Raw genomic sequence first — 283146 nt, forward strand, 5'->3', positions numbered from 1 at the left:
GGGACAGGAGGGCGTGTGAGGGGACAAGAGGGCGTGTGAGGGGACAGGAGGGCGTGTGAGGGGACAGGAGGGTGTGTGAGGGGACAAGAGGGCGTTTGTGAGGGGACAGGAGGGCGTGTGAGGGGACAGGAGGGTGTGTGAGGGGACAGGAGGGTGTGTGAGAGGACAGGAGGGCGTGTGAGGGGACAGGAGGGTGTGTGAGGGGACAGGAGAGTGTGTGAGGGGACAAGAGTGCATGTGAGGGGACAGGAGGGCATGTGAGGGGACAGGAGGGTGTGTGAGGGGACAAGAGGGCGTGTGAGGGGACAGGAGGGTGTGTGAGGGGACAAGAGGGCGTTTGTGAGGGGACAGGAGGGCGTGTGGAGTGGGAGGGTGTGTGAGGGGACAGGAGGGCGTGTGAGGGGACAGGAGGGTGTGTGAGGGGACAGGAGGGTGTGTGAGGGGACAGGAGGGTGTGTGAGGGGACAGGAGGGCGTGTGAGGGGACAGGAGGGTGTGAGGGACAAGAGGGCGTGTGAGGGGACAGGAGGGTGTGTGAGGGGACAGGAGGGTGTGTGAGGGGACAAGAGGGCGTTTGTGAGGGGACAGGAGGGCGTGTGGAGTGGGAGGGTGTGTGAGGGGACAGGAGGGCGTGTGAGGGGACAGGAGGGCGTGTGAGGGGACAGGAGGGTGTGTGAGGGGACAGGAGGGTGTGTGAGGGGACAAGAGGGCGTGTGAGGGGACAGGAGGGCGTGTGAGGGGACAGGAGGGTGTGAGGGACAAGAGGGCGTGTGAGGGGACAGGAGGGTGTGTGAGGGGACAAGAGGGCGTTTGTGAGGGGACAGGAGGGCGTGTGGAGTGGGAGGGTGTGTGAGGGGACAGGAAGGTGTGTGAGGGTACAGGAGGGTGTGTGAGGGGACAGGAGGGTGTGTGAGGGGACAGGAGGGCGTGTGAGGGGACAGGAGGGTGTGTGAGGGGACAGGAGGGTGTGTGAGGGGACAGGAGGTGATGTGAGGGACAGGAGGGCGTGTGTGAGGGGTGGGAGGGTGTTAGGGCTGAGGGGAACAGGCCAGCGACAGATACTGTCCCAGCGCCCCCAGGGCGCCCGCCGGCCGCTGTGGGCTGCGGACAGAGCACTGGCAGGGAGGTGCCGGGGTGAGCAGCCTGTGGCCTGTCGCCAGGCGGGTGCTGTGGGCAGGACCGCTCGGTCTCCCTGTCCCTCCCGTGCGTGGCCTCTCCTGGGGCAGCCTCACGCGCTGGGGAAGGCGTCCTGCTTCTCGGCCTGCTCCCACCTTGTCGTGACTTTCTTTTGCTATTGCTCCACCTCTCAGAGCAGTCGTGGCGCGTCCGTCTGGGAGTCCGGCCCGAGTCTGACGGTTCTGTGCCCGCCGGGGCGGGGCTGGCGGTGCCGCCCTCCGCCCCGCTCCACCTCCCCGCTCTGCCCGTCCTGACCACTCTCTGTGCTTTGGCGTTAAGAATCAGCAGTCTGGGGTTTCCCCGTGCGTCACGGAGAGCCTGTCTGGACGAGGCCCTCGCCCGCGTGCGGAGTCTGGTGACCCGTCCACGGCAGCCTCCTCCCGAGTGCAGGCAGAACCTCAGTTGCCGTCTTTACGATCTCTCACACCAAGAGGCTTCTCGGCTTAATCTCCTCCAGCTTAACGTTTCTGCGTACTCAGAAGTTTGCACCATTTTTAGACTCGGAGACTTGGCTATGGACCGATTCCTCCAGATAATTTATAAATCTTTAACAGCAGATCTGAGAGCTGTTTACCGTTATCCCATAATTCCTTTTAAAGTCCACTGTAAAACCATGATCACTTGGTGACTCAATTAATGAATTTTAATGGCATTTGAATGCCAAAAGTGTCCCAGTCTGAGTAGAATACAAGTGTTGGTTATTTCTCAGGTTGTTCCGTAGCGCTGGTTCTTTTAAAGAAGCCACATTCACTTTCACATACGATAAGATGATATCACTGTGTATTTTCAATGCTGCAACCCTTATTTTAGATTCCAAGAGTCGCTGTGAAATGGAAATGAGATACGGAGAGCTTTCTGGGTTCCCTCCAGGTCCTCTGACAAACGGTCGTCACATTGGAACATCACCGGCTGCCGTGGACACAGAGCCTGCACACTCCGGAAAGCAATCCACACTTGCACACCTTAAAAATGGATAAGCCTGGGGCTGGAGCGATAGTCCAGCGGGTAAGGCACTTGCCTTGCACACGGCCGACCTGGGTTCGATCCCTGGCACTCCACAGGGCTCCTGAGTGCAGAGCCAGGAATGATCCCTGAGTCCCACTGGGTGTGGCCCTGACACTTTTTTTTTTTAACTATAAGCCTATACTTTAAACAACCAGGTAAGTTATTTGCATTTTTATTTGGTACCGGATTAGATGGTTTTGCTTTTGTATTAGTTAGGAATTTCAAAACATCAACTTCTCAGGCAATCGGAAGCGAGATGCTCTTTAAATGTCTCCCCAAGGGAGACCGAGGTAATAACTCTGTCTTTACTCCCAACTTCTTTTCTTCCGCAGTGCTCAGTCCCGTTGCTTTATTTGGTGCTGCTAGTCACGGGTTCAGCAGCGCCTGCTGGAACTCTCGCCTCCGCCCGTGTGAGGCCGTGAGTGAGAGTCGCACGAAAGGGGGGTCCCGGGCCCCGCCTCCCACCCAGGGCCTCTCTCCACGCCCGTCAGGAGGCAGCCTGGGGTTCTCACAGTGGACCTACGTGTGGACAGAATTGGGCCGTGGTTCCCCTCACCCGAGACTCCCGGCCACTCCACAGGCCTGACCAGCCCTCGGCTCTGCGGGACGTGCGGCTGCACCCGGCCCGAGCACTCTCGCAGGAGGCTCGTCGCCCCGAGCTGCTTCCCGGGGAGGCTTTCGGGGCCAGGCCGGTCGCCCAGAGGCCCAGGGCAGCGCGCCTGCAAGGCTGCGGGGAGTGACCGGCACACGTGGCCAGCACTGAGACTCCCCGTGGACACCCAGCAGGGTCCTGAGGAAGGCCCGGCACAAAGGCCGGTGAGTGAGGAGAAGGCCGGGCGGGGCGGGCGGGGGGCGGGCAGGGGGCAGGCCGGGCTGTGCGGCCCCACACTGCTCGCTGCTTGAGGTCGCTGTTCTTCATGGTAATTTTGGGGGAAAGTGGATGTGAATTTAAATTTCCAGAAGCTACAATAAGTCGACACGGGCGGGGGGGGGGGGCGGTGGGGGGCGGACAAAGGGCGCTGGTGAGGGGTGAGAGGGGGGAGCCGGCTCAGCGGGAAAGCCCCTGAGGGCGGGCTGCACGGCCCTGGAGACTGAGCCTGTCTGGACTGGGGGCGGGACTTCAGCACCCAAAAGCGCCTGTCCTACAGGAAGGCGCAGTGACCACAGGTTCTTCCTCCCTCCTCCTCCCCCTCCCGGCCTCCTCCCTCCCTCCTTCCTCCCCCTCCCTCCTTCCTCTCCCTCCTCTCTTCCCTCCCCCTCCCTCCCTCCCTCCCTCCCTCCTTCTCTCCCCCCTCCATCCTCCCCCTTCCCTTCCTCCTTCCCTCCTTCCTCCCTCCCTCCCTTACTCCTTTCATCCTCCTTCCCCTTTCTCCCTCCTCTCTTACTTCCTCTCTCCCTCCTCCCTTCCTTCCCCTTCCTTCCTCTTTCTGTCTTCCCATCCTCTACCCCCCTCATTTCCCTCTTCCTTCTCCCTTCCTCCTCTCTTCCTCATCCCCCTTACTTCCTCTTTTCCTCCTCTCTTCTTCCTTTCCCCTCTCTTCCTCTTTCTCTCCTCCCTCCTTCCCTCCTTGGGGGCAGGGCTCCCTGCAGTGCTCTGGGGCCGACAGGACCACAGCTGACGGTGCTGGGGGCGGGGGCAGGACCCCCAGCCCGAGCCCTGCTCGCAACACCAAGTGTTCTGAGAGACGCGTCTCCACGTTGGCCCAGTGTCTCTCACTTTCCATGAGCGCTTTCGCCGGCACGCCCGTGTTCGTTCTCCTCACCCGCCGCGTTCATAGGGAAAGCGGAGGCTGAGGCAGGGCCTTGCATGCAGACGGCGCAGGTTCCCCCTGGCACTGCTGGGGTCGGCCCGAGTGCAGGCCCGGAGTAGCCCTCGAGCACAGCAGCTGCGGCCCCTGAACCAACCCCCCACACAAACGCAGAAGCCATGAGGCCTAGGGAAAGTGGGCACAGCAGGCTAACAGGCCGCTGGCAGAGCAGCTGCCGTGGCTGAGGAGGGAGCCGCAAGCCAGAGTGACTGCCGTTCCCGCCCAACGCTTTCCCAGGCTGCAGCGGCCAGTCTCCCGGCCCTCGCCTGGACACCGGAAGCTGGAGTCATCGGCCGCCTGCAGAGCCGTCGAGGTACTGAAGGACTCGAGTTACTTCCATTTTCTTTGCTTTTTCCCCTTTTTGGGGAGACGGTGGGGCTCCAGCCGCGCCAGTGTCCCTGAGCCGGCCAGGTGGGGTCCACGCCCCGGACTGGCCCTGCGCCTCCTGGTGCTGCTGGAGAGGCCTGGGGCTCCGGGGAGTCTCAGGCCGAGGGTCCTGTGCCAGAGACCCCCGGGAGGTGCTGGGTGCTGGGTGCCCCCACACGCGCCCAGTGACGCGGGCTGGAACCTCCCCTCTGCATCGAGACTCCTCAGCCGTGGGGCGTGACCCAGCGGGGTGACCTCCAGGAGGGGGTCGTGAAGGCTTCTAATGTGCCAAGGCTGCAGCTGACTCGGAGTCAGCCTGAGCATCCAGGGTGCGAGCCGCCAGCCCCGGGCCAGGGCTCGTGTCCCCGGGAAGAGAGAGGCTGGACCGGGAGACGCCCTCCGCGCCCGGCCCGGGAACAGACCTGTGTTTTCCTTTCAGGAAAAGTCGTGAGTTCTTCACTCTGCTTCAGGAGAGAGTTGGCCACGTCTCTGCTCTCACCCACGGGATGAGACGAGTGTTTGCGGGTAAGAAACAGAGGCGGGGTCTTTCCTAAAACCTAGCCGTGCGGTACATACCCCCGTGATTACCTGCTGACTTGGTTTCACTTCTGAGAATTTAGATTTATTACCACACAGTAAAGCAGAAGTGTACAGACTTATTACCGGCCTCAATTTTTGTTGTTGTTCTATATATCTACCTAATGACGAGCGTAAACTACTTTAGCACACACCTTTCTAGCCTGTTTCTCCCCGCTGCTCCCATCCTCCACCAGGTCACACATTACTGAGGCACTTCTGGCAGTAATTTAGACTAAAAAGTTCTAGGTTTGTTTTTTTTTTTTTTTAACCCAGTATACATTTGTAATCTCAAAACAAAACTAAAATCTCCAGAAAAAAAACCAACCAGTTACAATTTCACAGACTTTACAAAGTTATCCCCTGGACACTAGGTTAGTAAAGCCTATTTTTGGTATTTAAAGTTCTTAAGACACGAATGTGTCTGAGGCTGTGCTGGGAAGAACTTCTCTGTGGCCGTCGGCGAAAGCTGGGTGGGGAGACCGTGTGCGTACGTCTCCCTCAGCCCAGCAGAGCCGTCCTGTCACCCGGAGGGTCACAGCGCCAGGAACACGCTTCCCCGAGCAGTGAGACAAATACACATGCCTCTCGCAAGTCGCATCCTGCCTTACAGAAATACTCTCTCCAGCACACCGCGGCCCGCCTGCTCCGCTCGGCCTGCCCTCCCACACAGGCCCTCTCGACGGCTGCCAGGACACTCCGTGGATTTCCCCAGCTCACTGGGCATCGCTCTGTGCCAACTAATCAGCAGTGCTCAATTCAGACCCCTCTGCTCTCTTACCAATGAGCTTCCCGGAGCCAACGGTCGCGGATGCAGGGGCCAGTGCTTGGCACTTCAGCGTCAGCCCGAGGGGCTCAGGCGATGGCCGGGCCCCCCACCCAGGCGCCTGGGGCGGGCTCCTCGCTGCAGAATGGGCCTAGAGCCGCTCATGCCGTCCCAGACCACCGGGGCTCCGGGGAACGTGCTCAGTGCGCGGTCATGTGACTCGGCCCTGCTGCTGGAGGGGCCAGGCTGGGCCCGGGAGCAGCACCTGGGCGGGAGGGGCCGCCTGGCTTCCAGGGTCCTTGGACAGGAGCCACGCCGGGGCCCGCCCACGGTAGGGCCAGTGGGGTCGCCATGTCACACAGCACACGGGCAGGCTTTCTGTCGCACTCACACGAGCAGTCACACTCCGGCACAGACAGATGCCCACAGTCACACAGTCATACACAGATGTACAATCACACACAGTCACATCGACACAGTCACACACAGAGATGCACACAGTCACATAGTCACACACCGATGCACAATCACACACAGTCACATGGACACAGTCACACACAGAGATGCACACAGTCACATAGTCACACACAGATGCACACAGTCACACAGTCACACACAGATGCCCACAGTCACACAGTCACACACACAGATGCCCACAGTCACACAGTCACACACACAGATGCCCACAGTCACACAGTCACACACAGATGCACAATCACACACAGTCACATCGACACAGTCACACACAAAGATGCACACAGTCACATAGTCACACACAGATGCCCACAGTCACACAGTCACACACAGATGCCCACAGTCACACAGTCACACACACAGATGCCCACAGTCACACAGTCACACACAGATGCACACAGTCACACAGTCACACACAGATGCACACAGTCACACAGAGTCACATCGACACAGTCACACACAGAGATGCACACAGTCACATAGTCACACACAGATGCACACAGTCACACAGTCACACACAGACAGATGCCCACAGTCACACAGTCACACACAGATGCCCACAGTCACACAGTCACACACACAGATGCACACAGTCACACAGTCACACACAGATGCACACAGTCACACAGTCACACACAGATGCACACAGTCACACACAGTCACATCGACACAGTCACACACAGAGATGCACACAGTCACATAGTCACACACAGATGCACACAGTCACACAGTCACACACAGACAGATGCCCACAGTCACACAGTCACACACAGATGCCCACAGTCACACAGTCACACACACAGATGCACACAGTCACACAGTCACACACAGATGCACACAGTCACACAGTCACACACAGACAGATGCACACAGTCACACAGTCACACACAGATGCACACAGTCACACAGAGTCACATCGACACAGTCACACACAGAGATGCACACAGTCACATAGTCACACACAGATGCACACAGTCACACAGAGTCACATCGACACAGTCACACACAGAGATGCACACAGTCACATAGTCACACACAGATGCACACAGTCACACACTCACACACAGACAGATGCTCACAGTCACACTGACAGTCACTCACAGACAAATGCACAAAGTCACACAGTCACACAGGTGCCCACAGTCACACCAACAGCCACACACAGACAGATGCCCACAGTCACACAGCCACACACAGTCACACTGACACAGTCACACACAGAGATGCACACCATCACACAGTCACACACAGTCACACTGACACAGTCACACACAGACAGATGCCCACAGTCACACAGTCACACACAGATGCACACAGTCACACAGAGTCACATCGATACAGTCACACACAGAGATGCACACCATCACACAGTCACACACAGTCACACTGACACAGTCACACACAGAGATGCACACAGTCACATAGTCACACACAGACAGATGCACACAGTTACATAGTCACACAGTCACACACAGTCATACTGACACAGTCACACACAGACAGATGCCTACAGTCACACAGTCACACACAGACAGATGCACACAGTCACACACAGAGAGATGCCCACAGTCACAGTCACACAATCACTCAGTCACACACAGATGCCCACAGTCACACACAGACACAGATGCACGTAATCACAACACACAGCCACAGTCCCAGTCCCAGTCCTGACAGTCACAGATACACACAGTCATAATACACTGTCACCAACACAGATACACACAGCCACACAATCTAACATAGCCCCAGACAGAGTCACAGTCACCTAGTCTCCCAGTCACAGACACACAGTCACAGCCGCGGTCACACAGTCGCAGGTGGCAGACACAGGCCTTCTGTCACAGACGGGCTCACACAGTCCCACAACCCAAAGGCACACAGTGTCCTGCAGCCATGGCTGTGCCACAGTCAGTCACACCGTCACAGACACAGCCTTACGTGGTCATCGCCACAATAAGCAGTTTTACGACAGACACAGTCGCAGACACACTCGCACACACACACTGAGGCCTTGGTTGAGGCCTGCAGCCTGTGGGCCTCGACTGGTGCCCAGTGAACGAGAAGGCGGTGAGGACCCCGGGGGGCACTTGGGGGTCTGTGTCTGCGGGTGTGCGGGGCCCCGGAACCCCCGCCTCCCCCCACAGCCTCACCAGAGGCACGGCCGGTTTCCACAGCTGCGCTGCCAGGCCCAGGCTGGCCCCCGCACCCCCCGCTGACCAGCTCAGCTCCAGCCCACGGCCCGAGGGCCCACAGGCCAGCGTGTGTCTGCGGCCCCCGAGCCAGCAGCGGCCCCGACAGCCGAGGACGTCTGTTTCAGGGGAAGTAAGATCAGAGCGGCAGCAAGTGAGCCTGCACAGGCACGTGGGGCGGAGGACAGGTGGGAGAGAGACGGGCCCAGTGACCGCCCTGGGCCAGAGCTGAGTGTGGACGGTAGGGAAGGGACACACGCAATGATGCTGCAGATCTACATCCCAAACCATACGCCCGAAGGTAAAGGGGGGGAGAGAGAGAGAGCGAGCAGGGGAGTGCCCGGCAGGGGCGGGGGCGGGAGGGAAACTGGGGTAACTGGGGGGCGGGTGGGAAATGTGCACTGGTGAAGGGATGGGTGTCGGAACACTGTATGACTGAACCCCGATCATGCACAGCTTGTAACTGTGTTTATCACTGTTTTTTTTTAAAAGGTAGAAAATTAATTCTGCATAGAATACTCATAATTTCAAAATTAAAGAATTTGAAATTAGGTCTGTGTTGTGAGCGGTTCTTCACCGTCTCTCACCGTCTCCGTGCATGTTATTAGCAGAGGCCCTGATAGTGTTTTCTCGGGTTCTCTGGTTTTGGGGGCGGGCGGTGGGGGGGTTGGCCCCCTCCAGGCAGTGCTCAGGGAGCACTCCTGGCTCTGCACGGGGACCGGGTGCAGGGCCAGGATAAAGCTGGGCTGGGCTTGCGTTACCTTGATAGTGTCTTTCACAGAACGAAATGTGATTTTTCATGCAGTCCACCGTGGGTGGCTGTTCTCTTCCGAGTGCAGTATCTTACGTGCGTGTCGAAACCTGCGTCGCCTGACTCCAGATTACCTGCATTATCACTGCGGCTGGAGCGACGGTGCAGCCAGCGCTGCCTTCAGTCCTCGGCTCGACACACGGGCCCCTGGGCTCGCCCAGAAGTGCTCTCTGAAGGTAGAGCCAGGACTAAGCCCTGAGCACTTCCAGGTGTGGCGCCAAAACTAAACCACTACGTGGTGACTTATAGTGTCATCTGGGAATTTGGTGGTTTTGCGTTTTACTTTCTGGTTTGGTTTCTCACAGTGCGGTTAACAGTACGTTTTATTCCTAAAGTTCACGAAACTGAGAAAGTTCCCGTCTATTTATAATTTGCCGAGAGCCTTTTCTGTTTGTTTTTGTTTGGGGGCCACACCTAGCGATGCTCAGGGGTCACTCCTGGCTCTGCACTCAGGAATCACCCCTCGTGGACCCAGGGACCACAAGGCTCAAACCCAGGTGGGGAGTGTGCCCAGCAAACACCAGCCCTGCCGCACTGTTCGAGTGCTTTTTATTTAAATGAATGAATAGGTGATGCGTTTGGCACGATGCTTTGTGTAGGACTGTATAACTTTGACTTCTGTGGGTATGGTTGTGTGATTTCATCTTTACTGAGCTGATGATGTACTGCACTCGTCCATTTAAATCATCCTTGTATGGTTGCATTCAGCTCGCGGGTACTTCTTTTTTGGTAGTGTCTGTTTCAGGATTTAAAATCATCCTGAACTCAGAATGAGTTGGGAAGTACTCCCTGCACGCTGTCTCCCGGGAGTGGGAGCAGGGTAGGGGTCACTTGCTCCTCAGGTGTTCGGCACCATCATCAGTATTCCATCTGGGCCTGATGCTTTCTGCTTAGCGACATGGTTAATCATTCATTCCATCTTTAAAGGGCCATTGGCCACTTAGGTGGTCTTCCTATGTGAACTTTGGAGAATTAGGTTTCATAGGGGCTGGTCCTTTTCATTTAAGAAATAGAATATGTGGGCATGCTCATTCATAATACTCCTATTGTCCCGTACATCCTGTTAGATGTGTGTGCAGTGACTTGGGGGTCCTGCCACCGAGGTCTCGCTCACTTTGGGTGGGGCTCATCATCATCATCATCATCATCATCATCATCATCATCATCACCATCATCATCATCACCATCATCATCATCAGCATCATCATCATCATCACCATCATCATCATCATCATCATCATCATCATCACCATCATCATCACTATCATCATCATCATCATCACCATCATCATCATCATCATCATCACTATCATCATCATCATCATCACCATCATCACTATCATCCATCATCATCATCATCATCACCATCATCATCACCATCATCATCATCACCATCATCATCATTATCATCACCATCATCATCATCACTATCATCATCATCATCATCATCATCACCATCATCATCATCACTATCATCATCATCATCACCATCATCATCATCATCATCACCATCATCATCATCATCATCACTATCATCATCATCATCATCATCATCACTATCATCATCATCATCACTATCATCATCATCATCATCATCATCACCATCATCATCATCATCATCATCATCCTGTTGATCCTCGAGTTTCTCGAGCGGGCCCAGTAACGTCTCCATCCGTCCCAGCCCTGAGATTGTAGCAGCCTCTCTTTACTCGTCCTTCCCTACGGTGCCGCAAGGGAGGTTCTTTCAGGGTCAGGGTGGGGCTCAGGGGTCCGTGTTAGGCGCCAAGGACCAAATCCGTGTTGGCCCCAGGCAAGGCAAGTGCCCTCCGTCTGCCCACTCTCTCCAGCCCCGCGTCCCGCCCTGAGCTGACGATGGCTGTGATCTGCACTCTCGCCCTTTGGGGCGGGGGTGGTGGCCCGGAGTGCAGGTGAGCAAGTGCCTCAACCTCCCGCTATCTCCGGTCCCTGTGTCGTCCTCGTTAGTCTTTATTCTGTCACCGACTAAGAATTGGCGATTTTTACTGATCTTCCCAATGAACTAATTTTGTTGTTGTTGTTTTTTCTTTATTTCCTATTTTCAATTTCTCTGATTTCTGCTCTGATTTGCATTATTTCTCTCTTCTGCTTTGGAGTTAATCTCCTCGTGTTTCTTGTCTCCCGAGTTGCACACTTCCGTTATTGATTTTGCCTCTTCTCTAATTTTGCACTCAGTAGTGAAGACCCCCTCGAGGCTTTCACCCCAAACCCACAAATGTTGGTGGATTTTACCTTTATTTTCATTTCGCTTGAAATACTTTTAAATTCGGGGCTGGGGCAATAGCACAGCGGGTAGGGCGTTTGCCTTGCACGCGGCTGACCCGGGTTCGAATCCCAGCATTCCATATTGTCCCCCGAGCACCGCCAGGAGTAATTCCTGAGTGCATGAGCCAGGAGTAAGCCCTGTGCATAGCCGGGTGTGACCCAAAAACAAAACAAAACGAAAAATACTTTTAAATTCTATGGAAGTTTCTTCCTTGACTTGTTATTTAGAAAAGCATTGTTTAGTTTCCACATAGCTTGGGATTTTTAAGCTCTTGTTAATGATTTATACCTCACTGTGTTCAAGAGTAGAAACATTTTATGAGTTGTGGAAGTGTTTTAGGACCCAGCGTGTGGTTTCTTTTGGTGAATGTTTTTTATGCTTGAAGGAAAGTGTGTTTTGGTGTTGTGAGTGACGTCATCTGTCCACGCCCACTCCGTACAGTGGGTGGTGGGGGTGGTGGGTTCAGATGTCTTCCCTGACTTCCGTCCCGTGGTATCTTTCCATTTCTGAGTCTTCGATTGTGTTTGGGGCTAATCTGTTTCTTCTTGCAGTTCTGCCAGTTTCCACTCCAAAGGATCTCGACGACGTTGTGTTCCTACTGTGCTTTAAGGATCATTGTCTTGGAGCACTGACCCTCACCAATGTGGGAAACATTCTATCCTTTTGCTGTTGTTCTCCAAAGTCTACTTTGTCTGAAATTAATACACCTATTCCCACTATTTTGCTTTTTTTGTTTGTTTGTTTGTTTTTGTTTTGCTTCTTGGTTCACACCCAATGATTCACAGGTGTTACTCCTGGTTCTGAACTCAGGAATTACTCCTGGCGGTGCTCAGGGGACCATATGGGATGCTGGGAATCGAACCCTGATCGATTCTACTACTCAAGAACCACTCGTGTGGGGCTGGAGCAATAGTGCAGCGGCAAGGCAAATGTGCAAGGCAAATGCCCTACCCTCTGTACTATCACTCCAGCCCCTATTCCCACTGTTTTTACTGTGACAGTATGGCATATTCTTATTTTTAATCTATCTTTGACTTTAATTTCAATCTATTTTAATCTATCTTTTTATCTATATTTAAAGTTGGGAAAATGGCTTAGGATGCGGGGATGCAGGACTCTGTTTCTGTATCTGGAAGAGATAACAGCAAATTGATATAAATTTTCCTTTAATGTTTTATAGAGGACTAGGGCGATAGCACAGCAGGTAGGGCGTTTGCCTTGCACGTGGCCAACCCAGGTTCGATTCCTTGTCCCTCTCGGAGAGCCCGGCAAGCTATCGAGAGTATCCCGCCCGCACGGCAGAGCCTGGCAAGCTCCCCGTGGCGTATTCAATATGCCAAAAACAGTAACAACAAGTCTCACAGTGGAGACATTACTGGTGCCCGTTCGAGCAAATCGATGAGCAACAGGATGACAGTGCTACAGTTTTATAGACTTGACAAGTGAACTTACCTGGTTCTCATGTTTAGTCGGCTTCAGGTTAGTGATCATTGACAATTGATCAGTTGATATAGGCCCCCCAGATGGCTTATTCCTTCTGGTGTGAGTTTGGCAGAGTTTATGTTTCACTGGCTGAGAGACATAGGTCACTGTTTCCCAAAGTGGTGGTACTGGCCGCAGGGATGCTGGACACCTGATTGCATCTGAGTCTTGGGTGCAGTTAGGGGCACTTTCTTTTCACCGTTTTTTTTCTTTTGTTGGGGTCACTCTTGTCTGTGCTCAGGAACTAGCTGCACTCAAGAATCACTCTTGTGTGGCTGGAGCAATAGCACAGTGGGTAGGGCGTTTGCCTTGCACGCAGCTGACCCGGGTTCAATTCCCAGCATCCCATATGGTCCCCTGAGCATCGCCAGGTATGACCCAAAAAGAAGAAAATAAGAATCACTCTTGTCAGTGCTTGGGGGACCATATGTGGTGCCAGGGATAGAACCAAGATCTGCCTCACACAAGGCAAGCACCTGAACCACTGCCTGCTTAGAGAAGGGAGATTTCGAGGTAAGGGGGTATCAGTAATTCATTATATGGGAAGGCCATAGGTTAATTAAGTTTGATAAGCTTTGATCTATTTCATGTAATTTGTAGACATAGAATGTCTTTATTTAATTATTGGTTTGGGGTCCACACCCAGAAATGCTCAGGGGTCACTCCTGGTAGTTTTGGAGGGACCCTAAAGGATGCTGGGGATCAAGACCAGGGGCCCTGATACACTGTCACGCCTGCCCGTGTCTTTGCTTTTGTTTTTTGGAGGGGCTCACACACAATGCTGCTCAGGGGTTACTCCTGGCTCTGCTCTCAGGAGTCACTCCTGGCAGTGCTTGAGGGACCATCGGGGACGCCAGGGATTGAACCCAGGCAGGCTGTGTGCAAGGCAACCGCCCTTCCCGCTCTGCTGTGTCTCCCACATGCCTTTGTTTGAAAAGTAGATCTTTGTATACAATCCAGAGGGTCTTAACTGCAATCTGTCCTTTGTTTATATAAGCCCTTGAACTTCAAAGTGATTATTGATTTAATTGTATTAATACGTACTGTATTTGATGGGATAGTATGTACTGAATAGTTTTCATTTGATGTCCTTTTAGTGTTCCTATTTTTGTCTCACACACTTTTTGTATTTTGTGGTTTTAACTGAATGGTATGATTTCATTTTTTTACATGTATTGGTTGTTGTAGAGGTTTTAGTGAATATTTACATATTTCATGCTATGTCCAATACCCAAGCCTCATAAATACAAGGTGTATGTTTTGCTAAGCCACATCCCTGGTGAGGTATTTATAACCAATCCAGGTCCGTTTTCCATGAATACTATACCTCTTACTAGCTAGTCCAATACCTTAAATGTGTATATGTGTATATGAATAACACATGAATAAATATGCATAATAAAATACCTTGCCATTATTATGCAAAAAGTTTTGCCTGTGATCAATTAAGAATAAGAAATAATAGTATTAATTTTACCTTTACTTATTGACAGATCAAAAATTCTTCTTTGATATAGTTCTGGTTTCTAACCTGTACTTCTGAAGAGAATCTCTTCTTTTTCAATTTTGTTGCAAGGCTTTGTTGCACTATGTACTAATTCCCACAATTTTGTTCATGGAAGTTTTTATTTATCCTTAACTTTTCAGAGGAATTTCACAGGACACAGAATTATGAGCGAATGGATTTTATTTTTCTTGTTACTTTAAATATTTCACTACCCTGTCTTCTTGTTGGTGTAGTTTTTGAGGACAACTGAAAGGTCATTCTTTTTTTAATCCCTTTAATTTTGGGCCACACCCGAAGATGCTCCAGGCTGACCCCGGCTCTGAGTTCAGTGGTCTCCTGATGAGCTCCGGGGACCGGGATGAGTCTGCTGCACGCAGGGCAGACGCCTTGCACTACCCACAACACCACTGCGCCTTCTCCCCAGCCCCCGACACGAAATTCTTTCCTTTTGTTCCTCATTGATAGTTTTTTTTTCTAGTTTTCTTAAAGATTTTTCAAAAATCTTCCATAATGATACTCACGTGAAGTTTTTTGGCAGTTACCCTGCTTGATTTTCTCTGAATTTCTGGGGTATGTGAGTTGGTTTGGGGGAAATTCTAGGTCATGATCTCTTCATATCTGATTTTGTTCTTTCCCTTCTTTCTTTATGCCTTTGTAGTTGGTCTCATAGTTCATAGATTTTCTGTTTCATGTTTTTAGTCTCTTTTTGTCTTTGATTTTTCAGTGTTGAAAGTTTCTATTGACATATTCTTCAGCCCAGAGTGTCTTCCCCATTCTGCTGATGAGCCACCGAAGGCATTTGTTATATAATTTTTTTTTTACCTCTAGAAAAAACTTTGGAATTTTGGTCTCTTGATTATATTATCTTTCTTTTCTGGCTACCTACGCTCTCCGATAGACCTTAGCATATTAACCACGGTTTGGTTAAATTTCTGGTTTGAGAATGCCAACATTCCTGCCGTATCTCCCTCTGGTTCTGATTGTGTTCTGTCTCTTCTTTTTTTTTTTTTGTCTTTTTCGTAGGCCTTGTAAAGATTTCTTGACAGCTGTATGAGGTGCAGTGGTGAAGGAACTGGTGAGTGGCTTTGGGAGGTGGGGTGAGCGGTGGAGGAGGGAAACCCCGTAAGCCTCTAACTAGGTCTCAGTCCTTTAGTCTATTCATGCCCAGGACTATGAACTTTAAAATTGTTCCTCAATTCCACTCTCCCTCGCCTCCCGCACCCCACTGATGGGACGGTGGCCGGAGGGAAGCAGTGCGTCCCACTGATGGGACGGTGGCCGGAGGGGAGCAGTGCGTCCCACTGATGGGGCGGTGGCCGGAGGGGAGCAGTGCGCCCCACTGATGGGATGGTGGCCGGAGGGGAGCAGTGCGTCCCACTGATGGGACGGTGGCCGGAGGGGAGCAGTGCGTCCCACTGATGGGGCGGTGGCCGGAGGGGAGCAGTGCGTCCCACTGATGGGACGGTGGCCGGAGGGGAGCAGTGCGTCCCACTGATGGGATGGTGGCCAGAGGGGAGCAGTGCGCCCCACTGATGGGATGGTGGCCGGAGGGGAGCAGTGCGTCCCACTGATGGGACGGTGGCCGGAGGGGAGCAGTGCGTCCCACTGATGGGGCGGTGGCCGGAGGGGAGCAGTGCGTCCCACTGATGGGATGGTGGCCAGAGGGGAGCAGTGCGCCCCACTGATGGGATGGTGGTCGGAGGGGAGCAGTGCGTCCCACTGGTGGGGCGGTGGCCGAGGGGAGCAGTGCGCCCCACTGATGGGGCGGTGGCCGAGGGGAGCAGTGCGCCCCACTGATGGGGCGGTGGCCGAGGGGAGCAGTGCGTCCCACTGATGGGGCGGTGGCCGAGGGGAGCAGTGCGTCCCACTGATGGGGCGGTGGCCGAGGGGAGCAGTGGTTTCCTGGTTCCCTCCTTGGGATGGTAAAGGGACCTGAGGGGACTGTTTCCTTTCCCCGGGGAAGTTAAGCAGCTGGAGCGGGGCACCCCCTTCCCAGGGTGGGCCGGGTTTCGACGTGGCCCAGTGGACCCCAGCGCCACGCCGCTGCTCTGCTCTGTCTCAGGGGCTTCCTTCTCTCTCCCCACTGCAGGAAGCAAAAGAGATTTTCCTCTCCTCGTCCCCGTGAGGACCTGCAGTGCTCCTGGAGATCAAACCCGCAGAAGCCCGGGGCCTCCTCGAGGGAGGGAGGGCCCCTGGAGATCATTTTTTTAAATGTTGAGACTTTATTTTTAGCACAGTTTCAGGTTTAGCAGTTTTAGCATAATCGAGCAGGTGATGCAGAAATTTCCCATCTCCCCTCCGCAGCCCTGCGCCTGCTCCCCCGCGTCACCCAGCGAGTGGGTGCTTGCTCTGAGCCCCCGGCCCCCCCTCATCACCCAGCGGGCGGGTGCTTGCTCTGAGCCCCCGCTCCCCCCCATCACCCAGCGGGCGGGTGCTTGCTCTGAGCCCCCGGCCCCCCCTCATCACCCAGCGGGCGGGTGCTTGCTCTGAGCCCCTGGCCCCCCCATCACCCAGCGGGCGGGTGCTTGCTCTGAGCCCCGCCCCCCCATCACCCAGCGGGCGGGTGCTTGCTCTGAGCCCCGGCCCCCCATCACCCAGCGGGCGGGTGCTTGCTCTGAGCCCCGCCCCCCCTCATCACCCAGCGGGCGGGTGCTTGCTCTGAGCCCCCGCCCCCCCCCCATCACCCAGCGGGCGGGTGCTTGCTGTAGACGAGGAGCTTGTCGTCGGCCCAAGGAAGGTCCCCCTTCAGAGCCCATCATTTACATTCGATGTTGGATTCTTCTGATTCCTGGAATTTTTAAATAAAAAAAGATTTTTTCAATTTTAATGTAGACAAAAGCTACCAATGTTGATGACAATTCTAGAGTTGAAACTGATCAGATAACAAAGCTCCAATATTAAAATCGGTAAGTATAACAAATCAATTTTTATGTGAAAGTTGTTGCATCGTCACGTGTTAAGTTCTTGTCTAAGAACTGGTTGAGCTGCTGCTAGTGGAGCCTCGTGCTGCTGCCTCTGTTTAGCTTCTCTACAGCCGCCCCGTCTAAGAGTGCTCCCCTGGGGGTCAGCACTGCAGGACCAGGAGGTGTCCGGGGCCACGCGGCCCGGAGGCTTCAGGATCTGTGGTTTGGGCCCTTGGTGAAGGTGGGCGTGGGCTGTGGGTTCGGCTTCCGTGGGGCGGGTGCTCGGCCCGCCTGCCTTCTGCGGGCGCCCAGAGTTTCCAGAGCAGGGACCGTGGTGTCCATGCACGGTGGCTGCCTGGCTGGCCCCTGCCGAGATTAGGGTGGGGGGTCCGTCAGCCCGGCCACCGCCGTCTGGTCCCCAAAGGCTTGGGCTGGACCTCCAGCAGCTCCTCGGTTCCAGGTCAGGGTCCCGGGAGGCCTTCTGAGTGGGCGTTTGTCCTGTGACGTCGTGAGTCTCTGTGTCGGCCCGGGGTCTCCACACTGGAGACGTCAGTTTGCCCTGCGACCTCCTTGCTCCGCTCCCATGCTGCTGGGTTTTCTTGCCGGGCTTTCCTCGGTGGGAAGGGCGCCTGATGTGGCCCTCGAGGCCCCAGAGTGCCCCCTGCCCCCTGCAGGCTGACTGCTTTGGGGCTGCATTTCCCTGGTGACAGATGGCATCCAGCACAGCCCGTGTTCTTTCGTGTAGCGGTTACATGCGTTTCTACTGAGGTGGGCTTCACTGAGGACGAGCAGGTGGATTCTTTCAACAGCGGGATTAGCCCCCGTTAATTTTGAAGGCCGGCGACCACGAGGGGCTTTTGTGAGACGCCTTTCTCTCTGGTTTTGATCAGGTTTCCAGGTTGGGCCTATCCTCACATACCATGTGGCGGAAGAAAGGAACAACGCCCAGCTCCTCGCTCGCCGTAATTAATACTCATCTCGGCCAGGCGAGTGGTGATGCCCTGCCATCGGGTCTGGACGCGAGAGGGAGGAGTTTGATATTGGGAGGGTGGGAGGGTATCTACCATCTGTTGTGTGGGCCTTCCCAGCTGCCATTCCTTTGGGACTATGTCCCCATGAGCTCCTGTCCCTCCGAGGAAGCTCAGTCACCCTCTGCTTACCTCCCTACAGCCCCACAGATGAGCCCAGAGCACAGCCCCGGGCACGGCCAATTGCAGAGTCTCAAGCCCGTCTCCGTGGGGCGGGGGAGGGACCTCCCGGCAGCACGCAGAAGACAGAACCGTTCTCGGACCAGAGGTCCAGCCCAGGGTGAGGATGTGAGGCTGGGCCCAGAGGAGAAGGAGCCTCCCACTGGTTCTGAACCCCGCAGTGTATGTCCAACCCGGAAAGAAAGTAAGTTCCGCCAGGTTCTCCTGCCGTCTCTCTTCCACATTTCCATGTACAACTTCTTCAGAGTTCACGTGACCTTTGGGAGAAGTTGGGTCTCCAGGCAAGGGATAAGAGCCAGATGACCAATCTGGCATGATCTGGGCATAGCACAATGATTTCTCAGTGAGCGCACACACCTCTCACACTCAACGCTGCCTTTATGGTGATCTACATTTTTTTGTGGTGAAGATGTTGTTAGGAAGGATGACGCTGAAACATGACCCCAGGGAGTGACTTATTTCCATTCCTTTACCGACCGTAGGAATATTCCATAGTCTACTTCTTTGATTGACCACTAGCTGCTGAAAATACAGATCCCGTCACTTCTGTCGAAACTGGATCAAATGCAATATGACCTTCACTTGTAACACTTGTATCACTTGTCATCCTGTTGATCTTCGATTTGCTCCAGCGGGTGCCAGTAATGTCTCCATTCGTCCCTGTCACGTGCAAGTGTAGCCCAATGATATCTGCTTGCTCCAGGAACAGGAAGAGCCTCAAATTGTTTATTCAGGGTTTTGACAAAGAAGTCTGACCATCTCGTTGGTGGGCAGCCACGGTAGCAGCTCTAGTCCAGCGGTCATCTCTGAATTGCATTACATGTCCGGCTTATCTGATTTTTGATGTCTTGGCAAACAAAACAGCATCCCTGATTCTTGACTGCTGACGGAGGTCGGAACTCCGGATTCCTTCTCTCACTTGAGTGAAACGTGATACTCCAAGCATAGCTCTTTCAATTCTTCTTTGGGATACCTGAATAGTGTTCTCATCCTGTTTTCCTAGGGCCCAGGTCTCTGAGGCATATGTTAGTGCAGGAGAATGATGGAGTTGAAAAGATGTGCCCGGAGCTGGAGGTCCTTCGTCCTCGTAACCACTTCTTTGATGCTCTTAAAGGTGTTCCATGCCACTCTCTTCCTCCTGCGCAGTTCTGGCACCAAGTCGTTCCTCATGTTGAGTTCTCAATCCAGGTACACATAGATGCTGCATTCAGAGATGTTCATTCCATTGAGAGCAAATGGACCGTCAAGGACTAGTTCGTTTTTCATGAACATTGTTTTGCTGAGATTCAGCTGCAGTCTGACCTTTCCACACTTGTGCTTGAAGTTGGCCAGCGTTTGTGCCGCTTGGCTAATGTTTGGTGTTATGAGAACGATGTCATCAGTGAAGTGGAGGTGGTGTAGTTGCTGACCTTCTATCTTCACTCCCATTCCTTCCCATTCCAGTCGTCGCATGACGTTCTCGAGGGTGGCACTGATGAGTTTCGGTGAAATGGTATCACCCTGCTGAACCCCTCTCTTTATGTCAATGATCACTTCCTTGTAGAATGGTGAGATCCTAGTGGTGAATCCATAATACAGCTCACAGAGGATCTTGATGTACTGAGTTTGAACGCCCTGTTTGGCCAGGGCTTCGATGACCATTTCAGTCTCAACAGAATCAAAGGCCTTCTTTAAATCGATGAACGTTAGACAGAGCGGCATCTTGAACACTCTCGAAACTTCAATGAGCTTGGTCACTGTGTGGATATGGTCGATCATGCTGAATCCTTTTCGGATCCCGGTTTGTTCGCCTGGTTGTCCTTCATCTAGTGTTCTGCCTATTCTATTTAGAATGACTCGAGTGAACAACTTGTAGACAATGGATAGCAGGCAGATTGGGCAATAGTTGCCGATGTCGTGGATGTCTCCCTTCTTGTACAATAGAATGGTCCTGCTGGTTTTCCACTGGGATGGAACCTTGCATTCAGACAGGTAGTGTGTGAAGAGCAAAGCCAGCGTATTGATGAGTACTGGCGGCAGATTCCTTAGGTGTTCGGGTTTGACCTTGTCTGGACCGGGTTCTGTATGTGTCTTTACCAATGAAATGTCGTGTCGGATTTCAGAAGGGAGGACGTTGGGAACGACATATCCATCCTACAGAATTTGACATGTGGGCAGGTGGACGTGGCTGTCAAAGAGATCTGAGTAGAAGTCATGAATAATCCTCTCCATTGCCTTTCTGGAAGATGTGATAGATCCATCAGGATGTCGGAGGGCAGTCATCTTGGTCTTGTAGTTGGCGAAGGACAGGTGAGTGTTAGGAATACTTTTCCCAGCTTCTGCCATACCGGCCAACACTGCTGCTCTTCTCTCTTTGAGGTCTTCCTTTATCACATCTCTGCACAGCTTTGTGAGCTCGGAGGTTAGCTTGTGGTTGCCTGAGGCTCGTGCCAAACCATGTTGGCGAATGAGCTTGAGAGTTTCTGAGGACAGATGTCTGTTTGTGGCTTTCTCACTCTCGGCATTTTTCGCACAGTCATGGAGGTGCTGAACCAGTCGATCGTATTCCTCATCGATGTTGTCAGTGATGGCATCTTCCCACGTTGCCGCAATAGTGTCAAAGAGCTCCCAGTTGGTGGTCATTCTGGGAGTTCTCTTCTTAGACTTTGCAGATCTTTCTCCCCACTCTGTGAAGTAGAATTTTGCACGAAGGAGATGGTGGTCCGATCCTATTTGGAATTTTGGGGCAACAGCGACATTGTTCAGGCAAACCCTTTGATTGAATATGATGTCAACACATATGACCTTCAGACCCACTTAAATAAGTCTGTTTTACACTATGGTGAAAACAAAACAAAAGCCACACAATGGTGAAGCCCCAGGAGAAACCAGTGATTTGCAAACAGCAGGTACTGGTGGAGGGAGATAGTAGTCAGGGCACCTGCCTGCCATGCCCCTAGCCGGGGCTCAATTTCCCCACATCAGGAGACTCCCTGGGCATCACTGGGTGTAGCTTTAAAGTGCCTGGGGAATCCTTGGCTCCGAAGGACCCGAAGGACCCGAACAGCGCTGCATCCTTGTTCAGCATCCAGTGCCGGACCAGTGGCTGCTTGGCCAAGAATCACTGGTGGGTCCTGAGCACCCCTTGGAAGCCCCACCCCTGCCCTGCCCAGATACCGGGTACCAGACAGACAAGCGACATGTGAAGAACGGGGCACTCCTTTTCGTTTCCTTGGTGACAGATACAGGCTGTGGGAGTGAATCACAGTCTGAGGCTCTCTCAGGAAGCCGGCTTGCTAATGAGCAGCTAACAAGGGGCTGACATGTCCAGAGAGGAGCACTTACGCTTCTCAGGGCGTGCCTTCATCTTAGCTGGTGAAGAACCTAGAGAGAAAGTTTTGTGATACTGCCTTAAAAAATGGATTAGCAGCCCAGTAATCTTAAATGAGTGTTCTTCGGGGCACGGAGATACCCCAAAGGACTAGAGTACAATGCTTTGGATGAACAAGGCTGGGTTTCACCCCCTGACACCACAAGGTCCCCCAACATTTGAGAACTGCCAGGCATGACCCAGAAAGGAAGGAAGGGAGGGAGGAGTTGGGGGAGGAGGGAGAGGGAGGGAGGAGAGAGAAATGATAGAAATGATCTTCTTATGATTTTAGTTCCTTGATCTTGAACAGATCAGTCTTTTTTCTTTGTATTTTTCTCTTTGTCATTGTCTTCTAAATGCCACTTGTACTCAGATGTAGAACTGAGTGCGTGATAATTATTCAGGTAAAATGTTTAAAATATGGATTCTAGGACTCACTTCTGAATGGCCTCATTTGGTAGGTCTGGTTAGTGCTAGGGATTCCCTTTGATGCCAGGAGGATTTGTTACACAGCCGGGCTTGGAACACTTCCTCACCCCAGGGGTCTAGGCCAGTCCAGAGAGTTAACCGTCTTCTCTCTCGCCTCCACTGAACCGGACTGGATGAGGCTGCTGCGAGCCCCCTGTTGGGATGACTTTGAGAGCGACGGCCTATGTTCTGTGATCCGTTAGCGATGGCTGTGACGGGCCAGATGGAGGGGGAGAAGCCCGGTGCCAAATAGCGGCCAACTGTGATCTACATTGTGACAGTTGGTAGGTGGGTGAGGAGGGAAAAAAAGGAAATTTGAGAATATCAGTTATATTTTGATTATAATTCTCCCGAGACTATGTTAAATATTTTATTCAGCTATATGTAACCCCACAGCTACATTGGAGCCCTAACTGCGGTTCTCGGGAAAGTCCTAGAGATGGACATGCTGGGATAAACGGGGAAGGAGCCAACGGCCCTCGCAGGTGTCCCTGCTCCGGGGGGCGGGGGGGGCTGTGCCAGGCGTCCGGGGGCCCGGGAAGAGCAGCTGCCATAGCCCCATGTTCTCTCTGTTGCAAGAAAAATGTGACACTGTATTTTAGAAATTGGTAAAAATATTTTTAGTATTCCAGAACTTTCAGGGCAAAAGCCAATATACTTGATAGCTGTAAATTGCATGCTTGTTTTTCAGAACTGTTATTAGATTTGACTATTGCATATGTACGTTCTATTTGGAGGAACTTTTCAAGGTGGCCCAGTAAAGAGACATACCGATCGGTGCGGGGTCTGCCCTGATTTATAGTTCATGGAAATGGGTGCAGAGAAGGGCTGGGCCCTCCTGTGGGGTCTCGCCCCCGACAGTGCTGCTCTCAGGGCGAGCCCACGCCGAGGGTCCCCGGGGGCCACGAGAGCTGTGCGCTCTGCTCCTCGCGGTTCCTGAGTCCCTTTGACCACGGGGACTGTCACAGGGAACTGAGAAGAGTGAAGAGTTCTCAGGAACCGCCTTCCACCCTGTGGTGTTTCTGTTCCTTCTGCTGACCCAGAGTCGGGAGGAAAGTTGCCTCAGGTTCCAGACTGCCCGCACCGCCCTCCAGGGTCACCGCCCGAGTTCGGAAGTGTGGACAAAGACGGGTAGCAAATGCGGAGAGAGAAATGTGGTGATTGATTGATGCTCGCTACTATCAGGCTCAACACTGGGAAGCACATTACTAGCATATTTTTCATCTTTGATTCTAATCATATCAGTTACGAGGCGGGTGGGGGGAGATTTTTCTGGCATGAAAAATTTTCATTATCAACACAAAGGCAGGAAAAAGAAAGAATCTGACAAGATGGAGGGCAGGAAGTATCTAGGTAGTGTTTCCACAAAACCCACCGAGGGTTCATAGATCTGCTTAGTACCAGAATAATTGGGAGGAAATGGTCACAGAAACAACTGTTAAATGCATTAAAAAGTAATTGACTTTGAATATATGTGCATTATTTGTCTCTGTTAATAATAATGTTCTGTATCTCAGAATTTATAAGCTATTACTTCTTAGGAAATCAAGCTGGAAAAATACTGTGTTACTTAGCTCTTCATCCGTCAGAGCTGGAAATTGGTAATTACTTTGGTTCATGCTGAAGGCCTGGCATTTTGCTCCAGTTTTACCATTGAATAACCGAGCTTCAGTTTTTCCAAGATAATTATATTTATTGTACCAGCTAACTGGAAAAGTGCTGAATAATTGCCACTGCTTCAGAAGTTAGCTTGTGTGGTGACCTGCTTTTGCTCGCAGTAGCCGGGAGGCTTCGGCGGCCCAGAGGCAGACCTGCCACTCGGGAGAGGGACTTGCCACTGGGACGGAAACGCGACTTCTCCAGAGAAAAGGCCAAGAGGTGATCTGACCCTGTCTTACAGCTCTCCAGACCCAGAGTGGGGGTGAGAGGGGTGGCGGGAAAATCTCAGGGAAGCGGGCTCCTGACAGCATCTGCTCAGCATCTGCTCTCTGCTTGCTATGCCTGGGACTGTCCAGGGAGGGTTCCCCGGCTGGTGGCCCCAGCCCGCCGGAGTGCCCAGGGGAACGTAGCAGCCCTGGCCCCATCCTGTCCCCGCCCAGGGGGCATGACGCCACCAGCAGGACCCATGGATCGGGCGGGGCAGCAGCCTGATGGTGCTTCCCGGTACCCCGAAATCACAGATTCCAACAACGCAGGACCAAGTTTCCCAAGAAAATAAATGGCCGAAACTTAGGTATGTGGGAGCCACCCCACAAACCACTGTCTCAGCTGCCGGCCCTGCCCCAGAGACCCACAGGTAGGTCTCGGGAAAGATCCAAAGCCGCAGCTAACCTTGGACCTGCGCATGGCTGAACAGACCGGGTCGGCCGGAGCCCGGGTGAGCCAGCCTGATGCCGCCCAAGCAGAGCCCACGGCAGCCACTCGCTCCACAATCCAGTCTCTGCCATGCTCCCGGCCGGACTCCACTGTCTCAGGACGGACCCTAACAAGGAATAATCTGCCTGAGACTGGGGTATGCAGGTCTTCTGACTGAAATCTCCAGGCTCTCGGGGTCCGAATGGGCCACCTCCCCCCAGCCCCTGTAGTTCCCGAACTCCCAGCAGTCACATCCACACTCCAAAGCCACCACACAGTTAAAAAAAGCTACTTCAGGTGTGAACACCCTAAGCAAAAATGATTACCTCTTAGTGCTTGTATCGCAAACCATAATGCACAAAAGGGGAGTGAGTGAGAAAGAGAGGGAGAGAGAGAGAGAAAGAGAGAGAGAGAGAAGAAAGAAGAAAGGTGCCTGCCATAGAGGCCTGAGGGTGGTGCTGGTGGGAGGAAGGGGTTGTGAGGGAACCTGGGGACACTGGTGCTGGGAAATGTACCCTGGTGGGGGGATGGGTGTTCGAACACTGTATGACTGAAACCTAATCATGAATAGCTTTGTGATGGTCTATCTTACAGTAATTCAATTTTTTTTAAAAAAATAGAAAAATTGGGAAATACTTAGTTCATTTTGGGACTTCTGTTGTCTAAATAAAAATATATATACTACAAAGAAATAAAAGACTTAGTATATGAAAATTGGAAAAATAATAGTTCCCTGCCAAAACTAGCCAATGAAAGAAACAAACGACAGAGTGAGAAAACATCTATAACATCTATGGAAAATATGACAAACTCACGTTGAGTAACATGAAGTATAGGTCCCTAGAACTACTGTCACTGTATCACTGTCATCCCATTGATTGTTGATTTTCTCGAATGGGCCCAGTAACGCCTCCATTTGTCCTAGTCCTGAGATTTTAGAAGCCTCTCCTTACTCATCCTTCCCAATGGTGTTGAATTGGAGGCTCTCTCGGGGTCAGGGGAATGAGACCCAGCATTGTTACTGGTTTTGGCATGTGAATACGCCACGGGGAGCTTGCCAGGCTCTCCCGTGCAGACGGGAAATTCTCCGTAGCTTGCCAGATTCTCCCAGAGGGAGAACTAGGCTAATTTTCTGGTAAGGAATGTAAATTATTTTTTTCTGCTTCTTGCCTTCAATCAGGTGACCAGGCTATCTGGGGGTCACCAGGCCCAGGATAAATGGAGAGTGAGGGACCGAACAGGTGGCATCTGCAGCAGAGATCTTTATGTTTTGATGCAAAGAACAAAATCCACAAAGATTCCATGCACACAACCTCCAGAACGACGCCTCAGCATCCTCTTATCTCACCGGTTAGGCCCAAGGGTCAGCATTAGACTCCAAACACAGGCCCGGGGGAGCTGTGAGCAGAGAGAGGACAAACCCCCAGCCCTGGCCTGGGAAGCCCCTGCCTGGGACCGGGAATGTCCTGATGGCGGCACCTTCCCACATCAGGTCGCAGCCCCTCGTGGGGGAGACACTGCCAGACGCTCCACCCTCTCCTGGGGACTCAGCAGGCTGGGGTTCTGGCTGCCTGTCAGGGGCAGGAGACCCTCCCCAAGGAGACCCTCCCCACCCAGCCTGAAGGAAGCAGCCATAGAACTCTGTGCACAGTTCTCTCAAATAAGTACTGGAAATAAGACGAAACATTTCGCTTCGTAGAAATGAACTGGAAGTTGACTCCAGGTGTTACTTTGGATGTCGGGAATCGAGGCCCCAGCTGGTGGAAAGCGGCTGTGCAACGGGCTGTCACGGGCATGGCGGGCTCCAGGCCCTCTGGACCCCACACTCAAAATCCCCCAAGAGTCGATATGGTTCTACTTTCTCTTTTCTGAGGGTTAACAAGTTTATTGGGAAATAAAGCGAGGCACGCAGGGGTAAGTGTGCTCAAGAGAGGAGGACGCGGACTTCTCCGAGGGGAGAGAGGGTGCTCATGCCGGCCTTAGGCAGGAGGGCGTGCGCCCCCTCCCCCGAGGGGAGATGTCCCCCTCACGCCTGGACAGAGCAGCAGCGCACCAAGTTTGGAATTATTTTTCAGTGAGTTATTTCCACTGTAGAAATCTTCCTGTGGAAATTGTCCTGGATACAAATTGTCACAATCATGCTGTTAATGAGTTAAAAATGGAAATAATCCAAATATTCATTTTAGGAGGATGTTTATATAATGTAGTGAATCACTGTCTATTCCCCAAACCAGTCAGGCCGCTGGGGAGTTCAGAGACGCTCATTCTTGGCCCCAGCCAGCAGTGCTGTTCCAGAAACTCCCGGGGAAGGTCCAGCTTTCACAAAGCCTTGGAGGTAGCTCTGATTCACACGAAGACTCGAGAGTCACTAGTGACGCACAGTCTGGGCTCATGCCTGTGGTGCTGAGGGGCCACTCCTGGTGGTGCTCAGCCGACGGGGTGGGTGCCGGGGACCACCCCTGGCCTGACCTCCTGCCTGCCCCGCGCCGTGTCTGCTGTGCCTTACCCCCGCCCCAAGAGCCACTGCCTGGTGGGACTGTTCCCAGATACCCAAGGCCTTGTAAGAATGCTTCATGTAACACAGATGCTGTTTGTGATCTAAAATCAGTGAGGAAAGAGAAATAAGATGGATCCATGTTTACTACGCTCCTGGGAACTACGGCTTCCACTCTGCACACACAGACCCGAAAATACTAGCGGAGAAAAGTGCTATCCTCCGGGTGGCGTGAGCCGAGGTTCCCGAGGAGACTGAGCAAGGAAGACTGAGGCCCTGGGCCTTGCTTAGGGGACAGGGCGGTGGGCTGTGAGGAGCGTGCCGACACTGTAGGCGCATTTGGACACTTGGATGGTGCTGAGATGTAGCACCTGGACACGAACACCTACGTCAACAGCTGACCTGCGTTATGGCCGTTATCCGAATGCTATTCTCAATGTATCAGAAGAGGTGACTTTTGAATTACTTTCTTCCCACCCTTATGTATTTTTCTAAATTCTCTTCTGTGACAATATAATTCTTTATTGTCAATAAAAGATTTTGGCCATAGACATTCATATATATGTATATATATATATATATATATATATATATATATATATATATATATGCACTAAAGCACTGCACTGTCATCCCATTGCTCATCAATTTGCTCGAGCGGACACCAGTAATGTCTCCATTGTAAGACTTGTTGTTACTGTTTCTGGCATGTTGAATACGCCCTGGGGAGCTTGCCAGGCTCTGCCGTGTGGGTGGGATGCTCTCGGTAACTTTCCAGGCCCTCTGAGAGGGATGGAAGAATCGAACCTGGGTCAGCCTCATTCAAGGCAAATGCCCTACCCACTATATTTATTCATATACATATCATCTCGAAGTCCCATGCTTCCTGTAATCTTAAGCGTTTGAGCTTTCTTGAGATAATGAAAGCGAGGTCCCCTCTTTAAGTAGCAGACAGTGTTTTGTCATGCAGGAAGCAATAAGATGTGCTGGGTTGGCTCCATGGCTTGGAAACCGGCCTCACATGCTGGGGGAGAAGGCAGCTCAGGTAGAAAAGGGAACACCCAATAAAATGTGGTTGGAGATCCCGTGCGGGAAAGGGAGATGCTTGCTGAAAGTAGACTAGAGACTGAACACAATGGCCACTTAATACCCCTATTGCAAACCAAAACACCCAATTGGAGAGAGAGAACAAAAGGGAATGCCCTGCCACAGAGGTGGGGTGGGGTGGGAGGAGATGTGATTGGGGGGTGGGAGGGATACTGGGTTTATTGGCAGTGGAGAATGGGCACTGGTGGAGGGATGGGTTCTCTAACATTGCATGAGGGAAACACAAGCATGAAAATGTGTAAATCTGTAACTGTACCCTCACTGTGACTCACTAATTAAAAAATATTAATTAATTAATTAATTAAAAGATATGCATTGGCCTGGGCACAGCCGGGGCGGCCCCAGCAGAGGGGTCAGTCTTTGAACAAGGACCCCATCCTCCTCCCACACGCTCTGTTTAAGCCGATGGCGACTCCCAGGATTCTGTCCGTCAAAGTTCACGTCTTGGTGGACTTTCTTTCACCATCAATCCCCATAATCTTACTGCAGAGTGTAGATGTTCAGGGTATAGAAATTCAGGAAGATTTTGCATTAGACATTACAAGTAACAAAATTCACGTATCTAAAATAACTCAAATGGTGGAGTCAAGCCAACAATATAATGAAACACCAGTTACTAATTCTGTGTTAAAAATAACCTGTCCTGTGTTATCTAAAAAAAAAAGCCATCAGAATTAATTTCTTCTCCAGTGACCTTAGTGCACAACCATCTTGATACCTGGAGCTTCCGCTGCTTTCCTCGTGATTGGACAGCCTGGTGGCGCCAACACTGGACGCCAACACTGGACGCCAACACTGGACACTAACACTGGACGCCAACACTGGACGCCAACACTGGACGCCAACACTGATCACTAACATTGGACAGCCCCGTGACGCTAACAAACGCTAGCAGGTTTACAATGGTCTTAAAAGCCCTCGAGAGTCAGAAGCATTTGAAATGTCCTAGAAGATAAACATTGTAGTGTGTGTTTCCTTAGTCTAAGCTACCGAGATCCGGTAACTTCACTTTTCTTGCTGGTGCACTTTAATATAGACAGAGAGGAAGGGTGGGTGTCATCCCTAAGGCTCCCCTGGCGGCTACTCAGGGGCTGACTCAGAAAGGTCACCACGCAGATTGTGTATGATGGTCTACTTTTATTTACAAAATTTCACTGTATCACTGTATCACTGTCATCCCATTGATCATTGATTTGCTTGAGTGGGCGCCAGTAACGTCTCCATTCCTTCCAGCCCTAAGATGTTAGCAGCCTCTCCTTACTCGTCTTTCCCAACAGTTGGAGGCTCTTTCAGGGTCAGGGGAATGAGACCTGCTATTGTACTGTTCTTGGCATACCAAATACACCACGGGGGAGCTTGCCAGGCTCTTCCGTGTGGGCGGGATACTCTCGGTAGTTTGCCGGGCTCTCCGAGAGGGATGGAGAATGTGTATCAGAGAATACAAGCAAGCGTGTTGAAACCAAACACATGTGTGCTGCTGCAGGCACATCAGTGGGCTAGACTATAAGAGGTCACGTGCTTCATGCTTCGAGGCCACACGCTTCTGGCTTGTTGGCCATTGTCTCTGGATGTTGGCCATTGATGGTATTATAGGTCACCGGGGGCAGTTTGTGGGTGTGACTGTCCAGTTACTGGAAAAGAGGGATCTGGGTGGAGGAGGCCCAGTCCGGATCTGAGCAGGCTTGGAGATCTTGGCTCCGGGTCCCGCCCACCTGGGTTCCTCTGCTGGTTCCTTCATGCGTGAGGCTCGTCCAAGCGTGTGGAGGGGGCCCTTGAGCGTGGCTGTGGCTGGGTTCCAGAGGTCTTTGACTGCAGGGGCTCTGCTTGGGGCGGGGAGGGAAACTCGACTTACAAAACTTAATTGGTGAAATTCTTTGGGCCAGAAATATTGTCCCACTCACTAGGTACAAAAATTGCTCGGATTTTGAGGAATGTTCAAGAATCATGAGACAGATGATAAAGGACCAGAGACATAATGCAGTGGGTTAGTCTCTTGCCTTGGACATGGCTGACCCGGGTTCGATTCGTGGCACTGCCCTGAGTAATCCCTGGGTGCAGAGCCAGGAGTAAGTTCTGAGCATCACTGGGTATGGCCCTTGAAACACACACACAAACAGACAAAAAATATAAAGGAACATGACATGTTAAAAGAAATATAAGAGGTAGGAACAGCTCCTTAATTCCTGTTTTCCTAAACGTATGTAGCTACCTCGAAATACCTGTAGGGTTAAGAAGCAGGTATCTATCGGAAGAGGCGGCTTTGAATCGCCTTTCTGCACCCCTGCACATTGGCCAGCGTCCAGGCACGCACACCAGCCCGTCCACCTCTCCCCACCCACAACACCCACCAGCTGCCACTCTTCAGACCCCAGGGGCCACCCCGGGCAGGTCGGTGCTGGCACCCAGACGTGGTGGCCATGCCTTCAGATCCCCCTGCCAGGCGCATGTTTGTGACTTTACAATAACACGCCCTGGTTTGTGTCACTCAGATGTCCTTAGAATATTCAGGCGCGTGGTTTCAACAGAGAAACCACACGCGTGAATATTCTAAGTGATATTCTAAGTGCACATCTACGTGATGTGCACGGAAATGGTGTCGTGTAAATCCTTAGGGGAAGGTGATTTTACTCCTCCCCCTGAGAAAACTAGAGCAAAGGTAAATAAAACACGGATTAGGATGATAAGACCCATTCCAGAATCAGACATTTGAAACACCTGTGTTTTGTCCACAGTGGTTTGGCAGCTGACCCGGAAGAACAGAGGAAGTCAAGCCATGCGGGCCTCCAGAAGGCTCCAGAACACGAGCCCGAGGACCAGGTGGCTCTGTAGCGTTGGTAAACAATAGGCTTACGTAATCCTCCACCGTGCTGCCAGAAGGGCTTTGAGTCAGAGGACAATGCCCAGTTGTACCTGCTGTGCAGGCGCGCTCTCCGCAGGCTGTGGTGACCAGGGAGCCGGGAAGGGGGGACAGTTATCCGTCCCGCTGGACGCAGGTCCTGGTATGAGGGGGTCACTCTCCCCAGGGTCGCAGGATGAGAGTTTTCCTTCTTTGATCTTTAAAGAATTGGAAATAGACCCACGGGTTGACACGCCACCAAATCCCTCTTTTCTGACCCCGAAGTAAGGTTCTGGCCTCCCCCTGCCGTCAAGGAGGTTGCCAACACGTGTGTCCTGGAAGGCGGGAGTGTGGGTATGTGCCCGCGCAGGTGGGGGGCCCGACAGGGCAGACGGCGAGGAGGGAGGGACAGCAGCGGGACGCGCTGGTCTCGGGAACTCGGGGGAAGCTCAGCACAGGCCTGGCTGCTCGGATTTTCAGGAAAAGGAAAATGGAGCTTTAGAGACTCTTAAGACTACACAGATATGTCAGAGGGCAGGGAGAGATCTGCGTGTGCGCGCGCGTGTGTGCGCGTGTGTGCGCATGTGTGTGTCCCAGAGATCTGTGTGTGCATGTTTGTGTGTGTGTGTGCATGTGTGTGCATGTGTGTGTCCCGGAGATCTGTGTGTGCATGTTTGTGCGCGTGTGTGTGCATGTGTGTGTGTGTGTCCCGGAGATCTGTGTGTGCATGTTTGTGTGCGTGTGTGTGCATGTGTGTGCATGTGTGTGTCCCGGAGATCTGTGTGTGCGTGTGTGTGTGCGTGTGTGTCCCAGAGATCTGTGTGTGTGCATGTATGCAATGCATGTATGTGTGCATGTGTGTGTGCATGTGTGTGTGCGTGTATGTGCGCGTGTGTGCGCGTGTGGGTGTGTGCACGTGCACAGCGTGTCCCGGAGCTGGGGGCCCAAGCCCCCTCCTGCCCCCGCCCTCTTCTCTTCGCGCTGCTGGAACGCCCTCAGAAGCGAGCTGACCCCCACTCGGCCTTCCCACTTTACTATTAAGTCCGTTTCCCTCCTTACTTGAATATAAATCACTGATTATTTTTCCACATTAGCAACCAAGTCTGAATGTTCCCTCCTTTGGTTTTGTTTTGGGGCCACACGCAGCAGTGCTCCCGGGTTACTCCTGGCTCTGTGCTCAGGAACCACTCCTGGTGGGATGGGGGCCCCGTGGGGTGCTGGGGCCCAGCCTGGTGTGGGTGCTGGGGCACTCTGCCCTGGAGCACTGTGCGGGGCCTGAGCGAGGCTCCCGTGGGGCCAGCAGCTCGCCTGCTCCAGGGGTCCCGGGCCCCATGGAGACGCTGAACATACGTGTAAAGAAACAGCATGACCTTCCACATACTCCACGGCCAGAGGAACATTTGTCACTCAACACAGTCGTTGCGTGTGCTGTGCGCTGTGCACGCACTTCACGCTGTCTGCGTGGTCTGGGCCAGGGCAGGAAGGACGTCTGTGCACACGGCACACCGCACACTCGCGGCCCAGGGGCCCGGGACCCGCGTGACAGCACGGCCCCAGGCTGGGGCTCGCGTGAGCTCCAGAGACACGCGGGGGCCGCCCGTGGACACCAGCACTCCCGGTGCCGCCTCGAAGCTTCCACGTCCCACTCCAGCCCCCAGAGACAGTGCTCAGGAGGCTGCCTGGGAGACAATGCTCAGGAGACTGCCTGGGAGACAGTGCTCGGGAGACTCCCCAGGAGACAGTGCTTGGGAGACTCCCCAGGAGACAGTGCTCAGGAGGCTGCCCAGGAGACAGTGCCCGGGAGACTCCCCGGGAGACAGTGCTCAGGAGACTCCCTGGGAGACAGTGCTCAGGAGACTCCTGGGAGACAGTGCTCGGGAGGCTGCCCAAGAGACAGTGCTCAGGAGGCTGTCCAGGTGCTTCTCTCATGCGCCTCCTTAGCTCCCAAGGAAGGTGTTTCAACCTGTCAAATTTTCAGGCTGGAGTGATACCACAGCAGGGAGGGCATTTGCCTTGCACGAGGCCGACCCAGGTTCGATTCCCAGCATCCCATATGGTCCCCTGAGCACCGCCAGGAGTGATTCCTGAGTGCAGAGCCAGGAGTGACCCCTGAGCATCACCGGGTGTGACCCAAAAAGCAAAAAAAAAAAAGAAATGTCAAGTTTTCTCCTGAGTTTCTCAGTGTCTGCTCTATATATCCAGAGCCTTGTAAATAGGTGAGTGCGTAGCTGGGTGGGGTTGGAAAAAAAAAAAAAAACAAACACCGACAACAGTGAAACTCCACAAAACCAAAGCTAAACAGGAAAAGGAAGTTTGTTGACTTACATAAAACAGAGTCCTGCCGTCTTGGTTGCGATCATACAGGAATCGTAGAGAATTGCAGTGGAACTCGGGGGAGCTGCAGTTTGATACACTGAATCCTCCTGTCTGTGAACACGGAATACTCTTCCACATAGAGTTTCCCACCAGGATGATGTCATTTTTCTTATACTTTATACATAGTTTTTTTTTCTTTTTGGGTCACACCCGATGATGCACAGGGGTTACTCCTGGCTCTGCACTCAGGAATTACCCCTGGCGGTGCTCAGGGGACCATATGGGATGCTGGGAATTGAATTCGGGTCGGCCGCGTGCAAGGCAAATGCCCTCCCCGCTGTGCTATCGCTCCAGCCCCATACTTTATACACATAGTTTTGATAAAATAATTTTATTTACAAAAATGTAAGAAGAGTCAGAAAAAGTACAACGTGTGCCTATTATGTACATATTTTGTTGGATTTATTTCCCTCTTTTCTAGTGCTAATTTAAGTGATAATCTGTTTTTACTTTTATTTATTTTTTATTTCATTTTTAGGTCACACCCAGTGGTGCTCAGGGCTTAATCCTGGCTCTGTGCTCAGGGGTCACGCCAGGTGGGTTTGGGGGATCAAGCCTGTGTGCAGGGCGGGTGCCCCGCCTGCTGTCCTATTTCTCCCCCCAAAGGGTAGTCTGTTTCCAAGTTTCGGTTCTGTTTACCCAGGACTTGTGTATAAGGAGGCAATTGCCTTTTGCATATTAATCTTGAGTTTGTGACCTCTCTGGAGTCATATATTAGTTCCAGGGGAAAATTTGACAATTCTTTCATATTTTCTACGAAGAAGATTGTATAATCTGTGAACAAGGAAGTTTTATTTCTTAAAATTCTAAAGTCTTTTATTTGTCTTTATTTTGTTACTGCATAACATATAGTATGATGTTGAGCTAGAGTGGTGAGAGACTATTCTTGTTTTTTGGTTTTTTTTCTGTTCTTCGAAAAAGTGCTTCTGGCTCCTTGCTATTTAGTATGATGTCAGCTGGAATTTCCACTGGGAATCCTCCCTGTCAAAGTGAGAATGGTCTCTTTTATGCCTATTTGCTGAGAATTTTCATCACAAATAGTTGAGTGTTTGGCTTTTCTGTACCTATTGATAAATTCATTTCAGTTTTCTTCTGAAATCTGCTGGTAGGATGGAGTATGTCAGCTAGGTTTTGAATGCAAACTGGTTTTGTATTCCTGCTTATTGGAAATTTTCTAACTCCATTTCATTGTTTTCTATATTATTCACTTTGTAAAATATAATCTGCTTTTGGCTAATAGAATCAAGTGATACAAAACTATAGTTCTCTATAAAGTCTGAAACTGCTGAGGCGAAGGAAAGCAAAGCGAAGCTAAGGCCTTTGGTCTCTACGGCTTATCGGGAACATTATCCTCGTTTCTTATCCCAGGTCACGTGGACGGGCGCCGCCTCTCCAGATGACTCCGTGTGATTCTGGCCACCTCACATCCGCCTAGGGGCTCCTCTTAGGCGCGACTTGCCCCGGGTTGGACTCTGAATGTGAAGGACTCTGCTTGCAAAATACTAGCTGCTCTAGGAATGTAAAGATACGGATCTCTATTTTGTTTCTGAGTTGTTAAGTATTTGACACTGGGACAAAGTATTTGCTGAACAGCGGCTTCAGCGTCGGTGTTGATTTAATCTTTCAATTCCACAAACTCCAGACACTCGTCATTCTTATGAACTCAAGTCACTGCTAGGAGCTGCTGATGGCTCTGTCTGGAGCCTCTCTCCCTCTGAACAGCCGTGCTTGTTTCTGGTAAGAGGGAGGAGAAGCATCATTCCTGAAAACGCAGCTCTGCAAACATTCCTCTCTGTGTAGCAGTTCAGGGCCATATTTTGTTCTGTATGAATGTGACATAAAGTATTTTTTATGGTCTCATTTTCTCATTTCTGACTTCCTGTTATTTGCTTTTTCATTCCTTTTGCTCCTTTGAGTTTACTTTGTCTTCATTTTGTGCTTTTTCCTGTTTCCTACCTCAGTTATAGAAACAAATAGAAACCTAGATAAATGCACATGTATAGAAATTACATAAAATGTTATGAGTAAAAGTTAAAGGGGCAAACTTCCTACTGAACAGAACTCAGTGGTTTATGCGTGTGTCTGTGTGCTTTGACAGCTTCTGAATGTATTCTCCGGTCATTACCCATATTTTTAAAAATAGTTCTTTTATTAGCACTGGAGCACTGTCATCTCGTTGTTCATCGCTTTGCTCGAGCGGGCACCAGTAACATCTCCATTGTGAAACTTGTTACTGTTTTTGGCATTTTGAATACAGCACGGGTAGCTTGCCAGGCTCTGCTGTGCGGGCGGGATATTCTCAGTAGCTTGTTGGGCTCTCTGAGAGGGACGGTGGAATCGAACCTGGGCCAGCCGCGTGCAAGGCAAACGCCCTCCCTGCTGTGCTCTCGCTCCAGCCTGGCTCTTTTATTATCACCCTTAAATGATTATACTTTTCATGTTTATTTTTTTTGCCAGGACCATGATTGGTAACATAAGTGATATCGGAATAGTTACAGAAAATGGACTGTCACACGGTATTTGAGATTAGGGTGCTGGTAAATTAATAAATGCAGAAATAACTTTTATAAGAAGAAAAGGAGTCAAAATCTGCGTCACGCGTTTAGTCATCCTTGACCCTGCTGTGGCAGTCCTGGGGGACACAGGGAGCCCGAACAGGGCTGTGGAATGGGATGTTCCTGTGAAGCACGTTGCTTCCTTGCTGCTCTCCCTGCGCCCCTCCTCTCCCTGCGCCTCTCCTCTCCCTGCGCCCCTCCTCTCCCTGCGCCTCTCCTCCCTGCGCCCCTGTCACCGTCTCCACTGTCGGCAGCCGAGCCAGAGGGCGGCAAGTCCAGGCCCAGGCCCGGGGGAGGATACCTGTGGCGGATGTGTGTGTGCGGATGTGTGTGTGTGTGTGTGTGTGTGTGTGTGTGTGTGTCCTCTTCCTCCCTCCTCCTCCCCCTCCCCTTATCTCCTCCTCCTCCTCCTCTCCTTCCCCTCTCCTCCTTCTCCTTCTTTCCTCCCCCTCTCTTCATCCTCCTCCTCTTCTTCTCCACTTCCTCCTCCTTCTCCTTCCCCTCCTCCTCTCCCTCTCCTCCTCCTCCTCCTCTTCCCCCTCCATCTCTTCCTCTTCCTTCTTTCCTCCTCCTCCACCTCCTCCTCCCCATCCCCTCCTCTCCCCTTCTCCTCCTCCTCTTCCTCCTCCTCCACCTCCTCCTCCTCCCCCTCTCCTCCCCTCTCCTCCACCTCTTCCTCCTCCTCTTCCTCTCCTCCTCCTCTTCCTCCTCCACCTCCTCTTCCTCCCCCTCTCCTCTCCCCCTCTTCCTCCTCCTTCTCCTCCTTCTCTCTTCCTCCTCTTCCTCCTCCTCCTCTTCCTCCTCCTCTCTTCTCCTCCTCCTCCTCCCTCTGCAATCGGGGACCACTCCTGGTGTGCTCGGGGACTATAAGTGGGGCAGGATTTGAACCCAGGTTGACCATAAGGCTCCTTCTCTGTTGTACTTTCTCTCCAGCTCTCAGTTTTTCGTTTTTTACTGTCTCCATGGAGGCTGAGCCAGACAATTCCCAGGCTCTGAGGTTCCTCTTACCCCACTGCTCTTTCTGATGTGTGCCGGTTTTCCTGAGGTGCAGATATCTCTTTGCTTTGACTTGCGTATCCCTGTGGTAAAGATGAAAGACCACGTTTCCGCTCATTCACTGGCCCTCTGTACATATTCTTCTCTTCCCACCTTTCGGATGGGGCTCTTTGCTGTTAAGATTTGTGGGTGCTTTGTGTACCTGTGTATGAGCCCTTTGTCAGATGTATAGTAAATGAGTTTCTTTCATCATTCCTTTTACGGTGCAGATGTTTCTTAATCTGACGCCATCTCATTGGTTTTGGTTTTGCTTGTTTGACCAGTGGCACTGAGTTTTTAAAGCTGAGAGGCCACATTTTCTAGCCAGACCCCAGTGACGTTGCTGTGGCTGAGTTGAGCACGCAGGAAGCAGCTAGACGAGATCACGTGGCTGCAGAGACTCACTTCTGTGGCAGCCACAAACACAGTGACAAAGGTGAGGCGTCAGTGCCTCCCTCTGGCCCTCGGGTGTGTGTAGGGCGAGTAGAGGTGACGCATCTGAGAAGGGACGGGGACGTCTGGAGTTGCCCGCCAGCCCCTGTGGGGCAGAGCGGCTCAGGCCAGGCCCTGGTCTGTCTGACGCTAGGATTGCAGTTGGGCGACAATCAAATGCTAAGTTGTTAAGAACAGAAGTAAAATATGCCAGGAGGGGAGGAACAGGGCTAAGAGAAACAGACTTCCAGCATTTGCGTGTAAAACTGAGGCCCTGGAACCTCAACTTCCTCAGTGGTCAGAGGCTACCATTCCTGATGCCCAGCATCCCTCAAAGTGGAACCTCAACTTCCTCAGTGGTCAGAGGCTACCATTCCTGATGCCCAGCATCCCTCAAAGTGGAAGCGTTTCCAGCCTCAGTTTCCTCCCAGCTTGCTACTAGTTTTCTTCCTAGCTCACAATCATCTCCTCGCATCACCTCTAGGCCCTTTGGGGGAGTTTCTGAAATAGTCGGTGTGAGGCGAGAGAGCACTGGAGAGAGAGAAGAGAGAAGACAGGTAGGCTTGGTCTTGTCAGGAAGAGCCCAGGCCTCGGGGGAAAGAGCGGGTGCAGGGGCCTGACCAGGCCAAACTCACTGGCGGAGACGCTCATCTTGCGTTTGGTCTTTGCTGCATTTTCCATTCAGCTGGGCGTGGTGCCAAGGTGACATTACCCAAAGCATTCTGTGGTAAAGACCACTGACAGGAAACTGATCACCTTAACCATTTTTGTTTTGTTTTGTCTTGGGGTCAGTGGGCTGCAGTGATAGCAGTGGGCTGGAGTGATAGTACAGCTGGTAGGGTGTTTGCCTTGCATGCGGCCGACCCGGGTTCGATCCTCTGTCCCTCTTGGAGAGCCCGGCAAGCTACCGAGAGTATCTTGCCCACACAGCAGAGTCTGGCAAGCTACCCGTGGCGTATTCAATATGCCAAAAACAGTAACAACAAGTCTCACAATGGAGACATGACTGGTTCCCGCTCGAGCAAATCGATGAGCAATGGGATGACAGTGATCCAGTGACAGTGATTTATCTTGGGGTCACACCTGGTGGTGCTCAGGCCTTATTCCTGGCACTTAGAGAAAACTTCTGGCTGGCATGGGTAACACGTGCGTGTGGTGCCAGAGATTGATCACGATCAGCTGTAGAGAATGCAAGCAAGCACGCACCATTCCGGCTCATCTTGACAGCTTTAACTGCACAGAAGTGTTGAATGATACACATCACTGTGAAATCTCACAATACTCAAATTTCATCTCCGTTAAACAAGCCCCCTCCTCTCGGCCCGTCCTGATCTCAGCCACCCACTTTATGCTTCTCGGACTCTCAAAAGGGAGGAGTCTGGTTCTGGAGTGTCGTTGGCCCCTGTGGAGACCTGGTGGCAGCCTCGGGAGCCCCTCGTGAGTGAGCCTGGTATGGGGCGCCCGCCCTGTCGGCCCCGACTCCTCGGGCAAGACGGTTCTGCCTTCAGCAGGTGATGAGAACAAAACAACACAGGGTTGGGACACCACCAGCCCTGCCGAGATTTGTGGTGGCTGGCCAAGGCTGAGATGACTCATGCACCCCTGGAATTAAGTGCTTGCTTTCAGCAGGAATCGATGGCTCAGTGAGTACTGGCTGCTCAGTGCTTAATCAATCGTCAATGCCGTCACCAGCACAGTTAGCCATGGGCGAGGGATGTGTTTATTCTTTAATTAAAGCTGTATTGATTGACCTTCGGCCTGCAGCGCTGTGCACATTTCCTGTGGCTTCAGTCCTTTCTGTGTGTGTGTGAGCCCTCTCACACCGCAGACCTCTCCGTCCTTCCCTCCTGCCCATCCCCTTCTCCTGGGGTGACCACTGAATTTTTCTCAGAACCTAGGAGTTATTTTTTATTGTTTTTTAAATTTTAGTTCATTTGCCTTGGTTATTTATACTCCACACGAGTGAAAGCATTTGGTAGTTGGTTTAACTCTCCAGCTGCTATCAATTAGCAAGTGGTTCCAGTTCCACACAGCTGTTGGAAACGACAGGGTCCCATCTTTTAAAACCCCGAGTAGTATCTCATTGAATATATATGCCTCAACTTCTCCATCCATCCGCCTCTCCGTGAACGGGCATTTAGGTTGTTTACATGTTTGGTTATTGCAAATAATTCTGCCATAAGCGTGGAGGCTCCTATGTCTTTTCAAACTAGTGTTTTCATATTTTCAGCTGTAATTCCTAGGGGCCGATATTGCCAGGTCATATGGTTTTTCTGCCTTTGATTTTCTTTTTGGAAGACGCCACACCTGGCAAGGCTCAGGAGTCACTCCTGGCTCTGCACTCAGGGGTCGCTCCTAGCGACCTTATGGGATGCCGCGACTGAGTGGGCTGTGTGCGAGACAAACGCCTCACCCGCGGTGCGGTCGCTCCCGCCCCTGCTTCTGGTTTTTAAAGAAAGTTTTACACAATTTTCCATAGAGTGCAACTGGTTACATTCTCACCCACAGTGATTGCTGGTTCCTTTTCTCCCCATCCTCGTAGACATGCGTTGTTTCCTGTCTTTTAATTCTGCGTTCTCTCCATGAGGTGATACAAAGTATCACTCAACAGAAGGTTTCATTCACAGAAATCTATTGCCTATGAGCGGTCACTGTGGCCGTGGAAGACCGTCTGCTGAGTTCTCCCACCGGAGTGTCAGTTCACCTTGCAAGATGCTTATACGACAGACTGCCGAGGGGCGTGGTGCTGCGTATGGCCATGAAATACTTTTAAGTTGGTGGGAAAAATAATTTTCATACTCGCTTTCCTTCCTTCCTTCCTTCCTTCCTTCCTTCCTTCCTTCCTTCCTTCCTTCCTTCCTTCCTTCCTTCCTTCTTTTTCTTTCTTTCTTTCTTTCTTTCTTTCTTTCTTTCTTTCTTTCTTTCTTTCTTTCTTTCTTTCTTTCTTTCTTTCTTTCGTTCTTTCTCTTTCTTTTCTTTCTTTCTTTCTCTTTCTCTCTTTCTTTCCTTTCTTTTCTTTCTTTTCTTTCTTTCTTTCTTTCTTTCTTTCTTTCTTTCTTTCTTTCTTTCTTTCTTTCTTTCTTTCTCTTTCTCTCTTTCTTTCCTTTCTTTCTTTCTTTCTTTCTTTCTTTCTTTCTTTCTTTCTTTCTTTCTTTCTTTCTCTCTCTCTTTCTCTCTCTCTTTCTTTCTCTCTCTCTTTCTTTCTTTCTTTCTTTCTTTCTTTCTTTCTTTCTTTCTTTCTTTCTTTCTTTCTTTCTCTCTTTCTTTCTTTCTTTCTTTCTCTCTCTTTCTGTCTCTTGTTCCTTTTCCTTTCCTTCTTTTTTACTGTTTTTTTTTTCCACACCTGGTTCCTCCTAGCTCTGTGCTCAGGGGACCATATGGGATCCAGGGAATGAATCCGATCACTCCTGTGTAGGACAGGTACTAACCACTGGACTGTCACTCTCATCCCATCTCTGTTTTCTTCAAGAACTTTTCCCATTACTTATTTTTCCCCTTTGATTTTCTGTAAAGTGAAGGTATTTTTCCTTGGCATAGTTTGTTTTCTATCTTGTTTCATTTATTCTGCTTGAGCTCTCTGGTTCGTGGCTCTCGGGTTTGGTGTCCATCAGTAATTTAAGGGGCTTCTCATTGCTCTTTGGATCATTGTTCTTTCCTCTCTTTCCTCCTGGCAGGCGTACGCGCACCTGTCTCGCCTTCTGTGGCGGTCCCCCAACCTCCATCTCTCTTCCCAGTCCCGATCTCTGTGATCTCAGCTGCCCGGACACGGCTGGCTTATTCGCTGGGTGGGGCCTCCCAGCCCATCAACACCCCGAGGGGTCCACCAGGGGCCCCTCCCGCTCTGGGTTCCGACTTCCATCTCGAACTCTTTTCTCTTAGAATTTCTCTGTTTGTACCCTGTGCCCACTCCTGTATGCCCTGGTCTCTTCTACACGTCCTCCCTGCCCTGCCTCCCTCCCGTCCCTGCCCTGTCTCCCTCCTGACCTGTCCTGTCTCCCTCCTGTCCCTGCCCTGTCTCCCTCCTGTCCCTGCCCTGTCTCCCTCCTGTCCTGTCTCCCTCCTGTCCCTGCCCTGTCTCCCTCCTGACCTGTCTCCCTCCTGTCCTGTCTCCCTCCTGTCCTGCCTCCCTCCTGTCCCTGCCCTGCCGCCCTCCTGTCCCTGCCCTGCCTCCCTCCTGTCCCTGCCCTGTCTCCCTCCTGACCTGTCCTGTCTCCCTCCTGCCCTGTCTCCCTCCTGACCTGTCCTGTCTCCCTCCTGCCCTGTCTCCCTCCTGTCCTGTCTCCCTCCTGTCCCTGCCGTGTCTCCCTCCTGTCCTGTCTCCCTCCTGACCTGTCCCTGCCCTGTTTCCCTCCTGTCCCTGCTCCCTGTCTTCCTTCTGTGCCCATTTCATGTCTTCATGTCTGTCTTCTGTGGCCACTCCATGTCTCTCCTGCTCTGGCCCATACATGACCCCAATAACTTGGTGCTCTCTGATTCTGTTCCACGGATGCTCAGCTAAGCTCCAGGTCCTGAGGAACCTCACCGTACAGTTTCACGCCCCCACGTCTGATTTCTCCTCAGCCCCACTGTATTCTAGGAGAGATTGGCGTAGTGCAGCTGTTTCTGGAAGGCAGCATCTTCCTGTGGGTGCAGTCTTCGGGGGCTCGGACTCTCCACGCAGGCTCCGTGGATGCAGGGGGTCTGCACCCGGGACTGCCCACCCGCTGGGAGCAGGTCAGCAGGAGCTGCTGTTTCCCTGGGCCCAGAGGGAAGCCTAGGCGGGGCCTCGCCGAGGGGGTCTCCACAGCCGGCCCAGCCCACCGCGCTGAGCCTGGGGCCCTCGCTCTCCCTCCGTGGGCTTCTCAGCCCCCGTGTCCCTCTCTCGTGGGCGGGAGCCCGAGCCAAGGACGCGCACTCAGCCTCCGAGCAGAAGCGGCTCGCCGTGCTTTACTGAAGGGGAGGAACTCCCTCTGTCTTAGAGGCCTTAGCTCCGTCTGATGGACAAGCTAGCGCAGGCGTCCACACAGGGCGACGGGAACCGCTGAGCTCTGCGTGTCAGTCTGCGGAGTGAGAGACGCAGAATGGGCGCGTTCTCCGTGGATCCGGGCTGACCTGGGCCTTGTGACACCTGTCAGCGTGAGAACATCTCACTACACCACCAGGCTAAGAACAGATTCTTCTTTTGGAGACCACTTAGACTTGGGTAGTTGAATCTAGTGGCATTTCTAGGACACTAACATTTTCTAATGAAAGGGGAACGGTTTTTCAAGTTACCACACGCTGTGTTTAGGAATAACAGCCATTTAAATTGAGATGGAAAGTAAATTCAGACAGACCAAGATTAAAAATGCATCAAATATATCAATTTCTTCTGACATTAGCATCCCAGAAGTTCAAATCTTCTAATTTGTATTAAAGTCATCCACAAAAAGAACATTGTCAGTATTGCCACGACTGGAAATTGGGGCATTTTGTTGGTGACGGTTTACACGTCTTACCTGATAGACTTCTCATGGGTGCAGGTGACACTTGAGCTGTCAGTTTTGGGTGTGACGTGGTCTTTGAGCTCCTTGATTTTTCTGGATGGTGAGTAACAAATAAATGTAATTTTTCACTTAAATTTGTACTCTTATGTTGGAATCATTAGGCATGAAAATATAGGAGCATTTGAAACAGTTTTTTACTCTTCAAAGTTTTACTGTAATTTTTTTTTAAAGTTTTGGTCTCTGTTAACACAAGGAGTAACACAAGAATCGTGTTTTAAAGAGCTGGCACCACACTGGTTTCGTGGCGACCAAACGATATAGGTTTGTACATGATAATCTGAAAAATGAAAAATCTCATTTTCCCCCGTTTTATTTAAACACCGTGGCTTACAGAGTTGTCCACGATGGTTTGTTACAGGCGTTCAGTACTCCAGGCCCAGTCCCACCACTGTCACCTTCCTCCACCGTCGTCCCCATTTTCCCAACCACCCCTCAAGCCTGTCCCCAGAGGCAAAACCACAATAACTTACTTTATATTGCTTGGCACCACTAAATGGCTAAGAGAACGGCCAAAACAATCTTTCCATAGAAGAAAATTTGTGACAGTTGTTGTTTGTGTCTCACCATGGGGACATGAAATCCCTGTCTGAGGGTTGAGTAGGCAGTTGTTGCAAGAGAAGCCTCTGTTCATGTTTCTGTAGTTGCTGGTCGCTTCTGTGTTACATCCCGCCCACCTGTCTGCTCCCCCTGGATGTCAGTGTTGGAGAGGTCCGACATGTGGCCCCAGAAGTTCCAGATTATTCACCTGGGCAGATTATTCACCTGGGCAGATTATTCACCTGGGCAGATTCTTTACCTGGGCAGACTCTACCTGGGCAGACTCTTTACCTGGGCAGATTCTTTACCTGGGCAGATTATTCACCTGGGCAGATTATTCACCTGGGCAGATTATTCACCCGGGCAGAGTTTAACTGGGCGTGGCTACCCGGGACTTGGGGAAGTACGGGGAGGTGGGTGTGGGGAGAGGGTGCCGACTCCAAGAAAGCCTGGAGTTTTCCACTGAGGAAACCCATATACCTGACATTTTCGGCAGACTAGGACTTCTGTGGAGCGGGGTCTTGAGGTGATGGAGTCTGTCGGAGGCAGGCCGTGACTTTGGGGCGTGACTGCTGGGTCTTCGTAGGGTGGAAGCTGCCCCCACCCCATAACTCCGAAAGTCTTAGCCAGAAATGAGTATCTGAGAAATTTTTGCTGTCAAGAGTTTCATTATTTTTTTAATAAATGCACGGACAAACTATTTTTGGGAAAGCAGAGAATATTGAGCTTTGCTCTGTAGAGCGGCTTCACAGTCTCTTATTTTCCTGCCTGCTGGTATCACTCATTCTTTTCTTATTTCTATCACCCCTAAGTGCTTATTGTTTCTGTCCCTACTGGGTTGAAGCAAGGGGCTGGCATATAAGGATAAAGGAGTAGAAATTATATTTATTTATTTATTTATTTATTCATTTATTTATTTAATCACTGTGAGATACAGTTACAAAGCTTTCACGATTGGGTTTCAGTCATACAATGGTCGAACACCCATCCCTCCTCCAGTGCACATTCTCCACCGCCAGTGTCCCCAGTGTCCCTCCCGCCACCCCCACCCCACCCCACCCCTGCCTCTATGGCAGGCACTTTCCTTTTCACTCTCTTTCTCCGTTGGGGCATCATGGTTCGCAGTACAGACACTGAGAGGCCGTCATGTCGGTCCTTTGTCGTAGAAAGTCTCTGGACTGTGACCTGTGCCCAGGCATCAGGGGACAGAAGGTCTCGTGTCTTGTTCCCGAGGAGGAAGTGGAAACCTTCTCCAGCTCCAAGTCTCAACTTTTCCCATTTTTTACGGACTGCTATCCTGTGCTCTTTCCTCTGTGGTCCCAGCGTGTTCTCCCGAGAACCGTCAGCCCCTCCGTCCTGGACTTTCCTCCCTGCAGGGAGCCTGACGGTGCCACCAGCACCTGCCCTCCCACCCCAGGACTGCCGCTGGGTAAACCAGGACGCTTTCCCAACACTTCCTTCGGAAAATGAGTCGGACAGTCTCCGTGAAGTACATGGAACGCCTCCCCCGGAGAAGGGTCCTTTGGGATGGACGGAGCTCTGGACCTTCCGGCCACCCTAGGATCTTGCCACCCCCGAGCCTGCTGGCCTCATGAGAACACTCCACTTCCTGGTTCTTTGACAATCCTTTGGATCCTGGTTCTGTTTCTTTGACTCCTGGTTCTCTCTGAAGTGGAGGAGGAGGATGGAGTGCAAAGGCTCCTGCTTACAGCACAGTTTTATTCCTTATTGTTGTGAATCTAAACAACATGCTCAGAGGTACTCTACAATCAAAAATATTGCAATTAAAATATTCCTAATGAAGTACCTACAACTCTTCTTAACTTGCTTATTTTTCTTAGGATCCACTTTCTCTGTTACTCCCCCCTGACCATATTTCTTTCAAGTTGCCTGAATAACTGTATTCCCAGGGGACAGTCAGTCGTTCAGACTGTTGGTCTACACTACAGTTCCCCTCATGAGAGCAGTGACAGAAAACAAAGGAAACCAACCATAACTTAAAAAACTGCCTTTTGTTTAAAAAATGTCAAAATAACTTTTCATTGTAAGGCTAGAATGTTAAATATGAGACGTGAAAATAAAATCCTCTTTGGACTGTGCATGTTCAGTATTCTCCCTGTTTCCAACTCAATGTGCATTTAAATATGTATGGAATCACTTATCTTTTCCTTTTCGGTTCAAGGTTATTTTATACTTATTCACCTGCTATTTTCAGTTCAAGGCATGAACAAGATGACACAAATCTCGGGGCTAACGGGATGTCATTTGCATAAGGGTGGTTCCGAGCCTTCCTCGGCCAGACGCCCTATGGGTTAACTTTCCCATTTGCAGTAACAGTGGATTTGGTATGGACTAAAAAGAAATTGTTAGCCTTAACAAACACAGTGGGTAGGGTATTTGCCTTGCACGCGGCTGACCCCGGTTTGGTTCCTCTGTCCCTCCCGGAGAGCCCAGCAAGCTACCCAGAGTATTCCACCAGCACTGCAGAGCTTGGAAAGCTCCCTGTGGCGTATTGGATATGCCAAAAACAGTAACAAGTCTCACAATGGAGACGTTACTGGTGCCCACTCGAGCAAATCAATGAGCAACAGGATATGACAGTGACAGTGACCTAAATATTTATTTATTGAGTATTTAGGGCTGCACCTAGTGGACTCAGAGTGGACTCCTGGCTCTGTGCTCAGGGGGGAAGCTGGGAGCTGAAGTGAAGCTGGCTGTGAACAAAACAAGTGCCTCAGCCCATGTGCTGTCTCTTCATGTCTATCCCTGAAATATCTTAAACCTTCCTTTTATTGAAATATGGCGTGAACTCTCTCCTCTCCTGCCTTCCTCTCTCTCTCCTTCCCTTCTCCCCTTCCTCCCAGCTTCCTCCCTTACTTCCTCCAGTCTTGCCCCATATCTGCCTTCTCCCTTCCTCCACTCTCCTCCCTTACCCCTACCCCTTCCTTTCTTCCTTCCTGTTGGTAAACTTACTTGAAGCCATTGTTTTCATAAATAGATAATATCAAACCAAGATACAGGTATAAAAATGAAAGAATTCATAGGAAGGACATGGCATGATGCATTTCTTTATGTACTTTGAACAAGTCACGCAGAAAATTTGAATTCCATTAAGAATATTGGAAATGGCGAATCTCGGTTTTGTTTTGATCTTAGTAACTTGGTGTCCCTGCCTGCCGGGGGTCTGGCGATGTACCAGCTTCCTACTAGGTCTTCCATCGTGCTCTTTGCTTTCCACCTGGGGAGAATCTAATATTCTCGACGAAGACCCTGGCCCACCAGTCTCTCTCTGAGAACTCTGGTTTCCAGTCCCTTCATCTTGGACCTGTTTCTGGCTGGACAGCCCCTCTGGCATCAGAACTACCCCAGCAGCTTGTAGGACAGGTAGGGACGACTGATGACTCAAGTGACAGAGTTCTCCCTGCTGAGAACTGATCCGCGTGTACATGTGATTCAGATGGTCCTTTTTCCAACAGTCAGGCTGGAGGAAGATCTCGGGGGCATGGAATACCGCCTTGCAAGCGTAAGGTGGATAATTCGGTCCCTGGTGTCTCTGCTCCTGTCCGAGTATGACACTGGCAGCTCAGCGGTCCGTGACCCCCGGCAGTGGGCCAGTGGTTTCTGATGTACTGCACCCAGGAGGGTGTGGACACCACGTCCAAGGGCCGACCGTTGGCCAGCACCGTCATTAACAAGGTGAGTGAGCCCATTGCCAGGAGTGGCAGCCTCGGGAGTGCATGCGTTGAGGGTGAGACCCTCGGGAGCTCTGTGACCCCGGGGGGAGCTCCACGGTGGGAGCCCTGCGAGCGGCATGCTGATGCTGAGGCCTCGGCCGGCGTGTGGAGACTGCTGGCTGCAGGAACAGAGACGGGAGGCCAGGGAGCAGTAACGCGCAGAAGAAAGCGCCGGCAAGTAGTTTTCAAATGACTAATGCTTCAATTTCACGGGGCAGATTAACGTGGTAAACCGAAAACCAAATGATCTATAACTTAAATTTAACAAGGGTCATGATTGGTCCACCCATATTTCTGATCCTAAAAAAGGCCATGTAAGTACAAATGCATTTCTTCTTCTGAAGAAACCTCTGTTTGTAGCTCTTCTTGTTTTATAAACGTGATGTTCTCATACCATCCTGTGCCATAGGCATTTACATACGTGCTAGTGTATGTTTCTCTCAGGTAGGCTTCAGTCATCCAGTTATCAGACACGCTTGAGGATGTGTCTGGGTCTACATTTTCCATTTTCCCACATATGCATAGAATCTTTTATTTGGGGGGTTCCCCAGCATGCTTGGCAGGGTTCGGTAGTAACTTCTGGCAATACTCGGTCAATGGGCCTGAGACGGTGGTCCTGCTGGGCTCTGGTCATCCCAGTACTGCTGCGGAGGTCAAGTGGTGCCAGGCGTGCTCCCCGGAGTCCTGTGCTGCCTACCAGTTCCACAATGCAGTGTGTATGCAGTGCGTATGTGTGTGTGTGTGTGTGTGTGTGTGTGCACGCATGTGTGTGAGAGAGAGAGAGAGGGAGAAAGAGACAGACAGAGAGAGAGAGAGGGAGAGGGAGGGGGAGGGGAAGAAGATAGATTTGGGTTCTTTCTCTATGAGGCCAGGAAACCCCTTCGTGCAGCTTTCCTCGGCATGTGCACAGTGCGTGCCGGGGCTGACTGCTGCACTGCAGGGCGTGTGCACAGTGCGTGCCGGGGCTGACTGCTGCACTGCAGGGTGTGTGCACAGTGCGTGCCGGGGCTGACTGCTGCACTGCAGGGCGTGTGCACAGTGCGTGCCGGGGCCGACTGCTGCACTGCAGGGCGTGTGCACAGTGCGTGCCGGGGCTGACTGCTGCACTGCAGGGCGTGTGCACAGTGCGTGCCGGGGCCGACTGCTGCACTGCAGGGCGTGTGCACGGGCGCGTGCCAGGGCCGACTGCTGCACTGCAGGGCGTGTGCACGGGCGCGTGCCAGGGCCGACTGCTGCACTGCAGGGCGTGTGCACGGGCGCGTGCCAGGGCTGACTGCTGCACTGCAGGGCGTGTGCACGGGCGCGTGCCAGGGCCGACTGCTGCACTGCAGGGCGTGTGCACGGGCGCGTGCCAGGGCCGACTGCTGCACTGCAGGGCGTGTGCACGGGCGCGTGCCAGGGCTGACTGCTGCACTGCAGGGCGTGTGCACAGTGCGTGCCGGGGCTGACTGCTGCACTGCGGGGCGTGTGCACAGTGCGTGCCGGGGCCGACTGCTGCACTGCAGGGCGTGTGCACGGACACGTGCCGGGGCTGACTGCTGCACTGCAGGGCGTGTGCACGGACACGTGCCGGGGCTGACTGCTGCACTGCAGGGCGTGTGCACGGGCGCGTGCCGGGGCTGACTGCTGCACTGCAGGGCGTGTGCACAGTGCGTGCCGGGGCCGACTGCTGCACTGCAGGGCGTGTGCACAGTGCGTGCCGGGGCTGACTGCTGCACTGCAGGGCGTGTGCACAGTGCGTGCCGGGGCCGACTGCTGCACTGCAGGGCGTGTGCACGGGCGCGTGCCGGGGCTGACTGCTGCACTGCAGGGCGTGTGCACGGACACGTGCCGGGGCTGACTGCTGCACTGCAGGGCGTGTGCACAGTGCGTGCCGGGGCCGACTGCTGCACTGCAGGGCGTGTGCACGGGCGCGTGCCAGGGCCGACTGCTGCACTGCAGGGCGTGTGCACGGGCGCGTGCCAGGGCCGACTGCTGCACTGCAGGGCGTGTGCACGGGCGCGTGCCAGGGCTGACTGCTGCACTGCAGGGCGTGTGCACGGGCGCGTGCCAGGGCCGACTGCTGCACTGCAGGGCGTGTGCACGGGCGCGTGCCAGGGCCGACTGCTGCACTGCAGGGCGTGTGCACGGGCGCGTGCCAGGGCCGACTGCTGCACTGCAGGGCGTGTGCACAGTGCGTGCCGGGGCTGACTGCTGCACTGCGGGGCGTGTGCACAGTGCGTGCCGGGGCCGACTGCTGCACTGCAGGGCGTGTGCACGGGCGCGTGCCGGGGCTGACTGCTGCACTGCAGGGCGTGTGCACAGTGCGTGCCGGGGCTGACTGCTGCACTGCGGGGCGTGTGCACAGTGCGTGCCGGGGCCGACTGCTGCACTGCAGGGCGTGTGCACGGACACGTGCCGGGGCTGACTGCTGCACTGCAGGGCGTGTGCACGGACACGTGCCGGGGCTGACTGCTGCACTGCAGGGCGTGTGCACAGTGCGTGCCGGGGCCGACTGCTGCACTGCAGGGCGTGTGCACAGTGCGTGCCGGGGCTGACTGCTGCACTGCGGGGCGTGTGCACAGTGCGTGCCGGGGCCGACTGCTGCACTGCAGGGCGTGTGCACGGGCGCGTGCCAGGGCCGACTGCTGCACTGCAGGGCGTGTGCACGGGCGCGTGCCAGGGCCGACTGCTGCACTGCAGGGCGTGTGCACGGGCGCGTGCCAGGGCTGACTGCTGCACTGCAGGGCGTGTGCACAGTGCGTGCCGGGGCTGACTGCTGCACTGCGGGGCGTGTGCACAGTGCGTGCCGGGGCCGACTGCTGCACTGCAGGGCGTGTGCACGGACACGTGCCGGGGCTGACTGCTGCACTGCAGGGCGTGTGCACGGACACGTGCCGGGGCTGACTGCTGCACTGCAGGGCGTGTGCACGGGCGCGTGCCGGGGCTGACTGCTGCACTGCGGGGCGTGTGCACAGTGCGTGCCGGGGCCGACTGCTGCACTGCAGGGCGTGTGCACGGGCGCGTGCCGGGGCCGACTGCTGCACTGCAGGGCGTGTGCACGAGTGTGTGCCGGGGCTGACTGCTGCACTGCAGGGCGTGTGCATGGACGCGTGCCGGGGCTGACTGCTGCACTGCAGGGCGTGTGCACAGTGCGTGCTGGGGCCGACTGCTGCACTGCAGGGCGTGTGCATGGACGCGTGCCGGGGCCAACTGCTGCACTGCAGGGCACGTGGGGCTTTGGGTCTCCGCTGCTTAGTTTCAGACCAAGATTTTCCCCGCCAGTCTAGGCTGCCGTACTTGTCTGCCGTTCCCGACACGAAGGAAAACTCCTTGGGGCTACCTGGGCCTGGGCTAGGAGTGTGGCGTGAACCCTGTGCTTGGTCACCTGTTTGTGGCAGAACCCCCCCGAAGCACCTCGAGTAAACGCCGTCAGCCCCCGCGAGCTGACCTGGCCCTGTACAGACTCCGTGTCTCGGCTGGAGGGAGGCTCTACTGCGTGGAAACCTCTCGCCCAGCACTCCGAGAGGAGAAAGGATATTTTCCTTTTCTATTGGATAGCAATGAACAGCCAGTTCTTCTCTAGATAATAAATCTTACTAAAGAAATAAAAGCAAGTGCTAAAAATAGATTAAAAACTCCACATTATAGTGATTTTATTATCTGCTCTTAAAAACCTTTGTTTATTTTTATTGCTATTAATAAACTGGATCATAGCTAATTGCTCACACTCTTGGGTCTAAATGTTAATTCCCAACAAAGTTTTGCCTGATATTGTTTATATATAAAAATCAAACAAGGGGGAAAAAGCCACCTGACATGGCTTGCTGGGTGCATCGTAGCAGCAGTGAGCAGGATTAAAAGCATTGACCTTGTTTAGGAAGTTACTGAGTCTTAGATCCATTAGTGCCTGGGAGACAGAAAGAATAAAAATCATTGATTCTCATTCAAAATCATTGCTTTGACATATGTCACTGGACACGCACATGCTGTGTCGCCTCCTTGAGAGCCGGGCCGGGTTTTGGCCCTTGCGGCCCTGTTCATGGTGCCTCGTGCAGGACGAGGCCCCAGCGGTTGGCGAGAGGATGGGGGTGGTGAGTGATGCGTAGTGGGACGTCGGCACGGGATGGGGGGCACGATGCTCAGCAGGACGGCGAGAGGTGCGGGCCCGTCTGCTCCGCACCAGGCCCCGCCTCAAGCCGGGGTTTCAAGTTAGCAGGCAATTGTCCCGATGTCGTATTTCACCCTGAAGAAAATTTGGTAGTGGATGTTTTTATTGATTCAAAATTAGAGAGGCTGTTAATCTGTAATATTTAAAACCCATCTCTCGAAGCAATATTTGCTCATTCAATTAGAAACCTGTAGCAAAATGCCTTTGACGTCTGCGGCGTCATTAGGAGAACGTCTGGGACTTAATTATGATTCTCTTTAAAGCTTTTCCGAGTTTAACGGAGACCATTACCAGCCCCTCGGGTTTTGCTCGCAGTGTGTGCTGGTACGTGACAGATGTTTGGGTAGCTATGACCAAACAGATCGGTCACTTCAGGGTTTGTTTAGACCACACGCAAGAGAAAACATAATGTTGGGACAGAATGCTGAGAAACGCGGCAGCCCGGAAATTAATACAAGTTGTGACCCAGTACAATTGTCTTCAATGAGATGAGATAATTTTACCCGAGTATATTTGCAAATAATAAAGAAATGCTGTTTTATGTGATGTAAAATATGTTTGACAATGCAGATCTGTGGTTTCTGAGGTATTTTCTCCCGTGGCTGCGGTAAAAAAACATCTGAATGCCAAACTCTCCAGGTACAGTGAGGACCGGGGGCCTTACGCAGCTTCTGAGATAAATAGACAAAGGCAAGAGCCAAGTGGCCAGGCTCGACGGAGACTGGGGTCGAGGAGGTGTTCTGGGCAGCGTGACCGAGAACAGTGAGAGCGGACGAGGGAGCGGAGAGGGCCGTGCTGATGAGGCAGGAAGGAGGCCACAGGTGATTTGCTTCACGTCAGTGATAGCTGGCGCTCGCTGGGTCGGCCCAGGAAGGAGAGGCAAGCGAGTGGGCAGTGTCCCGGGGTCTCTGAAGGGACAAGGGAAAGGGAGCCAGAGTCGTGAGGCCTCAGGTGTTTCTTGTGCGAGTGGTTAGATGATTGTGTCCAAAGGGGTGTGGATGTATCGGCATGTGGGGCTCGGTACGTGTGATACACAACCATGTCCCTCCCCACGGCCACCCCCACCAGCCCCGTCCTGCACCACCGTTTCTGGGGGCTATTATTCCACGTGAGCAGGGCGCCATTGCTCTCACCTACTACGAGGCTCTGGCTGTAAGGTTGAATGACTTTATGAGTGGAAGAGGGTTGGGAGGGGCAGGGGGGAGGATGTGGCATGTCCCCAGCTCTCGGGAGTCCAGGTCCTGTGGGATTTGTCCAGGCACAGACCACACGGACGGGCGAGTGCTGTGTGCACAGTACTTCCCGAGTCCCCCTCCCAAGACAGGCACAGAGGTGAGGCCATTAAACCCCGCAGCACGTCTTCTTCCTGCGGGGGGGGGGGGGGGGAAGCTCAGAAAGCTGGAAGCAAAGGGTTCAGAAGGCAAAGGGGGGGGGGTGTGGAGAGAGGACTCGCCTCTCTCCGCCCCTCCTGCGGCTCTGTCCTGCCCCCGAAGGAGCGTGAGCTCGGCCCGTAAGCCCAAGACTCGGCACTCGTCATCCATTCGGAACTTTTTAATTTTTATGGAGGGGGGCTCAGCCCGGCAGTTCCGGGGGCTTCCCCGGCCTGTCTCGGCCCCCGGAGCCATGGGGGTCCGAGGAAGCCTCTCCCCCAGGCTGCGTGGAACCGGAAGCGGGCTCTGGAATACTCGGGGGCCGTGGCCTGTGGGGAGAAGGCCACGAGGTAGTCGGGCGGCCGCCGGCTGTGGAACTGGAGATAGTTTCCCCGTGAGGCACGGCCAGGGATGCTGGGCTAAACTCTCACAGCGTCTCCAGAGGTTTATTCCTCAGGCTGGCGTGTGGGCCGCGCTGGCCGCGGGGACAGTGCCTGCGCCTGCTTCAGCCGCGAGACGCTGTTTGCTTCACAGCCCGCCCCTCGCCATCCGGAGGAGCCAATCTCAGATAACTCACGGCGAGGCCACGGCAGGAAAGCGGTCCCAGGAGCAGCTGCTGGGACGCAGTCAGCGAGGGGAGGTGGGACGGGCTCTGCAGAGTAGATTCTGGAGATGAACGCTCTCCCTGCCTCTGAAAGCTGCTCGTGCCGACTCCCTGTGCAGAGCTGGAAACTTCTTCCAGGGAGGCCTGTGACAGGAGAGAAACACAGGCACAGGCACAGAATTTGAAGATATTTAAAACTGAACAAAGCAGCATTTCGACAATGGGTTTGGAAGGCCCAGTTGTGTCAGTGTGTCTCAGGTTGGCGGCTGAGAGGTGAATAGCCCAGCAGGGGGGCGCTGGGCTCGCCACTGTCCGACTGCTCCCAGCCCCCGACTTCCCGTCCTGGTCCTATTCCCGGCCCTGAGGCCGTACCGGTATGTCTCCTCGGGCCAGGCCTCGCGCTCACCACTCCTCCTTCCTACCGCGATGGCCAGTGGGCAGAGCAAGGCGCTCCCTGGCCATCACACACGCAGGCCGCGTCCCCGCCCTGCTGTTGCTTTTCTAGAACAACAAGCCTGTTCGTCACGTCTTTACTCCATAGTTCCAAGTCCCTCTAAAAAGGCATCTTTACCATTGCCACATGCTCTCGGACTTTCCTGGAATCTCCCTCTCGGGTCCAGGTTCTCATGGTTCCGTGAGGCTGGGTCAGCACCGGTGTCGTGGCTGACTCCCTGCACTCGTCTGCTTTGAAGCTGTATCCCCTCTTCTCCTTTTTATTTGTTAAAAAAACAGACCCCACCCTGGGATGAAAGCGAAGGTGCAGCGGGGAAGGTGCTTCCTTGCTCGCGCCTGACCTGAGTTCCGTCCCGGCACCCACCCGTCCCCGGGCCCCCCGGAGCTGTCCCTGACGCAGAGCCAGGCGTCCCGACGGCCCAAACAGAGCAAAGCTTCGGCTGTATGCAGACCAGGCGTCCGCGTCCTGACCCAGCGGCACCAATGGCCAGTCGGCAGGACCCCCGCCCTCCATCCCTCCATCCCTCCATCCCTCCATCCCTGGCCCGCTCGTCTCTGCTTGGGGAGTCTTGGGGGGTCTCTCCCGGCCCTCAGCAGGTGCAGGGAGCGAGAGTGGAGACAGACACGGGGCCCGGCCCTCTCCCCACTGCGTCACCTTTGCCTGCAGTGCCGTGTGCTCCCCTTGGCTGACATGCGTGTGGAGACGTGCCGCCCCACCCCCTCTCTCCCCGTGCCCTGCCCCGAGTCTCTCATTTGGGGAGGGGGCTCCCAGCAGTGCTCAGGGGGCCCAGGCACCCCTCAGGCTGGTGCTTCCCGGGCCCGGTGGTGCCAAGGCCAGTGCTGGGCTCGTTGCTTTCACTGCGTGTGCAGGGGGAGGGAGGGGGCACCCGTCTGCTCGGGGCCAGCTCCTGGGATCTCTCCTGGCAGTGCTGTGGGACCACGTGCGGTTCCGGGAACTGGACTCGGGCCTGCTGCAGGCACGGCCAGCCCTGCCCCTGGACTGGCTCTCCTCCCCGCCCCACCCCGTCTTTGGACGACTGTGAGCTGCTCAACCTGTGTTCTGACATCGCTCCATGAAGTCTGTTTTGGTGCCGTGTCACTGTGTTTCGGTGCAGTTGTTTGTAGAAACGTCAGCGCAGTTCCCTGCTCCTGTCGCTGGGTCCCCCCCGCCCCCGCCCCGGGACTGTTCGCCGTGAGTGTGCTGGTCCGGCCACTCTCGGTCAGCGTGGCCCCTGCCCCAGGCCAGCGTTTCTCAGCCCTTTCCCTCCCGGCCCCTCCCACTGGCCTCCCTTCCCGGGACCCCCACTGGTGTGAGGCTTGCCAGGAGCCCCTAGAATGTCCCGGGAACCACAGGGCCCAGCGCGGCCCGAGTTGAGAGCCACGGACCTGAACGTGCAGTTCATGTCATCGTCCCGGTTGTAGGACAAGACGAGCCCACGTGGCCGGAGCCACAGCGCAGCGAGGAGGGCGCTGGCCTGGCCTACAGCCACCCTGGGCTAGATCCTCGGCCCCCCAGATGGCCCCCAAGTCCCACCAGAGTGAGCCCTGAGCACAGCCGGGCGTGGACCCAGAGCCAAGATAAGTAAATAAACGAAAACTGAACGCATCAGTGATGGTAGCAACATCCTCATGCTTGTTTTTGGTCCCACCCGGCGATGCTCAGGGGTCACTCCTGGCTCTGCACTCAGGGATCACTCCTGGTGGTGCTCAGGGGACCCTATGGGATGCTGGGACTCAACCGCAGGTCAGCCCCGTGCAGGGCAAACGCCCTCCCCGCTGTGCTACTGCTCTGGCCCCTCTACATTCTTTATAATCACGTTTATCCTTTATTTTCTGATGCCTGGAGCCTTTGGCCTGCCTTTCATGCACTGGCCGCCAGCCCAGGTCCTTGGTCTGGCCTGCTGGCTAGGGAGCCCGTAGGCCGAGTGGACCTTGCTCTCGCCCGGGCGCCTTACCCTGGCCGCTCTGAAGCCACTTGTCCTGGGCAGTTCGTGCCGACACGTCCCTGTGGGCCTCGGGCGCCTTCGGCATCGGGTGCAGCTGAGGGGGACCCTGGCAGGAAACCAGGAGGGGTGAAGCAGGAGCCCCCCTCCCTCCCTCCGTCCTGCGGTTTCTCCTGCGCCCAAATGCGCACTGCAGGGGCGAGGCTGGCCCTGGGGCAGGTCTCCAGAGGGGCTCAGGCGCCCCGTGGGCCACACTCCCGAGCATTGCCGGGTGCAGCGTGCGGGGCTGACGGGGCACCCAGCGGCATGCCCAGGACTCGATGCCCGGGGCTGGCCCGCAGCCTCGTCTCCCCTCGCCTGTGCCTCGGGGGTACAGACCTGAGCAGCGGCCTCGGCTCCAGCTCGGGCTGAGAACCTGGTCTTGGCCCGGTCAGGAACATGCGGTGTCAGTGCGGCCCAATGGGGGGCAGGGCCCCACGGGGATTCCAGCCCGGGAAGCCCCTCCAAACAGGGGTCGCCCCTGCCTCCCCGTGCGGACAGTGCTGGGACATGTGCTGTCTTGCTGTGGAAGTCCCAGGCTCGAGGGCTGCAGGGCTGCAGGGCTGCGGTGCTGAGGCTCAGTTCTCCCCCCGCCCCTGCACAGACACGCCTGCAGCCCGTCATGCCTCGCCTGGGCTGCTCCAGGAGCCGGGCCATGACCCGGAGGCCCTGCTGGCCTGTGTTGCTGGAGAGCCCGTCTCCCCCCTTCCCTCCGTCTCCTCTCTCCTCTCCCCTCCCTCCGCCCTGTCTTTCTCTTCCCTCTCCTCCTCGCCTCCCCCTGCCCCCCTGCTCCCCTTCTCTCCACCTGCCTTCCTTCCCCTTCTCTCCTTCCCTCTCTCGTCACTCCCTCTTTTGAAGGTCAGGAAGTTTTCTCACCAGCCGCATCTCTCTGCCTGGAGGGCTCTGCTCCCGTCCTGCTCCCATCCTGCTCCCGTCCTCCTCCCAGCCGTGAGCCCCCGGCCGCCGCCTTTGCCAGGGCAGTGGCTCTGCCCTTTGCTAGTCACCAGTAACCGCTGGTAACTAGAGGCGCAAGTTATTTTATTGTTAAAAATGACTTTCATCCTCCATAGCAGGAGCTGGAAAACTTTGTTAGACTTATGGAATATGAGATGAAATAGCCAGAAACAGCCTGAACTCTGTACGGCTCGATCGTTACCTCTCCACAGCCTGTTAGCTGTGGGCAGGCCCATCTACTCAGCGGAAATCCAAAACCCCTTATTTTTATTTATTTATTTATTTTGCTTTTTGGGTCACACCCAGCGGTGCCTAGGAGTTACTCCTGGCTCTGCACTCAGGAATTACTCCTGGTGGTGCTTGGGGGACCATATGGGATGCTGGGAATTGAACCCAGGTTGGCCACTTGCAAGGCAAATGCCCTACCTGCTGTGCTATCGCTTTAGCCCCCCAAGCCCCTTATTTTGGTTCTAAAAATCTCACGGAATTCTCAGAAAAGAGACTATGATGGAAACCTCATCTCCACTAGATACTGCCTCGATGTTTCTCTTTGTAATGTTCTTCCAGCATTTTCCTGGCTCTTTGATTTTCATCTTCTTCCTTCACTAGGAGAAAGGAAAGATTTTGGGGGGCCCTAAAAATGCTGGGTACTGTGTGTCTGGGACAGCAGTACAGTGGGTACAGTGCTTGCCTTGCATGTGGCTGACCTAGGTATGATCCCAACACCTGGTAGGGTCCCCTGAGCACTTCCAGGAGAGATCCCTGAGCTCAGAGCCAGGGGCAAGCCCCGGGCACTGCCAGCTGGGCACTGCCCCCCATCACGCCTCCCCCAAAGAAATAGTTACTAATGACATGTTCTAATTTCATATTCTAACTTCTTTGTATGACAATCATTTCTCAATTTAAAGGTTCATATATTCATTTTGCCAGAATTTTCAAAATAATGTTTCTACAAGTAACCAGTTTCGTATTGTTCTCTAAATTCTGTTCGTGCAGGTGTCTTTGCTCCATCTGAAACTGCATTTCCTCAATCCTTCAAGCTCCCGCCGCTCTGGCCGGGGAACACCATGTACATCCCCAGAGGAAAAGTGGCAGGTGACTCGTGACAGTGACCCATTGTGCTACTCGGGACAGAAACGCATGGTCCACCCATGGCCCTCATTTTCCACGTTAGAGACCAGAGAACTCAGGTTTACCTCAGCAGCGGGCACCCGTCCTCCCCCTCCCGCCCCTCCTAAGGAATGTGCGGGTTTAATCTGGAATATGGACCAAGATGCCGTTGGCGGTGTCACACGATACTTCCCCATACTTGCCAACTCTGGGCGAGAGTGCCTTGATCGCCACCTCTAGCTTAAGGCCACGTTGGCTGGTCTTTGCCACAAGCCTTTCACTCTAAAGAGAATCACCGTCCCAGTCACACGATGGGGACAGACAGTCACCCCCATGCCAGCTTCGAGGGGAGGAGAGGATACTACTGACCACTGGCTTTATGTCAGATGCCCCAGAGACGCCCCAGAGACGCCCCAGAGATGCATGGCCCCAGAGACACGTGACCCCCCAGAGATGTGTGACTCCAGGGACGCATGACCCCAGGGATGAGAGATGTGTGACCCCCAGAGATGCATGACCCAGAGATACATGACCCAGAGATGTGTGACCCCAGCAATGCGTGACCCCAGAGGGTTCTGTGCTCATCTGCCCCGTCACGCTCCCGGGCTTGGGTCCATGTGGGTACTCTTGGGACACTTGTTCCCACCCGCTGGCTTCTTCCCGAGTCAGCCTTTTGACACGGTGTTGTGTCTTCCCGCATGTTCAGAGTGGGGGCTCTCCCGTGGTGTGCAGGGGGCTCAGGAGCACCTGCAGGGTCTGTTGCTTGGACCGCCCTGCCCAGCGGTGGTGAAGGCCACAGGTGTCAGGGGGGTGTTGTGCCAGGGGTCAGCCCTGGACCTCCCTCCGAGGGCGACCGCTGTTTCCTGTTTCTGTGCACTTTAGTTTGTTCCGGAGGTGGGTCCAGTGGATGGGCCAGTTCAGGGAGAGGCTGGGGAAGGCGCATCAGTGTAGAGAGAGAGAACCACAGGCCTCTCTTCTTTATAGCAGTTTTCCTTATCTCCTCCAATTCTGACTTTTTCAGTTAATGTACTGTTTTCAGTGGTGCATGTGTGTGTGTGTGCGCGCGCGCGTGTGTGTGTGTGTGTGTGTGTGTGTGTGTGTAGGGGGATTCCCCCATTGTGCTCACAGGTCCATACCGTTATGTGTGTGTGTGTGTGTGTGTGTGTGTGTGTGTGTGTGTAGGGGGATTCCCCCATTGTGCTCACAGGTCCATACCGTGCAGGGGTGGAATCTGGGCCTTGTGCATGCAAGACCCATGTTCTGGGTCTTCGGGCTCTCTCTGGCCCTCTTAGTCCCGTTCTACCAGTTCTAAAATGTCTCACTGTGATTCGTCTCAGGAAAAAGATAACTACATCTATGGGCGATACCAATGCTGGGAGAAAATAGTTTAGACTTCTCGATAAACCAAGTTATGAGATTCATACTGAAACATATTTGTACTCTTTGTCACCATACATCCACGTATGTTATGCATGTCAGATTTGAGAGGATTAAACATTTTTTGTTTACGTTTATTATAACACAGTAATTTACAAAGTTGTTCAACATTCAGGCATTCAATGTTCCAACCCCAATCTCACTACCAGTGTGACCCTCGCTCCAGAGCCCTTGTTCCTCTCCCACCCCCCAGCCTGTTCCCTTGGCAGGCCCGAGCAATTTTGCTCCATATTGCTTGTTACAACAAAATGTCAAATGGAATTATCAAAAATAGCTTAATAAACGTCAATTTGTGAAAGCTGTTACATCTCACAATGATATTCCTGGAGCCGCTGCCTGAGGGTTCACTGAGCTGTTGGGTGACTCTGCTGAGCCCTGTGTGTTGTTGGCTTTGGACCGTGAGCCCTGTGGTCTCCTACACAACCTCCCCATCACATTTGCTGCCTCTGACCGGGTTGTGAGCAATGTGAACTTTGGAGGCGTCGCACTTGGAGTTCTTCTTGAGATAGTCATGGCCCTGGGCCCTTCCTGTGCTGGCGGGCGGCAGGTAGGGCAGAAGCTGTGCTCCCCGGGAGAGAGGGTGTCTGCCCACCCTATCCCGAGGGGCCCCGTCTCTCAGCCCAGGTGGGTCTGCTTGCCTGGAACAATTCAAGGGTGGCCTCTTTCCAAGATTCACAATGGAGTGGGTGTTTCTAGGCAGAGGGTATTGGGTGCGGGTGCTGGTTGCTGGGTTTCTGGCTGGGGTGGGGGTCCAAGAAGGCTCCAGAGTTTTCAGCCCTGGGCTGGTTCAGCGGCTTGGCATTCTTCTTCCAAAATTCTTTTTTTTTTTTTTTTTTTTTTTTTGCTTTTTGGGTCACACCCAGCAATGCTCAGGGGTTACTCCTGGCTTTGCACTCAGGAATACTCCTGGCGGTGCTTGGGGGACCATATGGGATGCCAGGGATCGAACCCAGGTCAGCCGCATGCAAGGCAAACGCCCTACCCGCTATGCTATCGCTCCGGCCCCTCTTCCAAAATTTTTACTCCTAAAGCGTGGTAGTTAGCCTGTTACTCGAGCAGCCCAACTGCTTTTCCCGCTTCACAGCTGTGTGGCGTTTCCCCTCCGCGGCGTCCCGGCTTCCTCTCGGGGTCAGACTCTCCTCCCTGCAGCGTGACCCTCGGCTCCTGGCTGAATTACCAACGGCTCCTTTAGATAGTTTCTTTGGCATGTGTCATCCTCTAAGGATTTACTTTTTCTTCCAACTAGAGAACGGAATTTCGGAATCACATTTTAATAAAAGCCAGTTCTGAGCACTCAGACAGTCTGCTTCTGGGCAGAAGCACGAAGATTAGTGGGTGTTTGCACGCTCTCGAACCCTGCCCTGTCCCGTGTGTGCTTAGGAGACGCAATGCCGGCACCCGGGGCCTGAGTCCCGTCTTCCTCACGTCGTTAGCCCCGTTCAGGGCACGATGACAGGTGATACCAAGGGTTTTGTTTGATTATGATGTTTGCTCTGGGATGAAGGTAACTTTCTCCAGGCCCTGCTCTCTGCGACCCACACATGACGACACAGTGCACCCTTAGCAGAAACAGCACAGATGCCCTCACTTGTTTACAGAACTATGCGCTGAGTTTTTTAAGTTTTAACTAGGTGATACAAATTGAAGGGCAGGGAGACAAGCACCTCCCAGGCTGTCGAGGCGCGGGTGCGGGGAGAGAGGGTGCAGAGGTTGAGAGCAGGGCTGGGCGTGTCTGCCTGTCTGGAGCGTCCAGCTGATTTTCCCTTTCCAGGTCCTCACGATCAGAGTAGAGGCCAGAGGGAGAGCGGCCAGACGAAGGTATAGAAAGCAGACAGTGTTCACTCGCGTGTGAGGCTCGGCCCAGCGTGTGGGAGGCGGCCTGGAGCGTGGCGGCCGTGGGGTCGTGGAGGCAGGCTGCCGGGGCTGGGTCCCTCGGGGCCGCAGGGCTCTCACCCGCCCCCTCTGGGGCACCCCTGGTGCGGGGTCCGGTGGCATGGTTACGGGGGCCTCCTGTTATGCTCCCGTCCGGGAGAAGCAGCCGTGAGCTCTGGAGGGTGGCCCATGAGGAGAACATCTGGCGCAGGCAGGAGGCGGCTTACGGGTGTAGCAGGCTGAGATCTCTGCCCCCAGGTTCCGTTGAGCCCAGAGTCCAAGAAAAAGCAAACTAGAGTATTAAAATGCATTTTAATATTTGAAGCATATTGAGCATATCAAATGTAATAGATGGGGGCTGGAGCGATAGCACAGCAGGGAGGGTATTTGCCTTGCACACAGATGACTGGGTTCGATTCCCAGCATTCCATAGGGTCCCCTGAGCACTGCCAGGAGTAGTTCCTGAGTGCAGATCCAGGAGTAACCCCTGTGCATAGCCAGGTGTGATCCAAAAAGCAAAAATAAAAAGTCAATATTTATGAACTACTGTGTGGAATGTGATAAAGGGCAAGTTATAATAAAAATCACGAAATAGGGGGCCAGAGAGATAGGACAGCATGTAGGGCACTTGCCTTGCACACGGCCAACCTGGGTTTAACCGTGGGCATCCCATATGGCCCCTGAGCATCGCCAGAGGGGGCCCTGAGTGTAGAGCCAGGAGTAGCTGCTGAGCACTGTGGGTATGCCCCCAAGCACCCCCCTCAAGTCACAAAATAGGCACAAGTTTAATGTCGTAATTTAAGTCATAGTCAATTCAAGTGTTTTTTACATAATTGTTTGCTAATTATGAGAAGGAAGACAACATATTTGTGAAAAGGGCAGCAGCGAGTCCAGTGTGTATCATTCATTCAGAGGGTTTCTCTGGAGTCCAGCACTGTTCTCGTCTAAGTGTCCCTGCTGCCTGTCTTTTGCTACCAAGGGTAAGGCTGCTAAGGCTGTTGACTGTTCCAGAGTCCCTGTCTCCTGTTGGACTGAAGCTTGTTTACCTGGCAACGTGAACGCTTAAGTATTGCACTGTATCTCTTAGGTTATATCTCTATTTCTTTCCTTAATTTTTAGTGTGTCTGTTTTTCTTCTTCAGGAAAACAGGATTTTTCAACGATAGATTCTTTGATAGCTGTGATTTTATCCTTTATCTTTGTAATGTCTTCCCGTTCTTGCTTCACGCACTTTCCCTCTGGATTTTGGAGATCTTGCTTGAGTTCCTCCTTCATTATCTTTTGATTTTTGACACGATCTTGTTTTTCGCGGAGTTCGATCATGAATGGCCATTTGCTTTCTACTTACCTGAAATTCTCTTTATGTAGTTTTATCTTTGTATAATACTCATTATGTTTTGCCATGTGTTCCTCAAAAATCTTCTTGGGCTGCTTCTATGTCAAAGTTAGGTCTTCCATTTTCTGTGTGTGAGGCTTTGGGTTGAGTTCCCAAGTTTTCACAGTGAAGTTGGTATCTTCTATGGCAGAGTCTTGCTGATGAATTTTATGTTCTGTTTCTTGAATTTCTGCTGAGACAGAAGCTATTTGTTTTTCAAGCTCATGAAATTTATTCTCGATTCAGGGAGCTTCGAGCCCACCCGGAGTGGGTGGGAGTGGCTCATTTGGTGCCGGGCGCAGGTACACAATATACAAGTGGTGAATTTCGCATCTCTTGGGTTTGGCTATGTGAGCTAGGAAAATACCTCTGTTCTTGGATTTTTTAAGTGGAATTTAGTTTTGTTGCTGGCTTTTCCTAAGACTTACGTGACCATTATTTTTCCTATTTGATTTTGCTGCAGAGAAATAAGCCCACATGTGTTCTAAGAAGAAACTTCCTTTCTCACAAGACACTTTGCTTCCACCACGAGTTGGAACAACCGATACCCTTCTGAAAACTCTCCGAGGATCTATTCTGCACAGAAGCAGACTTTTTATTGGGTCTAAGGAAATTATTTGTCTTGAGAATTGACAAGAGCAGCAGACCTGTGAGCCGAGGCGTGCTGTCTGGTCGGTAATGTTTTGGTTGGTTTTCAGGGACAGGAACTGGGTGACCTGGCCTCGGTGTGTGATGGCCAGACCGCTGCTCTCAAGCTGGGGCTTAGTGTGGAACCTGCCTCCTTGGGGGAAAGTGACAGAGGGTGGAAGCTCAGAGCTGGTCCTGAGGGTTTCTCAGGCAGATTCTGGGTGTTCCTTCTAGTTGTGTTTCCCATAAAGGGTTTGAATCGCTGTGACCTACATGGGGCTGGGCACAGAGATCCTGATTTTACACATCGGATGAGTCGCCTTTGGCCAGCCGGGAGGAATGACTCTTGTGAGGGTGCAAGATTGTCCCCTCTCTTTTCCAGAAGGATCCATTTAGCTTGGTGCTAGGGCAGAATCCACTTCCAGAGGAGGTTTTCCTTTGGGGAGCGGGTAGCTTTCATCAGGCTCTATAGTCTGTGTCTCATGCAAGAGCTGGAATCTTCCAGACAAATATTAATGCTTATTTTCCAATGGTCAGAAGCTCTTCTTTTCTAGAATGTTTTTTAATTCCTAGGAATTTCTTATTGACTCACAGAATGCTTGAGTTTAATGAAACCTTCAGTAGTATTTGACTTAATTCTTCCTACTACAGGTGAACTAATTAAAGTCTGAAGTAATAAAGTAATAAAGGGGAGAGAGAATAATCATCTGTTGTAAACACTTAAAATTTCCTAAGCAGGTTTTCACTGAGAATTATTTTAATGATAAGATGAATTAGCAATACACGCTTGAAGACATCATTTGCAATTTAAGTACGATTAGAAGGCAATTACGAGTCAGACTTTGTCTCTGGGCTTTTTGACCCAGGAGATCACTGGAACCTTCCCTCTGTTCTCAGAGCAAAGTGGTCTCTCAGTGTCGGACGCAGCATACCACGCCGAGTCAAGCCGGCGAGGAGGAAAAGGGAAGCCGTCCCGGTTTTAGTATAAGGACGGGGTAGAGCAGGAGGGTCTCTTGTGTGTGGAGCTTAAGGACACACAGTGAGAGCAACCCAGGGCCAAGGCAGCATAACGGAGCACTCAGCTCCACAACTGAGCTGAGGGTGGGCTGGGAGGGTCGGGGGAGGCAGGCGGGCACACGGGGATGGGTGTGGTGTGGGAATATGTGCAAGAGACTCCCAACACAGCTTTTTCTTTCAAAGAATTTTAAACTAGTATGGAGAGGGGCATTGCCTGGCATCGTCCATTCTTCCTTTAATAATAACAGAGCCCTTCTTTAATTCCAGGAAAAGCACTTCAGGGTGAAGATTCTATTTCTCCGCCCGCCTGTAGGAGTGATATTGAGATGCTGAGAGGTGCGGAGGCTTCCTGGGAGCCCTCCCAGCCCGCACTGCGCTTCCCTATTCAGGCTCCGTCAGACGTCACAGCTGGGGCACCCTGCAGTTTCCTGGAGGCACCGGGGAAAGGGGAAAGTGCCCTCAGCTCTGAGCTCCCCCTGAGCTGGGGGAGGGCGACCCTGTGTTTCAGCCACCGCTGTCAGAATCACCCCACCAGACACATTCCTCAGCTGATGTATAGCTTTCGTTGATTTAGAAGAGCTCGTTTTTAATTTCAGGACTGTTTTACAGCGTATTGTGGTTTCTTGATGTTTGGGGGTCACGGGAAGAATTGGGAAGTACAGGCATAATTCTTGATTCTGCCATACCTATCCCAAGAAAACATCTGTAATTACATGTTTCATTCTTTATATGTTCATGTGGCATTTCATCTGGGCCAAGATCTCATAATTTGAGTGATTTGAAAAGCTTTGAGCTCCACAGAAGTTTTCATGCCATCCCCCAAACTGTTGCTAACGTTTTGGACATTCACTTACTGCTAAATAACATAGAACACGCCATTTGACTCTCAACAGCCGCGTGGAGCAAGTGCTTTAAATATTCCTCTCCAGGATACAGAAAGACTCGCTTGCCGAACGCCACAAATCCTGTCTGTCCCTTAGCTGAGACCTGAACGGGAAGCCTGTCCCAAATGTGGGCTCTGGGTCCCACGACATCCCCCCTGTAAGAGACCACTGAGCTCCAGAGACGCACACAGAGGGACGCTCTCACTGACGCCTGACCCAGGACTCGGGTCACTTAATCTCCGCACGCGCAGTGCCTTCCTCCTAGCCCTGGGACGTTTTCCTACACAGTGCAACGGAGGGCTAAGTCACTTTCCTAGCTGCTGCCATTGCAAGAGTTGTTTTGTTTTGTCCTTGTTGCTTGTTTTGTTTGGGGCCATGCCTGGTGGCGCGGTGAGATCAGAGACCACTCCCGGGTCACGGGCTGCAGGGGATCGAGCCCGGAGAGCCTCTCGCGTGCCAGGCAGGTGCTCCGTGCCCCAGCCACCTCGGGCCCGGCAGTCACAGTGAACGCCATCCACGTCACAAGCAAATCCGCCTCCCCCTGACCTGACTTTGGCCTGAGTTCCCTGCTGCTCCCAGGGCTGACTCCTGGCTCTGCACTTAGAGACGGAGTCCTGGTGGCCTCAGGGGGCCCTGCGAGGTGCCGAGGGTCGAACCCGGTCAGCCGCGAGGAAGGCCAGCACCTCACCTGCTGCTTTGCTGCTCCCGCCCACGTTCCTGACTTTGGGAAGAGGAGCATAGCTCCCGTGGGGCTGGAGAGTCCAGCAGGCTTGGGGCTGGCCTGGCAGCTCGCCGTGAAGTCCAACCCGGCTAGGCCCCAGTACCAAGCACGGTCCCCGCCCGGCCCAGGTGAGCCCGAGCACTGAGCAGGAGCATCGCCAGGTGTGGCCCCCACACTGCCAGGGCTGGAGTCCCCTCTGCCAGGGCCACAGTGCACATTCTCTCAGGGAGTTTCCTGCCCGCACCTTCCTCTCAGTGATCCTACGTCTTCCCAACACATTCAACTGTCACTGTCATCGTCACCCTGTTGCTCATTGATTTGCTCGAGCGGGCACCAGTAACGTCTCCATTGTGAGACTTGTTGTTACTGTTTTGGGCACATCGGATACATCACGGGGAGCTTGCCAGGCTCTGCTGTGCAGGAGAGATACTCTCGGTAGCTTGCCAGGCTCTCTGAGAGGGGCGGAGGAATCGAACCCGGGTCGGCCGTGTGCAAGGCAAACGCCCTACCCGTTTTACTATCGCTCCAGCCCAGCACATTCAAATCTTACATTAGTCCCAGACTTTGGGAAAGTTTTAAGAATTTAGAACAAAAGTCACAGAGGCCTAAGGCAGCTGTCAAGCCTGAACCAGATCCTCCGGCACCCGTTCACCTTAGTCAGGTAAATACCTACCAAATGATTGGCTCCCTGCGTATCATTTCTTCCGAGAATACATAAAAATATCTAATTGACCATAAAATAGTCTCACTGGTTCACAATATTGCACAGCACATTTCTATTTAGAAATACCATTCTATTAGCTCTGATAACTGTGTGAGGTGAAATTTAGTTTTCTGGGGGCATTTCTGCTTGCAAACATTTCTTCTTGATGCATGATCAGAGTCCTTTGATTTATGAGCCACGGAATTTTGTAAACTTAAAATTCTCTCCACATTTTCACTTGCACCACATGTTGTTTATCATTTTTTTTTACAACATAAAATATTCCAAAACAAGGGAAGGAACCCACTTTTAGACATGTGTAGACGCCAGCGCTCGGCTGTTTTCCCCACTCACGGTCAGAGACAGACTCAGCCCTGCTGCGGCCTGTTCCAGGATGACGAGAGAAGCCTCTTCAGGTAGGGCGGCATTATCCCACTGAGTGGCCTCTTTGGGGAATGATTGCGAGTTGCAGAGAAATAGAGAGACATCAGGCTTTGTAAATTTCCTTTAGGCCTCTTTCCGAAGTTGGGAATTTGTTTCATAAACCTCAGTAATGTAGAAATTGGTGACATATTACAGCTATACACGCTGTAATATACACACAAAAATAATGCGTGCTCTCCTTTCCCCCGAGCCCCTCGTTTCGGGCATCCACGTGGGCCAGGCGTGCCTGGGGACGCAGAGCGGGAGGGCGGGAGAGTAGGGGGCTCCCACGCACCCCTGGGGGCCACTTCCTGCTGATGCCGGAACTTTGGAGAGAGTCTAGCCCTTCCTGCTGTCATCAGGGGTCAGGCTGGGCAGCTGGGGATGGTACCACTACAGAGAGAGACACACATCCTGTACCTCCACACCTCCACAGGAATACACACACACACACACAGACACACACACACACACACAACACATATATATAGCAGTTGCAGAATGCATGACATATCTTACCATATGAACCATTCAGTTTTATTTTTGTTTTGGACCAACCGGTGGTGCTTGGGATTCACGCTGGCAGTGCCTGGGTCAGCCTGGTCAGCCCCTCCGAGGCAGGCACCCTTACCTCTGTAATGGCTGTCCAGTCGCTTAACCACTTTTGATTTTTATTCAGTTCGGGGGCACACCTGGCTGTGCTCAGGGCTCACTCCTGGAGGCTCTGGGCACCCTATGGGGTGCCGGGGGTTGAACCCAGGCGAGCTGTGTGCCAGGCAAGCGCCCTCCCTGCTGCTGCACTGTCACTCCGTCCCAGACCCTTGGAGTCTCCAGCGCACACCGGGGGTGGCTGTGCAACGTTCATTCCTTACCAGCCGGCTGTTTGCTCTCACTGGGCCCCGGTCATTGATGCTCATCTTCCCCACCGCGTGGTCGGAGCTGCTGTGATGGCTTCACCCAGGCCAGCCGGGGACTCGTGTCTGGTGCTCACACTCGTGTGCCGAAGGCTGTGCTTCCTGGTGCTGGTACCTATGGTGTTTCAGTTGTAGTGCTTGCTGGGCTCACACTTATAACACACATGCACACGCACGCACACACATGCACACACCTACATATACACACATGTACACACGGGCACATATACACACACGCATGTACACACTCATGTGCTGTGCATGTACATGTACATGTACACATACATGTTTGCACGCACACACATGCACACACGCGCACTCGCCCTCTGGCTGCAGTGTGCACGGGAACAGCTTGTGTGCCAGGGTCGGAGGAGAGCAGAGCGCGGGGCCCCGAGAGTCTCTGCTGTCACGCCAGCTCCTGTGGGCCCGGGTTTGACTGCGTGCCTGTGTGTCCTGTGCTTTGGGGGTGCTGAGCCCCTGCACTTCCTCTTCCCCCCGTGCTCAGTCTATCTCGGGGGTCGGGGCCCCTCCGACAGCTCCTGGCCAGCGGCTGGCAGCTCGGGGCGGGGCCCGGGGGCACTGGTGCCCGGTGCCTGAGCTCGCCCGGCTGTCGGGGCGGGAAGCGGACGCGGTGAGCCGTGCACAGGCGTGTGTTGTGCGTCATTTTAGAGTTGAAACTGGGTGGTTCATAATATATAAACGATGGTTTCTCCTGCACATACTCCAGCACACATCTGTGCCCCTCGCACCACATCCCGCCCCCAGGGACTCCGGCCAGTCCTGCTCTCGCCCCACTCCCCTTGGCCACAGCTCAGTCCCTGTGTTGTGTTGCCTTGGGCCTTTGCTACTGTGTGTCCTCACATGCCAGATGTGAGAGAAATCGTCGTGTCCATCCCTGTCCTTCGAGTGGCTTCACTCACACTGTATCCTCCAGTTCCACCCAAGCTGCGGCAAACTGCACCATCTTGTTCTTTCTCAGGGCTGCGTAGTGTTCCGTTGTGTGCCTAGACCACAGCTTGATCATTGGCTGTAGTTGGGCACTGGGGCTGTTTCCATGCCTCAGCGACTGTGCTGGGTGCTGTGATGGACATAGGTTAATGGTTCTGTGTTTGGGGTCGATGCCGAGAAGTGGTGTCCCTAGACCACGTGGAGTCTAGTCCTGTTTCTTCGGCATCTCCGTACTGTTTTCCGTAGCGGCTGAAGCACTCGACGTTCCCCGTAATGGTGGACAAGGCCCCTCTCTCTACAGTGCCACCCGCCCCGGCTGCTGCCAGCCTTCCCAGTGTGTGCCGCGCTCACGGGCATGAGCTGGCGTCTCGGTGGCGTTTCCATTCACTTTCCCTAACGGAGAGCGTGGGCACGTTTGCCCGTAGCTGCTGGGCGAGGCTGGCTCTGACCCCGGTGCTCTCTACCCACTTATTCACTTTCCTTCCAATCAATCTTTTAGATGTTGGGGGTTTGTGTTTTCTTTTTTTGTCTTTCAAAACTGAAACTGCACACTTACAAAAACTGTCCCTATCACCTTTCCCTCCATCTTCACTGGGGTGACATCTGAAAGGAGTTAAACGGTAAGACCCGCTTCTACACCACACCTGTGGGGAAGGGTGTTTCCATGCCTCAGAGGCTGAGGCCTGGAGACACCCTGTTGCCGGTGAGTACCAGGGAACTGTCTCTCCCAGGGCCGCCAGGGAGGGCACTGAGCTGGTGCCTCTCGGGGGATTCCGTGAACCCATCACAGGTAGAAAGCGTTTCTGTTTGTGAATAAAGCATTGCAGGAAAACGACCAAATATTAATTGAAAAAGACACGTAAGGCGCTGTCCGAGGGCAGCGGAGAGAATAATGCCGACTGATGCCACGTCCCAGGGAGGGGAGGGGGCGGCTCAGGGAAGATGGGAGGTGCAGGACCAGCGTCCTGGGAGGGAGACCAGAGCGCAGGTGCCAGGGGCGCCTCGCAGAGCCGAGGATGACTCAGAGGCAGGAAACGGGGCTGTCTCCGAAGATCAGCGAGACATTTCGTTCTCGGGGGGCAGGGAGCCAAGATTTGATGTATACATATTTGAAACTCCTGAACGTTGGTCGCAGCAGTGCCTGGGTTTTGATTTGGGACGTCTTGAATTAGTGGCCTGTGCTTGACGCAGTGAAGCTTTCCAAGACGCACCGCGGAGTGGGCTGTTCGGGTGACAGACTGTCCCTCGCGCTGGTCCCGCGGCTCTCCTCTGAGGAGCCCTCTCTCCAGGGCGGCTGGTACCCGACGTGCGTGGCGTTCCCGGGCGGCCCCTCCCTTCTCTCCGGGAGCCTGAGGGCTGTGCTCACCCCCGAGCCCTCCCAGCCGGCTCTGCTTCGAGCCACTCATGATGCTCCCACAGGCGGGTCCTGCCACAGGAAACAGCCACGGAGAAGGCTCACTCTCACAGGGCACGGGTTCCAGCCACAGCAGAAGGGGACTGAGCGAGTCAGTGGGCACCGGGTGCTGTCCCAGGCTCTGGGAACGGGCAGGGCAGAGATGGGCTGGAGGTGCCGGCTTCGGCTGGTCCCGGGCGAGCGGGGCGAGCCTCCCCTGTCTGCACCTGGCCGCACCTGAGGAGGGGCTCCTGCTCTGTAGGCATTCTTTTTTTTTTTTTTTTAGAATTTACTGAAAAATATTTTTTATTATTTTACTTTAAAAAGTGTTATTAGATAAAGCATCATAATCAAAGCATGTTTTACAGTACTTCCAATTTATCAGAAGGGTTCTTTTTATGTTATTGGTTTTGTTTTGTTTACCTAATAAACATGTCTTCAGTAATGTAATAGATTTCACAAATCTGTAGGCATTCTTTAGAGTACTTCAGACGGAAGGAATTCCTGGTTGAATTTATTTATTCTGGGGCTGGAGCAGTAGCACAGCGGGTAGGGCGTTTGCCTTGCATGCGGCCGACCCGGGTTCGACTCCCAGTATCCCATATGGTCCCCTGAGCGCCGCCAGGGGTAATTCCTGACTGCAGAGCCAGGAGTAAACCCCTGTGCATCACCAGGTGTGACCCAAAAAGCCAAAAAAAAAAAAAAAAAGAATTTATTTATTCTTATTTTGGTGAGAAATGAATTTTACTCTTCAATATTTTAACTTTTTGTGTGATTCTTTCTTTATTAGAAATGTGTCAAGATTCCTCCCAAATAAACCAAAATGGAGTTTCTCAAATACCCCAAATCATGACCCTCCTTAAGCAAATCAGATCAACCAAGTGCTACTTTTGCACATTTTTTTTTTTTAACCAGGTAAAGCATTTTCCAAAATTGTCTCTAAAAGTGTCCCAGGAGGTCGCCGGCAGGTTGTCGTTGGAGACCCACTACCTGACTAGGAATCAGTTCCCACGTTCAAGCCCTCGTGCCTCTTTCTGGCGGGTGAGGGAACTTCTTGCCCCAAGCGGAGACAGTGAATGTCCCCCGCCTCTGTTGGGAGAGAGTTCTCTGAAGCCTTGCTGAGCGTGCGGCGTCAGAGGTGGCTCACTTCTACAAATTCAGTTTAAGGCACTTTTGAAATCTTGCACTGTAAAAACGATTTCATTTTTCCTCCTCATAAACATGTCACAGGAAGCTAAGGGTTTCTGACAAGAGAACCTCCAGGCTCCAAGTTTTTATTTTAATCCTGTCAAACTTTATGCCAAGTGTTTTAAAGAGATAGTCAGTCATTCTCCAAAGCTTCTTCTCTGGGCCGGGCAGGGGTGTTGCTCCCCAGAGGGCTCGGGGGCCGGGCAAGGCTCACTGTGGTGTCAGTGGGAGTGGGAGAGGCTGGGGGCCTTGTGGTGGCCCACAGTGCTGCTCTCAGCCGGGGACAGGCTGCCCTGCACCCCAGCCCTGCCCCGGAGTCCTAAGGACACTGAGTGTCTGCTCCTCTGGGATCTGGTCGTCTACTGCAGTCTACCCATTCTCAGCACTCCAGCCTTTTTCTCTACATTTCAAAGTAGCATGCTCATATTTTAATTTTATTATTATTATTATTATTTTGGGGTCACACCCAGCGATGCTCAGAGGTTCCTCCTGACTCTGCACTCAGGAATTACCCCTGGCAGTGCTTGGGGGACCAAAAGGGATGCCGGGGATTGAACCCGGGTTGGCCACATGCAAGGTAAACGCCCTACCCGCTATATACTATAGCTCTGGCCTCATATTTTTGTTTTTGACCTATAAAATTTAGATATAGTAACATAAGGTTTCTGTTGTAAGCATGAGCATTATTTTGTATATGCCACCAACACCAAAGATTTAAAATTAATATTAAGTGCTGATATTCTTATGATATCTGCCAGTATTTGCATGATTGATAAATCTATTGACTACTGCTCTTCTTCGTTATTTTTTTATTTTGTCTTGTTTTCTTCTTAAAGTTAAACAATTAAAAATTTAGAAAATATTTAATTTCATCAACTGTAGTATGTAGATTTTGTTAAGTGTTTTGCAGGACATTGGAATGGGAAAGTAAAGAATTATTCTCTCCTTATGAGGAACCCATACCGCAACAGATAAGCATTTAGTTACACAACTGCTATTAAGACACTGGAATATCTTCTTGTGTGTACTGTGGATAATGTTAGAAGCCAAAACTCCTGAAAGAAGAAAGAAACACCTGGTTTGTGGTTAAAGGGAAGTCTTCACATACATGATGCTAATAAACTAGTCACTTTGGAATTTTGGAAAATATATATGGTTTTACACAAAGAGAAAAAGGAAGTTATACTGTGGGGCCTCATGGGCTTCTTTCCTCATTAAATCAGTATATTGGCTATCGTCTTCTCTCTACAGATAACATGGTTTGCAGAAATATGGAAGTTAATAAAGACAGATTACCCTCTACTTGACTCATTCTGTAATACCTTCATAAACTGCGGAATCATTAGCAGTTATCATCTTTATATTAAAAGACAGTGAAAAATGCTAATTATGGCTTTTTCTACAAGAAGAAGTAAGAAATGTAGTGATTTTTCTTCAGGCCAGTGATTCGTTATGTTTATCTGTGTTTCTCCTATGTTCTACATGCTAGCTGTGCAAGCAATATTTTGCAATTGTGAGGAAGCTCGTCCTTCACAGAAAAAAGAAGTGTTATATATCGTCACATCAGTGGAAAAGGTATAGGTTTTTCTCTTATATGACATAGTTATTTGAGTTTAGACAAGTAACTTTACCATTTTTGGATCTAAATTTTCTCGTAAGTGGGAGCAAGAAATGTAAAGTGGAGCAAAGAAAGCCTCTTCAACAAATGGTGCTGGCATAACTGGACAGCCACTTGTTAAAAAAAGGGTTTAGATCCCGACCTATCACCATGCACAAAATTCAGATCAAAATGGATTAAAGACCTCAACATCAGACCAGAATCCATAAGGTACATTGAAAGCAAGGTTGGCAAAACTCTCCACGAGGTTGAAGCTATTGGTATCTTCAAAGATGACATGCCACTGACCAATCAAGTGGAAACAGAGATAAATAAATGGGACTATATTAAACTAAGAAGCTTCTGCACTGCAAAAGATACAGTGACCAAAGTACAAAGACAATCTACAGGATGGGAAAGAATATTCACCCAATACCCATCCGATAAGGGGCTGATATCAAGGATATACAAGGCACTGGTTGGAATCTACAAGAAGAAAACTCCCAACCCCATCAAAAAATGGGGGATGGAAATGAACAGAAACTTTCTCAAGGAAGAAATATGAATGGCAAAAAGGCACTTGGAAAAGTGCTCTTCATCACTAATCATCAGAGAGATGCAGATCAAAGCAACCATGAGATACCACCTCACACCACAGAGACTGGCACACATCCAAAAGAACAAAAGCAACCACTGTTGGCGTGGATGTGGGGATAAAGGGACCCTTCTACACTGCTGGTGGGAATGCTGACTGGCTCAGCCCCTTTGGAAAACAATACGGACGCTTCTCAAAAAATTAGAAATTGAGCTCCCATTTGACCCAGCAATACCACTTCTGGGAATATATCCCGGAAAGGCAAAAAAGTACAGTGGAAATGATATCTGCACTTATATGTTCATTGTGGCACTGTTTACAATAGCTAGAATCTGGAAAAAACTCGAGTACCCGAGAACGGATGACTGGTTAAAGAAACCTTGGTACATCTACACAATGGAATACTATGCAGCTGTTAGGAAAGATGAAGTCATGAAGTTTGCATATAAGTGGATCAGCATGGAAAGTATCATGCTAAGTGAAATGAGTCAGAAAGAGAGAGACAGACATAGAAAGATTGCACTCATCTGTGGAATATAGAATAAAATAACAGAATAGGAGACTAACACCAGAGAATAGTAGAGATAAGTACCAGGAGCTTGGCTCCAAGGCTTGGAAGCTGGCCCCACATGCTGGAGGAAGGGGCAGCTCGAATAGAGAAGGGAAACCAGGTAAAGTGTGGTTTGAGGACCCACACGGGATGGGAGATTCACTCTGAAAATAGAATATAGACCAAACGCGATGCCACTCAGTGACTCTACTGCAAACCACAACACCCAAAAGGAGAGAGAGAGAGAAAAAAAAGGGAATGCCCTGCTACAGAGGTGGGGGTGGGGTGGGAGGGTGGGAGGGATACTGGGAACATTGGTGGAGGGGACTGGGCACTGGTGGAGGGATATAAACAAATGCAAACATGAAAGTTCATAAGTTTGTAACTGTAACTCATGGAGATTCACTAATAAAAAAAATTTTTTTAAATTTTCTCATAAAATGTATCTCCTGTTAACCCAGTACTATTTGAAGAATGAAAAAGGCATGTACTAGAAAATTATAACTACAATAATGGAAACAATTATTACTAGTTACTAAACACTATATATCTACTAATTTTTTATATGTACTTATTGTACATGGAAAGAGTTTCAGAACTGAGTCTCAGCTTCCTTGGAATCACATACCCATCTCAGTAGCAAAGGGACTAGGGCCATAAGAAGTCCTAGAACTGTTGTTTTATGTCCATCATCAAATAGAAAAACTCTTATTTCTTAACACATTACCATCGTATAGCACATTGTTGACAGAAAACTATTGATTGCTGAGAAATGTGTGTAAGGAATCTGGAGTTTTTCATGGAGTTGATGACTATGGCCGTTACGCTCTCAAAGTCCTTGGTAAGGAATCAAGATCAAACTGGCAATCTGTGGAAAATGGATATAATTTTCTCAAATTAACTTTAACAGGAAGAAGACATTTATTTTGTCTTTGTACTGTGGTTTACAAAACTGTTAATGGTAGGGTATCGTGCATAGAGCATCCCAGCACCTTAGTTAGATGGACACACTTGCTTTTGAGTCAGCACCAGCAGCAGGGGAGGGGTGAGGGGTGGGGGTAGGAGGGAGCAGAGAGGGGGAAGCTGAGCTTGTCTTATGCGAATCTTCGTCCCCAGGAGCCTTCTAACCTGTAGGGATTTCAGCCTGTTCAGAGTTGAAGAGCAGAGGGAAGGCTTTTGCTTCCGTATTGTCTGGACTGGCTTCCCTTTGACGACGGAAGGGAATGGAAACTCTGTCTTAGGAAACAAGCCTTTCTTTCTGATCAACTGGAATTCCGAATTCAGGAAGTGAAGGACCTTTATTTTTTTTTTTGAACAGGCAAATGGGAGAACTCACTCTGTTTTAGGTTTTAAATATTTCCACAGAATTTGATGTTTTATGCATATAACAATTGATTTAAAAGTATTTTTCAGGGGCTGAGTGATAGCACAGCGGGGAGGGTGTTTGCCTTGCATGCGGCCGACCCAGGTTCGATTTCAAGCATCCCATATGGTCCCCTGAGCACCGCCAGGAGTAATTCCTGAGTGCAGAGCCAGGAGTAACCCCTGTGCATCGCCGGGTGTGACCCAAAAAGGGAAAAAAAAAAAGGTATTTTTCGTAATTCACCTTGATTCCCTTGGGAGAAAGGTATATAGAAGGCATTTTCTAAAAATATAAGAAGTTTGAGCAGTTCTTTCATTAATTTCATTTTGACATACTATGTGATATTTCTCTTCGAAAAATTGGCGCTGGGAACATAATGTAATACTTAATGCTCTTACCCTGCATCCCTCTGACCAGAGTTCGATTCCTGCCACTCGTAGGTTCCTCGAGCCTGCCAGGACTGATCACTGAACCCAGACCAGGAGTAAGACCTGAGTACCACCAGTTACTGTCCCCAAAACAAAAACAACGACAAAATAATCTACATTTTTTCTTCACCGTGAGTTGTGTTGTTTATAAATGGATGGTTTTAATGTACTTTTTTAAAATTCTGTATATAATTAACATTCAAAGTAAAATTGTGAAATTAGTAATATAAAGTTTAATTCCATTGTGGTAGAAGATTGAATCTTTGTCTACACAATGTTATGAATGTCACACAGTAAGTTACATAGTGCCGACCTCGATCCTGGCAATCAGATACAGTGCTGACCTTAGAATTATTTAATGTTTCAGGAACTCAGAGTGGAGCAATAGCACAGCAGGTAGGGTGTTTGCCTTGTATGCAGCCAACCTGGGTTTGATTCCTCCACCCCTCTCGGAGAGCCCAGCAAGCTACCGAGAGTATCCCGCCCGCACGGGAGAGCCCGGCAAACTACCCGTGGCATATTCGAGATGCCATAAACAGTAACAACAAGTCTCACCATGGAGACATTACTGGTGCCCACTCGAGCAAACAGATGAGCAACGGGATGAGTGACAGTGTTTTCTTCTACACATCTATTATTAACTTACCCCCAGATTCCTATCAGAGAAAGGAAGCTCTTCTGACAATGGGCCAGGTAATGGATTCATTTTGTTTGTTTTCAGAACCTTCTTGGAACCTTCTTTTGTCCTTCTTGGAAACTTCCCCTACCCCAAGTCCTTCTTGCCTTTGGCCTGTGCAACTCTGTGCAAGACCCTCGTCACGGCGAGGGTCTCAGACTCTCTGGGAAACTCTTAGACTTCGTGTCTCATGCAGGTTGACCCCTTGGCAGGGAATACGTCTTGGTAACGTAAGAAATTGGTCGTTGCTGCCAAATTGCTTGAGTCTTTGCACATCTGCAAATGTCTTTATTCTTCCACCGGGTGGCTGGGTGTAAATGTTTAGGTTGGAAATCCTTCCCCGCCAGGTCTGTGAAGTCTAGATTAGTAAAGTGTCCTTTAACTTTCGATGCCGTTGTTGAGGAGTTTATGCTGTTGTTTTTAAAAAATCATTTTGAAATAATTATAGACTTTGAGGAGGCTGCACCAATGCGGCACCCCTGCGTCTTTCCCTTGCTGTTTCCTGACAGGAGTCGGTCCCTGCCACTGGACCTTGGGAGGGGGCTGGCTTGGTGCCCCCTCTGCAGATGGCAAGCTGCTCTGTCCTAAAAGTTTCGTATACATATAATTCTCACCCTTCATATGTTCTAAAATTTTTATTATTATATACTTTTTTCACATTATGATATGAATTTTCTGTCATCACCATTCAGTGTCTGATATTTAGTGGGTCTTTTCTACCTGGAAATTTTTATATAGCTTCTTGTAGTTTTATTTTTCTCCACTTCTATCTTCTCTTTATTACTTTCATTCCATTCTATGCATTAATAAGTTTCCGTATAAAATCTACTTAAATTTTTTTCTCCCTACCTTCCATCATGTTGATTTTATGGTAGCTTTCCTAAATTTTCTGTCCTTCCCATAATCTACGTAATCTTTAATTTTTCTCACGATACTTGAAATTTCTATGAATCTCTTAGAATAATAGCACCTCTTCTTTTTATTAAAATTACAGGATTTTTTTTTAAAAAAAATCTGAATTTACTACGTATATTTCCTTTGAAAATACTCTCGTTGCCCTGCTTTATTTTCTTTGGGTTTTGTCTTCCCTTGAGAGGAGGCTGGGATGGGGCAGGGGACTCTAGCTCTGTACCGCAGAGGTTTCGTGAGACCCGTTTGCCTCCCCTGCTGTCCATCCCCCTTCCTGGCCTCTGGCTCAGGAGCACCGCCTGGCAGCCCGCCCGCGTGGGACGCTGCAGTGGGCTGGAGCCCCGGCACGGGTGGGGCCTCTTGTCCCCCATGTGTAGTCACGGCAGCTCTGAGGGTGCCGTGGCCTTGGCAATTCGTTAAAATAACGTGCGGGGCTCCGGGTGGAAGAGGCACGTGGCCACGTGGCCTTCTCTGCCTTTCCACGGGGAAGGCCGCCGTGCATGAGCCCCAGCTGCGGGAGAGCTGCGGCCTTTCTCCCCAGAGGCCCGCGGGAGGGGAGTGACGAGCACCCACGGGTGATACTCCGCAGTTGCAGCAGGATGGTTGATGACGCGCCTGCGAGGCCAGTGGGCTCGGAAACCACAGAGGAAAGCCGTCCTCCTCCCCTGCTCGCCGCTGTCCAGCACAGAGGGTCCTGCCTCTGCTGGGCGTCCCCGCGGCCCTCCCCACTCCTGACGCTGACCCCGCGGCCCAGAGCTGCAGACGTTCGGGAAACAGCCCGGCCGTCCTGGTGGCAGGCTGTGCTCTCCCCCGGATCAATGGAAATAAATCTGGACTTACAGCCACCCTGGGAAGCATTCAGACAACAAAGACAAAGAAAAATACCATAAAACATTAAGTAAAGAGCCGCACCGCCCGCTACCTGCAGGGCAGCCCAGCGGCGCCCGGCTCCTTCAGAACCAAAGGCAGCAGGCAGTTCTCACGGAGAGTTTGCTCCCCGCCCGGGCCTGACCGGGTGCTGGGCGTGCTGGGCAGTTCTCACGGAGAGTTTGCTCCCCGCCCGGGCCTGACCGGGTGCTGGGCGTGCTGGAAGGCGGAGGCTCGTCTTCCTCAGCCAGCCCACAGGCCCAGCCTGGGGAGAGCAGGGCCGGAGTAGATATTCCCAGTCACTGAAAAGCCTCCCTGCGGCCTCCTCTGAGGGGGGAGGAGCCCAGAGAGGCACTCAGCACTGCCCATGACTCACGGCCGTCACTTCCCGTGGGGGACGCATCCTGACGGCCTCTTTGCATGCCGGGCTCTGGTGGGCAGAAGTTTCAGACTTGATCTTAGAGTGAGAAGTCCTGTCAGTGAGGAGCTGTGACCAGCCTACCCAGGGCCTGGGGGAACATGTCCACTGGAGGGGCCATCACAGTGCAGGAGCCTCCCGGGAGAGAACGGTCACTGCACGTGTCCTGTGAGTCTGCGCTGCCTTCGTGCCTTAGCCACAGGGTGCTGGACACAGTCCATCTCAGCTGACCATGGGTGTGGGACACAGTCCATCTCAGCTGACCATGGGTGCTGGGGCACAGTCCATCTCAGCTCACCATGGGTGTGGGACACAGTCCATCTCAGCTGACCATGGGTGTGGGACACAGTCCATCTCAGCTGACCATGGGTGCTGGGACATAGTCCATCTCAGCTGACCAGCGGTGCTGGGACACAGTCCCTCTCAGCTGACCGTGGGTATGGGACACAGTCCATCTCAGCTGACCAGCGGTGCTGGGACATAGTCCATCTCAGCTGACCATGGGTGTGGGACACAGTCCATCTCAGCTGACCATGGGTGTGGGACACAGTCCATCTCAGCTGACCGTGGGTGTAGGACACAGTCCATCTCAGCTGACCATGAGTGTAAGACACAGTCCATCTCAGCTGACCATGGGTGTGGGACACAGTCCATCTCAGCTGACCATGGGTGTGGGACACAGTCCATCTCAGCTGACCATGGGTGTGGGACACAGTCCATCTCAGCTGACCATGGGTGTGGGACACAGTCCATCTCAGCTGACCGTGGGTGTGGGACACAGTCCATCTCAGCTGACCATGGGTGTGGGACACAGTCCATCTCAGCTGACCATGGGTGTGGGACACAGTCCATCTCAGCTGACCGTGGGTGTGGGACACAGTCCATCTCAGCTGACCATGGGTGCTGGGACATAGTCCATCTCAGCTGACCACGGGTGCTGGGACACAGTCCATCTCAGCTGACCATGGGTGTGGGACACAGTCCATCTCAGCTGACCGTGGGTGTGGGACACAGTCCATCTCAGCTGACCATGGGTGCTGGGACACAGTCCATCTCAGCTGACCGTGGGTGCTGGGACACAGTCCATCTCAGCTGACCAGCGGTGCTGGGACACAGTCCCTCTCAGCTGACCGTGGGTGCTGGGACACAGTCCATCTTAGCTGACCAGCGGTGCTGGGACACAGTCCACTCAGCTGACCGTGGGTGCTGGGACACAGTCCATCTCCCCTGGCCTAACAGGCTCCTCTTCAGTGTTTGACCTCCATGTTTGATCTTTTCGAATGACTTCACCTGTGTGGCCACGTGGGTTGTGCGTCCTTGGGAGCGAGGCTTCTCGGGGGCAGCCTTTCGGTCCCCCCCAGCTCGCCGGGAGGGGCCTAGGTCTGGGACCCCTCCTCCCCGCAGGCCGGTGCACCCCCGTGCTCTGCTCGCTCCTCTGCGGGCACAGCTCTCTCAGTCTCGGGCTCCAGGCCTGAACCGTGCCTGTCGGGGTCACTGTCCGGCCCAGGTTCTCGGGGGGCGGGAGGGGGGTCCCTGCGGGGGCTCGGGCGTGTTGTGATAGTACAGTGGGGAGGGAGTTTCAGTCCCCAGCACCCCATGTGGTTCCCAAGCACACTCAGTAGTGATTCCTGAGTGCAGAGCCAGGAATAACGCCTGATGAGAGAGGGGGAGACAGAGACAGAGATAGAGAGAGTCAGAGAGATGGAGGGAGGGATGGAGGGAGGGAGAGGGAGAGAGAGGGAGAGAGGGAGAGAGGAAGAGAGGGAGAGAGGGGAGAGGGAGGGGGAAGGAGGAAGGGAGGGAGGGAGGGAGGGAGGGAGGGAGGGAGGGAGGGAGGGAGGGAGGGAGGGAGAACAAACTGAGATCTAGCAGTTTAAAGTTCCGGGTCCCCTCGGATAATGGCAGTGGCCTGCTTGGAAGGCACCGGAAATTTCCTGTTGGAACCACGGACAGTGAAAGGAAAGTGAGTTAAATAGCCCAGAAGTTTCTCCTGTGTCGTGGACGTGAAGGAGGCTCAGGCTGCAGTTACACGCTGTCGGGGAGAACCCACCGGACACAGGCAGTTGTTTCCTGAGCCGAGTCTCGCACCTCGGGGGAAACAAGGCCGGAAGCGTGTGGCTGAGCCGTGCTGGCGGGGAGCGCAGGGGTCTCCCTAGGGCCGCCCAGTCTGCCGCCTCCCTTGCCCGACAGCTGGGCCCCGAGAGCCCAGGGGCAGAGCGACTGCCAGGGAACGGCAGGCTGGGCCCCCGATGCCGATGGCCTGAGAGAGCCGGGCCTGGGTGCAGAGGGACTGACCCTCGCTCTGGGCACCAGCTGGGCAGTGTCACCTCAGGCCGGCCCAGCGACACCCGGCCGCCTCGCTGTCTCCCCCTGCCCCCACTCTGCAACCCCCGGCGGGAGTGCTCGGGATGTACCTTTGAAAGTGGTAGCAGCCCCTCCCCTGAGCCCAAAACAGCCAACCACAACCAGCCAACAGGCGAGACGCCCGCGTGTGTCCCAGAGATACCGTGAAGAAGCAGGTATGCAAGCGGTCATGAGATCCAGCATTGTTCCGAGACTCAGAGTATGCGAGAGAAATGCCACAAAGCACACAATCGGAAATAGGGAAATACATCACTCGAAAATGCAGACAAAAAAAAATCCCACCATAAAGCAGGAGTACGAAACATGGAGAAGATTTTGAACCAAACAGATATAATAGGATGCATGGGACAAATCGAAACTCCTTAAATAGGAAACAATTAACATCAGAAATGCTGATTAAAAAATTGCTAGCGGGGAATGAGCAGATGTGACCACACAACAAAGAGATGTAAATAACAAAGATGAAGAAAGCCAGGAAAATGCCTGGTACAGGGACGAGACCTAAAAATGTAAGAGAAATTGCTGGGCATAGGTGTGGAAGAAATATATAAATTAAGACTCGAAAGAAGAGACTAACTCAATGGTGCAGAACCAATATTTCAAAATACAATTCAAGAAGACGGCCTGTCCGAGGCAAGCGGGCCTCTGTGGGCGTGGGCAGCCCTGGGGCTGTCCCGGGGGCTGATGGAGACCAGGTTCCTCGAAGGGCGCCAGGGAGACTGGGCTCCCCCTCAGGGCGGTTCTGAAGAGCGGACAAACAACCACACACGATTATATAAGATGTGCAAGGAAGTACGGATGGGAGACAGTGTTTCGCCAGACTGCCATTCAGGGATCAAGACTGAAGCCAGCCGGTGTTTTCATTTTCATTCATTCATTCATTCATTCGTTCATTTTTTATTGAGTCACTGTGAGAAACAGTTACAAAGCTGACCGTGGTTGGGTTTTGGTCCTCCAGTGTCCCAACTCCGTCCCTCCACTAACGCCCGGCCTTTCAAACACGCCCGCCCCAGGGCAGGTCAGGCTTCTGCGCCCGTCAGGAGCAAACCGCACCGGGCGTCTCTGGAGGCTTGGCAAGAAGCGTGAGTGTTGGGCATGGGCAGAAGCTGTGGCCTAGGACAGTTGTGGCCAAGGTGAAGCGCAGGTGCCCCAGGTGCCGTGATAATGCAGAAACACGTGTATGAGAAGGAGCCAGCGGGGGACGCGCTCCACGGTGCAGGAAAGCATCAGCAGATGCTCAGAATTGAGGGTGGACGTGTCAGATAGCCTGGGAGTCCTGCGGCCCAGAGGCAAACACCGTCTGCACTGTGGGTCAGAGGTGAGGGGGCTGTGGGTGCTGAGGAAGGAGCGGGGGTAGGAAAGGCAGGGGTGGGGCGGGGGGGGGGGGCCTGTTGCCTCAGGCAGGGAAGCAGCGGTTTTATGGGAGTCGGCACTGTGCGGGTTATCAAGTCAGCTCCTCATCGCAACTCTCAGTCGAAGAGAAAAGCTACCACGAAACGTTTAACCTTTAAAAAGAATTTTAGGGGCTGGAGCGATAGCACAGCGGGGAGGGCGTTTGCCTTGCATGTGGCCAACCCGGGTTCAAATCCCAGCATCCCATAGGGTCCCCTGAGCACTGCCAAGGGTAATTCCTGAGTGCAGAGCCAGGAGTAACCCCTGTGCATTGCTGAGTGTGACCCAAAAAGAAAAAAAAAAGAATTTTATTGTTTGTTGTAATATCCGTATTATTTTGAAATTACTCTGCATCTAGTAGAATAATGAACTATATGAATGCCATCACAGAATTAATAGAAAGGGAAAGGCACGAGATGAAAGTGATTAAAATATTAAAGTGAAAAAATGGAAATTTCTCTGAGAATCATCTCAGGGTTTATCGTTCAGAGGCGCATTCTCAGCGTGCAGGTGGGCAGTTCATCCCAGAGTGCCAAGGGCGACCCCGAGCGGTGGGCCTGCAGTGCCCGGCATCCCACCCTCTCAGGGACAGTGGAGCTGACGCAGGGAGTGAGAGGCCCTCAAGGTCTGTCCGGGGAAGCAGGTACGAAGGGATTCGATGCCGTGTGCTGTCTGTAAGCTCGGATACGTCAGTGAGAATTTATCAACCCGTATATATGTTTGATTCATTGCACGAATAAGTTCTAGTGGAGTTTTGTGAAATAGGGGTTGGACTGTAGACCATGACCTTTATTTACCTGCAATTTCCATCTTTCCCGAGATGGCTGAATGGCTTTTGTTGTTGTTGTTTATATAAGAGGAAACACAAATGCTGCAATCATCTCTATTAGCCTAGAATAGATTTTGGAAAATCAACACAATTGCAAGAATGAGAGTTATTTTTAAAGCCACAATAAGTCACAAAGTTAAAGCCTATTTCTCTCTCCCTCTGTCTTCTGTGTCTATGTGTGTGTCTCTGTGTGTGTGTGTGTGTCTGGGCCCGTCCCCTTCACCTACAAGCATCCCCTCCTCCCTCAGCACCCTCAGCACCCATCCTTCACCTACACACACCCCGGCCCAGAGAAGCAGCCCACGGACCTTTGCACGGGACAGGCTCTGGGTGGAAAAGCTCCCGCCCCGGGAACCTGGCGTGGCCAGGGGGCAGTACCCTGAGCCCTCGTCAGCATGCTCGTGTGGAGAGGAGCAGCTTCTTCCTTAAACGTTCCTCCTGAAGCACCCACAAACTTACCCTCACACGCCTGCCCTGTGGAGGCCAGGACGGGCGATCCCGGCCTCTGCCCTGTGGAGGCCAGGACGGGCGATCCCGGCCTCTCCCCTTGACGTGAACGGCCCTGCTGAGCTCTCCTGTTACTTCTCCTCGTCCTGGCTCTACTGTGCCAGTTTCTACTTTTACTAAACAACACCCATGGAATAAACAGCTCCTGCTCTTAGGCCTTTCCTTCTATCAAGGCAGAGCGTAGAGGGCCGGGAAGGGAACGTGACGGAATATTTCCCTGTACGTTGTTGTTCTGCTGGAGAGACACAGTTGCTTGCTCGGGAGAGACGAGGCACCGTATGAAAGGACTGAAGACACGCCGTGACATCAAAGGTGCCCGGATCATGACTGACACAGTGGCCACCGCTCCCAGCCCAGAGCCTGTCGGGGGTATTCGTACAGAGTGCTCGATGTGGTGAGTCATGAAGGTCCATTAACTCAGATGAGTTCAGACAGTAGATTAAACTGTGCTGCGGCCACCACTGACTCAACGATTTTGGGCAGAAATGTCTTTTGGCAATCATCCAGGAGAGGGTAGGAAATATTTTCAAAGTTAGGCAAACATCCTGGGTGGATCTCTCCACATGCCAGCGCGATTGAAGTCAGTGGTTGTATTTCCAGAGACGTTGTGTGCATCCCAGGGCTGGCTGCGGGTCAGGGGCCAGCTGGGAGCGTTGCCGGGGCGGGTAGAGAGGGCTTGGAGGAGACACAGGGTACCCCCGAGTACTGACCAAGTACACGGCAGAGCCTGGCAAGCTCCCTGTGGCGCATTCGATATGCCGAAAACAGTAACGAGTCTCCAATGGAGACCTAACTGGTGCCCGCTCAAGCGAATCGATGAACAACGGGACTACAGTGCTACTGTGCTACTTTCAGTAGTACCTAATCCAGAAGTTGTTCTCTTTCCCCTGAACTCTTGAGGAGTCTCATAATCCTCACTGCCACAGGATGCAGCTCAGATGTGCCAAGTTTACATCAAGGGAGCATCGGCTAAGAGTCGTTCACTGGAATGACCTGTTCAGCGCTTCCCAAACGCTGTTTCTTTAACTCGTCGTGATCAGGCCTGACCTTCAGACTCCTACGTGACAGAGGGCCTGGCCTGCTGGGGCACCATTGGCCCGGCCTGGGCACGCACGCAGGCCAGAGGGAGGAGGACAGAGACGGGCAGAGGAGGGAAAGGGAAAGCTTTCAGTTGGTGCCATGATGCCTATTTTCCAGGTCAGGAAATTGAGGCTCAAAGAGATTAAAATATTTATTCAAAACGTAATGACTCCGACCTTTTCCCTTCTCACTGTCTTCCCTTTAGCTGCTCCTAGCCAGTGTCTCAGGGCTGCCCTAGGATCGGGTTTTATTTACCAATAAAACCATTCTGTAATGCGAGTCATACATATTTTATGGGCACATCTGTCCATATATACGGGTGCGCAGCTCTGTCCTCGAGCTCCGCTGGCAAGCGAGACTGGCTCTGAGTCCCTTTGAGGACACCCGGCCATGTCCGGGCAGGGGCCTTGTCTGAGTGTGTGACGCCTCGGAGACCCTGGGAAAGCTTGTCCAGAGCCGGAGGGCTCCGAGACGTGTATTTCTCCTTTCAGTCACCTGCGTTTCTGTTCACACGTTCTTATTACCGTGAGAGTGAGGAATTATGTGGGGCTTGTGGGGGGGGAGGGCAGTGGCCACCCCAGCGATGCTGGCTCAGGGCTTACTCCTGGCTCTGCACTCAGGGGTCTCTCCAGTGAGGCTCGAGGGAAGGGACAGTGTGTGGTGCTAGGGATTGAACCTGGATTGGCCATGCACAAGTGCCACCCGGCCCCAAAGCATTGTGTGTGTGTGTGTGTGTGTGTGTGTGTGTGTGTGTGTGTTTAAAATAAGAAGTTATTGATACCTTCAGCCACTTTATGTGGAGAGTAAGCAGCTAATGACAGGTCAGGGTTGCAAACATTATTCTTATCACCTCCAGGCTTTTACCTTGAGCAAGGTACTGGCTGTGGATTTGTGGTAAATGGCTTCAACTATGTTGAGGAAAGTTCCTTCAAACCAATTTTATTGAGAGATTTTTTTTTAAATCATAAATGGGTATTGGCTCTTGCCAAATATGTTCTCTGGTGATTTTCTATTTTCCTTTTTATTGATATGGTGAATTATGTTGATTGAGTTGTGCATTAAACCATCCTTGCATCCAGGGGTGAATTCCACTTGGTCATGGTGTATGATCATCATGCATTTTTGGATTTTATTTGCTGGTATCGGGTTGAGGATCTGTTTCACTGGGGATATATCCCTGTAGCTCTGCTTTTTTGGGTGATGTCTCTGTCCACTTTTGACATCAGGATAACATTCGCCTCAAAACAGAAGCTATTTTCAAGGCTTTCAGTTTCTTCAAATTTCTGAAAGAGTTTGAAGAGGACTGGGGAGGAGTCTCTAAGGTTTAGAAGAGCTCACTTGAAAGCCTGGGCTTTTGTGTGGGGAGGCTTTTGCTTATTGTTACTATTTCGATCAAGTAATTTGCCTGTTCAGGAACTCTCTTTCCTCTTGATTCAACCTTGGAAGGCTATAGTATCCATACATTTATCCATTTCTTTCAGATTCTCCAGTTTTGTGGCATAAAGGTTTTCAGAGTAATTCCTGAAGCTCCTTTGATTTTCTGCGCTCACTGTGTGACTTCGTTCATTTCTGATTCAGTATATTCCAGTTCTTCTCTCTGTGAGTCTTGCATTTAGCAACCCATTTAGGGTTGTCAATCTTGTTTGCTATTCTTTTTAAAGAGCCATCTCTTGATTTAATTGATCTTTTGGATTGCTTTTCATGATGTGTGTTTCATTAGTTTCTGCCCTAATTTTATTATTTCTTTTTCTGCTTGCTTTGGGTGATTTTTGTTGGTCCTTCTCCAGCCGCTGAAGCGGAGTGGTTGGGTTATTTATGTGGCCCTTTCCTGCTTCCTAATGAACACTCGTACCTTTTTATCTTCACTGGAACATTCTCTGCTGACTCTCCAACTACCCAGTAAGGGAGCCAGCAAGTCACGAAGAATTTATTTAATGTGCAGGAAGCTGTAAACACAGAATTCTGTGCCCCAGAAACCCTCCTGCACCGTGCCAGTCCCGAGAGCCCGAGACTGCAGGGGAAGGACTCCCTTCCTGGGCAGGTGCTGCCGCAGGGCCCCGCCGGAGTCCTGGAAACCGCCAGGACACAGACGGCCACAGGCCCTGCACCCGGACAGGCCGAGTCCCACTGTGCTCCCGCGCCCGCTCCCATCCTCCCCTCTCCCTGCAGCCTCAGCTGCTGCTTCCTGCCTTCCCCCACACAGGGGCCCTTCCCCTCCCCCTTCCCCATGGACCCCAGCACAGCCACACCAGGCATGGGGGGGTCTCAAGAGGGGGAGGGTTCTACTGGAAAGGAACCGAGAGGTCACAGGCTGAGAGATATCAGAAGGCTTTCCAATGCCTTCCCACTCTCCAGCGGGGCCTGGCTCTCTCCCACCCTCACACAGCGCCTGACTCTCACCCTCACACAATACCTGACTCTCACCCTCACACAGCACCTGTCTCTCACCCTCACACAATACCTGACTCTCACCTCACACAGAGCCTGACTCTCTCCCACCCTCACACAGCGCCTGACTCTCTCTCACCCTCACACAATACCTGACTCTCACCCTCACACAGTGCCTGTCTCTCACCTTCACACAGCGCCTAACTCTCTCCTCACCCTCACACAGCGCCTGACTCTCTCCCACCCTCACACAGCGCCTGACTCTCTCCTCACCCTCACACAGCGCCTGACTCTCTCCCACCCTCACACAGCGCCTGACTCTCTCTCACCCTCACACAGCGCCTGACTCTCTCCCACCCTCACGCAGCACCTGTCTCTCACCCTCACGCAGCACCTGACTCTCACCCTCACACAGCTCCTGACTCTCCTCTCCCTTACACAGCCCCTGACTTTCACGCTCTCACCAACATCTGGCTCTCTCCTCACTCACCCTCACACCATGCCTGACTCTCCTTATTCTCACACCACTAAAGCTTGCATTCCAGAGTTTCCAGCGGCTGAGAGGAGTGTGATCCAGCCTGGCGACTGGAGTCCAACACCCTTTCATTTAGCCCCCTTGGTGAGTTGGTTTTTCTATACCTCAACATCATCATCTGAGAAATGGAAATTATTCATCAGTAATTATCAATGTTAAGTCAATTAAATGAGATGATGCATACAAAATATTGAGCTCTGGGTAAATCACAGGTAAAGGTCATTACAAAGCACTCAAAGGCAATACTCTGAGGAGGTCTTGCGTTCCTCTGCAGTCTCATTCTGGAGTCTAATTTGCTCAATAAAATTCACTTTACATAGATTGTACAAAGATGAACTTCATCTGAGTTTAGATCTCATTTATCAAGACTGAAATATGAGTAAATGAATTATATTAACCTATTGTGGAGTTCTCAGAAGTTAAATCCACATTCAAGTAAAAGCACAGAACATTATTATGATTAAATATAAGAGAATTTTGGTTCCATGTTAGCTTTCCCGTAAAAGTGATTAGCAAGATGTGACTCACTAGACCTCCAACTCAAAGGGAGTTTTCTCAGAAAAATTATTACAAATAGATAATAAGGTTTTCATGGGCCCACCTTTCAAATGCTACATTATTTTTTGACATTTCTATTTTAATAGTTTTTTTAAAATCTCAGTCCATTTGGACTGCACCAATTTAATTTTAAAATTTTGTGTTTCCAGTTTGCTTTAATTTGTTAGTTACAAATATGAATTAAATATGTACTAGAACTTAACCACCTTTGGGACAAATATTTGCATAATTGCTTAGTGACTCTTGTTTTTGTGGCAGTTTCTTCTGGAACATCTCTTCCTGAGATACGGAGGTTCAACCAAGTTGGAAATGATCCCTTTTGCTATACAAATTTAACTTCCATTTTTTGTACCCAATGTGTACCTGGGTCGAGAAATCAACATGAGGAATGACTTGGTGCCAGAACTGCGCAGGAGGAAGAGAGCAGCGTGGAATGCCTTCAAGAGCGTTGAAGAGGTGGTTAAGAGAATGAAGAACCTCCGACTCTGGGCACATCTTTTCAATTCCACCATTATTCCTGCACTAACATATGCCTCAGAGACCTGGGCCTTGTGCAAACAGGATGAGAACGCTATTCGGGTATCCCAAAGAGGAATCGAAAGAGCTATGCTGGGAATATCATGTCTCACTCAAGTGAGAGAAGGAATCCGGAGTTCTGACCTCCGTCGACGGTCAAAAATCAGGGATGCTGTCTTGTTTGCCAAGGCGTCGAAAATCAGATGGGCCGGTCATGTAATTCGATTCAGAGATGACCGCTGGACTAGAGCTGTTACTGACTGGATTCCACGGGACATCAGAAGACCTCGTGGCCGCCCTCCAACTAGATGGTCAGATTTCTTCGTCAAACCCCTGAATGAATGATTTGAGGCTCTTCCTGTTCCTGGAGCGAGCAGGTATCATTGGGTTACACTAGCTCGAGACAGGGACAAATGGAGATGTTACTGGCGCCCACTCGAGCAAATCGAAGATCAGCGGGACTACAAGTGGTACCCTAATGTTCTGTGCTGTTTCCCATTTGGAAACTCATTTTGTTTGTGGGTACTTGAGATGACAGAGACGTTACCAAGAAGTGTCCAATAAACCACAGCACTTCCCCTCGCACTGGGGAAGTGTTCATTTGGACGGCCGGGTGTTCCCCGAGCGTAAAGACGGAGTGTGCTTTGCACACTTTTATCCAGAGTTCCCCACCCTGCTGTCCGGTGAGTCTGGAATTAGGGCTGTGGAGTCTGAAACTCGGGGGTGAGCGTCACTGGACTCAGAAGAACCCTGAGCCACCTCCGTTTCCGCTGTAGCAGAGGAGACGCCCACGGGGAAGGACAGGCCAGGTTCCTTCTGGGGTGAGGGGACACACGAGGCAGCTGGCTGCATGCAGGGCGCGCAGCCCCTCTGCCGGGAGGGAGGGAGCGCCAGCTGAGCACTCTACAAAGAGCATCTCGCCACAGAGATCCCAAGCTGCACTGGAAGTCCTCACTGTTGTCTCCTCTCTGCCCAGGACTTGGAATCAGTTACCAGAAATCTTGTTCCAGCATTTCTGTATAAAACGTCTGTAAAAATTGTGAAGCAAGGACTTAGGGAAGAAGCCCCGGATGGGGTAGTCTCCCTGACCCCGGTCTCCGGAAGGGAGGTCTGTCTCGCTACCTGCTCAAGGCTCCAGAGAATCACAGAACATTTTTTTTAGGTTAAAATAAACTTTTATTTTAAAATCTCATTAAATGTTAAGAGAATTATATATAATTCACAAATTTTTAACAACTCTCCATCCTTATCCAATCGTGATGCTTTCTATGCAGACTTAGAAATTTTGCAGCAAAATAGGGTCAACAATGAATTTCATTTTTTAAAGCATCACAATGCTTCACAATGCTAACTGAGGTAAAGCAACGCTTACAACTGAAGACTTGGCATGCATGTAAGTACTGAATCACTCACCTCTGTAGCCAGGGACTGAATCCTGAGCCTGAAGCCCCGACGCTCACGGGGCAATTGCTCTACAACTGAGCTACGTTCCCCGTCTCCATCCACAATTTTTATCTCTCACAGAAGAAATTTCGAGAAAACTGCAGAGCAGCTACTTTTCTCCTCTGCCAATGAGCAGCGTGAAGGCAGAGCCCCTTTTCCTTTGGGTTTCAGTGGGATTCAAAACTCTTCTTGGATATTTCAAATCCTTATGAAAAGAAGTTGCTTTAAAGCAACTACTAGGCCATATCAGACTCCGGCAAAGCTTAGCGAGTTTTCTTTTATACACATTTTTAAGCTCTTTGGCTCAAAACAGTAAACCTTAGATAGCACCTTTTCTTGCTGAAATGGAATAGGTGTTACCTACTTATCTACATTTGCTTTAATTTAATGTTAGTCGATAACTATGTGGTAAGTAGGGAAAACAAAAGATAAATGTGAGATGTTTCCTTCCCAGAAAGTCCGTGTTGTGTGAGAACAGTTTTGAGAAATGGGAACAGTAAGGTAGGGCAATAAATCATCCTAGCACTCGGGGCCGTGCAGAGAGGAAAAGGCTTGGCAATCTGAGAAGAGATATTGCATGATCAAAACCCAGACCATGATCTCCGTAAGGCGTGGCATGAAATTGTTCTGTCTCCAGGGAACTTCTACTGTGCAACCTGTGAATTAGTACCGTGCCCAAGTGCTTCCTACATCGAACATGGGCCTCTAACGCAGTCAGTGTTGCTCTAGAAACAGTTGGTGGAATATAACCCCTGTCCTGAACGTAATGCAGACAGAGAAACTCGAGTCCGAATGACGGCAGAGATAGAACGCTCTGCCCACAGAGACATCACAGCCCAGCACCGTGGAAGCCTGCCGGAGATGGCCTTCCCGGTGGAGGCTGAGGGCGGCACCCGAGGGTGAAGTCCACCCGTGCGGCCCCGAGGAGCCACACCTCCACCCCCTCTTCTGTAAGCCCGCCTCAGTGGGAGGTGTGTGAGAGACTCTCCACAGTGTCGCCTGAGGGCTGTGCGAGTCCCAGCCGGCACTTGCTCAAGTTTGCTGCTAGTCGCCTCTCCTGGCCAGCGGGCGAGGAAGTGGACCTCGGGAAAGTCCCTGTCCAGAACTTCACGTTAGGAGGCAACACTGGGCCAGGGAGAGAAAAGAACTGTGTTGTACGACAAAGTGTGCACAGGTTCCAGAAGGAAACAGTCAAGCAGGAAAGAGGGCATCCACAGTCTTCCTCTCAGTAGCTGTCAGGCTGCTGCCCAGTTGTCCACTCAGGACAGAATCGTGTGTGTCCGTAGGGCTGATTCCTTTCATCTTCATCTCCTGACTTAGCCAACCTCTCCTGGTCTAGAAGATCCACGCGGGCCCTTTTTAGGGTCTTTGCTGCAGTCTGGAGGTTGGTGGCCAGAGAGTCAGAGAAGCTAATTCATAGGACTTTTGTCCTGGCAATTCTCTATTCTGTTCATTGATTGGCATCAGTATCAAATGTACTTAAAGGTATTAGTCTCAGAATGCTGGATTCTTTTTTTTTTAATTTATTCTTTTATTGAATCACCATGTGGAAAGTTACAAAGCTATACTGTGATTCTTGGTGGTGGAATATGTGCACTGGTGAAGGGATGGGTGTTCGAGCATTGTATAACTGAGACTTAAACATTAGAATGCTGGATTCTTAAATGAAGTAGCGTGGGGGAGGAAGAAGCAGGAGGAGACTCAGAGGAGAATGGAGACGGGAATGGAATAAACTGCAACTGAGACCAACCAGCCTGGCCCTCATTCCTTCCTTCGCCTGCCTCGCCATCGCCATCAACCTCCCCGGGGTGGGGAAGTGGCGTGAGACTACTGATTGCGGGCGGCGGGAGAGATAGAGCGCCACTGCCCTGTGCCCTGTGCCCCACTTTTTGTGTGTTTACACACTTAAATGGGGCCAAATATATTGTTTCATACTTATTATGAACTTTCACTCAATAATGTGGGTCTGCGAAGAAGCGGAAGCTGCTGTCGTACAGCTCAGCCCTGGTCAGTGTCCCTCTGAAGGCCTCCCTTCGGGCCGTGCATCCCTCTAAAGGGGGGCTATTTCTTGGACCAGGTCTCCATGGGGAAAGCCGAAGCCATTATATGTATGGAAAGAAAAATATCAAGAATTTCAGTGTCACTGTTCGAAGGCCAACAAAGCCAAGATTAGGGAACCTTGTCAGAAAATCTGGACCTCGAGGGTTTCACGTAAACAACTGACAGTCCTGGCTGCCAGCAGGGCTGCAAGAGAGGCACAGAAGAAGGCCCGTGGGCCAGGCCGTCTCCTCTCTTTCCCAGGTCTTGTCTTCATCTCCTGACTCTGCTTTCTGTCCAGTAGACTACTTAAATTCTTAATATTTCCCTTTCCATAGTGTGGCTTCCACCCAAATATACGGTCGACTAATTTTCAGTAGAGGAGCTGGGTGCATAAAGTGAAGTAAAGAAAACCCCTTCAACTGGATTCCCACATGTTAAAAACATGAAGCTGGGTCCTTGTCTCACACCTCACACAAGTCATTTCAACGTGGATCCAAGATCTTGAGATCAGACCAGAATCCATAAAAGACACTGAGGAAAATATAGGCAGGATGCTCCAACACTTGGGCCTCAAAGATATTTCCAATGATATGGTTTCATTTCAGAGGCAACAGAAGCAAAAATAAACAGGTGGGACTCCCTCCTTCTTTTTCATGACAAAAGGAACAGGGGCTAAAACTAAAGAATTCCCAGCTGAATGGGAGAGAATACTTGCACTCAACACGCCAGATAAAGGGTTAATATCTAAAATATGTAAAGCACTATGAAGATCAATGGCAAAAAAATTCAAAACTGTATCAAAAAATGGAAGGAGAAAGTGAAGTCAGTTCTCTGAAGAGGACAAATGGTTGACCAAAAGACACATGAAGTGCTTGTCATGACCTACTGTCATGGAAACTAACTCAAGAAAACAATGCGCTATCCCCTCACACCTATGAGAATGGAACATATCAGAGTAGCTGTGATGCGTCTAATGTCACAGATGTGATGAGAGAGAAACTCTCCCCCCTCGAGGGGGGAGTGCTGTCTGGTGCACCCCCTGTGGAAAACGGCACAGAGATTTCTCATAAAAGCAAGAATAGAGCTTCCATGCGACCCACCAGTTACATCTGCAAGACACAAAAGGACACTTGCACACCACGATTTGTTGTAGCACATAGCACAGTAGCTAAGGTGCAGAACCAACCTGTGTGTCCAATGGCAGGTGAGCGGATCATGAAGCGACGTCCACAGTGCAATACTCCACTGCTGCAATGGGCGGTAAATGAAAACAGAAGAAGAAGGACGAACACGGGTGGTCTCACTCACCTATGACTTATAGAATAACAGGCTGATGGGGCGCAAAGTACCAAAATGGGGAACCTAGATCACACTTGACTCTAGATTCTAGAAATAAGAAGGTAGGGAAGGAAAGAAACTGGGGTGGGGGTGTAAGAATAGGTAGTAACAAGAGCAGGGCCCGGGAGCCCCTAGTTCATCAGCACTGTAGAGGCGGGTTTTGTATTTGTATATGTCTGAGACACAGAGCATTGCACAAGGAAACCCAAACTACAGATGCTGAACCTTCAGGGAGGGGTGTCAGGAGCCCGGGGACATTGGTGGGCAGAGGTGACACTGATGTGGGGATCGTGCTGGAACATGCATGCCTGAAACTGTCCTCAACATCTCTTAAGTCACATACATTAATTTAAATATATATCAACAATATATATTCAAGATGTTCAGTAGTTTGAGATCCCTCTCTGTCTAACGATCATCGATTTAAAGAAGGCCTTTGATTCTGTTGAAGCGTTCATCGAAGCCCTGGCCAAACTGGGCATTCAAACTCAGTACATCAAGATCCTCCGTGAGTTGTATTGCGGATTCACCACCAGGATCTCACCATTCTACAAGGAAGTGATCACTGATGAGGGGCTTGGCAGGGTGATACCATTTCACTGAAACTCTTCAGTGCTGCTTTTGAGAACATCATGCGACGACTGGAATGGGAAGGAATGGGAGTGAAGATAGACAGTCGGCAATTACACCACCTCCCCTTCGCTGATGACATCGTTCTCATAACACCAAACATTAGCCAAGTGACACAAAGGCTGGCTGACTTTGAGCGTGAGTGTGGAAAGGTCTGTCGGACTTTTCCACACTCAGCTGACTACAGCTGAATCTCAGCAAAATGATGTTCATGAAAAACAAACTAGTCCCTGACGTTCCATTTGCTCTCAACGGAACGAACATCTCCAAATGCAGCAGCTATGTGTACCTGGGTCGAGAACTCAACATGAGGAACGACTTGGCGCCAGAACTGCGCAGGAGGAAGAGAGCAATGTGGAACTGTTGACGGAGGTCAGAATCGCAGACATGCACCAGACCTGGAGTGATCACAGTCGGCACTGGGAGCAAGCTGTCCTTGCTGGTTTAGTTTGGGGCACGCACCCAGAAGTACGAAGGGCTCCCTCCTGACTCTACTCCTGGTAGAGGTTGGAGAATTACTCACCGTGCTGGGGATCAAACCTTGCCTGCCGTTCTGCCTCTCTGGATAACCTCTGTCCTTCAGGATGGGCGCGTTCTCGGGGCAGAGGTAGACTTCCTGCAGAACGAGCGGTTGTGCTTTACAGGAGGACAAACTGACTCATCTAGAAAATAGATGGCTGCAGATTAGATCCTGTTCCTGATACACTGGTCTCACGGACACAGTTGTAATAACCCGAGTAGAAGCATTTATTGACATGAGGTCAAAGTCCAGCTTTTATCTGACTGGCGTGATACAGGAAGTAAACATGAAAGGAGCTCTGACAAGGAAACCTGCGACTGAAGTATTGGAAAGGACGGGATTAAATCCTGCCAATTAAAGCAGCAACTATGGTCTGAGAAAAATGAAAGTTCTGTCAGCTTCATTAAAATTTCAGTTTTATCTGACGTCAGCAAAGATAGGGGTCAAATGTTACGGGATTATGTAGATTGTATCGAGAGCCGTGAGTTAGTGAATAGAGTGACCCAAAGCAAGCGGCGAGCTTCTGGGAAGGAGGAAAGCTGGAGACGTGGGAAAAGCAACGCTGTCCTCTTCCTGAGGAGGCTGGCGGCCTGGTCCACCCCCCTGGCCCTGCCCGGCCGTCCTCCCACCTGTCAGCACCTTTCTGGGTGTGAGTCGGGAGCGTGCCCACTGGCCAGCAGTCACGGCGCTGTGGCTTCTAACCCTGCAAGTCTGCGCGCGGGCCCTGGCGGTCCTTGCTCGGCCTGTCACCAACGTCCTTCGTGGGGGTCTTCTGCCAAGGGGCCAGGGCTGTGTTTGTCTTCTGATGCCTTTTCCAGAGGCCCAACTTAGGAAACTGTGACGAAGCTGAAGCCGTCGTGTGTGTGTCCTGTGGGCACTGGAGGTGGAGCCTCTGCCAGCAGGACCCAGGGCTGGGGACAAACGTGCCCTCGGTTGGACAGGACCCACCGTGGGTGCTCCCAGCTTCTGTGTCATTAGGCTCCTGGCAACCCTCAGAGCCTGACAGACTGAGGAACCCGAGAGCTTAGAGTTCTCTTGATTCTCACTCTCTTTTCGTTTGGATGAGAGGGATTGTGCCGCTTCTGACGGGGTCACCCACAGCGTTTCTTTTTTCTTTAAATTTTTTATTAGTGAGTCGCCGTGAGGTACAGTTACAAACTTATGAACTTCCGTGTTTGCATTTCAGTCATACAGTGATCGTTCACCCATCCCTCCACCAGTGCCCATTCTCCTCCACCAATGATCCCAGTATCCCTCCCACCACCCCTACCCCATCCCCCTCCACCCCACCCTGCCTCTGTGGCAGGGCATTCACTTTTGTTCCCTCTCCTTTTGGGTGTTGTAGTTTGCAACAGAGGTATTGAGTGGCCTTCATGTTCGGTCTATAGTCTACTTTCAGCACGCAAGTTTCAACCCGAATGGGTCCTCCCAACATCCTCTACTTGGCGTTCCCTTCTCTATCTGGCTGCCTTTTCTTTTTTTTTTTAACTTTAAATGAAAAAAAATTAGTGAAATTTACTTAGAGAAATGTGAAGAAAGAGAGAGAGATGTTTAAGGGAAAATTTGCCAGGAATACGTACCTTGGGTTGAGATGTGAACCCGTCTCCAGCAAACAAGGTACTTGCCTCGGTGCAGCTGGGACCCCTGAGCCCAGTCTCTCGGCTGCCCTTTCCCTCAGCACGTGAGGCCGCTGTCCAAGCTCACCCACGGCGTTTCTGAAGCACGTCGCCCGTGAGCAGCATCTGCCCGGGGAGCCGCACTGGAGTCCCCAGCTGTCAGAAATCCCACTGGGTTTTAGTGTGGTTTGGTTGGGTGGGCTTTGTTCTTGGGTTTTGGTGTGACTTGGTTTGCTGTGGTCTTGGCTTTTGTTGTGGTTTAGTTTTTAAGGCTGCACCAAAGCTCTTCACCAAGACAAAGCCACCAACCGCCCGGAATTTAAGTAGCAATCTCTGGCATTTATCCTCACGCCTGTGGCGACGGCCAGGTTCTTAGCGTGTCCTCAATATGTGCTTCCTTTCTGGGCCCACCAGAGCATGGTGGTGTGGGCAGCCACGCCGGAAACGTCCTCGGCACTACCCTCCCGCCTCCAGGTCGGTTCCGGGTCAAGGCTATTCTGCTCCTGCTATCAGACTCGTTACCACGACGCACGTTATCACAAAGCACGTCGATCACGGCAAACTCTCTAGGTGGTCGCAAACGCTTTCACTCTTGGTTTTATTTCGCTCTCCCTGGAGAGGTCTGGAAGAGTTCGCAACCCCAGCTCCTCACACTACAGGGCAACTAGAAAGCCCCCGTCTTGTCTGGCTCTCTCGCGGAAGGCGGATCTGGGCGGCCCTTCACTAAGCCAGAGGAGGTGACCGGGTCCCAGGGAGACGGGACGGTGGTGTGAGAGCAGAGGCGCCCGGGGACTGGACTGTCTTCTTGAAGGATGAAAGATCCAGAAACACACACGAGTCAGTGTTTGCTGAGGATCCTTCGTCCTGAAGGCCTGGACGGGGCTGGGGGTCCCTCCGACTGTGAGTGTGGCCGTGCCTCTCTGCTCGGCTTTTCCCAGAAGTCTCCTCTGGGAAGTCCGGCCTCCGTGGGGCTCCAGGGCCTGTCAGCGGAGGAGCTGCTCCAAGCCCAGCGCGGGAAGAGACACTCGGGAAGAGCAGCGTGACCCGGAGCCGACGGACGGACCCCGAGGCAGGGCTGTGGGAGGGGGGGCTCTGTGTGGAGGCACGTGCACGGGCAGCAGCTGGGGTGATGCCGCAGGTTTATCCGGGCTGGCACCCGGGGAGGGCTGCTCTGCTCAGGCCCCTGCCAGCCCCCCCAAAGGGAAGAAATCTAGCCTGCATGGCTGTGGTCTCTGCGCGGTGGGAGACTGTGGGAGAAGTTGGGTTGGCCGCAGCCTGGAGCCTCCCCGGCTGACCCCAAGGCCCACGCCCAGTGAGACCACAGAGGTCTGGGGAGGAGGGTCCCCCAGGCTCCTCCTTGGGGCAGAGATAAGGGGCGTTTCGACCCCATTCCCTTCCACGTCTCTCTCCCGTTCCCGGGCTCAGCCCGACCTCCGTCTGATTGCTCGGGCATCTGGGTGCCAGCCCGGCTCTCGGCCAGGTCGGTGGGGGCGTGTGAGCAGAGGGTGCGGGTGGATGGAGCTGCTGGTGGTGCCTGCCCGGTGCCCAGGGAGTAGCTGGACAGGCACCAGTCAGGCCCGCGTCCTCTCTTCCCCGGGGACGCAGGGTGCAGGCCTTGCTTGCGTCTCCCCACGCAGTTCAGATGCGGTAGAGAAACAGAGCAGACCCGGAAAGCAACTCCCGAAAGGCTGTTCCGGGCAGAAGGAAGCCCAGGGAGGCGGGTGGGCACCGTGTGTCCGTCGGGGAGTCCAGCGTGGGGGACGCAGCAGTGGGCGACTCCCGATGGCCTGGTGTGTGACTTCTGAAAATTAGCGTAGTTCCCAAAAACAAAAGCAGAAGCTGAAAGGTGGGATAAAGTCCTGTCTTCTTCTGCTGCTAGAACGTTCCTTGTTCCAGGGTCTCTGAGAACGTCGCTTCCCAGGGGTCGTGGGAATTCAGTGACGACAGCAGGGGAGTCTCAGCTGTGCCGTGACACGGCCACGTCTTCGCGCCTGAGCAGGCGACCAGCCCGGGGAGGCCCTTTCAGCTCCCCCAGGCCTCAGAGGTCTCTGCAGGGTCCTCCGCCGGGGAGGGAACTTCAGCTCCGCAGAGCTGCTGGGATTCCGAGTGCTGCCGCTTTCGGGCCAGGAGCCTCCCAGCGGGTGTCCTGGGCTGGGGCCACGCCGGTGGTGCTCGGTGCCGGGGAACACTCGGACCACCACAGGGTGAGGGGCCTCAGGCCGCGTCCAGCAGTGCTCAGGACCCCTGCGGTGCTGGGGCTGAACCCAACTCAGGACGTGCAAGGGTTAAGGGTTGCCCCAACCAAGCCCGGAACTAACTGCCCTAACGGGAGCTCGCTGGTGTGCTCTGGTCACACAGCGGAACCTTGCCGGTGTAAACAGGAATCTGAGCACTTCTGTACGGAGGCAAATACGTCTGTGACACTTGGTGTGATTATTCGGGGTTCAGGAGGTCGCATGGTTGCCCGGCAAGTTTTGGCAGTGCCACAGGTAAAGAATCACCGCCCAGGAGGAAACCCCACTCTTATTCCCGGGCTTACGAGAGTTTTCATCGTAAGCGAGAGATTTGTATTGGATTTTCACAAAATGCCCTTTTCACACCAATTGGGATGGTAATGAATTCTCTTTACCTGTTGGTGTGATGAAATCTATGTTTGGAATTTTTTTTTTTGCTTTTTGGGTCACACCCGGCAATGCACAGGGGTCACTCCTGGCTCTGCACTCTGGAATTACCCCTGGCGGTGCTCAGGGGACCATATGGGATGCTGGGATTCGAACCCGGGTCGGCCGCATGCAAGGCAAACGCCCTACCCACTGTGCTATGGCTCCAGCCCCTATGTGTGGAATATTCAACGTGTATCAACTGAACATCTCCTTCCCAAGTATCGTGCTCCCGTTTTTCAGACGAGGCTGCCGTCAGCCTACCAGTGATCTGTTAGCTGCAGCTTCTGGCTGCACAGAACCGCTATTTCATAACCAGGGTGACACAGTTTCCTGCTCCGCAGAGCCTGGTGTCTTGTTATCACTACAGTTATTTCCAGTGCTGCCAGAGGCAGGCGCGTTGCCTTGGTAGCACAGACACATCCTTTCCCGGAAAGAGCAGCCGAAGTCACCGCGGTCCTGAGCACACCTGGGTGAGTCTGGACTCGGGCATGGCACGCGGCCTTCCCGCCAGCCCCTGCACCCAGAGGCCCGCCCCGAGGTCTGTTGCAGGGAGGCCAGGCCGCTGACCCTCCCGCGTCTCGGGCAGACACTGACCGCAGGCACCCACGAGCCCTCTCTCACCCTCAGTGTTTCCTAAGGAACTTCCTGGAAGTTAGAATAGGAGGAAACGCCTGTTACTTCCCGTCGTCCCTCTCCATACAGTGCTCTGCCTCTTAAATAGAAAACCAAAAACATTTGGTTCACAGGTGGCGCCAGACAGAAGTACCAGTTTGGCTCTCTCCTGGAGGGGGTCCGCACCGAGCGATGCTCGGGGCTTGTCCTGGCTCTGCACTCGGGAACTACCCCTAGCAGTGCTCAGGGGGCCCTGTGAAACCCGGGTTGGCCGTGTTCAAACCAAACGCCCTCCCCCCATCCCGTCGCTCTGGCAGAGACCCCGGTTTGACAGGGGCAGGTGCAGCTGTGGGGGGCTCCTGGGATCCTGGTGGGCACTTGCTCCTGCCAGGCGGGACTGGGTGAGGGTCTGGTGAGTAGCTCTGTCCTCTGTCCATCCTGCCACTCGCCCTTCTGTGCATGCCAGGGGTGACAGGAAGAGAGGGCCCCGTGCTCTGACGTCACTGCCCCAGGACATTGCCACCTCCTCCCCACGGCCAGAGCAGTCCTGGCACGTTTCCATATGCCCCTCAGCATCCCTGGCAGACACACCTCGGGATGTCGTCACTGAGCTTTGAGGTGGAAACCTACGGGGTGTGAGTGTAGTGGGGCCCTTTGGCCACGGTCCCAGCCGGGGAGAGGGCACAGGCACCAGCCCTGCCAGCAGAAGGAACTTGGCCATGGCTGGTGGTGCCCGGGGTTTTCTCCGGTGGAAACCAGACGGGATGTTCGGGACTGAGCCTGGGTCAGCCTCGAGCAAGGCAAGCTGGGCCCTGGATGAGCCCACTGAGGTTTGGTGGGCGTGGGGGGTGCAGAGGGGAGCAGGGGAGGCCACCGGAGTGACGGGCTCAGGCTCTGGCGGGAGCCGCTGGGAGGTCTGGCCTGTGAGACGGTCCAGAGCACGCCAGGGTCGCGGGGTCCGACTCTGGCGGGAACAGGCTCAAGTGGAGACGGGGGCAAGGCTTGGGGGCGGGCTGGAAGCAGCTGGGTGTGATTCTGCGGGGAGTGCGCAGTGTGTGTGCGCATGCGTGTGTGTGTGTGTGTATGTGTGTGTGTGTGTGTGTGTGTGTGTGTGTGAGGAGGAGGGGGAGGCTGCTGGCGGGAGACCCACGGGTCCCCCTGGCCCAGGGAACAGGAGGAACAGGAGCTTTCCACTGAACCTCCAGGACTTTGCCAAGTTGCCCGGTTAGAAGGAACGGTCTGGCGGTGGGCGTGTAAGTCAAAGTAAAGCAGAGCAACACCCGGAGGAGACACCCAGAGCAGCACCCACACGCCACGCCCTCGGGCTCCAGCTCAGCACACAAGCACGCCGACACGCAGAGCACGCAGACTACACACCACGCAGGTCACGGAGCGCATGCAACCATGCAGAACACGCAGAACACACACACCACACATCACGCAGAGCACACAGACCAAACAGAGCACATGGACCACAAAGAACACGCAGAGCACGCGGAGCACACAGACCATGCAGAGCATGCAACCACACAGACCACACGTCACACAGAACACACAGACCACACGTCACACAGAACACACAGACACACGGACACGCAGATCACACAGATCCCCAGACCTCGCGGACGACCCGTGGCTTCTTCTGTCTTCGCGACCATCCACTGGTCCCCCCTGGGGGTCCGCACTGGCCCCTGGGGGACGAAGCAGCCCTGGTAGTAGGAATCACGCGGCGGGCTCACGGGGGCGGCACGTCCTTTCGTTACCGTGTCCACGCGCCAACAGAGGCCCCTGCGGGCTCGTCCCCGGCTCCCGCCCCCTCGCCCCTGGCCGTCCCTCTCCCCGCCCGCCCGTCCGTGCCGGGGCAGAGCTGGGCCTGGGGGTGGGGCCAGCAGGCGGCACCCTGACCGTCCCTCCGCCTCGTGTCCTGGCTGTCCCGCTCTGCAGATGCCCAGGCGCAGGCACGGGGCCGTCGGAGGGCAGCGGGCGTTGTCTCGTGCCGCACCCCTGAGAGTGTGTCGGAGCGGCCTGAGGCAGGCGAGGGACCAGGCAGGGGCGGCCACCGGCCCGGGGCTGGCAGAGTCTGCAGCCCCGAGGGGCAGCGTCTCTCGTGAGCCTTGTCTCCGGGGAGCCGCCCCTCTCACCAGGCCGCACTACCCTTCCCGGGGAGAAGCCTGCAGGGGCCTCCTCTCTGTGCCCGAGTCGCCGCCTGCCTCTGCCCCCCGGCTGGCCAGAGTCTACACTGCGGGTGAGGAAGCCGTGCCGGGAGGGCGGCCTGCCGGGCCACACGCCCAGCGCGTCTCAGGCAGCAGCGCCAGTGGGTCCTGGCCGGGGAGGGCCCTCACCACCTGAGCGGGACCAACACGGCTGCTCCGAGCCCTGGTGGAAAGTGTGAAGTGTTTACGCTGCAGAGCTTAATTACCGCTGACGGATGAATGCAGTTCTCAGCGGGAGCAGATTATAATGTGTCTTTCACTTAGCTAATTCCACATCTCGGGATGGAGACAATTTAGTCTTATTATTTAAGAAAATTAGCACAAATGCAACCTCATTGCATTCACTCTCAACCGAAACAAACATCAGAAATTATACATACGACACTCAAAAGACAATTTCTCCCTGCAAGCAAAGCGAGGAGATGCCAGAGCCCTCCTGCGGCACAGACCGAAGTCGCGTTGTTTACTCGGGAGCAGAGCTGGCTCTGGTGGGACCCGGGCTCCCCGCTCCCTGCCGCCGGCCGGCCGGGCTGTCCACGCGGGACGCGGCTCGCTGCGGGCTCGTCTGTGTACGGCCCAAAGTAAAATTAGAACCTGCCTCATTAGGAAAGGAGGTTACGAAACCAGCCTCTCATTTCCCCGAGTCCCCGAAGACTCGAGACCTAGATAATGGCCGATGCACTTCCAGAGCTCTGCGGGCCTGGGGTCGGCCTGGGGTCGGCCTCGGGGCGAGGGGCTGCCTGGAGGGCCGAGGAGGCACCGTGAGGTCCGCCCGGGGCCGAGTACCGTGGTGTTGGTGGCTGGTGTGAATGTAGTGCCTGTCTGTCTCTCTGGTTCGGAAGAATCCCCTCCTCTCAGAGACGCTCACGTCCACGCCAGGGGCCGGGGGCAGATGGCACACGGGTCAGCAGTGCCGGGGTCGTGTGACGGGGTGGGGGAGCAGCCAGCCCCGACTGCCCCCGGGAGTCGCGCAGGCCCATCCCAGGGTCCCGACACCCGCTCACCCCTCAGTCAGCTCGGCCCTTGCCCCGTCAGGCCTGCTCCCGTGGGTGCTCCCGGCCCTCTGAATGGCCAGTGCTGGCCCATGAGTGTCTCCCCTCGGGAAGCACCTGCTGGGGACCGGCCCCTTCCCGGGGTCCCGGCCAAGGCGCTGGCAGCTCTGTGCACCTGAGGGGGGGCCGTAAGGGCCCGAGGCTGTCCGGGCCACCCCGTGGGCAGGCCACGCTGCTCTCGCCTCAGGGGGCCGGGGCCAGCACTGGTCATGTTGGCAACTGTCCCCCCAGCCCAGGGGTGGCCGACGGCCGCCCACACACGCCCGGGACACGGGGCCTTGCCCTGAGACGCCGTGGTCTTGGGCCGGGCAGAGGCGGGGAGGCGGGGCAGGGCCCGTCTGTGGGTGTGGAGGGGCCGTGGGGCGGTGGCCCGGGCCTCACACGCAGAGGGGCAGCCCTGCAGGCCCGGCCCGTCTGGACTGAGACAGAGGCCTGTGGCCTGTGCAGACTCTGGGTCAGTGCTGTCACTACAACGTCCCTCCCGCCTGGGGGCTTCATCATCCCCCTCACCATCGTCATCATCGAGGCACCGTCCCCTCCTGTCACTGTCCTCACCGTCACTCCCCCGGTCCCCGCCACCTCCTCACCCTCTGCGTCCCCTGGCTCCCCGTCACCAAGGTGCCCTGTCGGCCGTCCGTGGAGGCCGTGCCCGGGCGGGAGTTGACTGGGAAGGAACCAGGCAGAAGCCCCGCCCCCGAGGGCGAGGCCGTGCGCGTTTCCCTCGTGGGAACTGTGGGCCAACTGTGGTTTCTCTCACTCCTCCTCTCCCGACTCTGTGGTTCTCCCAAGGAAATAGCTGCCGGACACCAGGGTGCTTGGGCACGGGCGTGTGGGGATCAGTTTACCCCCCTGGAGGCTGTCGGGGCCTGGGGGGGTCCCCGAGCGGGCTCAGTGGACAGGGAGGGAGTGGACTGCACAGGCCTCACGCCCGCAGGGCAGAGGGGCCTCTCTGGGGACGAGCCGAGTGTCCGTGGCGTGGGCGGGGCCTCCCTGGCGCTGAGAGCCCGGCACACGGCCGCGGCCACTCGAGAGGAGAGGCCCGAGTGCCGGCGAGGCTGGCGGGTGCCGAGTGCCAGGTTCAGCGTCGGGTTACGTTCACGTCCGCATTCACTGCCGCTGACCGCGGGTCACGGCGCAGCAGCGTCCGAGCAGGACGTGGAGAGTCCGGTCCTGACCGCGGTGACCCTGTCCTGTGGCCTGGCCTGCTGTCCACCCCCGGGCCGTCACCGGGAGCCTGTGGCCTCCAGCACCCGCCCACTGGCCGGCCCAGCCGAGCTGACTCCTGCCCCCTCTGGCTTCTCCCCCACCCTGGGGGGCCCCCCGGGCGCGTGGACGCTGCGTGTTGGGGTCAGGGCCTTCCTGAAGCCGTCGCCGGACACTCGTCCCCTCCACGTTGCCGACGTGGAGCACTGAGGACACGGCCCTGGCCCGAGGAGCAGGCTGCAGCGGGGCCCCGGAGTGCGCAGAGGAAGCCCCCAGACCCCGCTCACGGCCACGCCGGGCCCCAGTGCTCTAGCTGCCGACCGCGGTGCGGGCAGGGAGAGCGGCTCCCCCTGACTGGGCGCAGCACCCGGGGGCTGGGCCTGGGGCTCGGGGGCACAGTCCAGCGCCCAGGAAACTGCTCTCCTCGGTGAGCCCAGGGCTGAGGCAGGCGGGGTGGTCGGCAGCCGTGGGCGGGCGGCTCCGCAGGCCCTCGGGGGGCTCGCCAGGCCGCGGGGTCAGTGGCCCTTGCTCCCGTGATCTGCCGCAGCCAGGCGGGGAGCACGGACCCAAGGGAAGTCAGGGCGGCGGGGAGCGGTGCGAGGTTGCGGTGCAAACACCGAGCATCGGCTGTGTGGCCCGGTGCCCGGCAGGGCCTGGGGCCTTGGCAGAGCTGGAGGGGCAAAGGCCCGGGGGCCCGCGGCCCCTCACACAGAGCAGGAAGGGAGAGGAGACTGACGTCGCCGTGCTCAGGGGCCCGGCAGCCGGGGGCGCCTGCGTGACACCCCACAGTCTCCTCCAGGCCTGTCCGAAGCAGGCCAGTTCCGTGTCCTCTGTGTGGTTGAGCTGGTTTTGCCGTGATCACCTTCCTCTCGTGCAGCTCCGAGCACTGGGCTGCGCTGCTCTCCGTTGCGATGTGTCTTTTCCTTGTTCTTTTCCCACTTAGAGATGTTCTCCAGCCCCAAGTACGTTCAGAGACTCCCTCGACCCTCTCAAGTCGAACTGGGGAGTTTGGGGGAGAAACTCCCTCTTTCATTCCAAGGAATCAAACCCGAACCAAACCCTGCACAAGCTGCTCAGAACTCGGAGTCGGGTCCTGGCGAGACCCCACTGCGCTGGGCGAGACTCGGACCCCGCTCGAGCTAGGGTAAAGGGCCTGGGGTCTGCAGCCTCGCCTCTGGGCTGGGCAGTGTGTGAGCGAAACTCCCTCCCGGGACACAGCGAAGGGCCCAGGGGACAGCTGGGGGCGGGGCCTGGGTGCCCCCTGCTGCCGCCCTGCGCCTGGCCAGCACCTCCCAGCCCTGCACCTCTGCAGAGGGCCAGAGTCCCGGGGCGCCTGGGCGCGAGCCTCGCTCTGCTCGGGCGGGGGCTGCCCAGCCACGCCGTGCGGGACCCTCTGTACGTCGGGCTCCCGTCCCTGCGTCTCTTCACACTCACAAGGGCAGGACCTGGTCACCAGGGCTCTCCCGGCCCGTTCTCCTGTGGCGTCACCCTCACGCGCCCGCCGCCTCCTCAGTGCTGCCCCCACGCCTGACTCGGTTGGTCCCGTAGCCCTCGTGAAACCGTTTTGCACGGCTGCTCCGTATCTGCCAGGGACACGGGCCCGCTTGTGTGTGTGTGTGTGCGTGTGTGTGTGCGCGCGTGTGTGTGTGGGCGGGGGGGGGTGACGCCCGCGCCCGTGTCAGCCTGCAGGAGGGAGAGGGGCCGGGTGCCCGGGAGCACTGCCCACCGAGTGTCCCCACACTCCCTCCAAGGCAGGGCGGGCCACGCCAGGGGCTGCCCGTGGCCTTTGCCGGCGCTCGCTCTTGCGTGTCTGCCCTGCAGGACTTGAGCTGCCCAGTGCAGGGGCCCCTCAGCCCCGGCCCCAGCCCAGGTCTCGGGTCCACGCGTGGCCCCGCCAGCCTCAGGAAGTGAGGGGGGCAGCCTGGGGCGAGGCTGTGGGGTCACACAGCTGCCTCAGCGCCGGGGAACTGCGGCCCAGAGGGAGTCTCGGTCCCCGACCGACTGCATCTGAGACGGCCTCCTGGAAACTGTGTCTGGGTCGCAGTTGGGAGAAACTCGAAGGAGGCGAGAGGAGGGGCTGCTTCCCCCACGTGACGGGCACGGTTCTCTTCAGAGCTTAACGCCTCTTGGCTTCTAGTGCGCCAGGGCGGGTGCCCCGGGCTCCCGGGAGAAAGTCGAGGGGTGTATTTCGGGCTGTTTCCGAGTTTCCGTGGCAGACAGCATGAGCTTTGCAATCCTCTCCTCTGTGTGTGTGTGTGTGTGGTGTGTGTGTGCGTGTGTGTGAGTGAGTGTGTGTGTGTGTGTGTGTGTGTGTGAGATGGAGGGGGGGAGGAAGTGTGGGGAAGGTACCTGCACGTGTGTCCTCTGAATATTCGTCAGGGGAAGGCGTAAAGGGGGATCGAATGTCAGACGTTAGAGAATCAATGTCATCCAGCCTTATCTTTGAATCTGTGCTCAGTAAATGTGTGTATAACCGAGGGCTGGAATCTGCTCTAGATTTTCACACACATCCGAGTGGTAGAGAAAGGCCCCTGCTAAGTGAGCTAAGTGAGTCTAATTTCTTCAGCACCTGGTTGGAGTTATTCAAAGAACTCTCTCCCACCCGGGGCGGTCAGCAGCAGCACCCCCCTGCCCACCAGACGCCTGGCCCAGACGACTCTCTTTAGAAGAGTGTCAACGGTTTGACTCTACAGCAAGTCTCCAGCGACTGAATCCCTGCCCGGACGGCCGGTGTCCGCTGCTGCCCGCCATGCCCACTGTGACCAGCCCGCAACCACTCATGTCGGCAGACCCGGAGACCCGCTTCTCCAGGCCACCCGCGGGTGAGTCACTGAGTGACTCTTGGCCCACACTGCCTTGAGGGGTCCTGGGAAAGCCCAGTTCTGTGCCCGTTGCAAAGTATTTCGAGCACGGCTTGGTCTGTCCCGGGCACCTGCCCCCAGGCTGGGCTCTCGCCCTCCCCTCCCGCTGGTGGCCCTTCAGGCTAGCTGTGGCTCTTTCTCTGCTGTCACTTGAGGCCCGGGGCGATGCTTCTAAGTCCGGCAAAACCTTTGCCTCCCTCCTGAGTGGGCTGGGGGCAGAGAGGGGAGTCGGGGGGCCCCATCCCTAGCGTTCCCTCTTCCTCTCCCTCCCACCCACCCCTCATCTGTCAGCCAGAGATCACCAGAGGACCCGAAAGGCCCCTGGGGGCTCTCTGTGGCCGCTAACTCTCCTCTGGGTGCCTGGCATGGAGCACTAGGTCGGGAGTCCACCTGGGTGGACCTTGGCCTACGCAGACCCGCTTTGAGCTGCCCGTGTCGGCCAGTGACCCGTCACCACCCCAGGCTGCTCTTGTCCCTGCCTGGCCGGCCCGGCTCTACAAAGGATAAGCTCCGGGGCTCTCGATTTTCCTGCCAATTCTTTCCTGAAATAATTTCTCCAAAAATGTTCTATTTCTAAAAATAACGCCTCTAAAAATAGTCCAGGTTGTGTCAATTGTTCTCTGCCGCGCCTTACGTAAAGTGCCCTTCTCTCTCTGCCGGAGGGTCGCGTCCCTTCCTCTCATCTGCTTCTTGGAAAGAGAAGTTGGGAGCACAAAGCTGAGGGCCGGGAGCACCCAGCCGCCTGCTCCGTCTCAGCCCAAGCCCGCGCAGGTGGACCGAAATGTTTATTTTAATGGAAGCACTAAGCTGTGCTTAACCTGATGAGAAGGAAAGTTCATGGGCTGAATAATGAGGACTGAGCGACCACCTTAGTGAACTCAAAATACCCCCCAAAGAGGGGATGTTTGACCTCGAAGGGTGAGTGGCGATTCTGAGAACCAGCAGAGGGGACGGTGGAGGGAGAGGGCGTCTGGCACGTGTAGTGCTTTATAATTCACGGAGGTACGTGGGAAGGTCCAAGTCTTTAGAAAAATACATATTTGTATTGTAAGTCCAACTCTCTCTTCTAAACATAAGAAACAGTTATTTTTCTGGAAAGTGGAGATTAAAATGCACATTCTGTTATTTCCAGGCCTTTCGACACACAGCATGTGGGTAAGATAATCCTGCAGCGGAGTCCAGAGTCTGACCAGTACTCTACAGGGACGTTTTGGGAAAGTGGGTTTTTTTTTGTTGTTGTTTTTGGTTTTTTTAAAGTATATTTCCCAGAAATTTGGGAAGTGAATGATTCACAGTGACCTGGTGAGACATCCTTTGGTGAGTCAGACGGCCTCGACTCTGCTTTGTTAAAAACTGGTTGCCCACTGCTGAACCATCCGAAGTGTATTTTGATGGAACTTGGTCTCTTCCCTGCCACCTCAAAGTGGAGCACTCTGACCCGGAAGGACTGGGCAGGTCACTGGGGTCTGAGCGCCGTCAGCAGTCGATGCTGTGGAGACTTTGGGGCGGCCCCACGCTCCCAGAACAAGCCTAACAAACCACAGCAGGTCGGAACTATCTCGACGGAGAGGGAATCCACAGGCTGGCACCCCGCACCGAGTGGCATCGTCATAACGAACTTCATCCATTTTCATTAACTTGCCTATAGAAAATGCTTTTTTTATTGCTCGCGTATGTGACTATGGAAGTTATACTTGCAGGGAATAAGGTATATCCAGAAATACATGAGCAAACGGAAGAGAGCCGCGTTCACTTTCCAAAAATGCCCAATAAAAACCAGGCTGAGGGCTGGAGAGATGGCCGGGAGGGAGGCGCCTGCCTTGCGGGTGTGGTGGCACTTGAGTCCTGGCATCGTGTGTGGGGCCCCAGCAACGTCAGGAACAGTCCAACAGAGCCCAGGAGCCCCCGGCCCTCCCCACCCTGGACTGTGTTGAATGATGCTCGATTTCCCAGAGGCTGGGTAGAGGCGCAGTACTCGAGTGACTGTACATTGTTCGTTACTTGGCCAGAAGGAGCCGGGTCCGGTTACATCACTCAGGTGACGGGGAACCGTCTCAGGGGCTGTGAGTGCCCGGGAGGGTTTGGCCCGGAGAGGGACTGGGCCGCGCCCCTTCCCCTCCGCTCCCCCAGGCGCCCTCGGGCACTGTGTCCACTCTGCGTGCCCAGCTCCCGGGTGTGAGACCGCTGCTCCTGCCCGAGCGGCCGTCCCCGAGCCAGCCCGGCGCTGGGCGGGTCTCGGCACGCTCTGCTCTCGGCTGTTCTCGCTGCCGCGGGGGTGTACAGGCGTGTCCCCGGCTGTACCGGGCCGTGGCGCAGGCTGAGGGTCAGTGGTGGGCTGCCCGGGGGGCTGCGGCTGGGCTCGCGGGCTTTGCTCTCGCCTCAGGGGCGTCCTTTGTAGCGGGAATCCTGCTCACCTCACTGGGAGACTGCTGCGGGTGCTAGCGGAGACGCTGGGGGCGCCACGGGCCTCGATGGCCTCGCCCTGGACCGCAGGGCTCGAGGCGACCCCCGCAGGCCGGTCTGCCAACAGCAGGGGACAGAGCCCCGGCCGGGAATCCTCGTGTACCAAGACCAAGATGGGATTGGAGGTGACCGTCCCCGGACCAAGCGGTCACGTGGCCGGGCCTCGCCGGGCCGCAGGACTGAGCCTGAAGTGGCGAGAAGGCCGGAGCCCACGGAGGACAGGCCCAGACAGGGCAGGGACAGCCCAGGACACCCTGCGGTGGACGGGTGGGAAGCGTGTTTCCAGACCAGCTGGACAGAGGGGGGGTGCGTGGCCAGCCGTGCTGCCCGTGTCCATGCCGCTGGCCGCGTGCCGCCCGTCTGCGCTCTTGAGGGGTGTCCTCCCGCCCGGCGCTCTGCCTGGACACCCAGAGAAACCCGCCGCCTTCCGCCCCTCCCTCTCTCGTCTGCCTCAAAAACCCCCCGTTGGAAGCTGGTTTCCTCGGGCGTGGGCTGCCCTGAGAGGCTTTTCTCCGTGTGCAACGGGCAGAAAAGCCGGGTGAGTTCAGGGCGGACTTTCCTCCCCGTGGGCCAGCCTGAGCCCACGGCGCCCCCGGAATCGGGCGGGGGGGCCCATCTCCCACCGCAGAAGGAGTGGACACCGGGTGTGGCCTACGGCTCCTGCGGGCTGCTGAGAGGGGTCCCCGGGCCGGGAGGGGCTCGCGGCGACCCCCGCAGGCCGGTCTGCCAACAGCAGGGGGCAGAGCACAGCCCCCGGGAGCCACCGGCCACTGGTGCCCGTTTGAACCTCTCCCCAGACTCCGACAGGCGTGCTCTCCCTCCTCCCCCGCCCTCCTCCCCGCCCTCTTCCTGTGCAGAGCCAGGCGACCTCCTTGCTCCTTCCAGCAAGTTCCCTTGGCCCCTCTCCATCTCCCCAGCCCTGGGACTTTCCTTTCTTACTTAAAGGCAAACGCTACCCCTTGCGGGAACACCCTCGGGTCCCCTCTGGGGCCTCGCGGCTGCACGGACGTCTCCACCGCTTACCGAGCACTGCGCCCGTGTGTTTGCGTTGTTCCCTTCCTCCTTACGAACCGGCACAGGCGTGTCGGGAAACGTTTGCCGAGTCAAAGGCTACATGGCCTGAGAACCGGCCACTGTCTGAGTCAGACCAGGGGACCCCGTGAGTGTTTGATTAATCCTGCACGTGGAGGGAGTGATTAATTAAATAAACGTTTGTGCATGTTCGAGGCCCATTCGTTCATGAGAGACTAATAAAGACCCCGAGCCCCTGTCCTGGCCGAGCGGGGTGGGGTGAGCTCGCCCGGAGCTGCCTCGCCCTTCGTCTCCCGTCCCGTCTGCTCTGGGCGACTCCCGACACCACCCCACAGGGGGCCCCTCGCGTGGCTCTTGCAGTCGCAGCCATTGCTGGGTGACGTCTGTTTCCCGCAGGACCTTCCCCGAGGCCTCTTTATCTCTCGGTCTGTCTGGACTTCGTCTGTCCTGATTTGATGTTTAGGTTTTGCCTTGTGTCCGTTGTTGCTGTTTGTTTAGCTTGGGAGGGACGCTCACAGTGTGACCTCATGATGTCACTGTCACTGTCATCCCGCTGCTCGTCGATTTGCTCCAGCGGGCACCAGTAACGTCTCTCACTGTGAGACTTATTGTTACTGTTTTTGGCATATCCAATACGCACGGGGAGCTGGCCAGGCTCTGCCGTGCGGGCTGATACTCTCGGTAGCTTGCCGCGCTCTCCGAGAGGGGCGGAGGAATCGAACTCGGGTCGGCCGCGTGAAAGGCGAAGGCCCAACCGCTGTGCTATCGCTCCGGCCATGCATGACCTCATGATGTCACCCTTAGTGTGAAGATTACACTGTCCGTGGCTATTCTGAAGCCACAGCGATTAAACCTGAGGCCTCCCCAGGGTCAGTCCCCAGAGATGGGTGAGGAGGGAAGGTCGGAACAGAACGACCCTGAGGGCAGGGGAGGCTCGGCTGGGCGGGCCTGCAGACGGCTCCTGCTGACCCCGACCTCTGCCCGGCCCTCTGGGCATCCCTCTGACGCTGCCCCTCGGAGCGACCATGAGGAGCCAGCTCACGGCTGGGGGAAGCCCGCCAGGACCCTGGGCTTGGGGGACACACGTCTGCATTTCGGGGGCTCTGATGGCCGTCAGCCATGAGCTGGAGGGGGGAGGGGCTGCGTGTCTAGGGGCTGCTCCCTCCGGACGAGGCGGGGACCAAGGCAGGCGGCGGTGGGCAGAGTGTGGGGTGGGGGGATTCTGCCTCCATCTCTCCTCCGGGGCATCTCGCCGTCTCCCACGGCCTCTCTGGGCGAGTCTGCGGCGTCCAGTCCCTGCTGGGAGGTGGCCGGAGCCCAGCCGTGAGCTGACCAGCACTGACCCGGCAGACTCTGGGCAGACTGGAGCCCCCTTCGAGAAACAGGAGCCACGGGACTCGCCGGAGCACGGGGGACTCAGCTGCACACCGAGGGGCACTCGGCAGCGACTACCCAGGGCGATCTCTCTGCCTCTGAGGTGGGCGCTGACCGCCCAGGGGGGATCTCTCTGCCTCTGAGGGAGGCGCTGACCCCCCGGGGGGGGAGATCTCTCTGGCACTGAGGTGGGCGCTGACCACCCGGGGGGGATCTCTCTGCCTCTGAGGTGGGCGCTGACCGCCCGGGGGAGATCTCTCTGCCTCTGAGGTGGGCTCTGACTGCTGGGGAGAGATCTCTCTGCCTCTGAGGTGGGCTCTGACTGCTGGGGAGAGATCTCTCTGCCTCTGAGGTGGGCTCTGACTGCTGGGGAGAGATCTCTCTGCCACTGAGGTGGGCGCTGACCGCCCGGGGGACATCTCTCTGCCTCTGAGGTGGGCGCTGACCCCCCGGGGGGGAGATCTCTCTGGCACTGAGGTGGGCGCTGTCCTTCTGCTCCACTGTGCGGCCTCAGAACCAGGTCCACCCGGACAGAGCACCAGCAGGCCGGGTGGAGATGAGCCCGTGCCTCCTGGCCCAGCGGCCGCCTCTCCTCTCCTCACAGGCATCATCCACCTCTCCAGAGAGCAGTGACAAACCAACCCACTCATTTCTTCAGAGAAGGACACAGTGAACTATCAGACCTGAGAATTGTTTGTTTCAAGAAAATCGATCTCGGGCTGGAGCCATAGCACAGCGGGGAGGGTGTTTGCCTTGCACGCAGCTGACCTGGGTTTGATTCCCAGCATCCCATAAGTCCCTCGAGCACTGCCAGGAGTAACCCCTGAGTGAGTAACTCCTGAGCATCGCCAGGTGTGACCCAAAAAAGAAGAAGAAGAAGGAGGAGGAGGAGGAGCAGGAGGAGGAGGAGGAGAAGGAGAAGGAGAAGGAGGAGGAGGAGGAGCAGGAGGAGGAGGAGGAGAAGAAGAAGAAGGAAAAGGAGGAGGAGGAGGAGGAGGAGGAGGAGGAGGAGGAGGAGGAGGAGGAGGAGGAGGAGGAGGAGGAGGAGGAGGAGGAGGAGGAGGAGGAGGAGGAGGAGGAGGAGGAGGAGGAGGAGGAGGAGGAGGAGAAGGAGAAGATCAATCTCTCCTGTCGCAGACAGGGGCAAGGTGGGATCTTTGTGTCTTGAGGAGGCTGGGGCGGGGCTCGTGGGGTCGGGAAGTCCTGTGCCAGGACCCGATGTCAGCGGAGAGCCGGGGTGCCGAGGCTGGCAGGCAGGGGAGCCCGCTGGTCGGGGAGACCCGGGCACATGCAGGCGGGTGAGGGTGTCCACACAGCCTGCCTCTGCGGCCAGTCTCCGGCCCCTGAGCCATGCCAGGGAGGCACAGGCCGCGCTGGCCAGCAAGCAAGGCGCTTCTCCTGCCCGCGCCCAGGCTGGTCGCACCCCTGCACCTCACCTGGTCCCCAGATTCCTGCCAGGGGGGACCCCGGAGTATAGAGCCAGGAGTAAGCTCTGAGCACCACCAGGCATGGCCCCAAAACAAAACCAAAGCCTGAAGGTCTAGAAAGAACCAAATTAGCTGGTGAGCTGTTGGCCCTGACTTCCAAAGACCCCAGTGACACCACTGATTGGCTCCCAGCTGCAGGTCTCAAGTTAGTGAGGGCAGTCTCTAGCTAGGCCTGAGGCCAAGCCGCAGCTGCTGGACCCTCCCGGGCATGGCCGTCCCTTCCCTGCCCACTGCTGGCTGGACCCTCCCGGCCATGGCCGTCCCTTCCCTGTCCACTGCTGGCTGGACCCTCCCGGCCATGGCCGTCCCTTCCCTGCCCACGGCTGGCTGGACCCTCCCGGGCATGGCCATCCCTTCCCTGCCCACTGCTGGCTGGACCCTCCCAGCCATGGCCGTCCCTTCCCTGCCCACTGCTGGCTGGACCCTCCCGGCCATGGCCGTCCCTTCCCTGCCCACTGCTGGCTGGACCCTCCCGGCCATGGCCGTCCCTTCCCTGCCCACTGCTGATGGACCCTCCTGGCCATAGTCGTCCCTTCCCTGCCCACGGCTGGCTGGGTCCCATTTCCCAAACGACACGGAACTGCAAAGACCCATTTGAAAGGATGTTCACAGGCTAAGTCGTTCACGGGACCCAGACCCGCCCCCCAGACTGGCCCCCAGACCGATGTCTGAGCCACGAGACGGGGTCTGTCCACTCTGCGGAGGTCGCTCTGCCCTGGGTGAGGGGCAGCCGTGGGGACAAGGGTGGGGCTGGCCTCGTGGCCCTTTTCCGCGTGGAATACGGGTGCCCGGAGCAAGAGTCGGGAAACCCCAGCCCCGGGGCCTGCGAGGGGGCGAGGAGAGGGTCCCCAAGGTGGGCCTGGGGCCGGCCGCTCAGGACCTTCACCGCCGGGGCGTCACTGCGGCTTTCCTACACGGGGTGCGAGGGAGGGGAGGGGCAGGGAGAGCAGAGTCATGACCTCCAGCAGGTGGGCCCGGGGAGGTGGGCCCGAGCCCCGGGAGCAGCCCCCAGGGACACACGGGTCACGTGTGCTCTCCGGAGTGTCAGGGCCGAGGCGGTCCGGGGTGAGAGGTCTCCGTCGCCTTCATCACTGGAGCTTTTCCGGGGGCTTCTACCAAGCGAGCACGGAGGACGCGAATCCCAACTGCCCCCACGCACAGCGGCGTGAGCGAAACTCTAAGACCGGGAGGCCGTCGGGGCCTCTGAAGCTCGGAGGGGGAGCAGAGGCGGCTGGTGGCTGGCCCGAGGGCTGGGGGGAGCCGGGCCGGGAGTGCTGGGCCTGGGGTCCCTCCTCCTCGCCCGGGGACGGAGGCCAGGGACACCCAGAGTCAGAGCCTGGGTGCTCCTCCAGCCGCTGCCCCGGCCTCCGCCTGGCCGCCCCACCCCCGCCTCAGGGCCGCCCCCAGTCCAGCCTCTGCCCGCCCGCCTCGGGCACCGTGGGGGGCTGGAGTGCGTCGGGGTCCGGGTCTCCGCCGTGGGGGGCTGGAGTGCCAGCGGGTCCTGGTCTCCGCGTGCTTCCCCTGGGCCTGCCCCAGGGCTCGGGCGCCTGCCGCGGGGCTGGGGCTGCCTGCGGTGACGGGGGTCCCTGGGGAGGATTCGCAGCCCGCCGAGAGCAGGAAGCCGCTGTGCCCTGAGGTGTCGCAGGGACGCTGCTGCACGTTTCCTGTCCCCACGGCGGACAACCGCTGCTGTGTGTCGCCCTCCAAACAGGGAGGCGCTCCTGGGCGGCCTGGCGGGTGTTCACAGCCCCCGCCCGGGGCCGCAGCCAGAGGCGCGTGGAAGCTGCCCTCCCCTCCCGGAGCTGGACGGGGCAGGTCTGTCTCCTGTGTGGCGCGGTCACACGCACAGCCCGAGCTGGGAAATGTGGAGACACTCGCACCCGGGGACGCCCCGCCAGCTCTCAAGCCAGGACCCCCCCCCCTTACAAAGTCAATGGGCTGATCCGCTAAACCTCAGCAAGTGCACAGGCAGAGGAGCTAAGGCAGCGGTGGGAGCACGGAGACCTTCCAGAACCTTCCATCACACATGCCCAGAGGAGCTAAGGCAGTGATGGGAGCAGAGACCTTCCGGAACCTTCCATCACACATGCCCAAATGGTGGAACTAAGGCAGCGGTGGAAGCATGCAGACCTTCCGGAACCTTCCATCACGCATGCCCAGAGGAGCTAAGGCAGTGATGGGAGCACAGAGACCTTCCGGAACCTTCCATCACGCATGCCCAGAGGAGCTAAGGCAGTGATGGGAGCATGGAGACCTTCCGGAACCTTCCACCATGCATGCCCAAACGGTGGAGCTAAGGCAGCGGTGGAAGCATGCAAACCTTCCGGAACCTTCCATGACATGCCTAGAGGAGCCAGTAACGCTGATGCAGGGTCTGGGACGAGGGTCGCCAGGGGAGCTGGTGGTCACCACGGAGCGGGAAGCTTCCATGGCGCCAGGCCCTGCAGGAGAGCTGGGGAAGGGGGGCGGGGGCCACTCTCCCAACCCGCAGCTGCCCGCGTGTCCTCCTGCTCAGGGAGGTCCCCGTCCCCTAGCGTAGACAAGCCCGCTCCTCGCTTTCAGCTACGCAGAACCTGCTGTGTGAGCCGGGAGGCTGGGGCCGGGGGGACTCGGAGCCTGCCAGGCCCCAGAAGGACCAGGCGAGCGCCCGCCTTCGGCTCGAGCCGAGTCCCCCGCGGGCACCCACCGGGCGGCCCGAGGGGCTGCTCCTGCCCACCGTGGGGCCTGCGACCGGGCGCAGGAGGGGCCACAGTCCAGCAGAAGGACCCTTCACTGGTCTGTTTGTGGGCACAGCTTGGCAAGGCCCGGGCAGCCCCAGGCAGGGACCGTCCCCAGCGCCCGTCACCCAGGGGAGGAAGGAGACAGATGGTCACGGGCGTACGGGGCAGCAGGGCCACAGGGTGCAGTGGTGCCCTCAGGGAAGAACCACATCCACGTGCCACAGGGCCTTTGCACCACACCGCAGTCGAGAATCATCTCAAACCTGGGGGCGTCAGGCGGCGAAGGCCAGGCTGGTCACTACCTTGTTGGCCACAGGGAGGATCCGTTTCACGTCAGGTGTTGGGGGCGGCAGGGCTGCAGTGGCCGTGCTGCTCAGCTGCAGTGCTCGAGGACATTGGGTCCTGATAGTGCTCCCTGCAGCGCTCAGAGCTGCCCTGCACCTCCCCCAGCCTCCAGAACCTTCCATCCCCAGAGCAGGAGCACTGCCAGCCCCCCAGGAGGGACCACCAGAAGCGCTGGCTTCCGACCCCCACGCCCGCGGGGGCTGTGAGCGGCCCCTCCGCCGCCCGAGGTCGACCTTCTAGCGGGTGGGCTTCGCCCTCTGTGCACGGTGAGCTGGGGAAGACCCTCCGTCCCGCGGAGAGAAGGACTGAGCCCAGCTGGCACGTGGTTCCGTGAGCTGAGTTTCCCGAGCACCGTCTGGGTCAGCACGAGCACATTTCCCGGCCAGCCCGTGTTTACGGGGCCTCGCCCTCGCGCTGTCCCCTCGGGGGCCGCGCTGCCCCGGGAGGGAGGCCAGGCAGGCAGAGTGACTCACCCACGGCAGCTACGGCCGGGGGGGCCCAGGCTTCTGCCCGTCCACGAGTCCACCCCGTCCGCCCTGGGCCTCGCTCTGAGCCGCACGCGGGGCCCTCGGCCGCTGGTGCCGAGACCGAGAGGCCGGTCCCCTCCTGCCCCAGGCTGGGCCTGTTCTCAGAGGCGGGGAAGCGCCAGAGAGGGAAGGGCTTTGCTTCTGGTCTTACGGGAATGCTCAGCTCCGCGGTCGGCCCTGAGTGTGCCGGTGCCCTGCTCACCCCCGCACCTGTGGGCGGCCCTGGGGTTGCCCAGGGGACACGACTCGGCTCCTCTGAGTGCCGGTGTGACCTGCTGCTGAGACTGGCACAGCACCCCGGGGAGAGGGTCTCCGGGAGCCCCCTCTGACGGCCCACGGAGGGACCCCCGCGACGGGCCGTGTTCCCAGCATGGCGCGCAGGGTCCTGCTGCCCAGCGGGTCACACGGCAGCACCCAAGTCCTTCCCTCTCAGAGTGAGCACATTTGTTTTCTAAGCAAACGGAAAATGGGTCTTGGCGATGTTATTTCAGCAAGCGTGGTGTTTTCACTCAAGCCGCTTTAAGCCAAGTCACGGCTCCAGATGGTCAGCCTAGAATCACTCACCACTGCGGAGGCAGCACTGAGGTGGACGGCTGGAATCTACCAGGGTTCTGTTATTGCTGGAAATTCAGAACATGTCAGGGCCCTGACACGCCTGGATAGACATGGCTTGGGCAGAGCTGTCACGCCAGACTTTGCCGGGAGCCGGCAGGCACATACCCCTCGCCCGGGGACGTGGTCCGGGCAGCCACACTCCCGGCCTGCCGCCCTCTGGCTCCAGGTCGGGCAGGACCGAGCAGGGCCTGGTGTCCCCACTGCTGCTAAGACGGTGATCTAACAGCCGGTCTTCTAGATTTTTCTCTCGTGGTTTTCCTGGGACCAAACGAGTCTCAACCATGTGTCAGCCCCCGACACAGGCAGTCGTCTGCTGAGGAGCCTGGAAGGGTTGTGTTCTCAGCTGATTCTGTGGGGGTGTGAGGCCGATGCCACTACTGCACAGGAAGACATGTGGAGGTCACCTGGGCTTGTGCTGCCTGGGTGGGGGTCCTGGGGAGACCCCCGAGGCTGCAGATGGGGAGAGATGGGATGTCAGCACATGGCCGGCAGCCTCGGGCTGGAGGCACGATGCCCTGGAACTGGTCAAGTGTAAAAATTCCGATCTCTTGAGCGTGAGCTAAAAGCGAGTACTATGTTTGACAGATGATCAGCTAAAACAAGGGCCTCTCTCAGCCCAAAGCGGCGCTGGGCACGTACCCCTCCGCTCCCAGTCAGGGGGAGGAAAGAACTCAAACCACACAAAATTGTGTTAGAATTGGAAGGTTTGGGGACAGGGGTGGGCAGAGACGTTCCCAGGGAGCTGCAGCGACAGGCGGTGAGCTCCTGGCGTGAGCGGGCAGTGCCCGGGGGACCCACACTCGGGCACAGCTCCGGGGGAGTCTCAGGCCGGGAAAATCATTCCTGGCTTCATTTCACATTCTCTGTTACACAAGAAATCTTTTCAAACTTCAATTTCTAAATGTTTGTAGCTATTGCATAAAAATTTAGGTGAGTAGATGATTTATTGCCTATCTAAAATCCATTTTTGAGATAAAACGTATCTCTACGTATTGAGTTTCCAGGTAGACTGGGCCCATATCGCCGGGCGCCAGTGGCTGTTTCCCAGACGCCTTCCCAGGGTGCTTCCCCTCGTCCCTTCTGAGCCTTCACGGAGACCCGAGCCCGGAGCCAAGTGCAGTTAGGTGTGGGCCTCTCTCGAGGGATGGCGCCCCCAGACTGAAGGGCCGGGCCCATCCCAGCAAGGCCGCGCTGCAGTGCTGGCTATAGCTGGCCACTGGCCACTGCGATGGCAGAGCCACCGGGCCTTGGTCAGTGCCCCACACAGCCCGGATTGCCTTCAGCTCCTGCTGGTGCTCCAGAGGACTGGCCGGGCCCCCGTGGGCCGTTTCTGTCCTTGGAATGTGACCCTCACTCGTCCGCGAGGCATTCTCCCTTCCGTTCCCAGGGAAGGTGGTGGAGACTCAGACTAATTGCTCCCGAGTGTGTGGGGGGAGACATCTGTGCCTATCACCCGGGCTGTGGCCCCGTGTCGGAAACGTTTTTAAATCTCGATTCAATATCCTTAAAGGTCAGAGTATTGTTTAGGGTTTTGTTTCTGTTTGATATTTCCAGGCATCAGTGCGTGTGATGCCAGCCCATGTGCAACTCGTGGACCCGAAGGGCCTCTTCTTAGCTCTGGCCACACTTGCTGTGATAGTCCCCGTTGGTTGCCCTTTTGCTTTTGCTTTTATCGACTTGGATGTCTGCCCCCAAATAACTCTGATTTGATTTCTAAGCACTTTGTAGCTTTTGGTTCCTTTTGTTTGGGGGCCAAACGGGCCGTTCTTGCTGTTTACTGCTCCTGGAGGGCGAGGGGTCTGTGTGGCGGCAGGGGTCAGACGGGCTGGCTGCAGGCGAGGAGACCACCCGCCGGAGTCGCTCTCTGGCCGGGCGTGAGTTTGCAGCTCCAGGCTTATTTTACCTATCCTGCATTTGCTTTCTGTGCCATTGATTTTCCCTGTTACACGCGTGCGTATGTACTCTAGATATCCTCCAGACAGCGTGCGCGCTTCAGTCTTATTGAAATACTCAATCACCCATATTGAATACTTGTCTCTGGTACGCTTTGACTTGATCTCACTTCATATTATACCTCATATCATTTCCTTTAACCTTTTGAATTTTTAAAATTCTGTTTATTTGAAAGTAACTCAGTATCATAAATATGCGGTTACTTTATGAAGTCTAATATAATCAATGAGTATGCATTCTCCTCCTCCACCACCTCCTCCTCCTCCTCTTCCTTCTCCTCCTCCTCTACCACCTCCTCCTCCTCCTCTTCCTCCTCCTCCTCCTCCACCTCCTCCTCCTCCACCTCCTCCTCTTCCTCTTCCTTCTCCTCCTCCTCCTCCTCCTCTTCCTTCTCTTCCTTTTTCAATGCAATGATGTCTTTTATTATGATGATTTTTAAATATTATTTCCTCATTCCATATTCAGGCAAAAATCCGAGTACTGCTGAGCCCTTGGGAACTTACAGGCCACGCTTTACCAGAGAAGGAAACTGTTGCTGAAAATGTGCACAGGCAGGAGGCCGGCTCCTCTGCTCACCTGGGGGAACACAAGCAGAAGGGGCAGGGAGGTGGTGGCCATCCCCACGTCCACTCTCCAGCACTGATGACCCTTCTGAGGGCCCCGACATGATTCCTGCACATAGCCATCACGTGCCCAAGAAGGAAAGGCAATGGTTGTCTTGTTTGTAGCCTCAGGGTACTCCACCGTGTACTCAGACCTCCTCCTCCCCTCCCCTCCCCTCCCCTCCCCTTCCCTTCTTTCTTTTCCTTCTGGTTCGAGAGCCACACCGAGCAGCACTCAGGGTATTCCTGGCTTGCTGCTGGCATGGGTGACAGGGTGTCGTTCCCAGAGGTGCAGGGATTGAACCTGGGGCCTCGAGACAGCAAAACTCATGCCCCAGCCCTCTGGGCGTCTCCACAGCGCTTTGGGTTCATGTCAAGTTCCTTCTCCCGAGTGGCACGAGGTTGTGGCTCAACTTCATTCCTTTGCATTTGACTCCTCCGGGTTCCCAGTGCTGTTCGCTGAAGAGACTCGTCCTTGTCCGTCTGTGTTCTTCCCTCCTTGTTGTAAGTAACAGCCCACGTATTTGAGGCTCTATTCCTGGGCCCTCAGGTCTGTCCTGCTGGCTTGAGTGTCTGGTTTTATTTCTCAGAATGTTCACTTCTTCCTTAAGTGTGCACCTTAGCCATGTCCACGGGCTCTAGATACGTACTAGTCTAACGCTTCCTTTTAAAAGTGCTCACTCGCAGTGCTTTTACTGACTTATGCCGCGAGGACAAACATGTTTAGATTGAGCCACATCCATTATTTTCTGAACTCCCGTTCCATCTTGAATCACCCACTTACAGCCTCTTCCCACGTGGGCTTCTTGGACGTTACTTTCAAAAGTCTCTTGGTGGTAAATACTCATATTTCATGGGAGCTACGTGTCTTTTATCGAGTATATGCTTCAAGGGGGGGCTGCTATTTTTTCTCAGCACTTAAGGGGCTTTTTGACCTTCTTTTCTGGTTTTCATTGAGAAATGAGCTGCCTCTTGGACGGTGACTTTTTTCTAGGTAATCTTTCTCGTCTCAGCGGTTGTCGTAAGGCTTCTGTCTGTGCTGTGTTGCGTCCAGGTGAGGGTTCTCCAAACCCCTCTTCCTGCTGGAGACTTCGTGGCTTTTCCAGGTAGGAAGATGCGTTGCTTGCCGGGCGGAGCCCACCCCAGGACTCGGGGGTGGAGACCCTCTGGTTTCCCTCCCAGGCATCAGAGCAGCCCCCAGCAACCTCACGGGAAAACGCGCCAGACACGGAACAGAAAACGCCCCGTGTGGGAAATGCCACAGAGTTCCTTCCTGGCCATGTGCAGCGACCCTCTCGGAGGCTGGAGCCCCATCACGGGCTCCCTGTCACGCTCTCCCTGTCACGCTCTCCCTGTCACGCTCTCCCCATCACTGTCCCGCGGGCCTGCTGCTCCACATGGCCTCCTGCTTGCTCAGGAAGCACTCCTGCCTGCTGGGTGACACTCAGAGCCCGGACAGGCACCCAGCGTGCACCCTTGGGAAGCTCTTGAACAAGCTCCATTTGGGGTCGCAGCTGGAGATTCCCGCGGGGCTGAGCAGAGGGCTCGAGGCTCCTCTCCCCTGCGCTGTGCGCCCACGCCTGCCTCGGGTTGGCTGCCAGCACACCCAGGCCGTGGCTTCCGAGGTGGGCGCTCAAGGCTGTGCATGGGCGTGGACAGATGTGTGACGGCACGTATCCACCCACCGTGACCCCAGGGAGTCCTGTTACGCCCTGAAAAGCCCCTGTCCCTGCCAGCTTCCTGCCTGATAAACCAGCAGCCCATGCTGCCCCCGACTGGCGCTTGGCAGATGCCAGAGGGCCGAGCCCACGTGACGCCCCCTCGGGATGGCAACGTGCACGCCAGGCCCCTCTGCCTCCCCGCGGCCCGGCAGCCACTAGCCCCGCGTGAGTGTCCTGTCCGCGGGGACCCACCCACCCGCCGCTGAGGTTGGTCGCGCCAGGGCTGGGCAGTTACGACCACAGCCGCTGCAAACTTGCCTCTGCGTTCTGGCACGGGCAGTTTTGGGTATTCTCTCCTTTCTGTTCCGCCTTGCCCCTCTTTTCCAGCCCTACACCTCTCCTGACACTCCTGCTCGGACCCCTGAGCTGGCCCGTCCACGCTGGCGCCTCCCGTGCCGGCTCATTCCCTCGCGGTGCCTTTTCTCCGAGGATTCACCTTCTGGGTCCTGGAAGTTTCCGCGTCTCCTTCCGGCTCGTGCCGGGGCCTGGGGCCTGGGTGCAGCCTGTCCTGGCAGCGCCGCCGCCGCGTGGGGGCCTGGGGTCTGTCCTGCAGAGGCTCCTCCGTGACCCCAGCTCTGGACTCAGGAGGGTCCGGGGCTGTTCCAGTCCCCCGAGCTCCGTCCACGGCGGGAGACCCGCCCCACGCGCTCCCCGCCCAGCCACGGCGGCTGCCGCACTCGGGCCCTTCCTGGGCGGGGTCTGCTCCACTCGGGCCCTTCCTGGGCGGGGTCTGCTTCCCCTCAGGCCCTTCCTGGGCGGGGTCTGCTTCACCTCGGGCCCTTCCTGGGCGGGGTCTGCGTCCCCTCGGGCCCTTCCTGGGCGGGGTCTGCTGCCACTAGGGCCCTTCCTGGGCGGGGTCTGCTCCACTCGGGCCCTTCCTGGGCGGGGTCTGCTTCCCCTCGGGCCCTTCCTGGGCGGGGTCTGCTTCTCCCGGCCGCAGAGGAGGAGTGACCGCGCTTCTCCGGCCGGCTGGGCGGAGGCCTGGGGTGGCCGGACAGTGTCGCTGCGGTGTGAGGTGCTGCAGCGACGCTTGTGCTTCTGCCTGTTGGGGCCACACTGGCTCTGCGCTTAGGGCCCCTCCGGAAGTGCTGGGCCCAGGGACGCAGGGAGCGAGCCTGGGCTGGCTGCAAGGCAAGTGCCTCCCGCTGTGTGAATCACCGCTCGGCTGCCCATACACACACGCACACACACAGACACACGCACACACACTCACACACTCACACAGGCACACTCACACACTCACACAGGCACACTCACACACTCACACAGTCACACTCACACACTCACACACACACTCACACAGACACACGCACACACACTCACACAGACACACAGGCACACTCACACACTCACACGCACACACTCACACTCACACAGACACACGCACAGTCACACACTCACACAGACACACTCACACACACTCACACAGACTCACACAGACACACGCACACACACTCAGACACACACACACTCACACAGGCACACTCACACACTCACACAGGCACACTCACACACTCACACAGTCACACTCACACACTCACACACACACTCACACACTCACACAGACACACGCACACACACTCACACAGACACACGCACACAGTCACACACTCACACATATTCACACACAGTCACACACTCACACAGTCACACACTCACACAGGCACACTCACTCACACGCACACACACTCACACACTCACACAGACACACGCACACACAGTCACACACAGTCACACACATAGTCACACACATAGTCTCACATACACTCACACACACAAGACACACTCACACAGCCACACACACATAGTCACACACAATGACCCCCCCCTTTGCTTTCCCTTTGAGCTAATGTGACCCCAGGAGTCCACAGCAGCGTCCTGCCTGAGCGTCGCAGGCTCTGTGGGTGCTGGGCGGACACTGCACACTCAGCACACAGACCCCGGCCCGTGTCGAGGGCAGACACTTGGGGTGTGAGCACAATGGCAGCTCGGCGCAGCCCTGGGCTTCTGCTCCCCTAAGTGAGGAGGCAGCTTCAGACACGAGTGCGTGATACTCAGCCGCTCCTGAGAAAACTGCTGAGCTTGGGGTCTGCAGAATTTAAGTGTGTGCCTGTGTGTGTGCTGTGTGTGTGCCTCTGTGTGTCAGTGTGTGTGCCTGTGTCTGTGTCTGTCTGTGTATGTCTGTGTATGTCTGTGTCTGTCTGTGTGTTTATCTGTGTGTCTGTGTGTGTCTCTGTGTATCTGTGTGTGTTGTTTGTGTGTGTGTCTATGTGTGTGTCTGTGTGTCTGGGTGTGTGTCTGGGTGTGAGTCTGTGTCTGTGTCTATGATGTGTGTCTGTGCTTGTGTGTCTGTGTGTGTCTGTGTGTGTCTATGTGTCTCTGTGTGTGTCTGTGTGTGTGTGTCTGTGTATGTGTCTGTGTGTCTGTGTGTGTCTGTGTGTGTCTGTGTGTCTCTGTGTGTGTCTGTGTGTCTCTGTGTGTGGGCATGGGTTGGCTGTGGTTATTGATATACAAGCACCAGCACAATCGACTGCACTCAGGCCTGGGGCCTGGGTCGGCGCTGCCCACTGGGCCGACCTGCCTTTGGGGAGTGTGCCTGGGGCGGGCAGAGACCTCACAGACCCGCTGCGGTCCCTTGGCCTGACCGGGTTCTTACGGGGTTGTTCACTCGCTTGCTTGTTTTTCATTTGCCTTTGGCCACGCCCAAGCACTCACAGTGCTCAGTGCTCAGTGCTCTCAGTGCTCGTGGGCTCGAAGACTCGTCTCTCCCCGTCCCGGCTCTGACTCCGGGTGTCCTCTGGCGCCTGGTTGGTGCTGCCGCACCGTCAGGAGTGCAGAAACGCTGGGCTGGCCCCCGGCCCCGGCGGGGCTTCCCCTCACCCCAGCCCCGGGGCCTGCAGCGCGGGGCCAGGCAGGGCCCGACCCAAGCACAGCTGGTGGCGTAGGGGCCCCACGCCCGGCCCCGGGACTCGGGCTGCAGAGCGGGGAGCCAGGGCCCCAGGGGTGGGCTCAGGGGTGCGGGGTGAGGGCGCCCGTCCTCGGGGTGGCCGAGGGAGCCCGGGCCCGCACCCCTGCCCAGGGTGGCCGTGGAGCACGGGGACTCGGGGGTGCTGGCGGCCAGAGCGCAGGGAGAGGGGCAGAGTGGAAGGGAACCGAGGGCGGGAAGAGGAAGAGGAGCAGGAGCTGGAGGCCGGGCGTGGGGTGTCTGGGGAGGCCGACCTCGGGGTCCTGACCCTGGCCGACCCCGTGGCCACGGTTCTGACGTGCTGCCCAGCTCGCATGCCGGCTGTGCCGCCCCACCGCCCGGCCGCAGCCCCGCTGGGCCCGTCCTTTCCGCCCCAGGACATTGCTCCCGCCAGGCGGGGTCCTCTCTGCCCCGCTGCACCCCGCTGAACAGTTCACGTCCCCTCGCCTCAGCCTTTATAACGCGCGACCGCTCTCCCGCCCGTCTGCTCTGCGCGGCCCAGCTGTCGTCGTGAAGGGCCCCCTGGCCTCGCCCCCTCGTGGGTCGGCCCGGGGTGGTGCCGCTGGTGCTCCTGACCAAGTTTGAAAACGGCTTTTGCAGCTCGGTTGCCAAGGAAACCCCTTCCATTGTGTCTGGGTTTAATTTAGCACACGGAGACCGAGAGGGGTGGATTTGGGGTGTCACCTTAGCGAGTGTGTCGGGAAGGCTGGGGGACGGCACTGGAGAGTCGCCCGCGCCGCCCTGGACAGTCTGTCCCCGCGCTGCCCTGGCCAGGCCACACGGCCGGGCGCCCTCCCTGGCATGACGGGGCGTCTCCCCGCGCTGCTGCTGCTGTGTTCTCGGGGTGTCCCCTGCGTGCGGACAGGCTGTGCCGTCGGGCAGCACCTGCGGGTCCGCCCGGCTCCTTGCCCCTGCCCAGCTCACCGCGCAGCCCGGGCTCCGGGGACGCCAGAGGCACAGCACCCGGCGCAGCACCTGCTGGCGGCACCCTCGCTGGGGCCCTCGGCAGCCCGACTGTGTCTCTGCTGCCGGACGGAGGCAGACAGGGAAGAGCCAGTAGCCGCGTCTCGGTGCTCAGCAAGCAGATGCGTCTCCCAGCAGCCGGCGCCGCCCCAGCCTGTGTGTGGGGCCCAGCAGGGGCCCAGCCTGCCCACCCTCCCGCGCCCACCCGCTCTGCGCTCTTCTCGGGCTCTACCTCCCGAAGTGTCACCCCTGCCCCTCTCCCCGCCCCTCCCGGCCTCACTTCCTGGGAGCAGCCCCCTCTGCCTGCTCGGACGACACTTTCCTCCCTAGTAGCGCGGGTGAGCACTGTTCTCTGAGCCCCAGGTGCGGGTGTGTGCGGGCATTCCCTGGGCTTCCCCGGCCTCTGACCCTCGGCGGGCGGGCCTGGCATGGGCCCAGCGCGGGCCCCGTGAGCAGCTGCCTGTGCAGGGCGGGAAGGAGGACAGACCGTGGGCGCGCCTGGCCCCGAGCCCAGAGCCTGAGTCAGAGCTGGCCGGGAGAGGGAGGCCGGGGGTGGCTGGCGACTCTGGGGGGGGCCCTGGCGGGTGCCCAGAGGCCCGGGCAGGACCCAGGGGGCTGCACGCCCGCTGGCACCCCCGTCTCCATGCTGATCCGCCCGTGCAGAGGCACACGGGGTGTCCAGCGGGCGGTGACCGGGGTGCGGAGAGCAGGCAGGAAGGCGGCTCTGTCCACACAGGGCCCGGGAGTGCTGCCCCGCCCGTGCGTGGGCTGGCTGGCCTCCCACGCCGAGCCGCAGTGGCCCTGAGTGCCCGAGGCGGCCCTGGGCCAGTTTCCTGCTGGCCCCAGAGCCGAGCTGGGATGGGACGTGGGACACCCTGCTCTGTCCACCGGCAGCAGAGGCCCCACCCCGGTGGCCACAGCCCGCCCTGCGGTCACCCCACCGTCCCGCCCGCCCGCCCGCGCTCTGCCCTGGCAGCCCCGAGCTGGTTGTGCTGTTGGTGCCCAGCTCAGGCTGGAATGACCTCGCGGGGACAGTGGTGGGTGTGGACCGCTCGGTCACCGTGAGGCATCAGGAAATGGACGTGAGGGACGGGAACTTGGTGGAGAGCAAAGCCGTGTCTGTGGAGAGGAGGGCAGGACGGCGGGCGCCTCTCAGCGGCCGGGAGAGCAGAGCAGGCCGGGGGCCGGGCCAGTGTCCAGCGGAGGGCACAGAGCGGGCAGGCCCCGAGGGCCGGGCCAGGCTCGGAAGGTGGCCGGGCGAGGTCGTCTGCGCATGCCTCAGTAGAGCTGACTCTGACTGGAGGCCGGAGAAGCCAGGGCAGCCCGGGCCGGAGTCTGGTGCTGGTTCTGATCCTGCCTTTCCCATCCCCTGCCGGGGGAGCAGGGGCACCCTCCGGGCGGCACAGCCGTCCTTCCTGGACACGGCTCCGCCTTCTCGGGGCCGTTTCCTCCCGCCCGCCTGCTGGCCTGCGGAGAGCTGCAGGCGTGGGCAGGTGAGCTGGGGGCAGCAGCAGCTCCCGGGCTCCCAGAGCCCACGGCCACGGCTGGACATGATGCTGGAGGCAGTGCCCGGCCACCCCGACAGTTTCCCCAAACCCAGCTCCCCTGCCCGGGGCTCCTGGGGCAGGCAGGGCCGTCTCTGTGCGGGAGACTCTACTCGGAGCCCAGCGCTGGAGGGGGCTTCTGGATGGCTCGGAGGCTTCCTCCCGTCCCGGTCTGCGGCTGTGGGGCAGAGCCCCGGCCACGAGCAAGGAGGAGGGCGTGTGTGTGCAGGGGTGAGGCTGAGTGCATGTGTGTGCATGTGTGCGCATGTGTGTGCACATGTGTGCATGTGTGCACGTGTGTGCACGTGTGTACATGTGTGTGCATATGGGTGCATGTGTGTGCACGTGTGTGCATGGTCGAGGCTGTTTGTGTACATGTGTGTGCATGCGCGTGCATGTGTGAGTGTGTGCAGAACTGGGATCTGTCGCTGGCCCCGATTGCCCCGCCTGTTGGCCTCTGGAGCACACGGAGGGTGCGGGTGGCGTGGGGACTCAGCCCCTGCACCGCACGGCCCTGCCCGCCCCGGCCCTTCTGTGCTCCGAGCTGCTCCACCACCCACGGCCGAGGCACAGGAGGCAGCAGCCATGCGGGTGCGAGGGGCACGGCGGGCGGGCAGGCGGGCACAGGCCATGTGCACTGGCCTTGGGGGGAGGAAGCTGGGTGTGAGAAAGTGTTATTGGGCCGTTCCCAAGGTACCTGGATGCACACTAGCAGGACATTTAGGGAAGCCAAATAGCTACAGTTTCCTTTCACTCGTCACCTTCCTTTCTCCTGGGATTAAGAATTTTAATTTTTAGATTTAAACATTTTATTTTGGTTTGGGGACCACACCTGGCCGCGTCATGGCTTACTCCTGGCTCTGCACCAGGTTCACTGCGGGCAGGGCCTGGGGACTGTGTGGGGGCCGGGTCAAACCCAGCTCCGAGTGTGCACGGCAAACGCCCCGCCTGCGGTGCTTTCTCCCCAGCCCCGGATTAGGAACTTTCAGTTCTAATAAAACTAGAAATAAAGAAGCACTGATTAAATTCATGGTTTTGAAACTATGGGATACAAATTTGTTTTCTTGGGTGAAAGGTCGGCCGGGACAGAGCAGGAGGGGCGGAGAGGGCAGAGAGCAGGGCTACGGGCTGAGCTATGGGCTGTCCTGCCTCCACGGCTGCCCTCCTGCCCCCCACCCCCACTGGGAAGAGCCCCTCCCCCCACGCCCAGGGGGACCTCTCCTGCTCATATGTTTCAAAGTTGGACTTTATTTTAGAATGACCAGTAGCAGCTGCTGTAGCAAGGGTTCTGTGCTACACCCGCATTATGCAATTTTGTAGCAACTGCGACTTTGCTTCTACTAAGTGCCACATACAGGGAAAGTTGCTCTCAGAAAATCTCTGTGAATTAATAGTTGATGTCTGTTTGGCAGATGAAGTACCAGATCAAAGATTTTGTTTTGTTTCCTTTTTAAAAAAATTAGAGGGAGCTCAGAGAGCCAATCAGATCTCTTAGAGAAGTTATCAGCAGGCGACCAGAGGAAAGGTGGTCAGGAGTGATGGGGAAGGAGAGAGGGTGTGTGCGAGTGTGTATGCGTGTGCATGTGTGCATGTGTGCATGCATGTGCATGTGTCCGTGTGTGCATGTGTATGCATGTGCATGTGTATGCATGTCCGTGTATGTGCATGTGTGCATGTGTGCTTGTGTGTGCAAGTGTATGCATGTGCATATGTGTGTGTGCATGTGTGTACGTGTATGCATGTGCGTGTGCATGTGTGTGTGTGTTCAGGTTGCAGCAGTCAGCCACATACAGGTGCCCCTTTCAGAGACCACTGGGATGTGACAGGTCTCCTGGCGGAGCTGAGGGGCTGGGCCAGCTGTGGGAGTGGACGGTCCACCCGGTCCTGCAGCACCGGCCAGCAGCTGTGGTGGGGCTGGACCGTGGTGTGGGCGCAGGCTGTGGGGACCGCTCCCCCGACCCCAGCTCGTAAGGCCGTAAGCACCCTCAGGAGGGCCCAGGATCTGCTCTCTGGCTTTTGCCTCAGGAGCTGACCCCTGTGTCCACCCCAGACTACACTGGCTACTGTGGGGTGTCCCAGGCACTGCTGCCCCCGGCAGGCAGCCCGCAGAGCTGCTCCTGGCCTTGGGTGGCCACACGGCTGGGGTCAGTGCCACAGCGGCAGTGCGGGGGGGAGGGAAGGGCTGGGGAAGGGGCTCGGGCATGAGCTCTGGCCTCAAACCCCCCCTGGCCACACGGGGATCTTTACGGCAACTTTAGTCCTAGTTGTCCAGAGCCGAGAACTACCCGAGACAGCCCCAGGGTTGGTCTCAGAGGACGCCGGACATTCCCGGGAGCCCCGGGGTGAACCCTCAGGGTTGCCAAAGGCCTGGGGGACCCAGCGCCGAGAGGCTGCTGCCCCGTGGTGCCAAATCTGCCGTTCTCCAGAAAAGCAACCATGGAGCCAGCAGCACTCGGGGCCCCAGGGATGGACTGCGGATGGAGGGACAGACAGACAGACAGACGGAACACAGAGGGATTAGGGCAGTGAAGGCACTCGGCAGGGCTCCTGGTGGGAATGGGTTGGACTCGCCCAGCCCAGGGAATACGGTCACCCCAGGGAATACCATCACCTCAGCCCAGGGAATACAGTCACCCCAGGGAATGCTGTCACCCCAGCCCAGGGAATGCCGTCACCCCAGCCCAGGGAATATGGTCACCCCCAGGAGCCAAACACGTGCACCCCGGGCCCTGAGGAGCAGGGGACCTCTCAGGCAAGGTCGTCAGCGTCTGAGTCTCCACGTGGAGGGCATGGGGGAGGCTGGGTGTCCCCGAGAGGGAGCTGGGAATCTCTGCACATTCCCCTCAGCCTCGCCCGGAGTCTGAGACCACTCAAATAAAGTCTGGGAGCGGGGTGCCCGGGGGATCCCTGGGCGTTCTGAAGAGGCCTGCGGGGAACACCAGCGGTGTCGGAGAGAGGTGGGTGCCTGCTCTCACACAGCTCTCGGACATGGCTCATAAGCCGGAGCCCCCAGGTACACGTCTGGCTCTGGCGCACGCAGGGAACTGGCTTGTGCCGGCGAGGCCAAGTCTGGGTCAGCCCCAGAGGCTCGAGAGCGGTGGGAGCACTGCTCATGGGCCTCAGGGCCTGACGAAGGGGCCCTTCCCCGAGGGCTGAGCCTCCAGATCAGGACGCACGGCTGGCGGGAGGTATGTGGAAGTCGTCAATTGTGAGATTTGGAAAAGCTGTTTTGTTTTGAGGGGAAAGGAGGAGCTCGTGGGCTCGGGAGGAACCGGGAAAATTATCCCAAAGGTCTTGATTCCCAACAGGAAGCCGGGTACGGCACTGCCAGGAGCTCCTGCTCTGTGGCTGTTGTTAGCACGGCAGAACCGTAGAATCGAGCATTTAAGCAGGGCGTGTGCGAGCACTCAGAAGCGAGGGTGTGATTGCCAGGAGGGGCTTAATTGCCTTAACGGCGAGAGTCTGGCTCAGCTCCTTCCGGCAACCGGGGCCTCGACGGGGGAGGCTGCCGCACCGCGGCCTGCTGAGACGCCTCCCCGGGGGTCACGGGGCTGATGAGGACGGGGGTGGCGCGGGCGACCCGGGCTGCAGCCGAGAGGCCCCGAGCCAGCGGCCCACGACGCCCATGCGAGGCCCACCCAGGGGAGACGTCCAGGCCGGGCTCGCCCCGTTCCTGGGGGCTGCAGAAGAGGCAGAGGCCAGGGGGAGCCCAGTCAGGCCTCAGCCGCTGGTGTCCAGCACCGACCCGAGCCCGGTCCCTGCCCCTGCAGTGACCACGCGAAACACGCGGCACCGCCCTTGTGTCCGGAGACGGAGTCGGCTGGTCTGTGCCACCCTGTCCCTGTGGACCTTCTCCTCTCGGTCACCGTCCGAGCACATGACCCAGCTGGTCTAGCGTGACTCCTTTTTTTTTTTAATTTCTTTTTTATTTTATGAAGTGGACTGGAACAATAGCCCAGAGGGTAGGGCGTTTGCCTTGCATGCGGCCGACCTGGGTTCGATTCCTCCACCCCTCTCAGGCAAGCTACCGAGAGTATCCCGCCCGCACAGCAGAGCCTGGCAAGCTCCCCGTGACGTATTCAATATGCCAAAAGCAGTAGCAACAAATCTCACAATGGAGACGTTACTGGTGCCCGCTCGAACAAATCGATGAGCAAAAGGATGACAGTGATACAGTGATACAGTGATTTATGAAGTAGTTCACAACATTTGACTACATTTTATATTCCAACACCAATCCCAGCGCCATGACACCTTCCCACCACCAAATTTCAGATGTTTCCATCCCAAACCCCAATCCTTGCCCCAAAGCAGAACCAAAATAATATATTTTGTGTTGTTTGTTATGAAAAACCAATGAAAATGTTACACAAAAGTGTCCTTAGAGGGAAGAGTGTGGAGATTGTTGTATTTCACCCAGGGGCCATTATCCCTTCTATAAGAGATCACTAACATGTTGTTAGAGGTTGAGCCTTGTGTGCTTTTATATATACACATATATTCATATATATATATTTTTACATATATATGTAAAAACTATATTTCCCTCTTAGAAGGTTGGTTGCCTCCTACTTCGAGCCCCATCAGATGGGGGCGATATCTAGGAGTATGTGTGGGTTGTGTTGTATGAAGTGTCGCGATCTAGGGACAGGTTCACTCGTGGGCGAGGCCCGGCCTGAGCGTGTGGAGACCGACCGTGAGTGTGGCGGCCGTTGAGTTCTGAGGTTTTTGGCTGCCGGGGCTGGTCCCTCGGGGGGCGGGGCCTCACCTGCCCCAGAGCTGGATTCCTTGCTTTGCAGTCACCACGCTGAGTATCCCCCCACCGTGTTCTGGCTGACTTCCCGCCCGCGCCCACGCTAGCAGGAGAGGACCAACACTCAGCTCTGCTGCCTCTGCTTTGGAGAAGAATCCGTGAATTATTGGTCATACATATTTCAAACGGACTATTTCCCAGTTGTTCTCTAAAACTGCTCATGAATTTATAATCATCTCAATGTTTTCTGAAAAAAAAAATAACTCCTGTGAGTCCCTGAGATTTGGTACAATGTCTCATTTTAACTTTAGTGGCGCTTCCTCAGCGCAAAGAACCAGCAGAAACAAAACAGCGGGAGGGGGAGGTTTGATTTCCTCATCTGGTCCGCGCCGGGACACAGCTCTGTGCGGCACAGATGGAATATCCCGCCTGCCTTCTCCACCCGACCGCCCTCTGCCCCTCACACCCCACTCCGATGGGGCCTCATGCCACACGGTCCCTCTGAGTTGGTCACTGTGGCTCCGGGACTTTACAGACGGAGCAGGTCTGCACGGTTCTCCTCCAAGAGTCCTTTGGAGATTCATATACATTTATTTAACGTCAAAAAGATTATTCTGATGTACAAAATAATCACTGGAGCGATAGCACAGCGGGTAGGGCGTTTGCCTTGCACGTGGCAGACCTGGGTTCGATTCCTCCGTCCCTGTCGGAGAGCCTGGCAAGCTACCGAGAGTATCCCTCCCACGCGGCAGAGCCTGGCAAGCATATTCGATATGTCAAAAACAGTAACAAGTCTCACAACGGAGCCGTTACTAGCGCCCCCTCAAGCAAATTGAACAACGGGACGACAGTGCCATAGCGCTACAAAAAGAGAGAGAGAGAGAGAGAATTTTGTTTAAGGCGTTATTATGCTTGCATGTGCATTTCTAAGTTTTTAATATTTTATAATAGCAAGTTTCCTATCTAGGATATGATTATTCACATCATGCTTTATGTTCCTAGTAAATGTCACATATTACTTAGTTCTTTTTATCTTTCTCAGTAAATATATTTGAAAAGATTGTAATGTACTGGCTGTCTTTCAGCGTACCTTGGCCTTCCCCGCAATGGGTATGATCTTGTGACAGACGATGAGGCTTATTAGGCTGTGACAGGCAGCTCCAGGTCTGCTGGTGTGAGACAGGATCTGTTTATCCTGCCCTCGGCTGCCCTTGCATCAGCCGGGGCTGAGCTCTGCAGGACACGGCACGGCGGCCTCTGCCGGGAGGCGTCTGCCCAGACTCGGCCTCTTCGGGGGCGCCCCGGGCATTCTCCACCAGGCACGCGTCCACACGTGACTTCATGGGGTTGTTGGGCGCAATTCTAGTCCTGGAAGGAGAACCAGAGGAGCTGGAGTAGGAGGGAAAACGTTATAATCTCATGACCTGTAGAGGAGAGGGGAAATGTTTATAAGAGACATTTACTGGCTATTGGAACGATGGAACTAAATGATTTAAACATCAGTTCGAGAAAACGATAATGATCGAAAGTGAAAATGTACATACAAAACCAGCAGGTGATGGGGCCGGAGCGGTAGCACAGCCGGGAGGGCATTTGCCTTGCACATGGCCGACCCGTGTTCAGTTGCTGGCACCCCACATGGTCCCTAGCCCCACCAGGAGTAATTCCTGAGTGCAGACCCAGGGGTAACTCCTGAGCATCACTGGGTATGGTCACTGTCACTGTCACTGTCACCCTGCTGTTCATTGATTTGCTCGAGCAGGCACCAGTAACCTCTCTATTGTGAGTTGTTACTGTTTTTGGCAATCGAGTACACCACGGGTAGCTTCCCAGGCTCTGCCGTGCGGGCGAGATACTCTCGGTAGCTTGCCGGACTCTCCAAGAGGGGCGGAAGAATCGAACCCTGGTTGGCCGCATGCAAGGCAAATGCCCTAGCCGCTAGGCTGTTGCTCCAGCCCGGGTACGGTCCAAAATCCAAAAATTTTAAAATAAAATTAAAACTGGCAGATGCATGTTCTTAGCCGAGTTCTTTGGAACAGCCAAAATGGGGGGCCAGGGGTCGAATCCCAGTCGGCCACATGCAAGGCAAGTGCCCTACCCGCTATGCGATTGATCTGACCCCCTATTCTTTTCTTTATTTCTCCTTTTTTTTTTCATGAAAGACGTCTACATTTTCCCCTTTGGACCCCTAGGCCTAACATTTATAATATAAACATTTAAATTTATATTTGCTATTCAGATCTCAGTTGATAAAAATGTTTCCTCTTCCTGAGTTCTACAGCAGGGACCTCGGTGGAAGGTTCCGGAGCTGTCGGGTGTGACGTGGCTTGTGGCCCCGCCTCTCAGCCCCCCCTCTGCCCCCTCGTCCTGCCCACCTGGCCCTGCCCTGAGGGTCTCGCTCAGACCTGGCTCAGACTCAGCCGCTGCCCTGGGCTGCCCGGGCTCACACCCGCCTGGCGTCTGCGAGGGTCCTTCAGACACGTGACTGACTCTCCTCTGCTCGATTTGACGCGAGTTCCCTTTCGCACGCGATGGTCTCACACGTGAGCCCAAACCAACACAGGCTCCGTGTGCAATGCCCAGACTTCGGAGATTGTGCCCAGGTGAGTTTCCTTTCAGTGCCTCATTGACCAATAGCTAATGCTCCACCAAGGGAAGAGCACGGGGGCAAGGAAGGGGGTCCAGAGTGGAGCGGTCTGACTCGGAGTGATAGCAACAGACGGTGGCCCCCTGCTGCGGGCGCCACGCCACCGGGGACGCAACCAGAGTCCCCGCCTCCTTCGGGTCTGCCTAGCGGACACAGAAATAAAGACCCGGCAGGGGTGGTGATGGGAAGAGGCACAAGTCCTCCCCCACGGTGCTCCTGCGAGAGTCCTGCATGGAGGCGGGCGGTGAAGGGGAGCGTGGATGGGGGATGGGAGATGGGAGAAGGGGGTGGGGGTGGGGTGCGGGTGGAGGGAGTGGGGAATGGGGAGCGCAGGTGTGTACAGCTGCTCCCTGTGGGGTGCCGCCCTGGGGCGTCCTCACGGGAAGGGGCAGAGACCACAAAGGGACCAGGCCAGGTCGGGCCGGGCCTGGGCCGAGGCGAGGTCATCTCGAGGTCAGCCGCCGGGAGGCAGAGCGGTGGGCACTAAGCGATCCCACCTCCAGCCGGGAGAAGCCAGGCTCCGACGCCACCCCCAGGGCAGATGGGGCAGGCACCCGGCAGGGCCTCGACCCCCAGAACATGGCTCTGTCTCTAGCCGGGTCCCTCCACTCAGTCCGTCCACTGCGAGCCCCCGAGTCCCAAGTCTGGCCACCAGCCCAGACAGTGCCGGGCTCCGGACAGGCATGTGGCTGTGCCCACGAGGCGGGGGCGGGGGGCTCCGGTGCTAATTCCCAAGGGGTGGGGGGCCCCGGGCGGGGCATGAACTGTGGCCCCACATTGGAATGGAGGTCAAAGGGATGAAAATAAATGAAGTTTTTGTCTGTCTTTTGTTTGGGGGACCACACTTGGCAAAGCCCAAGAGTTACTCCTGGCTCTGTGCCCAGAAATTGCTCCCGGTGGTGCTGGGGGACCCTGCGGGATGCTGGGGTGGAACCGGCTCAGGTGCACGTAAGGCACATGCCCTCCTTGCTGCTGCTCCAGCCCTAATGCAAGTCACCGAGCAGGACCTGAGGAGGCGTCCCGGAGGCGGTGGGAGAGCAGGGCCCCCGGTTCCGGGGAGAGCAGCCCCCTCCCAGGGTATTCCGAGGCAGAGGGGAAATGTGGGGGCCCGCCTGCCAAGCGTGGGGGTCTCAGGCTCCCCCACCCACCACTGAAGGTGCCGGGAAACGGGAGGGCGGGACTTGCACCGCCGTGGGAACCACCCCACACCTCTCCCACGCAGGGTTCGAGCAGGGACAGGTGCACTTGGGGAATCTGAGGCAGATCTACTCCCTGCTGGCTGAAGGACCGTTGCACAGAGCTGACCCAGGCCAGGACCCTCCGGGACGTGGCGACCCCTGGAGGCTCCGGGTGCTGGGGGCCTGGCCCCTGCTTTTGTGCTCCCAGATCACTGAGCTTCCGTGTTGCATCCTGGCATCTGGCTTGTCCAGGCCGTCATGCTTCTGAGCGAGGCTCCCCTCCTGGGGAAGGGCAGAACCTTTCCAGGGCACGCAGGTGGGTACGGAGGGCCCCGGAGGGCGCGGACGGGGCTGCCTCTCCGGCCCATGCTCAGAATTCTCTTTCTCTTTCTCTTTCCGCACAGGGCTTCACGTGGAAGGCCACACTGGAGAAATTAAATTTTATTATAGTCATGGCTGCAAGTTTTTCTTATTTAATTTTGAACTTTACTACTTATCTTGCCAAGAAATAAACAACGAAACTAATTTGATTAGTTTAAAATAAACTAATTTAGGGACTAGAAGTTGCTCCACATTGGGACCCGTGGCCTAGAATGAGTTCATCATGTGGACCAAGACCATCCATGGTAACTCACAGTTCCAGAAGGCCGAACCTAAACGTTGGATTTGGGAGTCTCCCGGTGGACAGTTCCACAACGAAACTGACCACATCATATTTGATCAAAGGTTTTGCCTGACCGATGTCGCTGCTGTCCCAAAATTCCAAACGGGAAAAGACCATCGTCTCCTTTGTGTAAAATTCTACTTCACAGAGTGGGGAGAAAGGTCTGCAAAGTTTAAGTTTAAGAAGAGAACTCCCAGAATGACCACCAACTGGGAGCTCTTTGGCACTATTGCGGCAACATGGGAAGATGCCATCATTGACATCGACAAGGAATACAATAGACTAGGTTCAGCTCCTCCATAACTGCGCAAAGAATGCCGAGAGTGAGAATGCCTGTCTTTGGAAACTCTCGAGCTCATTAGCCAACCTGGTTTGGCATGAGCCTCAGGCAACCACAAGATAATGTCCGAGCTCACAAAGCTGTGCAGAGATGCGATAAAGAAAGACCTCAAAGAGAGAAGAGCAGCAGTGTTGGACAAAGTGGCAGAAGCCGAAAAAGTATTCACAACACTCGCCTGTCCTTCGCCAACTACAAGACCAAGATGACTGCCCTCTGACGTCCTGATAGATCTATCACATCTTCAAGAAAGGCAATGGAGAGGATTATTCATGACTTCTACTCGAATCTCTTTGACAGCCATGTCCACCTGCCCACACACCAAATTCCGCAGGATGGATATGTCATTCCCAGTGTCCTCCCTTCCAAAATCTGACACGCCATTTCGTCAGTAAGGATGCGTACAGCACCCAGTCCAGACAAGGTCAGACCCGACCACCTGAAGAATCTGCCCCAGTACTCATGAATACACTGGCTCGGCTCTTCACACACTACCTGTCTGAATGCAAGGTTCCATCCTAATAGAAAACCAGCAGGACCGTTCTGTTGTACAAGAAGGGAGACATCCATGACATTGACATTATCACCCAATCTGCCTGTTGTCTGTCATCTACAAGTTGTTCACTTGTGTCATCCTGAATAGAATAGGCAGAACACTAGATGAAGGACAACTATTTGAGCAAGCACGGTTCCAAAAAGGATTCAGCACAATCGACCATATCCACAGCGTGACCAAGCTCACTGAAGTTTCATAAGAGTTCAAGATGCTGCTCTGTCTAACGTTCATCCATTTAAAGAAGGCCTTTGATTCTGTTGAGATTGAATTGGTCATCAAAGCCCTGGCCAAACAGGGCGTTCAAACTCAGTACATCAAGACCCTCCGAAAGCTGTATTACGGATTCACCACCAGGATCTCACCATTCTACAAGGAAGTGATCATTGACATAAAGAGAGGGGTTCGGCAGGGCCATTTGGCCATTTCACCAAAACTCTTCAGTGCCACCCTCGAGAACATCATGCGACGACTGGAATGGGAAGGAATGGGAGTGAAGATAGATGATCGGCAATTACACCACCTCTACTTCGCTGATGACATCATTCTAATAACGCCAAACATTAGCCAAGAGGCACAAATGGTGGCCGACTTCGACCACAAGTGTGGAAAGGTCAGACTACAGCTGAATCTCAACAAGACAATGCTCATGAAAAACGAACTAGTCCCTGACGTTCCATTTGCTCTCAATGAAATGAGCATCTCCGAATGCAGCAGCTATGTGTACCTGGGTCAAGAACTCAACATGAGGAAACGACTTGGCGCCAGAAAGAAGTGTTAAGAGGATGAAGAACCTCCGACTCCGGGCACATCTTTTCGACTCCACTGTTCTTCCTGCACTAACATATGCCTCAGAGACCTGGGCCCTATGCAAACAGGATGAGAACGCTATTTGGGTATCCCAAAGAGGAATCGAAAGAGCTATGCTGGGGATATCATGTCTCACTCAGGTGAGAGAAGGAATCCGGAGTTCTGACCTCCGTCGACGGTTAAAAATCAGGATGCTGTCTCGTTTGCCAAGGCATCAAAAATCAGATGGGCCGGTCATGTAATGCGATTTAGAGATGACCGCTGGACTAGAGCTGTTACCGACCGGATTCCATGGGACGTCAAAAGACCGCGTGGCCGCCCACCTACAAGATTGTCAGACTTCTTCATCAAAACCCTGAATGAACAGTTTGAGGCTCCTCGTGTTCCTGGAGCGAGCAGACACCACTGGGCTACACTAGTACGTGACAGGGATGAATGAAGATGTTACTGGCACCCACTCGAGCAAATCGAAGATCAACGGGAAGACAAGTGATCCAAGTGACACATGAAGTTGCTAAGGGGAGTGATTTTAAAATTAAGGGTGATCAGGTTACCTGAAACGCTGCTGGTGGTGGGATGACAATGGGAAGGATGGTGGGGATGGTGGTGGTGGCGGTGGTGGTACTGGCAGTGATGGTGACGGTGGGGATGGTGGTGCGGGTGAGGGTTGATGGCGTCAGGAACAGAGTCGTTGTCAGGTGACTAGCCTACTCAGGCACTGTGCTCAGCCCTTTATCTTTAAAAGTTTATTTCATCTCAAAGATACAGAAAACTGATCTCGATAGTCAGCGGCTGTCTCGACACGGCTCTCGTTGTTCAGAATTGAGACCGGCTCCCTGAGTCTGGTGCAGCCCGGGAGACAGCCGCCACCGTGTAAGCCTGCCTGCCCCTTCCCGGGTGACCAGGGACACTGCTGTCCAGAGAGGGGCGGGCAATACAGCCTCCTCCCTCATCTAAGGGGTGCAGTCTGCCTCGCTGCATGCGCCTGGACCTTACTTCAGGGCTGAGGGTGTCTCACTGTACAAATACACCCGGATCACTGCTCCATGGCTGTGCTCACGGCACCGAGTCCATCTTAGTTCCTAGCCAGTCGGAAACGCGCTGTGAATGATTTCATACAGGCCTTCTAGAGGTTTGACTTCTCTCATGTTGAAACCTGGTCGTATAATGTATGATCCTAGAAAGGTACATATTTAACATTAACAAATCAAAGTTTTACGCAAAGATTGTATCTATTTTTACTAATAACATAGGAATGTTTTCAATTGCTGTATATTCTCACCAATGTTTGGAATGAACAGTCTTTAATTTTAACCATTAGAATGAATTTGAATTAATAATCATCTTTTCTTGTCTTTCTCTGATGACTTATGTGGTTCTTTTTCATGTTGACGTTTAGTGTTCAAATATCTTTCAGCTTTGCTGACTGCTTCTTTGTTATTATTTGATTGTGGGAACTTTTCTTAACGCTGTCTCTGGATTGCAGAAGGTCTTGCTTTTGATGAAATTACTTTCCTTTATGATGATCACTTCCTGTGTCCCTTTTCAGAATTTTCCATGCACACATCATTGAGATGCTCCCTGAGTCTGTCTCCTAACTTAGCTTTCATGCCTAGATTTTTCTCTGCAGTCTATTATTCATTAAGTCATTTTTATATGACATGAGGGTTGATGAAGCTCACTTCTCCCCTACTTGGATATTCAGTCACATTCATTAAAGGTTTTTGATTTTCAGTTGATTTGGTGTCTTTCAAAACTGAATTGACCACATAGGTGAAGGTCTGTCAGGGGAAGGTCTGTCTCTCTGTCTCTCTGTCTCTGGGTCTGTCAGGTGAGGCCTGTCTCTCTGTCTCTGGGTCTGTCAGGGGAAGGTCTGTCTCTCTGTCTCTGTCTCTGGGTCTGTCAGGTGAAGGTCTGTCTCTCTGTCTCTGTCTCTGGGTCTGTCAGGTGAGGCCTGTCTCTCTGTCTCTGGGTCTGTCAGGTGAAAGTCTGTCTCTCTGTCTCTGGGTCTTTCAGGGGAAGGTCTGTCTCTGTCTCTGTGTCTGTCAGGTGAAGGTCTGTCTCTCTGTCTCTTGGTCTGTCAGGTGAAGGTCTGTCTCTCTGTCTCTCTGTCTCTTGGTCCGTCAGGTGAATGTCTGTCTCTCTGTCTCTTGGTCTGTCAGGTGAGGTCTGTTTCTCTGTCTCTGGGTCTTTCAGGGGAAGGTCTGTCTCTGTCTCTGGGTCTGTCAGGTGAAGGTCTGTCTCTCTGTCTCTGTCTCTTGGTCTGTCAGGTGAATGTTTGTCTCTCTGTCTCTGGGTCTGTCAGGTGAGGTCTGTTTCTCTGTCTCTGGGTCTTTCAGGGGAAGGTCTGTCTCTGTCTCTGGGTCTGTCAGGTGAGGCCTGTCTCTCTGTCTCTGGGTCTGTCAGGGGAAGGTCTGTCTCTGTCTCTGGGTCTGTCAGGAGAAGGTCTGTCTCTCTGTCTCTCTGTCTCTTGGTCTGTCAGGTGAATGTCTGTCTCTCTGTCTCTTGGTCCGTCAGGTGAATGTCTGTCTCTCTGTCTCTGGGTCTTTCAGGGGAAGGTCTGTCTCTCTGTCTTCTGTTTCATTCACCCGTTTCTCTGTTCTAATGCAAACATCTTCACTCAGTTTTATTATAGAGTCATAATAAAAAACATAATCTCTCTGAGGCTAAAGTGCCATGTCACGTAAGACGTCTTCCCACACGAATTTCCATTTCCTCTGTCTCCTGGGCCGTTGCATCCGCACGTCAGCCTGTCTCAGATGCCACCATTCAGTGTCATCATTTTCGTTTTCCAGAGTTCTGTGTCTTCCAGCGAATGAGAAGGAGGACAGTTCAGTCTGAAGCACTTTCTCAGCTTCTATTCCCGGCACTTTTTATTCCTTCTCATGAACATAACTGCTTGTGTTGCCTCATTTTCCTTTAGCCTGGAGAGTTTCCCATTTACCTGAAGCGTGTTCTTGCCGTTTGTCTGCTCTGGATCTGCAGACACTTTCCCTTGACGACTGTTCTCCTGCTCCCGTTTATGTGGTTCCACGTCACTTACTGGCCACTGTCAAAGCCCCCGTGCGTGGTTGGTGGGAATTTTATGGTGGCATTCTAGTGTCGATTATTTTGTCTTCTCTGGTGCCTTTCACTACATTTCTTGGGTAATTTAGAATTATATAAATTCGGGTAGAATTATTATTATTTTCAGAAAATTTAAAGAATTTGTGCAATTTGATTTTCCCCCCATTTTCTCTTTTTTTCTGGAATACATTAAAATGAGATTAGATTACTTGATACTATTTGCATGTTAATGAGGATCCATTCATCTTGGCTCTAATTTGATCTGTAGGTAATTTAGTTTGGGTATGTTTTATTGATCATTCTTCTAATGATGCAATATGCCATCTTAAATCTGCTGGCATTTTAATTTTGTTCTTTTTTCTCCTTTTAATTTAATTATTTTTTAGTTATTTGAGTTTTAATTTAGTTATTTTTATGAGTTCCATCTTTACTGGTATGCCTTGTTTGTTCCTTTTATCATGAAAATATTTTTTTAATTTAATTTATTTTTTTGCTTTTTGGGTCACACCTGGCAATGCACAGGGGTTATTACTCCTGGCTCTGCACTCAGGAATTACCCCTAATGGTGCTCAGGGGACCGTATGGGATGCTGGGAATGGAACCCGGGTCGGGGTCGGCCATGTGCAAGGCCAATGCCCTGTCCACTGTGCTATCCAGCCCCGTGAAAACATTCTTAACATATGCTAATTCCATCATGTGGTTAACAGATGAAAACATTCTTAACATATGCTAATTCCATCATGTGGTTAACTCATGGCTGTTACCTAATGGCTGGTTTTACCTTAAATTCCATCCAGCTTTTCCACCTTATTCGTATTTCTCTGGGAAACCTTCTAAGTTACTTTGTCGGATTGCGGATGCTCTGTTGCTCAGTTGGTAGGTTTTCCCATCCTCCTCTGCGGTGTTTGGTCTTGCGCTGGCCGGAGCTCTCTGGACTGGACTCGTGTCCCAACCCTCCCCCCGGCGGAGGGGACCAGCACAAGCGTCCTCTCTGCTCTTCCACGGCTGACGCTCTTTCCTCTGGCACCTGGACTCGATATTGCACCCAGCTGAGCTTCAGGCCCAGCCAAGGGCCCTGCAGGCGGGACAGGTTGTGGCTCTTCCTTCCGGTCACCCCACATCAACCGTCCTGAGCTTCCCCCTCAGAGTCCAGAGCCCAGGAGAGCGGCAGGCTGTTCTTGCAGCCTAACTTCTCACGCCTCAGGCACGGGTGTGTGAGCACATGAGCACAGCAGAGTTGGTGATTAAGTCCAGCGGTCTCTCTCCTCGACCAGAGCGAGGCCTTCCCTTCGGGTCTGATCTCTGGCCATATCTCTTTATCTCTGCCTATTCAGCAATACACTTTTGAATCTACATTTTTTACAGTGGCAGAAGTTTTATAATGTTGATATTACTCTAAAAACAAAAGTTTCTAAATTACTTTCAGCTTGATAACATAGTAAGACTTTATTACAATGCATTTACCACAGGGAAAAATGGGATTTCTATAAAGCAATTCTATAACTAGATTTGGGTATTGCCATGTCCTGGAGTATGCACTAAGAAAAACTATTTGTGAAACAGACATCAAGATAATTAAATGAGAAACTTGGTTATGGAATTTTCCTGGCTGCGTCGCTAACATTGACCTTGGGCAATTTAATTACCCTCTATATTACAGCTCCTCATTTGAAAGACAGAATAACAGAAGCTTGTTGTAGAAATAAAATGCCATAAACATATGAAAACTTAGTGATCTTTACATCCAGTTTTTAGTACACAGTAAGTACTGTGTAAGTTATAGATCAGTTATAAATCAGACAGTACCTAAAGAGTGATACCACTTGTACAATAAGTTGTTACTTATTCTGGGCAATAACTGAACAAGATCAGTCAGTGAATTTCCAGCCCGCTCCTATTAGAAGGAACAGGGAAACATTATTTCCTTCATGAAAGTATACTTTTCAATTTTGCATCATTTGGGGTATATAGCTGGCTTACTCTAAAATGATCAATAATGAAGGTATTTTTTAAATGAGAGAATGGAACCCCATTTTATGCTCTCATAAACTTTTATGACTCTGGATATTTTTAAATGAAATCTTACAATTGAGTAAACACTGCTTATTGGATTCTATGTGATAGATAATAGCTAAGGGTTATTTGTAGCAAGTTATGCTTTGGGTTTGGTGAGGCAGATCCTTGCCGACGATGCAGAGGTTTGAAATACTTCGACACCCGGCCTTCTGGTGTTTCACACATTTCACTGGGGTCAGAATGGTGCTGAGTGTGTGTCAGATGGATGTGTAACGCCTTCACGAACATCTGTTTTGTGAAATTAGCCCACCTTCAGGTGAGATTACATACACCGTCACGTTTGGATGTGGAAAGAAAATGTTCTCTCTGCCCGTGATCAACGTTCTGAGTGTCGGTTCTCTCTGCACTCAGATATACACATCGCTGTGTTGACCGGATAGATTGCAGTAGACCCACTGATTTATCCTGCTGGGGATCGAACCCTGGGCCTCATTCAAACAAGGCTTGTGCTTTACTGATGTTGTGGGGATAAAAGGCCTTTCCTTGGTTGTTCACTCTATTTTCTCTTATCAAGTAACTGGCCTGAAAAATTCTTAATGGGGAGTCACCGGGAATTCAGAACTGCTTGTCCCTGTAGGTATGGCGTGCAGACTGGCGCTCGGGGGGCGTCTGCCGTGCCCCTCACACGGGCATCTGGGCGGCATCAGGGAGCCTGTCCTCCCTGCCGGAGAGCGGCTCGTACTGTGCCTTTGACGGTGAGGTCGAAGCTTGGTCTCTCGCTCTTTCTGTACACAAGGAACCACAGTCTTACGCAAAGGTGTCGAATGTCATTTCCAGGGGACTTGCCTGACTCTCTGTGTGTGTTTGTGTTTCTAAATGACATGGAAACCTTTTCCTGTCAGGCCCCGGGAAAGTGAGACTGGTATTTCCAGTGACATTTGGAGCTCAAACGGGATATTATTTGTCTGCAAACTTGCAGAGAAACAAAGGAACTCTTTCCTTGAAAGTCAGATTTCAAAAACAAAACAAATAGAAATGGGGTTGGGAGTTAGTCTTGGAATAGGCAGGCTCTTCCCCAGGACTGTGATGTCACTGCGTTCCTTTGGATAGTTCAAACTTCAGCTGCTTCACCCGGGCATCAAATTCGACCCCAGTTTTGTAGTAAAGGAATCTTAGCTTGGTGGAAAGTTTTCCAAGGGGCAGAAAACACCCCTGCTCTGCTGGAAGCGTGTCCCTCCCGCCCTCCTCCCTTCCTGCCGCTTCTCTCTCTGCTCCCCCTCCTTGCTGCAGGGGACCCCAGTTCCACTCTCCCACTGCCTTCGGGGACACTGCGCTGAAGATCAGTCCTGAGGTGTGGACGGCACCAGAGAGAGTGACCAGTCAGCCCCCAAGGCCCCTCCCTGTCCCCAGGCCAATGGAGGAGCAGGGGGTAATTCTGAGCCTGTGACCTCGAAAACCTACTCAAAGCGTGTCAAATTGCTGTGGCATTCCCACATGCGTGGAGACTCTGGGTTAAGTCCAGGGACAGAGCTGGGGGGAGCGGGGGGTGTCGGGGTCAACTCTGCCCTTCCTGCTGGCTTCTGCGATAGCTCTTGCACATGTTTTTACTGTTTGTGTTTAAGTATTTTGTTGAGTCTCTCGCTTTGAAGTCAGCTACATGCTCAGTCATACAAGATAACCGCGTCTTTCTGTGTCTCCTCTCGGGAGAGAAATCGGGAGTGCAGAATGGGAAGAAGCGGCACCGGTTTTGGTTTTCAAGACCCCCCTAGGGGCTGGGCCTTCACAGTACGCCTGTGGGTGCTTCTAGGTCTGAAAAACTCTGCTGACAAATTCTAAAACGTTACTAGGGAAAGTGGCATGATCTTTTTAGGAGTTGCTTTAGGGGTGGAAGACTGCCACGCCACACTCAGCAGCTAAGCGCTCGCAACCCTCAGCCCCGGGACCCCTCCCCGCTGCCCCCTCCCCCGCCTTAGTAATCGCTGGCCCGGCAGTTTCACCTTCTTGAAGCAAAACACTCGAACCTTGCCTGGAGGTGTTTTGCTTCTTTACATACAACCTACGACTGAGGCTGCCAGTTCCCACTTTGTAGCAGAAGGCAAGAAACCCTCTTCCCTCTGTGAGGTAGTGCAGGGGGCACCACATCGGGATGTGGGGATCGAACCCTGGTCAGCCGCGTGTGAGGCACGTTGCCCTGCCTGCCGTGCCCTGGCCCCGGCACTGGTCATTCCGGCCTTAATGTGGGCGTGGGGCTAGATGCAGCCCTGGCACTCCCCTCCCCCTAATCACCGTGTGCGGCCCCCGCCCTCTGGGGTCTTGCCGGCTCTCCGCGTTGCTTGGCGGGGTCGCCCGTCTTGCTGGGGGGTTGTGATGGCTGTATATTCTGGCCCTAGATGCTCGTCCGAGGCGGGGTCCGAGGCTGTGTCTTGATTTTAGCCATGCGTCTTCCACGGTGCGGAACCCTCAGTTGGCCGTAGCCCCGTGTGCCTGTTTCGGCTACTGCTCTCTCTGGCCGTGCCTGGGCGTGCGCAGGGTCACGGCCTTCAGCCGTGTAGGTATGGCATGAGTCCTGCGTGGGCACGAGCCTGGGTGGAGACGCTGACGCCTGCCAGTGGGAGGCAGGAAGGTCGGCCCAGGCGGTCCCGAGCCCTCGTCAGATCCCAGCCAGGACCTGCCTCAGGCGAGGGACGCTGGAAAGGGACGGTCCTGGGCGTGTGAGGGCCCACCTCGGACCCCAGGGAGCCCGCCTGAGCCTCCAGCCCCCGGGAACTGGCTGTCCCCGCTTTGGTCCTGGGGGGCAGCGGAGACTCCATCCTCGTCCCGAGACTTCCCGGCAAACTCTGGGCAACCCTGGTGAGTCCCGCCAACCCCGGCTGCCCGTGTCGCCATCCTGACAGGAGTCAGCCGTGTACCGTAGGCGCTTGTTGAGCACTCAGCTCTCGAATACGCAACTGCGTTGGTGGGTTGTGCAAATATTGTTTGAACTTTGAAAGAACCTTAGTTATTTGCACTGGGGTTGGAACCTGAGGCCCCACACGTGAAAATAGGTGTCCCACCCTGAGCCGTGTCCCAGCCGGAGAGGGTTTTACAAGCCGTGATTCTCCATCTGAAACGCACCGGCTTTGTGGCTCTCCAGAGCCAGCCGTGAGCCCAGCGGCTTCCTGAAGGGGGAGGTTGTTCTGGCCGGGGAGTGACCACAAGAGGAACCGAGGCCTGTGAGATATTTTATCAATTATATTTACAAATCTAAAAATATTACAGGCTACATTTTCATAACTCTGTGATACGTCTTCAGGAAATTCCACTTTTCGGTTCAAACTAATTTAATTGTCAATGGCCCTAGAGTTCCAGCTTTGTGAAAACTGTACTGATATTTATGAAATGAGATAAGATTATGAAACTTTCCTTCAAAACCAATTTAGAAATATGTTGTGATTTCTTTATTGGAAGACAGCAATATTCTTTTATTTGAAGACAGAATTTCTCTCACAATGTATAATGAAAAAATAAAAAATAACTCAGTTACAGAAGCAAATGACAAGCTCCCCCCCGTAATCTGGTAAAGAGAAAGTGTCGGGCAGAGGAGCAGGGGAGCACATTTCTCTCCTCCACCGACCAGCAAGCACAGCACAGAGAAACAGGAGCCAGCGGCAGCCCAGGACGCAGTCACTCGCGGCGGCAGAGGCGTGTTACTGTCCCTCTTCCTGGAAGGAAAACGCTGTCCAATGTTCCCCGTAATGTAAAAGTCGCCTTTTCCTCGTCTGCTGTTGGTCTTTCCCTTAGACAGGCTTGAGTTACTTTTGGGTTTTTGTGACTTCCAGGAAAATAACCGGATCTCAACAGTGTGGCTCTGCCCTGGGTACGGGCCGGCGGGGCTGAGACACGGACCGTGCTGAAGCCGTGACAGGGCGTGCTCGGGGCGGGGGGAGCACTGTGCAGAGTGGCCGACCCCAGTCTCTCCCGGGCAGGTGCAGGACGCAGAGAGGGCAGTGACCGGGCGGGGCTGACCACACAGCCGCAGTCGGAGCAGAGCTCTGGGCCCAGGGAGGCGGGTGGGGACAGCGGCTGGCCGGTGAGAGTGAACACTCCGTGCCTCAGCGAGAGGCCGACTGACCCTGGGACGGCGTTGGTCCTCTGGGGCCGCAGGCTGCCCTTCCCGTGCCCAGGGTGAGGGGCCGCGGTGGCTCAGCCAGTGTCGGGCGACAGAGGCAGAGAGACGGACCCAGAGCCAGGTGCTGACAAGCAGGTCTAGAGACTGGGGAGCCTGACTCGGGTGGGCAGGGCGCGGGCTCCAAGCAGGAGTGGACGTGCTGGACGGGGCCACGGGTCTTCTTCCCTGGGGGTCCAGTGTTCGCCTGTCAGCTTCATGGGTGAGCACTGTCCCCAGCTCCGCAGGCCCTGTCCTTTACTGAAAGGACATAGGCGGCCAAAGGGTGGTCATGGATGGTCATGAGAGTCATGAATGAACATAGATGACCATGAATGGTCATGGGAGTCATGAATGGACATAGATGATCATGGACGGTCATGGGCAGTCATGAATGGACATAGATGACCATGGATGGTCATGGGAGTCATAAATGGACATCGATGACCATGGACGGTCATGGGCAGTCATGAATGAACATAGATGACCATGGATGGTCACGGGCAGTCATAGGTGGTTGTGGTCATGTAGAGACATAGATGCCTGTGAGTGGTCAGAGATGACCATGGTGGTCATGGATGGTCAGAAATGGTAACAGTGGTCATAGGCGGGGAACTTAACTCCTGGTCTCCGGAGCACGTCCATGGCCTCCTCGTGTGTCAGCACGTTGCTCCCGCCGCCCGCCTGCGGGGCTGACGCCCTCCTGCTGGCTCTGCACCCGCACACGGTCCTGGTCCGGCCGGTATCAGGCAGGCCACAGGGAGCGGTGCCGAGTGCAGGGCTGCAAGGGCCACTGCTGCCGCTGCCCTGTGTTTATGGGGCGGGGAAGGAAGGAGCGGCCAGGGCGGGGTGTGGCCGGCGGGGCCAGGCTGCCCGTGGAACCCGACTTGGCGAGCCAGTGCGTGGTGCGAGCTCAGGGTTAACCGCTGGCCACGCTGCTGCTTCCGGCTGCCCCGGGGGCAGGTCAGCAAACCAAGTCGCGCCCTCGCCGGCCCTCCTCATGCCCCCGAGTAGCCCTGAAGACGCAGCAGCCGTCTGCTCAGTCAGGGCTGAGCACCGCGCCCAGGGGGAAACAGCTGGACAGCAGCGCACGGCCGGGCACGCGTGCCGGGCGGGCTGACCGGGAGGCGTGTGGGCCGGGGGGGCGGCACCGGCTGCCGAGAGCCACTGGGCTTGGACGGCGTCTCCCCAGGCCCCGTGGGGCTTGTGGAGCTGTGCTGAGTCCCGAAGCTGCTCCACGCGCCCCAGTGGGGCTCCGGGAGGGGGCCGGCCTGAGCACGGCCTCACACCGGCTCAGGAGGGAAGGGGAGGCCCTGTGAGCACAGGCTGGACGTGGGGACACCCCCCCCAGGATGGACCAGGAAGTGTGAGCGGAAGGAGCCAGACCAAGTGACCTCCACGGAGGGCATTTCAGGGGAAAGGGAAACCCCCAGGCCCCTTGCCACCATGGAAGTGATGGAGCAGCTCAGTGCCCACGGGACGTGGCCCCCCACGCACACGCGTCCACCCGCCACGCCACGGCCAGTCTCAACGCACGTCCAGTCCTCACTCCGAGAGCAATAGTGCACGGGCAGACCCGAGAACTGCCCGTTCCTCACCTGCCCCTTCAAAGAGCCGTGTGCGAGGAACGCGGGAGGCAGGTGGCTCCGCACTGGGGGTCCCCTCTCGGGAGGAAGCAGCCGGGGACGAGCCCCCGCGGACTCTGCCCCCGCGCAGCCATCAGAGATGCTCAGAGGCTTTTCTGTACATATTTTTGCTTAATTGCCAGATGCTGGGCGTTTCGCTTCCGTTTAAAGCTATAAATTTAAAAAATAGATTTGGAAATTATGGAGACATTTAAAATGCATTTCCCCTAATTTATTTGTGTATCTTTCCAGTGAAAACTAATGTGATCCCCCAAGCACGAAGCATTCATAAAAAGTGTTTTAACAAGGCTCTCTATACAAATCTGATTCTAATTGTGTTGACTCGCACTTAGAATGCAAAGTACCTCAAGCCGGTTTGGAGATACCCCAAGAACGCACCTGCCGACTTCTCAATAACATGTCTCTTTCTCTTACACAACAGTCCGGGACACTGCTACTGATTCCTCTGTAATCAAATCTAAATGTCAACAAAACTCTAAATGAAATTTTTGGAGCAGACATAAAACTGGAAAGTAGGTAAGACAGATCGAGGGTCAGCAGGGTTCGGCCTGTCTGTCCCCGGGAGAGGCTGGCACTCGGCGTCCACTGCCTGCAGGGGCCACCACCGGCCTCTGTGTGGACGGGACGGCAGAGAGAAATGGAGACGTCTCTGTTCTGACACAGAGACGGGGAGGCCCCGGGCGGTGCCAGCCACACCCGGTGAGCCGGGGTCTCCCCCAGAGGACTCTGGGGACCATATTTCTGAGCTCTCCGAGCAGCTGCTTTTCAGAAAATAAATGGGCGTCACTTGAGTTAGGAGGAAGCGTCGTTTGACTGAGGCATCGCTGGTGAGTGGGTCCCTGCACCGTGGCTGAGTTCAGCACGAGAGCGTCCGCCAGCCTCCCTTACACACTCAGACCTCGAGCAGGAGCACCGGCCTCCTGAGTCTCTATCTTCATCATCACCGGCAGCACCGTGACCCCTCGCACTGCCGTCCCCGGTGGGCTTGTGGCGGTGGGAGGCCCGTCTCGGGCTGTGTTGAGGGCCCAGTTCTTAGAACCCGCCGGAGCGCCGCAGGGCCGGGTTTCACCGCTGCCTGATACACGCCCTCCGCTTCTCGTTTTGCTCAAAATTGTCTCCGACCACTTCCTGTTGTTGCCGTCTATTCCGAGCACTGCCAGTTCAGACCTTCTCTAGCACGACCTCTGTCAGGGGCGCGGCCGGCGGGACCAGTGCCGGTGTCCCCAGGGCCCTGCCCCGCCAGCCCCCGCCAAGGCAGGGAGAGCGGCGAGCGTCCCTGGGGCGGCCGCCAACCTCGTCGTGGGCTCTCGCGAGCGGCCGGGCGGAGGGGCCCTTTCTGAGTGTCCTGGCGGCTAGGGCAGAGCTCAGAGCGGGCCGGGCCGTGGAGCAGGGCCCAGGGGCGCCCCGGTCGGGAACGGGCGTGCAGGCGTAGCTGCAGGCTGGGGGCGCAGGCGGGCACTCACCAAGAGCCACAGACCCAGAGAGAGATGGGGAACCTGAGGGTTCTCGGCACGCTTGGGGCTTAGGGCCCGGCCGGCTGGGACTAGAACCGGGCTGTGTCCAGGCGCGGGGGGGCTGCCCCTCTGGCCACCGAGGGCTGCGAGGCCTCGGGCAGCACAGGGGCCGGGGACAGGAGAGCTCGGGCGTGGGCCGGCAGCCGGCGGGGAGCACCTGGGGCGGAGCACTAGCCGGGGCCCTGCTGAGTCAGAGCCTGTGACGGCAGCTCCTGCCCATCAGCCTCGCAGACCGAGACGCAGCACCCAGCAGGGCTCTGCCCCCCGCCCCGCGGGCCAGCTCAGCCCCCTGCAGTGCCCACCTGGGGGGGGGGGACACTGGTCCCTGGGACTGGAGCCCGCCCCCGGCCTCTGCGCCCCCGGCCCGCCCTGGCCTTCTGTCCAGGCCTGAGCTCCCCACTGGAGGGTCCGGGAGAACCCGCCCCCTCGCGGCCCCTCGCTGAGTCCCACCCGCGTGCCATGGGAGGTACGAGGTGCGTGCGCTCGGGGAACTGATCTGGGCGTCCTTAGGGCCACTGAGCAGGTCAGTGCGGGGGACTCTGCCCGCAGAGCCGGGGGCAATGCCAGGTCCTCCTGCCCCACCCACACAGTGCTCCCGGGCTCTGGGGCCTGGCAGCCTGCAAAGGGGCTCTGCATGGGGGGGGGCTCGTGGGGGCTCTAGGCGGGGAGGCTTTGCATGTGGTGGGTCTCTCGTAGGTCAGACTCTGTGTGGGGGTGGGTGGGTCTGGGGTGGGTGGGTCTCTGTGGGCGGGGTCTCTGGGTGGGTGGGATGCTGGGGGGTCTCTGTAGGGGGGGTCTCTTTCCTGACAGGTGAGGTGAATCTGCCCCTGCAGCTGTCTCCCGGACCCCCTGTAGCTCTGGGCCAGCAGGAAACCAAGCCCCAGAGAGCCCCGATGTACCCCCCAGCCCCAGAGACCCCCGATGTGCCCCCCAGCCCCAGAGAGCCCCGATGTGCCCCCAGCCCCAGAGAGCCCCGATGTACCCCCCAGAGAGCCCCGATGACCCCCGCGTCCTGCCTGAACACCTGGGCTTGGCCACCGGGAGGAAAGCTTCTGAGTCACGGAGAAGCAACATATTGGCTCACTTTGCTAGGAAGTTGACACTTCCAGGAAGTGCCAGCTCAGGCCTCTAGGGTGGGAATAACGTCGGGGGGCTCCTGTCTGGGGCGGCAGAAGCCAGAGCCACCGAGGGCGCTTGTCTCCCCCACCCATGGGTGAGGGCACGAGCGCCCGGAGTAAGGTGTGGGGGCAGCAGGCTGCGGGTTCGAGAGCACTGGGGAGGGAAGTGAGACCCTGGGGCTCTCGTTCCCGTCACGCTAGAGCAGGGGAGGCAGACGCCGCCGTGACTCGAGCTGTGGGAAGGACCGAGGGTCACGACCCGCCTCTTCCCGGGCACAGCTGCCAGTCAGAGCTGCCCGGCCCCGCGGCCTCGGAGGGTCTGTGTGTGTGGTCTGCGTCTGCGTCTGCGGCCTGGGCGTGGGCTCTGCCTGACCGGCCAGCGGGTGTTTAGATCGAGGCTGGTGTCTCCATGTGACAGTTGAGACTCGGCCGCTTGTCCCGTGACTGCTGATACAGAGCAGGTGAGTCCCGAGTGGGGGGTGGAGAGTGCGGGGAGAGTGACCCCAGCACCGGGGCACAGCCCGAGGGCTCCCGCCTGCTGAGTGCAGACACCTCGCTCCCCGGCCCCTAAGGGACTCATGAGCTTTCGTTCGGGTGAGCCGTGAGCTCTCTCCCCTGCACCCCACACATGTCTCTGGGCCCGGAGCCCCCCTTCGGCCTCACGGTTGGGAGGGTCCCTGCAGAGAAAAAGAGGAAGGGCTGGAGAGATAGCACAGCAGGGAGGGCGTTTGCCCTGCACATGGCTGACCCGGATTCGATTCCCAGCATCCCATAAGGTCCCCTGAGCACCACCAGGAGTAATTCCTGAGTGCAGAGCCAGGAGTGACCCCTGTGCATCACCGGGTGTGACCCCAAAAACTAAAAATGAAAGGAAGAAAGGAAAGAAGGAAGAAAGAAAGAAAGAAAGAAAGAAAGAAAGAAAGAAAGAAAGAAAGAAAGAAAGAAAGAAAGAAAGAAGAGAAAAAAAGAAAAGAAAAGAAAAGAAAAGAAAAGAAAAGAAAAGAAAAGGAAAGGAAAGAAAAGAAAAGAAAAGAAAAGAAAAGAAAAGAAAAGAAAAGAAAAGAAAAGAAAAGAAAAGAAGCTGACGCTTCACTACTGAGAAGCAGATAAACACCTCGGGGCTCGGGGTTCCAGAGCCCGGGAGGCGTAACTCACCTCCCGGTCCTCGTAGCAAGCACTAAGCCCAGTGGGAAGAGTTAGGCTCTAATTTTCCAGGCTGGAGCGATAGCACAGCCGGTAGGGCGTTGCCTTGCACACGGCCGACCTGGGTTCGATTCCCCCGCCCCTCTCGGAGAGCCCGGCAACTGCCAGAGCATCCCGCCCGCAGGGCAGAGCCTGGCAAGGGGGCGGCAGTGCTACAGGTTGTTTCACTCGTAGCAGTAGAAAATCAGTGTTTCTTGTCTTGCGAGAGGAGAGCCGCTCCCCGAGCCTTTCTCCTGGCCTGTTCCCCGAGCAGGGGCTCATCTCAGGGCCTGCAGCTCGGAGGGCAGCGACCTGGAGGTGTGCGTCCTCCCGGGCGAGGGCGGCCTGGCCCAGCTGGGGAACCCGTCCCGCCCTGCGCTAGAGCCAGGAGAGAGCGCGAAGAAGAGAGCATCACTGGGGGGCTGGGCGGCGTCAGGGCTGCTCACTCTGCGGGCGGATGGAGGACGAACGGACGGACGGACAGACAGAGCGTGTTCTCTGAGCAGAGGGACAGACGGACACAGCATGTTCCCCGTGTGGACAGATAGACGGAGGGACAGACGGACAGACGGTGCATGAGAGCCAGCGGCCCCAGCCCCTCCTGAGTGCACACCCGGCCCGCCCAGCTCCCACTTCCTCCTCGCGGCCGAGCCTCTGCCTCACACTCCCACCCGCCGACCAGAACCCGGCCGCCTGCCCGCTGCTGCCCGGCACACTGGCCTCGGGCCCGGGAGGGCCCCCTGCAGCCCCGCCGTCCCAGGTGGGTGGGGCCCAGGCGGGCTGGGGTCCCTGGAGCCCCTTCCCCACGCGGCTGCCAGAGCCCTGGCGTGGGCACAGAGCAGCTCCCGCTGGGGCAGAGGGGCAGCTCCCGGTGCCCGGTCCTGCCCGCTGCCCGGCCAGAGCCCGCCCCGGGTCCTGCCCCTGCCCGCCCCGAGTCTCCACCCTGCTGGGCCCGCCCGACTCAGGCCTATGCCCCCGTGGGTGCCCCGGCTGGAGACCCGAGTCTTTGGCTTCTGGGAAAGTGCCTCCAGGCCTCTCCGGGCAGTTCTGGTGCAGCAGCTGTGGGACGGACACAGCAGCCTCTGGGCGTGCGTGGGGCTGGCGGGCTTCAGCCTGGCCCCCCGGGCGCAATCCCAGTGTCCCGCAGAGCCCTGGCTCGGGGCCTGCGGCTGTGGCCGACCAGGGTGTGGGGTGAGTGGAGGGGGACGGGCAGGAGCTGCGGTGGGGCCGGGCCAGCAGGAACCCCCCTCCTGGGCCAGCGGCGAGGCCCTGACAGCGGCTCCCCTCCCCTCGGGAGGGCCTGCGCAGGGGCGGGAGGGGGAGAGCCCAGGCAGGGCAGGGCAGAGCCGTGGGCGGGAGAGGCCCAGACAGGAGCTCGAGAACCTCCCAGCTGGGCTAACGGGCGCTGTGCCGCCTGCCCGCTACTGCCCCGTCCTGCCCCCCGGCCCCGCTCCCCCTCCCCCCAGGACCCCCTTCGCCCCGACCCTCCCGTGCGTGACTCTGGGCATGGCCGTGGACGGGGCCAGTCCCGGGAGTCTGGGCTGCAGAGCGGAGCTGGCAGTGTCCTCCGTGCCTGGACAGCCTCGCAGGGCCCGGGGGCCGGGGCGAAGGCGTGTCCTGAGCACCATTGTCAGCTGTCACCCTCGCGCCTGAGCTATGACTGCAGAACGCCTCAGAGCACTGTGTAAAAACACAAAAATAAAAAGAAAGGCAAAGGCGACACCACACCGGGGAGGTTGATGGCGATGACGAGGCGGGTGAAGGAAGGAACGGAGCCAGGCTGGGTGGTCTCAGTTGCAGTTTACTCCATTCCCATCTCCATCCTCCTCTGAGTCTCCTCCTGCTTCTCCCTCCCCCATCCTACTTCATTCTCCTTCTCTGGATCTTGATCTGGCTTCTCCAGCTCTGGCCCTGGGACTGGCCCTGGAATTCGACAGCACTCGCCCCCAGCCCCCTCTCACAGCCACACTCAATCCCCCGCATCCGGGGGCAGAGCCGGGGCTTATGCATAAGCAGGCCGGGGCTTATGCATAGGTGTGGTTACAATCCATAGGGGGTAAAGTTCTATCCCTTAGGGGATGCTTTCACTAGGACAGAATCTCTCTCAGCAGGACACCCACCCAAGAGTGGAATCCCCTGGGTGTGTTTCTCCTCTCTTTGTCCAACTAACATATAAGTAACCATAATATTAATCATTTTGTATGGACATAGCAAGAGATGCATTAAGCTTATAGAATTGCTCTCCGGGGGTCACCTCAACCTCAGACTACAGTGCTCAGGCCAGATTAGTCTTTCCTAGCCCTAGCAGGGTCATAGTCTCGTCGTTGCTTTTGGATCATGACATGACATGTCCATGACCAAGCTCTTAACATATAGTTAAGCATTAGGCGTTTTGGCCAGGCCCATCTCGATGCCAGGGTAGCACATAACTCACCGCTTGCCCTGGGTCCGTCCCGTCCCTCGTCGGGACCCTGCTTTTGGGGTGCTAGGAAGCAAGGGCAGCCGAGGCTTAAGTCGAGAAAGCAGATGCCCGGGAGTGAATAGGCTCCTGCTAATATTTGAAGCAAATTAAATCCCATGTTACCAAAGCATGTTAACAACTGTCTTTCTTTGTCCACACAGAAAGGATATTGTTTTAAAGTAAACTATTCAAAAGACATAAGAGGGAGAAAGACAATATTAACTTACAATACAAGATCACTGTCCTAGCAAGGTCTGACCTTACCAATTAAGAGTTTGATTAGAGGAAGAGCAGATAAACTGGTAGAAGTGGCTACAGATAAACAAAGGAATGGGAGTGACTCGGGAGCACTTTGATGGGTGTGACTGATATACCTAAGCTCCTAGTGGCAAGGGGAGCAGGACAAACCAATGATATCCAACAGAGCACCAGTGGAGCGATTGATGAAAGTAAGGAAAAACGCCCCAGACGTTATTAGTTCTCACTTGGCCTTGCAGTTCCTGTTTCAACTTAAATCATGGATCCCAGTTTTCCGCCAGACGCTGAGATAGTCCAGGAGGGAAGCACCAGCCACTGTGTAGAATCGCGACCCCGTTGTCTGTCGTTCACGTCACTGGGAGAGACATCGCGAGCCGTTTGCACACTCGGCTCAGGAGAAATCTCAGAAAGACCCAGAGACCGTGAGATTCCCTCTGGGCCCGGGGCCGAGCGAGGTCAGGGGGCGGGGCAGAGCGCCTGCTGGCCGCGGTCACCAGACCCCGGGAGGAGATTAGCACCCGTGGCCGTCTGTGCTGAGTGTCGGCCGGCCGGAGGAGGGTCAGCCCGGCCCTGGCCACACACAGCCTGGCCCTGACGGCTGAGCCGAGTGCCCTCACCGGACCCTAGAGGCTGTGTCAGTCACGGGCTTAAAGAGCACTTTGGAGTCAGGGTTCGAGTTCAGTGGCTCCTGCTAGCGGGACAGAGGGGTTCACGCGGGGGTCATCCTGACCAGCCCGGGGGGCGGAGACGCAGAGCGACACTTTGAGGCTCCGACGGTCAGACTCGCGGCGCCGTAAGGAGCCAGCTGGCACCTGGCACCGGAAGGAAGAAGGAGCCAGGCAGAGCTGCAGGGGAGGGAGAACGTTCCGGAGCCCGAGGGGCCCAGAGGGGTTGTGGGTCTAACCCGGCTCTGTCCGGGGGAGACCCCAGGGCTGGGAGAGGCCAGTGGTCGCTGGTGTCCAGCAGCCGGAGGCCAGAGGGGACACGGACGGCTCGGGAGCCTGAGGAGGCGGAGCCGGGGAGCACAGACAGGGTCAGGGCCGGGCGGGGCAGGGGGCGGCGGGAGCACAGGCACGGTGGCGGGAGGCAGGCAGGGAGCACTGCCCCGTGCTCCGGGAAGTCTGCGTGGAGACGTCAGAGACACCCGGGGAGAAGCCGGGCGGGTCTCTGGGCGTCACAGCTGAGCCCCCCGGGTCCGTGTGAGAGGAGCTGGCAGCTGGGGCCGTCCGGAGCGCGGGCAGCGGGGCAGTGAGCGGCCCAGTGGCCCAGGGTGCGAGAGGCCTCTGTGGGGCAGCAGGGCCCGCGGGGATGGGGGGCAAGAGCAGCCAAGAATGGCGGTAGAGCACTGGGGCCAGCGTGGGAGCCGGCCCGACTCCCGGGGCAGCTCAGGCCCGAGGGCTGGGCCCTGACCCCAGGGTCTGGCTGGCGCCAGGCGGGCAGGAGGGATCGGGCAGGGCGGGGGGAGGCGTGGGGGAGAGCAGGGGTTGGGTGAGTGCTGGCGCCTTTCTCTGGGGGGCGAATCCGGGACCCTTCTCCCCCCTCCCCTCTCCCCTGAGTCCTCCTGGAAAAGTGCCCAAGTTTCCCGCTCGTGCCGGGTGGTTCCCTCTTCTCTCCCCCCTTGCCTTGGGGTCTGAAATCCTCACGTCAGCAGCATGGACCCCGCGGTGCTGCCCCAGCTCCAGGTGCCCCACCCCCTTCCTCTCTGTGCGAGCCACACCTGGGGGTGCTCAGGACACTCCGGGGTCCCAGAGGGCCGTGTGGACGGGACTTGGGACCTGGTTGCCCACAGGCGAGGCGAGTGCGTCGCTCCAGCCCCTGGCCCGGGCCCTCGGCCCTCCCGCCCCCTCCTTCCTGCCCAGCCCCCAGACCTGGTGGCTCATGCAAGACTGAGAAGGGGTGAGGGTGAGCTGGACACTGGCCTCTCGGCCGGGCGGGGCCGCCCCCGGGCTCTGGGGAGGGCCAGGTCCCTGCTCTGCTCCCGGCCCGGGGCTGGGGCACGCGGGCGCAGGGGGCGAGTGCGAGCCCAGACCTCCCGCACCTTCCCCGAGACAGCGCCGGGAACTAGCACCAAACCCTCCCTCCGTGCCTGCGTGCGAGTGTCGATGACGTGTGGAGTGGCCGACCGAGACAGGGAACCACAAGTCCCTCTTCTTATTTTGCAGATGCTAAATATGTCTGAGTCCGTGGACTCTCCCCTGGTCCCTCCACTCTCCTTTATTTTTTTTTTTTGCTTTTGGGGTCACACCTGGCGATGCACAGGGGTTACTCCTGGCTCTGCACTCAGGAATTACCCCTGGTGGTGCTCAGGGGACCATATGGGATGCTGGGATTTGAACCCGGGTTGGCCTCGTGCAAGGCAAATGCCCTCCCCACTGTGCTATCGCTCCAGCCCCTCCACTCTCCTTTCTGTCTCCTTTCTGTCGAGCCTGTTGCTCTGACCTGGTGGGGAGGGAGAGACTCCAATAAGATCTCATCGGGAATTGGTTTCCCCTCAGGAAGCATTGTTGAGTGAGCACTACCAGAGAGCAGTCATGAAAATGATAACAAAACTCTTAACTCTTCTAGCGATTTAGAGAGTCGCTGTTCATTCATAGCCACTGTGGGGAGTGTCTTCACGGGCATCTTTCAATACTTCCATTAGTTATTTTGATTAGCATTTTCTCCTAAAATTGAGTTCTCATGTATTGCTTTGGCTTTGAGCTTGTTCCTCTGCTTCTCGTATCATGTATGATTCCAGTGCTCCTGTTTAAAGTTTAGTTCCTGTTACATACTGAACCTTCGTGCCTCAGAGATGCAGCTTGGGTTGTCATCTGCCGCGTGGTTGCCGCTGTGGGGGGTTCACAGCCCCTCCGAGGGGCGCCCGTGCTCGCAGAAGCAGGAGCTGCTGGGACAGGCCCTGCCGGGAGACGGGCCCCGGGCCGTGTGGGTCGTGTACAGCCTGCAGGGAGGTTGGGGGCGAGCACGCAGCCCTCTCCCACCCTGGAGCACTGTCTAGGGGCAGGTTTCCACTCAGAGATGGGCCATTCCCGTGTCGTGGTCCTCGAAGGAGACGTGTGCGAGCAATGTCGAGATTATCCCCCCCAGTCTCGACTGTCCCAGTCTTCTAACCTCTGTGAGGAAGATGTTTCTAATGTCATGGTATCACTGTCATCCTGTTCATTGACTTACTCGAGTGGGCACCAGTAACGTCTCTGTTCGTCCCAGCCCTGAGATTTTGGCAGCCTCTCCTTACTCGTCTTTCCCAATGATTGGAGGCTCTTTCAGGGCCAGGGGAATGAGACCTATCGTTACTGTTTTTGGCATATTGAATATGCCACGGGGAGCTTGCCAGGCTCTGCCATGTGGACGGGATACTCTCGGTAGCTTGCCAGGCTCTCCTAGAGGCATATATATACATATATGTATATATATACATATACGTAGATATATGAAATTATATATATATATATATATACATTTCCCTTTTGATGATGTGCCACGTGGCTTTGGCCCAGGAATATGTTTACTCATGTGTGGGGTTCAGCCTGAGCGTGTGGAAAGTGGCCTGGAGTGTGGTGGCCAGTAGTGGAGGTCGGCTGGGTCCCTTGGTGTGGGGAGGGCTCTCACCTGCCCCCCTCTGGGGCACCCCTGGCACGGTTATGGGGCCTCATTTTATGCTCCCTTCCGGGAGAAGCGGCCGTGAGCTCTGGAGGGTGGCCGATGAGGAGATTTCCTGATGTCATGCAGGTAAAAATAATAGTTGCTCTAACTGTGTAGGCAGAACATTAGTGAGTTGTCCAGGGTGATTTAGAGCGTGACGTGGTGGCGTATCCCCTGTTGGGCGTGAGTCTCCTCGGGCCTCGCCAGCTCTCCGAGCACCCACAGAATAGTCGAAAGGCCCCAGGCAAGCATCCAGCTTGAGCAGCTTATAGGTAATTAGGAAGCATTTGAAATTCTGATAAAGGAAAAGAATCAAGAGCTTCTCTGCCTTTCTCCCTCGGAGCAGTCTGCCGAGTACTTAGCAAAAGTCACATATTCCATTTCTGCCTCGCCTTAGGAGAAGCTTGACGATTCGGTGAAATGTGCTTTTTTGTGGTTTGTTATTACTCGATGCGCCCTTTGAGTTATTTTCTTATCTGGTACACACAAAAATCAGTGTGAAGGGGTTTTAGCTGGTGTCCCCAAGCTGGGGCAAGAACCCCCAAATCTTTTTTATTCTTTGAAGACTCCCTGCATTACATTGCCAAGAGTTCTCTACCATCTACATCAAAACCAGCCTGTTCTGGGTAACAGAAAACGAAAGACTGAACTTTTCTAGACAACAGGATGTGCAGGTCAAAGGGGGAAGGTCTTTGCTTTGTGCTTGGCCAACTTCACTCCATCCCTGGCGCCCCAGATGGCCCCCACCCGAGCCCCGCCAGGGGTGACCCCTGAGTCCAGAGCCAGGAGGAAGCCCCAGCACGACCTGGTGTGGCCTCAAAACAAAAATTTTAATAAAGCAAAAAAACCAATTCTGCCCTTTCTGTGCATGGAGGTTTCTGTCCTAACTGAGACCACAGAACCCAGGGAGGGCCAAGGCCAGTCGCCAGAGAAATCTGCCGGATGTCGGGATGTTGGTCTGGCCACGGAGAACCTCAGTGTGAACTTCTCCGAAGAGGCATGCGGTGGTACCCCTGAACATGGAGACCAGTGAAACAGGCGAGGGAGGGTCTGGGAAGATAGAGAGAAAAACGAAGACCAGGCGTGGTCTGATGGGGGCCGGCCCCTTCCTGGGCTGGGTGTGTATCAGCCACGTCCCCCTCTGCGCTCGAGCCCCTCTGCGGGGGCCGGGCGTGGGGGCACCTCTGACAGCCGAGAGCCCCACACCACAGGCCTGGCCCCGTCCCCGCGCGGCCGGAGTGGGGGCTCTGCGCCTGTGGAATCCAGACCCGTGGCCGGCAGGACAACCGCGCCGTGCGGGCTGCTGTTGGGTGTCCACACTGAAGCGTGGAAAGCCACCTGTCACCAGGGCCGCTCTGAGCAGGAGGGAGGGAGGGAGGGAAGCTGGTGACAAGGACAGACACAGAGGGGAATGGCCGGCACAGAGAGGAGCTCACACACACGGTGACCGCGGGGACGGCCCAGCACAGAGAGGAGCTCACGCACACAGTGACCGCGGGGACGGCCCGACCATAGAGAGGAGCTCACACACATGGTGACCGTGGGGACGGCCTGACCACAGAGAGGAGCTCACACACACGGTGACCGTGGGGACGGCCCGGCACGGAGAGGAGCTCACACACACGGTGACTGAACCGTCTTTCCAGCCATTCTTGGCTGCAACTTGACTTTCAGACACGCTGCTGAGAATGGGCGGGAGGGAGACAGGAGCGCGGAACCAGCATAAAGAATTCTAAACATCAGGGCACTTTGGAGCGCTCATCTCGTCGGCACAAAGTAGACGTGTGCATCGCAACAGAAGCAGCGATTCTGCAAACATCTCTGTGCCAGCCTGCCCCTGTGTCGATGATCACAGGCGCTGTGTAAAGGCCTCGCGCTGCTGAATGCTGGATTTCCTTCCTAGTCTGCCGTCTAAAGAACTCGGCTGTAACGGCCACAGACACGTTCGTGTTAGAGACGTTTGCCGGTGAGACCCACGTTCAGAGCAAACACTGGGTCGCTAAGTCGCCCAGGGGCATTGTTGTTGAGATGTTTCCAGTAAAGACAACACTACGGGCGTGAGCATGAATAATTCAGACAGGAAAGGAATCCCACACTGGAGAGAGAAAACAGCTTGGTTGTGAGGAGCACAGCACTCAGAGCACAGTGCTTCTGGGGGCAGTGATGCCCCGCGCTTTCCCGTGGGAGTGACCTCTGGCCCACCGCTGTGGGCGAGACCCGCCGAGAGCCAGCTTCTGAGGACGGTGATGTCAGAGCCGTCCCGGGCACCCTGCGTCGTCCCAGCTACCCAGCACAGTCACGCCGCCCATGCAATCATTTTTGCTTGAAAAGATTTCTTTGATTTTTTCTTAAAGGAATCTTTTTAAAAATGGATGGACTCTAACACAGAGATAACATCGTGGGGCATCTCCCAATATTAAATTAACTTCAATGTTGATAACAAGCGGATCCATTTTTCTCCCCCAGGGCTCCTATAACCTTTTAATACAGCTTAGCCTGACACTCCGGAGACAAGAACGAGGAGAGCGTGTGACGAGGCTCTAAAAATAAATGAGATTTGATACCCTCATGTATGGCTAAATGATTGAATCTTTTGTTTTATTATTCATTTTTCTAAGGTGAGACATACACATAATTGAGAAATGTCACAGGTTTAAGCGTGAAAGTGGAAAGTGGTGTGTGTGCTTCTGAGTTCTGTCTCTGCGTGTAGTGGTCGTGTTGCTCAACCAGGCCCCTCTCTGTGTAACGGTCATGCTTGCTCAGCCGTGCCCCTCTCTGTGTAGTGCGGGCGAATGCACTTTCACATGACTCGGGTGTGGCTTGTGATACTTTACCCACCACAATTTCAGTCCTGTCCTTTCCTACGTGAGTCTGTTGTACGAGGTGTTCGGGTGCCGGAGAGGGAAGCAGGAGCCCAGGGCAACGGGTGCTGGTCAGTGAGCTGCAGAGGGAAGGAGGGGCCTGTCTACCTGTGCTGTCCAGGGCGCGTGGCTCACCCAGGACCACAGGGCCAGGGCCGGGGCGGGTACGAGGTGCTGGGAATTCAGTTACTTGGAAATTCGGTAATCCGTTGCGGAATGCTGGGGGTTTGGAATCGCTTTCTCTCGGTTGTGGAGATGTTTGAGAGTGTGTCCGGGTGCCCCAAGGGCTGCTCGGTGGGGCCGGAGCGATGGCACAGCGGGGAGGGCCTTTGCCTCGCACACAGCCCGCCCGGGCTCGAAGCCTGGCGCCGCACAGAGCCCACCTGGGCGCAGAGCCAGGAGTGAGCCCTGGGCGCTCGGGTGTGGCCCGGACACCGAGACCCACGGAGAGTCGCGTGCTCGGAGCAAGTGCCCTCGTGGGGCCGCTCCCGGCCTCCCCCCTCAGACACTCAGTCCCGGCCTCCCCCCTCAGACACTCGGTCCCGGCCTCCCCCCTCAGACACTCGGTCCCGGCCTCCCCCCTCAGACACTCGGTCCCAGTCTCCCCCCTCAGACACTCAGTCCCGGCCTCCCCCCTCAGACACTCGGTCCCGGTCTCCCCCCCCCCCAGACACTCGGTCCCGGCCTCCGCCCTCAGACACTCGGTCCCGGCCTCCCCCCTCAGACACTCAGTCCCGGCCTCCCCCTCAGACACTCGGTCCCAGCCTCCCCCCTCAGACACTCGGTCCCGGCCTCCCCCCTCAGACACTCGGTCCCGGCCTCCCCCCTCAGACACTCGGTCTCCCCGCGGCCCCTGCCGGCTCAGCACCAGGAGACGGCCTCCCGCCCCCAGCCGAGTGGTCCGCCGTGAGAAGGGGCGGGGTGGCTCCCGCGTGGCTGCCCTTCCAGAAAGGCGAGGGGCAGCGTGCGGACGCGCCCACTCTCCCGAGACCGCCCGGGGCGGGGCCTGAGGCCTCTTGCTCAGGAAACTGTCTCTCGCGTAGAGCAGCGACTTCCCTGCTGGCTCAGGGGGGAGTATCCTCAGAGCGTTCTCGGCCGCTGTGCTGGGGTCCGAGGCAAGGGAAGAGCCTGGACTCGCAGGTGGACAGTGGGAGGATGGACAGGGCTCGTCCGTCCTTCCCCCGGGACCCCAGCTATTCGAAGACCATAGGTAGAGAGCAGGGGTGGGGAGGGGCGTGGAGGAGGGAGGGGAGGGAGGGGAGGGGCATGTGGAGGGAGAAGGAAGGGGGAGGGGACGTGGGGGGGAGGGAGGAGGGAGAAAGACCTGGCCTGACCCTCTCAGCCTTTCATGTGCAGCTGGGTAAGTCCCGCTGAGGGTGACCCGACGTACGTACACTGGCTTCCGCGTGGCCTTGACTTCCCAGGGGTCCCGGTGTTCCTAGGTGACCCGACGTACGTACACTGCTTCCGCGTGGCCCTGACTTCCCAGGGGTCCCGGGTTCCCATTGCTGCTTGCCTTCCTTTTGGCTGAGTCCCTCCCCAGCCCACTTGCCCGCTACCTGATTCCTCCCGTGACAGCCTGGAAGTTTCCAAGCATGCGTTTTGCTGTGCAGCCCAACTACTCTCCGTGCCGGAGTCCACGGAGCAGCCCCGCGGGCCGAGTCTCGTGCTCTCACGCTCACCTCCTGCGGCCCCGCCTCTCCCTGCGCCGTGCGTCCTCATGGGGCCAGCGTGTGCCCGTGGCGAGCTCAGGGCTGCGAGCTCGGCTGCGAGCCACCCCTCGCCCTGCCCTGCTCTCCAGCCTCCCGGCCCCGTCCTCTCTGCAGACACAGTTAAGGCCTCGGGCCGCGGGCTCCGGTGCTGACGGCCCAGACGCTCCCCGCAGGGGAGTGCTCGCGGCGTCCGTGGCCGGCTGGTCTCCCAGACTCGCTATCCGGGCCTCCGGGCCTCTAGGAGGCTGTGCCCGGGCGGGTACCGCTCCCTGCCCCGCCCCTCCCCCATGCCTCTCTAGTCTCGAACCCCAGCCAGCCCGGAAACTGGGGCAGGGGGATCAGCCTCCCTCCTGACCATCAACCCCCAGCACCTCACGCCCTGCCCCTCCCCTCCCCTCCCCTCCCCTCTCCTCCCCCCCTCCCCTCCGCCGAGTTTCTGGATAACACAGTCTTCAGCTGCTTCTCACCGCCTTGGGAAGCCTTGAGGCTCTCATTCCAGCGATTACATATTATTACATTTTTCATTTCTGGAGCTGCCATTTGGACGTTTATCAAAGCCTGGCCCACTTTATTAGTCCTTGGCTTCCTCACCGCTTTTCAGAAAGAAGTCCTTTAGAACACCGAAACATTCCTCTTCTGGAAAGAGTAGCATGTGGATGGTTGACCTCATTTCTGACCCTGTGTGCTTTTTAATATTTCTTCGCTGTAACTGATGTGCCAATAGCCACAATAGCTATTGTGTTGTGTTGATGTGTGGAGAGAAGGAATCCGGAGTTCCAGCCCCTGTCAACAATCAGGCATCAGGGACGCTGTCTCGTTTGGCCGGACGCGTAATGCGATTTGGAGATGACCACTGGACTAGAGCCGTTACCGACTGGATTCCACGGGATGTCAAAAGTACGCCTGGCCACCCACCTACGAGGTGGTCAGACTTCTTCGTCAAGACCCTGAATGAACGGTTTGAGGCTCTTTGTGTTCCTGGAGTGAGCGAACAGCATTGGGCTACACTAACACGCGACAGGGATGAATGGAGACATTACTGGCGCCCGCTGAGCTAATCAATGAGCAACGGGGTGACAAGTGAACTGATGAGCAATTGAACTTTATCTATGGAAAGTCTTTGAGGCCTGAGAGGTCTGTGGCCAGGGAAAATCACTCAGCGCTGCTGGTGCCCAGAGCTGAGCCCACTCCACTGACCCTGGGGGCGGCTTTGAGACCCTCTAATCAGATACTAAGCCCCCAAGAGCACTTGAGTTTGCAAATGCCCGGGGTCTATCTCCCTGCCCCGGACAGAGCTGCCCAGAGAGCTGCCCTCCGGCTCGGGCTCCCATGTCCAGGACCCGGCCGGTGGTGCCAGCTCCCTCGGAGCCCTGCGTGGGGTGGGCAGAGAAGCGCCAGGCTCTGGGTGTGGGCACCCTCCGCCACGCAGCTGTGCCAGGGAGAGGCCTGACTTGGCGACACAGACCCGGGCCTCGTGGTCAGCCCTGCACTGGCCGTATTTCAGGTTTGATGTGAAGAATTGTCACCTTACTTGCTGGCCTGGTTACTAGAGTGACTTTAACTCACAAAGGATGTTCATGAGGAGTGAGTGTGGCCAGGACAGCCGCACGGGGCCTCCTGAAGGCCTGGGGGCCTCTTCCCGCGGGGCCCAGGAGCCCCACTCAGCGCCCCCGGCCAGACCCCGACTTCAGCCATCGTGCGTGAGGCCAGAAGCTGCCGGCCGCGGGGGACGGCCCCCAGCCGCGTCAGCCCGTCAGCACTCCTGGTGACCACCGCCCACTGCTGACCGACAAGGAAGGCCCCCGCGGGCCTCCTGTCTGCCCCTGACCACAGTCCATGGGCGGCCGTGCTCTCGGGGGCCGGCACGTGCCCGGGCAGGCGGGGGGCCATGTGCTGGGCCTCGCTGGCCGCATGGGGCGAGGGACAGGGGCTCCCGGGCTCGTCCTGGTGAGCAGGGACGGCCTCACAGCTCCCACCGGGGGATTGCACGGGCCGTGGACACCCGACACCCAAGCTAGAAGGACACGAGGCTCTCGTGGGCCTGCTCTGCCCCAGAGCCCTCGGCGAGGCTCCACGTCTGGCGGTGGGGGGAGGGAGGACAGTGGCGGGAGGGAGGACGGTGGTGGGAGGGAGGACAGTGGGGGAGGGAGGACAGAGGTGGGAGGGAGGACGGTGGCGGGAGGGAGGACAGTGGGGGAGGGAGGACGGTGACGGGAGGGAGGACAGTGGGGGGAGGGAGGACAGTGGGGGAGGGGAGGACAGTGGGGGAGGGAGGACAGAGGCGGGAGGGAGGACAGAGGCAGGAGGGAGGACAGTGGGGGAGGGAGGACAGTGGGGGGAGGGAGGACTGAGGCGGGAGGGAGGACAGAGGCAGGAGGGAAGACAGTGGGGGAGGGAGGACGGTGACGGGAGGGAGGACAGTGGGGGGAGGGCGAACAGTGGGGGAAGGGAGGACAGTGGCGGGAGGGAGGACAGTGGCGGGAGGGAGGACAGTGGTGGGAGGGAGGACAGTGGCAGGAGGGAGGACAGTGGTGGGAGGGAGGACGGTGGCGGGAGGGAGGACAGTGTGGGGAGGGAGGACAGTGGCGGGAGGGAGGACAGTGGGGGGAGGGAGGACAGTGGCGGGAGGGAGGACAGTGGCGAGAGGGAGGACAGTGGCGGGAGGGAGGACAGAGGCGGGAGGGAGGACGGTGGCCAGGAGCAGCAGAGACACCCGGGCAGTGGCTCGAGCCTTGCCCGTCCACCCAGCCCGCGGGGCACGTGTCCCCAGGGAGCAAAGCGAGCCCTCCCCCAGACGGCCCCACCATGTCCTCCTGCGGCCACCCCGGTCAGCGCCCACTGACGCAGGGACGTGTGCTCAGGCTCCTGTTGCCTTGGGGTTTGGTTTTCTTGTTCTGTTTGGGGCACACCAGGGCTCACTCCCACAGTGCCCACGTGGGGTGCCAGGGATTGAACTGGGCAGCTCACCGAGGGCCCTTCCCACCTTCTGTCCATGCCCCAGGGCCCACGGTTCCCACCCCAGTGGGACAGATGTCGCAGGCGAGTTCTGGCTGCCCGAGCCTCTGGCCTTCACAGGGTCTCTCGCAGCTGACCCGGGTCCTGCCTGCAGACGTGCTGAGACCAGGCCCCTTCCGTAGCTTGCACTGAGGACACTGGCCCGACTGGTGTCCCCTGTTGCTGCAAAGCCCTGTCCCAGGGCCCTGGCCAGCCTGTCCCGGCCGGCCACCTCCCCGCACGCTCCAGCCAGGGCCGTCAGCAGCAGAGCAGCTGTTCTGGGAAATAGGCTAAAACTCCACAGCGTGATGTAAAGCACCTCTCTGGACCGTCCACTGACTTAGACAGTAACTCATGGAGGCTAAACGGCAAATGTGCAGTGACCACTTCGTATGTTTAGGACAAAGGCCAGGAGAACTGTTTTTGCACTTCGGGAATTTATTAAGTCTGAGAAGTTATTAGCTGCCAAGTCTTGCATTCAGGGGTTGAGTCTGGCTTGCCTGCTTCCTCTAAGGAGCTGCTCGTTCGTTACAACTTCAGGATTCCAATTAAAGTGATGGATGGTGCGGCGTGCGTCAGAGCCGCAGTCTGGGTCTCGGACCCGCTCAGGTCCCGGGAGTCTCTGCCCGGGCTCGTGCTGCCTCAGGGGCCCCCCCATTGGCCTCTGCGGGAGGAACTCTCCGTCTGACATCCGGGTTACTGTTTCCCGCCCTGCTTGCCTCTGGGCTTCTCCTGCTTGAGGAGTGGCGGGAGCCATGTCAGTCTGTTCACACGCCAGAATGTTGGTGGAAACTCTGCCGGACACTGCGGTGACACGGGTCCTCTGGGGTGACACAGGTGGGATCCAGGAGGCTCGATCACAGAGACTTACCCAGGCAGCATCCCAGCACCGACCCCACCCCTCCCCCCTCCCACTGCCTGTAGTTGCGCCAAGAGGCGTCTGTCAGGTCCCCAGAGGAGAGTGGGCTCGCCCTCACACCCCTGCACACGCCCCAGGGAAATCACCTCACGACGACGACGCTCCGGCACTTTCTCAGACAGTGTCATCCGGGCGGAGGAAGGAAGCTCGTCCCACCCCGTGACTGCACTGCACTGGGCCTGCCTCCTCCTCCTCCTCCTCCTCCTCCTCCTCCTCCTCCTCTTCCTCTTCTTCCTCCTCCTCCTCCTCCTCCTCTTCCTCCTCTTCCTCCTCTTCCTTCTCTTCCTCCTCTTCCTCCTCTTCCTCTTCTTCCTCTCTTCCTCCTCTTCCTCCTATGTCTCCTTCTCCTCTTCCTCCTCTTCTTCCTCCTCTTCCTCCTCCTCCCACTCTCCTCCTCCTTCCTCCCCACGTCCACCCTCCACCCTCTCGTCCTTGTCCCGCAGGGCTCTCACTGCCTGGCCTGGCCAGTGGTCAGCGTCCTCATCAGTGCCCGGTGCACCATCACCCCCTCCCCACGGCCATAGAGAAGCTTCTTCCCTGGTCTCTGTGGCCACACGGCCAGGCCCACTATGGCCAAGCCCTGCGGCTTCAGCAGGCCAGTTTCAGGCACTCCTGGGCAGGGCACCGGCCCTTCCTCTTTCACGGCTGCTGGAGGCCAGGGAGGGGCTCTATGTGCCCCCCCCCATTTCCTCCTTCAGAAAGACACGACACGGGCTCAGTCTACTTAAATTGGGCCCCAATGACAGATAAAAAACTTAAAATCCACAGAAAAACACTGAAGAACTTTTAACCTATTTTCTTTCCCCAGTTATAAAAATAACATGCTCATTATTGAAAAGATTTGAATACAGAAAACATAAAGGAGGCAGAAAGAAATGTCACTCAGAGTGACAGTAGCTGGAGGAAGAAAGCCACCGCGAGCACTTTGCAGATTTCACTCCAGAGGCGAGTTCTCCGTGTCGGGCAGAAGTTATCTAAGAGCTGAGGGCGCAGCTGCCAACCAGATGCAGGGGATTCTTCTGAAACAGACTGGGGTCTGTGTGGGGCGAGGCAAAGCTCCGTGCAAGAGCCGGTCGTCGCGTTGGGTGAATATGGGGTGATTATTTTTCCAGGTTTCTCGACTCTGCAGTGAGAAGTCAGGGTTTGAAATTCCGCCTGAGGCTCGGGAATGATGTATTACCTGATCGTGAGGAAATGGAATTTTCGCCAGAATCGATGTTGTTCTCTAATGAAAGATTCCAGTGCGGGGCAAATAGTTCAGGATGATGAGGGAATATTCTGGGAGCACAGAGGGTAGGACGCTCCCAGGGACGCTCAGCTGCGCAGGGGGAGGCGGGGCGGGCGAGGGCGGGGCTCCGGGTGCGAGGGACCCCGTAAACCCTGACCCGCCCACTCCTTGTTCCTCGGCTTCGCTGCCTGGGTCCCTGTGGCCGCACGCGTCTCCCGGGCGGAGGGTCACTGCTGGCACCGTGTGGTCTCCACGCGGGAAGGCCCAGGGGAGCAGCCCTGCCGCGTGGCCCAGGCGTGTCCCGGCCATACGTCACGCAAAGGCGCTACCGAACACACTCGGCTCTGCCCTCAAAGTATGATTCTAGGGTGCTGGAGGGGGGACTCGGCCTGCAGCCAGACCCCTTCCTGGGTGTGAGGGTCCTGCTGCTGGCCGCAGGCCCGCCGACTCCGCAGGTGCTCCGGGGCCGGGAGGACACCAAGGGCCTGGGGCAGCTGAGCACCCTGTGTCTGCTCCACGCCCCAACGCCAGCGTCTGCCCTGCACCCGCGTCCCCCACCCCTCCCCCGACACCCCTCCCCCTCTCCCCGGCGTCCTCCCCCTCTGACCCCAGCGGCCGGCAGGGTCCCGTGCACTGGGCCGTGGGCCAGCAGTCAGAACCGGGCTGCAGGGGCGCGGCAGGCACTGCTGGGGGCAGCCAGGGCGGAGCGTGTTTTCCCTCTGGTCCAGCCTTGATTTCTCCTCTGAGGGCCACAGGGTCCAGCCCAGCTTCTGTCCGAGAACACACCAGCTCTCCCTCCTCCTCGCACACTCCTCCTCCAGGCTGTCCTCCCGGCAGGCTCCCGCCTCTCGGGCCGCGCTTGTTCCGGGGGAGTTGTTTCGTGCTCCCGTCGCTGTCTCTGCCCTCTCGGTGCCCCTGTGGGAGCCACTCGTCCCACTCGCCTGGGCTCCGTGGCCACAGCTGCCCCCCTAGGCGCCTGCAGCCGGCCCTCCCGCCAGGAGCACTGGGCTCGGTCCCCGGGGGAGCCTGAGGGTGCTCGGGGAGATTAGGGTGAAGGTCCTCTCCTTCCTCCCGCTGCTGCCCCGGGACTCTCCCCGAATGCCGGGAGGGCCCGTCCACGGCCCGGGAGACCCCGCTTCCCGGCCCACGCCTGCCTCGCCCGGTGCCCGCACGGAGCGCGGTGCTGAAAGCCCCCGCTGGAGGACGCCTCCTCTGAGCTCCGCGTCTCCGGGGCTGGGCTGATGTTCCGAGCGGTGTGTCAGCCGACGGGCATCGCAGGGACGCGCCCTGCCAGGCCTGGCCAAGTCAGAGTATGGCAGCCCACAGCCACTGCCGGGCACTCACTGTCCCGTGGGAGCCGGGGGGAGTCGTCGGTGCCGTGAGGCGGGTGGGAGGGGCGGGGGCTGTGTGCAGGAACGGGCGTGGGCGATGCCAGTGTGCCCAGACGGGCGCCCCGGGCACCGTGCAGAGCTTGCCAGGACGCCCGGGGCCCCGCCCGCCCGTGGCTGCAGCCTTGCAGCTACCGAGGCCACGGTTCTCGCCTCGCTGCGGGCGTGGCGGGACAGAGCCCGAGGGGCACCTCGGTGGCCTGTGGCGTGAGTGTGGCCGTCCCCCTGCAGGGCTGAGAAGGGGAAGCGGAGCCAGTTTCACTTTCAGAGCCACTTCCCCGGGCGCAGTCTCAGGGGGCTGGGGCTGCTGGCTGGGCACCTGGGCGCTCGGGCCGTCCCCAGTTGCCACGGCAGCCGGGCCTGGCAGGGCATGATTGCAGGAGGAGTCTGGAAACACGGGAAGCTCTGGTGCCCCCTGACGGCACGTGCCCCCGGCCCGGCTCCACCGTCCCGCAGGGCCTCCAAGTCGCCCACCAGGTGCCAGCGCTGTGGTTTCGGGGAGAAGTGGCGGCCGGTCGGGTAAGCTCCTGGGGGGCTGGCGGCCACCTGCAGGGTGGACGGAGGGCAGAGCCTCGTGCGGCGGGAAGGGCGCTGGCCTTGCACGCGGCCGACCCGGGTTCCGTCCCCGGCTCCCCCAGGAGGGGTGCCTGGTGCAGAGGCTGGAGTCAGCCCTGGGCACGCGGGGGCGGCCGGCACAGGCGGGCAAGGAGAGGCCTCTCCCCGCCCGGGGCTGTTCAGACACCTGCAGGGAGCCTCCGAGGAGACGCTGTCGCCTGAGGCCAGTCAGAACCGGCCCCTGCAGATGATCCCGCATCGTCACAAGACAAGTTGTTTTTCTTTGAGACCGAGAGTCGGTCCCTTGAAGGCACCTAAAGGCGTCTCTGTGAGAGGAGGTTCTTGGGGTGACGGAGACGCTGGCGCGGACGGCAGCTGCCACTTGGGCGGGCAGGGAGGCCAGTGGGGGTCAGGGAGGCCAGTGGGGGTCAGGGCGGCCAGTGGGGGTCAGGGCGACCAGTGGGGTCAGGGAGGCCAGTGGGGGTCAGGGAGGCCAGTGGGGGTCAGGGCGACCAGTGGGGTCAGGGAGGCCAGTGGGGGTCAGGGAGGCCAGTGGGGGTCAGGGCGACCAGTGGGGTCAGGGAGGCCAGTGGGGTCAGGGCGACCAGTGGGGTCAGGGAGGCCAGTGGGGGTCAGGGAGGCCAGTGGGGGTCAGGGCGGCCAGTGGGGGTCAGGGAAGCCAGTGGGGGGCAGGGAGGCCAGTGGGGGGCCAGGCAGGCGGGGGGGCCGGGCTGGCCAGCCTCAAGGCTCCCAGCGGCTGCCTGCGGGACTCCCTGGGTGAACAGCCGTGACTGGGGTTCTGGGTCCCGCCGGGCTGCTGTGCCCACAGGGCCTTTCCCTCCCCCACACCCCGGGGCTGGCACGCCTTGGGGCCCAAGCCCCCACCTGATGCCCAGGTGCTGAGCTGGTGCTTCCGCCACGTGCCCTGGGCTCTCGGCAGCTGCTCCTGGGGCTTGTCCACGGGACCGTGGCTGACCCTGTAACCCCTGCCACGGGCCTGGGCTGCCACATGGTGCTGGGCGCCGGGGAGGCAGGCCAGGCCTTCCTGCACGCTAAGCCTCGGGGAGGGGCCCCTCCCAGGACTCGGTGCTGGCCCGGGTTCCGCTCCTCCCCCCGGCCTGCTGCATGACAGCAGAGGTGGCCCTGCCACGGCGGCCCGGGGCTCCCCGTGACTCGCAGCCCTGCTCGCGTGGCCCTGAGCTTCCTCCTGCTCCTCGTCCTCCCGGCCCTCCTCCCCCTCGCTGGACGCCAGCTCCCGTGGTCCGGCAGATGCTCAGTGCCGCCCGGCTCCCCTGGGGCACCCGGAGGCTCTGCGGGGACTAGGGCAGCACCGGAAGGGGGTTCACACCCAGGGGTCTCGCGCCTGCTCTGCCAACGCGAGCACTGGGCTGTGGGTCCCCTGGGCCGCCTGCTCCCGACTCCGTCTGCGATCTCGTCGTACCTGTCAGCCCCGTCTGGCACAGTGCTGCCGTCACTGTTTCCTTCCCTGGTCTGGGGCTCTGACCCTGGCCCACACAGGCGAGGTCGCCCGACCCTGAGCTTCACGTTTTTAAGACTGTTATGAAAACACAAAGATATTGTGTCGTTTGCCATCCCAGGGAGGGGCAGCTGCTGGGTCACGGAGCCAGAAACTTCCCCCAGGTGGCTTGAATGGCTGCCGGCGGGCGGCTGAGACACAGCACTCGGGGGACGGCTGCGGACACATGAGGCCCCACGCCCAGCCCAGACGGGCAAAGCACAGGGAGCAAATAAATCAGCATTTGGCAGAAGTTAGTGACTCAGCACCAAACGGAAATTAGAGTTTTAAACATGTGTTCAGAATATCGCACAACTGAAAATCTCAGGGGCAAGGCTTTGAGGCGTGCAGTGTCGGAGCTGTGCCTGTTGGTGTGACGCGCTGGGTTCCGTTTAGTTTTTCAAAGTGAGTCCTTTGTACACAAAGACCAGGAGGATATGTATTCGAGAAAGTCAGTTATGGCTGTCTCTGTGGAAAGGAATTATAGGTGATTTTATTTGGTCCCTCATTTGTGGATTCTAAATCACATGTAATTATCTGCTGCTTGGGCAAAAGTACGTTTGGGTATGGAAATGCATTTATACTCTCATCTTGTAAAAGAATGAGTAGTTATTTGATGTTCACTTTTTCTTTATTAGAAAAACTTACATACATATGGGTTGTTGTGAGTTTATTGTATATTGGGAAAAAAATGAAAACCATTTCCAAAGAACCTTTTCTTACAAGCTCTCAAGTGCTCACTAAGGTGGGGGTGAGTTTTCCTTCTGGAGCATGTAGGAGCTACCCCCCTTATGTAAGCACGTGTGTAAGTGCCTGCGTAAATGTGTGCATGTGTGAGTGCATGTGTGTAAGCATGTGTGTAAGTGTACGTGCAAGATGTAAGTGTGCAAGTGCATGTGTAAGTATGTACATGCATGCATAAGTGCATGTGTAAGTGTGTGAGCGCATGCATAAGTGCATGTAAGTGCGAGTGAGCGTGTGCACAAGTGTGTGAGTGCATGTCTAAGTGTGCATAAGTGCATGTGTAAGTGCCTGCATAAGTGTGTGAGTGCATGTATAAGTGTGTGTGCATAAGTGCATGTGTAAGTGTCTGCATTACTGTGTGTAATTATGTGAGTGTGTAAGTAAATAAATGCGTGCATAAGTGCATGTGTAAGTGTGTGCATAAGTATGTGTATAAGTGCATAGGTATGTGAGTGTGTAAGTGTGTGTATAGATGCATAAGTGTGTGAGTCCGGAGGTTTGTGCATGAGTGCGTGGGTGTGTACATGAGTGTGTGTGCGTGAGTGCGTAGGTGTATGTGTTCGTGAGTGTGTGGATGTGTGCATGTGTGCGTGAGTGTGTGGGTGTGTTCGTGAGTGTGTGGATGTGTGCGTGTGTGCGTGAGTGCGTGGATGTGTGCGTGTGTGTCTGTGAATGCGTGGGTGTGTGCGCGAGTGTGTGCGTGTGTGCATAAGTGCGTGCGTGAGTGTGTGAGTGCATGTGTGAGTGTGTGGTTGATGCTCTGCTCGGAGTGGCCCCAGCCCTTTCTGGCTGTCAGAGAGGAATGGGCCGTCTGGGCCAAGTGGATTATCACGCCCCAGGTATTCGGATACTCTGCAAAGCGGCGGGAAGTCACCTCTCACCCACGAGTTCCACGTCCCATGTATAATTGAACACTGTGGACACACACATTGTTTTGAAATCTAGATTTTTTTTAAAGGTAGCAACCAAATTGCATGGAGCACTTGACAGACCCATTCAGTGGCGGGAATTGCTGAGAGCTGGTGGTCAGCTCTGTGGTTCCAGTGGTCAGTTCTGTGGTTCCGTGTCCTGCAGGGGCTCTGCCTTAACTGGACTTTGTTTGGGCCCATCTGTGGAGGGGACACAGGCTAAGCTGCTGCTGCTGCAGCTTGGTTATTTTTTTTAATTCCAAGAATTTTATATTGTTATTTCTTGGATCTATGATGCTTTTTGAGTTAATATTTTTTAATTAATTTTTATTAAAAACTAGTGATTTACAAAGTTGCTCCAAGATTTTGATGTTCTAACACCAGTGTGATTGTCCCTCTATCAATATCCGCAGTTTCACTCCAATCCCAATGTGCTCATTTAGGCACATATCAAACTTACTTTATGTTGTTCATCCCAGCAATACTTTAAGAAATTATAAGTACAATTATCAGAAAATAAATCGGTAAGAGCCAATTTGTGATTACTGGTGACTTTGACCTATGTACATAAAAAAATTGAAGCTATTTAATACCACCTATTAAAACGCCTATTTTCATATGTAGGTATGTTTTCAACTTTGGAATCTAAAGTATATTACATTAAATTTTATTTTATACTTGGATCTCATTATGGTAATAATCATGTCTTACCTGTCATTTATAAAACATTTTTAGCAATTCTGTGTTAATATATTATAGACTTTACATGAAATATATAAGGTCTACAACCTAATAAAATGCCTATTTCCATATATAGGTATAAGTTTTCATTGTGTTAATATTTTTTAAATTTCATTATAACCCCATAATTTACCAAGTTGTTCATAACAGGTATTTCAGCCTTGAGTGCCAACACCGCACGTCCCCATTCCCAGCTTCCCGCCCACCAGCTGGGCTGGCCCCTTGCAGGCACGATCAGCGAACTTCACACTGTCTGTACGACACAAAGGCAGATGGATGGAGTTATGGATTTTAGACCAGTGAGATCAGCTTGTGACGATTGTTCTGTCTGCTGTGGGTCACCGTCACTGTCCGGGAGCCTGCTGGGCTGGTTGGTGCCGCACGTCCGTTACCGCTTAGACCCCCGAGCTGGGTGGGCTTCTGACTTGCCGTCAGCTCTGCGGGGGTCCTACCGGGCCGACAGTGCTGGGACAGGTGGCATCGTCCGTGACACAGCTGCAGCTCGGGTCTGGCTGTGGGGCGGCCGTCTGTGCAGGGAGCTGTGGGGGTGGGGGCTGCTGTGCTGTCGGGCAGAAAGGGGGCTCTGCCCGGCCCGAGTCCTCCCCTGGCCAGTCCACCTGGGAAGACTGGACAGGATGGGGCTCTCGGGGGTGGGGCTGCCAGTTTTCTGGCAGAGTTTTCAGCCCTGGGCACTCTGCAGACTGGCCCACTGGGACGGGCTCGGCGCGACGTCCTGCTGAGATTAGCTGTGGAGCCGGGCCCTCGGCTGTGGCTTTGAGCTGGTCTGGGTTGGCACAGCCGCGCCTCCCGCTCGGGCTGGGTGGCCCAGGTCCTGCCTTCCTGCCTCTGCTGGGCCCTAGGGGAGGGCGCGCTTTAGAAACCAGAAACCCCCCTTCTTTGGAATGAAAGTCCTTATTACACAATTATTTCAGTGTTTTTAATAAGAAAAATAAATTTTAAAATGTTTTAAAAATATAATATATATTTAATATATAAATATTTATATATAAATATATAATAATAAAATCATAAAAAAAATTCTGACTTGTTTGATGTAGAAAACTTCTTACAGGTGCATTAGCATCGGAAAAGCTAATGTTTCACGGTCACTCAATGATGCTGCTGTCACCAGTGATTGTTGGTGACGCTTCTGACTTTCAGGGGGCTGGGTCAGGATAACTGCTCTGATTCACACTGTCCTAGTTTAAAGTAAAAGAAATTCTGGTCACTTATAAACCCTCCTTGTCTTTCAGTTTGACTAGTTTAGTAGAAATGTTAGCTTGTGTCTGGGTTTTGGGGGGAAATATTTAATGAGTAGGAAGGCGTTATTCTGTAGTTGGTAGTCGGGCACTTGAAGACAGTAGTAAGCATTGCTACCTGTGTGTGTGTGTGTGTGTGTGTGTCTGTGTGTCTGTGTCTCTGTGTCTCTGTGTCTCTGTGTGTGTACAGAGCTTTTAGGTTCACACCCAGCTGTGCTCAGGATTTACCCTGACTCTGCAGCTCACAGATCACTCCTTATGGGGTTGAGGGGACTCTCCTGGCTGTCAGGGACGGAACCCGGATGGATCGGTTCCTTTTACAGCTGCATTTCACATACTTAGTTGTCCCGTCTGTCAAACTGTCCAACGGTTAGTTGTAACAGCAATGAAGGAAATAAAATACAAACTTAGCTATGTGCTAATCTGCGTGTGTGGCTTTTCCTCCAGGCTACACGGACCACCTGGGGGTCAGCGCCCCGACAGAACTACGAATGGATTATCCTGGGGGCGCAAGAGAGAGAGAAGGGTCTGAAGCGTCGCCAGAAGCACGTGGCGGACCCCAGCCTGCGGCCCTGGTGCTGCCGAGGGATGTCCTGTGTGAGGTCAGTGGCCCGCCTCTCTGCCCTGTGCTGAGGCTGCATCTGTGTCCGGCAGTTAGTAAGAATCTAACATGTGTTTGTTGACTAGAAAATAAACGGAAACATTTTATCCATTTGTGTGAGGTACAGTTGCAACTGTATTTTTTGCACACGCTCTCCAGTTTCCCAAAAACCATCTGCTGGAGAAACGTTCCTTGCTCCGCTGCATGCACTGGGCTCCTCTGCCGCAGATGGACTCTCCTGAGTCCGAGGGTCTCTGTTCTACTCTGGTGGTCTGTCCTATATCTAGAGCCACACAGTGTTGGTTTATGAAGCTGAATAGTATAATTTAAAATATGCAAAGACAATATCTCCCAGCTTCATTTTTCTTAGCATCATTTTGGCTATTCAGGGGGTTTTACGATCCCATGCAATGTTAGTAAAGTTTGTCCTATGTCCCTGAAGACTGTCACTGAGGTTTGTTTTGTTCGGGGGCCATACCAGCCACGTGCCGGGCTCACTCCTGGCTCTGCACTCAGGGCTCGCCCCTGAGGCCTCAGGGTGCCATGCAGGGTGCTGGGGGCTCAGGCCTGCGTGGCTGTCTCAGGCAAGGGCCTTCTCTGCTGTGCTAACTCTCCGTCCCATCCCTGGAACTTGAACGGGAACCACCTGAAACCTCTCTAGTGCTTTGGGTCACTTGGGCTCGTTCTTTCGGCTCGTGAGTATGGGATATGTTTCCCTCTCTGACGTTCTTCCTGTTCTTTCAGCAATCACTCACACTTCTTCATGCATTAGTCTTTCACGCTCTTTGTTAAGTTGGTTTGTAGGTATTTATGTTTTTAGATACTATTTTAGAAGGGGTTGTCTTTTATATCTCTTCTTATTTGTCATTTACCTATAGAAACACGGGCTGGAGCGATAGCACAGCGGTAGGGCGTTGGCCTTTCATGCGGCCGACCCGAGTTCGATTCCTCTGCCCCTCTCAGAGAGCCCAGCAAGCTACTGAGAGTATCACGCCTGCATGGCAGAGCCTGGCAAGCTTCCCGTGGCGTATTCGATATGCCAAAAACAGTAACAACAAGTCTCACAATGAGAGATGTTACTGGTGCCCACTCGAACCAATCGATGAGCAACAGGATGACTGTCATAGTCATACAGAAACACAACATATTTTTTATGCATTTATTTTGTAGCCTGCTGCTTTGCTGTAATGATTTATGCTGTAATAAATACTGGATAAATAGTAATACAGGATAAAATCCACACCCTTGCTTTTGCCCGGTCTCATTTTTTTGCTAGTGAGCATTACATTGGCTGTTAGTTTGTTGCAAATGTTCATCTTACCCTGAGGTATAATGTTTCCATCCCTATTATGTTGTGTATTTTTAAAATCATGAGTGGATGTTGAATCTTGTCAGAAGCTCTCTCTGTTTCAGTAAATATGATCATATGATTTTTATCTTTAATTGGCATGGTGTATGACATTAATTGATTTGCATATATTGAACTATCCTTTCGTCCCTGGAATGAATTCTACTTGGTCATTGTGCATAATCTTTTTGACATATTTTTGGATTCAGTTTTCTTAGATTTTGTTGAGAATTTTTGTATTGATGTTCTTTCGTTCTTTAGAAACATATTTATTTTTGGTGTTAAGGTAATGTTAGCTCTGTGGAAACTTAGAAAGGCTTCTTGCTTCAATTCTCCATAAGAGCTTGTGTGTATTCAGTAAGAATTCTTTGAAGTTTTCGTAGGAGTCACTGGGAAACCCATATGGACCTGGGTTCTGGTTTCTAGGGAGATTTTAAATTTCTCTTCCAATTTCATGATTCATGATTGGTCTGTGTAGGTTTTCTGCTTCCTTCTGATTCAATCTTGGGGGGTGAGGGTTGCATGATCCTAAGTATTTATCCACATCTGCTAGGTTCTTCAGCTTAGTGGCGAGAGTTTTTACAGTAACCTCTTGTAATCTTTTGATTCCTGAGGAGTCTATTCCATTTCTGCCCTTTTTAAAATTCATCTTTATTAAAAAGCACTGTGATTTGCAAAGTTATTCATTATATAGTTGTTGTTGTTGTTGTTTTTAAGTCTCAGTCATATAATGATTGAACCCCCATCCCTTCACCAGTGCACATGTTCCACCACCAAGAACCGAAATATACCCCCCTCCCACCCACCCCCACCCAAGTAGCTAATTATCTTCACTTTATTCTCTCTATACTTTGAATACATTCAATATTTCAATAGAGAACTCACTATTATTGTCTGGAATTTCCCCCCAACAATCAGGCCTGCTGAAAAGGCATCATTTAATAATTTCTTTTCATTGCTGAGAATGAAGACTTTTGGGTTTCTGATATTTTAGCTCCGTTCACAGTCTAGATGCATTTCTGCAGAAGCCGCTCTGGGTGCCAAAATGGGTTAGAAGACCTCTCAATCATAATCTTTAGGAGCAGAGGGTCCATTTCACACACTGCAGCTCCGGATCGTATCTGGGCGGAGGGCGTGCCGGTAACGCCCCCCCCCCATGATCACCTACAAGCAACGTCACTGCAAAACTCATACCTCTGGGTTGGGGTCTTAGGAGGTGGCTCTCGCCATTTCCCGCGCAGCATTTCTGCCCTTTGAGCCCTGAGCAGACTCACCTTTGTTTCCTGTTTCTCCTTCATGAGTGTCGTTGAAGGCTTGTCCATCTTATTTGTTCTTCTGCAAACACAGCTCCTACTTTCCTTAACCCTTTATACTGTTTTCTTGGTTTTCTAGCACTGCTTTTGTCTCTGATTTTTATTATTTCCTTGCACATTCTTACTCTGGGATTCACTTGTTAATTTTTCTGGTTCTCCCACCGTGGGGTCAGGCTGTTGACTTGAACATCCTCCCCGTGTTGGTGGATGCCCCCTGAGGCGGCTCTGGGTTCCGCAGTCTGGTGACTGCTCCTGTTCCTTGGAAGGATCTTTGCATTTCTTCCTCGTTTTCCTTTTTGACTCAGTTGTTCCTGAGCATTCTGTGGCTCGGCTCCCAAATGCCAGAGCTTTCTCCAACGTTCTTTGTATGGTTGATGTTCTAGGTGCCCCCATGGCCCTGTGGTCTGCAAAGATACTTGATACCATTTCCATTTTCATGACTTTATAGACAGTTGTGCACTAGCAGGTGATCCAGCCCAGAGGATGTCTCATGTGCCCTGAGACGAATGTGTGGTCTGTCTCGTGGGAGTGCCTGAATATTTCTGTTAATTCCAGGGCTCCCAACTCCCCACTTAGGGCTCTTGTTCCTTATCGAAGCTCTCTCTGTTCAAGCCTTTCACTACGACTGTGTTTCCACCCACACACCCCCTCACGTCTACTCATTTACGCTCTATCAACTTGACTGCCCCTTCACTGGAGTCCCCTATGTGGAAATGGGTTCATTCCCCCTGGTCTGCTGACCCCCTGGCCCACGGGCCGAGTCCATCCTTATCTCTTATCTCTTTAGCCGGAAGCTGTTTCTTCTGACACAGCGCGGGTGTCCCTGCCGGTAGGCTGCGTGCTTGCTGTCCAGCCTTCGCCTCTGAGTCTGCTGTGAGAGTTCAGGGGTCTCTTACAAGCAGCGGGGGCTGGATGGTTTCCTGGCCCGTGCAGACGCTCCCCTGGTGAGCGGGAGTCAGCTGGGGAGCGTGGCAGAGAGGAGTGAGAAGCAGAGAAGTAAGGGAGAGCGAGTGAGGAGTCAGTGCGCCGGAGCAAGGCGGGGGCGTCCCCTCTGCAGTAGAAATAGCTCACCGAGAATTACGCAACGGGCCCAAAGTCGGCTCTAAAAACACCTGCGCAGGAAATTTGAATAGAAAGCCTTCCCGTATCACCGCGCCGGGAAGCCAGGCTCAGACCCGGTCCCCTTGCCGGGCCAGGGGCCCTGGGGGCTGGTCCGGTGCTTTCCCGGCCGCTGGGGGCACACGGGGGCCTGGCCGGAATGATTCCAGACCCTCCCAAGAGGATTGACTCCACATCGAGCCCTCCAGCGTGTCCTCGAATCCCGGGACACGTGGGACCCAAGAGGGAAACGTCCTCGTGACTACTGTAGCAGCCCGGCCCCCAGAGCAGAGAACCTTCCCCCAGGCTGGTCTGGGTGAGCACTGGGAGTCCATGTGCCGTCCAACTGGCCGGGACCCTGTCCACTGCGTCTCCCAGGCAGCGCTGACCCTGGTGACCTTGGTGTCCAATCGCCCTCTCCCGTACAGAGACCCTGGCCCCTGCTGGACACGCAGATGGCTCCACCCACTGGGCATGGCTCCACCCACTGGGCACATCTCCGCCCTGTGGGACCGACGGGCCTGCCCGGCGAGCCAGGGGACAGGCCCAGAGCGCTGCCTGGGAGAGGAGGGCTCTGTCTCCTGCCACAGCTCTGGGACCCCCTGCCCGCCCCCGACCCAGCCACTGGGCAAGTGAGGCCCCTCCCCGCTGGCCGTTGCTCCGTGCTGGCCTCCCCCCCGGCTGGGCGTTCCCAGGCCTTGAGCCTCGGCCACGTTCCACGCAGCAAACAGCTCTGCCCAGTCTCGTGGGCAGCGGAGATGTGCCCCCGCTCTGCGGGAAAGCGCCTCCGGCCTGAGCGGCACCAGGGTGAATCCTGCCAGTTCCTGAGCGGCACCGGGGTGAATCCTGCCAGTTCCTGAGCGGCACCGGGGTGAATCCTGCCAGTTCCCGCTGTGGCCTGGACTCTGCTCCCGCCTTCCCTCCCTGTCCCCACCGGCCCAGCTGCCGGCCCGTGTCCTGCCCAGTGCCTCTCATGAGAGTGCGTGCCCAGGAGACAGACCCACATAGCGACTGAGTCAGGCCCGGGCCTGGTCTTACTGCTTGTCTGGGAGTGTGTTCGTGTGTGTGACTCTGAGTGTGTGTGTGAGAGAGTCTCTGTCAGCGTGTGTGTTCTTGTGTGTGACTCTGAGTGTGTGAGTGTGTACATTTGTGTGTATCATAGTGCCAGTGTGCGTGTGTGATGTGTGCATGAGTATGTGGGTGTGTGTGTTTGATCACAAGTGAGTGTATGACTGTGCTTGTGATCAAAGTGTATGAGTATGTGTGTTTGAGTGTGTAAATATGTGCATGGGTATGTGAGTGTGTGTGTGTTTGAGTGTGTGTGACTGAGTGTGTATGTGTGTGTGTTTGAGCATGTGAGTGTATGTTTTGGGGGAAAGTATGAGTTTGCATGAGTTTGTGTGTGTTTGAGTGTGCAAATGTGTGGGTGTGAGTGTGTGAGTGCGTGTGAGTGTGCGCATGAGGGTGTGAGTGTGTGAGTGTGTGACATGGCCAGGCTGCAAGTGTTTCGGGTCCCTGTGACACAGGACACACGGGGGCATAGGGCAGGGCTGCCCTGGCGGCTGTGACCGCTCTGGTCCCGAGGGCCAGCAGTGCCCGGAGCAGCCTCGTGTCCAGGGGTGGACACCGGGTCCCGCCTGCCCGTCTGTCTCGCCGCCTCTGGGCCCCGGAAGCTTCCAGGAGCTGGTTCCTGAGGCGCCTGGAGTGGCCGTGCTCCCCGCGGGGCCTGCCCCCCCCCCGCCTGTGTCCCGGCCGGAGCAGCGGCCGTGTGGGTGGCCCGCGCCATCCGCGCCCTCCCCCAGGGAATCTGTCCCGCGTCTCAGCTCTCCGCCCCCCGCCGCTCCTCACCCCCGCCAGCCCACACCCCTTTATTTTTGCTTCACTCTCCCACTGCTGTTCTGAGGCACACTCTGCAGCTCAGTTGGCCCTGCTGGTTTCTGGAGCAGGTTTCCTGGCGCAGAGGCTGCGCGGCTCAAAGGCTCTGCCAGGGCGGGGTGGGGGGGTGACATTTGGGCCTTCAGCCCCGGTTTCGCGGTGGTTGAATTGCCCCCCCATCGGGGGCCCCAGAAAAAGACTGGCTCCTCGGGGTGCAGCGTGGAAGGGGGGGCCCAGGCCTCGCCGAGGGGCAGGGACTGCCCCTGAGCCCGGCTGGGTGTGGGGACTGGGGGGCAGGCGAGGGCCCCGGGGCCCCGGGGGGAGGGAGGTGGGGGGGTCCCCGCTCCTCACCCCAGGGGCAGCACTGGGGGAGGGGTCAGCGGGGGTGGGAGCAGCCCTGAGGGTTGGACTGGGTTTGGGAGCACCGGGCTGGGGCACTCGCCCAGAGAGGGCACATCTCAGCCTCCGAGACCCCTGAGCAGGTTGGCAGAGGCCCCTGTGACTTCTGACCAGCGTCCGCCCGCCTTTCGCCGCTGGGTTCCTCAGCTACTCTGGGGCAAGGCTCGGCCGTCTCCGAGCTGCTGTTCCTGTCCTGAGGCAGTTATTCGGGCTGCAGGAGCGCGTGGCTCTCAGGTGTCCGGGGGGGGGGGTCTTTCGCTCCCTTTCCACGGGGCTGAGGACACGTCTCTGACGTGGGGCCTTCGGGGTCACCCCCACTTCCCAGGGCTGCATCCAAGTGTCCTCCCGCCTCTGCCCGAGTCGTGTCTGGTGCCAGTGAGGCTTCACTGCCCCGCGTTGGCCAGGGTCGTGCGTGCCGGGAGCCAGGCCAGCTGCGCACGGCTGTGTGGTGTGCGTGTAGCGTGTTTCCCCGAGACATGCTCCCCCGCACCCGCTCAGCCCCACAGGCCGTCACGCACTCTGCTCGTGTGTGGTTCTAGGACAGGGGCCCGTGTGGCCGCTTCTCCCTCCTGCAGAAGGTGCTCTTGCTTCTGGTGCTCTCTTGGTCAAACCGTCCGTTACGGGAAAGCTCGGGGAGAGGTGCGGCTGGCGGGGGGGCTCCCTGAAGGCCGGGACGACCCCCACCCAGGGAAAGGCAGCAGCCGCGCCTCACCCGCAGCCAACACGGGAGAGAGGTCACGTGTGTGTTCGCTGGGGATCACACTCAGGAGAGAGGTCGCATGCGTGTTCGCTGGGGATCACACTCAGGAGAGAGGTCGCATGCGTGTTCACTGGGGATCACACTCAGGAGAGAGGCCGCGTGCATGTTCACTGGGGATCACACTCAGGAGAGAGGCTGCGTGTGTGTTCACTGGGGATCACACTTTCGTGCTTTGTTCCCTCGTGTGGCTGGGCCTGTGGGCACGAGGAGGCGGGCACAGCGTCTTGGGGGGGCTCTGAGGCTCACGGAACCCTTTCAAGTATCTACGTGCCTTTTCTCTCCAGAATCCCGGTGAAATATTCATCATTTTCAGAGACGAGGAGGCGTATGGCACCGTGGAGGTTGAGTTCAGGGCCCCCAGCGCCCGCGTGAGCGCACGCCCGGTCCCCTGGAGCACGACCGTCTGGCGCACGAAGGCCTGGGGTAAGAACCACCCGTGTCCTCCCGGGACCCACGTGACGTCCGGCTGTCCGGGGCGGCTCTCTGCACAGAGGAGCACGTCTCGGCGAGACAGAGCGTGGCGCCCACTCTCGGCTGCCACCGCGGGGTGCCGTCCTCCCCCCGTTTCCTCTTCTGTCTATCGGCCGAGCTCCCGAGCCGAGTGCAGTGCGGCCGGCCTGCACCTGACTCCTTCTGTTCCGTCCCCGGGCCCCTTGGCTGCGGCGACAGTGCCCCCCTCGCTGGGTTATGGGCCCATCTCCATGACCGTCAGTCTTGCTCACGTTGTAATAAACTAAGATTGGAAATCCCAGCCAGAGCGGGGGTCATGGTTTGGCTGTGGCGGGGCTCCTGGATTCCTCGGGTCCTGTTGGGTCCGTCTCGCGTCCGCTCCTTCGCCCTGGAGCTGAGGCTCCGGACAGACCTCCGCCGGGGGCCTCCGCTGGGCGAGAGCCGAGCAGAGTGGCCGCTGAGGGTCTGGGTGCACATGCAGAAACGCTTGTTTTCCATTTACTTCGTCCGTGACGAGACAGTGAAGTTGTGGGGCTCTGCACGTAGGCACTTCCGGGGTGTTTTCAGGCGAATGAGGTGCAGGCTGAGACACACGCAGAGAGGTAGAGCAAGGAGCCGCGTCCACTGCACCCCGGCCGGGCCTGCTGCGGGCGCTGCAGCTCCGAGCTGAGCTGCCAGACCGTTCACGACGCTTCCTGCTGCCCCGCCTGACCTCTGTCTCCGTCCACGCCTGCCTGCCCAGCTGGGCAGCTGGGAGCCCAGCGAGGCCTCTGCGAGCACTCAGGCCTGACTCGGGGGAGGCGGGGGCTCCAGAGCCTGCTGGCGTCTCTCCCATCCCCCCAGACCCCCCCCCCCGCCTCCTCTCGCCGCCTGCAAATGTTGTGAGTGTGGCATTGGAGGTGCGATGTCTCGGGGAGCATCTGCTCGGCTGCGGGGGGCCTTGAGCTCAGTCCTCAGGGCCACAGAAGAAACGATTTAATGAGCAATAATTTCTAACTAATTAGTTTTTGAGTTTAGACTAACTCTGGTGAGACTGAAATCATTAAAGGAAACCAGTCTTGCACACTGAGAGGTACTTACATGATATTTCCCATACAGCACATCACGAACGGAGCGATAGCACAGCGGGGAGGGCGGTTGCCTTGCACGCGGCTGACCTGGGTTCAATTCCTCCATCCCTCCCGGAGAGCCTGGCAAGCTATCGAGAGTATCCCGCCCACATGGCAGAGCCTGGCAAGCTACCCGAGGTGTATTCAATATGCCAAAAACAATTAACAACAAGTCTCACAATGGAGACGTTACTGGTGCCCGCTCAAGCAAATCGATGAGCAATGGGAGGACAGTGCTACAGTGCTACGTGGCAGATCAGAAATGTCAGAATCATTCTCATTAAGATTTCACGTTTCATAAACCTAGCAATGATGAACAGGTCAAAGCATGGCATATGCGAGAATTCCGAGGTTTAATCTGGGCGGTAAAGCTACAGGTTTGTATTTTTTTTAATTCACTAGTTCTGCTAAGTAAACTTCTCCACGTTAAAAAGAACTTTTTGTCTGGTGCCAGGGATTAGACTCCAGCCTTCGTGTGCATGCGTTTTCTGCATTAAGTGGCCTGAGAGTTAATGGGAGATTTTCTTACCAAACGTTGGCGCCCGTAGCAGCGTCTGGGGACAGGAGGGGCAGGCCTCTGTGGCAGGGCAGTCTTACTGCTTTCCTCGGGTCTGTTTCTCGGCTCTTTCCTGCCGTCCCGGCCAGCCGTGTTTTACGCCATGGCCCAGTGCTCAGTTGCGGCCTCAGATCCCAGGCCCAGCCGGGCGTCGCAGAGGGAGAGGGAGCAAGGATAGCGGAGGCTGAGCCCCAGCACCCCCACGCCCTGCCCAGCCTGAGCCCAGTCTCCCCGCCATAGGCCCGAGGCTTCCCGGCTGACCCCGAGTGCTGCCCAGAGGCCCCGCGGGGAGCCCGGCGGGAAGGACCCGGCAGCAGGAAGGGGCGTTGCCTGCCCCGGTGCCGGGACGGCCTTGCTGAGCTGCGGGGAGAGTGAGCGGCCACGGGAAGGCAGGGCATGTGCAGGACCCGGCGGAGAGGGACACCCCATCTGTTCCCACCTGCCGAGGCCTGTAAACCCCCCACGGTGGCCGTCCGGCCCAGGGTGCCTGGCCACAGCTGCCCGCCAGGCTCTCGGCTGTGACTCGGGTCAGTGACGCCCAGAGTCGCCTCCTCGGCCGTTCCTGTCCCTCCAACGCTCCTCAGACGCCTGCGCTGCACCACGCGCCCTGTCTCCGCACGGCTGGACTCAGAGCTGCCGCTCTCTGTCTCCCCTCGGTCAGACACCAAGTCTCGAGCACTCCGTCAGGTGCAGGGGGGGGGACGAGGCCACGGCCAGCCCGCACACTCTCCGTCCCTCAGAGCCCGCCGGCATGGCAGCGGCCCTGGGGCCCAGGAGGAGAGCGAGGGCAGCCCTCCCTCTGTCCACGGCCGCCGTCCCCAAGCGTCCCGTCCCCTCCCCTCCCCGGCCTCTGCTGACCTAGCCTGGCCCTTCTGTCCTCGGGGCTGAGTTGAGGTGTTTCCGTCGAGTCCCCGATGCAGCGGGCAGTGAATGCGGCCCCCGCGGCCACAGGAGCTGCCCTCCGCCCGGTCTCTTGCCTGCAAGAAGAACCTCTCCCGACACCCAGCCCCCGCGGGCTGGCCTGACTGCTGGTCAGTGCTGGGCTGGCCCTCCACCTGGAGGAGGTCCTGACTCATTTCCGGAGCCTCCCATGGTTGGCCGGGCCAGGCAGGGCCCGCCGGGGTGAGCAAGACTCCTCGCTCCGGCCTCTGTGCCCCCCGCAGCGCTTGGCCGGGCTGCAGATCCGCGTGGCCGCGACCCAGAGGGAGCGAGTTCAGGCCCGTGGGGTTGTGCGCGAGGACGCCCCGGACCTGCTCTCTGCGGCCTCTCCCGGGCGCACCCCCGGGCGACCCGGCAGCTCGGAGCAGGGTCCTCCCCTCGCCCCTCGCGCCGAGCAGACGTCGGCCAGGGGCTGCAGGAAGCCACGCTTGAGCTGCCTGCGCTGTGCTCCGGGAGCTTGTCCTGGGCCCAGCTTCCGTCAGAACTCATGCAAGTTAGCGGAAGGCTTTCAACTCGAAGCGCGAGCTCGCTCTGTCGGGGGGGGACGGTCTCCTCTGCTGCCGCGTCCACGGCCGGCCGGGAGGGACGTGAGCGGTGCCTGCACTCGCTGCTCATTTAAACCCCCCGGTTGCTATGCACATACCTTCGCGTTTCACTAAAAGGACCCCAAGGTGCCTAAGGATGTACCAAACATGATGCTGAAACTGCCTAGGAAAATAAGGGTTTTACAGTGTTTTTTAAAATGTCTTGTTTGGGAGCCGCACCTGGCCCGGGCGTCCCCGCACCAAGGACCCAGCCCGCAGGAGTCCTGCCCACTGTCCTATGCTTCGGCCTGGTTTTCTTTGGTTTTTTAAATTGTATATCAAGGTGTCTTTAACATAAAGTGATTAACTTCAGGTCTGGCCTGGGTTCTGAGCAGCCACGATGCAGTTAATGATGTCCAAGTGCGAGGGGAGTCACGTGGGTCCGAGAGGTCGAGCAGGTGCCAGGAGGCGCAGTTTCTGGACCAGTGGCCGGCAGGGGCCTGGGGGCACCGGGAACGCAGACGCCCTCTGCTCCCGGGCCCAGAGGCGGGGGCTGACAGAGACTCGGCACGGCTCGGAGCCCACGTGCGAATCCTGCTCCTGTCCAGCCTCCGAGAGGCCTTGTCCTGCCCCCGCCTGCTTATGCTCTCCCTCCGCACCTCTCCCCTGCAGGACGGGGCCCATCCCTCCTCCCTACTCCCAGCAGTCCCCACCTGTGTTCTGTCCACTGTGGTTGGCGTTACCTGCTCTGGGCTGGACGGCAGACAGAGGGTCCCTGCTCCCTGCCTGGCCCAGGCTTCCGTGTGTTTGCGTCTGTCCCAGAGGCCACCAGGTGTGGCCTCAGGGCGGCTGGGGCAGGGAGGGAAAAGCCGCCCAAGGGGCCCTTAGGAGGCGGAGCTCCGGGCGGGAGACCAGGGGGATGGCGGAGGAAGCCAAGCAGCAGGGTGTCCAGCCCGGATGGGAGCCGGCCACCCTGAGGGAAGGCCCACCCCCATCGCACACCCAAGCCTCACGGCAGGCCGGGCGCTCCCGTCACATCCACCTCTGGGAACCTGCTCCGCTTCATTCCTCTGACTCTGGCCCCTGAGTCCCGAGTCCGGGCGAGACGTTTCACTGCAGGTCAGCAAACACTTTCTAATCCAGAGTCCGTGTCAGGGCGGCCGTCTGGGTGGGAGCGTTCGCCCTCCTGATCCAGTTGAGCCTGACTGTTTCACACGCCTCTACATTCTTCTGAGCAATAAGAGATCCTTAAATTTGTGAAATAAAATTAATGTTTAAGCACCTTGAAATACTGAAACCTTGCCGTGGACGCACTCAGACCCGCCTTGCGGTTGGGTGCCCAAACACATTCCAGATGTCCAAGTGACAGTTTTCCAGGGAAACTTGGAAATCCCTCCCTGAAGAACAAAGAACTAACGCGTGTTCTGAATATGAATTGAAGGAGCTAAGTGCTAATGCCTTTTCTTTCTATTACAATAAAACACAGCAACTTTCTGACTGGAATATGCATTTTTTTTCCTGGGAAGCCTCACCTTCTCCAGCACTTCCTTTGTTGTCTGTAGCTGACCTGGGGTGTGGCAGGAAGGGACAGACTCTCCCTTCCACGGCTCCTTCTCGAGATGGGCAGAGTGCATGGTGCTGGCCCGCGGCTGACCCGGCCTTTCGGACAGCCTTGCCCTGTGTCCACGTGAGGGAGAGTCTATGTTTCTGGCCAGTGCCTCCCCCTCCCACGCTTCAGAGAGTGCCACCTATGACTAGTGGTGGGTCTTGTGACAAGGTCAGTGACTCGAGCCTGACTTTGACGGACAACTCACCTTTCTTTTTTTTTTATTTTTTTTAACAGTTACAAAGCTTTCAGGATTAAGTCTCAGTCATACAATGATCAAACACCCAATCCCTTCACCAGTGCACATGTTCCACCTCCAAGAGCCCCAGTATACCCCCCCTTTCTTTCGCCCCCCACCCAGCCTGTATGGCAGATGATTTTCACTTTACTCTCTCTTTACTTTGGTTATATTCAGTTTTCGACAGAAAACCCACTATTATTATTTGGAATATTTCCCCCAACAATCAGACCTGCCGAAAAGGCATCATTAGATCATTTGTTTTCTATTGCTGAGAATGAAGAGCATATGATGTCGCACGGCCGCAAAAGCGGCCACGCAGTTTTGGAATTCTGGTATCTTAGTAATTAAGCCCAGAGGTGTTTCTGCCAGCAGCCGCTGTGTTCTGAGGTTGGTTTGTGTGCCTCTGGGGTCAGGGCTGCTCAGGGGCGGAGGAGCCCTTCCTGAGCGGCTTTTTGTGTATCAGGAAAGGATGCGTGGCCGCTCATGTGGCCACGAGGTTTGAAGAAAGAGTCCAGGTCCCCACATGCCGGAGCCGTGTTGGCGGAAGCTCAGTGTTGCCGGGATTCCATCTGGAGAAGGCGGGGACTCTGCACCTTCTCCATCTGGGGCACCCCAGTGTTGTCAGCCTGGTCTGGGGTCTGGAGCACTCTCTGGCATGCAGTGCCCGCCGGCCAGGATTCTTCACTGCTGAGTGCGGCAAGATCCAACTCACTTTCTGCGATGTCCAGTATTATGTGCAGAGGCCATTGGTCCCTCCGGAGACGGGGCCGGTGGGTCACAGCTCGAGAGGTAACCGCACCCCCAGCTGTCGGGCACCGCGGGGAGCCCCAGCACCCTCCCCCTGTCCACTGTGTGCTGGCCCGCAGAGTGGCCGGCGTCTGAGAGGGAGAGGCGTGGACAAAGGCCTGGGGCCTCGCTCCCGTGGTCGCTGTGCCCGGTTCCTGGGTCATTTGTGAGCTCCGTCTCCCGCATGGTTTCTAACAGCAGAACGAAGGCTGGAGAAAGAGAACATTCCAGAGCCGGTGAAAGCACCGCGGGGTCTTGGCCCTTTCTCCACGCCTCCTCGGGCCAAAAGGCGGGACGTGTGTTCCTCTGAGTACTCAGCCCACGTCCCCTCTTGTGTCCCTCAGGATTCCCCGCTGGCCCTGTCCACGTGGACGTGTACTGTGACGGGACCATCAAGGCCACAGCGGAGATCAAGTACCACCCGCGAGACGCGGCGGGAGCAGTGGGCCCCGGAGACGGCGGATGCAGGGTGAGTGGGCAGCTGGCGCCGGAACCCGAGGCGGTGGGGTCAGGCGGGAACTTTGGGGACTCCCGGAGCTCCCTGGTCAGTGGACAGCAGGCCCCGTGTGGAGAGGCGGGGGTCTGTCTGCCCAGTCCATCAGCCGCTTCCCACCGCTCTCCAGACCTGCTCTCCCTGGAAGGCCCGACTGGGCGCGCTGGGCGTGCTCTTTGCTCCGCGCCTGATCACGGGAAGCCCACCTCAGGGTAAGGGTGCCGATGGGAATCCCGGAAGGTTCCAGACTGCAGAGAGCAGGTGGGCCCAGGGGCGAGGGGACATCCCCGGCATCCTGCCCTCAGGGGCCCACCCACCCCCGTGCTGCGAGGCTGTGCCTTCATTTCTGCGTGTTACTCTTGCCACTGTGGCGGCCACTCTCTAGAGCCTGGCTCAGGCAGGTCCGCGTCTTCCTGCCCCCCAGCAGACTCCAGAAAAGGAGGTGGCGTTTGTGCTCCAGCTGCTGGTACCAGAGCGACCGCTCCGCGGAGTCTCCTGGGCTTGTTGTGGGGTTGGGGAGACCAGCAGGGTGGGGGCGGTCCGGGAGGAAGAGGCCGCCCCGCTGACCAGTGGACGGACGTGGCGATGAGCTCGGGGGCCTGGCGTGCGAGAGGGTGTGGGTGGGCTGCAGTGAGGCCCGCTGATGGACACAGAGACCGGCTCATTCCCTGGAGGGCTCGCTCTGCCCCGCGGGGAAGGGGGGGCGCGTCTCAGAGGAGGGACGGGGAGTGGAATGCCACTCGTCACGCTGCAGGGCTGCAGGCCCCTGGGCAGGATGTCGCTGTCGTGACTGCGAAGCGAGAGCAAAGGCACTGGGGTGCAGCTCGTCTAACCTCCCTGTGACACCTTGTCTTCTGCCTTCAAAGTTCTTTTCATTACAAGAAGATGGATAAAGTGATGCCTTGCCTCGTCCCCGTGCAGCCGGCCAGGAGTCGGCCAGACCGTGTCTGTGTGGGCGTCCCCTCCGGGGGAGAGTCTGTGCGGCCTGTGTGGAGAGCGCGGAAGGCTCCCGCCTGGCCCTCCATGAGCCCTCGCTCCCGTGGGCCTCCCCCCCGGGGCCTCGGACAGAGCTGGGTGTGGGAGGACGGACCCTCAGAGCCCACCCGGGTCTGGCCGTGCCGCTTCCCCGCACAGCCTCGCCATGGCCTCCTGCAGCCCATGGCCCTGGGGCCGGGCGGGCGGGGCCGGGCAGAGGCCAGGCCCGAGGCTGCAGCTGGAGCTGGACGAGGGCTGAGACACGAGCTGGCCCGCCCCGGCCAGGGCAGTGACCCAGATGGACAGGGAGGCGGCAGGGTCACTGCAGCCCTGCCATTGTCCCGAGGAGTCCACGGAGGCCGGCAGTGATGGGGGGACACAGTCCCTGCCTGGTGTGCCACGCTGCTGACCCCCCATCCCGAGGCTGGGAGGCGCTTTCCTGCACCCCCTGCCCGGTGGCTGGGCGGGGGGTGGGGGGGTCCGTGGTCCAGAACATCTGGAGCAGAGACGGGGGAGTGGTCAGCTGAGCCCGGGACGGGGGGCAGGCCCAGGGCACCTGCTGCGTCGACAGGGGCTTGTCCCGGCCCTCTGAGCCCACCTGCAAGTCCCCCTGGTCCGGGATTTAGGGGCCTGGGAAAGTGGCCCCGTTTCCGGCCTACAGGCAGTTAGAAAGCTTTGAGCTATGAACTCTTTGAATTTGAGGAAAGAACTAATGAGAAACCTTTGGGTCTTGCTTTTCAGAAACCCGAGGCTTTCTGAAAACATTTGAAAGCTGTGGGTAGATCACAAAATGGCCATTCTGCGAATTCGAGAGAAGAAGCAATGCTGAGGCATTTGGGTTGCTTTGTTTATTTTTAACGATGTCCATTAGTTTCTGAATACCTAAAGCAGCTTAATTACCTAAACGCTCCCTAAATCACTTCATCTTCTTCAGACAGACGCGAAATCCCAGCACACAGCCTCATAAAGGTGCAATTCCCGGAGCATCAGACAAAAAAAAAAAAAAAAACCTGTGAATTTAGGAGCAGTTCAGATGAGAAAACCCACAGCACAATTTGGGAAGATAATTAGAATTCAAGTACTAGTGTTGGAAATACTAGTGACTCCTGTTTGTTGAGATAATTAAAACCTTCGAGACTTTCATCCTATTTACAAAAGTATCTAGGGGCAAAATTAGCTTTGTGCAGGAACCACAGATACGATAAAATAGGTCAGCGCGTCCCAAGCACAGAGAGGGCACTGGCGGTGGGGAGGCTGGTCGGGCCGGCGGCAGCTGTCGGCAGGGGCTAGAGGGGCCTCCGCGCTGGGGGGTCCTGACCTCGTGTCCGTGGCCCTCTGGCGGCCAGGCTGGGAGGACGCTGCCCGGGCCCTGGCTCAGGCGGGCTCTTGGGTGCCCCCTCCCCAGGCCAGGACCTCCCTGAAGCCCCTCTGGGGGGTCTCGGAGAGACCCCGGCAACTGACCGCCCTGCTGGCCCTCCAGCCCTCCCCCTCCCTGGCCTTGGGCGGGCTGTGTCCTGGGCTGCTGGTCATTCCTGGCCTGTAACAGACGGCCCGGCAGCAGCAAAGCCAGGGGCTCGGGCCAACAGGCTCTGCCGGGCGGGGTCTGGCCCTCGGAGGAGCAGACGCCGCCCCCCCACCCCCCACCCCCGGTGTCGTGGCACTGCCTCCCCTCCCCTGCTTCCCTCGGGAGAGGAGAAACACTGCTGCTTTCTGCCTCGGTGCAGGCGTGTGGCCCCTGCAGGCCGCGCAGGCCCCGCGCCCCAGGCCCTTTCCTTGTGCCGCGGAGGCGTTTGTTGTGCCCAGAGGGCTGGTCTCCGCTGTCCTCTGCGGGCGCCAGCTCCACTGCCCGCCCATCTCCCTCTCTCGTCCCCGGGTTTCCCTCCTCGGGCCCGAGACATGGCTCCATTGCCGGCCCCTGCCCCTCCCCGGTGGGGTCTCTGTCACCGCTGGTGGCCGTGTCTGTCTCCTGTCGGCTGCGGGCCGGCGCTGAGGTTCTCCGGCTGTACTTTCCAGCTCCGGGATTCCCACGGGGCCGGGTGTGCCTCAGTTTCCTTCCTGATGGGCACTGCTTGCTGATCACCGTCGCTTGGGAGGATGGAACTGCTGGGGACGTTTCGTCGAGGCTGCCCGCAGCAGCCGTGTGCGGTGCTCAGCGCCCGGGCTGGGCGCCTGCGCTGATCGGGGAGAAGCCTGTCGGGAGGTGCAGGGCGTGCTGCCTCCCGGGGGGCCAGTCTCTGCCGCAGCAGCTTCCCACAGCTCCACCCTGGGCGCAGGGTCCCGGCCAGGCCGTCCCTGTCAGGAGCGAGTGACTGTGTCGAGGGCGTCAGACTTGGGGCAGCTAGTGGCCACAGCGCAGGGCTGGTGCTCCCACCAGCACTCGCACCCGCAGTGCTGAAGGGCTCCTGAGCTCCACGGGTGCACAGCACGACTGCTTTCCGACTAGCTCCGGGCTGATCTCACGCCCGAGTATCTTCTGCCCTTTCCCCCGTATTCCTGGTAAATAAAGATCTACATGCTTGGTATTATATGACTCTCCGTAAACCCAGTGTCGGTGCAGTTCATTCTGCTCTAGCTTCACGGCAGACAGCCCATTAGTAGTGAAAATATCGGGATGATCGTGAACGTTGAACAAATATCAGACTTACCCACCTCACGTATTGTTTGAGTAGTGGCATCATCCTCACTAAGCGTGTTGGGGGTGTGCAACTTAACTTGAAGAGCGTTTGCCATCAGACATGATGCGTCTGCGTGTTGCAACCCTCCCTCCCCCACTGTAGACAGGGATGTTGGTTTCGACCTTCAGTGTGAATGGCGCACACCTGTGTGTACCTTACACTGCCGCGCCCATCAAGTCTGCTGAGGAAAATCAACAAGTGATGGCATAAAGCCATCCCCCCACCCCGGCCCGCTGGGGCGTCTGCACCCGTCTCACACGCGTCCACGGTCCCGCCCGTCCGAGAAGCAGCGTGGCTGCCCCACAGCTGGTCCAGCTCCGGGGCCACTAGACCTTGGGGGTGTCAGAGATCTTTCCTGAACGCCCCCTTCTTGCTCGTCCCCTGCAGCCCTTGGGGGTGGCTCCCGGAGGTGCTCGGAGGCCAGCCTCTGCCGGGGAAGGCTGCGGGTGGACGGGGCCGTGCTCAGTGCCCAGCCTCCCCCGGAACAGCCTCCCTTGGGGCCTCCGGGCCGTGCCCACGTTGCTGTTCCTCTAGACTGCCCAGGACTCACTCTGGCCGAGGGTGTCTCGGGCGCTCTGGGAGGTGCGTCTCGGGGTGGCTGGACTGACGGACTCTCCCTCTCCCCCGGGACAGGAGCACCTGCAGGAGCTGGACGAGACCCTCACCGCCGTGTTCAAACACGAGCTGCGGCCCTTCGCGCTCCGGCCTCACAGGCAATGTAAGTGTCTCCCCGACCCGGGCTGGGCTGCCCGGTGCCTCCTCAGGGGCCGTTGGCGCCACCCTCCCCTCCCTGCCCGGGTCCCGCTCACCAGCCCAGGCCTCCCAAGGGCCACGTTGTGGGCTTCATCTCCTCACGGGCCCTAAGGAACATGCACGACCTTTGAGTGAGCAGGTCTCCCTTCTGCTTGCTGCCCCAGGGACGCGCGTGGGCACCCCTTCCTTGTGGAGGTGTCCGTCAGGGCAGTCCGTGTGACTGGAGGGTGTCTGTCAGGGCAGTCCGTGCTGACCAGGACTGTTGAGCTCACATCGTCCCAAGACCGTCACCAATTGGGGCTGGAGTTACAGCACAGTGGGGAGGGCGTTTGCCTTGCATGCGGTCGACCCGGGTTCAATTCCCAGCATCCCATATGGTCCCCCGAGCACCGCCAGGGGTAATTCCTGAGTGCAGAGCCAGGAGTAACCCCTGAGCATCGCCGGGTGTGACCCAAAAAGCCAAAAAAAAAAAAAAAAACCAAGACTGTCACCAATTAAGTGAATGTCGGTTCCTCCACGACAAGTGTTGTTACACGTGGGTTTGCTGGGGCTGGAAGGGAAGGGTAGCTCAATGGGCAGAGCGCCTGCTTTGCATGTGGGAGACTCGGGTCATCTTGGGCACCGTGTGGACGCTGGGCACCCCTGGGCGTGAGCCTGGAGCACAGAGCTGGGAGCTGCCCTGGAGCACTGTGAGTTTCCCCAGCCCCAGAACTGATTTGCGGGACAGAGGGACTCTCTGCTCTAGGCACGTCTCCCGGTCGAGGCAGGGACGTGGGGGAAGAGGCTGGACTGGGCTCGGGGGCCGCCGAGCCGGGGGCAGCAGGGGCCGGGGATGCACGTGCTCCGCCCCTGCGTCTCAGCTGCGGGAGGCGTCATGTCTGCGTCTGTGCGTGGCGTCGGGGGCTCCGGCCAGCCGTGGTTGTGCTGGGGTTCGAGGCCGTAGGTCCAGCCGTCCTCTCCCTCACCCCACACGTGCCAGCGCGCAGCTCGCCTGGGTGTGGAGAGCATTTTCCGAGCCGCGGTGCCTAGGCCGTTGCTGCCCCACGCTGCGAGCCGGCAGCGGGACAGAGCCCGTCCGGAGCGAGCACCCCGCAGGACTCACAGGCCCAGTGCTCTGCTCAGAAGAGGCTCCTGGTCCAGCCGGCGGGCTGGGCAGCAGTAGGGGGGTCTGGGAGAGGCTCTGAGCACTGGGCCGGGAGGATGGCCTGAGCACTGCCCGTGTGCTGCCCAGAGGGGCCCTCGGACCTTGCTCCTGCGCTGCCAAGGCCGGGCTCACTGCTGGGCCCGCGCTGCCCTTGCAGAGAAGCTGGAACTAACCAAGCGGGAAGCCGCCGAGGGCTGTGTGCACACCAGGGGCAGGGCCCGGGAGCCGCTTCCGCCCGGGACTCTTCCCTCCCCTGGCCCCTCAGTCCCCTGTGGGTCTGTCGCCGGCGGCTGTCCGGGCCCGGGACACATCCTGGCACGCTCTCTTCCCCGCTGTGTCTGGGGACTCTGGGCTCAGTCCCGTCACCTCGTACTTAAGCAGGAAACGTTCTTCGGTTGATTCTCGGTCAGTTTTCCTCCTGGACCGTCCAGGCGCTTCCTCACTGGGCCTTTTCCTCCCGGTTCAAGTTGGGCTGGAGAGGCGAGAGAGACAGGAGCCAAACTGGCTTAAGTCTCATTCCTATGTAATGCTTCAGTGTTGATTTAAAATCACATTTAAAAAAATTTTTGAATCCCCGTGAGCTACAGTTACAAAGCTTTCATGTTTGAGTTTCGGTCAGGCAATGACCCGACACCCATCCTCCACCAGTGCACATTCCCCACCACCAACGTCCCCAGTGTCCCACACACATCCCACCCCCCCCCCTGCCTCCATGGCAGACAGTTTCCCCCACACTCTCTCTACTTTGGGGCATCATGGTTAGCAATGCAGATACTGAGAGGCCATCACGTTTGGCCCTTTATCTACTTTCAGCACACGTCCCTTATCCTGATCGATCCCTCCAACCATCACTGACTTAATGACCCCTTCTCTATCCCAGCTGCCTTCTCCCCCAGCTCGTGAGGCAGGCTGCCATCCAGGAAGCAATCTTCCTGGCCCTTGTCTCTACTGTCCTTGGGTGTCAGTCTCATATTATGTAATTTTATATTCCACAAATGAGTGTAGTCCCTCTATGTCTGTCCCTCTCTCTCTGACTCATTTCGCTTAGCATGATACTCTCCATGTCTATCCATTTATAAGCAAATTTCATGACTTCATCTCTCCTAACAGCTGCATAGTATTCCATTGTGTAGATATACCAAAGGTTCTTTAAGCAGTCGTCTGCTCTCCTTGTTTCCAGATTCTGACTATTGTGAACAGTGCTGCAATGAACATTCAGGTGCCGATGTCATTTCTACTGTGCTTTTTTGCATCCTCGGGAAATATTCCCAGGAGTGGTATTGTGGGATCATATGGAAGCTCAATTTCTAGTTTTTGAAGGAATGCCCATATTGTTTTCCAGAAAGGCTGGACCCGTCGGCATTCCCACCAACAGTGAAAGAGCGTCCCTTTCTCCCCACATCCACGCCAGCCCTGGTTGTTCTTGTTCTTTCTGAAGTGAGCCAGTCTCTGTGGTGTGAGATATCTCACTGCTGTCTGATTTGCATCTCCCTGATGACTAGCGATGTGGAGCATTTTCTCATGCTCCTTTAGTCATAAAATAGCATTTCTCTATAGAGAAGAACTTAGCACCCGAGAAAGTTCTCCCTGGGGGTAGAATGCTCAGAGGCTTCCGGACATGTTTGCTCTAGTGATGTCCAGCAGCCCTGGGACCAGAAGGGAAACCGAGGCGCAGTGGAGAGCCTGCTCAGAAGCCCGGGGGGTTGAAGGCGCCAGAGCCTGTGGCGTGGTCGGACAGTGAGAGGGCGGCCCCCGGCAGGGACACCCCCACGCCAGCCCTCGTGGGCGGGCGGGGCAGCCCCCCGGGGCCCTGATGCCTGCCCTGGCCCCTGGCCGCCTGCAGGCCCACAGACAGCTGCCGTGTGGGAGGGACACTCCAGGGAGACATGGGAACAGAGGAAGCTGCCCTCGTGTCAGCCGCTTTGCTCCTCGAATCTTAGTGTTTTCCCACATTCCGTCAGACTCTCTTAAGATGAAAAAACAATGTGCTGACCCCATTGGAGGCACCCACCCGGCCCTGCGACTCCGCTCCTGAAGGGCAGACGCGAAGGTCTTGACTGCCTGCATGCAGTTCATCCTCTCGCGACATTCGCTCCCGTAATCTGTCCTGCTACGTGAAATTGTAAATTTTATGTAAATCTCATCACACATTTTCTTTCAGCTCACTATTTTCTGCCCGGTATTTTTATTTATATGCATGTGTGGAGAGATCCACATCATTCATCTGAAGTTTTCCTTTGCATCTATTACAGTTTGTATCTGTTCTAATAAGACGTCACGGCCGTGTCTGAGATGTTTCACTGAGCTTACAATGAGTGCTCCACGCACATTCTCAGTGGGTTCCCGTTGTGAGCGTGTGTACATGTGTGTGCGTGTGCACGTGTGCGTGTATGCGCGTGTGCATGTGCGTGTGTATATGTGTATGTGTGTGCATGTGCGTGTGTGTGTATATGTGTATGTGTGTGCGTGTACATGTGCGTGTGTGTATATGTGTATGTGTGTGCGTGTGCGTGTGTGTATATGTGTATGTGTGTGCGTGTACATGTGCGTGTGTATGTGTGTGTGCGTGTACATGTGCGTGTGTGTATATGTGTATGTGTGTGTGCGTGTACATGTGCGTGTGTATATGTGTGTGTGCGCGTGTGTGTGTATATGTATGTGTGTGCGTGTACATGTGTGTATGTGTGTGCGTGTACATGTGCATGTGTGTATATGTGTATGTGTGTGCGTGTACATGTGCGTGTGTGTATATGTGTGTGTGCGTGTGCATGTGCGTGTGTGTATATGTGTATTGTGTGCGTGTACATGTGCGTGTGTGTATATGTGTGTGTGCGCGTGTGCATGTGCGTGTGTGTGTATATGTGTATGTGTGTGCGTGTACATGTGCGTGTGTGTATATGTGTATGTGTGTGTGCATGTGTGTGTATATGTGTATGTGCGTGTGTGTGTGCACGCATGTGCGTGTGCTAACTGCACAGGAGCTCCCATCCCCTGGGATCTGCGTGTCAGTGGCTGCATGTGCTCTGTGGCTCTGGCTGTTTCCCGGTGCGGTGGCAAATGTCTGTGCCCGTGTCCTTCCCGGCCGCAGTGGCTCCCACAGCCTCTGTGCTCAGGCGACAGTGAGTCGGCTTCTGCTCCCGGGCCCCAGCAGCCTGGGGAGGTGGCTCGTCCCCCCAGGAGCTGCCCTCCGGCTGACCGGCCACTTCCGCCCATTCCGGCACGTTCACGCCCGAGTCTCCATCCACTGCCGTGGTCTTTTTCCCCTTGCTGAGTTTTGAGACTTTGTGCCAATATATATATTCAGGACAGTCCCTACTTCTCAGTTTTTCAGGTTTACGCTCGATGGCAGCTGACTTGCATAGTCTCGTACGTAGGCGTTTAATCAAAGTTTATAGTAAATTTTCTCTCTTGTCCTTCCTCTTTCTGACCACAAAGTATGACACTTTGTTTAGATTTTTTCATCTTTCAAAAAAGCTTCATTCTTATAAATTTTGTGAAAATGTTGTGTCTTTACTAATGAATGTGCTAGCACATTTCATCCCCGTCACAAATTCTATGTTTGGGCCTGACCTGATCCTGTGAGGCTCACGGTGCTCCCCTTGCATGTGGCCACCCCCAGTTCACTCACCAGAGTGACCCGGGCACAGGGCCGGGCGTGAGCCCAGCGCCACTCCGGACACAGCCCCCAAAACAAACATTGTATCTTCTGGGACCAGAGGTGGCTTGGTGGGAGAGCGTGCACCTTACCTGCTTTGATTCCTGACACCACACACAAAAACGTTGTTTACTATTTAAATTGCTCCTTCTCTTGATGCTGTGGGTTGAATCATTTTCTTATGTAATTTTTTAATATAGAAAAGAGGGTTTTTGCCAAATGTAGATTACCACTCTATTCTCTAGAAAAGAAAATTGAAAAGATTTAATCAACATCAAAGATATTTTCAAACATATAGATATAATTTTACTGGAATGTGAATCTTGCCAAGTGTGACGTTGCACCGGTGTTTTGTTTGTGTTTCAAGCCACCAGAGCAGGGAACGGAAAACACAGAAGTGACAGTGTAAAGGAGACCAGAGTCCACTCTTGCTCGTCGTGGGAGAGGGCCCCGAGCCCCCGTCCAGCCAGCGAGGGGTGCCTCTGCTAAGAAACGCACTGGCTGGAGAGAGATCCCCATGCAGCACAGAGGCGAGGCTTGTGATTGTATGATTTAGAGATTTGGCATGTACATTGAAGATTATTTTTCACCCATATTATCTGTTGATAACCCAGAAGTAAGGATCTTTCTCTTTTCTACCAATGACATCTTAGTCTATTTGAAGTTAATTTTTCGAACTGTCCGTTCAACTTGTATCAAATAATAATGCAACAAAACTACCTTGTTGCTTCCAAGTAGTTTCTCATTAGGATAACAGATAGAGTTCTTTCTCCAATATTGCACTCTCTGCTACTTTTCCTGTCTCTTCCCCTCACTTCCTCCCTGTCTCTCGCCGACGGCTCACGCTCGCCGCATGCTCCCTGTTTGAGTCTCACCAACGGCTCACACTGTCTCTCGTATTCCCGTTGCTAAGCCACACCCTGGGAGGCCTTGCCTCGATTCCTGTCGCCTTTTTCTCCAGAGATTCCGTGTTCTCTCGCGTGAACTCTGAAAAGCTCCGGGGCTGAGGCCAGAGGCTGTGAGTAGGAAATCAGGAGGGAGAGAGAGACAGAGACAGAGAAAGGGAGGGAGAGAGGGAGAGAGACACACAGAGACAGAGACAGAGAGTGGGAGGGAGGGAGAGAGGGAGGGAGAGAGACAGAGACAGAGAGAGACAGAGACAGAGGGAGGGAGGGAGGGAGAGAGGGAGGGAGAGAGGGAAGGAGAGAGACAGAGACAGAGAGAGACAGAGGGAGGGAGGGAGAGAGGGAGGGAGAGAGGGAAGGAGAGAGACAGAGACAGAGAGAGACAGAGGGAGGGAGGGAGGGAGGGAGGGAGGGAGGGAGGGAGGGAGGGAGGGAGGGAGGGAGAGATAGAGATGGAGGGAGGGAGGGAGGCAGGGAGGGAGGGAGGGAGGGAGGGAGGGAGGGAGGGAGGGAGGGAGGGAGGGAGGGAGAGCAGTGGGGCCGTCCAGGGTGGCCTTGGTCCCGCGTCAGTGCAGGGGTGCCGGGGTGTCCCTCTCAGGGTCAGGACGGGCGGCCCAGACCTGCCCCCTCTCAAAAGTGCCCGTGCCTCAGTCGCCTCCACCCTCATCCTGTTGTGAGGCCTCGATGGGGGGAGCTGCCAGGCCGGGTCCCCCGCAGAGACTCTGGTGGCCGCGTGTCCCCCCAGAGCAGGCCCAGGGCGTGGAGGGGAGAGCCGCGGAGGGACAGGCCGAGGGTGAGGGGAGCAGCGAGCGCACAGGAGCGAAGGCCGGGGGTAGAGCCACTCGGGGCCGTCCGGTCACATCTGCTGCGGGCACAGCTGGCCCGGCTCTGGGAGGGGTCTGGGAGGGGTGAGAGGGGCGCGGTGGGGGCAGCGTCCGGGGCCTCGGTCACGGGGGGGGGGGGGGGGGGCCTGGGAGGGACAGTCCCACACCCGAGGCCGCGAGGGAGCATGGCGCCCCGGGGCACAGGCCAGCGGCCGGGAAGACCCGCCCGCGAAGGCCCTGAGTCCCCAGGGGCTGCTCCAGGGGCCTCCGGGGCCCACCCGAGCCTGTGCAGCTGCTCCGCCCGGGACAGTGTCGCCCGCTGGACCGTCCCCAGGGAACCTGCGACGTGACTGCCGCAGCGCCCAGTCAGCCCTGGAAAGGGGAACCCCAGAAAAGCCACCGGGAATGCAATGACAGACCGAGGACACAGACGCTCCTGGGGCCGGGGTGCTGCAGAGGGCCGGGCCGGCCCCCCTCTGGCCCGTGAGCCCACTCGAACCCCCCTTCAGCCGCATCCGCCCTCCGTGTGGAAGCAGCTCCAGAGCGGGGGCCGGGGGCTTGAGACGGAGCCAGAATTCGCACCTTGGGAACAGACTTCGGCCCGAGGCCACACAGAGAGAGAGACCCCCGAGACCCCGAGGGCGGAGACGGCCAGAGCCCCAGGCCCAGGGGGTTCGGGCAGCTGACTAAGCTGCTTCCAGCCAGGAGAGCCTGGTGGGGCACTCACGATGGGCTCCCTCCTAGGGGGTCTGGCTCCTCCCTCCTAGGGGGTCTGGCTCCTCCCTCCTAGGGGGTCTGGCTCCTCCTAGGGGGGTCTGGCTCCTCCCTCCTAGGGGGTCTGGCTCCTCCTAGGGGGTCTGGCTCCTCCCTCCTAGGGGGTCTGGCTCCTCCCTCCTAGGGGGTCTGGCTCCTCCCTCCTAGGGGGGTCTGGCTCCTCCCTCCTAGGGGGCCTGGCTCCTCCCTCCTAGGGGGCCTGGCTCCTCCCTCCTAGAGGGTCTGGCTCCTCCCTCCTAGGGGGTCTGGCTCCTCCCCACGCTCTCGGCCAGGGGCTGCGTGCAGGACCCCTTCTGTGCTCTTCCGACACTGTCTCTCAGGACTCCCGTTTCCCAAACGGCTGCATAGAGCACACGGTTTTCTAAGAACAAAACCAACGAGAACGCCTTGCCATGTGCTCTGTCTCCTGCCTGTGACCTGTGAAAACCCCAGAAGGGGAAGCTTGGAGGCGGTGTGTGGCGAGAAGGGTGGGGGAGGGGTGTGCGTGGGCGCGGGTGGGCAGCTCGGCCGCCCCAGGCTCCCGCCCCTCACGCTTGGATTCCCGTCACCGGGACCGTGGCTTGGCGTCGGGACGTCGCCTGGTTCCGGCTGAGTCACCCGGGCAGACCCGGGACGTCTGTGATCCCCACGTACTGGGTGACTCGGTGGCCCCACTCTGAGCCGCAGTGGGACCAGCATGAAGGCCAAGGCGGGGCGGCCACGGGGAGTTCTGCCAGGAGGGCGGGCGTCCCGGGACTGATGTTGGCGGAGAGGCGGTTTGCCCGGGACCCGGTGTCGGCAGGAGGGACCAGCCTCACGGCTCCACAGCAAGCTGCCCGGGCCTGGGCCTGGGCGAGGCTGGGAGGGCGGGGAGCTGGGGCCAGGGGGACAGTGGCCGGCGGTCAGGGTCCCGCAGGAGCTGGGGCCCGACGTGTCCCGGTGCCTGTGGTCAGCCCTGAGCTCTCCACGTGCCGCAGAGCCTGGAGCTGCCAGTGGGCCCCATGCCCTCCAGGGGTGCCCTCTGGGCCTGGGAGGGCGGCCGGAGCCTGCCCAGGGGGCCTCAGGTCGGACCGGCCTTTCCCAAAGCGGGTGAGGCCCCCAGGGTGCCCAGCGGTGGGCGGGGCTGCTCCGCCCAGGGCTCCCTGGAGTGCTGAGCGGTGGTCTTTCCTGGAAAGGGCGGTGGGCGGACAGGGGGGAGTCCCGTCTGGCGGAGGCCCTGACGGCCCTCTCGAGTGACTCACAGAGGCGGCTGGCGCGAGCTGCCTCCCCGTCTCGCTGTCACAGCCCCGAGCAGGGCTTCCTGCCGGGCCAGGACCCTCCCCCCTCGTGGCCTTCTCCAGACTGAAATGTTGTCAGGAAGGAGCTGCCCGCCTGCTCCTGGTGCCCAGGGCCGAGACGAGCTCCGAGCACTCAGTGCTCATCCCGGCTACCCACTGCTGCTGCGAGGGCAGGAAGACGGCATTCGGCACCGGCCAGCGACGGCAGGACCGAGGGCAAAGGGAGCACGCAGGGACAGAGGCGCCTTGTTATGATGTGGCCGCGCCCCCACAACACTCACACTCACACACACACACACACACACACACTCCCTCTCTCTCCCTCTCCCTCTCTCTCCCCCCTCTCCTTCTCTCTCTCCCTCTCTCTCTCCCCCTCTCCTTCTCTCCCTCTCTCCCTCTCCCTCTCTCTCCCTCTCTCCCTCTCTCCCTCTCCCTCTCTCCCTCTCTCTCTCCCTCTCTCTCCCTCTCTCTCTCCCTCTCTCTCCCTCTCTCTCCCTCTCTCTCTCCCTCTCTCTCTCCCTCTCTCCCTCTCCCTCTCTCCCTCTCTCTCTCCCTCTCTCCCTCTCCCTCTCTCCCTCTCTCTCCCTCTCTCTCTCCCTCTCTCTTCTCTCTCTCCCTCTCTCTAACTCTCTCCTCCACCCTCTCTCCCTCTCTCCCTCCCCCCCTCAAGCCGCTTACCCGTGGCATATGCCATTAGCAGAAGGAAGTATTGGCGTGTGAGCTGTGTGAATGAGATGTACTGAATTCAAGTAATCAAGACACATATGTTCATCTTCCTTAGCTGAAGCCAAAAAATAAAAAAGTAGGTTCTTTGGGGTCAATCAGAATATGCATTTCTGATGCTGCGGTAGGATATTCTCATTAATAATGGTAACGGGAAAGTGGCTAACTCCGTTTTGTTACGGAGAGTGTGTTCTTGGGTTGACCTCAAGACCCCCGCCCCTCCCCCCCACACACACACGCAGAAAATGCTGTTCTGTCTCTCCTCCTGTGGCTGGCCCTGCTGTCACTCCCCAAGCTTCCAGGAATGTCTCTAAGTGGGGGGCGGGGGGGGGGGGGGGTAGACCCAGAGCTCAGCGGGCGCCAGCTGTGACTCCAGGGGTGTGTGCCTGTGGGAACCCCCTCAGCCTTAGACCCAAATGTTTACTTTGTATCTGTGTGCTTCCTAATGTGCTTTTCTACTTGGGGTCTGGCTTCTTTCACTAACTATGATACCCTGCGGGTGTCCTTGTAGCCAGGGAAGGTCTGAGTCCATCTGATCTATCCAGCGCTCTGGACACTTTGTTTCTGTCTGTCGGCTACACTAAATGAGGCTGCGGTAAGCTTTGCGGTCCTTTCCAAATTTCTTTAGATTAGTGTTTTTTTTTAATTTCTTGGGTAAATACAAAAGTGGGATTATTGGGACATAGAGCATCTCTGGATGCTTTGAGGAATGTCCATGTTGCTTTCCGTAGGGGCAGCCCCCGTGTAACACATGATGGCACGTGCTGTTTGTTGCCTTCTGGAGACTAACCATTCTCACGAGCCTGGAGTGGTAATCCTTGTTTGACTTATATTTGCCCATGAGGAAAAACTGAAGGACATGTATTTTTTTATTTGTTCTTTGGGTCACACCCTGCAATGCTCAGGGGTTACTCCTGGCTCTGCTTTCAGGAATCACTCCGGCGGTGCTCCGGGGACCATAAGGGATCCCGGGGATCGAACCCAGGTGGGTTGCGTGCAAGGCAAACGCCCAGCCTGCTGTGCCCAGCATTTTTTCACGCACCTGTTTGCCTCGCTGTCTTCTTTGAGGAAGGTGCACATCAGCTGCCCTGGCCATTTTCAGTTCCCTTTTGTGTTGGATTTTATGAGCTCCTTGTATATTTGGGGTGGTCATCGCATGTCAGGTATAAGAAGTACAAACATTGTCTCCGACTGGGAGGGTCCACTCGTCCTGCAGAAGCCGTCTTGATGCAGCCCCTCGCCCCTTTCTTTTGCTCTTGTTTCCATAACCTTTGGAGTCAAGCCCACACGCACCTCTCCACGCAGGGAGTGCTTTAGACCGTCCACACTTCTCTCTGTGTTCTGTGCTTACAGGGCTTACATCTACATTTTCCATTGATTATGTCTTATTTTTTGTTTTGTTTTGGGGGGACCCCGTCTAGCAGTCCCTAGGGCTTACTGCTGGCAGGGACCGTAGGAGGTGCTGGGATCAAACCCAAGTCGGCCACATGAAGGCCAGCACCCAGCCACAGTTCTCTCTCTCTGCCCCGTGCCACTTTATTCTGATAGACTTGGGTGTGTGGGGCTACTGTCTGGTTTCGCTCTTTCACCGGGGACCAAAACACTCCTTGGTCCACTGTGAGCGCCTGGCCCCTCTGTTGAAAGTTAGCTGTTCATTTATGTGTGTTTTTATTTCTGGGTTCTCCATCAAGTTCCATTAATCTGGGTTTGCCTTGCCATAATACATACATCATACTAAGTACATACATAATACATAGTGTGTCTTAATTCTAACTGTGGTATAGCTTGAAGTGGAGCATAGTACTCTATTGTTCTCTATGAGTATTTTTTTACATTTTGGGTCTTTTGTAATTCCACATAAATTTCATATTTTGTTTCCTATTTATGTGACGGGTGGCGTTGGGATTGACAGGAGTTGTACTGAATCTGCCGATAGGATCTTCTTGACTGATAACTGTTCAGGCCTGAGTATGGGGTACATTTCTCCGCCTTTCCTCTTCATCTGCTTCAGCGACGCCTGTTTCTATTCATAGGACTTTCACTTCTCTGGGTAAATTTATTCTAAGATACTTAATTCTTCCTGAGGAAGTGGTGTATAAATGGGGCTGATTTCCTGGTTTCTCTTTCTGTTTATTATTTGCATATAGAAATGCCACAGGTTTTTCTACATTATTTTGCATCCTGCCACTTTTCTGCATTATTCCTAAAGCTACTCCCCGGAGCCCCTGTGTCCATTGTCGTCTTCGCTGCAAGTGGTGACAGTTTTATCTCTTCCTTTCCAGTTTGAATTCCTCTGATACAATCATCTTACCAAACTATCCTTGCTAGGATGCACCACCCTATGTTTTATACTAGTGGTGAGTTTGAGCGCTCTTCCTTCTTGTCCGGCTTGCTTCTTCTGGTTCCGTTAGCTAAGGATGCGGGTCCTTCGTTTCCAGAAGCTGGTCTGGATTGCCGGAAACTCTGGCTAATGCTTCTGCTGCTCAAGTCCTGAGAACTGTGGCTTCGGTTTCCCTCCCCATCTCACCGCCTCTGCCTGTCTTTGTGGCTTCCCGTGAGAGGTGAGCTGTGCTCCCTCTAGCCACGCCGCTCTGTGCCGAGGACAGGTCGAGTCCTGCCCATCTCCCGCTCGCCCGGTGTCTGCGGCTGGCTCCTGCCCTCCTGCCGTCGTGCCGTAGCCCTGCAGTGTTTCGACTCTCCTGGATTTTCCTTCTGACTTTCCCCGTCTGCGTCAGTGACCTCCCTGGCTGCCTTTGCCTGCTCTTGGTGGTGCCGTGTGGGTGCGAGCACTGAGAATCGGGCTCCCGGGGGGCTGGTGGGTTCCCCCTGCTGCTCTGCAGGTCCGTCCGGTCCGTGGAGCAGCACCGTGAGCCTGGCTTGGCGCGCTACAGCCCCTGGGGCAGCCGGACGCTCTCGGCCTCCCGGGTCCAGAGTGTGGCCTGGGGCTCCTGCTCCGGCCCGCCCTGCCCGCCTCTCTCCACCCATCGTTGCCCCGTCGAGCCTGGGCCTCTGTCCTGCTGCCCGGTGGACTCGCCTCCCTGCCCGCTGACCCTTCATCCTGCTCCACACCCTGTGATGCACTTTGTTTGGAGGAGCTGGTCGCCCCCCTGCAGGTGCTCCACTGCAGGTGCTCCCCCACGAGTGCTCTTCTGCTGGTGCTCCCCCACAGGCACTCCCTATAAGTGCTCCTCTGCAGGTGCTCCCCACGGGTATTCCCCTGCAGGTGCTTCTCTGAGGGTGCTCCCCTATAGGTGCTCCCTCACAAGTGCTCCTCTGCTTGGTGCTCCCCTGCAGGTGCTCCCCATAGGTGCTCCTTTGCACATGCTCCCCGTGGGTATTCCCCTGCAAGTGCTTCTCGGCGAGTGCTCCCCTGCAGGTGCTCCCTCACAAGTGCTCCTCTGCAGGTGCTCCCCTACAGGTGCTCCCCTGCGGGTGCTCCCCTGACCTGCAGATGTTGTGTGGAGGGATCCTCCTCTGAGGACTTGCACGCTCTGAGCTCCCAGAGCCCTGCCCTCAACCCCTAGGCACCCACGTGTGGGCAGCCCTGGCGCGTGGGTCCACCCAGAGGAGAGGAGCTCGAAGAGGCCGCAGCCCCCCGAGGCCCCCTCTTGCCAGCCCCGCTCAGAGAAGCGGCTTGGCCTTTGGGTGCCCACCCGGGGGAGAGCCAGTGGCTGCTGGGGGACCCAAGCTCCACGTCCAGCCACAGCGGGGCTGCCTGGGGCTCGCAGACGGGATGACTGCCACACACACGCCCTTCCCTGGCACGTCTGGCCCAGGCTCGGACCCAGTCCCCGCCGCCGGGTGATGTCCTGTGAGCTCAGCGCTGGCCGCCGTGGCTGGCCCCAGGCGGGTGGGTGCTATGCGTCCTGCCCTCGCCCGGTGGCCTGTGCTGGGCCGACTGGCCGGGGGCGCGGACAGACACGCCCGGGCCTGCGCGGGAGCCGGGGCTGCCCCACACAGGGCGCAGTGAGCACAGGAGCCGAGAGCCTTGGCAGGGGGACGGGCGCCCCCGCCCCAGCCATGAGCACTTCCCGGGGAGGAGGCCCCTGGGAGGGCTGAGCCTCCTGAGGCAGCAGGTGTGTGCGGGGCCCTGGGGTCTGGGTGCGAGTGGGCCGTGGGAGCTGAGCCGGGCCGGCCGTGCAGTGCCGCCTTCTCGCTGGGCGCTGCCGCGGCACCGCACAGGCTCTGGCACAGCGCCCGTCCTCGGGGCCTCAGGAGCGTGAGCGGCCGCGTTCCCCGCGGGGGCCTGAGCGACACCCCACGTGCGCCCCTCATCCCCTGCCCAGCCCCTTGGTCCTGAGGCAGAAGCCCGGCCATGCTGCCCCCAGAGACAACCCCCAGCACCAGCCACTGTGCACAGCACCCTGCGCCTTAGCCGGCGTCTGAGCCGGATCCCGGGAAGGGGCCCCCAGACAGCCAGGGGCCCCGGGCGGGAGCGCCTCACCAGCGCCAGGGAAGGGACCCGGGAGGAGCAGGGCCCCGGGGCCACAGGCCGGTGGGAGCCGGCACTGGGTGGGCTGTGTGTGTCCGAGGCCAGCTGACGTCCTGCCCACACGGGGAATCGTTGCTGTTCCCGGCAGACCCCAGAGGGCACGGGGCGGGTGAGCTGGGCGGCCTCTGCAGGGCCCTGTACTTTACCTTGGCACTCGTGCTCTGATCCAGCCGGGGGCCAAGGGGGAATCCACGCTGGTCAGCTGGTATCCACCTCCCAAAGCTTTGGTCTGACCACTTCCTGCTGGCCATTGGCCTTCCTCACAGAGCTCACTGCACTCACACACACTCACACATTCACACTCACACACACACACACTGACACACTCACACATTCACACATTCACACACTCACACATTCACACACTCACACACACTTACACACACTCTCACACACACACTCATACACACACACTGACACACTCACACATTCACACATTCACACACTCACACATTCACACACTCACACACACTTACACACACTCTCACACACACACTCATACACACACACTGACACACTCACACATTCACACATTCACACACTCACACATTCACACACTCACACACACACACTCTCACACACACTCACACACATACTCACACACTCACACACACTCACACATTCACACTCACACATTCACACACACACTCACACACTCACACACATACTCACACACTCACATACTCACACTCACACACACTCTCTCACACATTCACACACATTCACACTCACACACACTCACACACTCACACACATACTCACACACTCACATACTCACACTCACACACACTCTCTCACACATTCACACACATTCACACTCACACACACTCACATACTCACACACTCACACACTCACACACACATTCACACACTCTCACACATACTCACACACACACTCACACATTCACACTCACACATTCACACACACTCACACACTCACACACACATTCACACACTCACACACACTCACACACTCACACTCACACACTCACATACTCACACACACTCACACACACTCACATACTCACACACTCACACACTCACACATACACTCCGTTTCTTTACCACTCACCAACTCATAGATTTATTTTTTCTAAAATCCTAATGAAAATGAATTTGTCTGAAAAATTCCTCCCAGGTGCTCGGTGCTGTTCTCTGACATTTAACATCGAAACTGTCACTTGAGAGATGCAGGCTGGAGCAGCTGAACACGAGTTACCGTGTCCAGGGAGAAAAAGCCCACGGCGTATTTGGTCACACAGGAACGTGGACATGGGCTCCCTGTTTGTGCCTTTGGTAACTAACTCAGACGCGATGGGTCTGGCCGGGTTAAATGAAGACAGACACGGGGCTGGAGCGATAGCACAGCGGGGAGGGCATTTGCCTTGCATGCGGCCGACCGGGTTTCGATTCCCAGCATCCCAGATGGTCCCCTGAGCACTGCCAGGATTGATTCCTGAGTGCAGAGCCAGGAGTAACCCCTGTGCATCGCCGGGTGTGACCCAAAAAGCAAAAAAAAAAAAAGAATGAAGACAGACTCGACGAGGCCACGGGCACGGGGCAGGTGACGCCCAACCCAGGAGGCCCCTCTGTCTCCTCAAGGACCCTTCTGTTTCAGTGATGACGATGATGAGCTTCCCAAGCCTCAAAGAGAGGGGGGTGGAGTGTGAGTTAAGGGACTGATGAAACCACTGCATGGCGCGTGAGCCCGGCACCATCCCAGTCAGGGCTGGGAGACCGGGTTCAAATCAGTTCCTTTCTCCAGACCCAGAAGAAAGTTGAAAACAAAGGAGACGCAAGTGAACTGAATTTCGGAAGCAGAAAATCCCTTCACGAAAGGACCCACGTACGCCTTCACCCCTGACGGCCCGTGGGGGCGGGGGCGGGGCGCCTGTGAGGTGTGGGCGTGGGCTAGCTGGACAGGAGCAGGTGAGTCCAGCCCAGGCCCCAGTGGACCCGCTGCACCCACCAGCCTCTGCACACCCAGGGGCCCACAGGACTTGCACACCAGTGGCCGGGGGTCAGAAACCAGAGGACAGACCTCAGAAAGCAGTAAAGGCTTCCCTGGAGGCAGCTAGTGCCCACCCAGAGGGGGAGGGTGCTGGAGATTCAGGAATGGGCAGGGCACCTGCCTTATATGCAGACAGCCCGGGGTCTACCCCCGCACCTCAGCCGTGCCAGGAGTGACCACTGAGGGCAGAGCCGGGCACACCCAATCCCCTCCTCCACTGAAGGGGCGGGAGTGAGTGGCACGGGGCACTCAGATGCCCCCAGTGGCAGTGACGGGTCCTAACCCAGAGGCGGAGTGTGAAGAAACACCTTCAAGCACTGATGTGAGCAGGAGCTGGCTGCCCGCTGCCCTGCAGCCTGGGGAGAGAGAAGTGAGACACCGGGAACACTGAGCTGCCCAGAGGCACCGTGACGGCAGGCAGGCTGCAGGGCGGGGAGCTCATAGCTGGTGCTGTCCGGAGGATGCCCGGGCTCCCGCCCTCGGGCCCCCGCCAGCAGTTAACTGACCAAGGAAAGCTGCCAACATGCAAACTCAGCTCTCGGTCGTGACAGGTGAAAGAAAGGGGTTGTTTATTTGAATGTACTGTCGCACTGTCGTCCCGTTGCTCATCGATTTGCTCGAGCGGGCACCAGTAACGTCTCCATGGTGAGACTTGTTGTTACTGTTTTTGGCATATCCAATACTCCACGGGGAGCTTGCCAGGCTCTGCCTCATGGGCTCAATACTCTTGGTAGCTTGCCGGGCTCTCTGAGAGGGACGGAGGAATTGAACCAGGACTGGTCGCATGCAAGGCAAACGCCCTACCCGCTGTGCTATCGCTCCAGCCCATGCTAAGTATAGTCCATGACATACACACATTTGCCACTTAGGTAAATTACAGGGTCATTACTGTACACAGGCCTGGAGTTCGTGGCTAAGTGTCCCTTGCACAGTACCTGGTGGATTATCTGATGTTCTCCCTTAATTTCCTCTAGGCTGTTTTCTGAGGTGGTTGCAGCAGCTTACATTCCTGTCAGCAGTGTACAAGGGTTCCTCCCATTTCGCGAACACACACACACACACGCGCACACACATGCACACACACATGCACACATGTACACACATGCACCCACGCACACACACGCATGCACACATGCACACACACATACATACACCAACATTGTTGCTTGCTGTCTTCTGGCTGCCTCGGAGGAGCGGCCCCCGTGTGACCGTGGGCGTCTGTGGCCTTCGGGAGGCGTGACTCGGCCCTGGGCACAGTTTGCAGGAAGGCGAGGGGACCTGGGGCTGCTCAGGGACCATGTGGCGTGATTCGGGGGCCGCCCTTTCATGCTGTTATCCCCGCTCTGGTATCACCCCCAAGGTTTAATTGGATTATGGGGGTTTCGTTGTCGCTGTTGAGTTGCATGTCTAAGTCCCAGACACTGACCTCCTTCCACGGTGAGGCCAGATACCCCCTCCTCCCGGCCGTCTGTCTTTCGTTCTGTCTTTCCCCCTAGTGTGCAAAAGCTCTTCAATGCTTCGGCCTCTCCCCTCCCCTTGGGTCAGGCCCTCACTGGGCGCTGGAGGTCATCTGCGTTCTCTCTGTGTAGTCCGTGGGGCGTCATCTGCGTTGTTCTCTTTGTGTAGTCGATGCCTCAGGCCCAGTGCAGGCCACTCCTCGGCCTTGAACTTACCTCTGTGTGCGGGGCGGTGGCCCCTAGTTTGTTCTTCAGCACCATCAGAGGAAGCGTTTTCCTTTCTCACTGCCCAGCCGAGCGTGAAGAAACACCTTCAAGCACTGATGTGAGCAGGCGCTGGCTGCCCGCTGCCCTGCAGCCTGGGGAGAGAGAAGCGAGTCTCTGAGGGACACCGGGAACACTGAGCTGCCCAGAGGCACCGGGACGGCAGGCAGGCTGCAGGGCGGGGAGCTCATAGCCGGTGCTGCCCAGCCAGCCAAGACCCCCGGTGACGCTCTGGGCCAGTCAGGCCTGCACTGGATCCAAGCAGAGCCCTGCCCTAGCCACTGCGCCATCCCCGGCCCTGGGTAGCTCTTATTCAGAGTTCTATTTGTCACACACATTTAACACATTACTTTCCGGTCTCTACTGGTTAGCTTTGTTCCTTCTCGGATCCACCGCAGACCTTTAAGTTAGGGCAAAGTGAGGTGGATCAGACGCTTCCGTCGGTGATGCCGGGAAGAGGAGGCGGGACCAGCCTTGGTGAGGGCCTCATGGTGCCAGGCGAACTCGTTACGTGTTAGGTTGTTTCATTATCCTCGGAACCCTGCAGATTTTTATGAGAACTCTGGACTCCCGTAATTAATAGCTTGCCTAGGTTCACCCCATGAGCAAGGATAGACTCAGCAATTAGCCTTTGCGTTTGGCGGTTCAAACTCCGGATGGCCCAAAGGTACCGCAGTACCGGAGCTCATGGACTTGTGTGCTTCACTCGGAGGAGTGGGGGTGGCCCCTGAGGCTCAGCTGTTGCCCCCACACGTGTGGCAGCCCCTGGGGGCGGGACAGCTCCTAGGCTGTGACGAAGGGACAGGCAGAACACAGTGGCCACATCTCAGGTGGCGTAAGAAAGGGGAGACGACCAAGTCGGGCAGTGGACAGGCATTATTGTGTGAATAGTGTCTCTGATCTGGTTTAATTTTCGAAGAAAAGTTTATAGATAATAAGGATTTTAATGAATAAATGCATTAAACACAAATAAAATTATATCCTAGTAGCTTATCAAGGAATTACATTCTCTTCGTTTGGTTTTTGGTTTGTGATTCTCAGGGGTCACTCCCGGCTCTGAACTCAGGAACTACTCCTGGCCGTGCTCGGGGGACCTGATGGGATGCTGGGGGTTGAACCTGGGTCAGTGCTTGCAAGGCAAGTGCCCTCTCTGCTGTGCTATCTCTCCAGCCCCAGGAATCACATTGTTTTTATTGCAAAATTTGTAGCCATCCTAATTTCAGCTTTTGAAGTTTCATTACAAAATAAATAGTCAAAGGTAGGTGTGTGGTTTGGCAATAGAGTATGTGCCTTATATGCACAAGGCCCTGGATTAGAGAGGTAGAGAGGGAGGGAGGAGGGGAGAGAGAGAGAGAGAGAGAGAGAGAGAGAGAGAGAGAGAGAGAGAGAGAGAGAGAGGGAGAGGGAGAGGGAGGGAGAGGGAGGGAGAGGGAGGGAGAGGGAGAGAGAGGGAGAGAGAGAGAGAGATCATTCTGGGTGACTGCACTCCTGTAAGAAGGGACAAGTACATTTGTCATTGGGATATAGCTGGAGCTATCAGTTCTGATACGTTTTGAATTACAAAACGCAATTTTACAGCACAGAAATGTACCGTTTCCTTTTTCCCTTCCTTTTCGTCACGTTGGGCATCGAGCCCAGGTCCCGTGCACATGAAGCCTCACCGGCCCCTTTGTTCTAAGGTGTCCTGAAAAATTCTACTGGTTTGGTTTTGTTTCCTGTTCAAATATATCGTTTGACCCTGGAACATGGTGAATTAAAATTTCAAGGTTTTCTTTTTCTTTTCTTTTTTAATCTGCAAAACTACACATAGATAAATAATCATGCCTAGTTTTACAGTTCTCAAGAACACTATATGGGGAAAGTTTCCTGTTGCTCTGGAATTCGGGGAGGGGAATTCACCACCGACCCCACCCTGGTGCTCTTGGTCCCAGGCTCTCTCTCCCAGCCCCTCTGGTGATGCTCAGCCCGGTAGTTTCTGTAACACATTTTCCCCAGCTAAGTGTGAAAGTCGAGGGTAGCAGCAAACCATCTCTCTTACGTGGTCTGTGTTCAAGTGTGTGTGTTGTCACTGGAATAGCAGGTTTTGTGGCCCACTTGGTCATGACGCAGAGCTAACGTGTCTTCTAGTTGGCGCTTACTGGCTAACCATGAAGCCAGCTCGGAGCCCGTAAGACCCCGTGGGGTGCCGAGCTGGAGCGTCGTGAAGGTTCTGCGCCTCCATTTCCTCTCGTGATCGTGGGGCTGGGGGAACCTCAGCTTGGTGGGCCCAGGCACATTTCTGGTGACTCCCAACCAGCGGTTCAAGGCGTGGTGCTGCCCCCGCCCTTGGGTGCTGGGGACCAGGAGGGGTCCCGAGGGGCTGTGGGGAATGGGCGTCATCGAAGGGGGCTGCAGTGCATCCATCCTGGGCCGTCTCTGAGTCCTGCAATTGCTTGGGGAGGGGGGGGGCTGCACGCCTGGCCGTGCCCCCGGCTCGCTCCTAGAGGAACCAAGCTCGGGGCTCGAGCTGAGGCTGGGGGCTCGCAGGGCGAGTGCCTCCTCCTGGGTCTCTCCTGGGCCTCTGCGATTGCTTTTTAAAGGGAAAATCCCCGGCGGAAATCTAACACACCGAGAATCACACTTCGTCTCGGCGTCGGGGGCAGCCAGGTTAGGGCCAGTGGGAAGCAGTAAAGGCTTTGAAGACGCACTTGGGTTAGTCCTGCACATAGAGCACTTCAGGAGGAGTCTCCGGGGCGTGCCTGTGTCTTGGTGGCTGTAAGAGGCCGCGGTGCCCCTCGCAGGGGCGGACCCTCCAGTAAGGGGGAGGCCCTAGGGGACACGCGCCCCTTTGTCTTCAGATGGGGCAGGAGGGGCACTGCCCGCTGGAGCCCGGCTGCTGTCTGACGCACACGCCGGTAACCCCTGCCGGGCGGGTCCCCCCTTTCCCGGGACGGCCGGGACCCACCGACTCCTCGTTTCTTCCCCTGCAGGTGCTCGTGCCGGAGAAGCCCCGACCCTGCTGCGCTTGGCGGCGACACTCGGCCTCCGGCGTCTGGCCGCGCTCCTGCTCGGCTGCTCGGGGGCCGGCGGGGTGGCGGGCATGGACCCTGCCGGCCTCGATGCAGGGCGGGGGCCCGAGGAGCCCCCGAGGACCCCCAAGGACTCCGCGGTGAGTGGGTCTCCGTGCTCCCTCGCGTGAGGCCAGCGCCGTGCTCGGGCCCGCTGGGGCCGGGCTCTGTGGCCGTCCAGCGCATGTGTGGTTGCGTGTCCGTCCGTGCCCGGGCTGCCCTGCCCGCCCCCCCCGCCCCGCCAGCCAGGTCTGGCCTGAGCACGGAGAGGACAGGGTCTGACGGACACGCCAACGCCGCCTCTTACAACAGCAGGCACGGGGGAGGGGCAGGTCCTGGGTCACTGCGAGGGTGGACGGGGCTCCCGGGGCCTCGTGTGTGGGCCTCCGTGTCTGTGGGAAGCCCAGCCTCGGCAAGGGCCACTCTGTGGGCGTGGCCAGGCTGCTCTGCGGGGCGGGTTGTGAGTTCTGAGTGGGAGTGAACTTTGGGAAACATTGTTTCTGCTGGAGGTGCTGGACTGAACTTTGGGAAACATTGTTTCTGCTGGGGGGCTTCAGGGTGAAGGACACATGGTTCCTCCCGGTCGGGAGCCCCCAGGCCTTGACCGGCTCCCCAGGCGGAGGGGTGGGGCCTCTGGGGTGTCCGGCAGAAACCGCCTTTCCCTCTGCCTAAGACGAGCAGTTTCATGGTTGCGAGCTCCCGGTTACGACAGACACTGAAACAGGGGGAGGTCCTGGCACTGCGGCTCGTGTGTGACTGACACAAAGGCCACCGACTCTTGCCCTTCCGGAGGCGGACGCCCAGCCCCGGGCCCCTCCACGTGCAGGGCGCCCGGACCCGCTGGCGCCCGCCTGTCCGAGGAGGAATTCAGAGACGTGCTTTGGAATCGAATCAATGAATGAGGTTTGATTCCAGCTTCCCCCGGCCCGGGAGCCTCAGGAGCAGTTCCCGGCCCTCGCTGCGGCCCCACTGCTCAGTGCAGGGGACGGTGTCCCTCAGCCCCAGCCTCCCCTCGGTCACGCCTCGTGTGTCCTTTGTGCCGCGGGCCTCTCCGTTCCCGGACTCTCAGCACAGACGCTCCGGCCCGGCACTGCACCCAGTACTCCCGCTGGCCGGCCCGCCTGTGCCCTGTCTCTGCCCCCCACTGTCAGGCTCTGTGCAGTGGCTGCGGGGGGTGCAGTCCCTCGGGGTGCTGGGGTGGGTGTCCCCACCGGGCGCGGGCGCGGGGAGAGGCGTGGCCACGGCAGGCGCCGGCAGGCTCGGGTTGGGGAGGGCTGGGGCTCGGCCCCGCACAGCTCCGATGGCGCCTCTGTGGGTCTCCCACGTGTCCGCTGCTCCCGGGGCCCTGTCTGAGCCGCGGACAGAGAGGACGGGGGAGGGGGGAGACTTTGCCGTGAGCAAAGCAACAGCCAGCCTGGGCCTGGGGGGATCACGGCAGGGCCTGGCCCTCCCGCACCCCCCGGGTAAGGACCAGCTTCTGCTTTCCTGAATCTCTCTCCTTTTGGGGGGGGGGGGGCGGCCACACCTGGCGATGCTCAGGGGTCACTCCTGGCTCTGCACTCAGGAATTACTCCTGGCGGTGCTCAGGGGACCATATGGGATGCTGGGAATCGAACCCAGGTCGGCCGCGTGCAAGGCAAACGCCCTCCGCCTGGGCTAACACTCCAGCCCCAAATCTCTTTCCTACGCCTCTTCCCAAGGCAGCCCACGGGCTCCGGGCAGATCTGTAGGCTGACCACAGCGCGAGGGGCTGAGTGAAGCAGTACCAGGGCCAGCCTTGGGGCCCGGGGCCGGGGGCTCTGTGCCCCCTGCCTGCAGCCCGTGTCCCCCAGCGGAGGCAGCGCCTGAAGTCACTCATCACCGCAGTGTGCGTCTGGGTCTGGGCAAGTGTCCTGACTTGTCATCACACTTGACCTTCCCGAGGGCCCCCCACGCCCTCCCCCAACAACTCTCCTCCCATCGTTCAAGAACCCGAGTCGCGCTGACGACGGTGCCCTAAGACACGAGCCACCACACGCACCCACGTGTCTGGCTGAGCTGCTTTACGGTCTAAGTTTATATTGATTCTGCTGAGATTTATTTTCTTAGGGATGGGATATCTCTACATGTCCATGTTTGGACTTGTAAAGTATTAGCGACACCTTGTTTACCTTGTTGTGTTTAGTGTCGCCCTGGCCTTACTCAGCATATGCAGCCCGGACGGGGCGACAAAGCGCACACTTGCCATTTTATCACCGACAGTGTGGAAGGGAAGAGGCGGCTTCCCTTCTCGTGTGGAGACAAGGAAGTGAGTCGTTTCCTTCGTCCCTGCTGTCCCTTTGATCAGTCCAGGGTCAGTTACTGACTCGGGGACTCACTCACCTCCGCGCGTCCGTGTGAATGATCTTGAGGCGGAGAACTGTGATTGCCGGCAGGTTTGGGGCCCGTGGTGAGGAGCACCCAGCCGGAAGCGCACAGGAGGAAGGCACCCAGCTCAGAGAAGGGCCTTACTTCGCCTGACTCCCAACATTTGCCAGGAAATGAGGACCGGCTCGTTCCTGTCAGACCTGCTGCTGTTGGGTCTCAGATCCGCGGCCCCGTCCCTGCAGCACTAACTGACGCCCCCGCTCAGGTCTGCAGCTCTCTCCTGCTGCTGCAGATGATCTGTCTGGGGAAGGGCAGGAAAGAAGAGAGAAAACCCGCTTTCCTGCGGAGCTGCTTTCTCTGCGACACGGATTTGTACACGCTCGCGACGTGGATTCTGACTCCTGCTTTAAAGGCGGCACCAAACTGCGTGTGAGCAGCTGCACAACTGCACTTTTGCCGGGATTCTGTGCTAACCTGGCACGGCCGCGCTGCTCATCGAAGTCCAATGAGTTTCCACTTAATAATGATTTAGGGAGTGCTGGGGACGGAGCCCGGCCCTCATAAATCAGTTAATAGCTCTTGACTGCATATATCTTCCTTAAAGTCAAGTACCATTAATGCGCCCATTCCTTTACTCACCTTTGGTATTTATATTCTGGGAGGTCACACATATCTTGATAATTACTGAGTCTTCTATGAGGAGCGTAATATATGATGCAGCTACTGGGGCTGGGGCCCAAAGGAGAGAAAAGTTTCCCCGTGTGCGTGAAGGGGCTTAAAGTCAAGTGATGGATAGACTTAAACTGAGGTTTCTAACACGTTTGCTCAGTGGGTTTGATTGCCGAAGGTGACCTATGGGAACAGTTACTAAGATCTGCCCGCCACGCGCCAACCTTAGAGCTGACCCTGCTTCAACTCGTGTTTCAGTCTGCGTGGGCGCACCTCGCACGTCTCGGAAGGACGTCTGGGTAGCACCTCTCGGAGCTGGAAGACGTACGTGGAGAACGGCAATCACGGGTCTGTAAGGAAGCACCTGGGTCCAGCTCCTGACTGTGATCGCACCTTCATTCCAGGGAAAGGAGCATTTCTCTGGAGCGGGAGATTGTGCGACACTCTCTCCCCCTGGGTGTTCAGGGAGCAAAGTCTCTCCTGCACTGGAACCGCCCCGACAAGTGGCAAAGTGCCCCAGAAGGTGGGGAAATGACGCCGAGGAGCTGTGGGAAAGGTCTCCGTGCGTGCATGCTGCTGGCCCCGGCAGAAGGCGGCAGGGCGGGGGCAGCTGGAGCCAAGGTTTCTCCGGGAAAGAGAAGCCCAGGCCAGAAGCCTGGCTCAGGGCCGCCGGGCGGCTGTCGGGGGCTGCTTCCAGCTGCGTGTGGAACTTCCACGGGTGCTCGGGGCTGAGCCAGCAGCCAGCCTGCACTCAGCCTCTCTCCAGCCCCCGTCGTCAGTGGAATCGTTTGTTTGTTCGTTTGTTTGGGGGCCACAGCAGCTGTGCTCGGGGCTCTGCACTCAGGGGTCTCTCCTGGCGGGCGTGGTGGGCCACACTGGGTGCTGGGAACCAAGCCCGGGCTTCCGCGAGCAAAGCAAGCGCCCCCCCCCCCCCCCCACTGCACTGTTGCTGGGACCCACGGACAAGACTCTGAATAAGAGAGGTTGAGAGGCTGCCTGAGAATGAGGGAGGCCGGTGCACAGCTGTGGGGAGAAGACACCAGGAACCGCCATGTCCTGTGTGTTCTGAGGGAACACACGTCACCACCCCCGGGCTCCACTGGTGGGTGTCCACGGAACACGAGTCATCATTGGGTGTGGACACATGATGACCAGCAGTGGGCTGTACACACAGTCTTTTAAGCTTCAACATGGAACACCGGGTATTGGTAAAATACACACCGGGAAGCGTTGAGTCCAGAGCTGAAGGGCTAATTGGCACAGCCGCAGCCTCCTCACCTGTCTTAAACGTAGGCAACAGGATTTCTCTAAAAAATGAAAATGAAAAAAATAGACGGAAACAAGTCAAGCTGCTTTACATGCCTCTAGTCTGTTCTCTGCTGACAGTCTTTGTGAGCATTTGTCATTATTACTTCAAGAGAGAAAACTAAAATGGATCCGGCGGAAAACGATTGTCATTTATTGATGTCTTTGATCTGATGCAGAATGCCAGGACGCAGAGGGCTTGGTGAGTCAGGGAGAGAAACCCAGGGAGAGAAAATCCCTTTGGAAAAAAAACATCATTATTACAATATAAATCATTTTTTTTTTTTTTTGCTTTTTGGGTCACACCCAGCAATGCACAGAGGTTACTCCTGGTTCTACACTCAGGAATTACCCCTGGCGGTGCTCAGGGGACCATATGGGATGCTGGGATTCGAACCTGGGTCAGCCTGGGTTGGCCGCGTGCAAGGCAAGCGCCCTACCCGCTGTGCTATTGCTCCAGCCCCAGTATAAATCATTTTTAGTAAAAATGAAACAGTAGCTTTCGGTCTTGTCTTCCTCGGGCTTTGTTTTTCTCTGTTGGCGTGGCTGGATGTTTGGGGGCGGGGGGGACGGTTCCCTCTCCCAGCGCAGCGACCCCAAGCACCGCGTCCCTCCTGCCCAGCCTCGGTCTCCCCTGCTGGCCCAGCCTGGCCGTGACGGTGTTTCTGTTCCTGCCCCGCTCCCTCGCCTCGCCGGGCCCCTCTGCTCCCGCCTGCTGTCCCGCGGGAAGCGGCCACAGCTTTCCTCACTCCTGGCGTGGCTGGGAACCCGCCCTCGTGCTCACAGCCCCACGCGGCCTTCGCGCCTGCTGTTGGCACCTGGTCCCTCACAGGCCCGGGCCCCCGTGAACCGGGCTGGCGTGTGTATCTCCTGAAGTGAGCGCTCCTGGCTACCGGTCACCGGGGTGAAACCGCCACTCGCACGGGGCTCTGAATCAACGTTGAGTCCTCGCACCATTTCCCAGAGGGGCTGGAGCAGTGACGGAGCCTGTGTGGATCCTGGTCTCCCCACGCCTCGCCCCGACACAGCCCTCCCACAGCCTCGCGTTGTCCTTGGTGGGGTTCCCCTGTGGTGAGCGATCCTGAGCTTGCTCTCACGTGCCCCGTGCTCATGTGTGTGTCTGAATAAGTGTCTGTTCTGCTCTTCTCCGTACGTTTCGATGGGGTTGTTTTCTTGTTGACTTTTGTTAGTTCCTTTCCTAGCTTGTGTATTAACCCCTGGATGAATGGTGTGTAGCTATTTTCTCCCATTGAGTATAAGGTAGTTTGGGGGAGGGGGTGTATCTATAAATACACACCTGGCAGTACTCAGCATTCTCCTGGCTCTGCACGCAGGACTCACTCCTGGCAGTGCTCAGGGGGCATGTGAGATACCGTGGATCAAACCTGGCTTGCCTAAGTGCCAAGCAAGTGCTTACCTGCTGCTCTCCCACTCTGGCCCCAAGTGGATTTTTATTTCATAAAGTTTAAGTTGTGCAGATTTTAAAATGTTATTACATTTGTTTTTGCTTTTCTTGCTCTTGACATTGTCGTCAAATCTCCGAGTACATCACAGAAGTCCGTGTCCTGGTTCCTCGATGTACTTTATCATTTGGGCTGCAACATGCCAGTCTCTCATCATTTCTCGGCTTAGCCTCTGTGTGCGCGTGGGAGCTATCGTGACCGGGTTCCAGTCTCCGCACGTGGCTCTCAGTCCCTTTCACTTCTCGTTGGAGAGATTTCTCCACTCTGGGCTCATTTTCTTTGTGATCAATGAAATGTGCATCTCTAAATATGAGTTAACTCTGGACTCCCCATTCTGTCTTGCTGAGCCCTGTGTCTGTCTGGGTGACTGGGACGTGTGACGCGGCTTGAAGTCAGCGGCCGGGCTGCCCCTCGCACTTGTCTCTGCGCTGCTTTGGGTCCCTTGGTGGCTCCACTCAAACTTCAGTCATGCTTGTTCCATGTTCTTGGAGACCATCACTGAGCCTCTGACCGTCACTGTGTTGGGCAGTGTGGTTGCTGCCCAGGGTCAGTCCTTCCCGTGCACGAGTGTGGAAATCTCACTGCTCTTAACGGTGACTTATGGTGTCCGTGTCTTAAGCCTCTCGTGCTGATTCCCAGGTATTTGATTCTTTTAACTGAGGTCGTAAATTAGTAAAGTTTCTCCTACTTCATTACTTGTACTTAGAAACGCAACCTATTCTGTATGTTGTTTCTATAGCCTGCTACCTTATTGGTGTAGCCGTTCTAATAGTCTTGTTAGTTCTTTAGCCTTTGGGGTTTCCTGTGAATCTCACATCTCATCTGAATATTTTTACTTCTTTTCCAGTCTGATCCTTTTCTCCTTCTCACAGTCGTGTCACCAGGACTTTGCTGTGCCACATTTAATAACAAAGGTGACAGTGATGGCCTTGTATTGTCACAGTTTTAGAGGGAAGCGTCCAGTTTTCCCCTACCAAAGGCAAGCCAGGTGAGGGGACCTTCTATATACACCGTTTTGCTGTGCTGAGCCAGGGTCTTCAAATTCTGATTTTTATTAGTTTTTTTAATCATTAAGTGGACTTTGAATCCTGTCATATTGCAAGCAAAGAAACTGAAGCAACACTGGGACGTCTCCTTGGGCACAGAAGCCGGGACCGTGCGTCTCCCTGCCGGGATTCCTCCCGAAACTCTGACTGCGGGAGTGGGAGGGATTTCCCACACACTGGGTCGCTCACTGGGCACCGGGATTCATGGGCTGAGCGTGTGTTTGCCAGAAGGAGCCTCAGCAGGGCCGCCCCCCCACCCCGGACACAGTGGCACCCACCCGCGGGCACAGACCTGGGGGCCTGGAGCAGCCCCAGTGGGTCCCAGAGACAAAAGACAAGTCGCTGCCCTATCTGGACCGAACCCCCTTCTGGAGGAGCTGACCGTCACTTCTGATGACTCATCTGCCTCTGACTCCGGGAACAGTGGCCTGTGAGCCGTCACGGGGCGTGACACGTGCAGGTAAGTCCCCGTGACTCGGGGCGCTGGAAGGGGCAAACCTACAAGACAGGTTCTCACTGTGCTGGTGTTCCCGCTGGCCTGAGACTCGTCGCCGTACCGTAAGATCAGGTGAAGCGAGTGCAGGAAGAGAGTGAGGGAGGAAGAGAGGAAGGGCAAGAGTGACGGCACACAGACGCCTGGGGGCGGAGAGCCCACGTCAGGTCGTGCCTCGGGGCCCACGGCGTGGCACAGGGAGCACCGTCAGAGATGACCCTCGCGCACCAACACCAAGATGGCTTTTACAGGAAAGTATGAACAGGCAGAAATCATTTTTAAGGTGAATTATTTTCAAAAGCTGCTAACTTACAGTATCAAACTAGCAACTCGGTGACTATCACCTTCATGATTTTATTCTTAATAGCAACACATTTGTATTCATGGCCAATGGACTTGTGATAGTATCAGCTTCCCAACCGGCTTTGTAAACGCTCTGGAACTCAAAGGTAAGCGCCAGTGCCGTGTGCAGCGAGAACAGGGGCTTCCAAGGGTGACAGTCCTCTCCGACCCCGGGACACCCCGTCCCGGGCAAAGGACACCCAGAGCTGAGTGCGAGAGCTCCGTGTGGTGCCAGGTAGGCTGGCTCACGCGTGTGAGAGACACTGACGGCACGTCCCGGCAGGCTGGACCCAGCACCACACCCGGCCCCCCGCGCGGGGAAGCCCCGGGCATGGCCCCGGGCACGGCCGAGCGTGCCCCACCCTCAGGGGAATTCACCTTGCAGAATGGGATTGTATGACCGAGTCAGTTGCCGAAAAGGGCAAACCACCTCTGGCCGCAGCAGGACGCTCGCGTGCCCAGTCGGAGACCAGGAGGAGGGCCCGGAGCACAGAGCAGCGGGACGGCAGGGCCGGGCTCACCTGCCGGCTCCGAGGAAACGAGGAAACGACCCCTCCTAAAAGGACTTTTCTCGTTTCTTGCATGCTTCATGTCGTGTGCTCCGTGCCGCACGAAAGGACGGCTCCACCTGACGTGGAGGGAGCGTGGGTTGCACGCCCGGACGACTCCAGAGGCCCCTGGGGAGACGTCCTCTGCCCCCACCAGAACCCCCCACCCCCCGCCTGCGACACGCTCTGAGTCCCATCGGCAAAAGCCGTAGTTCCCAGGCCGCGCCAAGCACCAGACTCAGGCAGCCTGGTGCCAGAGCTGGGAAGGCTGGAGAGACACACGTGATCCAGCAGCTGCTCCTGGCCTGGCCCCGCACAGATGATCCCATGACCGGTTTCTGTCCCCCGTGTGAAATGCAGCGTCCCTGAGCGCCAACAAGCCCTCCCCGAGCAGGTGCAGGGCACACGTCCCCACCAGCCTTCCTAGCGGCAGCCGGCTGCCGTCACGGCTCAGAACTCTACATGGGAATCGCAGATTCTCACGGGAAGTCTGTCCCGAGCCTCCCTCCACGCGTGTCCCCGCGGCCAGAGTGTCGGTTCCGAGCGCCCTGAGGTGCAGCGGGGACGAGAGGAGCGGCTTGTCATTCTGGTCGCCTCGGAGGTGGTGATTCTGCTGCGGGGTGAGTGGTGACGGGCTGCATCGGCAGGAAACAGCAGCTCGTGATGTGATGCAGGGACAGTGTGGCCTCGGGGGTCCCGGGGCACCGGGCTAAGGCGCAGCTCTGGCTGCCTGGTGCCGATTCCTGCCGGTGGGTCAGATTAGACGCAGCGTGTCCCCAACTTCCCCGGGGCCCGGAGCTGTGTTCAAGTCCCGTGGACGCCTCCGTTTCTCCCGGGCTCAGAAACTCCTCACAGGAGCTCCTGTTTCTTGCCGGCTTCTCTCAGGCATGTGTAGAACAGGATGCCCAGGCCCGTGGCACACGCCAGCCCCTCCACAGGACACAGGGCCCGCAGGAGGACCTCGTGTGGTGTTAATCAAGACAGTTAGCATTGCCACCAGTGCCTTAGAGCATGACGCCGGGGACGCAGGCACAGACACGTGCTCAGGGCCACGGGCTGCAGAGTTAAGATTTCAACGGGGAAAGTAGGTGTCTTGGAAATTCTTCTCTGATAGTCACTGTATCACTTGTCATCCCTTTGTTCATCGATTTGCTCGAGCGGATGCCGTGTGGCTCCCTGAGCACTGCCAGGAGGACCCCCGAGCTGCCAGTGTGACCCCCCACCAAGCCAGGCCCTTATAGAGGCCCTCGGAGGTGAAACACTGAAGAAATATACATAGAGACTCCCACAGTGCTATCCATCGTCACGGCTCTGAGTTGAACACTGTCACTGCGTTGTTCCCCGTACACGCCAACCGCACCCTACGACACGTTTCTGAATGTGGGAAATCAGAGTTTATGTCCCACTCAGTTTGCCCCCAAAAGTATCGAAAAGAAGGTAACAGGAGGGCTGGAGCAACACACAGAGGGGAGGGCGTTTGCCTTGCACGCAGCTGACCCAGGTTCAATTCCTTGCATCCCGTGTGGTCCCCTGAGCACTGCCAGGAGTAATTCCTGAGTGCAGAGCCATGAGTAACCCCTGAGCATGCTGGGTGTGACCCAAAACAAACAAACAAACAAACAAAAAAGAAGGTATCAGAATGAAGACTAAGTTTTGGATTTATTGTAAATCTTCTAAACTTGTTTGAGCCTAAAAGCCAGTAATAGTCTCTTGATTGGGGGTTGGGCAAAATTTTGTTGATTGGCTCAGAGATTGTTTACGGGGGCTCCTGGCCTGCCGGGCGCTGTGTGTGGGTCTGGGGTCTGTGTCCCGGGCTGCTCTGCTCGCGGAGGGAGAGGGAGTGGGGGCTCGACGTGGCTTGACCGAGTCCCCGGGCAGCGGGTGCGTGAGTGTGGCCAGAGCCGGGAGACGTGTCCACGCGCGCCCAGCTGTCCCCGCGGGCAACCAGAACCCGCAGACACTGTTTCCTTGGCAGAGCAGAGACGCTTTTGTTCCATGTCCCTCTTGTGTATTTTGCTTCTGCTTCTGTCGCCCATGGCACGACTCCCTGGTGATGCTCGGGCAGTTCTGCTGTCCCTTCCCGAGCCCCTGCGGGGGCCGGGTCCCCTGCCCACCCGCCCTCCCACCCCAGGGAAGCCCTCCGAGGACAGGGGTCTTTGCTCTGTTTTCACTGAATTAAAATCTCTCTGCAGCCGAAGAGAGCAGCTCTCTAAATTAACCTGGTAAAATCGAACTCCCACTCTGCAACTCTAAAAGCAAAGCAAGGAAGAGTCAGGGGGAAGTTCTGAAGGAGGCAGCCAGGGAAACGGCCGTGTCAGAAAATGGCCTGTGGCTGGAAACGGGGCTGGGAAAGCTCGGGGCTGGCAGGGTCCTCCTGGCTCCAGGGCGGCTCGCCGAGGGGTGCAGGGGTGCCTCAGCGCCTGGTGGGCGGGTGCCTGAGGAGCGGACCCCGGCCCTTCCTGCAGGGTTCCCTGGGGCCCTTTGTCCTGCCTTGGCCCAGGCCCGGCCGGGGCCCGTCTCCGCTGCCAAGGCCATCTAGCTGCGTGTAACGTCGCTCCCAGGCAGCCTGCTCCCCCGTCCCCCGCCCGGCCTGGGCGACTCCCCTCCCCAGGACAACGAGCCAGCTCTCAGCCTGGGCGTGGAGGGAAATACGGCCCATCAGAAATGTCCCTCCAGGTACAGAAGCACGTCTGTATTCTTTCTACTCAAACATGTGTGCACACACGTGTTTATAGGCACACACGTGCCTGTCATGTCCACGTACACACCTGTAATAGCCGTGTGCCACAGTGCTCCCCCTTGGCCCCACCCGGCCGTCCAAGGCAGTTTCAATCCCCGACTTCCTGTGTGCGCGTCTCAGGCCTGGGGTCTCCAGCAGGGTGGGCTGGGCGGGGAGCCGCACTGACTGTCTCTGTGGGAGCAGTTGGCCCCCAGCGGGCGCGGGAGGGCACCGAGCGAGGCCACGCGGTGCTGACCCTCCGGAGAGGGAGCCGCGACCTCTCCCCTGCATCCATCCTCCCCAGGGAACAGCCTTGATACACGCCGCGGCAGAGCGACGGGGAAAGGCAGGGACACGAAAGAGGATCTTACTTGGCGTCAGGAAAACGCAACCTCTGGAGCGTCTGAGCCACGGCTGACACGAGCCTGTCCTGTCGGTGTCGTCGGGAAAGCCCACCGGTCCTCCCTTCCGAGGGTGCTCCTGGCCCCCGGGGGGGTGGACGGCAGGAAGAGGCCTTGCTTGCCTGTGGAGGAGTTAGAGCCGTCACAGCACAGGAGCCCGAAGGCGCTGAGATGGGGCGTGAGACCCGCCGTGACCGCGTGATGCCATCAGGCCTGGACAGCGGGGGGGGGGGGGGGGGGGGGGGAAACGAATAGGAAACGCCCACAATCGGGCGTCTCCTCCAAAGGGCTCGGGACCCCCGTGAGAGACGCAGGAAGAGCACCCAGTGTTTCCAAGTACGACGGTCAGGGGTGGCAGACAGGGGTGGCGTGTGGTGGTGTTGGTTTGGGGTTTGGGAGCACCTGGACGTGCTCTGGGGCCACATGCAGACCCAGGCCCTGCCCACTGGGTCATCCCCCCACCCCTGCTCAGGCCCTGCCCACTAGGCCACCCCCCAACCCCCGCCCAGGCCCTGCCCACTGGGCCACCCCCACTCCCGCCCAGGCCCCGCCCACTGGGCCACCCCCCACCCCCTCGCCCAGGCCCTGCCCACTGGGCCATCCTCCCCTGCCCAGGCCCCGCCCACTAGGCCACCCCCCTACCCCTGCCCAGGCCCTGTCCACTGGGCCACCCCCCAACCCCCCGCCCAGGGCCTGCCATCCTCCCCCGCCCAGGCCCTGCCCACTGGGCCATCCTCCCACCCCCACCCAGGCCCTGCCCACTGGGCCACCCCCCACCCCCGGCCCAGGCCCTGCCCACTAGGCCATCCTCCCCCGGCCCAGGCCCTGCCCACTGGGCCACCCCCCCAGGTTTGACCCCCGGCAGCACCGGAGTGGCAGCCAGGAACTTTGGTCTCGAAAAGCTCCCCTCCCCAGAACGATAATCAGGGAAAACATCAAACAAATCTCCGCTCGAGCCTCCATCGTTAAGAGCATCACCCACAGGGGCCCCGAGACCCGCCAGGACTCGAAACCCACCAGGTTTGAAAAAAATAATTACGATGATCATTCCAACCCCATAGGACGCTCTCACAAACTGCACTGTGGTGCCGATTTAGTTTCCTTTTCCTAATAAGCGTGTGTGGCCGCGTTGGCTGGGAGCCGCCAGCTCCTGCAGCCCCGAGGGAGCACGACAGCAGCCCCACAGCCGCCGAGGGCTGCCGCACAGCCTCCTCCAGGGCTCCCCGCCGCTGCTCGGCACGGCTGCCTCCCCCGGGGCCCGTGAGCAGGACGCGGGCAGCTGGGACATGCTCCTGGCGCCTTCCCGGGCACTCGCCCGAGTGCAGGCACCCACGGGGGGCTGATAGCACAGGACCGGCCTCAGGGCCTGGCACGGCCGCTGGCTCGAGGGCAGCTCGGCCACTCCGGCCCAGGGCGCCTGCAGGACAAACGCCGGGGCCTGGTTCAGGGTGACCGTCGGCAGCCTCCGGGCGCCCACCCCGGGCTCCTCACAGCTACCTTCGCCCTCACCTCTGAAATGCGGTGAGCGGGGCCGATCCCAGACACGGCTCACCCATGGGACGCTGCGTTCTGGGTATTGTGAGCTCCAGGGGCCCATGGTGGCCCGGGTGGGGGGGGGGGGGGCGGCACCACCTCCAGCTGGCTCCCGGGGTTTCCCCCTCAACAGCCTTCCCCTGCCTAAACCACCTTCCCCCTCACCCCCCGACTGGACTACAAGCCCGGTCTGACCCAGCGGGTAAAGGACGAGGGCGGCCGGAATCATGCCGGAGCTCTGCAGAGCCGTCTCCCTGCCGTCTGTAAGTGAAAGAATTTGTGGAGTGGTGACGAAATTCCGCCCTAAAATGAAACACCTCGCTGAGCCTTCCGTGGGGAGCGTCTGATCAAGTCCAGATGCATCTCCCAGCAGCCCTTTGGCACCCACGGACGCCCGGCTCCGTCTGAGGCGCTGCCCATCTGATAACACACTGCGGAACAAAAGTGGCTATTGTGCTCCCGAGTCCGTCGCGGGCCGCTGCGGAAAGATCCGGCGAGTCCCGCTTGCATCTAGGACGTGCTGCACAAGATCCTTTGATTTATTTTTTCAGTGCAAGATAGTTTCACCGAGACCTACTGAAATGTGAGGCGTGAGAAAGAGAGGAAGCGTGTGCTCGAGGGAGAAAAAGGGCCTCCCCAGGGTGGAGAAGAAGGAGACGGGCAGGGGAGGTGCGTGTTGAAGGAAAAGCCCGGCGTGAAGACCCAGCCGCGGCCCTGCTGGTGGCATCGGCCTGACTCAGACAGTCACGGGCTCCTTTGCTGAGGCAGCAAGACGCTCTTCCACGTGGGCCCATATTGCCTGACTTGGCTTCTAGTACTTAGTAGGTTCTGAAAACTTTAAAAAAAAAAACAAAAAACAGACTGTGTTACTGTTCTTAGAATTCTCTGCAGGTTGAATCTGACCTGAGCTGAAGTGACGGTGCTCGTTGGATGAATGTCTGAGCAGCCCCATGTACGGCCTTACAGACCTTTATATCCCGCAAACTCGAGCGTTACATTAACGTCCCATTCGTTCACCAGCTCAGCGACCAACTCGGGCAGGAACAACGTCCTCACAGCCAGGGGTTCGGAGTGTCACGTGCAGGGTATGCCCAGACAGCTGAACGGCGTCTGCACTCTTACTGCGCTAAGCCGGCGCTGATTGCTGCAGCCACCCCGGGGAGTTCCGTCGGCTTGAACCTGCTGACGAGAGTCTGTCTCGTCTCCGCAGACTCCTTTCGGGCGGCTCCGGGCTGAGAACAAAGGGGGAGGCCAGGGCGCCCCACACCGGCCCTGCTCACCAGCGGGCGTCGTCTTTGATCAGGCTCACCTTCAAGTTCTCCCTCGGCGGTGGTGTACAGCCCGTGGGTTTGGACACGAATACAATGACGCAATCCGCAATTACCGTCTCAACAAGACTCTCTGCCTGGAGATCCTCTCTCTCCGCCACTCGCCGCTTCCCGCCAGGAGGGCCTGCAGCCCCCACCGGCCACGTCTGTGGAGCCCGTCTTCCACCTAGTCTGCGCGTGAAGTCCCTCCTGTCTGGGAGAATGTTCCGTTGTCTGATGTTTTATCCAGCCACCCACTAACAGACATCGCGGTTGCCTCAAAGTTTTGGCAGCTGTGACTAGAATTCCAATAAATATCTAAGAACGGGTCTCAGTGCGGACCCAAGTTTCCAAACGTCGAGACGGCTCGCCCAGAGGCCGCCAGACTGCCGTCCGCGGGGCTCTGCTTCCCTGGCCCCCAGCTCAGGGCCGAGCCAGCCTGCGGCCACGCACGCCTGCCTGCTCCAGCTCTGTCACCCTCCTGCCAGGATGGCACCTTGTTTCATCCTCACGCCCCTGACCAGACAGGAGGGGGACAGATCTCCTAAGCACATGGGCATCTTTGTGTCTCTGATCCAGTGGAGGACTCCTCGGGGCTGGCAGTCACTTCTCCTTTGTGTGTGTGTGTGTGTGTGTGTGTGTGTGTATCCCGTTGATCGTCGATTTTCTCGAGCGGTCTCAGTAACGTCGCCATCCATCCTAGCCCTGAGATTTTAGCAGCCTCTTTCCTCATCTTTCCCAACGGTGCCGCACGAAGGCTCTTTCCGGGTCAGGGAATGACACCCAGCATTCTCACTGTTACATCATTGATCCAGTCCATCATCATTACTGGTTTTGGCACCACAAATCCAGAAGTGCCTGCCCAGGGGCTTTCTTGGACGGCAAGGGACGACTGCAAACCTCCCAGGGCCGACCACCGCGGCCCGCCAGCCAGGACCGAGCAGCGTCTCCGCTTAGAGACACGCTGAACTTCGCACTGACACTCCAGTGCGTGTCAAGTCACATCCACACGTGAGGCACCGCGCTGGCGCCGACAGCGTATACGTGCTGACTTTCAACGATGCCCACCTGGACCTTACGTGTCCTACTGCCGTGCCCTGGTAGGCAGGAGAGCCACGTGGGGCTGAAGGAAACTGCACTAAGCAAACTTATAGCTCACATAAGGTTACATATTCACAGACGTCTGTCACTCATCACTTGTATCACTTGGCATCCCGTTGATCTTCGATTTGCTTGAGCAGGCGCCAGTAACATCTCCATTCGTCCCTGTCGCGTGCTAGTGTAGCCCAATGGCGTCTGCTCACTCCAGGAACAGGAAGAGCCTCAAACTGTCTATTCAGGGTTTTGACGAAGAATCTGACCATCGTGTTGGTGGGTGGCCACGCGGTCTTCTGACGTCCCTCGGAACCCAGTCGGTCACAGCTCGGTAACATAGACGTCTACATAAAAATGAACGTTCGCCACCCCAAGTGCCGTTAAACTGGCCCTGGTTTCTTTGCGGGGGGAGGTTTGTGGGGTGGCACTCCTCGAGACGCTTGGAGACCACTCCTGGTGGGCCGTATGTGGCACCAGGGACGGAGCCTGGGCCCGCGTAGGGCTGGACAAGACAGATCTGCCTGCTGTCCACTGGCCCGCACCCCGGTCCTGATTTCCTCTACGTCATAAATTCTCTGTAGCTGGAGCACTGTCATCCCGTTGCTCATCGATTTGCTCGAGTGGGCACCAGTAACATCTCCATGGTGAGACTTGTTGTTACTGTTTTTGGCATCTCGAATACGCCATGGGGAGCTTGCCAGGCTTTGCCCTGCAGGCAGGATACTCTCGGTAGCTTGCCGGGCTCTCTGAGAGAGGGATGGAGGAATCGAACCCAGGTCAGCAGTGTGCAAGGCAAACGCCCTACCCGCTGTGCTATCACTCCAGTCCATAGTTATAAATGCAAATATTGGAAATTCACGTAGTGGATGGATCCCCCAAGCCACAGGACAGCTGAGCAGCTGGCCCAGGCGGGAGAGAGGGCAGGGCCTGAGGTCGTACCTGGGTCCTGCAGAGTAAAAGCTGGACCAGAGAGAAAGCCCGAAGGGTCAGGCACTCGCTCTGCCATGACCGCCCGGTCACAGTCCCGGGGCCACCACAGTCCCAAGCACGGCGGGGGAGGGGGGCTCGGAAGCAGAGCTGACAGATTTCTGGGCTAAGGAAGGCGATGTTTTCCTTCCAAAGTGAGTTTATTGCTTTTATTGATTCTCTTCTATTTTGACTTTACATGTGGGTGTAGGAGAAATATATTTCTTTAATAACAGTGTTGTTTCCTTACCGCCAGTGTTTTCATTTTATTTTACCTTGAATGAACTAAAAGTTTTCCTGGAACAGACTTGTTCTATTATCCCCTTATCACGTTTATTCTCCTATGGCTTTGGGTTCTTTGGGGACATAAATTACATTTTTCTTGGGAAGAAACATCCCTTAAATGGACCTGTATTCAGGTCTGACCTGAAAACGTGTATCCTGGCAAGATGTCCGTGGATCCCAGCGGAACAGTAAATGCCTGAGAGCTGATCCCCAGGGCCCGGGGTGGGACGGGAGCGGCGGCGGCTGATCGGGAAGGGGCTGGTGCGTCATCTCCCAGTGGCTCGGGTACCGCTGTGCTGCCAGGCTCCAAAACTTAGACCCAAATCACTTAGCAGGGGGCACGGGGTTGGGGACCGGATGTGATCTACTTCTGGTGCTCTCTACCCGGGCTCGAAATGTAAACACTTTAATAGGGAAAAGAGGCTATAAATGTTGTGTTGGAGTATATAAAAATAATATCGAATCCATCCATATAATTATGTTTTTATGCCCTCCGTTAGTGTTCCCATGGGAACAACCTTTTGCAAGATTGTTACCTGCCTTCAAATTGCAGGTTTGGGGTTAAAAGGCTGTCTGCTTCCCCACCGTTCAGCTCTTCTGCTTTTTTCTGATGTTTTCCGTTTTAAATGTGCTCTAAAATAAAACAGACGCTTCTAAATCTGTAGTTGGAAAGGAGGGATTAGCCTTAGCTTAATTTAACACTTACATTGCGTTGCATAACATAAACATTTACTGGGAATATATTTGCAACACTGTAAACTTTAAGAATCTTTCTGCTTGACTTGTCAGGAAACACTTGTTTTCTGATAGTAATAAACCTAGAGTGTGTTTCCGGTGTGGAGCAACCGCAACTTTGTCTCTCTGAGACTTCCCTCTCGGACCCCAACCAAGGCTGGAGGAAAGAAACGCTCCTTCCCGCAGCCAACTCGTGTCTGCAAACCTGTAAATGCCTCGCTATTTGTTTCTATTTAAGGTTCTTCTAACTAAACCCTTTCCGGTGCGTAAGCTTTGTGTTGAGCGGAGTGTTCCAGGGAGCATGACGCCCGCACCTCTCCTCTGGGTCTGTCCTTTGCGGGTCTCTACCCCGGGTCTTCAGTACCGAGACCTCTGTGTCAGGGGGCGCGTGCCGGGATCTCGGGAGAGGGACGGGCGCCCCAGTGAAGGGGACGCTGTGCTGCAGAGGGGTCCCGGCACCCTGCGTCCCGCGGGAGCTGCCCGCAACCTCCCCCACCCAGCTGCAGGGATGTGGCTGAGGAGCGGCCCAGGGGCCTGGCTTGGGACCAGCTTGGAGCCTCCTGTCTGCTCAGGGACAGGGCGGGCTGCTGGCTTGGAGCCACTGTGTTACTGCCCGACCCTTGCGTCCACTCGACAGCCACCCGGCCTGTCCCTGGCGACCTCTCCTGCCACCTCTGGGAATGCTCAGTAAGGAGCACCCGCGGGGAGCACTGCCTCCTCCCTCTCTTCCTGCTAGGACAGAGCGGCAGACCGGCCACCAGGAAGCAGGCCGCCCAGACGGGACGCTTGAGAGCCACTGCCCCCGGGCCCAGTGCGGCTGAGTCCCTGGGACCCCCAGCCCCTCTGGGCCCTCACACCGGGCCAGATCATGGCCAGAGCTTTGAAAGCTTGAAATTCCTGTCTTCCGGCCTGACTTGGATTAATTCAGTCATATTGTGAATATGAATCTTAGCATGAACATAACTTGGTAACATGAAAACAAGGCAAAAAAAATTGGTTCTGTGATAAAACAAGTTGTTGAGACTTTCCACACGCCAAGTTCATGCAGAGTATCTGGATGATCCCACGGCTTCCCACGGAACCATCATGACAGGAGATACTGCTGGGGGCTGCGATTCCACGCAAGGCGCTGGGAGGAATTTTACTAAAAGATTTTACTAAAGTGGGGGAGGGAGAGACAGAGAAAGAGAAAGAGAGAATGGGAGGCAGTGGGAGGGAGGGAGGGAGAAAGAGAGAGAAGGAGAAAGAGAGAGAGAGAAAGAGAGAGAGGGAGGGAAGGAGAGGAGGAGAGAGAGCGGGAGAGAGGGAGTGTTATGGACTCACCGGCCAGGGCCGACCCGGTAGAGAAACTTTGCTCAGGAATTCCTCACAGCCCACATGGCTGGTGGCTGCTTTGCATCAAGAGTTGTTGTGCTTAATTTTTAAATAAATTTGTTATAAATATCCTATGGCCCCAGCTATATAATTAACAATAAATGTCACTTAATGATTATAAAAGCTTATTTTGTATAATTTGATCAGTGCTGTTTAAATTACAGCTCTTATTTCCACAGGTTTCCAGCTTTCCGTTTGTTGGGTAAGAACACAGATTTATCAAGGTGAATGCCTGCCTTTATTTTCAGGCCCAAGAATCCAGCACGAAGAGTGAGCAGGAGGAAGGCTGTGAGGCGGGCCCCACCTTGCTGCCGGCCCCTTCTCCCGGTAGGCGGCCCCCTCTCCCCCCGCCCCGTGACTGTGGTGTGTTTGTGTCACGTCTGTTAGCGGCAAAGTCAGACTGACGAGGGCGTGGGAAGGCATTTACCTGCAGAGCATCTCGCAGTGCGGCAAGAAAGGGCCGATCACCTGCTAGAGGCGTGGAGCAGGCGGGCGTTGAATAAGCTCGTGCCCCGTCCAGTCGGTCGAGACGGCTCCTTGGAAGCCCAGTCCTGCCCCACTGCTTCTCAGAGCCTGGCCCCCAGCGGCCCGGGCCGGCCCCCAGGCCCCTCCCGGCCCGTTCCTGTAATCCGGCGTGTGGAGATCCATCCCCTGAGCCCAGCTGGCGCCCGCCCAGGGGCTCCCCGCCCCTCCCAGCCCAGCCCTTCTCCACCCCAGGTCCTTGTCCTCTGCCCTGGTTCCGTCCAGGCTTGAACCCAGAGCCCTGGGTTTGCGGGCGACCGTGGCCCCCACCAGCATCCATGGGGGCTGCGCGCCCTCCAAGAGCCTACACAGCCCCACGCACCAGCGGTCCCTCCTCCGCCAGGCCCCCGCGGCTCCTGGGGAGGACCGTGCCCTCTCCCTGCGCTGGCCCGTCTCTGACACCCGGCACAGCCCGGTGGCCCCAGGGCAGCTGGACCCAACAGAGCACTCGGGACTCAGCACACACAGCACCGCGACCAGGTGGTATTTACTGCGCAGCCCGTTACCGGGAGTCAGACACAGTGCCCTCGCCGCGTCTCGGTGAGTCGGCAGCTCCCTGAACACAGCGAGCAGTGCCACAGGCCCTAATACTGCAGACACGGGCGAGCTGTAGCTCCCAAATATCACAGACACAGCGAGCTGCCCTGTTCCCCGCCTGCACCTTCCTCCCGCCCTGCTGCTGTGACCACACCCGCCAGCCAGCCTTTGCCCGACAGCCCTGCGGCGTGCGGTCCCCAGAGAGCCGCCAACCAGGAGGGCAGAGCACCCCGTATCCTCAGAGCCCCGCGTGGGCCCGAGCCCTCACTCGCGCCCGGGGACGGGACCAGCTGCAGCGCTGTCGGGACGCCCGAGAAAGGCCGCAAGGCCGTCCGCGGAGGGCTGGACCCAGGGCACCCACACAGAAGGCGGCAGCCCCGCCGCCTCGGACCCGCTCGAGCCCGAGGCCAGGGCCTTGGGAATGGCCCGGAGGACGGCCCCCGGCTGAAAGCAGAGTCCTCGCAGGCTGAGTCCAGTGCTCTTGAACCGAGAGTGTCTCTGACCCTCTGTCTCCCCGGCGGATTCAGGATTCCAGTCACACCGCGGCTCTGGGCACTGAGGGCACCTGACAGGGTGGCACGGGGGCGCCTGACAGGGTGGCACGGGGGCGCGGGCACAGAAGATGGTCTCTGTTCATGGGCCGCAACTACCAGTGCTCGGGACTTACTCCTGGACTCCTGGCTCAGTGCTCGCGGCACCATGGGTGGCCCGGGAGCCAAGCCGGCGTCTCCCCTGCTGTCCTCTCTCCCCGGCTCCCAGAAGGCGTTTCAGAGGTGGGGGTGGGGGAGCCCGGGAAGGTGGTCGGCTTCCGGGGACTCACGCCCCTTAGCAGCCGAGAGGTGACAGTCCCCTCCCTGCCCCTGAGGCTTGCGGGGTCGCCTGCTCAGAGACAGTCGCCGGGTCTGGGCAAGGCCAAGGGGCGAGACGCGGGGGGGCTTCAGCCCCGCACGGCCGGTGCCCGAGCACCAAGCCCGGGTGGAGCCCAAGGGCGCAGGACGGGGGGGCGAGAAGCAGACGGGGGGCTGGGCCCCGAGCTCCCGGGTGACGCCCCAACCTGGGCTCGACCAGGACTCGCCTGGCCTTGGGGAACCACCTCAGCCCCGAGCCAGGCACGGCCCATCGGGGAAAACACCACAGGCCTGTGTTTCCCGCCTTGTCGCAAGCAGGTTGACTGATTCTTTCCTTCTGTCCCTCCTTCTGTCCCTCCTTCTGTCCCTCCCTCCTGGTCAGCTAAACTCCTCAGAGGGCAACACAGGGCAACCGCGTGCGCGACCCTCCAGTGGCTCAACCCAAGACTGGTGTTGTGTGTGTTTGCCCGATATCCATGTGCAAAAGTGTACGTAACAGATGTGTGCACACAGCTCCCTGCTCACTCGATCACTGTCGCAGCCAGGGCTCCCGAACACTGCGCCAGCTTTCCCCCGGACGCCCAGTGGCCACGTTCCCCCGAGACCCGCTGCCCGGGGGGCCCGGGGTGGGCGCGGGGAGGCGTGTCCCGCCACGTGCCACAGACTCAGACTAACATGCCGACTCTCCCAGACGCAGCCCCTCGGCGGGACCAGAAGCGCGCACCCAGGCCGGGCGCAGGGACCGAGGCCACGGGCATCACGACCCCCGGGGGGACGGAGCGGGAGCCGCGGGCTGAGCACTGCCTGCCCGAGGAGCACCCCGAGGACCTGTACGCGAGCATTCCTGGGGACAGCCCGGACGGCCCCGCAGAAGCCCCGGCCCCCGGCAGGCCGCCCCCGCCCCCGCCCCGGCCCCCCACTGCGGCCGCCCAGCTGGAGACCACCCCCCGCGGGCCGCCAGGTAACGCCGACGCCAGGCGCCCTCCTGGCTCGTGGCTCTGTCCCCTCGAGGGGGAGGCCAGCAGGGGCAGGACCTGTGTGTGTGCGTGTGTGTGTGTGTGTGTGTGTGCGTGTGTGTGTGTGTTAGTGACTCACCGTGAGTCAGACCCTCACAGAGCTGCTCATGGTCAGGTTTCCGTCACACAGTGCTCCCACACGCGTCCCTCCACCAGTGCATTTCCCAGCCCGAGTCCCCAGGTCCCCTCCCACCTCCCCCTCCCCCGCCCACAGCTGCCTCCATGGCAGACACTTTCTCTCCGTCTCTCCTTCTTCCTCTCTCCCTCTCTCCCCCTCTCCCTTTCTCCCCCTCTCTCCCTCTCTTTCCTTCTCTCTCTCCCTTTCTCCCTCTCTCCCTCTCTCTCTCCCCCTCTCCCTTTCTCTCCCTCTCTCCCCCTCTCCCTTTCTCCCTCTCTCTCCCTCCCTCTCTCTTCCTCTCTCTCTCCTTTTCTCTCCCTCTCTCTTCCTCTCTTCCTCTCTCTCTTCCTCTCTCTCTCCCTCTCTTCCTCTCTCTCTTCCTCTCTCTCTCCCTCTCTTTCTCTCTCCCTTTCCCTCTCTCCTTCTCTCTCCCTCTCTCCCTCTCTCTCCCTCCCTCTTTCTCTCTCTCTCCCTTTCCCTCTCTCCCTCTCTCTCCCTCTCTCCCTCTCCCTCCCTCTCTTTCTCTCTCTCCCTTTCCCTCTCTCCTTCTCTCTCCCTCTCTCTCCCTCTCTCTCCCTCTCTCTCCCTCTCTCTCCCTCCCTCTTTCTCTCTCTCTCCCTCCCTCTCTCTCCCTTTCTCCCTCTCTCCCTCTCCTTCTCCCTCTCTCCCTCTCTCTCCCTCTCTCTCTCCCTCTCTCTTTCTCCCTTTCTCCCTCTCTCCCTCCCCCATTTTGTCATAGCAGTTTGCAACACAGACACGGAAAGGCTGTCAGGAATATCCCTTTTCCTGCTTTAACACGGTCCCTGTCCAGCGTGACCATGCCGTCTCGTCTCCATCCCACCCACGGGGGAGAGAGTTTGAGTGTCCTGTGTCGGGAGAGCAGGGGCCCAGGCACGGCCCCTACGCGGGACAGGAGCCACGGCTCGAAGGAGGAGCATTTGCTTTTGGTCCGCCTTAGCTGCAGTGGCCAGCAGCCGTGGGCACAGCAGAGGGGCTTTCGTGCCCGGGGCCGGGGGAGCCCCCCACACCGACACCTTCTTAAACAACCTCAGCTCCTCTGGGACTCCCAACAGCCCGAGGAAGCTGGGGGTCAGCTGCAGGCCGGGCCCAGGGCACCCTGAGGGGACACGGCCCACCGGCTGGGGCAGATGCGCTCCGGGGGCCAAGAGACACTTTCCGCCCATGTTTTCACCTCTCGGCTTTGGTCAGTCGAGCCGGGGACCCTGCCACTAACTCCCCTCTTCCCTCCCCTCGCTGACTCTGAGCCCCGAGGAAGCAGCTTGTCACAAGCCGAGTGAGTGAAGAAACAGCATCTAAAAAGACGCTCGTAAGCTGAAATGAGTCTTGAGCAGACTGTTAAAAATGCTAAGGGTCAGAGAAGGTAAATTTTAAGCAAAATACCAGAGCAGTTCCATGAAAGTTAAAAGACTTCAAAAGGCCCCCACAAATAAAGTAAGAGCATTATACCTGAAAAATACAGCTTTGAAACATTTGAGAGTTGAAGCCACTTTTGTAACAATTTCCCAATATTAATCATAAAATGATGAAAATACTCCTATTCTTGGGCTGGAAAATAGCACAGCGGGTAGGGCGTTTGCCTTGCACGCAGCCAACCCGGGTTCAATTCCCAGCATCCCATATGGTCCCCTGAGCATCGCCAGGAGTAATTCCTGAGTGCAGAGCCAGGAGTAGCCCCTGAGCATCACCGGGTGTGACCCAAAAAGCAAAAAAACAAAAACAAAAATATTCCTATTCTTATGTGTCTTTAGGAGTTCCGGGGTCTTTAGCTCTTGGCCGTGCTAAGCTTCAGGACGGTGTGTTCGAGGAGGCAGGTTAGTCTCTGGGGACTGAGCCATCCTCCGGGACGCGGGAGCTCTTACCCCTCCAGCTGCTCCAGCCCTCTGGAAGGACGAGACGCAGGTGAGCACCAACACTGTAACGACCGCCTGCAAATTTTATTAGCAGGGAAAGGGCTGGAGAGCCCGGCGGAAAGAGGCCGGCACTGCTGTGACCCTGGTCCGGGATGGGAAGGAGGCCGAGACCCCAGAGAGGAGGACGAGGGAGAGGGGCAGGAGGAGGAGCCCTACACGTTTGCTGAAATCGATGACAATGATTACGACACCGTCCTGGCTCCTCGGAGCACAAAGCAGAAAAGTGGGGGCCGGTCCTTCATCATCAACAGGCCTCCGGCGCCCGCCCCTCGGCCCCCCAAGAGCCCGCAGCAAGAGGGGACCACGCCGTACATAGCTCGGGGTAAGGGTCTTTTGATGGGGGCGTGGGAGGGGGGGCATTCTCTAAGGGCCAAAGTGTCCAAATGAAAAACATCCTCAAGCCGCAGGTGAGTCGCGTTGCCCATGTCTGAGTCGAGAATCACGAGCGGGGGAAAGAGGGCGGACGAGACTGGTTTCTGATCTCCCGGAAGGAGGTAGTCTGACACCCCGTCCAAGAGCATTAGCCACTGAGTATGTGGAGAAGTGCTAAGTAACGTTCACTCCATGGCTGTGTAAGAGAGCTGCTGACTCGTGAATAATTGTGGCATGCACAAAAAGAAGGGTCCTCACTTTTCTGTCCCTAACTTTACCTTTTGTCCCTAATTCCATAGCGAATCATTTTTCAGACCTGCACAGTTTTGAATAGAAGAGTCTCGTAGATAAACCCAGTCCCTCTGATGGCTTCGTCATGACAGAGTCTCTCCTTCGTTTCAGACTCTGACCCCACTTCCTCGCTTTTGTGTGGTTCTGATGAGAACAAAGAACACCCGTGTTCCCGGGCACCGGGAGAGCTGGGGGTGGCCGGCCACTGGTGGGTGGACTCTCCAGCCTCTTTAGCAGCCTAGGAATGGCACGTAGAGGAAGAAAACACCAATTCCATTTTTGGAAAACTCATACACAGCAGATATAAAAATAAAACCTGGGTACTTTTTAGTGATTTTTTGGAGAAAATTTTAGGAATGAAAATATTTGGGTGATAAGCTGAGAGGCGATCTATATGCGGGGGATCTAAAACAAATTCCTGAAATTTCAGATATGTCAAAATATGTTCCAGAGAAACCATTCTTCTCCCGAGGCAGTCTGTACCGAGAGATGCAAGAACATATGTCAGATATATATGTGTATACACACACACACACACACACACACACACACACACACACACACGCCAAACTCAACACTGTCTATGGTGAAAGAGCTTAAGGAACTGTGAAAATTAGCAAGTGATTTCTAAACAGGAATGTTTCCTCCCAAGCAGAAGGTGGGTTTGCAGGACAGGTGGCCACGGGGTTTGGTTTGTTTCCTACTAGACTGGTGGTGCCAAGGAGCCCATGCAGTGCCAGGGGCCAAACCCACTGCGCCCTCTCCCACCCCGATGTCTACCTACATTTTCTTGGTTGGTTTGCTCCCTTGGGAAGTCACGCGAGAGATGATGCCCACGGGGGAAGGCTCCCAGCCTCAGCCGAGGATTGCCCGCGTCCCCTCCGTTGGCAGAGCCGTACTCCGGGTTCATTTGGATGATTTGGGTAGAACAGAATTTTCTTCCCTTTCAATTTTCAATCACTCTCGAGTTGCCCTTGGCATTTAGCAAAGCAACAAAGTTGTGTGTGACCTTTATTTGAGAGCCACTCAGTTTCTGGGACCCCAAAATGTCAAGTACAACTCAGTGGCTCTCAGAAATTTTCCATTGCAACGCGCTTGTCCTTGGAGTTGCTGCCTACGAAGCAACTGAAATGCAAACAGAGGCCTCGGGCACTCCTGGGAACACCAGCCGAGTCCCCGGCGGAGAGCGGCGGCCTGCCCTCCTCACGCAGAGAAGAGGGTCAAGTCCTGCCCCCTCTGGCCGGCGACCTGGTCCGGATCCCTGAGACCCGGGCCGTGGCCCACATGCCACAGGCCTCTCGCACAAAGCTCCCTGTTCTCCTCCAGCCCAGCCCTCGTGCTTGAAATAACTCACAGTGAGACTGACATGAAAAATGCCCCGGCAGGAAGCAGCCTGCAGAAACAGCCCGAGTGAATTTATGTTCCCTTTTCTCCTCTGATTTTCTAATAACCGTGCTTTGCTTCGCCTCATGTTTTGAATATTTAATATTATACCATTTTTTTCACTCAATGTCAATGTCAAAGAGAGAACTTTGCAGAAGTCGTTCTACAAGTATTTATAGTAAGTTGTGGGGTGGTTTTGCACACTTGCATTGAGGTTAATTTAAACCCCAAAAGTGGGTTTTCCTTCCTTATGGACTTTCGGGAGGTGGTGGGGGTCCCGGGCTGTCGGGCTACAGTCCTGGGACGTGCCCGGGTCCCTGAGCAGCTCTGCAATGCCAGGGACTGAGGCTGCCTGGCCCTCAACTTCCCAATGTTCACAGGTGAGCACAGTGGTCAGTGTGTCCACTCCTCTTCCTCACACCTGCCAATATTAGGTCGGAAGAGAAAAAAAATTCCCTGGGTCAGAGTGTCATCAAAGTTGGTGCCTCCGAAAATTGTGGGTAAAATAATATCCTGCAAGAATTCAAACGCACATGGGTGAGAACCCTCTCCCTGTATTCTAAAAAGATGAACATTGATGTGACTTTTTAGTCTAAGCTCCCAGTAGAGTCACATCCTCAAAACACAGCTCGCTAGGGGGTCTGGTGACAGCGAGAGTCTCTTTCACTGTCGAGAAGATTTTAAACTTGACGTAACCCCAGTTGCTCATTTTGGGGGCTGGTGTCTTTGCCTCTGTGGTCGTCTCACTGAAGACACCGCTGCAGTCCATTTCCCGGGGTCCTGCCAGTGTCTTCTGCCGTCTATGAATTCTGGTCTAATCTCAGCTTTAAATGACTCTGAGTTTATTTTTGCAAGGTACACCTCCTATTTCATTTTTTCCAGCTTTCCAAACACATGTTGAAGATATTTTCTTTTATCGATATAGATTTAATAATATATTAAAATATTTTCTTTTAACCTCTTTAGCTCCTTTGTCATGTTTTAGCTTTCCTTAAATCTGGGGGTTTAACTCCAGACTCTCAGTTCTGTTCCACTGATCTGCAGATCTATCTTGATGCAAGTACCATGCAGTTTTAATAATTAGAGCTTTGTAGTATAGCTCAGAATTGGAAAATGCATTGCCTCCCACCTTCCCCCCCCCCTTAGGGTTGCTTTGGCTTCTCAGGAAGTTTTATGGTTCCATGCAAATATTAGCAGAGATAGTCCCCTCTCTTTGAAAAAAAATGTCAAGGGGCTGGAGCGATAGCACAGCGGGTAGGGCCTTTGCCTTGCACGCGGCCGACCCGGGTTCTAATCCCAGCATCCCATATGGTCCCCTGAGCACTGCCAGGGGTAATTCCTGAGTGAAGAGCCAGGAGTAACCCCTGTGCATCGCCGGGTGTGACCCAAAAACAAAAAACAAAAAAAAAAGAAGAAAAAAAAGAAAAAAATGTCATTCGCATTTTAATGGGTACTGTGTTGCACCTTGATGGTAATTTAATTACCATCAAACCATCAAATTTAATTTAATTTAATTGGGTAAGATAGTCATTTTAACAATGTTGATTCTTCCACTCTGTGAACGGGGAGTTTCTTTCCATTTCCTGGTGTCCTCCTCCGTTTCTCTCCGCAGTGGTCAGTAGTTTCACTGTATAAGCCTTTCACCTCCCTTGCCAAGTCGGTTCTGAGGTATTTGATGTTTGGGGGTACCACTTTGAAGAGGACAGTCCTGTTTTGGTGAAGCAAGAAAGTTTTTATTAAAACTTACTTAGGAAGATGTGCGGGGAGAGAAAGAGAGGAGTGTGAGCTCGAGAGAGAACACGGGCTTCTCCTTTGCTGGAAATAGGCAGCGAAGAAGCGGGGAGACGAGTAAGTGAGACACGCTTCTCAGACTCATCACCGACCCGTCAGACCCACTGCAGTCTCGGATACGAGTCTGCCCTCTGCGTAAGCTCTGAGTGCTGCCAGCCCAGTACTTGTTCTCGTGACCCGTTCTTGGGACGCTTTCAGATGCACGTGGTCAATGTGAACTGCCTGGTAGGTGTTTCGCTGGCAGAAGCAATTTAAAGTTCGCAAATACTAACTGCAAAAAAAGACAAACAGATTCTGGTCTTCACAGCTACGTGGCTCTGCGGTGCGAGGGCTTAGTCCTGCGTCACTTTCGCAGGCCAGCTTTCTCTAGGAGAGGAGCTAAACTATGACTTTCCCAGGGTGACGGCTTGTTCCAAACACTCCCCGGCTTTCATGGAAATGTAAAGTAGTGCCTGACCCTGCTACGGGGCCTTTGCAAGGGTGGGAGGTTTGTCCACAGGTGCTGTGGGAGTCCCCGTGAGGGGTGGATTCAGCACAAGCTCCTCCCGGCCCCTTTGGCCCACCACCCCGGGCTGCGGCCAGCCACAAGCCCCCGTGAGATCTCTAATACAACAGGCTTTTCCGTTTCACAACAGAAACTGAGGGAGCGTTTTCTGTTGATGGAGCACAGCTAAGCTTCACTGTACTGCATGAAGGCCATGAATTCATCAGCAGAAAACATTTCAATAAAATAGAACAAATAAATTGGAGGGGGCTCTCCAGACAGTGCTCGGGGCCAGGGCTCTCTGAGGTGTTTGGACAGCCAGACCAGGAGACTCAGTCCTCCAGCCATGCACACCCTCAGGAGCATTTTAACACCAAGACCTGGAAAATAAATTCCACTTCTAAGCCCCTGTAACTGCAAAATTCCAAAGTTTTTAAGCTTTAATTGTATTTTTGACTTGGAGAATTTGTCTGATTTTATCTTTGGATTCAGAATCTTTTCCATCTTACTGGTACCAGACTAAAACTTTACTTTGTCTCGGTTATTAAGCAATTTTAAATAATTTTAACCAATTTAAAAATAGTTTCAAACAATTTTGTTTTAAAATGGGGCATGTAACCTACACATTATTGAAATTTGAAAATATTTCATTTTTTAAGGTTTAAGGGTTCTTAGAGCTGGCCAATGTAGGGAAGTGCCTCTAATATCCTACAGTCCATTCACACGTGGCATACGGGGAAAATGTAAACTACAGACCTAGAATTCGCAAGCTATATTATCATGTTTTCCAAGCACTAAGTTGAAACAGAAAATTGACTTTCACCCAGCTATTTGTTTTATGTAATTTTTTTACGCTGAAAATGTATCTGTCCTCTCTATTGAAAGAGGCCAGTGGAGTGGACATCCTTTCTCCCTAGGCAAGGCAGAAACCTGCACGCCCAGTAAAAAAATGAGGTCTCTCTCTCTCAAAAGGACGTGACCTAGGCTGATCACACAGAGGTTCCTGTCCTTGGTCTTACGGTGACTGCAGGGGGCAGTTCCCTGGCACAGGAGACCCTGCCAACACCAGCAGGCAGGAGACAGGCGCCCGCACGCCCTCCCTGTGTCTCTTCTCCTGTAAGGGAAATGGTGGTGAATGAAGAGCTAGCCACGCTGTGAAGAACCGATTCCTCAAGGCTGAGGGGCTTGGTCCCATCTCCCTAACAGTTCTGGAATCATTGCAAAATGTCTCAGCCCTTAAGAAGTTACTTACTTCACCTGTCCCTCATCTACAGACATACAAGTTTGAACTAAATCTTGAAGGCCTTTTCCAGATCCCAGATCTTGTAACACAGACTGTCCGTGAAAAATAAATGGAACTCTAGGATATTCATTTGCAAATGTCAAGTTATAAAGAGTGTAGACTTTCATTAACAAATGCCAGAAGCGACAGAGAACTTTGTGGGTGTCCAATAAATATTAAACAATCGATTTTATCTGTCATCTGCAAAATGGGGTGAGTAATGCTGACTTGTCTGAGAATTCTGTGTGAGGAAATAAATGAGAACAAAGCACTTTTCAGATAATGAAGCAATTCAAATAAGCTGCTTTAATTGTTTTGAGGTCTAGCTGGATGATGTAAGAACAAAGTGTCTTGCTGCATCTGTGAAATACAGCCATCTTTCCATCTGTTTTAAAAAAAAACAGTCATTATCCTTGCTTATCATCAAAAGTCAGCATGAGTAATTTCTGTACAAATGGAATTTTTCATGTGGTTTCAACATTTCTCATTTCACAAAATGCAACTTTTTATCTTTACCTGCTTTCAACATGGACTCGTGTGTTGATTTAAATTGTTCAATGAGACATTGCATCAGTATTACATTATTTCACCCAGAGAAAATGTTTTTTGAAGTGAATGATAAATTGCACAAATGAGGAAAAATGTATATTTAATACTCCTCCTACTCAAAACTAATACAATTCAGGCCTTGTTACTGGGGAAATTACGAATGCATGCTAGTTTAGTGGAGACCTCCACGGTGTGCTCAATAAATAATGAGACTCAATGCTGTCTTCCCTACAGTGTTTCAGCAGAAAGCCAGGAGCCAATCTGATGGTGACAAGTTCCCTGGTCCCAAGAGACAAGGTACTTACCGACCTCAACTCGGGTTTACTTAATCACCTCCCGGTAAGACCAAAAGTTCCATGAATACAAGGAAAGGCAACCGAGGCAAACCACTGTGCATTGATTGGTTCCATTCTTCAGTGAATTACACAGGGACTTTTGCCATAAAAAATATAAGAAATAATTTTTCCTTACTCCTGCCTCCACACTCAGGGACCGCTCCTGGTGGGCTCAGGGGACCATACGGGACACAGGAGTCTGGACCCTGTTGGCCGTGTCCAGGCAAGCACCCTTCCTGCTGAACTCTCTCCAGCCCCAATATCTTCTTTTTTTAATCTATTATATTTTCCAGCACCAAAATCTTTCTCAAAAGATAAATGTTGGATCCAGAGCAACAGCACGGTGGGCAGGGCATTGGCCTTGCATGTGGCCAACCCAGACTCCGTCTCCACCACCCCACAGTCCCCCGAGCCCTCAGGAGAGACCCCTGAATGTAGAGCCAGGAGTCAGCCCTGAGCACTGCTGAATGTGATAGAACTGAAATGAATGCTGAAAGCTACAGGAACTATTAGGTTCCACATGCTTTGAACTCTTAATGAGAAAATTCTTCTCAAGAAATGTTCTAATAAATTACCCAGTTTTCGAAATTAACTTTGGGTAGAATTCAGAGGAAAATCTGATGGAGGCCATAGGAGAAGAAGGAAAGTGGCAGTTAACAAGTTCCCTGGCACAGTTCTGGGGGCACCTAATCCCGTATATCTGTGCAGCATGGGGAGAGGGTCCTCGGGAGGGGAGAGGCCAAGTCAGGGAGGAGGGTGGGGAGAGAATGATGACAGGTGGGCAGCAGGGACTCTGCTTACTCTGGCTTTAGTGACAGATCCACCCACTCGTGGCTTCAATGTCCCATCCCAGTTGTCTAACTTTCTGAGGGCTAGGTCACTAAATATTTGCTCAAAGTTTGAAAGAATTTGTTCTCTTGATATTAAAATACAACGTACTGATGATTAGTCAGGGTGGAGCCTTTCCTTGGCTTCCTTTAGACTCTCGTGGGCATCAGAATTTGTAAAACCAAAATCAAATGTGGTTGTGTTGGCAAGGACTGGAGGAACATCAAGATTTAAGACACCACGAAACCTCTCTGCAGCCAGAATCTGCAGGAAAACTGTTAGACAACATTTTTAAAAATCAGAGTAATTGGGAAGGTTTTGATATTAACGATGTGCCTAAAGGTCATCATCTATCCAACGATTTGTCCCTAAACTTTTTAAGCTAATTATGACCATTGAGTTCCTGAGGGGCACAGCAGGACAGTGAAACCTGCCAGTTCCTGAATTAGTGAATATGATTCAAATATCCCCCAACGTGCCTTCAGATACTCCGGCTTCTTAGTAGGGAGCCTTGCGAAGGCAGCACAAGCCTCACCAGCTGTCACAAAGCTGCCTTTCGAAGTGCTCGGCAGAGTCTCTGGAGGTGAGGGACGTCCTTCCGTCACCCCACTGTGGGAGGAAGAGTCATCTTCCCCGTGAAGCAGGAGCGTTCGGAGGGGCCCCACTCTAGACATCCAGAGCGTTAGCAGCTACACTATGGCTAAGCCAAGGGGGTCTACACAGGGAAGGAATACAAGGGCTTCTTCAAGGACCCCCAGAGCCCCTGCCCCGTGAGACCACGCCCAGTGTCTAGAGCAGCCAGGAGAGAGTGAGGGCCAAGCAGAAGTGAAGAAACGAGGTCAGTTTCCTGAGACAGAAAATTAATGACATAATTTCCATGGAAACTCATCTCTCCAGATCAAATTTTGTCTTTAAAAAAAGACAAAGAAAATTCTAGGGACTTTAGAGGCCGGGGCAAAAGCACAGCGGGTAGGGCGTTTGCCTTGCACATGGCTGACCCAAGTTTGATTCCCAGCATCCCATATGGTCCCCCGAGCACCGCCAGGAGTAATTCCTGAGTGCAGAGCCAGGAGTAACCCCTGAGTATCGCCGGGTGTGACCCAAAAAGGAAAAAAAAAATCTAGCACTTTGGAGTTTAAATCTTCCACCAAAATACGGGCTGGTGCAATAGCACAGTGGTTGGGTGTTCGCCTTTCACACGGCCGACCTGAGTTCGATTCCTTCGCCCCTCTCGGAGAGCCCGGCAAGCTACCGAGAGTATCGAGCCTGCGCAGCAGAGCCTGGCAAGCTACCCGTGCGTATTGGATATGCCAAAGACAGTAACATACAGTCTCTCAATGAGAGACGTTACTGGTGCCCGCTTGAACATATCGATGAGCAACGGGATGACAGTGACAGTGACCAAAATACAGTTTTAAAATCCATTTCCTCAAGTGAGTTTTAAAATCGGCCTGCGGTGGTGAGGTAGGTGAATGTGCCACCCCTCCCCACGCCCTCCCCACACCCTCCCCACACCCTCTCCGACACAGGGCAGGGGCTGGCGCGTCTCACCCCTGCACACAACAGCTGGATTTTTTTGGCGGCTTTGAAGCTGATCTGTTTTGGCGGCTGTTGTGGTGCCCGTGTTCACCGACCTGGTGAATCCCAGCCCCACCCACCACACGGCCAGAACATTCTCATTCCCTGGGCCTGCCCGCTACGGAGGGCCCGTAAAGGTGGGCACTGGTCCAAGACTCGGCATGGCAGGCCGGAGAGCCAGACGGAGGCACGAGCTCCTTCCCGGGGACCCAGAAGCACCCCCGGCCCGTCCTCACGGGACCACGGAGGGTCTGGGCCCGAATTTCTGCACAGGGTTCAGGCGGGAATCACGGGGGGGGGGGGGGGTGCAGCGTGAGGCGGGGCCGAGTGTAGGAAAGAGACGAGGCCACGGCAAGAAGCAGCTTGAGAGCCTCTGGCTGGGCCCGGGCTCCACGTGCCTGCAGGACCACCGAGGACGCCTCACCAGGGCCTTCCCCGTTCTCTCCCCGAGAGCCCTCAGCTGCGCTCAGCAGGGGCTGGTCTCCGCAGGCCTCCCCAGGCCCCGTGTCTCCAGGCCCAGCAGCAGAATCAAAGGACGGACTGAAGCGAAATGGCGAGCGGCAGAAGGGAGTGACCGACACGCTCCTGAGCCTGTGGGGGGGGGGGGATGTCACGCGCTCCTGAGCCTGTGGGGGGGGTGGGTCCCGCGGGGCTCCCGAGGGGCAGCGTAGGCCTGGCGGCAGCAAAGACAGGACAGCGGGGGAGTTAGCCGGGGCTGGCAGGGGAGGGAGAGTTACAGGGCGAGTGTGGGCGGGCCGGTGGCTCTCGCGGCAGGCGTCCGGGCCGGGCCAGGGCACAGGACCTGCCCAGGGCGGTGGGTCTCCGTCCCCAGGCCCAGCCAGCGCGGCGCGAGAGGAGGCCCTGCTCGAGCCACTCAGGCCCCCTGCACGCGGCAGACGGGGCCGCACCCTGCGTGCCCCACAGCTCTGCACACACGCGTGTCCTCCCCACCCCGGCACCCGGTTGGAGCATCCCCAGAGAGGGGCGGAGCTCACATTCCTGACGCGGCTCTGTTCCCAGTGCCCTCGTGGGACGGGGAAGCAAGAGCCCAGATGGGGCTGGCATAGAGCACTGCCCCGCCAGGGAGGGAGCCCCACCCCTGCCTGTGTCAAGCAGGACAAAGACCCTCACTGCTCATAGAGCACTGCCCGTCACACTGACCCTGAGCTGGCCCCAGGCTGACCCGCACACTCCCGTCACACTGACCCGCACTGCCCTGTCACACTGACCCCATGCTGGCCCCATCACACTGACCCCCACTGTCCCCATCACACTGACCCTCACTGTCCCTGTCACACTGACCCTCACTGTCCCTGTCACACTGACCCTGTGATGACCCTCACTGTCCCAGGCTGACCCGAATTGTCCCGTCACACTGACCCTCACTGTCCCGTCACTCTAACCCTGAGCTGCCCCCCGCCCCAGACAGAGCCCGGGACGGGATCCCCGTCTCCGCCGTGGCCAAGAGCTGCCTGGATGCCGACCAGGAGGAGCTGATCGTCCTGCAGGAGCGGGTGCGGAATGGGGAGCTGAGCGTGGACAAGGCCCTGGAGAGGTTCCGGCGCTGGCAGCTGGGAAAGGAGGACCTGGAGGCCCGCCAGCAGGTACCGGCACCGCCTGGTGTGGGCTGCAGTCTCGGAGACGCTCCCCAACCCCGCTGGGAGTCGGGAAACGGCGGGTTCCGCATCTGCCAACTGCCAGCCGGCCAGACACGGCTGTCCCGAGAGTGGGCACACGGTGGCCCTCGCTGCTGCCGTCTGCACAGGTGCTCAGATCCACGGGGTGTGGTGTAGACAGGCCCCAGGGCCCCCAGCCAGGCGCCAGCGTAAGTGTCCTGCCCTTCAACTGGAAACCAAGAGCCAGAGCGACAGTCCAGCAGGCTGGGCTCTGCACACAACTGACCTGGGTCTGGTCTCAGCACCCAGCACGGTCCCCGAGCCCTGCCGGGAGTGACCCCCGAGCAGCACGGGACCATGCAGACTGCCGTCCCCACCAGCAACCGGTGGTGTGGACAGAGTCCATCGGGGGCGCGGCGGGAGCTGCAGGATGCCAACTCCCCCTCTGACTCACCCCTCCCTTCCCCACTCAGGAAAAACTCCGCCAGCTCCGAGACTGCATCATTGGGAACAGGCCAGGCGACGAGACCTCCTACGGTAGGTAGACGGGGGTCTTCTCAGACGCCAGGCCAGGACGCTGGGCGCTGGGCGCTCGGCACGGGGAGAGGCGCCCTCCCCGCCCGCGGGGCCCCTGCGAGGCTGCGAGTTACCGCGTGAAGCGCCTTTCGCCTTACCCGACCTGGAATGACGGACGCCGGAGCCCTGCCCCCCTGTAGTTCCAATGGGAGCGGCAAATAACAGACTTCTGCTTCTGGTGTTTTTTGCACCAGCCACTTTACACCGTGCTAAATTATTAAGCAGTCATACTTTTTTAATAAGGGAGAATATTCTCAGTTCCCACACAATTGTCCACATGTGGGTCATTTTCCAGCGCGAGCCTCCGGTCGCCTTTCCCGCGGCCAGGAAATGTGGCTCCGGGCGCCGCCGAGCCCCCTGCCGACGATTCACCGCTGCTGTCTGTCGGGGGAGGCTCTTGTTTGCATCTCCGCGCAGCCAAACGTTATTAAGATGGTAAATCTTCCCCGAAGATGAACAACACGTTTCCAGACTGAACAGAAGTGGCGTGCTGGGTGACGCTGCCAAGGGCCCTGCGCCTCCTCTCCAGCCACACTGCGGGTCCAGCGACGCCTCATGGCGGGAAACGCACTGTGAGATTCGTCTTCCTTTCACATGACTTGACTATCTGCTTTCCCACTGAGAATGCGATCTCTCAGACGGGTTTCGGGAAAACGGAAGGCGGCTTCCCAGAAGCACGGAGGCCACAGACGCAGCTGGTGTAGAGTTTGCTGTGCTCACCTCCCTCTAGCTGGGATGCCGACGTGTTAGCAACAAACAGAGCCACAGAACATCCAAATCATCTTACGGGACACGGCCAGGAGCTGGTAATACTGACCGCTTACTGCATACCAAATGTGATGCGTTGATTCCTGAAAGCAACTCTTGAGATAGGCATTGGTAGCAATTCAAAAATAAAAGGGAGTTGATTCTGAGACAGAAGCCCAAAGACACCCAAGACTCCAGACTCCGTGCTCTGGATTCCTCGCCTCCGTTAGAGACCCACGCGCTTCCTCCCGGCCCGGGTGAAGTGAGAAGCCACAGAGGAGCCGCCCACTGTCCGCAGTACTGTTTCTGGTCAAAAGCGAGTCCGTGGCGTCAGGCATGGCAGCCTGGGAGCTTAGCCGAGACACAGGCGCGCTCCCGAGGGGTTCCTTGGCAGAGGACAGCAGTGTCGTGGCTCTGGCCCAAAGACCCGAGTTGGGAGCAGACGGAGCTGCCAGGACACCCCGGGCCCCGAATGTCACCACGGCTGGGAGGGTCTAAGACCTCCTCTGGCCAGGTCAGAGTCAGAAGACCCCCGAGGAGAGTCGCAGGGACTCGAGGGCCTGTAGGCCCAGCCCCACTCAGGGACCTGGAAATCGTCTTGGGCTTCCTCACGATTCATCCCCGGAAAAGGCACCCAGGCAGCCAGCAGCCCCCTCTCAGAGGAACGTCAGAGCCCAGAATGCATCAGCCCTAATGGCCAGCAGGCCGCTGCTCTCTGCATTTTAAAAAAGACATAAAAAGAAATGGAAAAAGGTCATTCTTGAGAAAAATAAGCCATCAGTAGAAATTAAGATGAGGCTACTCTGGTCTGACCAGACCACTGAGGCAAAGAGGGGGCTGGAGAGAGAGAACACAGGCTCTTTGCACATGCAGACCCCTGAGCACGACGGGCGTGGCCCCAAACCAAGAGGTAAATAGGGAACCTTGGAATAAATTTGAAACTAGACGTGGCCACACACGGGAACTGTTGAAAGTGAAATTACAATTAAGAAATGAAACGTCTGGGGCTGGAGAGCCAGTGCAGCACAGGGGCATCTGCCCCTCACACAGCTGGCCTGGGCCCGATCCCCAGCCCATACGGCCTAAGCACAGCCAGATAGGGCCTAAAAATAGCGGGGGGGGGGGGAAAGCATTTTTAAAATGGGCCTCTGCCAGATTAGACGTAGCAGAAGTGAATAATGAAGCTGATGGGAAGAGTAGACTGACCTAGGGTGACGAGCTGAAGCCCCAGGTGAGTGCACACCTGTCCCAGCAGGAGGGAAACGGGTAAAGACATAATGGCCCAAAAATGCACCAAAATGTAATGCCAGCCACCTCCACAGAGTGCCAAGAACTTACCCAAGGGCCAGAATGACTTCACAGGCAACTTATAAATTACCTCAAAGGAAGATAAAGGGACAATGAAGGTTTGTCACTGTCACTGTCACTGTCATCCCGTTGCTCATCGATCTGTTCGAGCGGGCACCAGTAACTGTCTCTCACTGAGAGACTTATTGTTACTGTTTTTGGCATATCCAGTACACATGGGTAGCTTGCCAGGCTCTGCCGTGTGGGCTCGATACTCTCGGTAGCTTGCCAGGCTCTCCGAGAGGGGCGAAGGAATCAACTCAGGTCGGCGGCGTGAAAGGCGAAAGCCCAACCGCTGTGCGATGCAGTTATATTGTTAAAATACTAAAAGGGGGGAAATAACCACAGAATTCTATACCCAGTTTACATACCTTCATAGCTTTGTTGAAACAAAGTCATTTTCAGATAAATTAAATAGAAAAATTCATTCATAGGCAGCAAAACTGAAATATAAGATGCCAACAAACGCTATACAGTGTGAAGACGCTATAACAAATTCACAATAAGGAGTAAACTGAAAAGCATACAAAGTAGATAGATAAAAATGTTTCATCTCATACTACCATTTCAAAGATAACAAAGTGAGGGCTGGAGTGATAGCACAGCGGGTAGGGCGTTTGCCTTGCACGCGGCCGACCCAGGTTCAATTCCCCGCATCCCATATGGTCCCCTGAGCACTGCCAGGAGTAATTCCTGAGTGCATGAGCCAGGAGTAACCCCTGTGCATCGCCGGGTGTAACCCAAAAAGCAAAATAAATAAATAAATAAAATAACAAAGTAATATATTAACACCAATGTTCTGGTTTTAAACATTTGAGGAAACAAAAACTACTACAAAGAAGATAGAAGAGAGAGCTGGTTAAGGGGCTTGCACTGCACGTGTGGCTGGGCGCATGTAGAAAAATGCTCATTTTACAGTCAGTTTGCCCCGAGCATGTGCTGGAAGGACTTAGAAGCAAGGGCAGTGCCCGTGAGGACATTTGGCACACCATCTCTGCATACAAAAACAAGTAAATAATTAGGAATAAAGATAGGCTGAGTGTCATCCATCAGGAGAAAGCATTAACTCACACCCATGTGTCGTACCAGGCTGCTGGGGAGGATGTTCCTAAATAGATTCTCCACGGAAAGGTCTGGAATCCACCATCCATCATTACTCTCCAGAGTGGATTTTTCATGCTGTAGCCTGGGCTCCATCCCTCCACGGCAGAGCAGCAAGCTTTGATAAAGCATCCCTCAGTTCCTAAGCCAGGCTGAAGCAGCAGGGAGAGGGAGACGCCAGCACGCGCTGACACGCTGCACGGTGGTGTGGGAGTGCGGCTCTGGCATCAGGCCGTCACGTCTCGGTCACCTCAAAGGCCAAGTGTGTTGACAATGAGGGGATGAAGCTGGAGCTCCGCGCTGGGCGATACTCAGGCTGTTTTCTGTTTTCTAGGTCACCTGACCATTGTGCACCACCCGACTGGTAAGTGTCGGCCAAAGGTCCCCCAGAACAACGCGGCCAGCCGGCCTCGGTGCCGACGTGAACTCACCCAGCCGGGCCGGACGGTGTCAAAACTCACATCAGCGTTTATGTTTCCCCATTGCTGTGAAGCCACTTGACACGAGGAGACGCTCGACCAGCAGAGGCCTTGTGGTGGGGCAGGCGGCACCCCACCTCACGGCGTGCTAGCTGTGACCCTGGCCGGTCACCCCACACGGCGGGCCTCAGTTTACTGTGTGAGATTGAGATTTCAGGGGCCTGAATCAAGACTGAGAGCCCGGGGAAGCACGGAGGGGCCCCTCAGAGCCCGGGATGCAGCAGTGCCCGTGCCGGGAGCCAGGCCAGCCCCAGGGGCTACGGGGCTCTGAAGCGGCAGGCAGGGCCGGGCCGGACAGCGGCCCTGGACCGTGAGAAGGGGACAAGCTCTCCTGCGCAGGGCGACGCTGGTCCTGCTGAACGCGGGGATCAGTGACTGCTCGGCCAGACGGGAATTGCTAGTGGGGGTCAGGGCCAGTGAACGGAAGGCCGGGAGTGTCCCGCCGGGAGTGCCCCGCCCGGGAGTGCCCACGGCAGGGCGAGCAGCCTCACGGCTGACTCCTCTCAGCACTCCACACTTGGCCCCCGCCCTGGTCTGTGCAGAGAGAAACGCAAGCGCGGAATGAATAAACCATCAACTCCCTAAAATATTGACCTAGTAATCGAGTTTGTCTTTCCAGGTAGTGAAAGCATCCACAGTGAAAATAAGTTACCTAACATACCCTTGGGCAACAAGGTAGGATGCATTTTATCTTTAATTTATTTTTCTTAATGCAGCGACTTCTCTCCTGACTGTGCTTTGAAACATTCGAATAAATATGAACCAGATAGGGTGGCATAAGCGTGTCCATGCAAAAGCTATGAGTAGTTTTTAAAAATTACCAATGGGAAGAAATCAGGTAAAGAATTCAGGGGGAAACTCCCAGACCTGGCGTGGTCGAGGGTCCAGAGAGAGTCCAAGGAGGTTAAGACGTTTCCCTGGCACACAGCTAACCCAGTTTGATCCCTGGCACCACCAGGGATGGCCCGAAAATAAAAAAGACAACTAAACATAGTTGAGTCCCACATGTACAGAGCAACTAAATTTTAGAGGAATTCTGACTGCATCGATGATTCCTCTACTTATAGTATATGGAGGGCTTAACATTTGGTTATAGGAAAAATATAATCCCAAATATTTTTTCACTTAGATATGTGTTACTTCACAATATAGTTAACTGAAGAGAACTCGTTAATGAGAAGTTAAAACTAACACTACAAATAAATCAGCAATTAAAATCCAAGTATGAGACAATACTTATAGCACCCTAACCACCAGTTTTTCTGTATAAAACTCCTGTTATTCCAACTATCTACATATGTGATATCGGAAACATGCACTGTTGTTATCCAAGGGTAACGTATCCAAATCAGCAGCTAGACTTCCTGCTGAAACCCAAATGATGGCGTGTGGTCACCATCCTAACGAACGATGTCACTGTAGCAATAACACTTTAAGCTCCATATCATCCCCTAAGTTATCAGTAACCACAAAAGTCATCCGCTGTCAGGAATTGCTTGATATAACTGCATTTCCAGATCATTCTGTGGCTCACCAGTGAGCTACTCATGAGTGTATAGGCAGTAATGAAGTCTCCATCACTTTGACACCAGCAGAATTGTGGGGTATGAGCTATGCCCAAACTCAGGAGTCTATGAAAATACCCTTCTCAAAAATCTTTCTATAAAATCATGGATTGTTTGGTTTTTCGGATTTTTGAGAGCAAGATTTTGGATACAAGAAAATAAAAAATCTCAGTATTTAAGCTATCCACTCCCAAAATGGAAGTAAAATTTTAATTCAAGAACTTTCATGTTGAAGGGCTGGAGCGATAGCACAGCAGGTAGGGCATTTGCCTTGCATTCGGTTGACACAGGTTCGATTTCCAGCATCCCATATGGTCCCCTGAGCACTGCCAGGGGTGGTTCCTGAGTGCAGAGCCAGGAGTGACCCCTGTGCATCGCCAGGTGTGACCCAAAAAGCCACAAAAAAGAGAACTTTCATGTTGAGCTTCAAAACAATTCTTCCCTGATAAAGATGGGTACTGTCTCACCTCTACTACACGGCTATTTTTTCCAAAGCCAACTCTGATTTTATCATGTTTCCTTATTCAGTCTTAATAAAGAAAAACGCTAGTTCATATCTTTTTTCTTCCTTAGATTCCCGGACGAGTTCAAGTTGCAAAAGAATTTGGTTTATGTTGTAGGAAAGATCACTAAAGAAGGTAAGTATTAGCCCTATTTTTTAAAATAAAATCTAAAGCAGGAACTTAATGAAATATTTAAAGTATTTTTCTTGCTAGACAAATGATTTATTTATCTTCTCAGAGGACAAATGTGTATTTTTCAAGCAAAAAGCATTTCTGACAAAGATTTCTGCGTCCCACGACCCCGTGCCAGCTAATCAATCCTGACTCCTGAGCCATTACTCTCGAGCTCATTTCCTGAGGGCTCCTTTTTGTGTGATTATGGTGAAACTCAGGCTCCCACCGACTCTGGTTTAAGTGAAGCGAGCTGGGCTGTGACTGCTGCTGTCTTGAGGGGGATCTCCGCCACAAAAGCCTCTGAATCTTGGGATTTACTGTTGCCCTACTTACTGGCATTTTGCCTGCTTCAGGGTGTCATGCAAAATTAAAATCTAATTCCGGGCAGCGATGTCACGCTTTGAAAATTATAGGAAACAAGAGCAGAAGAGTCAACTCTTCTGTGGAAAAGTTACTGGGCCTGTCTGAGGCGCTCACCTTAACAGTTTACTCTCCGTAATCTTCGAATAAGCATGAAAGCACAAATTCGTTTAGGATTTCTTTTAAGCGACTGCTGCATTTTCTCTATTTCTCACACTCAGAGGCTGTAAGTAGTATTACCACGTCGTATTTGCAGAAACATTCCCCTAATTAGTGCTTATTTGCATATAACCCTGAAAACATTTTTCAACTTATCTCCCATTATTGCACATTTCTTTAAGTTACATTCATCACATCAATTACAATTTCGACTCTTTCTTTAAAACAGCTTCCTAGCCCTGGATAGATGAAGTTTTACCATTCCATGGCCTTCATGCCCAATGAATCAAGCTACGTGTGGTTATCACAATAAGAATTCATTTTAACAAACTCAGCTGGTTTGTTCATTCTGAGGCTTTCCTCCGAGACCGACACATGAGTGACTCTTCCTGTCTTCACCAGCTCGGTGGACAGTGGCCAGACGGGCTCCCGACAGGGGGACCTCCTCAGACACCAAGGTCTCCAGGATACAGTTAGTGTCACGCCCTTGAAGTGCTTCTTCTTGTGAAATTTGGAGATTTGGAACAGTTTCATCTGTGCTTTCAAGAAACAATAATATGGCCTTGATCTGCTCACACCCGCTCCTGTCCCCTTGGGGGTGAGGAGACCCCAGCAGGGCGCCAAGTGGCTCTCTAGCCTGTAACGGCTTCTCACTGGCCATGGAGTCCTCCATCCGCCTTGTGCTCATGAGAATGTGAAAGAGGTGACTAAATATCTTTTCTAATAAAACCTATTTGCTGCCCTGAGGTAAGGGCAGAAGAGCCGGAGAAAGCCTGGGAATTATTTGGGACACAGCCGTGCCCGCTATGGCTAGGGGTGGCTCTGGCTGCCACCCTTACGCGCGGGCCTAACAGGCAAAGCATGCTGGTGGCAGGGACCCTGCCATAAGCTGCCATGGGTCCCAGAGAGTCAGCAAGGGCCACTGCCTTGTCATAGAGAAGGAGACCCACAAAGAGCCGTGATGCCTCCTTCGGGGATGAGCCTCCCCTGGGCACCCTCCGGGGCTCGGCGCCCCTGTCCTTCCGTCCCACACGGTCAGGGCAGCGCGAGAAACGTGTCCAAGCAGGGTGGGGCCGGGGAATCAGGTGTCCAGAGCAGGCCTGCTGCACGGCGGGAAGGACCAAGACAGAGGCGGCCGGCTGGAGCGAGGGCCCGGAGGCTGGGTGCATGCAGGGGACACCAGAGGCCCGGGTTCAAGGGCCAGTACCGCATCGTTCCCTGGGCACTGTCGCTGGGGCCCCAAACACCCACAAGCAGGAGAGAGCTACGAAGGGGAAGGATGAGCAGGCCAGCAGAAAGCGCCCCGTCCTCTCTCAGCTTTGGCCCTAGCCGAGAATCCTGTCCATCACATCCGAACCCCCAGGAAATCTTCCCTTCCTGGTGGGGGAGAGCTCGGGGCCAAGGAGCGGGAATAAACCAGAAACAGGAGAGTGTTCTTCGGAGATCTGGGGCCTCTTTCAGAGGGCCGGAGCTGCTGCCAAGGCAGAGGCCCACGTGGGAAACCTTCCTGGTCTCTCCGCGCTGGGCCCGCGCAGCCAGGAACTAATAACCACATCTCTCCGCCGCGGGGCTGGAGCCACTCCGGGCCATTACCTAATGGGAGCCAAGCGCCAGCCTCTCCTCGGGCCTTTCCACCTCCCAGGGGTGATTCTTAGAGAAATGTGAGCAGCTACTGGATGTTATCAAGAGAGATTTATTTCGAGTAGAAGCCCTTTCCTTCCTACCTCGCTGGCTCTCCGGCCAGTGCTCCACGCGGGGGTCAGGGCACGCCACCGAGCCACCCCGCGGGGCAGTGAGGGAGAGAGCTTTGTCACTGCTGTGGAGAGGGACAGAAGCGTGACGGCGCCAATTAGCGCCTCTGACACACGGGGACAGAGAACTGTCAGCTCCAGCAGGGCTGAGCGGGGGACCCTGGTCTAGACTAGGAAGTAAAGTGAGGTTCGCACGGGAAAGACTGCTGTTGAAGTGAAATTTTAACTTCGTTCAGGATTCTCTGAAAACGGAAGCCTAAGAGAGTGTAAGTGAAGGTCTGCCTGCGTACCAAAGTCTGAGGCCCAGGTGGCGTAAGCTGAAATGGGTCGTCAGATACACGGAGGAAAGGACGGCCCTGAATGTGGTTTCCTGGCGCACACAGCAGGATGCTGCACCCTGGGGACCCTGGGCACCAGCTTCCAGAGTCTGGCCCGACGCTGTTCTGAAGAGAAGGAGCCTTGCAGACTTGAGCCGTTATTGTACCTACATGTGCGCTACTAGATCATCCTTCTTGTTCCCCACATGCTCCAAAGTTCTGATTTTAGTGGTGTGGACCTGCTGCATTCTCTGTCGGGGACAGTCCTGCGTGTCCCTCGCCAGGCTCACTGGGCATATCCAAGCGACAGGCGCCGACTTCTGCACTTCCTCGTAGCCTCGTCCTCAAAGTCCAGGCGCTGGTGCTGGGGCTGAGACATGTATGAAGTCCTGAGTCTGACCCCCAGCACCGCAAATAATGATTCCTAATGCGCACTAATGACGCACGCTTGAGCCTCGAGGTGAGGCCCTGACTCCTGCCCCGGCCACGGCTCCTCACTGAACGGCGGGACCCTGCGCCCGGCACAGGCCCAGTCACGGGGACGAAGTGAAGAGCCAGTATTGCCGTCAGAAAGGAGGTCCGAGCTGAGTGCCTGGGAGTACGGTCCTACTCCCTCCATGAGAGGTCTGTGTGTGTGGGGACACTGGGCAGAGTCCACCGGCCGGGCAGTGAGCACTGTGCACAGAGCAGCCGTGCGATGCCCTTCCTTGCTTTAGGACCTGGTGGTTCTTAAGCAAGACAGACAGGGTCTGACTCAAATCTGAAGGATATTTTAATGACGTTCATGCAGCCCAGTAGGACACGGGCCTGCACGCATTAGCCCTGGGCTTGAAGATCTGGGTTGGCTCCAGTACTGAGAAAAATATGATTACTAAGTACCCAACGACCACACGGCTCACCTCGAATAGTCCTTCCTGGGGGAGAAAACCCGCAGTCCCCGGTAGCACTGCCTTGTTCCCGAGGGAGGCTGCAAGGGCCTCACAGGAACGGAGTCCAGGAGGCCCTGTGACCGAGCACAGTGGCAGAGTCGGTTCCTGCAGTCTAGAACGCAGCTTGCAAACCCCTGGCTTTCAGTTTACGCACAGGGGGAGGGATGACATTTTCCTCTCGGTGGGGCAGAGAAATTGGCTGAAAGATCCCTGCAGTGGTGGCGTGAGAGGGAGTCTGGCTCAGGGGTCAGTGGGGACCCGTGAGGACCAGCCAGGGGAGGCCAGTGGGCGCAGGACTCCACCTGATTACCGTCAAGTGGAAGATTACACTCTAAACCTTGAGATAACAACAGGGGGCCTCAGTCAGAGGCAGGGGCCTTTGTCGGGGCTTACACCTGGCTCTGTCCTGGGGATCCTGCCCCGCAGGGCTGGGGCTGAGGGGGTTTGAACCCAGGTCAGCCACCTCAAGGCACGGGCCCCACACACCCCCGCCCTGGAGAGAAAAGATCACTGTCTTCAATAAATGACTTCGGATTTTTAGCCAGAAGTTTGTTTACTGTCATCTGCTGTGTGGTTCTCTGCTTGTCCTCAGATCAGTGCTCAGCTGGGCTCCACTCAGAACGGGCGGGAGACGGACACAGCCCTGCGCGGGTCACAGACCAGGCGCTGTGAGGGCTTCTGAGCCACAGATCGATTTTTGATTTTTTCTTTTTGCTTCTTTTTTTTTGGCAGGGAGGGGGCGGTTCACACCCAGCAATGTTCAGGGGTTACTCCTGGCTCTGCACTCAGGAATTACCCCTGCTGGCTCTCGGGGGACCATATGGGATGCTGGGAATCGAACCCGGGTTGGCCGCGTGCAGGCAAACACCCTCCCCGCTGCGCTATGGCTCCAGCCCCACAAATCCTTTTCACTAATTTCCTCTTTGCTCCGAATAGAAGCGGCTAACTCCAGGTGAGAGAGTAGCCCCAGCAAACCACCCCCAATTTCCGGAGGACCAGCTCTTTCCCCAGGCAGGGGTGGGAGTGCTACGCGGGTGGCCGTGGGGACGGTGCGGGATTTCCTCTGGCGCACACACCGTCCCTTCCTCGCCGGAGCAGAAGCTTGCAGGGGCCGGGGGCTGCTGTGAACTGACGCTCTTCACGTCTGCACCTGTAACTAAGACGGGGCCAGTCACACCCATCCTCGGGGCCCCACCTCAGCGGGCGTGGGGGCCCCGGCACTCCTCCCCGTGGGCTGGGCCCCCACTTGGACCCCGGTGCATCCGCAGGGGTCTGTGGCAGTGTCTGAGAGATGTTCTGTCCCGAGAAGACGACTGCACTGAAAATCTACCCTCTTAAAAGAATCCCCCCTCAAATTACTCTACGTATTAATTATTCAGTGTATAATTATAAGTAGAACATGCGGCAGACCCTCAGAGCTTTGGGGACTGAAAGATTTATATATCTTCCCACTTGGGTTTCGGCCACAGATGATGTTTCTGGAGTTAAGAAAACAACTCATCTGCGATTATAAAAGCAGTCTGGTCAGAGGGAGGGATTTTACAACGGGCAAAGTGCTTGCATGGCACGTGGCTGATCCCAGATTGGTTCCCAGCACTTCCTCTGCCCCCACGCACCCCCAGGCATCACTCTTGAGCCAGAAGTTGTAAAAAAACTATGCACGCCGACGGGCGTGTGCACTCGCGGGCTCTCCGAGCGGCTCTGTCTCACCGCCCGTGTTCAGTGCTCTGGAACCGCTGTGTGTGGGCTGGATCGGGATGGCTGTTGGCCAAGGGCAGGCGAAGGAAGGAAGAAGGCCAAACTGGTTGCTCGATCAGGTGCCGTTTATTTCATTCTCCTGTCTCTCCCTCCGCTTCTCTCCTGGGTCTAGATCTCTCTCTGGATCTCGGCCCCCAACCCACTCTTCCAGCCTAGTTAAATCCCCCAGCATGAGGGGTCGGGGCTTACACATAGATGTGGTCACAATCAACAGGGGCAAAGTTCTTTCCTTCAGGGGATGCTGCTTCCAGGACAGATTCTCTTTCAGCAGGACACCCGCCCAAGGGCAGAGTCCCATGGGTGTGTTTCTCCTCTCCTCTCCAAACTAACATATAAACATTAACAATATTAATCATTTTGTATGGACACAGTAAAAGATGCATTAAGCTTATAGAATTGCTCTCCTGGAGTCATCTCGATCTCAGACTACAGTGCTCATGTCAGATTAGTCTTTCCTATCCCTAGCAGGGTCCTAGTCTCATATTATTCTACATATTAATTATTCAGTGTATAATTATAAGTAAAACATGTGGCATACCCTATAAGTAAAACATGTGACATGACATGTCCATGACCAATCTCTTAACATATAGTTAAGCATTAGGCACTTTGGCCAGGCCCATCTCGATACCAGGGTAGCACATAACTCACCACTTGCCCTGGGTCCATCCCGTCCCTCGTTGGGCCCCTGCTTTTTGGGTGCCAGAAACTGAGGGCAACTGAGGCTTAAATTGAGAAAGCAGATGCCCGGGAATGAATAATATTTGAAGCCAATTAAATCCCAAGTTATAAAAGAATAATATTGTCTTCTTGTGTCTATACAAAAAGGACACTGGTTTAAAGTAAACTATTCAAAAGACACAAGAAGAGGAGAAAGGCAATATTAACTTAATATTAACTTAAATATATGTTCAGTGTCCTAGAAATATCTGACCTTACAAATTAACAGTTTCATTAGGGGGAGAAGCTGGTTAACTGTTTGGGGAAGAGAGCATAGAGAAGTGGTTGCAGATAAACAAAGGAATGGGAGTGACTCAGGAGCACCTTGGTGGGTGTGACCAGGATAAACCTAAGCTCCTTGTGGCAAGGGGGGAAAGGACAAAGCAATGTCATCCTACAAGAAGTGACCTCTGGGCACCACTGGGAGTGGCCGCCAATCCAAAACTGAAATAAGGGTGAGGAGACTCTTCCTGCCCTCATCATCTCAAAGATCTGACGGAAAATCAAGCACTAAGCTCTCCTGAATGAACCAGCGCTTCAGTGAGAAAGGCCAGTGTCCAGGAGGGCGCTCCGTGCCCGCCTCTGAGGGGGACAGAAAGCCAGAGTGTCTTTAGAACATGGCGAGTACTTGTTTGAGACTCAGGCATGAGATTAACTCCCTTTCAGTTTACACAGAGAAAGCACAGAACCCCATGTGTAAATATCACGGGAATCTCAAAACAAAATCACTGTCACTGCCTGTTGTTCGTCGATTTGCTCGAGCGGGCACCAGTAACATCTCCATTGTGAGACTTGTTGTTACTGTTTTGGACTTATCGAATACGCCATGGGTTGCCGGGAGGGACCCCAGGCCCCTGGCACTGCCCGGGAGAACGCCCAGCCCCAGTTTTTAAGGCACAAACAGACGCGTCTCCAAAGAAAACAGGGCCCGAATCTCAGGGGTGAGACCCGGAGCAGCGTGGCCGTGTCTGGCCCGTGCGGGGGCGTCTGTGGGGAGGCTGGGAGCGGGAGAGACAGATCCGCCGCCAGCAGGGACCGGAGCTTCCACAGCAGGTCTCAGGAAACAGAGACGCCAGAAAGCAAGAGAAGTGGGGAAATTCCCCTAAAATAAACCCCGGGGCTAGAGACAGTGAGTAGGACTCACCTGCACGAGACAGGCCCTTGATCTCTGCCCCCCTAGGGTCCCCCAAGCCCACCGAGTGACCCCTAAGCACAGGAATAAGCCCGGGGACCCGGGTGTGGCCCCAAACAAACCCAACCCAGAGGTCAGTCTCCCAGGGTGAGCATTTGCGTCCCCAGGGCGTAGGGGCCAGCCCAGCGCCGGGACACAGAGGGGCTCGGGCATCCGCCATGGCCCGGACAGGATGGCAGCAGTCGGGGACAGCGGGACCCCGGGGGCCCAGCAGGAAACAGGCCCTCAGGCACCCCAGGCTGGGCCTGCGCCAGCTCCCGGTCAGAGCTTTAACTGCATGGACAGCCTGATGGGGACACCGGGCTGTGTGGTTTGCAGCCCTGGAAGGACCTGCTCTGGGGGGGGAGGGGTCAGTGAAGGGACAGCGCCGGCCATCAGGGCTTCCCCAGCTGGCGACAGGCGTGACCGCTGTGGCTCAGCTCGGGCAGGGGCAGACGGGCCGTGGGCCCCACCCAGCACCCGGGACAGAATCGGCTTCATCTGAAGACCAACGCCAGCACAAACAAGACGCTTGGCCTTCGGACAGACAGACAGACAGACAGACAGCGACCACAGGGAAAGGCTCCCGGGTGCAAAGGCAGAGGGACCATTACTTGGAGAGACGGGGACGGCCAGAAGCGAAGGGCGGAAGGGCTGAGCTCGGGGCCCGCACAGACCCAGACGGCCCCGCCCCGCCCCGCTGAGAATGGCCTGACTGACGGAGAAGCGAGTGGGACCCAGGTGCGTCCACGCGCCACATACAAGCCTCGGCTCGAACACTCCCAGGGAAGGACTGCGGCCAGGTATTCCCAACCATCGTGTGCACACCTCCTCCTGGAAGCCCCCCCAGGGCCCCGGCTGGGAGTGGAGGTACCACCACAGGCCCTCATTGCGACCCTGAAAGCAGCTTCCAGGTGCCAGCGCGTCCTTCCCAACAGGGCTTGTCGGCCACGTCACCGCGAGCACTGCTGGACGCGAGTCCTTACGCTGCGTGTGGAACGCTCACAAACCCTCTCCGTATCAGCGGCTCCGTCCCTGTCCTACCCTCCTCCTCTGCCCCACACTCTCGGAGTCTGTGAACACCCACCAGGATTGAGTCCTTGGCAGGCCAAGACGTAGGTGGCGCACAGTAACTCCGGAGTCTTGAGATACTGAATTTTCTCTGTCAGCACCATCACGAGCCCTGAGTGTCTGTGGCAGGTGTGACCTCGACCCCCACTGGACGCACCGTGGTGACAGACAGGCATTACGGCAGGAAGGACACAGCTTCTCCCTAGACCAGGGTTCTGAAAGGGCCCGGATCTAGATACAGAGCTCATCAGCTGACCAAAGAGAAAGAGCATAATTAGGCAATTATTACATTTTTGCCTTTTCTTAATGTTTTACCGTATTATATTCCACTAGCTCAAATTTCACTGAATATTGGAAAAACAAGTTCTTTGTGTTGGATGTATGCTGGGCTGTTTTCTACTAGGGTTTCCATTATATATTAGCTGCCTCTGTCATTTTAGAATTCCTCGAATTTCTTTCTGACACTGTCATTTGATTTAGCAACTGGATAGAAACAGCTGAAAGCATCTCTTGGTCTTAAATTAAATTTGGCCGTGACAAATGTTCCTGTGGGAATATAGGATGAATCCCACACATTTATCACGGCATCTGGGCCATGTTTGTTTCTGTAGGACAGAGGAGAGTGGAGGAAGGATTCTTATGTTGGTAAACTGGAAGTCTAAAAATTAGGCTTGCCATCTGGAATTGCTTTGACAAGAATACTGGCCTGCTCTTCCCACTTAATTACCAAATTAAATCTCATCATGTAAAGACAATGATCTTGGAGATTCAGACTTAAGTAAGGCCATTAAGAATACTTTTATTTAGGGGGGGTGGGAGGGATGCTGGGTTTACTGGTGGTGGAGAATGGGCACTGGTGGAGGGATGGGTTCTCTAACTTTGTATGAGGGAAACATGAGCACAAAAATGTATAAACCTGTAACTGTACCCTCACGGTGATTCACTAATTAAAAAATAAATAAATTTTTAAAAAATAATAAAATAAAATAAAATAATACTTTTATTTAGATATTACTGTGTTTATTTACTGTGACATTCTTGAACATAAGCTTCTTGAGTTTTAAGAAATAAGTTTATGCACACATTTAGCCTATGTAATCAGAAAAAACTTACACAAACCCAAGATAATTAAAGCAATATTTTTGTTAGGGACCACATCCCAGATGTACTCAGGGCTCCTTCCTGGCTCTGTGCTCAGGAGTCCCTCCTGGCAGGCTCAGTGGCCACACGGGGTGCTGGGGATCAAATCTGGTTCAGCCGTGGGCAAGGCTCTCTCCCCAGCCCCAATTAAGGCCATTTATACAGGCCATTGATTATGTTTTGCAGTTTATAACATAAAGAAAACAACACATCGTTTGCAAAGTTCCGAAACACAGTCCTTAGATACATACGACTCCCCCTAAAGGCCAAAAGGAGCACTGCAGGCTCAGCAGAGCCAAGTACGGCTTCAGTGAAGAGTGCTGGTAAGTGGGGCCGAGAGAGAGCAGGGGGTCAAGTCCCTTGCATGCAGCAGGCCTGGGGTCTGTCCCCCGTGCCACACGTGGTCCCCCAGGCATCGCCAGGAGTAAGCCCTGAGCACATACAGGGCTGACCCAAAAACCAAAGGAAGAAAATGCGGTGAGTGAAATGAAAACTTCTATATGTTGTGAAGCATCAACTGCATTTCTCCCACACTATGATTTCATCGACTCACTGAGGAATGCAATTTTAAATCGTTTCTCCTAGAGATCTTGACCATTTCAATATCCAAACGTTCCACTGCCCTGTCTCCCTTGGATTACAATGTATTTTTAAGGCACGTAACGCAGCCTCTGGTCGCGAGCAGATCAGCTGCTTCTGCACTGTCCGTCCTACACACGCTCGTGCGGGCTGCTCCTCCGAGCCACGGCTGGCCCTGACCCCGCAGCCGGCTCTGAGCCGAGTTTCTCAGCCACCGTCCCAGGCCACGTGCTGCTTGCTGGCGGGCAGGAAATACACGTTTGCACCCACCATAACACGCCAACCCTCAGGGGGGTGGAGGACAGGAATCGTGGCCGGCAAAATGCTGTCCAGGACACAGATTGCGCCCGCCTCCAGCCCCGCCTCCCTGCAGCCACACAGCCCGCGACGGGGAAAGCCAAAGAGAACAGTGAGTGGAGACGTCAGCGGCACGGCAACAAGGCCCAGGGGCTTAGGGAAACAGCAGCCACCGGGCTGCTGCACGGAAACTGCAAGACTAACAGACCAGTACCTGCAGAGCTGCTCACCGGGGGGCACGCGAGGGGCGGGTGGGCACGAGAGGGGCAGGTGGGCACTCGGGGGGCAGGTGGGCACGAGAGGGGCGGGCGGGCACGACAGTGCGTGGCGCTGACAGCAGCACTGCTGGGAGGCAGGACCGAGGGAGCGAGGAGGCGCCAGGGCACCGGCCCGAGGGTGGCGCTCTCGACTCTGACCCAGCCATGTTCTTTGTCAGACTGTTTCCCCATCACTGTCGCGGGCCAGACCGGTCCCTTCCTGGACCTTCCAAGCTCACTCACTGTCTCGGGCCAGACCGGCCCCTTCCTGGACCTTCCAAGCTCACTCCCAGCCCCCGCCTCCCTCTCGCTCCGTCGACTGGATCCTGTTGGGTTGAACAGGGGCGCCCGGGCCTCTGCTCAGAGCCAGCGGCAAATCATCTGCAAGAGGCAAGACCTGGGCCAGCGTCTCAGGCCTGGTGCCGTCTGAGTGCTGTGCTTCGTGCTTCCAGCCCCTGGAGAGTGCTCACTTAGAAGTTAATTTAACCACCTAACTGGTGGCCACGTTCAAAAGCTTCTGACCCGTTTGATCGCCGCTATCAAAGCCCGCACTGAGGCTGGGGCTGGAGTGCCACTTGGCTCTTGGAAAGTTCTCGTAGAGGAAATCCCTGCTTGCTCCGAGTTGCTTCCCGTGACACCCCCCCCCCCCCAGCCTGTCGACGGGTCAAGCTCCCTTTTCTGCAACCACACGCCTCCCACCAGGCTACCCGGCCTCCCCATGGTGCCGTCTCCATGGAGGGGAGTTTCCCTGGTGGGGGAGTGGCAGGCACAGACAGTGCCCCTGACCACCCCGAGGCCCCCGCTGCCCGCTGTGTGGGGACAGGCCGAGAATCACAGACTCAAGGACGCACGGCCCTCGAGGATGCAGGAGCAGCCCCCAAGCAGAAATATGAGGCTCGTTTTAAGTTCTACAATTGGTTACTGACTTCTGGAGCAACAGTGATGAGAATGTTTCTTCATAGGCCTGCGGAATCCCTAATTCCCAACCTGCTCAGAGTTACCTCCCCGTACAAACAAAAGTAGACATGCAACCAACTTCTGAAACTTAGCATAATAAATAGAAATACTGCTTTAGGATCTTTCCATAAATCAACCTTTTACACCAGCTATGAGGAATCCAGCCACCGCCTCTGTGCTTTGTGGTGGGAGCAGAGGCAGGATGCGGGTTGTGATGGAACATGAGATTTGGTTTTTAAAAACTCCTGGTGAAACAGGCACTCCTGCCCTCCTGGCGGGCAGGCACCTCTCCTGATCTAAAGCACAAAGTATATCAAGGCACCACTTGTCACTTGTCATTCCTTTGATCTTCAATTTGCTCAAGCGGGCACCAGTAACATCTCCACTTGTCCCTCTCATGAGCTAGTGTAGCCCAATGGTACCTGCTCGCTCCAGGAACAGGAAGAGCCTCAAATTGTTCATTCAGGGTTTTGACGAAGAAGTCTGACCATCTCACTGGTGGGCGGCCACACAGTCTTTTGACATCCTGTGGAATCTAGTCGTAACAGCTCTAGTCCAGCAGTCATCTCTAAATCACATTATGTGTCCGGACCATCTGAGTTTTGACACCTTGGCAAATGAGACAGCAACCCTGATTCTTGACTGTCAATGGAGGTCAGAACTCCAGATTCCTTCTCCCACTTGAGTGAGACATGATACTCCTAGCATAGCTCTTTCGATTCCTCTTTGGGATACCCGAATAGCGTTCTCATCCTATTCACATAGGGCCCAGGTCTCTGAGGCGTATGTTAGTGCAGGAAGAACGGTGGAGTTGAAAAGATGTGCCCAGAGCTGGAGGTTCTTTGTCCTCTTAACGACTTCTTCGACGCTCTTGAAAGCATTCCACGCTGCTCTCTTCCTCCTTCGCAGTTCTGGCGCCAAGCCAAAGCCATTCCTCATGTTGAGTTCTCGACTCAGGTACACATAGCTGCTGCATTCGGAGATGTTCGTTTCATTGAGAGCAAATGGAGCTTCAGGGACCAGTTTGTTTTTCATGAGCATCGTCTTGTTGAGATTCAGCTGCAATCCGACCTTTCCACACTCATGGTCGAAGTCGTCCAGCATTTGTGCCACTTGGCTAATGATTGGTGTTATTAGAACGATGTCATCAGTGAAGTGGAGGTGGTGTAGCTGCAGACCATCTATCTTCACTCCCATTCCTTCCCATTCCAGTCATCGCATGACATTCTCAAGAGTAGCACTGAAGAGTTTTGGTGAAATGGTATCACCCTGCCGCACCCTTCTCTTTACATCGATGATCACTTCCTTGTAGAATGGTGAGATCCTGGTGGTGAATCCACAATACAGCTTGCAGAGGAGCTTGATATAGTACTGAGTTTGAAGGCCCTGTTTGGCTAGGGCTTCAATGACCACTTCAGTCTCAACAGAATCGAAGGCCTTCTTTAAATCAATGAACGTTAGACAGAGCGGCATCTTGAACTCTCGAGAAACTTCAATGAGCTTGGTCACTGTGTGGATATGGTCAATCATGCTGAATCCTTTTCAGAACCCAGCTTGCTCACATGGTTGTCCTTTGTCTAGTGTTCTGCCTATTCTATTCAGGATGACACGAGTGAACAACTTGTAGATTGGGCGATAGTTGCTGATGTCATGGATGTCTCCCTTCTTGTACAACAGAACAGTCCTGCTGGTTTTCCATTGGGACAGAACCTTGCATTCGGACAGGTAGCATGTGAAGAACTGAGCCAGTGTATTGGCAAATATTGGCAGCAGATTCTTCAGGTGTTCAGGTCTGACCTTGTCCAGACCAGGTGCTGTTCGCGTCTTTACCAACGAAATGGCATATTGGATTTCGGAAGGGAGGATGTTGGGAATGACATATCCATCCTGCAGAATTTGGTATGTGGGTAGGTGGATGTAGCTGTTAAAGAGATCCGAGTAGAATTTGTGAATAATCCTCTCCATTGCCTTTCTGGAAGTTGTGATAGATCCATCAGGACGTCAGAGGTTAGTCATCTTGGTCTTGTACTAGGTAAAGGACAGGCAAGTGTTGCGAATACTTTTCCCAGCTTCTGCCACATCAGCCAACACTGCTGCTCTTCTCTCTTTGAGGTCTTCCTTTATCGCATCTCTGCGCAGCTTTGCGAGCTCAGACTTTAGCTTGTGCTTGCCTGAGGCTCTCGCCAAACCACGTTGGCGAATGAGCTCGAGAGTTTCCGAAGACAGGCGTCTGTGGCTTTCCTACTCTCGGCATTCTTCGTGCAGTTATGGAGGTGCTGAACCAGTCGATCATATTCCTATTGATGTTGTCAACGACGGCACCTTCCCATGTTGCCACAATAGTGCCAAAGAGCTCCCAGTTGGTGGTCATTCTGGGAGTTCTCTTCTTAAACTTAAACTTTGCAGACCTTTCTCCCTGCTCTGTGAAGTAGAATTTCGCACGAAGGAGACGGTGGTCTGATCCTGTTTGGAATTTTGGGACAACAGCGACATCGGTCAGCCAAAACCTTCGATTGAATATGATGTGGTCAATTTCGCTGTGGAACTGTCCACCAGGAGACTCCCATGTCCAGCGTTTAGATTCGGCCTTCTGGAACTGTGAGTTACCATGGATGGTCTTGGTTAACATGATGAACTCAGACAGTCTCTCGCCCTGTTCATTCCATTCTAGGCCATGGGTCCCAATGTGGAGTTCTTCAGGTGACCTTCTCAGTCCTATCTTGGCATTAAACTTTAATGCCAAGATATCAAGGCATATAAATGAAAAGTCTGGAAGGAGGAAGAGAAGGAGAGGAAGAGGAGAGGGAAGGAGGTGGAGAGAGAAATGGGAGGAGCAAGCAAGGGGGCCGGAGTCCCAAGGGCGCCAAACAGCAGGTGCCGGCCCCTCGGTTCAGTGGGTCAGGACGGACAGCGCTGAGCGGGAAGCCAGAGCAAGCACAGAGTGAAGCAACTTTCCCAAAGAGAAATGGATAAGGATGTGGAAGAATTAAAAGAATCTTTAAGAATTCATATGAAAAGCAGCAATTCTGAAGGTACAGTAACATGTGCTGGAAGTTTAGAGATACGCAGGGAGTGGGCACGAGGTGGGCACAGGGCTGCCCTCTGTGCTCGCATCTGGAAGAGGGGACAGCGCACTCCTGCCAGGGCCCCCCACGGGCCCCAGAGGCAGGTCCTTACCCCAGCCCAGCCCTGAGGGAGGGAGATGAGGCTCCCCAGCCACCCCTGCAGTGAGCAGGCGGGGCTGGAGCCGCTCCCCTCAGACAGGCAGCAGTGGACTCCGTGGGAACCGCGCTGCGATGAGCCCCCCACACCCCCCCACCAAGCACCCCTGCACCTCGGGCCCTCAACACAGCTGCCCGGCCACTCGCCGACAACAAGTAACTGAATCCCTTTGGAGCAGAAACTTCGCTGTCCGTGACTCCGACCCTGTTAGTGCCCCGTGTGGAGTCTCGGCGGACGGTTTCCAAAGGGTCCGAGCTAGCCCGAGGCTCCCGGGGCTCCGCGGCGACACTCACGTGTGTTTCCTGGGAAACCGGGGAGACTGTCTCGTGGCCACTGTGGGCCCCAGCGCTGCCCAGGACGTGTCCGGCTGAGCCCAGGCGCCGCGCGTGACTCCAGCCCTGAGCCGGGCTCTCCGCTTCCTCGTCTGCTGCGGGGGCGGGAAAGGGCCCCGAGAGACCGAGGGAGGCCGCTAAGGCCGGGGGAAGATCGTGCCCACCGCGGCCTGTGTCTCCTCCCACAGAGCTCAAAGCCGCTTCCAACGGGCCGACACCAAGCAGCATCCCAGGGCGCAAAGGCCCCGCCGACACCCCTCGGGCGAGAGGGAAGGGGCGGCCGCGCTGCCTGTTCTCCGGTGAGACCGCCGCATGGTGGTCTGTGGGGCCCTCGGGGGGCCGCCCCTCATCCCTCCGCCCTTCCCCTGGGTGCTGCCCGGGGGGCAGAGCGCGGGGCCCCCTGGACCGGCCCCTGGCCGAGGGGGCTCACACACGGGCCGCAGGGCTGCCTTCTCACCACACGGCCCGGCTCCTCGGCCCGGGGCTTCCACGGGAGGCCCGTCCAGACCGGCTCCTTGCTGGCCTGTCCCGGGGACAGGAGGCCAGAGCAGGGACAGGGACAGTCGCAGGACGCCGCTGCCACACCGCTGCCTCCTGCCACCCTGAGTTTCTGCGGAATGTTGCTACGCCCCACACAGCCGCACGGTGTCGGGATCGGACGTTGGAATCTACGGCAGAAGGCCAGTCAGAGACAGCCCCGGGACTGTATCTCCCGATTCCATTTTTAAAATTTAAAAAATAAATTAAATTTAAAAAAGAAAACAGGAAAAAGAGAACCACACGCGTGTGGGCTGAATCCCAAGCTCAGCCCCCGGGCGCCGTGAGGCCCCGGCGACTCTGCCTCCACCTCGCCGCAGGGCCGGCCACACGCGTGTGACCCCAGCTCCCGTCAGGAGCCTGCTCCCGGTCACAGGGCAGCGAGGCCGCGCAGGCAGCTCACCGGAGCCTTTGTCACGGCGCCCCCCTCAGGAACCCCTCCCAGTCGCCTCTCCCGGCTGACTCTGACGCGTCCCAGCAGAGACGCACACGGACGTGCCCTGAGGACAAGGTCACTTCCTCTCGGTCCTACAGGCTGAGGCAGCAACTGGCCCTGCAGAGTCCCCTACCCCCCCCCCCCCCGAGCCAGTCAGAGGCGGCCGACGACACTGTTAGGTTCTGGCCTCCTTCCTCCCTGCGCTGAGGAGACGCTAGGCTCCTCGCATCCTGACAGCCGTCTTCTCTCCTGCCCGGAAACACTCCCTGACTGGACACTGTGTGTGCGTGACTCTCAGTCACGTAACACTGAGGGGCCTCTGGAGCCCTGGGGGTCCGGCATCCGTGGCGGGCACCGGGCTGAGAGGCCACACGGAGCCGCCAGCAGAGGCCCTGCACCCTCTCACCAGCTGGCCCGCCCGGCCACTGTCCTTCATTCCGACCTCCGGGTCAGCCCCGTCCGGAGAGTTTCTAAGGTGGCAGGAGGATCCTGGGGTTTCACAGTCCTGTGCAACTGCTACAAGCCGCGGGCAGCTCTGAGGAACCTGAAACGTTCCCGTGAAAGGGGGTCAGTTCTGCTTGATTTCCCCTTAGCTGGTTAGAACTGGAGTCGCCTCCCGTGATGAGCAGCCGGGAGGCCGGGCAGCGCCTGCAGACTGACGTCCCCGTCTGCACCGGCTCTGAATCTGCCTCCTCGGCACTGTGGGGGGCCCAGGGCACCAATCCTCAGCGTGTGACACAGGGAGAAAGGCACCCCAGGACGCGGCCGTGAGAAAGGCACCCGCCCACCCCAGCTGATCGGACCCCTCAGGTCTTCTGTGAGTGACCTGCCAATTCTTTGCTGGAATCCAGCTCCGTCGTGGGAAAGGAGCCTGGACCAGGCAAAGGCGGGTAGAGTCTGGCTTTAGTCTCCAACCCAGTATTACATTGGTAAGTCTGAATTCACTCAAAGTGACGTTCTTCTTTGACGAATTCACTCAAAGAGCCACGTTCTTCCTCTGGAAAACCAGTGAAAGTTAAATGTGCTCTGGAAAGAGAAACATGGGCGGTCGGCCCAGGGTTTCAAAACTTGAACTATCTGTAATGAAGACTCTGGCTGACAAGGTGTCACAGGGGAAGTAGGCAAGAGCCAGCACAGGCGACAGGCACGGCAAGGAAGATTGCCAGGACCGATGTTCTAGAATCTCCCTCTGAAGTATGCCTGAAGATTTCAGAACAACAATCCTAGCAATGTTTAATGATCCAAAAAAGACACTGGAACAGAGAAGCAATAAGCTTGAGGAGAACCTGATGGGGAAAATGAAAGAAGTCACTCAAATAGGAAGGAAGGAAAACAGTAGCAAATCTCAGCAGCAGAATAGATGAAGTTTAAAATCGAATCAGTGACCTCAGAGCTATGGCACCTGGATCCATCGATAGGGAAGAGAATATGGAATACCGCTGACGACAGCAGGAGGATGCCGGGGATAGCAAGAATCCCAGGAGGGAAGGAAGAATGACGGCTAAGAAGTGACAGGTGTGTGCAGGGGATATTGGGGCACTGACCCAGAGGCCCCAGGGGTGCCACTTACAGAGCACTGGAACATTCTACAGGACAGATGGCCTGCTTAACTACAGGGCCGGAGTTAAGGGGCGATAAAGTCACAAAAACAGAGATTGTATCAAGTAACTTTCAGAACACACTGCCAAAGACAATTAGAAATAACACCAAGGCTTGGAAACTGAACAACCGACTTTTAAGTAACAATTTAATCATATAAAAATCAAATAATAAAATTCTTTCTCAAAATGAGTGATAATCAGACACAAATTCTGAGAAGCAGTGAAACAGAGAAATCAGTCTAAGGGGTAAGTCTAAAGCAATCCAGGCTTACAGCAGGGGAAAATAAAAGCCTGAAATAAATGACCTAACTTCATAACTTAAGAAACTAGGAAAACAGAAATGAATCCTGAAGGAAATAATAAAAGTTAGAGCAGAAATCAATGACATGAAAACTAAGAAAACAAAACAAAGGGTCACTGGAACCAGGAGCTGGTTTTTTGGAAAGAGTAATAAGATTGACAAATCCTTATCTAGACTCATGAACTGAAAAGAAAAACCCAAAATAAACCAGCTCAAAGGTCAAAGGAAAAAAAACTATGAGAGATTCTAAGAGGTTTTTATGAACAACTCTATGCCACTAAGCTGAAGTACCTAAAAGAAATGAGTGAATTCTTAGAATTACAATCTCCCAAGATTGGATAAGGAAGAGGCAAAAATCTTGAACATACAAATCAGGAGTAAGGTTGTTGAAATACTTCAAATCTCTCCAACAAAAGCCTTTATACTGATGGGTTCACTAGTGAGTTTTCGTTTTATCAAAGCTTCAAAAGAAAGCATTATTGTCTATATTCAAGCTCTTCAAAACAAGTGAAAAAACAGGAATTCTTTCTAGCAGCTTCTATGAAGCCTAACATTTAAAGCAGACAGAGATATCACTAAAAATTAATTCCAGAGGTGTCACTTATAAGTATCAATGCAAAGATCCTCAACAAAATCCTAGAAACTGAATCCAACCATATATCAAAAGAATCATACACTATATCAAGTGAAATTCATCCCGGTGGTACAAGGATAGTTCAATATACATAAATCAATTAATGTAAAATAGACCATATCAAGATATGTCTTGATTTAAAAAATCACAAATCATATTAATTGATGAAGAGAAATATTTAGATAAGGTTCAAAATCCATTCTTGGTTTTTTAAAAAACTCAATCAAATAAGGATAGACTGAGCATAGCTCAAGATAGTAATGCCCATTTACAACAAACTCAAGTCAGCACCATACTCAATGGCAAAAAGCTGAAACCTTCCCTCTGAGATCAGGCAAGAATGTCCATTTTCCCCACATTTATTCTATACAGTTCTGGAAATCCTTGCCAAAGTAATTAGGCAAATAAAAAGAAGTCAAACCATCCAGGCTGTAAAAAAAAGTTAAGCACTATTTGCAGGTGACATGATAATATACATTGAAAATCCTAAAGACCTCACTAGAAAACTCTTAGAAATAACAAACCAATACATCCAGTAGATGGCTAAAAACATTAATGCAGACAAATCTACCACACTTCTCTATGCAAATAATGAGAAAGAAAAGAAATTAAAAATGCAAACCTGCTTAAAATGGTGTTTAAAAACATCAAATCGCTATTATTCACTTAACAGGATGTGAAAAGATACAATGAAAAGCATCAACCACTATTGAAAGAAATAGAAGGGAACTTCAGGAAATGTAAAAATATTCCATGTTATTTTACACATAATTATTTTGGATTGGAAAAATTAATGTCGTCAAAATGACCATCCTGCCCAAAATACTACACAGAGTCAAGACAGTGCCATTAAAATTCCAATGACTTGCTTGAAGGACTTAGAATGAACTTTATTTAAAAACAATTACAAGAAATTGTAACATTCCCCAAGTAGCCAAAGCAACCATGAGTAAATATGGGAGGCATTGCGTTCCCTAACCCTAAATTGTACTATAAAACTGTAATAACCAAAACTTCTTGGTACTGAAAGATAAAATCTCATATCCTTATTTATCAAATCATGAAAGTCACTGGAATGGAACTGAGATTCCAGAGAAAACCCTGAGTTTACAGATGACAAAAGATGTTAATCAATGACAAAGTAGCTGGTGCACAAATTTGTACACTATTCAACAAACATTATTTGGAAAATCAGATATTCATTTGCCAAAAAAAATGCAGCTGGAACCATAGCTAATACCATCCATAAACATTAACTCAAAGTAAATTAAAGACCTTTAAGTTATACCAGAATCCATAAAATACACTGAACAGAACATCAGGCATGATTTTCTAGGATATGGACCATTCAAGTATGTGACCCCAGAGGAGAGAGTACAAAAATAAAAAGAAACAAATGGAACCACATCAAATTAAATTAAAAGATCTTTGCGTGGCAAAAGAAACTGGCTAAAAGTCACACCATGCCCTACTGAATCGGAGAAAATATTTGCACACAATATATCAGATACAGGACTAATATCCAATAAATATGAAGTACAGCACTCAGCAATGAGAAAAATAATAATCCCACCAAAATGGGGGAAGGAGACGTCCACTCCCCAAGGAAGATGCGAGGATGGCCACCAGGCACGTGGAAAGTGTTCTCCGTAACAGGGAGAAGCACGTTAAAATAACTAAACGCCACGTCAGCACGTATCAAAAAGACTGGAACCGATCAGCTCTGGTAATTACGTGGTGAGAAAGGAATTCTCATTCACTGCTGGGGGCAGGAGGGATGTCATCTGGTTTGTCCTCTATGGGAAATACAGAAATTTCTCAGAAAAGTCCACGACTCTCATTTGACCCAGTGACTCCCTTGGTGCCTATCCCCAAACACTAAAACATTAGTTCCAAAAGACCCCTGGGCGCCAGTGTTCACTGAGCACCTAGTCCAATATCCCAGAGAAGGGAGCCCCCCAGTGCAGGGGAGGTCCATGGCAAGACTTTCATCCTCTTTCTTCTCTGCTGCCCACCCCGGCCCAGAATGGAAACCCTAAAAGCACAAGTCTGACTCAAAATGCATCTTGTGGGGGTCGACCATGCTTCAAAAACCCAAAGTCAGTAGCACTGTCGTCCCATTGTTCATGGATCTGCTCGAGTGGGCACCAGTAACGTCTCCATTGTGAGACTTGTGACTGTTTTTGGCATATCGAATACGCCACGGGGAGCTTGCCAGGCTCTGCCGTGTGGGCGGGATACTCTCGGTAGCTTGCCAGGCTCTCCGAGAGGGACAGAGGAATCGAATCGAGCCCAAGTCGGCCACGTACAAGGCAAACGCCCTACCCGCTGTGCTATCACTCCTGCCCGAAGTCAGTAAGGAATGAGAAACTCTGTGCAATTAAAAATAAAGCCGCAGTCCTGGGAGCTGGCGCGGGGACAGAATTCAATGTTCTACACGTGCGGTGTAGGCTTGGGGAAAAACACACTCGCCGAGGAAAGCCCACATGTAAGGCTTTCTGTAAGGCGGTGATCGCTACGGGCAGAGCCCTCTGGCTCAAAACTCTGCAACAACCTGCACCAACAGCCCTGCAGAGTTCCCAGACACGAGCCCCCCGCCCTTCCGGTCCCCAAACTCATTACAGTAGAAATCATTACAGCTCTCAAGATCCATTCATCGCCCGTCGTCATCTAGATTAAACGGCAGGAATGATGCATGTCCCGAGGCCCAATTCCCAATTTTAATCAAAATAAATTGTAGATGTTCTAGACAGCCACCACGGGCCTCTCCCCAGTCCTCCCTCCTGGAGAACTGTGGATTCTGCTGGATCTGATGCTCCAGCAGGAGAGACGCTTCCCAAGAGACTTAAGCCACAGCCACTTGTCCTGAGCTGCCAGAAAAGCAAGAAGTCGAAGCCCTTGTCCTGGTTTTGCCTTTTGGTCCCGGCGCTGCCTCGGGAGCTTGTCCTGGGGAGGCCGGGGCCGAGCCCTGGCAGCCAGGCGTGCCCACCCCCACTGCTGCTCCGAGGGCGCAGAGGGCCCGGGTAGCCAGAGCTCTGGAGCTCCTTCACTGAGGTGAACTAAACAACCCCTGGGGGCCTTCCTGTCTCCCCATGCGCACAATCAGGGGCTTCCCCTCGCCTGTGAGTTAGACGCAGGTTTCACCGAGCACTGTGCAGCCCCAGGCCCTTCGCAGCAGCACCAGCTTCAGTCAGGTCCCTCGGACACCGCGGCGGAGGAGGAGAGGGGCTGGCTGCAGAGTGGCCTCCCGCCGGGCCGGGCTGTGGCCACTGAGCCAAGAAAGGCACCAGGTCTGCTCTCGGGGCCTTGCGGCCTCTGCCAGCCTCGCCTGCTCGTTTCCTCGACGGCTAAGGCCGTCCCACACTAAGGCCGTCCCACGCTCCCCTGCAACAGACTCAGAGATCTCCCGTCCTCTCACGCATAGCGGCTTGCAGAAACCCGGAGCAGACAACAACACTGAGGGCACATTAGGGAGAAACATGGAATCATAATTAATTAATCCTTGAGGTGCGTTTAGATGGGGAGGCACTCCGTGCATGCGGCATACATGTTGAATCCCAGACACCAAAAACTATATGTGTGTGTGTGTGTGTGTGTGTGTGTGTGTGTGTGTGTGTAGCACTGTAGCACTGTTGCAACACTGTTGTCCCATCATTCATTGATTTGCTCGAGCGGGCACCAGTAACATCTCCATTGTGAGACTTCTTACTGTTTTTGGCATATCGAATACGCCACGGGGAGCTTGCCATGTTCTGCCATGCGGGCAGGATACTCTCGGTAGCTTGCCGGGCTCTCCAAGAGGGACAGAGGAATCAAACCCGGGTTGACCATGTGCAAGGCAAACGTCTTACCCACTGTGCTATCGCTCCAGTCCATATTATCTATATATAATAGGTACATACATATACATATACGTATATACATGTATAGGAGTGTATATATGTGTCTATGCATATGTACACACGACCACACATATGCACTTATGCACACACCTACACAAGTACACACGCATTTGCACTCATTAATATACACATGCGCGCACACACACACACACACACACACACACACACAGAGGCACCAACAGAGACAAGAAGACAGAGAAGGGGAAAGCAAGAGAGAGGAGATGGGAGGAGGGGGAGGGAGAGATTAAGAAACTTCCAGCTTTTGGACCCGGCTGTGGAAGGAGCATGATGGAGGGGCCCGAGGGAGCGCCCTCGGACCCCAAGCAGCCCACTGAACTAATTCCGGCATGGGACCAGAGACCCCACGGCGTGCTGAAGCTGTGGGACCCGGGCATCCCCCAATTCTTTTAACCTGTCTCTCTCTCAACTCCTCCCTCCTGAGCACAGCGCAGGGGCCGCGGTTTTCCTGAGCGCAAAACGGAGACGCCGAGCCTCTCTCTAGGTTTCTCCATCTTATGAGCACCATAAAAGGGTAAAAGTTTATAGTGATGTTATTTCTGGTTGTACTTTCCCTGGACTTTATACAGAAACCCAAAACCGCGCGGCCGCGGCAGCGCGACTTAATGTCATCTTAGTATGAGCTATATGTAATGGTTCCTTTCTAATGGGGCGGACTTTTGTGGGAGATCCTAATAGTAAGTCTGTTGCTGAAATATTGAAGGCAATCAAAGTGGTAGCCATCTCACTAGACTGAACTAAGCTATATCCCCACGCCGGCTGAGAAGAAATTTTCTTCTTTCTCGGGAAGAAACGCGGTGTGTCATCAACTACAGTGTGATGTCCATTAAGCAAACAGACCTGGTGGCATGGGAATGGGATATAAGGGGAAAAATTATGTACAAGGAACAGCGGGACGCTGGTGGAATCTCGAGCCAGAGCCGACACCAGCGCAAGACCGTCGGTTCCAGAGACTGCTTGCAGATACTCTACAAGTCTATCAACTAAGCCAGAGCCCCACGCCTGCTGATGACGGGAAATAACCATCCTTTTCGGTTTTTTTTTCCCTTGTCAGGCAGCGTGGCGATTACTAAAACAGGCGTGAACTCGGTGGCGCGGGGCAAGGGGGAAAAAGAAAAACTATGTAACAAACAGCGGGACTTAATATCTCTATATTCTTAGCAATGGAGAACTATCAAATGCCTCCTTGGCAATAGGACTGCTTTTCTTTTTTGGGGGGAAACCCCAACAACGGTAGTGAGTTGTGTGTTGAAACATGGAATGTAATCGAAATAAGGCGTAAACGAAGTGAAACATATCATGTGCAAGGGTTGGGACTGGGGAGGTGGGAGGGGGCGGCAGGTATACTGGGGGGGTTGGTGATGGAAGATGGGCACTGGTGAAGTGAAGGGTGTTTGAGAACTGTATAACCGACATAATCCTGAGAACTATGTAACCCTCCACATGGTGATTCAATAAAATTTAAAAAAAAAAAAAAAAAAAGAAACTTCCAGAGGCGGCTTTGGTCAAAGATAATGATTTTGAACAAGAAAAAAGTATATAAAGCACATTTGTAATAAAACTAATCTAAGGAGGGTCATTTTCCAGCAAAATATCTAATCATTTAATAATCTCGTAAATAACCTCTAAAGTTAAAACTTACGTTCGAAGGGTATAAAAGTTGGTTATTGTCCTGGGCCCCTAAGACGACGCTTGGCGGGAAGCGACACTGCTGGAGTGGAAGGTCCTGAGTGGGGAACCCGCCGTGGGGACACGGCAAGCCACACGCTAGTGACTGCGGGGCAGGGCCGGGGGGCTGCACCTGGCCCGGGAACTGCCCAGGGCGCAAGCACCACCCACGGCCACCACGGCAAACGCTAGGGGCGCGGTCAGGGTGATGCGTCTGGAAGCCTCATTCAACACTGACAACAGCCGGTGAAGTGAGGAAAAGAGTGACATTGAGTAAGGAGGTGGGCGCAGCCAGGGAAACAGTAGCAAGCCGTGAGAAACAGCCCATCAACACCCCATCACCAACCCTCCCAGGAGGAGGGGGAGGAGGAGAGGGGGAGGAGAAGAGGAGGAAGGGGGGTAGGAGGAGGGGGAGGAGGAGGAGAAGAGGAGGAAGGGGGGAGGAGGAGGGGGGGAGGAGGAGAGGGGGAGGAAGGGGAGAGGAGGAGGAGGGGAGGAGGAAGAAGGGGGGAGGAGGAAGAGGGGGAGGAAGGAGAGAGGAGGAGGAGGGGGAGGAGGAGGAGGGGAAGGAGGAGAAGAGGAGGAAGGGGGAGGAGGGGGAGGAAGGAGAGAGGAGGAGGAGGGGGAGGGAGAGGAGGGGAAGGAGGAGAAGAGGAGGAAGGGGGAGGAGGAGGGGAGAAGAAGAGGGAGGGGAAGGAGGAAGGAGAAGGGGGGAAGGAGGAGGGGAGGAGGGGGAGCAGAAGAAGGAGGAGGAGGAAGAGGAGGAAGACGAGGAAAAGGAGGAGGAGGAGAAAGAATAGGAGGAGGAGAAGAAAGACAAGGAAGAGGAGGAGGAGGGGTGGAGGAGGGGGAGGAGGAGGGGGAAGAGGAGGAGGGAGGAGGAGGGGGAGGAGGAGGGGGAGGAGGAGGGGGAGGAGGAGGGAGGAGGAGGAGAAGAGCAGAAGAAGGGGAGGAGGAGGGGAAGGAGGGGGGGAGGAGGGGGAGGAGGGGAGAAGGGGAGAAGGAGGGGGAAGAGAAGGCAGTTACAAGGCTGAAGCAGGCTGACCCAGAGCAGGAGGACCTGGATTCTCACCAACGTGGCCCTCGGTGGACTCAGGGCCTCCTTAACTTCCCAGCCCTGTAAGCAGCAAACATTGAGTGCTTACTGCATGCCATCAGGTGATCAATTGCAGAAAGACGACAATGTGATAAACTCACTTTCCTAAGAGACATTATCAATTTGTGAGTCACGAAGGGAATAGAATATTTAAAAATGAATTTAAGAACGCTAAAAACATAAACATTTTCAATCCTAATCTGATGACAGCCAGGAAAACCACACTGGAGAAATTACCTATATTGTAACATGGACTTTAAAAGATAGCTGTGTATTGGGTGGAGCAAAAGTACAGCAGGTAAGGCGCTTGCTTCGCACGTGGCTGACCCGTGTTCAATCCCTGAGCCCCACCAGCAGTGATCCCTGAGCACCGCCGGTGTGGTCCCCTCCCCGCCAAGACAGCCGCATAGTATGGTGTGAACTGCACACGAGGCACATTACTCCTGTACTCTCACCACAGTCCATCCAAGCAAGTACAAATCAAGAATGTAATCTGCCGAAACGCAAAGTAAAAGTATTGACCAGCTCTTTCTAACCCCACGGTCCTTCTTTCCACGCTATAGCTCTACCTCGTTAGATTAATTCCCATTTCAGCAAGAATAAATGGGGCATGCCTTGTCTGCTTGCTTATTTTTTCAGTCTCAATTTCCAATTCCGAGCAACATACATCCAACCAATGAAAAATCAGAATGGGTGACAGCGAAGGAATAATTCGTCCTCATTTACCTTTGGGGCTCCTAGCAGGTATCATTCATTACCATGGCATCTCGCAGAAGGGCACCGTACGCTCAGATACACTCACTTCTGAAATGAACGTGGAAGTGGGCACGGTGAGTCTGGCCAGCACCCAGGGGTCTTGGCAGACGGGCTGCTTGCTGGACCACAAACTTCTCACTCTACGTCCTGCTCTGCCCAGGACAGACTCCCCGAGACGCCCGTCTGTGCGCTGGTGCTGGCCGCGATATTCCTTCACGTCCTTCACGTGCCAGGTGGCCCCCGTCTTCCCCGCGGTGCATCCCCATCCTCGCACCTCACATGCCAGGCTGCTCCGTCCTCTGTGCAGACGTGCCCGGGGCCCCCTGCTCTGCCTTCCCCGCCGTCTTCGTGAGCATGAAGTTTCTGATTGGAAAAAGTCTGCTGTGAAACAGTCTCCTCTCGGGCGCCCCGGACTCCCTGACGCGCTTCGGAGAGACTCTGTGCTCATACCTCTGGCATTGCCCTCCACCGCCCCCCACAGCTCAGTCTCACAGGCCCAAGGACTTGCTGCTCAGGGGCTTTCCACGGGCCTCACTTGTTAGAAGCAGGAGGGGACGGTGTGCTGAAGTCAGGAAACTCCCGGGGTAGCAGAAAATAAAACTAATGTGATAAGTTTGGTCTTAGGATTGTTGTATCACTGTATCACTGCCATCCTGCTGTTCTTTGATTTACTCGAGCAGGCGCCAGTAATGTCTCTATTTCTCCCAGCCCTGAGACTTTAGCTTTTACTTGTTTTTCCCAACGGTCGGAGGCTCTTTTCAGGGTCAGGGGAATGAGACCTATTATTGTTACTTTATTTGGCATATCGAATACGCCACAGGGAGCTTTCCAGGCTCTTCCATGTGGGTGGGATACTCAGTAGCTTTCCGGGCTCTCCGAGAGGCATATGTGTATATTTCCTTTTTTGATGATGCGTTGCATGGCCACTTGGCAGCTACGCAGTCCAGGGATATACTCACTCATGTGTGAAGCTCGGCCCGAGCATGTCGAAAGCGGCCTGGAGTGTGGGGTAGTAGAGGACAGCTTCCGGGGCTGGTCCCTTGGGGCGGGGAGAGCTCATCCCCCCGCCCCCGCAAGGCACCCCTGGTGCGGAGTCTGGCGGCATGGTTATGGGGGCCTCATTTTATGCTCCCTTCC

General features: G+C 55.6%; 2 protein-coding genes, 1 long non-coding RNA gene and 1 pseudogene across 4 annotated transcripts; 3 read left to right on the forward strand and 1 right to left on the reverse strand.

The window, feature by feature from the left end:
* Nucleotides 1-2029: 2029 nt before the first annotated feature.
* Nucleotides 2030-16762, forward strand: LOC129405731 (uncharacterized). Of its 2 annotated transcripts, XR_008630743.1 has the most exons (5): nt 2030-2996; nt 4226-4301; nt 4794-4879; nt 15488-15539; nt 16554-16762. It is a non-coding gene; the product is annotated as an uncharacterized LOC129405731 (long non-coding RNA). The 2 variants fall into 2 exon arrangements; XR_008630742.1 differs by lacking the exons at nt 15488-15539; nt 16554-16762 and adding an exon at nt 5559-6370.
* A 45537-nt stretch (nt 16763-62299) lies between these two features.
* On the reverse strand, nt 62300-136522 carry LOC101548523 (coiled-coil domain-containing protein 122-like; annotated as a pseudogene).
* Nucleotides 136523-139118: 2596 nt separating this feature from the next.
* Nucleotides 139119-229814, forward strand: LOC129405593 (B-cell scaffold protein with ankyrin repeats-like). Its single transcript, XM_055141878.1, has 11 exons — nt 139119-139178; nt 144238-144355; nt 176835-176989; nt 184066-184204; nt 190337-190461; nt 194769-194853; nt 215363-215541; nt 224182-224272; nt 228185-228293; nt 229516-229648; nt 229752-229814. Exons 1-11 carry the CDS (start codon nt 139119-139121, stop codon nt 229812-229814), a joined length of 1257 nt encoding a protein of 418 aa, XP_054997853.1.
* A 6835-nt stretch (nt 229815-236649) lies between these two features.
* Nucleotides 236650-253832, forward strand: LOC101549048 (B cell scaffold protein with ankyrin repeats 1). The gene is made up of 7 exons (XM_055141879.1): nt 236650-236935; nt 238878-238940; nt 239071-239361; nt 245426-245488; nt 249358-249536; nt 250022-250085; nt 253654-253832. Exons 1-7 carry the CDS (start codon nt 236650-236652, stop codon nt 253818-253820), a joined length of 1113 nt encoding a protein of 370 aa, XP_054997854.1. The 3' UTR covers nt 253821-253832.
* The last annotated feature ends 29314 nt before the right edge of the window (nt 253833-283146 follow it).

Source organism: Sorex araneus, chromosome 6 (assembly GCF_027595985.1).
Source record: "Sorex araneus isolate mSorAra2 chromosome 6, mSorAra2.pri, whole genome shotgun sequence".
Taxonomy (NCBI): Eukaryota; Metazoa; Chordata; class Mammalia; order Eulipotyphla; family Soricidae; genus Sorex; species Sorex araneus.

Coding starts and splice junctions, on each gene's coding strand:
- LOC129405593 (XM_055141878.1), top strand. CDS start 139,119: ATGGTGGTGGTGGCGGTGGTGGTACTGGCAGTGATGGTGACGGTGGGG. Junction 144,356..176,834: donor CTCGTACTGTGCCTTTGACG/GTGAGGTCGAAG, acceptor CTTTTCCTCCAG/GCTACACGGACCACCTGGGG. Junction 228,294..229,515: donor GCCCTCACCTCTGAAATGCG/GTGAGCGGGGCC, acceptor TCGTCTCCGCAG/ACTCCTTTCGGGCGGCTCCG.
- LOC101549048 (XM_055141879.1), top strand. CDS start 236,650: ATGCCGACTCTCCCAGACGCAGCCCCTCGGCGGGACCAGAAGCGCGCA. Junction 236,936..238,877: donor CACCCCCCGCGGGCCGCCAG/GTAACGCCGACG, acceptor ATGTGTCTTTAG/GAGTTCCGGGGTCTTTAGCT. Junction 245,489..249,357: donor CCCTGGTCCCAAGAGACAAG/GTACTTACCGAC, acceptor CCCCCGCCCCAG/ACAGAGCCCGGGACGGGATC.